This window comes from Phocoena sinus, chromosome 14 (genome assembly GCF_008692025.1).
Source record: "Phocoena sinus isolate mPhoSin1 chromosome 14, mPhoSin1.pri, whole genome shotgun sequence".
Lineage (NCBI taxonomy): Eukaryota > Metazoa > Chordata > Mammalia > Artiodactyla > Phocoenidae > Phocoena > Phocoena sinus.
In genome coordinates, this window is record NC_045776.1 from 79,821,187 (window position 1) to 80,109,544 (window position 288,358).

The 288,358-nt window shown below is 44.0% G+C and overlaps 2 protein-coding genes across 12 annotated transcripts; one reads left to right on the forward strand and one right to left on the reverse strand.

The window, feature by feature from the left end:
- Positions 1-10,821: 10,821 nt before the first annotated feature.
- PRKAB1 (protein kinase AMP-activated non-catalytic subunit beta 1) lies at positions 10,822-34,808 on the forward strand. 4 transcript variants are annotated; one of them, XR_004353114.1, is made up of 12 exons: positions 10,822-11,500; positions 13,817-13,980; positions 15,154-15,247; positions 15,510-15,624; positions 17,704-17,837; positions 19,349-19,417; positions 19,666-23,811; positions 29,429-29,520; positions 29,613-29,796; positions 30,743-30,903; positions 31,226-31,364; positions 32,152-34,808. XR_004353114.1 is itself a non-coding variant. In XM_032654117.1 (12 exons), exons 1-7 carry the CDS (start codon positions 11,133-11,135, stop codon positions 19,741-19,743), a joined length of 813 nt encoding a protein of 270 aa, XP_032510008.1. In that variant the 5' UTR covers positions 10,835-11,132; the 3' UTR covers positions 19,744-23,811; positions 29,429-29,520; positions 29,613-29,796; positions 30,743-30,903; positions 31,226-31,364; positions 32,152-34,808. The 4 variants fall into 4 exon arrangements, 2 of the variants coding, with proteins under 2 accessions (XP_032510007.1, XP_032510008.1); XR_004353113.1 differs by having other exon boundaries at positions 10,822-11,291; positions 13,768-13,980; XM_032654117.1 differs by having other exon boundaries at positions 10,835-11,291.
- On the reverse strand, positions 26,994-200,987 carry CIT (citron rho-interacting serine/threonine kinase). Of its 8 annotated transcripts, none has more exons than XM_032654113.1 (48): positions 200,927-200,986; positions 199,790-199,892; positions 194,542-194,683; positions 185,960-186,135; positions 179,830-179,931; positions 166,858-167,000; positions 165,865-165,958; positions 159,465-159,668; positions 157,639-157,792; positions 130,365-130,548; positions 109,958-110,063; positions 108,905-109,048; positions 107,557-107,676; positions 102,443-102,613; positions 102,118-102,168; positions 101,528-101,581; positions 98,247-98,387; positions 96,074-96,199; positions 92,647-92,742; positions 88,015-88,131; positions 86,922-87,031; positions 85,753-85,927; positions 80,124-80,321; positions 70,193-70,246; positions 63,874-64,071; positions 62,670-62,863; positions 59,654-59,789; positions 57,469-57,573; positions 51,934-52,074; positions 51,400-51,507; positions 49,587-49,704; positions 49,158-49,322; positions 45,900-46,037; positions 45,172-45,352; positions 44,457-44,548; positions 43,860-43,964; positions 43,477-43,646; positions 42,134-42,214; positions 41,902-42,037; positions 39,909-40,048; positions 39,446-39,538; positions 37,820-37,928; positions 37,597-37,725; positions 36,997-37,077; positions 35,318-35,396; positions 35,010-35,189; positions 30,227-30,527; positions 26,994-29,365 (listed from the first exon to the last, which is right to left on the reverse strand). In XM_032654113.1, exons 2-48 carry the CDS (start codon positions 199,883-199,885, stop codon positions 29,342-29,344), a joined length of 6,162 nt encoding a protein of 2,053 aa, XP_032510004.1. In that variant the 5' UTR covers positions 199,886-199,892; positions 200,927-200,986; the 3' UTR covers positions 26,994-29,341. The 8 variants fall into 8 exon arrangements, with proteins under 8 accessions (XP_032510004.1, XP_032510001.1, XP_032510006.1 ...); XM_032654110.1 differs by having other exon boundaries at positions 49,587-49,749; XM_032654115.1 differs by lacking the exon at positions 96,074-96,199 and having other exon boundaries at positions 49,587-49,749; positions 200,927-200,987.
- Positions 200,988-288,358: the final 87,371 nt, after the last annotated feature.

Consider the following 288,358-nt stretch of genomic DNA (forward strand, 5'->3'; position numbering starts at 1 on the left):
ACAATCAAGAAAATATACCCCCTAAAAGTAGACAAGAGGTTATTTTGGGAGGAAAAACATAGGGATATAGGGGGAAGGTATAAGGAGGACTTTTGTTTTTTTATTCAATATCTCCTATACTACTTGAAATTTTTATCATGTTCATTCATACTTAAAAATACATTTAATTTTTGGAAGACTGTGGGAACATTTTTCGTTGCTCTTTCTTGTCATCTAGCGGTTGCTGGAGGCATTGCCTGGAATGATTGCTATCATTGGTGTTCTCCTTATTCATTATTTCATAAGTGATCCACCTTCTTTTTTTTTTTTTTTTTTTTTTTTTTTTTTTTTTGTGGTACGCGGGCCTCTCACTGTTGTGGCCTCTCCCGTTGCGGAGCACAGGCTCCGGACGCGCAGGCTCAGCGGCCATGGCTCGCGGGCCCAGCCGCTCCGCGGCATGTGGGATCCTCCCAGACCGGGGCACGAACCCACGTCCCCTGCATCGGCAGGCGGACTCTCAACCACTGCGCCACCAGGGAAGCCCGTGATCCACCTTCTTGATTTAGTATCTTATGCCAAGGAATTCATAGCCTCCAACTTTCAGATGTTAATGAGTTTGGTAACAGTAAGAAACATGCACCCATAGTTACAGAAGTCAAAAGATGTTAAAAAAAACACAACAAAAACAAAAAAGCATCTAGTTTGGTATCCTTCACTGAATGACCATTTCAGTTTTATATTTATAATCTTGATCAGCCTGACCCATTGGTCCACCTCAAATGATCTCTTACCAATCAGCCCTTACCCAACGATCTGTCCACTATGCCTAAATTTCTACATCAGTCTGGCTGCCGGAGTTTGATTGAATATTGGTTCCATGATTTCCTTGCTGTGTGAACTTAAGTAAGTCACTTCACCTCTCTGAGCTTCAGTTCCTTCAACTGTAAAATACAGGTGATAACAATAGTAGATCCCTCAGAGGATTATTGGGGTGTTATGAGTTGATATATCAAGCACAATGACAGGCACATAATAGGGCTTGATAAACAACTTTCACTATTAATACCTACAGGCTTCAGATTGCAACTTAACTGTCACTTCCTCCAGGAAGCCTTCCTTGACCTCCTGGCTAGGTCACATCCCTCTCACTAGGGCACAGTTGTCTTTCCTAGCATTTGTCACAGACAACTACTGGATGATTATTTTATTAATGTTTCTCTTGCCTACTAGATCATAAGCTCTATGAGCATGGAGCCTGGGTCTGGTTTTGCCCATCATTCTATCCCCAGCATCTACCCCAGTGCCTGGCAGATAGTAGTTGTGCCATAGGTAATTATTGATAAAGAAATGAATTAATGAAGTTAGAAAACTGAAGGCCTCCAAAAAAATTGATGTTAACTAGAATGAGTGCCATGATTAGGTTCTGATGGACTGAGCCATCTGTGTCATGAGACACAGTAGCAGACCTGGGGTCGACAGGTTATCCTGCAAGACGGTTTGCGTATGGTGAATTGGGAAACAGATAAACTGTACACTTCTACCATTTATCCTAGGACCAATCCTAGGTTTTTTTTTAATTGAGGTGAAATTCACATAACGTAAAATTAACCATTTTAAAGTATTCAACTCAGTGGCATTTAGTAAATTTTCAGTGTCATGCAACCACCATCTACACTGAGTAAAAAACATTTTCATCACCCCCAAAGGAAAATGCTGTGCTCATTAAGCAGTCACTCCCCATTCCCTCTTCCATCCAGCCGCTGGCAACCACCAATCTGCCTTCTTTTTCTATGGATTTGCCTATTCTGAACATTTCCTACAAATGGAATCATACAACATGTGATCTTTTGTCTCTAGCTTCCTGCACTTAGCATGATGTTTTCATCATCGAACGTGGAATCTTAACCACTGGACCAACAGGGAAGTCCTGACTCCTGAAATTTATAAATCTGTGTTTTTATAATTGGCTGAATTCTAAGATTTAGCCCTACCCTCAAATTCTGTGATATTGTAAAGTGTATATTCATCATCACATGAATCAGATAGTATTAATCCCATACATAAACCCTCCTGTGAAATCCCACTGACTTGGAATAATATCCTGAATGTTCACTGTGACCAATGAAGTTCAAAAGGATCAAGCTTTTTCTCCTGCTTCCCAATAAACTCCAGCCACCATACAAATTGCCTCTATGTTTCTCTAGCATGGGAAGCTCATACCTACCCCAGGGCCTTTGCACTTGCATTTTTCCTCTGCCTGAAATGCTCCTCCCAAACTCTTCTCCCATGTGACTCTTTCTTGTCATTGAGGTCTCAGCTCAACTCTCACCTCCTTAGGGAGGCCCTCCGCAACCATCTCATTTAAAGTAGTACCCTTGTCACACATAATTCCATTTTGTTTCCTTCATAGTAGTAGGTCACTCTGAAATTATCTGGCTTTTTTGTTTGCTTGTTTATATATCTGCCTGCCACGAGGGGCCCTTCAACTTTGCAGAGGGATAAACATTGTCTGTCCTGTTATTCCTTTATCCCCAGAACCCAAAACAAAGCCTAGCATATATTGGTTCTCCATAAACATTTGTGGACTGAATACTATAGAATGAACTTCATTTACTTCTCCGCCAGTGACTATTTCAATGTCACAATGACAGTTGCATCTCAGTGGGGAGAGAACACAGGGATGCCTAGCAAGAAAAGATGGGCACATCTGCCAAAAATTGTCAGTGTTATTTACATTGGCTAGATAAATTTCAGAAAGCCTGGTGGAAATCCAAGTAGGCCAACTGAAAGCAAGCTTATAATTCTTTCCCAACAGCTCATACACATCGTGGACTGTCTTAGCTCGGGCTGCCATAAAAAAGTATCACAGGTTGGGTGGCTTAAACAACAGAAATTTATTTTTCCACAGTTCTGGAAGCTGGAAAGTCCAAGATCAAAGTTCTGGCAGGGTTTGGTTTCTGGTGAGAGCTCTCTTCCTGGCTTGCAGATGGTGACTTTATCCTCACATGGCCTTTCCTCTGAGTGGGCATGAAGAGAAGGAATGAGAGAGAGGGAGAGAGAGATCTGGTATCTTTCCCACTTTTTTGAAGGACGCTAATCATATCAGATCAGGGCCCCACCTTTATGACCTCACCTAACCTTAGTCACCTCCTAGAGGTCCTGTCTCCTGATACAGTCACATTGAGGGTTAGGGTTATGAATTTGGGGGGAATACAAATATTTGGTCCATAACAAAAGGTGCTTTTCTCCCCCAGGTCTCTTCAGCAGCTCTAAACTCAACTAGCTAACTAAGTCCAGAACCTCAGACTCCAAATGGCCAATAGTTGAGAGATTGCACTGGAAGCTTCCATAGTTACTAAAGAAATGCCCCTGCCCAGGAGTTCTTGGAAAGTGATCATCTGGCAGGCATGGCTTGAGCCAGATGTGTTTTTCTAGAAAGGGTTGTGAGGAAAGAGGGTCAAGATGTTATTCTCACAATCAAAGGGTTACAGTGCTGGGCAGTGTATAGTCCAGAAATGAGGCAGGGTTCCCTTTTCCAGAGCTGGGCACCTCTCTTTTCTTTTTTTCTTAAAATTATATTTATTTCTTAAATAGTTAACATTCACATGGTACTAAATTCAAAAAGTGTAAAATGGAATAAAGTGAAAAGTCTCCCAGCAGCCGAGCTGCCTTCCTTAGAAGCAAACAACATTTTCAGTTTCCTATGTATTCTTCAGGTTTTCTATACTTTTACCAGCAGATACATGTGTATCTTTTTTTTCTCTCTCCCCTTAAATACTAGCATACTTTGCTAACCTGTTCTGCACCTTTCATTTTTTTTCCTCCTTGTTGATATACCTTGGATATTGATCGATGTCAGCACATAGTGTTTCCTCATTTTTTAAGTCTGTATAGCTTGCCATTGCATAGCTATGTTATGATTTTTTATTATTATTTATTTATGGTTTATTTTTTAATTTTTTAATTTAATTTTATTTTTTCATACAGCAGGTTCTTATTAGTCATCCATTTTATACACATCAATGTATATATGTCAATCCCAATCGCCCAATTCATCACACACACCCCAACCCCCCACCGCTTTCCCCTCTTGGTGTCCATACATTTGTCCTCTACACCTGTGTCTCAATTTCTGCCCTGCAAACCGGTTCATCTGTACCATTTTTCTAGGTTCCACGTATATACGTTAATATACGATTTTTGTTTTTCTCTTTCTGACTTACTTCACTCTGTATGACAGTATCTAGATCCATCCACATCTCAACAAATGACCCAGTTTCATTCCTTTTTATGGCTGAGTAATATTCCATTGTATATATGTACCACATCTTCTTTATCCATTTGTCTGTCGATGGGTATTTAGGTAGCTTCCATGGCCTGGCTATTGTAAATACTGCTGCAGTGAATATTGGGGTGCATGTGTCTTTCTGAATTATGGTTTTCTCTGGGTATATGCCCAGAAGTGGGATTGCTGGATCATATGGTAATTCTATTTTTAGTTTTCTAAGGAACCTCCATACTGTTCTCCAGTACAGTGGCTGTATCAATTTACATTCCCACCAACAGTGCAAGAGGGTTCCATTTTCTCCACACCCTCTCCAGCATTTGTTGTTTGTAGATTTTCTGATGATGCCCATTCTAACTGGTGTGAGGTGATACCTCATTGTAGTTTTTTTTTTTTTTTTGAGGTACGCGGGCCTCTCACTGTTGTGGCCTCTCCCATTGCAGAGCACAGGCTCCGGACAAGCAGGCTCAGCGGCCATGGTTCATGGGCCCAGCCGCTCCGTGGCATGTGGGATCTTCCCGGACCGGGGCACGAACCCGTATCCCCTGCATCGGCAGGCAGACTCTCAACCACTGCGCCACCAGGGAAGCCGTCGTTGTAGTTTTGATTTGCATTTCTCTAATAATGAGTGATGTTGAGCAGCTTTTCATGTGCTTCTTGGCCACCTGTATGTCTTCTTTGGAGAAATGTCTATTTAGGTCTTCTGCCCATTTTTGGATTGGGTTGTTTGTTTTTTTAATATTGAGCTGCATGAGCTGTTTATATATTTTGGAGATTAATCCTTTGTCCGTTGATTCGTTTGCGAATATTTTCTCCTGTTCTGAGGGTTGTCTTTTTGTCTTGTTTATGGTTTCCTTTGCTGAGCAAAAGCTTTGAAGTTTCATTAGGTCCCATTTGTTTATTTTTGTTTTTATTTCCATTACTCTAGGAGGTGGATCAAAAAAGATCTTGCTGTGATTTATGTCAAAGAGTGTTCTTTCTATGTTTTCCTCTAAGAGTTTTCTAGTGTCTGGTCTTACATTTAGGTCTCGAATCCATTTTGAGTTTATTTGTATGTATGGTGTTAGGGAGTGTTCTAATTTCATTCTTTTTCATGTAGCTGTCCAGTTTTCCCAGCACCACTTATTGAAGAGACTGTCTTTTCTCCATTGTATATCTTTGCCTCCTTTGTCATAGATTAGTTGATCATAGGTGTGTGGGTTTATCTCTGGGCTTTCTATCTTGTTCCATTGATCTATGTTTCTGTTTTTGTGCCAGTACCATATTGTGTTGATTACTGTAGCTTTGTAGTATATTCTGAAGTCAGGGAGTCTGATTCCCCCAGCTCCATTTTTTCCCCTCAAAACTCCTTTGGCTATTTGGGGGTCTTGTGGTCTCCATACAAATTTTAAGATTTTTTGTTCTAGTTCTGTAAAAAATGCCATTGGTAATTTGATAGGGATTGCATTGAATCTGTAGATTGCTTTGGGTAGTATAGTCATTTTCACAATATTGATTCTTCCAATCCAAGAACATGGTATATCTCTCCATCTGTTGGTATCTTTCATTTCTTTCATCAGTGTCTTATAGTTTTCTGCATACAGGTCTTTTGTCTCCCTAGGTAGTTTTATTCCTAAGTATTTTATTATTTTTGTTGCAATGGTAAATGGGAGTGTTTCCTTAATTTCTCTTTCAGATTTTTCATCATTAGTGTATAGGAATGCAAGGGATTTCTGTGCATTAGTTTTGTAGCCTGCAACTTTACCAAATTCATTGATTAGCTCTAGTAGTTTTCTGGTGGCATCTTTAGGATTCTCTATGTATAGTATCATGTCATCTGCAAACAGTGACAGTTTGACTGCTGATGGGTGGGACTGGGTTCCCTCCCTGTTGGTTGTTTGGCCTGAGGCAACCCAACACTGGAAGCCTACCTGGGCTCTTTGGTGGGGCTAATGGCAGACTCTGGGAAGGCTTATGCCAAGGAGCACCCCCCAGAACCTCCACCACCAGTGTCCTTGTCCTCAGGGTGAGCCACAGCCACCCCCCGCCTCTGCAGGAGACCCACCATCCCTAGCAGGTAGGTCTGGTTGAGTCTCCCCTGGGGTCACTGCTCCTTCCCCTGGGTCCTGATGCACACACTACTTTGTATGTGCCCTCCAAGAGCGGAGTCTCTGTTTCCCCCAGTCCTGTCCAAGTCCTGCAGTCAAATCCCACTAACCTTCAAAGTCTGATTCTCTAGGAATTCCTCTTCCCATTGCCGGACCCCCAGGTTGGGAAGCCTGACGTGGGGCTCAGAACCTTCACTCCAGTGGGTCGGCTTCTGTGGTATAATTGTTCTCCAGTTTGTGAGTCACCCACCCAGGGGTTATGGGATTTGATTTTGCTGTGATTGCGCCCCTCCTGCCGTCTCATTGTGGCTTCTCCTTTGTCTTTGGATGTGGGGTATCTTTTTTGGTAAGTTCAGTGTCTTCCTGTCGATGATTGTCCAGCAGCTAGTTGTGATTCTGGTGTTCTCGCAGGAGGAGTGAGCGCGCGTCCTTCTACTCTGCCATCTTGGTTCAGGGCTATCTATCCATCTATCTGTCTATCTATCTATCTATTTATTTATTTATGGCTGTGTTGGATCTTCGTTGCTGTGTGTGGGCTTTCTCTAGTTGCGGCGAGCAGGGACTGCTCTTCATTGCAGTGCACGGGCTTCTCAGTGCAGTGGCTTCTCTTGTTTCCTATGTCATGATTTATTTAACCAGTCCTCTACTGATGGATGTGTAGTTTTCCTCTTGCAAACATGCAAATATTGCAATGGATGACTTTGTCCATCGTTTCGCATGTACATGAGTATATCTATAGGATAAATTCCTAGAAGTGTTTGAATTAAATGTCATGGACCTTTTAAATTTTGCTAGAAATTGTCAAACTTTCCTTCATTATCTTTTGACCAAATACACTCCCAGCAGCCCTGGATGAGAGTCATTGTAGCATTCTGATTCAGCCTGAGACGTGGCATCATGTGAAAGGAGCATGAGTGATTGGGGGACCATGAGCCAGGCTATCCAGCATCCAGCTATCCCAGCACAACCTGCGATCACCTGAGTGGCCTCTGCAAATGGTTTGACCTCTGGGCCTCAGACCACCCTCCCTTATATAAAACCAACAGGTTGGTGGGTCCATAAGTGCCTTGCTGATTCCAATCTGTTCTCAGGAAGGAGGCCCCAAAATATTAACCTCAGCCTTTTTAGTCATGGGTAAAAGGATAAATGAGATTTTTCTCTGCCTCTAGATGAGACTTCTAAGGACTGGAACACCTGTTTCTCTCTGGGCTTAAATCTGGTTGAGCTGGGCTCCTGGCAATGGCCCTGGTTTGTTTGGGGGTAATTTATGAAATCATCCATCTTTACCCTGGCTCCAGACTGAGACCAGTGAGCAGATGATGCCTCTGACACATGATGCCCTACCATTTATACCTCCTGGGACACCCCTGCCTTCCCCCCTCCCCGCCCCCTGCCCCTGCAACAGAGTAGTCTGACACGCATGCCAGCAGAGGGTCAGGGAAAGAAGAGGCATTTCTGATGCTTGGGAGAATCATGAACTATTGTTGAGTCAAGATAAATAACACAGAGTAACCCGTGAGAGATGCAGCTGAAATCCAAGTTGACACTTGTAATTGGAGAGTCTACCCTATCTGTGATGTCCAATATGGGGCCAAAAGCTGATACCAATGTTAGTTTCTCTGTCCATGAAGTCTTAACACAATATGGCAAGACTCCCCCAACAGCAGTTACACAGACCCCTTGTTGTACTCATCTTTATCTCTTTGAGATCTCCCTGAATGTGTCCCAAAGTCAGTTTTTTAAAATTTTTTATTTGGCCACACCGGAACCCCAACCAGCGATCAAACCCATGCCCCCTGCAGTGGAAGTGTGGTGTCCTAACCAGTGGACCACCAGGGAATTCCCAGTTTTGAGAATACAACGTAGCATTGTAAGTCAGACTGTCCCAAACATATCCTCCACATTTGGTGTAAATCTATCTGCTTTCACCTGATAAAATTACAAATAGACACAAACTTAAAAAAGAAAATGAGCTCAATGAAGGCAAAAATGGTCCTTTCTGAAATGTCAGTGTGTCCTAGAATTTAATTGTACATCCCTATTGTGTTGTGTGGCAGACACTCTGTAAGTAAGAAAAGACTTTACACAACTACTTCTGGTTCTCATGGTCAAATGTTTCTGTTGGAGAGAGGCCAGGACCACGGCTAGTCCATATGGCTGTATTTGTACAAATTAGAAAAAGGTACCTGTTCCTCCAGGCAGGTGGAACCTTGGGACCTACTTGTGTCCTCGGGTAGGCACCCCTGTGCAGGGTGCACCTGTACAATCCCAGTTACCGGGCTGTCTCAGCAGTTGAAAACTTCAGGATATCACTTATCTTATCCGAGCCAGAGCAGAAGTCTTGAAACTTTCTTCATGCATAGAAGTATCTGGATTAGGGGTCCATAACTCATGTGTTTTTCCTTATCTCTCAAGTTGTTTGGGGAAGAACCAAAGATCAACATCTTTATATCCATGGCTTCTTCATTGCCTATTGTGAGCAATAAAAACAGGTCAAGGAATGTGTTCTGGGTTATCCGTTGGCCTGGCTTTAGTGCTTTCAGGGCTTCTCTAGAACCCCTTGCCTCCCTGTATTGCTGCCTTTCTGTGAGTGTGTTTCCACCTCTATTCTATAGATTCCTTTAGGGCTGGAACCACGTCTTATTTACTTTTGTCTTTTAAAACAATGTTTTTAAATTACAAAAGTAGTACATCCTTGCAGTAGAAATATTTTAAAACAGTAAACTAAAAAGTGAAAATCCCCTATCTGTTCCTGTTTCCAATTTGAGTCCTCTCCCAAGAGGGGACCACTATTAACAGCATGTTGTACATCTTCCCAGAACTTTCCATTTGTAAGCATAATGATGCTCATAGAAGTGCTAGTGTTTATTGGATGCTTACTAAGTGTCAGGTGCTATGCTAAGCACTTTTCCTGTGTGTTCTCAATTAATTCACAAAACAAGCCTATGAGGTCGGTGTTTTTTTATTCCGCGTTTCACAAAAGAGGAAACCAGGTGATATTACTAAGTGGTAAAGCCAGAATTTGAACCGAGGCAGGCTGACTTGAGAGCTCATGCTGTTAAAACCTCTATTGTTCTGCCACTTGCTTTGGGGATTTGGAACGTCATAGACATTTCTCTATAGTTGCCCACATAATTCTATTTCCTCCTTTTTAAAAGTTGCTCATTATTTCTATAAAATGAATGTATTTAATTCATTTAGCCATTCTCCTACTGACAAACTTTTTAGGATTCTGCAGTTTTCCATTTCCTTATTTCATCAAATCTAAGATTCCATTGATTGTAAGATGCACCCTGTTTCAGAGATTAAAATGTGAAATGTGCATCTTACAATTAATGTATTATGGCATTAGAAACAATGCTGCAAATGAACATATTGCATATAATTTTCACATGTGTATTTCTGTAGACGTTTTCTAGAAGTAAATTTGTGCACCAAAATGAAGGTGCATTTTAAAACATTTTATAGATACTGCCACATTCCCCGTATCTTAATCATCTGTGTCTCCCTTTTACGTCACACAATGTCTGGCATTATGTAGGTACTAAATAAATGTTTGTTCAGTGGACAAAATGCATGACCAGGCCCAGCAAATGCAAAGCATTTTGGCATACTCGCATGCAAACACACACACCACTACCACACACACCACCACCACACACACCACCAACAAAAAAAATCCTAACAATGACCAACAAGGAGATTAGAATATTTTAGCACCACATGTGTACACACTTCTTGCTGAAGCACTGGCCACAGTAAATGACAAACGCTAATAAATGCATTTTATGCAGAATTATGTGTTCGAAGTGATTTTAAAATAGCTTGCAAAATTACCTGTCAAAAGGCTGTGCACTCAATTTTTTGAAAATACACGAATAATTCCAGCGTTTTACAACCCCCAAGCTACTAGACGTGAGAAGTTTCCAGAGAGTTTAATGGTCTGTCATTTTCTCAAACACCTGCAAGACTGTCTGCATAAGAATCACCTGGAGTGCTTATTAAAATGCAGACCCCACGCCAGAGCTTTGGAATCATAATTTCTGGGGATTAGGGGCAGGTGAATCTGCATTTTAAACAGGCACTCCACGTGATTCTAAGGCACTCAAAGGCGTGAAAGCTAGCGCATTAAAGGGCTTTAAGGAGTCTTAATTAGATTTGCCCTTTAGAACGACCCCTTTGGCTGTAAAGTGTAGAATCAACTGGAAGTGGGCAAAAGTAACCGAGGTAACTAACACCATAGCTCATCCCAGCGCGGGGAGGGCGGCCCAGATGGCCTGCGCGCTTCTGCGCCCCCTGCTGGCCCTCGGCAGCCACGTCCTGGACCGGCCGGAGCGGCCAACTGCGACTGCGCCCTCCGGAGCCCGCCAGGACCATCTGGGTGCTTGCTAACGCGCTGACCTGGACCGGAAGCGGAAGTGAGGTCAAGTTCGCCTCGCGCGCTTTTCCCACCGCAGCCACTCCCAACCCTGTGGGTTGGGTCGCTTTGCGCAAGTGTCGGAAGCGGAAGTTGTTAAGACGTGGGGGAGTTCTTGGGAGAGAGTCGAGTTTTCCTAGCGCTCGGTGGTGTGTTCGATCTGCGGCGGCCTGAGCAGCAGGTAAAGCGCATTTGTGAGACCTCGGCAGCCCGGCTACCCGGCCCAAGCCGGATCCCGACCCCGTATCCTAGCCTGAGGGGTGTGGTACCCGGTGCTCCGACTCCTTCCTAGGGTCCTGGTGGAGGTGCCGGGAGTCACTTGTGCCTCCCTTGGAGTGAGGCCCCCTGTCCGGCTACCTCCGCCATGGGCAACACGAGCAGCGAGCGCGCTGCGCTGGACCGGCAGGGCGGCCACAAGACGCCCCGAGGGGACAGCTCGGGGGGTTCCAAGGATGGGGACAGGCCCAAGATCCTGATGGACAGCCCCGAGGACGCTGACCTCTTCCACTCCGAGGAAATCAAGGTAATGGGGGTGTGGGAATCTGATTCCCCTTGACTAATGTTGAAATCTCCTAGAGCCTTCCCCTCGTATCGCCTCTAATCATCAGAAGTGAGAGAATCCTCTTAGCAGCTCCGGAACCTGTGTCTAATTACCGATATGAGAAAGTCACCCTGAGGGAGGAGGAATTCACTTCGTTTAACATCATTAAGGAAGAGGCAGCTCTGAGACAGGTTCAAATTCTTAATTAATTAAGATCGTGGCTCTAGCAGTAATTGAGTCCCAGTCTCTGCTTTTCTCTTAGGTATGATTAATTTCACAGCTCTGAGAAATCTTCCACCACCTTTACGCAGACTGGCGCGTTTTGTAATAGTTTTGCAGTTAACTTTCAGTTTTGGAGATAAACCAGAACATGTGTAAGGTGAACGTAGAGTCCAACAGCTGACTGCAGCTGCCAGAGGTCTTTAGTTCTGCTGAAAAGTTGTGGTTCACCCTTTAGAGCAGGCATAGAAAAGTAATTTGACTTCCGGAGGTCAGTGAGTAAGTGAAACATCAGTCTGAAGGAGGCAGCCAGCTGCTCGGCTTCTCTCTCCTATTGTTTATATATGACTTAATATTTTAAACAGGCCAAAGCAAACATTTTTGCAGGCCAGATTTCGGCGTCCTGCTGCGGTCTGCTTTAACTCATTAAAAACTCTAAAGACAGGTTCTCCATTCCTGCTTCAGCCCTTTTCCTGCTAACCACCTGATGTGGTCAGTTTCTAGGGGCAGAGCCCAGTCCAAGAATACTTAGTGATTCTGGCAGCTGATATGTATGTGGTATATCCTAAAGAAATGAACAACTAAATACTTAAAGGGCACTGCAACAAGTAGGTTTAGGAAAGATGACAAGCACCTCTTCCCCTTCCCACACACACATTCTGTTAGTATCTAGTTGCCTATTAATCATCATTGCCCATTAGGCTAATTGGCAACTCATCCCAGCTGTACTCATTTTCCCTCAGATGCTGGCTTGGGTGATCGCATTATTATCTTATATCCTCACCTGAATCTTGGCTTTGAGGCTAACCTATAAAGAGTCTTTTTTTTTTTTTTTTTTGGGCGGTGCGCGGGCCTCTCACTGCTGTGGCCTCTCCCCTTGCGGAGCACAGGCTCCAGACGCGCGGGCTCAGCGGCCATCGCTCACGGGCCCAGCCGCCCTGCGGCATGTGGGATTTTCCCGGACCGGGGCACGAACCCGCGTCCCCTGCATCGGCAGGCGGACCCTCAACCACTGCGCCACCAGGGAAACCCCTAAAGAGTCTGCTTTTACTCGGCCCTCCAGCCTGTGATTTCAACTTGCTTTCTGAATTTGTTGCATTCCTGAAGCTGTGTGTAAAGTGAACTTTGGAATCCTGTTTATCCAATGATTTGACATCTCTTCCCCTAGAAATAATTTTGGCCCAAGGGCAGCCATTTAAGATACCGTAAGAATCAAACTGCTTTAAGAAATACTTGTTCTTTTGTTGTTTTAGAACTCTTATAAGAAATGTTTAGCATACAGATGATCTGTAGAGAATGATTTAAATAATTTCCATTATCATTTCCACAGAAGTTACTGAAATGATGTAGCAGACACACTGGATTGAATGCTCGGATACAAAAAAAAAGTCGTGAATTCTTTTAACTATACTTGCTCACCATTTTGGCTGTGGCTAGTTATCACACCCTCAGTGGAAAGTGATTGCAGTCTGTTATTCTTTAATCTGTAAATTTTGTTAAAGGTCACAGAAATGCAGGTATCTTTTAAATGAGCTCAGGTCAGTATTTGAATTGAAGGTGCTAGAAACCTGCTCCAGACCTTTTAAGAGTCTATCACAGCCTAGAACTCCTGCTCATTGGCTTCTGACTAGGAAAAATGTAAGAGATCCAAAACCACACCCAGAGTCAGACGTGTTTTCTGTCTCTCATCCCGGAACACCTCCTTTATACAGCGCTGCCCATATAAGAAGTTACTCTTTACCGTAATGAACGTCAGTCTTTGTCTTACCTTTTTCTCCCTGGTGCCTGGACAGCACTCAGTGATTAGCTTTTGCCTTCCTCAGCACCTGGGCTTGCCAGTTTTCAAGTTGACAGCTCTGGAATTGTCCCTAATAAATTTTCATGTACTTCAAATCTTGCTTAATTAAGGGAGGAAAATGACATTTATTAAGCTAATCTCAAGTTCATTCACTGCCTTCTTGCAAGTGAGCTTTATAACTTCTAGAATTTTGATGACGACCTCCTGAATAACAGCAGTAACAGTAGCTAATAATTACGAAGCGCCTACTCTGGGTCCGACACTGCAGAGCTTTTTACATGGGCTGTCTTGTCTCACTCAGCCTTCACAGTAACCTTAAGAAATAGGCGCTTTTATTATCTCCGTTTTGCAAGTGAGTTAACTAGCCGGAATGTGAACCTGGGTAGTGACAGCTGCCTCTTTAGAATGAATTGTCAGTATGAGGGTAATTGTCTCTTGCAGGGAGCTCACTAATGGCTTCCTGTTCCTGAGTCAAGCGCTCTGCTTCCAGGCTCCGGAGAAGGAGGAGTTCCTGGCCTGGCAGCACGATCTGGAAGTGAACGACAAAGCTCCTGCCCAGGCTCGGCCAACTGTGTTTCGATGGACGGGGGGCGGAAAGGAAGTTTACTTATCTGGGTCCTTCAACAATTGGAGTAAACTTCCCCTCACAAGAAGGTAATCGCCTGGGTGTGTTCATCTACTTGTCTTAACCCAGGGCTACTCTGGTTTCTGAAGGACTCCTGTGGGTGAATAGAAGAGGATGTTTTTATAAAGTTGATGCTGAATGGAAAAATAGCTGTGCTTAATCATTCACAGGGTTCAAATCTCACCAAGGAGTCGTGCTAGGTTTAGAGCACACTTAGAAGAAAACACACAGTTACGAGCATTTCCGTTTCACAGACACCTTTCACTTCAGATATTCTAGCTTTGTGTCTGTTGAGGCAGGACTTTTTTCAGAAAGAGCGCTCTATTCCTAGCGCAGTGGACAGAGCGGGATTTGAGTCCTTGTTGGCTGAGCTGAGCCTCAGTGTTCCTCTCTGAGAAGGGAACGTTGGACCAGATGATCCCCGAGCTTCCTTCTAACTTGGACTCTGTACACATTATGTGGGCGCCATTAGCGCGACTGTAGCCAAACACTTGCTCGACACCCTAGCATGGACGGCTGTCTCAGATTGTCAGTGGAAAAGCATCTTCACTAGGAAGTCCTCTTGATGAAACAAAGGACGAAATTGTGCCCTGCTGGGCCAGGCCTGGTTCTTGATAAGGAGCCGCCTGCTTTTCCAGGGGTCCAGTTGGTGTAGGAGGGAGCCACTCAGCCCAGTTACAAGGCATGCTGGTCGGAAGAACAAAACAATCAAATGAGAGAGGTCTTGTGGAACCCTTTTTTTAGTAGTTATACGAGTTGCCTTAGGGAACTGTTTGTACATCCTGTGAAATTGATCCCCTGTCCTGAGCTGGGCAAGCTAGCAAAGGGTAGAACTTGGCGGGCAGCTTGCTGTTTATCTTGTGCCACCATCCTCCTTGGCGTCCAGGCTGCCAGGTGTTATTTTGCTCACAAGTTGAGGACGAATGACTGTTCGTTGACCTTTTGATGGTAGGAATGTGGACTCCTGGTGTTTGAGCAAAGCGAGTTTTCCAGGAAACCTCTCACGATGCCGCTTCCTGGTAGCTTTTCTAGATTGAGATCATTATACTGAATTGTCTACATTGGTGAAAAATGTTTATTTCTCGTGCAGCTGAACCCTTGATTTTACGTGGAAGTTTTGTTTTGTTCCGTGGCTGGTTTTGCAAGTCAGCTAAGAGGGCAGCCCACCCCGCTAACATCGTCTGCTTCCCTTTTTCTTGCAGCCACAATAACTTTGTAGCCATCCTGGACCTGCCGGAAGGAGAGCATCAGTACAAGTTCTTCGTGGATGGTCAGTGGACACACGACCCTTCTGAGGTACCCTTCCTCCCGCCCTTGGTCCTCTGGCTGCCCCCACAATCCAGACAAGTTGTCAGGTCCCTTTGTCCTGCTGGTCGAAGTCCCCGTGCATGGCCGAGCTAGATAGCAGCGCTCCTTGTCAGCCTACTGGCATCCTTGACTGAGATGAGCAGGTGGGCCAGCCAGGAGATGAGACCTTCCAGCCAGGCCTGCTGGATCCACTAAAGACACCTCTAGAGACCTTCCACGTTGTGATTTCTGCCTGTCTGTCTTTCCCCAGCCAATAGTGACCAGCCAGCTTGGCACAGTAAACAACGTCATTCAAGTGAAGAAAACCGACTTTGAAGTATTCGATGCTTTGATGGTGGATTCCCAAAAGTGCTCCGACGTGTCTGGTATGAGCAGTTATTTTTACCACGTGTGTGCCGGCGGGGGCTGTATAGATTAGAAATAGCTTGTTTCTCTTGCCTCTCGCTCTTGAGTGGGAGCCGCCCAATCGGTGGGTGTCCGTAGCTCCCCAAAGAGCCACAAAACTAATTCCTAACTCTGTGTCAGGTCAGGTTTCTAAAATCTAGCTCTGAGGGACCCGTAGGTCATTTTTTGGGTCATCTCCAGGATTCCATAGGTCTGCTTGGCCACAGAGAGCAGACACTGGAGACGGAACCAGAGCTTGGTCTTGTGCCAAGGCAGGCCCAAGAGGCCCTAGAGAGTTGCATCGGGTCGGTGAGGGGCCAGCACTGGGGAAGCCAGCCTGCTCGGGGCACCTGGAGAGTTTCAGCCCGACAGGTGATAAACTGACCCCTCAGTGACCTTGGCATCATTTGCGTGGTCCATGAGCACCTTGTCAGAATCCCTTCTTGGCGGGGGTGTGGGGGGGGTAAGACTCACCACAGAACAGGCTGCACAGCGCAACCTGCTCAGTATGGTCCTAGTAAAACTCTCCCATCTTCCAAGAGTCATCCGATCATCGAACTTTCAGTAGATTGCTTTGCATCCAAACCCACAGGAAGAAGCTGCTTGGAAACAGTATGTGCTACGCAGGGAGAAGGATGCGTTGGCATCGACAGTGTTCACACCAGCTGCACTGCCCCTTCTTGCAGGGCCTCAAACCGTCCCAGGACCCCTATGGGAAGCAGTGAAGGTTCCCCGGGACTGTGCCTAACCGTCTAGGAAAACGGGTTCAGTTCACAGGATGATTCTTCATTGTCACCTGCCTGGGCCTGGAGGTCCTGCCCCCAGGATCTCTTAACTCTTTATCAGCTCAGAACTCACACTGGCAGGTGGACCACGTGGCTGACAAGTCATGTTATTGAGCAGGAGTTGGAAATCCAAAAATAGCATTCTCTGCTCTGGATAGCTAACTGGTCTTTTAGAGAAGTCCTTTCTGTTTTATTCCGACAGGTGGGAATTGGGGGGTGGGGGAAATGCCCAGATACCCCTTACCGGCTGATAAGTGAGATTTTAGGCCACAGTCCAAAGCTTTTAGTCAAGGTTGTACAGCAGAGGTTACCTGGGGAAAGGAAGCTGACCCCTCACTGCCGGGAAACCAACTTCAGGCTCTCCATACTCTTCTCATACTTAGACACTCCCTTTCTCAAAATACATATTGACTCCTAAAGGCTCAGTTTTCTGCACTGAATGCCTTTCTCAGTTTCCTGCTGTGATAGGGCTGGGTTGTGTGAAGGGAGTCTGTCCCCTAGAGAATGACGTGGAAGGAATTGGCGGAGCCAAGCCGTCTCAGCTTTACGGGGACAGCACGAGTCTCGGCGGCCAGACACATCCCAGGTGTCCTTTGGATCACAGCTCAGTCCCCGCCAGCTGGCCAAATGTCGCTGAGTGAGCAGCTTCGAAGCTTACAGAGCACTGCACTTCTAGAAGCTTCTTAATATATCTGTATAATGGGGATACTCCAGCATGAGTTTAAGAGGAACTGGAGAGCGCTGGAGGCAGAGAGCCTTTAGAGGTCAGGTCTTCAACTTTTCGTTGTTTTAGTTTTGAAATGCGCCGGCACCTCTGTGTGAACAGGCTGCTCTGTCTTCGGTTTTATTCTGGCTGCTGGCGCGCCTCACTTGGGCCCAGCCGCATAAGCCTCCCTAGAAGCCTTGAGCTTCTGGGCCGCACTTGCCGGCCCGGCCTGCAGCGAGGAGGACGCGTCGGCCTGCGGTGGCTGTTGGCTCAGGTCACTGTGAGCAGCTTCCCACGACTCGGTCCCAGACTCACTGCTTTGCCACGACTGCTGTCTGCCACCAGAGCGTCTGAATTCACTACTTGAGTTTTATGCCTGTCACTCAAATTCCAGAAGTGTTTTCTCATTGCCTCTGCTCTTCCCCCTTGGGGCCCGTATATCCTTCAAGAGAATATAAATCTGTACTGAGGGAACAGGAGACGTGGAAAACTAAATGTCACCACAAATTGAGACTGTTCCCAGGACTCCTAATTTTCCAAGTAAATGTCCTGTCACCATCTCCCAACAGAGCTGTCCAGTTCCCCACCAGGACCCTACCATCAGGAGCCCTACGTCTGGAAACCAGAGGAGCGGTTTAAAGCACCACCCATCCTCCCGCCACATCTTCTCCAGGTCATCCTGAACAAGGACACGGGGATTTCTGTGAGTAGCCAGACATCTGCCCAGACCGTCCTCCGTGGTCACGTTCAGCTGCTCCCCTCTGTGCACATCTTGCAAGGCCGCTCGTGAAAATGTTCAATGTCACCCATCGGTGTTAACTGCCGGGGTCCCCCTCTGACGTGGGAACGGGCTACTCACAAGATGTTCCCAGGGTGGGCCTCCCCATCCCACAAAGCCTTTCTGAGCCCTTCCTCTTGTGTTCCACTCCCACCTCAAATTTCATGACAAAATACATAACCGCCTCTTCTCAGTAAGCTGCATGGTGGAATTCCTCCTCTGGCCCCCAGATTTTAGAATCTTGTTTGTTTGTTTTGCCGCGCTCGGAATATGGGATCTTAGTTCCCCAACCAGGGATCGAACCCACACCCACTGCAGTGGAAGCGCGAAGTCTTAACCACTGAACTGCCAGGGAAGTTCCAGAATCTAGTTTTAAGCACCAAATTGCTTTCAGAAACCCCAGGGCTCATGGATCAAAATTTGGGGTATGTGGGTAACACACATTGCCTCTGGGAAATTGATATTACTTATAAAAAGAAGTGTGCTTCCTGCTGAATCCTGAAGAGCACCCCATTATTCCCCGCGTTTGATTTTCCATCCCGTTTGACCTGAGCTGCCTGGTTCCCCGGCTCTGGACTGCAGCGTAGCCATAATTCTTGGGAGTCCAGGTGTTCTTCAGCCTTGTCCAGGCCACCACCTAACAGGCAGACGCTCCAGGGTGATCAGGTAACTGCTGCTGCTCTGGACGCCACACAGAAGTGGGTGCGCATGTGCTGAGCAGGGGGCTGCAGGTGTACACGTGCAGGCATCCCCGCAGCAGTCACGGTGTGTCGCCCGGGGACTCGCTGTTCTTGGGGCCACCCTGCCCCAAGCACACATCTGACAGCTGAGCCGGCTTTTACTGGATGCTTTTTCTGTTTTGAATTAGCATTTATAAAATTGGGGAGTGTACGTTGGGGGAAAAAAAAAATAAAAACCTGGATTTCTGGCTTCTCTGAAAAAATATGAAGGTGTGGCAACATTGCCTCGTATGTGAGCTCTTACGGAGTAAGAGCGCCTCTCCCCTCCCCCAGTCATCCAGTGCATTCTTCAGGCTCCCCGTCTGAGTCTCAGAGACATGAGTTTGCAACACACTGCTCAGGAGCGTTGAGTATTGATCATTTCTTCCCGCTTTTTCTAAAAGCCCTTTCACTGCACGGCTTTCTTCCTGCCCCTCCTCCAAAGAGAGGACAGAGCCACGGCCCACAATCTAGATCAAGCCTGGCCAGAGATGCACACCAGTGCGCCCAGCAGACCCCGAGAGCACCCCTTAGTTGGAGCACCAGGCATGACCCCTCGCCCACCCAGTCATCGTGCACAAGCCCTTTCACTGCCTGACAAGGAGGAAAGGGGCCTGAGAGCCTGCCTCCTTCCCTCTGAAATCCAGTGCCGTGAAACACGGGAGAATCCTGATTTCCAAATCTCAAGTGCACACATCTGCTTTTGCCTCCCCGCAGTGTGATCCAGCTTTGCTCCCTGAGCCCAACCACGTCATGCTGAACCACCTCTATGCACTTTCCATTAAGGTAAGGGCGTGTTTGTTACTGTTGTTTCTCCAAGTGTGCTCTGAGGCCCCCTAGCAACGGCACCACCTGCAGTATCGATACTTACCTGAAGGGCGGCTTCCGGGACCTGGCCCAGACCCGTAGGCTCCTCTTCCGAAGGGAGGCCCAGGAACCTGCTTTTACTCAGGCCTCCTGATGATTCTCACGCTCCCTAAACTTTGAGCCTCCTGACTTAGTCCTGCCTTTGGTGATTTCCGCCTCTTCCTCAGGACGGAGTGATGGTGCTCAGCGCGACCCACCGGTACAAGAAAAAATACGTCACCACCTTGTTGTACAAGCCCATATGAAGAGCTGGGGCCAGCCGTGGGCCCCAGGGGGCAGTGTGCACCACCGGGCTCCACGCGTGCATGCTTTTCGCTAGACAGGATGGACTGTAAATTTCCCATTTCACGCTCTTTAGAAGACATTTCGTACCCGCTCTACTCCTACTTGAAGGTTTGTTCCAGACACAGCAGCTCCTGGAGCGCCTCAGTCTGTAACAGTCCTCTTAGCACGCGGTGGCTGTGAGCCCTGGGGCTCATCAAGGCTGAGCGGGGAGGGGGAGCAAGACGGTCTGCACCCCACTCCGCAGTGCAGAGGGCGGTGCAGGTCTAAATTTACATCCTCTGAACTGGTCACGGAGACTTTTCTTAAGCCAAAAAGGAACCCCAGCCACTTTGCTGGTGGAAATCTGGGAAGCAGGTACCGAGGCCGCACAGAATTCCTCATCTTGTGTGTGTGTCTTGACTTGTCCCTGCTGAGGCCTGGCTGTGGACCTAACGGCGAGTATGGTATTGGTCCTGCCTGTCCTCTGAATTCAGAGCAATAGATCATCTTCCATTCCCTGCTACAGGGAGGTATAATTTCTGTAGAAATTAGAACCTGTCTAATTTCCAGATGAAGTTTTACAATTGTTTCTTACACTTATGTGCACTAAGTATTTTTTTTTAACCAGAGGTGGCTGACTGTACAGCCTAAGGGCAATTTTTAAATCACCCCAACTACACTATAGATCATGTAACCTGTGCTCAGCAATAATCTGTTCTCAGAACAGACTTGGAAAACCATGGCCAGATATCTCCGTTAAGCTGGAGGATCCTGCGGACTGACCACTGCTAGCTGGAAGGTTGTCCAGCTTTTTGTTCGATTCGTAATGAGGTGACAGTGTTAGCACGCAGATTTTGGAGAGGCACCCTACCCTAGCCTGTGCCACCTTGCTTGGGACCTCTGGTCCCTCCTTAGCAAAGAAGGCTGTAGCAATTGCCGTTGCTTATTCTGGAAGGAAATTAGAACTTGTGGCAGCCTTCTGAATTTGTGTGAGGAAATCATCCTTTGGACCAAAGCGAACCTCTCCACGCGGCTTGGAGATGCCGGAGACGTGCCCGTTAGCAAGGTTCCTGTCCCCAGGTCGGTGGAAGCTGTCGTCCTGCGCTTTGTTCCTGCTGGGAGACGGAGGAACCATATCCCTGGTGTCTCATATTTATTTGGCGAACCTGGGTCTGGGATACCCTTTTTTGTTACTGTTTCCAAAACACTGAATTACTGTCACCTTGATGTACAGGTTTCAATAAAGCTTTGTAAAGATAACAGACGTGCACTTGGAGGAAGGTTTGATTTCGTGCAGTCATTTGGAGAAGAGACTGGAGCTCTCCCCAAGTTTCATTCAGTGCAGTGCTTTTCAGTCTTTTTCCCGCCTTGGCACACATTGAAAATGGTACCATCCTTGTGGCACTCTGGGGTGAGTGGACAGGGCAGCTCGGCTTCCTCCCGGGCTGAGGGCCTTTCTCTGACCCACCTATTCTGCACGCAGATTAGAAGGCCGTTAAGAGGCTGTAAAATTGAGCCCCATGGAACCGCTCGACCACAGGGGAAGCTGAGGAAAAGCAGCAGTGAAGGCCCCTGGCTTGCGCAAGTTGGCAGCATCCCCGGTCCGAGGTCCTGCTGCTGCTTGCTCATTGACAAGCACCACAGGGGAGCCTGGGATCATGACACCCTCTTGGAAGACACCAGGATGTTCTGGAGTCAGCTGTTCTCACCAGCTAAAAGGGCCTCTGTCCCTTCTACCAAAAAGATGGAAGGTTACAGTGTCCCTTTAGTAATAAGCCTTTTCTTCTCAGGCATCAGGAAACGTAAATAAATTTAAGAGAAAAGGGAACCCCTCAGGTCATCTGGTCCACTTGAGGTGGAGAATAGCTTAGAAAGCATTCCTAGCTGGGTAATTAGCTGTCTCACTCTGAAAACCCAAGTGATGTGGGAACCCAAATTAGGGATTGGAGGGATTATTTAAGTAGACTAAGGAAATACATAAAAATCCTCTATCCAAAACTTTTTTCTATTTTTTAAAAATTACTGAAGTATAGTTGATTTTACAGTATTGTGTTAGGTTCAGGTCTACAGCATAGCGAGCCACTATTTTTTGTAGCTTGTGTGTCACTGTAGGTTATTATGAGATACTGGGTATGATTCCCTGTACTATGCAGTAAATCCCTGTTGCTTATCTATTTTATGTATAGTAGTTTATATCTGTTAATCCTGTGCCCCTAATTTGTCCCTCCCCTCCCTTTCCCCTTTGGTAACCATAATTTTATTTTCTGTATCTGTCTGTTTCTGTTTTGTGTATACATTTGTATTATTTTTAGATTCCACAGATGAGTGATAGCATATAGTATTTATGTTCTCTGATTAATTTCACTAAGCATGATATTTTCTAGGTCCATCCACAGTGCTGCAAATGACAACATTTATTTTTATGGCCGAGTAATATTCCTGTGTGTGTGTGTGTGTGTGTGTGTGTGTGTGTGTGTGTGTGTGGATGTATGTGTATACACACCACATCTTAAGTCAGTCGTCTGTTGATGGACACCTGGGTTGCTTTCATGTCTTGGCTATTGTAAGTAGGGCTGCTGTGAACATGGGGTACGTGTATCTTTTCAAATTAGTGTTTTCATTTTTTTCTGGATATATACCCAGGAGTGAAATTGCTAGACATGTGGTAGTTCTAAGGTTTTTTTTGAGGAGCTTCCATATTGTTTTCCACAGTGGCTGCACCAATTTACCTTCCCACCAACCGTGTAGGAGGGTTCCCTTTGTTCCACACCCTCTCTAGCATTTGTTATTTGTAGACTTTTTGATGATAGCCAGTCTGACCTGTGTGAGGTATTACCTCATTGTGGTTTGGATTTGCATTTCTCTGATAATTAGCGATGTTGAGCATCTTTGCTTGTGTCATCTTTGAAAAAAATGTCTGTTCAAGTCCTCTGCCTAGTTTTTGATTGGGTTGTTTGTTTTTTTGGTATTGGGTTGTATGAGTTGTTTGTATATTTTGGAAATTAACTCCTTGTTGGTTGCATCATTTGCAAATATTTTCTCCCATTTTGTAGGTTGTCTTTTCATTTTGTTGATGGTTTCCTTTGCTGGGCAAAAAGTTTAAGTTTAATGAGGTCCCATTTGTTTATTTTTGCTTTTATTTCTTTTGCCTTGGGAGACTGAAAATACTGCTGTGATTTATGTCAGAGTGTCTCGCCTGTGTTCTCTTCTAGGAGTTTTACGGTGTCATGTCTTACATGGGTCTTTAAACCATTTTGAGTTTATTTTTGTGGATCAAATATTTTTGAAGTATAATTGAAAATACATAGCTAAGCTCAAAAGTATAAAAGGGATATACTGAAGTACCAGAATTGAAGAAACCATTGCTGTGTTGGTGAGCTGTGAGCGTGGCCCCTGGCCCCATGGTGGAGACTCAGAGGGTGGGGTGGGGGGGGGGGTAGGACCCAGTCATAGGCCTCCAGGACCAGGGTTTGACACCCTCACCTGGATAGGAAGCCCGCTTCATGAGTTGGCCCAGAAAAGCACTGCCTTTTCTGTAAGAGGAGTTAGAGAATCTAGCTGCTGGCCTGAGTCAGGGCTCAGAGGGAGTCATCAGCCCCAGGCTGCAGGGGGAAACATCATGTTGGAAAATCTCACCTGCAGATCAGCTCTACTCACAAAGTTCAGATAAAGCCAAGCCAAAAGTCTAGTGTAAAAACTAATTTGGAGCCAGTAAACCCAGTAAGAGTCCTCTGCAGCCCTGGGGCCACGGGGGACTCCCAGGGCAGTAACTGCTACGGTGGGGAAATGTAGCCAAAACCACAGAACCCTGGGACGTGGGTGTCAGCATTCTGCACAGCTGTTCGTGTGTCTAAAAGACTTCATTTTCTTTAAAAAGCAACACAAAAGGAAGTCCCCCGTGGTCCAGAAGACTGCTAACAGACCTAGGTGAAAGTCTCTATACCCAAGAAGCTAAAAGTAATGGAGATTATTTCATGGATATGGAACAGGAGACCCTGTTTGGTCCAAATCACAGGAGCAAAGCCACACTGAGGTGTCCTATGACCCAGGTAATGCTTTCTCTATTATGGGTGAGGACTGGTTACATGGTTGGTTAAAGTGTAACTGAAATTGCTTTTGCATGAAGATATTTTTTTCCTCCAGAAATGTATATACAAATGAATTTATGGAGCCAAAGGTAAGGTCTTTAAATTACTAGTGGGTAAAGTAGTATTGCAAGGTAAACAACCATATGTCAGCATATTGAAACCAAAGATCAAAGGACCCAGGCAAGGTCTTTTCCTTCCCTCTGGTCAAAGCCTGGCTTCATGTTAGAGTCGGCCGTTCCCCCCCACCGTCCGCTGTCCCGGAGTGTGGACACTGGACTGAGATTAGGGATGTCATCCAGTTCAGTGCCTGACTAGCTGTGTGACCTTGGGCAAATCACATGACCTCTCTTAGCCCAGTTTCCTCTCCTGAAAAATGGAAGGGGTTGGATTAGCACTAAATGATTCCTAGGGCTCCTTTCATTTCACATTGGGAGCCACAAAGCTTTTACACCATGAATGGGATATGGCCACAGACAGGAAGTCAAGGGCCAGAAAAGGAAAAAGTGCCGGCACTGTAAGCTCAGTGAGGAAACCTCCAAGGTGCCAAGGGCCAAGGTGGGAAAACACAGAACACCAAAGTGATGCCATGCATGGCTAAGGTCAGAGACTCAGCCATTTTAGGGAGAAGCAACGTTTCATTTTGCTTAACTCAGTTACTTCTAGATGAGCATGATTTCATTTCTGAGCGTGAACTCAGGCCTCCAGGACCAGGGATTCTCCTGGTACATGACCCTCCACCAGTGTTTACACAGTTTGAGTGCACTGATGAAGACCCTAGTCTCTGGGCCACTCCACCCTCCATCCAGCTTTTTAGCACCTCACCTGATCAGCAAATTAGTGGAGAAAAGAAGCTAGAGCCTTCTACCCTGGGATGCCAATTATAATCGTCCTCAGGAGAAAACAGTAAGCTACAAACGTTACAAGTCATTCCAGCTAATTGTAAAAACATCGACAAGGGCCTTCCTAAGAGTGACCGCTGCTGTGAGTCAGACCCTTGGAGAACCAGTGCCCTGCCTCTGGGATCAGCCACCGAGCTCAGCTCCCACAACCGCCTCGTCTTTTTTTGTCCTAAAGACAGCCAGAGGGCCTGAGCCTGGGTGAGGATGCCAGCCTTCTCTGCCTGCCAGGAGTGCACTCACCCATTTCATCTGCAAGACTCAACAGCAAGTGAGAACAAGAGACAGCTCCAGTTGTGTGTACCCTGGATCGACTTTATTTTCCCTTTTTGTGGTTCTCTGAAAGGACAGGCTGACTTGTGTATAGCAGTAAAGTCATTTCCAGAATTCTTTACCTCTAACAACCCCTCCAGGGCAAACAAGAGTTCCGTTAATCATTGACAGACTCGAGAGAAAGCCAAGCCATCTGTGCAGTTCCAGATGTCCACTGCCCTGCCCTCCCAGCTTCGGAAGATAAAAGCCTCAACGTTTGACTAGGCAACTGATGAAACATTTTCTCATATAAACACTGTGCCTAGAGCCACAGTCTCCATGCTTTTGGCATCATGTGCAATATTTAAACTGCCAAGAAAGAAATCTGACTGGAACAGGCCGAGCTTCCTCAGCCTCAGCACTGTTGACATTTTGGGCCTAACTTTTTGTGGAAGGTGGGCATGCGGGCCACCCTGTGCCTTGTAGGGTATTTAGCAGCATCCCCTGGCCTCTACCCATGAGGTGCCAGTAGTACCATCAGTTGTGACAACCAAAAATGTCTCCAGATATTGTCAAGTGTCCTCAAGGGAAGGGGAGCCAAGTCACCCCTAGTTTAGAACCACTGGAGCAGGCCAGTCTGTTGTATTGTGAGACCAAAAGCTTAGCTGGTCCCACCCCTGTGGGCCTAGCATTATTGCTTTAGACTTAAACCTGCATGAATATTTTCTAAAGCAAATCACGTTCAAGAGGCCCAATTCTGAAGACAAACTAGCCGGTCAGTCCTGTTAAGCACGTCATCCCTTTTTGGCCTAAGTCTCCAAATCCTAATTTCAGTTACGAAATTTGCTTTGCAGGCTGCTTCCTCAGTCTCGTGAAAATTAAGTTGTAAGAGCAGAAAATGTGATGGCTAATTTTGTGCTTAAGAGGTAGGGATAGCAGCATGGACGGCCGGGCCTCGGTTTATGGTGTGGCTGAGTAATTTTGTTGTTTCTTTGAGGTCCTTGCTTAGGGTCCAGAGAACTTTCTGGCACATTCCTCTCGGAACCAAACCACATTTACTTATGCTTTTGAAGTGTTACGTGGCTGCCAAGATTCCTCAGGACAATAACTGAAGCGGTATTCAGTGGACTTTCTCTAATTTTATAAGGAAAGAAAGGTTCCAACATTTGACTTGTTCATCTTCCATATTATTTTCTTTCTTAGAATTGGCAGATTTTTATCCCCAGCGGTAAAAGAGAAAGGAGGAACAGAATAGAATCGCAAGTACGACTCCTGTCACAGGGTGAGTCGGCCGCGACCCTGCAAGTCAGAATTTGACTGTGGTCAGATTACTTCACTGGAAAATAAAAATTGAAAGCAACAGGAACCATAAGAAAATTACCATTTGCCAAAACCAATGTCTGTCCAGCTCAACAAAGTTTATACTGACAAAACTAAAGCATCTTAGAAAAATTTACCTTGCAGACTACAAAAATTCATTTAGTTAAAAAGACAAGTATCTACATTTTAAATTACCTTGATCCGAATTCCTCCCTCCAGAAATCTACATCATTAAAAGCGGTGGCGTTATCCTAATGGATGAGAGGAATTGAAAGGTGACCTGTTTTTTTGGTTTGTTTGTTATGAACTGCATTATAGGAGAGCTGGGTAGTCCATTCTCCAGTAATCCTTTCAGAGTGGCCTGACTGCCGTGAGGAGCTTTGCAGTTCTGCAGTCCTGTAAAGTGACCTTAACAGCCAGTTCATGGTTCATGGGAAGGAATGACCAAACTTCGACAACATCGCACTTCTGGAAGAGAACGTCGCTGGTCTCTTGATTCCAGGAGAGCAGCTTGCTCTGAGCCCTGTGTGGCTCTCCACCCCTCACCCCCAGAAGAAGCCTCCCCTGAAAGGAAGGACAGTCCCAATGCCACGCTCCCAAGCTTAGGCTGACAGTGGCGATACTTTGGGTTTTTATGGGCTCTCTTAAGAAAAGAAGAGGTCTTGCACTAAGGCAAACATTTTAGATCATTGCTTTATTTGACTATTTGTTCAACAGAGTTCATTCCGCTCAAGGTGGATCTTGAACCGTTCCTTGTGATCTTTTCCTCATTCTGAATAAAAAAGGTAATGAAGAAAAAGCCTGTACTTTTGGACCTAGAATCTTATTTATGCTAGTAAGCTTTGCAGTTTCGTGTTACGGTATTTCCTGCTGGCATCTCCGTAGTCACACGGAGCTCCCCACACTCCAGTGAAGATGGCTGTCCACAACTTCCACCGTTGAAACCAAAAGTAAGAGTTGAAAAATGCACCTTTTACAATAAAAAAGTAGAAACCAATTCAATTTCCTTTTTTTTTTTTTTTTTTACGAATATAAAGTTTCTTGTAAATATGTACAGTCTTTGAGCTAGTTCTATAGCAGGAAGCATTTCACAAATGAGACACACGATATACACTTTGAGGACTAAGAAGCCCATTTCTCATGGAGATCCTAAATGAGATGCCAAGACTAAAAACACCAATTTCCAGTGACCTCTCCAAATACTTGTGGACCAAGAGACAGAAACTTCAGCAAACATTCAGTCAGATCTGCCCTGGAGGAGGGAGGGGATGCAGCGTGACCCCAAAGACGAAGCAACACATAGAACATGACAGCATGACACTGGCCAAGGATGCGACAACGTGGAGGAAGGGCCGTGGGCGTTTCAAACAAGAAAGCACTTCGGTTAAGAGACGAGCAGGAAGGAGCCGGGACTCAGGCCAGGTTGCAATCTGGAAAGTGAGCTGAACCGTGGACATGGGGGTTAAAACGCGGTCACGTTTGCCAGCTGCGGTGGGAACAGGTCTACCTGTCAGCTTACCTAGGATGTGCCCTGGTGGTTTGAGGTGTGGAGAAGCAAGAGAGGCCTGGTGGGAGATTAAAGGCAGAAATAAGGCCGCTAGTTAGCTTGCCAACTGCGAAGCCTCTAGTTGGTTCTTTACCGGTTGCCAGGAACCTCACACCGCCGGAGGGGAGAGAGAAACTGGGTGAGCCGCACGGCACCTAAGGAGGGCTTCCCCGCCCGGCTGGGATGGGAGAGTTGAGCTGCGGCTTCCTTCTCGAACTTCCTGGTCTTAGTCTAGCCCTAGGGAGAGGCTCGTTTGGGAAGTCACAGTTTTCATGGGGTAGAACCTGGTGGATTGTGTGTGAGCAGAGTTGTCCGCGCGGGCGTCGGCAGGGAGGTGTGGAAGTGTGAGGTGTGGTTTGCTGAAATCCTTCTCTGGTCGTAAGGCTTGAGCGTTTGGTTTTTGTTTGTTCAGTGCTACAGACTGCAGCTTGTGGCCGGTGAGTTGGCAAGTCCCAGAGGGTGTCGGTTCGGCGGGAGCTGTGGGATGGAACTAGTGCATTGGCAGAGCAACCCAAGGGGGCAGCCAGGTCGGGGGGCAGCGCATGCAGTGAACCGCCATGCAGAACTCCTGGGGCGCTCTTCCCAGCCCGGGGAGCCAGGGAGAGTGCGCCATCAGGACAGGAGGTGAGTGCCCCCGGCCCCCTCCTGGACCCCCATCGGTGCCGGGCTCAGAGCAAGTCTGTTGCATGCTTTCCTGGCCAGAGCTACATGGAAAGCGGAGACAGCAGGCCGGTGGGTGACGCTGAGGGGCAGGGAGGGAAAAGCTCCTCGTGGCCACTCGGCCCCAAGTCACTGCCTCTGAGCCGGGCCCGATGGCCTCCGTACATTCGCAGCTGGTGGGAGGGGAAGTCGTCAAGGCCATCAAAGGCAATGAGAACGGTAAACATTTGGCTAAGATGTCGCCCTGGGTAAGACAGGGCCATCTGTGAGGATGGACTGGAAGGAGAGTGGACCTAGGTGAGCGTGGGAGGTTAGCCAGTGGCAGGGGCTCTTCTACGATACATGTCGGTAGTAAAGACCTGATTGTGTGACCTGCTACAAATGATTACAACAGGAAATACGGTGCTATTCAAATCTATTAAGAAGTCTGTTGTCTTTAAAAAATAAATAAATAAAAATAAAACAGGAGAACAAAAACCCAACCAACCCTAGGATCTTAAAGTAGCTATTAATTAGGATTCTAACCACGTCGTAGTTAGCCCCCGGTTGGTTTCCTGTGATGAACTGGTACAGGCTAGAGCTAGGTACAAAAGTTTATGAATGCTTTGAAAGAGTAACAAAGTGCAAAGAGGGTAGACTGCAGGAGGGTGCCGGCAGCTCCCAGGAGCCCCACGCCCCTCCTGGCTGCAGGGTGTCCGTGCTGAGGCGGGTCTGGGTCCAGCTGCGCCGTGGGCACTGGGGTCCCCTTCAGCAGCGTTCCATAGTGCGGTTGGTGTTTTCCTGCAGTTCAAGAGGAGTTGGGTTTTCTGGCTGAGATTTATACTGAAGACTGGTCCCAGACCTAGGAGGAGGAGGGGGTTTTGCCATCAGAGGTCAGAAATCGCTGTGCTCACTTTGCAAACAGGAAGCCCAGACTGGGGTGTGCAGGAGCACGAGGCCTCGCCTTCCTGCTGTGAGCCGAGCTTGCGGAACTCACCGCAGCGTCCCCAACACTACGTAAGTACTTCTACTGTTACGCACCCCATTTTATCCATAAATCAGAGGAGATAAGGAAAAGCATTTAAACGGCTTCTCCCCCCTCCCTGTAGCGGCAGGGGTGCCAACAGTGAACTGCGGATGGCAGCAGGAGGATGCAATCCAGAAACTGGCCCCTGGAACCGGCTGGCCTGCTGAGGAGACACCATGCTCTGGAGCCTCCCCGTGCACTTGGGGGGCCCCTAGTCTTCGGCACATCCCTCCATCTTCTCAGTTGCTAACCTAAACATTACACAGGTAATAATACATGCACGTGATTTAAAAATTTTGAAAGGTTCGGAGTTCTTCTAGAAGGCAACCACTGTTACCAGTTCGGTGTAGCCTTCCAGAGAAACTGTTGATGTATATGTGTTTGAAAATGTAAGGCATCAAACCTTTTGAATAGCATGTTATCACCTGTGTTTAAGAAGGGTGACTACACATCCGCATTTGTTTGTATGCAGAGAGGATCTCTAGAAACGGCACGCTGGCTGCCTCCGGAAAGGGAATGCCATAGCCCTTGCGGCTTTTACGGTTTGAGGTGCACACATTATCCATGTGTGCAGCAGGAAGCCCCTTCTTAAGACGTTCTCTTCCTAAGCTTGTTAAGTCCCGCAGACTCCGAAGTACGGTAGCGGCGCCCCTTCCCTACAACAGCGGCCCCTCGGGGATGAGGAGGGCGCCTTACCTTGTTGACCTGGGACAGCGGGGTCCTCACGGCTCCCACGGGCAGCCGGCCCCTGCTGCCGTCCTCAAACAGCCTCCCGGGGGAGCGCTCCCTGCGCGTGCTGAGCATCCGGCCGGGGGACTTCTCCCGCTCCAGGGGGCGGCCCGGAGACTTGTCCCTGCGCAGCTCCGTCCGCCCCTCGCGGTAGCGGTGGGGCGTGCCGGGCTCTCGCGGGTGGCTGGGGCCTTCGGGGGGCGCCGGGCTGGAGGCCACGCGCTTGGTGATGTGCTCGTTGTACGTCGGCGGGCCTCGCTTGTTGGGGCTGCGATAACGGGAGAGGAAGGTCGGGGAGCTGAGCCATCACAACCCAACGGGGCAGCTTCCTCCTCCTCTGAGCCACCCTGTGCCCCCATCTCACCACGCGTTATTAGAAAAAGACCCCACCGGGAATTCGAGACGCTTATATCGACAGTGAGGCCAGGGAAAGAAGGCAGCGGTGACAGCAGAGGGGAATCAGGCTTCCCGGTCTCGACACAGGCTTTCGGCTGAGCGCCCACAGCGGGTCGGGCCCTGTGCTAAGCTCTTCAGGTACCTTAACTCGCCAGATCACCCTAACAGCAGCTCTGCAAGCTAGGAACGGCCGTGACCCTCGTCGTACAGACAAGTAGCTGGAGACACAGGCTGCGACTCCAGTGCAGGTCAGTGCGACGTCATACTCCCCATATTCTACCCCGCTGACCCTAGTATTTTCCAGAGCCTAGAGGGCACAGAAGGAAGTCCCTTGAGGGGTTAAGCCTGTACTCATCGCTGGCAAGCTGCCAAAGCAGCCCCACTCCTGGGCCTTTGTTGGGTCACCTCTCCTTCCAAGTGGCTTTCCAAGAGTCTTTGGGGCACCTGACGCCAGAGGTGTAGGGATTGGGCCTGATATAATTAGGAGACTGAGGAGGGCAGACGAAAACAGTAGAGCTGGCTCAGAAAATGTCTGAACAATTTGTATGACCAATCTAACCCTCCACCCAGCCCTGGGTATGTCAGATGAAGATCTGACCAGACACGGCCCTAACCACCTCTCTGAAGAAGCAAGATCCAGAAACACAGACGGACAGGACTGACACAGCCTTCGGCGTCAGTTCCTTCCCACCCCTGACGAACAGCCAAGGTACTCAGGCCCTTGTTATCTGAGCATAATTAGTGCGGGGAAAAGGCAGACTATTTCACAGAGAAGGTTGCTTGAAGACATCTGATTGACTGGGGCTTTATCTTGGAAAAGTAGAAATCAGGGAAATATATTTTAACCTAGATATTTTAAAATCTAAATTACAACTGCAGTTACATGCTAAGAATGAACCAAGGATGAATCCCACACTGATTTATTCTGCTCTAATTTTCTCAACAAAATTCTATGCTAACATGCTGGGTGACATCGTTCACCAGCAGTGTTGTAATTTTTGCAGCAAAATCGTAAAGTCGTTAAATATTAGACAGTGCCACTGGTTTTCCCAGAGGCCTCTCTTAATCCTTGATATTAAATCCTTCCCCTTTGGAAGGGACCAAAGTTGTTTTTTTAATTATTGGTCTAACTGTAAGGAATCTTTTGTCAATGCCCATAATGGAAAGCAACCGAGCAGCGAAGACACTGACCCAGTGGGGGAGGGGAGACTCTCTAGAGCAAGTTTGCGGGCCAAATCCAGACAGATGCCTGCTTTATTTAAGTTTTACTGGAGCATGGCCACGCCCATCCGGTTTCTGTGGTCCAACAACAAAGTTGAGCAAATGAGACAGGGGCCATGTGGCCAGCAAATGTGAAAACATTTACTCTCTGGACCTTTACAGGAGAAGTGTGCCAGTTCCTTCTCTTGGGTAAAATAGATTGGTGGACAGAGCAGAATAACTCTTAAATGGTCAGTCCATTATAAATAATTTCATTCTCTTGCTTCCCTATGCAGCTCAAAATGTGGAAATTCCAACAACCCACGCTCAGAAAGCCAGAACTTTCTTGTGTGCAGCAGTAAAATTTGAGATAAACCTTGATTTCAAGATGCCGAAATCTGAGCTATCTTCATCTCTTGTCCTGTGGCTTTGTGATATAGAAGACAAAAAAAGAAATTTCCAGTAAGAGTATCTGATTTGTAATGGAAGAGAAATTATAAAGCGTGTCAGGGGCCCATCGTAAAGCAAGCTCACTGCCCAGAGGAAGACAAGTGGCTCAAGGAAGGCCATTCGAGAAGTCAGCCTAGGTTGATGGGATAAAGGAAAACACTCGTCATTCTGGGCGGAGCGGGCCATTTTCCATCTCCAAATCCCTTAACCAATGCTCTACTTGCAAAGAGTTACATTTCCTGCTCTGCTAAACAGACCTGGGGGCAGTGCAGCCTGCAGTGAATCACATTCTCCCAAGCTGGCCTTCTCCATTCTGGACCTGCCCAAAGCAGCAGCAAAAAGATGGTTTTATAAGCCAAGAGGCAACTAAAGGAAACTGCTGGTTCTCCAGACATGCCCGGCAGCAGCAGGAACAGCAGCAGCATTATTTCTGCCCCTTGTTCACAGGAACTAGAACCATTTTCCACGACAGAGGAAGTTAACTCCTTACAGAGACACCATATCATCTCAAAAGGAAGGTGCCTGGCCATCCAACTAGCTAGTGAGGCAGTGGAGAAAAGAAGAAAAACCTAATTACAGTACTTGGGTTGGCTCTTGGCATGACTGACTTGGAAACTAAATAAAATCTGGACGTTGTCAGGAGAGGACTACAGCCCTTTGAGCAGTCTCTCCTGAGGCGCGATCAGGCCAAGAAGAGTGAGAAGCAGCTGGTTATTCACACTTCTGGTTTTCCAGCAAGTTCCTGGGACTAAAATCACACTGACCAAACATTTCTGACCAACGCTTACATTTCAACAAAAGAAACGGACACTAGTCGTCAGGACATAGTCTCAGAACATTATATTGACGACTCTCTTTTCTAAGATCTAAGCAGCATTTCATAACATTAAAGGTGGTTCCTCCACCAAACTGAGTCCCTTGAGAATAAAAACCATCTTGTTCAGCTGTGTAGCCCCAGACATTGTGTCTGGCACATGGTAGGGGGTCCACATAACTCTCTATAATAGGGTAGACATGTGGGGTTTGTAAACCAGTCCACAAAATTAAAACCCTAGGTCAATTAAATATTCCCCTGGGTTAAATAAGCTTATCTCCTTTGTGGACCAGGATCTTAAAATTACACATCTCAAACCTACACATCGAACCGAATCTGGCTCCGAGCCCTGGGTGTCAAGACAAAGCCAGTTCCACTTCCACACACTGCCGGTGGGATAACTAAAGGGTACAGCCCCTAAGGAGGAAAACTCACCAACAGCTATCAAAACTACCAATGCCCATCAATTTCTTTTGTAGGAATTCATCCTCCAGATAGATTCCTAAGCATGCAAAATGAAGGTACAAAGTCATTTACTACAGCAACAGACTGGAAACAACCCAAACTCCCAGTGATAAAGGAGCAGTTAAATAAGGTACAGGCAGGTGAACGAATGCTATGCGGGCGTAAAAAAAAAGAATGAAGAAATACTTCGGATACTGACGTGGAGCAAATCTCTAAGACACAGAAGAGTGTGCACAGTACGCTATCGCCTGTATTGAGAAGAACGGGAAGAGCACTTCCAGGATGGCCGAGCAAGGACTCCCGAAAACCTGCTTCCCCATAGAAACAACAAGAACACTGGCAAAATTGTCAAAATCAACTTTTTGGAACTCTGGAAATTAACCAAAGTCTTGCAACAATTCAGAGAGTGTTTACGCAAGAAAATGTGCAATATTCACCACCTCTGTCTCCCCAGATCTGCAGTAGTTTTGAAAGCAACAGCCTTGTAACCAGCTGTGAAAACCAGCACCCTGGTAACCACTGGAGGGAGTACATTAGGACTGGAGCTTCCCAAGAGCCCCAGCCTCGGAAAACTGTCACTATCTGACCTATCTGGCTCCTCCCTGGAAAAGGACCATCCTTAGGGCTTGTTTTTAATTGAGCTGATTCAGGTCTTCCTCTCTAGAAATGCCCTATCTCTAGAGTTTACCAAAAAAAAAAAAAAAAAAAAAAAAAGGCTACTGTTTCACATGGCAAATGCCTGAGGCAGTAAGACCAGTTGGGAAAAACAAGAGGCCAGCTACAACACTCAAAAGGAAGTCCTGCATATTCCTGGGGATCTGTAAGGCCAGACACACACAGGTAAGCCTGTCACGTACCCAGGAAAAACCTTCCAAGGCCTCGTCCGTCAGCCACAGCTGACTCAGTGCTGCAGGTGTGCCCCAGCACAAATACGCACAGTCACTCAGCAAAGGGTGGGTTCAGTGCATTTAAGGAAATCTCTTTCTAGTCATTCAGCTGACCACTACCCTAACCAAGCAGAAACTTCAATGGCTGCACATAACAAAGGACACAGACTACAGATTTAGTACAAGAGACACTAAACCAATAGCGACAACAACACGCCCAGGGAGGGGAAGGGGGAGCTGATTTGCCACGTTGTATTATTTGAAATGTTCAGTTTTCAACAAGAAAAAACTTACAAGACATTCCAAGCAAGAGTAAATAAATAAAGTATATAGCCCATACTCAAGGCCTCATTTCTTCTTTCACCAAGGGGGGCAGTAAAAATTTTCCTGATGCTTATAAAGGACTCATTTCAGTGCCGCAGATCCCAAAGAAATGAGTGGCTTGAGCTTTGGGAAACTTTCAGCCAGTGTGGCAAGATACCTTCTGCTTTGCAGGAAAGCACTTTGCCCCCTGTGATGAGGAAAAGAGGGGCGTTACCTGCGGGAGGTGGACGGGCCTCGGTGCTGGTCAGTGCCGGTCTCCTTCACGAGGTTTCCTTTGCAGCAGATGACCCTTAATTTATCCTGATACGAGGACGCCAGGTAAATCGCTCCCGAGGAAATTGCAGGGCCCAGGTAGCGTGGGTTCGGGATTTCCAGGTACGCTCGGGCAGGGGTCCTGTGGAGTTCCAGGAGAGTCTGCATGGCCTGCCACCTCCACTGCTAGGCGGGATGAGAGAGAGCACGGCCCCGCCCGACACCCACACCCAACCGTGAGCTTTTCAAAGCCTGGGGGGCAGTGCTTACCCTAGAGAGGAGCGGGCCTGGATCTCAATTACTTCGAGTGAGTTGAAGTGGGTCACAAACAGATACGGTTCTCTGTAGGCTGCGTGGCCACCACCGAGCAAGAGCGTGGGGCAAGGGAGGGTCAAGAGACAGAAAATCAAAACCTGGCTGCCATGCCGTCCCTGAAGCAATTTACCCTACACGTGCACCCACATGCCTGCATAATGAGACACGTTCAAGTGTGCACCCTGCCACGCTGTTAGAGTGGAAGATGGGAACCGACTTAAGGCTACATGGTCAGGGTCAGTTACGTAAATCATGGCGCATCCCTGGAATTCCGCACAGGCGTAAAAATGCGTAAGGCAGCTCTGTATGCACTGACGGGGAAAAAACCCAAGGTGTAGTTTTACTTAGTTTGTAAAGCAGGGTTCAGAATACTGTGTAAAGTGTGCTACCACACTGACTTTTTAAAAAGGGAGGGGGATGAGAATATATTTTTTAATGTGCCCGTTATTTGCATAAAGCACTGGAAGGATAAGAAACTCAGAAAAATGTTTTCCATTCGGGGAGTGGGGAGGGAGGATTTGGGAGACAAGTGATACGGGTGAGACTTCATTGTAGACCTTTTTAAACTGTTTAATTGAATACATTTTTCTAAAAAATTTAATTAAAAAAGGCTAGGTTCATAGATTAAATATTTCTGGTCTTAGTACTATATTTCTATATCACAGTGTCACTCAAACTCTAGGATATAATGAGAGCTGTTTTTGGTCTTAAAGGGAAAAAGAAGATTATCACTATTACTCCTCGCAGTGAACTGTTACTTCGGCATCAGTCGTGCCTCCTAGTACTCAGGCCTTTCTGGCCTCTCCTTGCCTGGCATCAGGCTGAACCAGCAGAATGTGGTGGAAGTGAGAAGGCCTGCCAGCCCCCACTTTTGCACTCTTAGGAGAAGCCCACGTGGAGAGAAATGAGGCCTCCAGCCACCGGCCCCTGCTAAGCTCCCACCTGACGGCCAGCTCCAACTGCCAGCCACTTTGTGAAGCCATTTCCGACTTTCTAGGTGTCCCGGTGCCCCTGCTGACACCGCAAGAAGCAAAACTGTCCAGTCAGGCCACAGAGGCTCAGGCAATGATAAGTAGTTGTTTTAAGTCACTAGGTTTTGGAACTTGTCATGAAGCAACAGATAAACGAAATAGCCTTGAAGGGTATTTCAGAACATTCACACGGTCACATATGTACGTTGTGTGTGTGTGTGTGTTCACCCTTTGACCCAGTAGCTCCACTTTTAGAATTTCTGAGCTGGGGATATTTAACAAGTGTGCAAATTTTAGGGTAAGTTTTTCATCACAGCATTGTTCACACTTAGAAAAAGAATGGGCCTAATTAGAATTGGCTAAATTGACAGGTGTTCAGCGGTGCTATGGGATGCTGTGCAGTCTTTGACATGATTTAAATGAACTCACAGGGAATGGTCTCCCTTTCTGGCATGAGAGGCCGGTGGGTTTGCCTTACGTGGTTCGGCGTCAGGCCTCGGGGTCTCTGCCCTAGACGCTTAACGCGGGTGATGCTCCACGTGGCGCCTGGCGCCTAAGGGGGCCCCAAGCAAAGTGCTTAAGCCTAAAGGAAATCCACCTGAGGTTTTTTTCCCGGGACACCAACTACTGGCAGAAAAGAGCCCCACACCTCGCCTCACCTACCGAAGGCCAAAGGTAAGCGACTCCACTTGAGATCATCTGTGCGGCTGCGTCTTCCGTAAGAATCCACGAACACCCCAAACTCTGCAAGGAGGTAGAGCCCGGGGCATGAGCATGGCCGGAGGCAGGGGTATCAATGACACACACTTTGATGGAAGAGTAAGGAATCCAGCCCAGCGGGCTTGGATTGTGAAAAACCTCAGGAGCTCTGCTGAGCCACGTCTCTCGGGGATTTATTAAAGAAAGAGGGTTCGAGTGAAAGGGGGGAGATGGGAAAAGAAGGGGGAGACGGAAGGAGGAAGAGTCAGGGAGTGAGGAAAGGGGAGAAACAGGCCCAGAGATCTGAGGAGGGAAAAGAAGGAAAGGGAGAGAGGAGAGGGAGAGAAGGGAGTGAGGGGCAGAGGAGGACAGAGCAGGCCGCTTTTGGAAAGACCGACAGCGCCGGACCTGGCTGGAGCCTGGGGGTGGGGCGGGGGCACCCCGGGGGCCCTAGCGGTGCAGGACCGGGTACTCCCCACAGCAGGACCGGCCCCGTCCGAGGACCCTGCCCCGGGGCTGTGGTGCCGTAAGCCCCCGTCAGCAGCGGGCAGCTGCCGCACTCACCATGGAAGCAGAGCAGGAACTCCTCCCGCTGCCCCGCACCGTTCACCTGCACGATGGACACGGGGAAACTGTGGGAAGAGGAGGCAAACACGGCAGGCGCCAAGGAATGGTCGTTCTTATCCAGGAATTCTGTAAAGGCAGGCAAGAGGCGGAGCCTCAGGACCCAGGAGGAGCCTGAGGTGGCAGTGGAGCGGAGCGTGGGCGGGGGCGCGCCCGGGCCTACCCTCCAGTGTGTACTGCTTCATGTCAATCTCGTAGAATTTATTGGTTCCGATGAGGATGCTGTAGTTGGTGAAGTGGACACAGCTGCAGGGCTCCGAGGTCTCGATCTCCTGAGACGGGGCAGAAAGGAGGATGTGAGCGTAGACTTGGGGTGGCCCCTGCTCTCCTCGGGCATCTAACCGAGCCGTGCAGGCGTTGCCGCGCGACTTCTTCCTTCTGTCTTCACGCCAAGCACATTCAGTCTCTTCACGTCCCTCACAAGGACGCCCCATCCTTCTGCTGCCTCTGGGTTCTATGCAACCTGAGACTAAGAAGGTCAAGTTGCACCCCAAAAAAGGGTCAGAAACACCATTTCAATGAAAAGGTAGCATTCAAAAAGAGAGCTTTAAAACTACGACATTCTAATCAGAAGAAAAAGCCTGGAGGAATACACAAACAGTGGTGGTTAGAGGGAGTGGTTTTAGTTTCCTTTTCCAAGCTTCTAGGTTTCTATTCTGAACCTATATTACCTATATCATTGTTATCATTACTGAGTTATCTCATCTATCTGAATTATCTGCTTCCTAATTACTTACACTTGTTTTCAGGTCAATCCTAATGGCTTCAAAAACCTAGGCATGCTTATTCCAAATGATGGCCAGGAATTATAAAGAAGAAGTGATTTCTGGGAATTTTCCTGAAGTTAACAGTTCAAACTCTAATCAGCATTATCCTCACCACTAAATATTTATTGATCACCTACTAAGTACGAGGAAACTAGTATAACACAGTGAAACGTTAGGGAAAGTCAAACTTCAGTTTGGGTCTCAACTTTGTAACCTAGGATCTTGGCCAGCCTCAGTCATCTTACCTGAAAATTAGGGATGATCACCCCTGTTTCTCACAACTGTTGTGAAAAGTGTGTGAAACAGCCAGCTCAGTCTCTGGTACTAATAGGTGCTCAATAAAGATGCAAACTAAACAAGAGCCCGCCCCAGATGAAACAGTTTCTCTAACAGGTAACAACCCTTATATATTCATCCCTCCTTTTACTTTTGAGACTAATCACGAAAGCACCTGAAATACATCAGGCTTAGGATGGGTGGAACATGCCTAGTCTAGGGACAAGAGACAGCCTTCTCCAGAAGCGAGGCAAGTGCAGTGATCTCACGGATAGCTGTCCACACCGCAGGCAACATCACAACCCACTGTGCTCCGAGGAGAGCCAGCTCCCGCACTGTGTATCAAAACACAGCCAGCAGTGGTTTTTTTGAAGGTCATTAATAGAAACTTTTACAATCTGAGAAGGATTCTGGTAGGTGCCACCAGGGCTTCTAGCTCCTCAGAGAGATCTTCCTTTCTTCTACTGGTTCAAAAGAGGTGTCTCCTCCATCAGCCACCTTCCTTTCTCCCTTCACAAAAGGCTGAATTCACTGGGCTGGCCAGAGAGGCAGCTCACACATGCAGGGGAGGAGAGCGAGAGGGAAAAGTGTAAGGATGGGCCGCTCTGGAGCTTTCTCCAGGGAGCAAGATACCCTCCCGCTCTAAGTCACCCAGGCCGAAGGGCCCAGGCACACACTACGCCCCGAGACAGCACCTTCCCCACCGGCTCGCTGGGAGAGCAGGCCCGGCCAGGCCCGGGACTTACTTTCCGAATGCAGTACTTGCTGAGGTTTTCGTTGTAGCGGAGAATGACAACTTTGTTGGGCGTGGCTGCACAGATGCAGAGCCCGCTCTCAATCTGAAAAGCAGTTGAGGGGGGAGGGGGAGGGGGGGCGGAGAAAGAAGGAAAAAGCGCGTCACCAGTGTGTACACTGGCTCCGTGGCAAAACTAGGAAAGGAACATCAGTTGAGAGCAGGGTCTCTCAAGCTCGGCACTATGGACACTTTGGACCAGGTCATTCTCTGTGGTGAGGGGCCATTCTGGGCACTGTAGGGTGTTTAGGAGAAACCCCAGGCCCTGCCCACTGGATGCCAACAGTGCAACCACCAGTTGTGTCGAAAAGCAAGAGAAACTTAACCCCGTTTGAGGACACACAATTTTCAAGGTCAAATCCATCAGCCCACAATTTCAAGAGCCCTTGCCGGCTGAGGCCCGCAGGGGTGCTTACCTTGCCAGCAGCAAACAAGTGGCAGCCCTTGACGGCTTCGAAGATGTTGGGTGAGATGTCCGGCTGGGCGGGAAGGTGAGACTGTGCGAGGGACTGTTTCACTTTCTTCACGTCCACGAGACACAGGGCCCGCTCTTCTCCTGAGGGGACGGGACAGCAGAGCCACAATGGCGGTTCTCGTCCTCCCCCGAGTAAAAGCCACACGAGGCCATGCGGGGGCACTGCTTTCCACAAATTCCCATAAACACAGTTTAGGTCCAAGTTTTAGATCTATAAGGAAAATATCTGGCCTCTTGGTCAAGATTTTGGGAGGAAAACAAAAAATTCTGCAGACACAAAATTGGAGAACGTGAAGTGAATATTCAAACGTGCTCCCCACCAAAGTCAAGAAATGGGTAGGGGACAACAAAACAGTAAACGCGGACTAATCCAGTATGTGTCACGGTGTCACGAGGGACCACAGAAAGGCTGAGGATGGTTCCATGTTCAAGGAGACGAGGGAGACCCGTGTGAGTGCAGTGCGTGGTCCTGGACTGGATCACAAGCCGGGAAAAAAATAAAGGACATTACTGGAGCCACAGGTAAAAGCCAGCTATGGGCAGTACATGAGAAAATGGGAGAAGCAACGATTAAATTCCCCGAATTAAAAAGTGAAACTATTCTATAGGATGCTATAATGGCGGATACATTGTTACCCATTTGTCCAAACCCGCAGAATGTATAAGAGTGAGCCCGAATGTAAACTGTGGACCTGGGGTGATAATGACGAGTCCATGTAGGTGCACTCTGGTGGGGGACGCTGATGGAGGGGGCGGCCTGCGCGTGTGCACGCGGGGCAGAGATATAGGGGAATTCTCCCTACCTTCTGCTCAGTTTTGCTGTGAACCTAAAACTGTTCCCAAGAATGATGTCAAGAAGGAAGGGAGGAAAGAAAGGAAAGAAAGCAAGAAAAAAGAAACCAGGGGCTTCCCTGGTGGCGCAGTGGTTGAGAGTCCGCCTGCCGGTGCAGGGGACACGGCTTCGTGCCCCGGTCTGGGAGGATCCCACATGCCGCAGAGCGGCTGGGCCCGTGAGCCATGGCCGCTGAGCCTGCGCGTCCACAGCCTGTGCTCTGCAACGGGAGAGGCCACAACAGTGAGAGGCCCGCGTACCGCAAAAAACAAAACAAAATAATAAGGCCTTGAGACAGGGACTTGGGCTGTACCATACCGCAAAAAAAAAAAAAAAAAAAAAAAAAAAAAAAAAAAAAAGAAACCAACAAAACAAGCCAGCAGCGGAAAAGAGCTGAGAGACCAAAGAAAGCCAGTTCCTGACCATATTATATCAGGATCCGGCCCCTGGATCCAGCCGGCCAGGCCTGAATGAGACCTGACTGTGGATGTTTTGAACATGGAACAAATGCATTATTGTTTTCCCCTTAAAAAAAAAAAAATACACACACACAAACACACACACACACCACACACATATATATAGTACCACCGATAAAGAGAGGGAAAAAGAACCTTCCTGCCATGGGTATGTGAGAGAATGCTCCTTGCTCCTTGTTCTTAGGTGACTGGCTGAAGGATCCAGTCACAGCTGCCACTGACTCTCAGGTGGTTCAAAATAAGTGAGACAGAGAGGGGAGAGAGAGAGAGAGAGAGAGAGAGAGAGAGAGAGAGAGAGAGAGTGTGTGTGTGTGTGTGTGAGAGAGAGAGAGAGAGAGAGAAGGGCGGGGGAAATGTGGCAAACTGCTAATGAGTCGTGCACGCAGATGAAGGGTGTGTGAGAGCAGGGAGAAATGGGAGGCGGGCAGCAGGGCGGGCAGGCGCTCAGAGAGGGGCCGCGTGCGAGCAGAGCGCCGGGGGCGCGGGCACCTACAGGACGCAGAGGGAAGAGCCGCTTCTGCGCCAGCCTGCCCCCAGGAGGGCCTGTCTCTGCGTTCGACAAGCATACGGCGAATCATCTCCCTCACAAGTGAAGGCAAAGCGCCATGTCCTTGGCCTCCCACCTGCAATCATGAGGAGCTTCTCCAGGTCCTTGATGATGTAAATCTGGAAGACCGCTCCGATCCCTGGGACGTGGGTGAGGGAGTTCTTCAAGACATTCAGCGCGTACAGCCCTTCCTCGGTGCCCACCAGCACCACCTGCCGGGGTGCAAGTCCCCAGGCAGAGCGTGAGGGGGGTCACGTCCCCATAACCAGCCCCGACACAGCCGACGGTGCCCAAAAAAACATGGTCACCTGGTCGCTGAAGGGCAGCGTGCAGTTCATGTCGAGCCGGTCATCGCCTTCCAGTTTCAGCAGGGAGTTTCCAAGCAACTTCTTTTCACATGAGAAAGAAAAAAAAGAGAGAGAGAAAAGAGGCCACGGTGAGCTGAACTGTTCATGACCGGACCATCCAGACAGACAAAAGCAAGAACGGAGAAAAGTTTAATGCCGGGAAGAAGGGCAAGTTCCTCCTGAAGACGCTCAGAAGCACACATCTACTCGTGGCTTGCCCCGTATTTTGATCTGACCTCAAAAGGCAGGACGCGAATGTTATCGGTATCTCTGGGGTGGCTGTTAATTAGTGTCAGAGTGTAACTCAGTCCGGATGCAGAACTAAATGAGTGCAGGAGACGCAGAGAGAGAGTCTGTGATACGAAACAAACCGAAGCTGAAGGATGTCCCTGCCAAGGCTTGATAAGCCACATGGACGCTCCTGCCCCCCCAGGTGGTGGCACAAGGGCAAAGCCCAGTGTCAGCAGCAAGCCAACCCACTTCTGAGCCTCTTTACCTGAACCCACGTGGGCAGAAGCTTGTAGGAGGTACAGTCAGGGCCCTATTGTACACACATGGATGAGGCATTAGGTAAAAGGCTCACACGTGGGACAAGGAGATGGGTCATTGCAACAGGTTCACCCCACGAGCAGGAGACTCGTGATTGAGGATTTTCCGATTGCTAACACTTAAAGTGTTTATTAGGAGCTAAGTGTTTGAAAAGAGCTGTTGGGTCTTTGGTGGAGCAAACACCAGTGAGTGATGAGTGCTGTTTGTATCCTGGAATGTTCCAGGAGGAGTGATGCCAATCAAGGCCCACCCACGTCTCTAACGTCTTCAGGAGAAGTAGGATTTCAGACCTGCCTTCGGAAGAGCAAATCACATAAAAGCAATTGAGCAGGTTATGAAAAGCCTTCCTGAAGGAGACACGGCTGTCGGCAGCCTTTTGTGCCGCTTTACGGCCAGCGTGCTCGTAACGCAGGCCTTCAAACCACATAAACACTTCCGGGTAAACAAGAGAGAGGATTTCCTTGTAAGTACATTTGCCCTGTGCAGCCAGAACCGAGATGTAGTGCGCCCTGAGAGCTGGCTAAGGGGGTCGACTCCCCCATTCTAGAAGGCTCTGGGGGTTGGAGGGGGACCCACGATGCCGGCCAAGCCGCCTCGAAGCCTGGATCTCTGTCGGCACAGAATCCCGGTCGTGACAGTCTGAAGCCATCACCCCTCAGAGAGGGAGGCCAAGGGGAAACACGGCAGCCGACGGGACTCCCACCAAGTCTGCCCGCTTTACAGAGACAAGCTCCGGCGCCTGTGTGCATACTCACAGCATCGGCTTCTGCCTTTTCCCTAGACACTCTCCCACCTGCGACAACTGACTCTAAGGCAGTGACCCAGCGCTGCTTGTCGGGAAAGCTGGGAGCCAGCAAGTAGAGGGTTCTCCCGGGCCAGCAGGTGGTGTGCGGGTGAGATTCCATCTTCAGCACGTAGGGGACATCTAGGAAATTCGACAGAGCACAGGGTGGGGTTCGCCCACCCCCGCTGGGAACAATGGCCAAGCCACACCTGAGTCCCAGTTACTTAGCAGAAGGCGGGGCCGGGGAGCCTCCTTCGCAGGCTGATCCGCCACGTGCCCCTCCTGCCCTTGCTGACGGATCCAGCCCAGCCAAGCCCAGCCCAGCCCACCTCCGGGGGCCCCGCTGCTCCCCACCTGCTTTGGCTGTGTTTGCGAGTTCAGAAGCACCAACGGCGCCATGAATAGACACGTCCCCGTCGGGAAGGCACAGCTCAAATTCTTCCGCCGGCCTCTGTCCAGCTTGGTGCAAAGAGGAAGGGCAGAAAGAAAAACAAAAGAACAGGAACAAGAACAAGAGGAGACAAGAGGAAAAGAGAGAGAGACGGAGTATGCGGTGGACAGACAGGCGCACGAGAACAGAGGAGGGAAGAGATGTGCGGAGAAGGCGGAGAGGGAAGATAAAAACAAAAGTAAAGTGCGTCAGATGAGTGGCACAGTCAAATTTCGGATGACGATGCGGATTTATGGGTTAGTTGGCTGAGGCGGAAGTTCTTGGAAGGTGTATTAGCAGGTGGAATCTTCAGGGCAGCACCCTGCAGGGTCTTCAGTGGGGAGACCTACAGACGTGAGTATCGTACCAATAACCTTCAGCGCAGTCATTTGGGTTTTAATTTTCAAAAATGGAAACTTGTAGAAGGCTTGCAACGCAGTCTGGAAAACAGAGCCTTCACGCCAAGACTAGGACACCTGGGCCAACCGCGTGCAATGAGATTCCCTGAGCTATTAATTTACCTTCTCTGGCTTCACTGTCGTAAATGAGGACTTTCGAGCCCTCCAGGACGATGTACTTCCTGTCCCAGCCTTGCTGTCCTCGTTTGTTATTCCTGGGAAAACAGAGATGGGAAAGAACTGTTTGAACTCAGAAGAGTCAGGCAGGGGGAAGGGGTGGGGAGGCGAGGGAATCCCGGTGAAGATGCTTCCCTCGAAAACATCGGGAATGAAGTGCAGGGGCAGGGGAAAAAAAAGCTTCCTTCTACCCTTCTGGGACGTAGGCTGGCCTCGGAATTCAACTGATGCAAGACACATGAACAGGAGAAAAGCATACACATTTTATTTTATGTGTACATGGGAGTCTCCACAAGAAAATAAAGCCCCAAAAGCAGATGGGCCCAAGTGCTTATATACTAAGTTGAACAAAGAGCAGCAACTGAGGAAAGGTAACAGGCGCTGTGTGCACAGACTTCTCTCAGCTGGCCTTGCCCCCCCTGCTCCGGGGAGGAGAATGCTTCTTTCCTCCTGGTACAGGAAGAGCAGCTTTTACATGGGAGTTTTATCTCCTACTTTCCAGGAGAGAAAGGGGAGGTCAGAGTGTCGCTCTTGCATCTGCTGTTTTCCAAATGCCTTTAGCTCAGAAGTATCCTTACCCCAAAGCGGCCCATTCTGGGCCGGCACATCCTGCCGCCCTTCACCAGACCCCACCCCAGCCCGAACGGCCTTGCAGCAATACCTGGGCACCTTCATCCACCCTTCCAGGTGCAAGCCGCTGCTGGGCTCCTTGGTCTGGAGACCCGGGGAGTTCATTTTGTCACGGCAGAAGGCCTCAGTGAAGTGCGTGGCATATTCGGCTGGCAGGCCACAGGTGGCCGGCAAGCACGTGGAGCACTTGGGATGACACATGACCTGACATTCTAGGGAAAAGCAGTGAACAACCTGAACACACACTCGGCTGATGCTGGACCATTCCCTGCCTCTGCCAGCCAACCCCCCGCCTGGCCCGTCCATCTGGCCCCGCCATCCAGGGCATCCCTAACCTTTCCCAGGAGCCAGGCCCCTACGGAGAAGAGGAAACGAGACAGCCAGGCACTCTCGACCCAGTTTTCCTGGCTTCTCCCAGGCTGCCACAGACAGGTGTGTAAAACACATCTGCATGTTTCCCTTGGAGCCAGCACACAGTCTAAAGGCAGGGAGAGACCAGCCTGACGGAAAGGGGGCTGGAAGTTCACAAAGCCCAAGGCATTTTGCACAGGGAATTGGGAGACGTGAGCTGACAACACGTATAAACTCCCTCTTGAACAGGGGAAAAATAGTGTCCTCCCACTAAGACTAAAAGCTTGAAAATGAATGCACTACATGATGAGGAATTTAAAAAGGAAAAAAAATCCCCGCCCCCATCGGACAGAATCTTAGGTGGAGATGCACAGGCACCCTCCCCCCACGCACAGCAGCTGCTCTTACCAAGACACTTGGATGCCTGGCGCCCGAAGTGCACGGTATCCAGACACACAGCGCACTGCGTGGCTCGCATGTTCAGTCCTACATTGAACCGGTGAGGAATGTTGTGGTGCATGCGCTCCTTAAGACGTCGGCTGAATTCTGGAGGAAAATTTTTTCAAAAAAATCATTAAAGTGCTGTAAATTATACCACCAAGAAGGTGAAAAGACGCCCCACAGAACAGGAAAAGTGTTCACAAATCACCCCTCTGACAAGGAGTTTAGAGAATATAGGAAGAACTATAGGAAGAACGGAATATAGAAAGAACAAGAATATAGGAAGAACTCTTATGAAGCAAGAGGAAAAAGACAACCCAATTAAAAAACGGGCAAAAGATCTGAAAAGACATCTCTCCAAAGAAGATAAATAAATGGCCGAGAAGCACAGGAAAACATGCTCAACGTCATTCATCATTAGGGAAATGCAAATAAACACCACAGTGAGATACTAGCTGACGCTCGCTGGGTTATCCAGACTCAAAAATATGGAAAATGCATGTTGGTAAAGATGTGGAGAAATGAAGGTCCTCATACGCTGCTGGTGGGAAAGCAAATGGTGCAGCCATTTTGGAATCCAGTTTGGTCGTTCCCCATAAAGTTAAACACAGAGTTACCAGATGACCCAGCAATTCCACTCCTAGGTCTACACACCCAAGAGAACTGAAAACATTATGTAGCCACAAAAATTTGTGCACAGATGTTCACAGCAGCATTATTTATGATAGCCAAAAAATGGAAACAACCTAAATGTCCATTGATGGATTAATACAGAAACAAGATGTGATAACCACACAATAGAATATTATTCAGCAATTAAAAAAATGAAGTACTGATAAATACAAGATGAACGAATCTCAAAAACATTATGCTCTATGAAAGAAGCTAGACACAAAAAGTCATACGTGGTATGATTCATTTATAGGAAACGTCCAGGATAGCAAATCCATGGAGACAGAAAGCAGACTGGTGGTTGTCAGAGGCTCCATGAAGGGGGAAATGGGAAGCAACTGCCAATGGGTATAGGGTTGTTTTGTTTTTTGTTTTTTTTCTTTTGGGGGGGGGGGTTGGACCAAAAATGTTTAAAAATTAGAATGTGATGGTTGCATAGCCTTGTGAACTTACTAAAAAACAATGAATTATACATTTCAAACAAACAAATTGTATAGTATGTGAATTATATCTCAATAAAGCTGTTAAAAAACATTAGAGCACGTTAGTGACGGATTGTAAAATTACTTTAACACTAACAGATGTGTCTAGATTTATATGAACCAAATTAAAATCACCATTATCTGGTTACTAGGAATTAGGTTTTATTTAAGAACACATCACTGGCAGCAGGTTCTTAATACAATGGCATAGGTATTTGTGAGCATAGAGAAACATATGCTTCTAAGTCAGTTGTTTATAAATATTTTAGTCATAAACGGTTTGTTTTCCACATGAGGTCATGGATCTGGAGCTTTTCAGAATCGTTTAAAGATCACTATTCTGAATTACAGAATTTCTGATTATTCAATACATAAACTGACTGAAGAATTCTCACTTCATGCCCAGTTCTTTCATGAATAACCTCCTTTTTTAAAAAACCCAACTTTTAAGCCTCAAACAACTGATTCTTACATTTATAGTCCAGTCAGTTAAAATTAACAAGATTGACTTTTTTTCATTTAGAAGGCCCCCTTCTCAATAGTGACCTAACTAGCTAAAGGCAGCTTTAAATAGAAGAATTCAGGATCCATATTTCTGAATCCAAATTGATTTCTCCATATAATGCTATTCCTGTTCCTTTATCAGAAAGTCACGAGGAATAAATAACATAAATGCACTTTGACACTGTGAACAAGCCACGCACATAAAGGAGATGCTTCGAGTATTCCAAACCACTCAGGGAGCTGCTCTATGCAGCCTCATTGAAGGACACGGGGGCCAGAAATGATTTTCTTCTGTGTTACCAGCTCCACTTTGATGACTGTAAGAGTGAAGCTCTTTGATTCAAAGTGTTATGTAAACATAGGAAATGAGATGACATCATCGCTGAAGAAAACAACAACAACAAAATCCCATCGAGATTGGCAGCTTAAGTGGGTTGATAGTGGGACTTCCCTGGCGGTCCAGTGGTTAAGACTCCACGCTTCCACTGCAGGGGGCAAGGGTTCAATCCCTGGTAGGGGAACTAAAATCCCTCATGCCGCACAGCAGGGCCAAAAATAAGTAAATAAGATAAAGTGCGTAGCTGGTGATACCGTGATATTAAACCATAGCTCTACTCCACTCTCTGTATGACTTTCCAAACCACCTTCCTTGGCTTTTTTTTTTTTTTTAAGTCCTTTCCGTCTCTAGGTGAACAGAGTACTTTTAAGCCCACAAAGTAAAACTCCTCACACCACTGGTATAAATTGGCACAAATTATCAACTTTCAAAATGAACATAACCTTTAACCTGATTCATTTCCCAAGGACTTACCCTACAGTTGTAGCACCCACAGAGCTGCAGGGTATTCACTGCAGGATACGTATGGAAACAAGGAACTGGAAATAACCTAAATGCCCATCAACAGGGGTCTGGATTAATAGGTGAATCATATACCTCCCACCATGGAAGACCACACAGCCCTCTAGAAGGACGGGGTCGATCCACGAAACTGGCTAAGACAGCATTTTAACTAAAAGAAGAAAGATGTTCTGCAGTGTATAGCAGCGGCCCCCAACCTTTTTGGCACCAGGGACCGGTTTCGTTGAAGACGATTTTTCCAGGGACCGGTGCGGGGGGCGGGGGGTAGGGGATGGTTCGGGTGGTAACGCGAGCAATGGGGAGCGGGGATGACGCTTCGCTCGCTCGCCCGCTGCTCACCTCCTGCTGTGCGCCCGGTTCCTAACAGGCCACGGACCGGTACCGGTCCACAGCCCGGGGGTTGGAGACAGTGGGCTATGATATTTATGAAAGACAAAAGGACTGAGAAAAATATGTTATTTTCTCCTGCCTCTTAAAGATGATTATATAAGACACCTGCATAATACAGACATGCAGTTATGTGCATGAACGATGGCTAGAAGAGCACAATGGTTGACTCTGGGTAAGGGAACCGGGGTGGGGAGAAGGCTGACTTCTTACTCTTTATCCTTTAGTGTTATTACTTGTCATTTTCACCTTAGGTCTGCATTTCTCAGTCCATTTTAAAAAATGTCGATGCATGTCCAGTGGCCCCTTTTGAGGACATACCCTCTGGAGTCGAAGACTCCTTCCTGCGGCTGGACGGCGGGGCGAGCAGGCTCAGGGCGCTGGGCTGGTGCTCGGGCGACCGCACGATGGCGGACATGGCGATCTGCTGCCTGGCGGTGGCCGGCGTGGACGGGTGCGGGTGGTCTGCGGCTTTCCGGTGGGCTGCTGGGGAGAGACGGGTCCAACGCCTTTCGGTTAGCAGGGTCCCCGAGAGGCCCCAACCAGGTGGACCGCCCCGGGGGCTGGCTATCAAAGGCCCGAGACCAAAAGGACACACAGGGTGCCCGATCGGCAATGCCAAGGATGCCGTGAATCGTTCAGACGCGGGATGTCTGGGCTGTCACCACGAGGCTGAACTAGTCTCGGCCAATCTCCTTGAGATCGGTCCTCTGCCTCGTCCACCGCACTTGGCTTCGAGGGCACCCGTACCTTCCTCCCGGGCGGAGCGGAGCTCGATGCGGGTCTTCTGCAGGGCTTCCTCGAGCTCCGCGCAGCGAGCTTTCTCCTTCTCCAGAGCCACCTTCAGCTCATTGTACTGCAGAGGAACCTGTGTGGGCAAAGCAGGGTCCTCTTTCCGTCGACTAAATAAACCCTAGCAATGGAAACAGAGATATCTCCTAACTCCTGGAAATTGGCACTGGGAACTAGTGAAAGGAACTCTGCCTCGGGAGGAGCAGACCACGGGAGCCGGGCACATACTCACTGCAAGCGGGCTTAGTAAAAATGGCATGTGAAGGGGGAGGGGGGGACCGAGCCACAGCCCCTCCCAGCCGGCTGGAAAAAAAATAGGGGCGTGGAAGTTTTCACCGAGAGGGTCAGAGATGCTTGAATTGCCACCACCTCTTCCTTTAGCATTCCCAAGAAGGAGAGCCATTTCCTGAGCCTTTACCCTCAAAAAGTGGAAGTGGAGGATGGAAAGGAGACATGGTTCAGAAATCACTCTCGCCTTGAATTTGTCTCGTGATGCTTAGTTACAAGATACAGAGATGAGTTTTTTTTTTTTAAAGGCAGCAAAAAAAATTAAAAAATGGAATACTAAAATAATGTCACCACAAGGGGCTTATGCAAAAAACATGCAAATGGAACATGTATTGTACATGGGAAAGAAAAGTATAACGTAGGGTAATGGGAGTGAAAACTAACCAAAAAAATACACGGAAGCACCCTGACTACATCAAGTGACAAACTCAGATAACAGTCCACTGATGAAATGAAATAGATTCCGTATCATCAGCACCAACAGGCACGGCCACACAGCACACAAGGAAACCCTCCTCCACAACCACCACTGCTGCTCTGGTGCCTTCCCGTAAAGAGAACAAAGGGACCAAGAGACCGGCCGCCTCCTTCAGCCCACTCCCCGGTATCCTGTCATCGGAGGCCTTCCCTGTACCACCGCCAGTGCTACTCTGGCATCTGGGTGCCTTGGGAAGAAGCTTCAAGCTCCTTAGAGACCTTCTGGAACTGAGAACACATGACCAAACCTTCAGTGGTTCAGGGAAGCATGCTTTGGGCTTATTAAAAATCTTCCCATGTGTGCCTATATATCACCCTGTCCATCTGTTTCTTTTGGTCATTGTTTTCAATTTATATGTTACAATTTTAAAGAGATGGAGCCGCACCCCGTGGAAGGGACAGCTATCCAGTCAGACACTTTGGGCAGGTCACGTCAGCTCTCTGGGTCCCAGTCTCTTCTTGAGCCAATCAGAAGAACTGAGCAGATGATGGCTAGTTTTTCTGGAGTCCCGTACACGTGACCTGAGAATCCTTCTACGGCCCCATACAGATGACATATTAAAACCTCTGGAATCCTATCCCCATGACCTAAGAACCCCTCTCTGTCTAGAATCCCATACAAGTGACCTGTAATCTCTCCAGAGTCCTGTACATGTGAGCAGGGAACCCCTCTGGAGTCCAGGACGCTGACCTGAGTATAAACCTTCCTCTCTGCTACCTTCCCCACCCCAGCTGCCTGGGAAAAAACTATCACTGCCTTCACAGAGGAAGGCATGACAACTTTAAAGGCCATGAACACAAAATGGTGTATTACAGACTCGAGAGTGATAGCTTCTCTTGAAGAGCTATTCTGATGATCCCAAAGCCTCTTTTTCAACCCCAAACAAAACAAGATGCATTTTGTTTTCTCTGATGTTCCTAGGATTATCTATCCCAGTGGTCTTTATAGAATCACCACGATTGAGCAAAACTGTCAGCTCCCCGCTTTTCAAACCCTCTGACCCACCTTTTTCTTTTTAGCAGGTTGGTCCATTTTGGCTTGCAGAAAATCGATGAGTTTGGTTTGTTGAGAAATAGTGCCTTCCATTTTCACCTTTTCATGAGAATAGAGAACCTAAAATTTGTGAAAACGAAAAGCACCTCAGACACCGAAAGAAGTATACTTTTAACCTCGGTACTTTAAGAAAATAAAAAATAAAGTTGTTACAATATTAACATACGAAAAATTCAACCCAAGCCACACTGGGCCAATTTTTATTTACTTAGTTCTGATCTTACTGCCCACCATCCCCCCAAAAAAGATGGACTGAAGTACGCACAGAAATGTGAAAAGCAAAAAATAGCAAATGGCAAGTAGGAGAATCTAGAGGGTGGTCATGATAGAAATTTCCCAGCTTCTCTGAACGTTAGAAAATTTTCATAATAAAATACTGGGAAAAACACACAACATGAAGATACTGCCCATTTGACCAGACAGATGGCTTTTGGCCATCATGCTTTGCTCCTGCAGACCCTTTAAGTTCCCTTTGCCAGTTCTCACCTGAATGTTCTCTAGCTGATATTCCAGATCACTCCTTTCTGTCTTCAGCAGATCAGCCCGATCTAGAGCTTCTTGTAGCCCTTGAGTCAGACGGAAAATATGACTCTTTTGCATGTCCATCTGCTGCTGTAACTTGGCTTGCTGGTGGGAAGAGAGGCAGGAGAGGCTTCATACCACACACAAAGCAACGTGCTCCCTCACTGTCCCTATTACAAACTAATTTCAGACATGGCACCAAAAGCTCGGCTCATTCCGGAATGACCAACTGTCTGCTATTCCAAAATGACACACGTGCAGTTAAAAAGAGCTGGCACAGAACTCTCTGATGGCCAGCCACGCACAAGGTGCCCACTGCAACAGGAAGTCCAGACTGGTGGGTCTGCCTTCCCAATCAGAGTTGCAGTTAAGGGTATTTTGGTACTTCATAGTACGGGCCATCTGAGTTGACATCTAAGGCAGTATGACTTAATGCCATGACAGCCACGTTCTGATTTGTCCTTATTTTTTTTTCTTTAAGATCTCAATTGCTGTTAAGAGAACTCACTTTGTGATTCTCCATGTGGAATATACAAAGGAGAGTCAGGGCTTCCCTGGTGGCACGATGGATAAGAATCTGCCTGCCAATGCGGGGGACATGGGTTCGATCCCTGGTCTGGGAACATCCCACATGCCACGGAGCAACAAAGGCCGTGCGCCACAACTACTGAGCCCATGTGCCTAGAGCCCGTGCTCCGCAACAAGAGAAGCCACCACAATGAGAAGCCCGCGCATGGCAACACAGTAGCCCCCGCCCGCCACAACTAGAGAAAGCCCACGCACAGCAATGAAGACCCAACGCAGCCAAAAATAAAAACAAACAAATAAATAAATTGATTAAAAAAAAAAACAAAGGGTCATAGCACCTCTAACTCAAACAGCACCTCGTCAGGGTGTGGGACCAACAAGCACACCAACAGCCACAGTCGCAGGAGATATTTCTACCATGTGGGGAGGAAGGAAGATCCCAGGTTCAGTACAAGTGTCGGTAAAACCCAAGGAAAACGTTTATTTGTTTAGGACATTGGAAATCGCTTTGTGCTGGAAATCTCTCTCCAATTTTTTTTACAATGGAAGTCAACCAGAAAACAGAGCAGGCTATAAAGATACTGGGTTTATGACTCTCTTTCCTAAAATGCTTCTGTTTCTAAAAAGCAAGAAAGAGCAGCTATCCTGACAAGATGCTGCTTGATTTCACCCAACCCCTTGGGTCCAATCTAACCACACCACCAGTGGCCCAAATAATCCCTTCCCTGGTGGCCTAGAGCCTCTGCGGCCTTAAGGACAAAGGGCTGGTAAAGAGCTATAACCATCAGCACGGGAGTTTCCTAGCAGGCGAGGGCAAACCTCGGTGGCCCACGCCCCAGCCGGCCAAAGGCTACTGATGACCTCGGAATCTGCTGAAACCTCGCTACCTTATTTCTCTTCCCTCCACCGATGCTTGTCTTTCCATTTCTACTCCTCACCTGCCCTTCCTCTTGAGAGGCAGCTGATTCCCTGAGGCATCATGGTGTCATGGAAAAGAACCTGGGCTTTAGAACGTTCCAGACCCTGGTTCAAATCCTGACTTTAACTCTTATCAGTCCTGTGACCAGGGGCAGCTCACTGCCTCTCAGACCCTCAGTCTCTTCATCTGTAAGTGGGGGTAATAACTCCCTTCACTGGCTGACACACCAAGCACAGTGCCCAGCATACAGCACATGCTCAATGAATCTTAGCACTGCCTCCTTCGTCTGTCTTTCTTCCCTCCATCCCGTTCAGGTGCGCCCCCCCTCACCTTTCCATCTTCCTTTCCTGCCCGAACCTACTCCGACAGCCTCTCCCCATCAGTCCTCCATAAAGCAGGATACTAACTTATGATCACCTGCCCTGTGTGCGTGACCTGGAATTTCTGAATCAAACCACAGAACCCCCTAAAATACAGGGAAAGAAAGAGAGAAAACAGCTAAGATAACCTCCTCCAGGGAGCTATCTGTCCCCTGTAGCACAAATGATTACTTCTTGCAAATTATCCACTTTAGTTTCTCTCCACTATTTTAGGACAACACTAATTACTAGGCAGGAAGCAGAGAAACAAGTGCTAGGGACAAGACTCTGTTTGGTGACAGCCAGGCCCAAAATATTTCTCTAGAATCAACACATCAACTGTCCATTAGCTTTCCAGGAAATAGGCTACTTATTTACTACAATAGAAAACAAGAGTGACATCTGTGCTCAATGAAATGTTTTACAAAACCATTAACCTGCTTCCCAGAGAGAGGTAAATGGAGGCTGTTCCCAGTCAGTGTTAGAATGAAAAGAGGGCTCTAGCCACGTGCTTAGATCTGTCCCCCAATTTTACGAGGGTGACAGGAAACTGGGTGGAAGCACAAAGGAACTAGATGACAGAACCAGAGCATGAAACAACTCTGGTGGCTGGGAAGATGGGTCAAAACCAACAAGAGAAGGTTTAATATCAACTGAATAAAGAAAGATGTTTAAAAAAAAAAAAAAACTTGTAGAAGGGCTGGTGGTGATTTAACAGATCGATGGGTGTCAGCAGTGTGCTAAAGCCACACAAAGAGCTTGCGTCACTGGCAGAGATATTCAGAGCCCAGAATGGAAGTGGAGATAACCCACTATTCTGTGCTGTTCAAACCACAGGGCCTTCTAGAAACTCTCTTCGGAAAGATAAATCTATCAGAAAAGAACATCCCAAACATGGAAGGATTTCAAGTGTTCCATTTAGAAAAGAGAAGGGAATATGGAGTGGGAAAGCTACAGAGATATCGAATCAGCTGTCACAGAGATGATAAAATAAAAAGTAGTAGTTCTCTCACAGAAGTGTCACAAGGACTATAGGAGTTAATTCATGGAAAGTACTCAGAAAAGCACCTGGCACATAGTACGTGCTAATTAAACATTAGTTATTTTGATTACTAGTCAAGTGATTTGATCATTAATCAGTATTAACCTCCTACTTTGGTTGGAAATATGAGACTACACCCTGTTTTCAAATGCTTCGATGTAATAGAACCAATGGTTGGAAGTTACAGGCTTTAGTTTACAATAAGAAAGGACTTTTCAAGAGTTACAGGTGCCAGAAAAATGAGCTGGGATGTCTAAAGTCACTCTAAATTTTGATACTGAGGCCAAGGTTCACCGAGGCCCACCTATGAGGAGGGTTGGGAAAGGGACTCTCTACCTTGGAAGGGGATTAACTCGACAGGATTAGCAAGTGGACTCTGAGCTCTGGCATCACGTCCAAGAGACTAATCATGCCTGTAAAGGGCAGTGTCAGAAAAGCTTCTGAGGCCATTTCTGGCCCGAGAGAAAAGATCTGGGAGAAAGATCCATTAGTGCCCAAGACAGAAATAATAAAGGAAACAGCGGTGCAAGTGCTGGGAATTGGCACTAAATGACACACAAAAATTCTTTCCAACTCTGAGGCACTGATTCTGACCCCATTTACAAGAACCTGCACCTGCTGGAGGGGAGAGCCAGGCTGAGCCCCCGGTCTCCTGCTTACAGAGGGCCCACCACAAGCCAGCATGCCAGCTGCGTTCCAGACAATAAAGATTGTTCTTAGTTCCCTAATGGTTTCGGCTGTCAGTGAGATCTGCCTCCCATTCAATGGCAGCCAGACAGACATCTGCTCAAAAAGCCCTCTGTGAGGTGCAGAATGGAGAACTGGAAACGTTCCCAGGTAGTTTTAGAAGTGAGAACAAGGGAACTGAATCAGGATTCCAGCCTGCTCTTCCTAGCCCTGCCATTGACTCACCATGTAACCTCGGACCAAAGCACTGAGCTGTTGGGGCCTCCTTCCTTGAAAGGAAAAGAGGACAGGCGAGAACACTGATTATTTCTGTTCCTCCTGTTTCCAACAGGTGCCTCAAGTGGGGGTGTTGCCTATTCATTCCAGATAAAAGACCATCATTCTCTATCTGACCACCGGGGTGATTTGTCAATTTCTATTATAATGTTCTTAGTCACCTTTGGTGAATTTCCCACCCACGTGTATGTGTGTGTGTGTGTGTGTGTGTGTGTGTGTGTGTGTGTGTGTGTGTGTGTAATTGATTTTATTTAAAAACTTTTTGTTGTGGTAAAATGTACATAAAAGTTACCACTTTAATCACTTTTAATTGCACAGTTCTGTGGCAGTAAGTACATTCACATGGCTGTACATCACCATCATCCATCTCCAGGACTTTCCAAAACTCCCACCCATATTTTTTAAAGCCTCATTCTATAAAACATTTTACATTCACCTGCAAAATTTTCACCATACTTTTCGAACTTAATAGTATAGTCATAATATTTCTACCAGCAGAGCCCCTCAGGGGCTACAGGTAGCACACAATAAAACCTCAATTCACCAGAATAGATAATCTGGCTAATTCAACCGTCAGGCTCACTGTGGCTTAAACAGAACACTCTTGGAGTCCAACTTCTTGTGAAATATCTTTATAAAGTGCATTTGTCCTGATAGGTCAATTCTAATGAACAAAGCCGAATTATCAGTGATTCAACTAAACCAGGGCTTTGGTTGGGAGTGGGAAGTTGTCATCAGTTTAAACAGAGATTTTCAGAATTCTGTTAAAAGGTACAGGAAATAATATAAGGAATGGATTGGTTTAGGAGACCAATTTGAGCTTTTTGTTTTGTGTCTCAAAAGCACGGCATCATTTTTTTAAACTGAATTAACTGGGTGTTCAAAAGCCTTCATGAGATTTGGCACTCAGTGTAATCTGATCAGGTCTCTGCCCCGTACACAAAGCTAATTACATGGTTGTCCTATCAGCCTGCAAACGTCATGTACTTTGGACATAAACTCTAAAGAAGAATTAACTCAATATCCATGTGCCTGCATATTTAATAAACTTCCACCTGGTACAGACTCGCTGTGTACTAGACACGCCATTAAGCACCATTTGGGAGGACACAATGACAAAGAGGACCCCGGCCTTCGTGACACATTCTTTTAACGTGTTAAACACCTTTAAGAAAGTATCCGGGACTTCCCTGGTGGCGCAGTGGTTAAGAATCTGCCTGCCAAGGCAGGGGACACGGGTTCCAGCCCTGGTCTGGCAAGATCCCACATGCCGCGGAGCAACTAAGCCAATGCACCACAACTACTGAGCCTGTGCTCTAGAGCCCACGAGCCACAACTACTGAAGCCAGCGCACCTAGAACCCACGCTCCGCTACAAGAGAAGCCACCGCAACGAGAAGCCTGCACACCACAACGAAGAGTAGCCCCCGCTCGCCGCAACTAGAGAAAGCCCACGCAGCGACAAAGACCCAACGCAGCCATAAATGAATGAATAAATAAATAATAAAACAAAAAGATATAATGAAATAAAATTTTTTTAAAAAAGGAAGTATCCGGTGACCACCTTACTCTTCCTGGAAAATTCCACTTTGAAATCTGAACACCTTAATTTGGATCTGCCCACCTGAAGACAACAGATATTCACTTGAGAGTCCACCCGGCTCTATTTGCCCGGCGTTTTACACTCACCTCTTCCAGAAGCCTTTGTTTGAGCTCTCGTTCCGTCTCCAGCTTCTGTTGTAAACTTCGGGCATTCATTTCAAGCATGGCGTGTTTCTTCTCCAGGTCATTGAGCTGGACATTTGGAAAAAATTGGCCGTGACACCACATTTAGTAATGTCAGACGCTAACAACTTCTGCAAATATCCACAAACCTTCTCAGGTAAAGAATAATCAAGTTCTAAAGGTCAGAACATAAATACTGGTTTTTTAAAAGTATATGACAAATGTCCATGTCATAGATAAGCCTTATGTGCGTTATTCTATGAGGAGAGAATATTATTTCTAAGGGATGGGTCATATGTAGGAGGATGACTTCTCAAGAATTTATTTATCTGACATGCTTTGGCTGAATTAAATAATCACATTCTGAATGCTTACTACTCGCATAGGATAATATCAGGAGCTTTGGATGAAAGGACAGACAAGCTCTCTCAAGGATCTTACATCAGGTCACAAAGGCAGAGGGTGGCGCCATAACTAGACACATATACAAATAGTGACTGCTTTGTCAGGTGAAGATTTTGATAAGAGGTACGGAGAAGAGAAATTCATCCTGAAAGACTAGTCGTCAAGAGAAGATGGGGTCAGAATGTCTAGAGTCTTAAAGGATGGGTAGGACTTTGCTATAGAATACTTTAAGAACAGTCAGGTAAAAAAAAATATCCTTCAAGCTAAACACAAAAGGGTTCATTTATCTCTAAATAATATATTTACTTTCCTCACGGTCAAATAATATATTTACTTTCCTTATGGTTAAAAAAAATAGTAAGCCAATACCAGGAGGGTTCCTGAGTAACAAGCTCTAGCCTTGAATCTGATCATATTATTTCTATGAAATTCTGGTAAGAAAATAATCACAGATGTCCATAAAGATTTATGTTCATCACAGTGTTATTTATGATGGCAAAAACAAAAAAATGGAAGAAACTCAAATTTTCAACACAAGTGGAATCATTAAAATAGGTGCCTCAGGCTTCCCTGGTGGCGCAGTGGTTGAGAGTCCGCCTGCTGATGCAGGGGACACGGGTTCGTGCCCCGGCCCGGGAAGATCCCACATGCCGCGGAGCGGCTGGGCCCGTGAGCCATGGCCGCTAAGCCTGCGCGTTCGGAGCCTGCGCTCCGCAGTGGGAGAGGCCACAACAGTGAGAGGCCTGCGTACCGCCAAAAAAATAAAAAATAAAAACTAGGTGGCTCTGTGTAATTGATGTTTCTAGAACTACATGTTCAGAAAAGATTCACTAATTCAGGAAAAGACCCTAGTTATGTGATGTTTACAAAAATATGTAAAGCTGTTTATATAGTAAGAACCTAAATTTATAAATAAATATTTATATGTATATACAAATTCACCAAGATAACAGTGATGACAGCTTACCAGTCATTTTTTTCTTGACTTTTCTGTGGTTTCTATATCTTCCGCAATGACCCCAAATAATCACTTTTATAATCATGAAATTACAAAGTTACACAAAATTCAGAGGTTAGATTTCTACTTTATATTATGTGTGTGTGTGCAAAAGGGTGTGTATGTACGAGGTTATGCGTATACATGAAATTCCTCAGACCTTTTGCTATCTATAATATTGAAGCACCTATTCGAAATCTCTTTTAAGATTAGATAAAAATCTCCAAACACTGGTATGTCACTTTGTAAATACAGAATACAGAGTGCTAGGTGGACAGAACACGTGTATTTCCAACGTGAAATACTGAGAACCTGCACCATCCTCAGATCCTACCGTGTCCCTGGACTTAGAACCCAGAGAGGCTGAGGCTTCCTGTCATTGCAGCAATGGGATGAGCATGAGTCCTCAACACTCCCCGCTCCCCAAGGATGTTCGACATTAGACCCATGAAGGCGTCTAGAAATCAAATGCCAGAAAGCAAGAGTGTCGTGCACCCAGATCAAAATCCCGACCTCAGGGGCCCTGACAGGCAGATGTGAGGAAGTCACTGACCGACTCTGACACCCTAATACCTGCCCCCCTCACCCACGCTACTGGCAACAGAGGGCGGCCCACAGGGAAGCATAATCGCACGACTCTGTTTATGAAACATGCTGACCATTGATCGCATGTGACTGTGTGTCAGGCATACCTGCTAAAAGGAGGTGCACACGTGTATCTAAAGGGCAGGAGGGACAGGGGCTGACCTTGTCGGAGAGACTCTCGGCCTTCAGCTTCTGTTCCTTGAGAGCCTGCTGCAGGGCCAGAATCTCAGCCTTGTGCTCCTTCACTGCCAGCTCGACCACCTGGCGCGACTCGGTGATCCGCTGATCGGCCCTCGCCCTGCGGGGAAACATGGGCACGTTCAGAAGCCCCACCATCGCCGCCCTGCAGGAAGGGAGCTGGTCCAGCTCGGGCCCTGCTAAGCAACCAAACAGACTGTGGGCTGGCGAGATGCCCAACCCAACCCAACCCAACCCCTTGTTCTGAATTATGTCTTGTTTTCTGACCACGTTCAGAGTGAAGATGTGACCCACTTTAGGCCCTGGGTAAAAATACTCTTCACAGGTAAAGTTCCTGTGAATATATATGCACTTGGAAAGGCTGAAGGCGATAAGGCATCTTTCCAAATGCAACTGGGTTGGAGAAGACGTCACAAGACTGTCACACCCTCCTACGGGAGCAGGAAGGGAATGAGGGCCTGCTGAAGGAACACAGGGTGCGGAGGGCCACGCAAAGCCCCATGTGAGCAAACACTTCCTCTCCTTAAAGTACATGCAAGAGGTGAAGTGTTCTGGGTGCTCCTCAAGAAACTGAAACTTGAACCTGACAGATGTATCAATATCTGTAAATAAGGTGAAAGAATAGAAAAACTGGAAGCAAACTAGAAAAATCACTGCCCCTCCCCCCTTTAGGTCTTATGCTTTGCTGCTTCCACACCTGGGCTTGTACAGGCTCCTCCACTGGCAGCTCTCCTTCCCCACCCAACAAATCCAAATCTTACTCAGACTTCAAGGGTAAACTCAAAGACCACGTCCACCTTAGAACCTTTCCCAGTTTCCCTCTCAGAAGCAACCTCTCCTTGTTGTCCCCTGAGCATAAAGGTATTTCTCGCCTGGCACAGCCCACTCTCTATTTTAGGCGTAGTTTACCTCCTCCAGTAGACTCTTAGCCTCTTGAAGACAATTAAGAATTATATTTTACTCATCTCAGGTCCCACATAATACCAAAATAGAGGGAGGAAAGAAACGGGGGTGGGTAGCCAAGATCTTTCACAATTGCCCCTGAAAGTATACATGAAATGTCTTCCCAAGCACAGCCCATGATTACACCTTCCACGTGTGATTGTGAATTTCTTGATGCTATGGTCAGATTCCGTCCCCAAAACTGTCTCTGAAGGATTCTAGAAACAGCTGGCATAAAGGCTGGACTTGCAGGTGGGAGGGAGGGGGTCTGTGTGAGGGCAGCCAGAACGTATGGTGAGGACGGGGGAGCCCAAGAGTTTGGAGGGAAACAGCAACAGAAGGTCTTAAACCAGCAGCCCCCTTACATCAGCAAGTACCCTAAATGGGAAGATGTCTAAAAGGGGAAGATTTTTACCAGTTTCTCTTGAAACTTATAGGTCCTCTTTGCTTCCAGTCTTTTCTAGTTTGATTTAGCACAGATTATACATCCAAGACAGTGATGAGTCTACTTTATGATCAAGCAAATGTGGGAAATACTAAAATGAATCTGATAGAGTCCTAATAAATGATAAATATTTCCAGGTATAGTTTATCTTGTTTACAGAGTTCAGAGTGGACTTCCCTGGTGATGCAGTGGTTGGGAATCTGCTTGCCAATGCAGGGGACACAGGTTGAAGCCCTGGTCCGAGATCCCACATGTCACGGAGCAACTAAGCCCGTGCGCCACAACTACTGAGCCTGCGCTCTAGAGCCCAAGAGCCACGACTACTGAAGCCCGCGCACCCTAGAGACTGTGCGCCACAACTACTGAGCCCATGCACTGCAACTACTGAAGCCCGCATGCTGCAACTACTGAAGCCCACGCACCTAGAGCCCGTGCTCCGCAACAAGAGAAGCCACCACAATGAGAAGCCCGTGCACCGCAACTAAGAGTAGCCCCCACTCGCCGCAACTAGAGAAAGCCCGCGCGCAGCAATGAAGACGCAACGCAGCCAAAAGAAAGGAGTTGAGAGTACCGCAGGAAGGCAAGTTTCAGAGGAAGGTGATATTAGCGAGGTTATGGCGGGAGGGATAGGATTCAGCTGGGCAGACATGAAGCCACGGGGCGAATACCAGCCCATAGGTGTCTCTGCACAAACTAAGAAAGGCACATGTTCTTTAAGACTGTTTACTTCCATCTGTTGGTAAACTGTCATAATATACTGATTTTGTTAGTGCAAAAACTGCTGCTGTGAGATGTTAAACTGTCATAATAAATCTTCATATCTATGACGTCTTCAGTGCAAACAGCATCCCCAGCAGCATGCAGTACACAACCCTCACACCTGTGACCCCGGCAGGAAGGGAATTCTATGCTGGGAGGACTGTGGGAACACAGAGAAAAGATACTACCAGAAATTATTTCCTACCAAGAAATGGAAAAAAAAAAAAAAACTGTTCTTATAGAGCAGTTGTTCTCAAACTGGGGGTGATTTTGCCCCCCCGGGGACACTGGGCAATGTGTGGAGATGTTCTGGATTGTCACAACAGGAGGAAGGAGCCACTACTCGGGTTTAGTGGGGCAAGCCCAGGGGTGCAGCTCGGCATCCTACAGCGCACAGAAGAGTGCCCGCAACAAAGGATCATCCGGCCCAAACTGTCAATAATGCCAAGGTTGGTGTAGAAGGCAAACTTGCATCACAAATGACCAGGATAGAAACAGTGATGGTCTTGCTACATGGTCACAATGATTAGAAACCCGAGAAAAGAGTTTCTACAAAGAAAGCACTGAGATATTCTCCCTGCTGACTCCCAGGGCCCTGCATGGGGTAAGTGGTCACCATCTACTGCCAAATGGCACTGTCTGTATTTACAATGAGGATGACAGACCCATTCTGGTTTGCACAAGAGTCTCCCAGTTTTAACACTGAAAGTCTTATGTCCCAGGACACTGCTCAGTGCTGGCCAAGCTGGGACAATCGGTTACCCTGCTGGTAGCTCTGAGCTGGATCCTGCTGCTGTCACCTGCCATTGGCTTTCTACCAACAGGAAGTCCCACCTGCTCTGCTTCTCAGTGTCCAGCATCCTCTGTAACTCTCGAACCCGACACTCAAACTGGGACTTCTCGTCACCAAGGACGCTCCTCCAGGCCTCCCACTGCCGCTCTTTTTCCAGCAGCTCGTCGTTCAGGGCTTCCAGGTCCATGACCTGCTCCTCCAGCATTGTGCAGGTAGTCTTCAGAGCCTCCATCGTCTGCAAATCAGTATCACTGAGTTGTGCTTTGTATCAAATGAGGATTTCCCAGATGTTACTTTTGTCAGATCAGTTTCAGAAAAGCAGGAATTTCCAACTATGGTCTGAAAGACACTATCTTTTTCTCCTACAGAATGAGGGGACCAGACAAGAATGGATGAAGGGCCATTTCTGCCGTCATCTTATAGAAAGAACCAGGAGGAAGACCAGGGAAAAGAGACCACACTTAACAATAAAGTGGCTCGGGAATTCCCCGGCGGTCCAGTGGTTAGGACTCGGAGCTCTCACTGCTAAGGGCCAGGGTTCAATCCCTGGTAGGGGAAATAAGATCTCATAGGCCATGCGACACAGCCAAAAAAAAATTTTTTTTAATAAATACATAAAAATAAAGTGGCTCACAGAAGCATTCTATTTTTAATGGTTTTAAATCAAAATCAAAAACAACCACACAAAGGACTTCCCTGGCAGTCCAGTGGTTAAGATTCTGCACTTCCACTGCAGGGGGCACGGGTTCCATAGGGATGGTGGGGAACTAAGATCTTGCATGCTGTGCGGAGCCACCAAAAAACAAAAAAAAAACCCCAAACCAACTAGACACTTCTAAAAGCCATTTTTAAAACCCACAAGCCTTCAAAACACAGACATGGGCTTCCCTGGTGGCACAGTGGTTGAGAATCCGCCTGCCGATGCAGGGGGCACGGGTTCGTGCCCTGGTCCGTGAGGATCCCACATGCCGCGGAGCGGCTGGGCCTGTGAGCCATGGCTGCTGAGCCTGCGCGTCTGGAGCCTGCGCCCCGCAACGGGAGAGGCCACAGCAGTGAGAGGCCCCCGTACAGCAAAAAAACAAACAAACAAACAAACAAACACAGACATGATTATAAAAAAGAGCCCTTTTACTGGACAGGCTCAGTCTGAGAACCCTTGGGGGAGATGCAACTGGCACCTCCTCTAAAATCTAAAGGGGTTCCAAGTTTCCTGGGGAAGTCTCTGACATTGTTTACAATCCTTACTTGCTTCTGGCTGGTGAGCTGCATCTCCCTCTCCGTGATCTCGCGGCGGAGATGGTCTACTTCGCTTCGCAGCTGTACAATCTCATCACTGGCGCCAGAGGCCTCATCAAGTTGTTTGGACAAGTAGAAATTTTGGTTGTTGAGCTCAGCATTGTCCTCCGTCAGCTGGTTTAGCTGCTCCTCCAGGTCTGTGATTACCTAAGAGGAAAGGAATCTGGTTACGCAGCAAGCAAGTTGATTTGAAATGAGAAATTGCTTCTAGAGCCATCAGCACTTGAACCTACATGATAATGACAATCAGTGTGCAGCTCACGTTTGCCCATCCAACCCCTGTGAGCCAAACTCAATCTCCCACACCCGCCCCCTTAGCGCCCAAACACACATATGCTGTGGAAGAACAAGAAATGTCTCGGATTCTTTTCTGACTCAGGATTCATCGGGAAAATATGGTAAAAACAAATCAATCAAAAGTGCCTGCCATATGGAAGGGGCAACTTTAAATGAGATCAAGTTCATGGACGATAATAGAATGTGGAAAATGCAAACTGAGGAAAGAGGAATAGTAGAGAGACTGGTATCACAATCTGCTAATTAAGCTAAAACGCCCAGGACACCATCTACAGGACATTATCCTGGGAAACAGTCTTAGAAAGCAAAAGAAAGTTCTTATCACGGAAGACTGAGTGAAGGACACTAAGAGTTATTTTAATAATATTTTAGGTAATAAATTTAAGTTCATGCAACAAAAGAAAAAAAAATTTAAGGGACTCTCAGAATAATCCTGAAAAATAATACTGTATGACAGCATCACTTTAAATGGTTCTTATTATGCAGCTGGCTATCAGAAAGTGGGAAGGCATGTATATGAAATTGTCATTTTACTGAGAGAGATTTAATCTGGTTTTACTAAATGATTTCCCTGCTCAATGGCAGAATGATTTCAATATCAGCGCATTTAGCTTTCCTGTTCTCTTTGCTGAGGTTTAGTACCAGCACTTGCAAAGGGCTTTTATATATAATACTTTAGAAGTTTAAGGGCAATTTTCTAATAATAGTTGGAATGAGGCGCACTGGCGGTAAATTAAATTTTACATAACTAAAAGGAGTAAATTAAAAGGAAATGCCTCTGAGCCTATGGTTAATTGTTTCCCATTTTCAAACCCAGAGTAGACTTAGTTTCTGAAATGTTGCCACTGTTTCCATGACTAACTCCCTATTTTAACCTATTTTGACTATCAATTAAAAAAAAAAAATCTTCCCAGGCACAAAGAATTAAAGAACGTCAATTAAGTAGATCTGTTCAATGTGGCCACAGCTTTTCATTTTGTTAACTGTGCTGATGAGCTTTTAATGCAGTAAGTGGTCTAGTAATTTGTATTTTAATATCAAAAGCCATGTTAATTCCTACGGTTTGTGTAACGCTATCAGCTACAAGAGGGGGAATAAAGGTTATCTGGTCAGGTGCTTGGCTAAACCTCCTTCATCAGGGTTTAAAAAAAAAAAAAGGAAAAGAACTGCAAGTCTGTCACTCCTAGCAGGCACTTCTGCCTCACAGGGAACCCTGTATCACCCTTTGTGTGACATGGTTAAATCTCCCGAAAGCAGAAACAATGAGTAAACAATGCAGTAAACCCATTCCTTAAGATGGTTTTCCTCCTAGACTGCAAATGTCTCCACTGTGCTTCCTTCTACCTCTGCCCCCAAAGGAAAACAACAAGACTGATGCGGCAAACTGGCCTGGAAGCTGCGCTATAAAATGGATTCTGGAAGCCCCAAATAAGCCACCTTGAACTTGGCTGGGTTGGTTTCTCCACCTGACACGGAGGTAAATACTATATTGACTACCTCCTCTGTTGCTCTGGTTTTAATGTTTTGGCTTTTTCTTGCGTGCTATTCTACTTTAACACATCATGTGAAATACATGGGATAAAAATTAGTGACCAAGATGTTGAGGCACCAATGGTGCCCCATGGGGAGTAAACAGACTACAGAAAATCTACCCACATAAGAATATATATGCTGCCAAAATAATTTACTTGTCATTCAAAGACATATTTAAGCCTTTGGGTACCTACTCCCTTTCTTTGACTCATGAAAAAAAAATGCAATTTATAATAAGCCCATTTCTGTCACTTCTTCTCCTCCTCCCCAAATTAGATTATAAAGTGCTAAAGAAGAAACACTCGAAGAAAGTCATGGAGGTGCCAAGATTACTACTCTCATTTCGACTGGCCACTGGAGTAGGAAGAGTCCTTCTATTTCCTGTCGTCACCCTGTTTTCAAGGGGTCTCTGACTTCTGTTCACACTTTGTGATGATTGGCTCTGTATTCTGTCATCATCTCTATGTTGCCTGTTTGACAAGAGGAGGATTAGGTGCTTGCACGAAAGCAGCCGAGGCCTCGTGAAAGCATGTTAGCGCATTCGGACGTTTCGTATGTCCTTCCTGCCCAAAAGCCGTAACACGTTGAGCTTGTGGCTCTGTTGGAGTTGCCAGAGTGTTAGACACACACAGATATTGGGCGGACCTGAGACACAGCCAGTAAATTAATGATCTCCATGGTTTAAAAAAAAAAAAAAAAAAAGAATAATGGGCTGTCTGTGATTTTGAACCAGGTTATAAGCAAAGAGAATTCTTAGGTCTACTTTGTGGGTATACTCTCTCCACACCAAGGGCAAATGATCTGTTTCCTGTATTATGAGTCTCTTAAGCTTTCAACCCCAAGGATAGAAGGCAGGAAAGATAAACTGCAAGGCTGATTCCATCTTAGTGGTAAAAAAAAAAAGATGAGGGAGATAGCTTCATAATGCAAGGGCCAGCAGAGCTTTCTTCTATGCTGTTTTTACAGATAAGAGATCTTGGTACAATTCTAACAGAAAACAGGGATATAAAAAAATTATCTACTCTCAGTGTCCAAAAAAAATTTTTTTTAAAGATCTCTATCAGTTGCTTTTTAAGCACACCTCGTGGTTCCGAGATACATGTTACCTCTCACACCTGACTGGGCAACCAGCAGAGGGAACGTTACCTGGTAAACGTCCAAGAGCATGTCGGGGGTGAAGACACCAGTCAGACAATGAGTATCAGGCTGAAAAGACACAGGGCTGACATCCTATTTTAATGCCTCATTCCTTCTTGAAGGCAGCTATTTGCATATTATTTATTTTTAATCTTATAGCTGACAGATTGATTCATAATTAAAACCGTGTCATATGTTGGCCCACCAACTCCTCTCCAAAACAGACTTAGGTAGGGCTTTAGGTGCCAGATTGAATCAAGTCCTTTTTTTAAATCTCTTCAAAATATAGAAATGGCCTGAGCTCGAAAATCTTACTGCTCATGAGCTTATTAAAAGCTGCTAACTGGGAGCTCCAATTGATTGAGCTATTATAGGAGTTCCCACCGGTAACAAAGATGACATTTGCCAGCGGCTACAATCCTGGACAGCACCAACGAGCAAGGAACATCTATCGCGCTCTCCTAAAGTGTCTATAAAGCAGCCTTTGAACTTGCGAAAGTATAACTGAGATCTACCATTGCTGCCAAGTGTTGTTCTAAAGTGGTGGTTTTCAAACTTTTTTAAGGAGCAGGACCGTTTTCTACACAAGATTCTGTGGTAAATCCAATATAATAAAATGATAATAGCAACCAACACTGATTAGTGCATTCTGTGGGCCAGGCCCTGTACAAACACCAAGGCACCGTCTAATTCTTGCAGGAACCCCAGGTATTATTACCAAGTTTCGGATTCTATGACTGACTCAGTGTGTCCTAGGTTTTACTGTTTCCGAAATCTGAATGTATATTGCAGCTAAGCAGCTGTCTCTCTTCCCTCACCCAGCCCCGCAAAGAGCAGTAATTAAATGAATTATGCATCTTACAATCAACGGTGTATTGGATTGAGGACATACAATGTCATCTCATTTCATGGACAAAGAAATGGAGCCTCAGGAGTATAACATCACATAGGTTACCAAGAGACCAATTTAGAATCTGAACCAGTCTATCTGACTCCAGAGCGTGTGTTTTGGACCCCCAAGCTACCCAGCTGCCCTAGCTGAAATGTGGGTGGGGATCACTTTCTTGGGTTCCCCCTCCCACTGGGAGAGGCCCCCAAAGGCTTCTTCACAGAATACCAGGGGTAAGTAAAGGAAGGATTAGAAGTCACTGTGCCAGAAAAAGCAAATTGGAGGGATAAAGAGAGTACAAAAGTTACATAAGAAAGTAACCAAATTTGTTCTACATATTGGTATATTCCATTAAAACTACACTTGCAATTTTAAAAATGGGGGGGGAGGGAGGATTACAAAGGCACACAAGGAAACTCTTGAGGGTGATGACTATGTTTGTTATTTTGATTGTTTTGCTGATTTCACAAATATACACACATTTTAAAACTCATCAGGTTATTGTACTCTGATTATTCCTTAAGCTGTAAAAAAAAAAAAAAAAAAAAAAAAGATGTTTAAAAAAAAAGATGAAAAAAGGAGAAAAGAAAACTCCAGATGAATGGAACAGGATTACTGATGTACACATTTAAAATGCATCCAAGTTTATTTTAGGAAAAAATAGTAATGTTAAAAAAAAAGTCACAGTCCTAAAATGATCTATATTTTATTCAGTGATCATTTATGAACATGTATGTAATATAAGCAAATAACTCTTGTGTAAAATAAGAAACCAAGATAATAAGGAACTAAAAAAGTAAGGCAAAAGAGTAGAGGAACAGAATGCATCAATTCCTCAAGGAAGGGAAGAAATCAACAGATAATGTTAAGGCAAGCTCACCCTAGATCCAGCCACTGGCAACAGGAAATAGACCTAAATTCCATCTGCCAGGTACCTACTAGAGTGAAACAGAGGCACGTTCCATGACCTAGCTATTCCACTCTTGGGTATATGCTCATCAGAAACAAGGCCTTATAGCCGTCAAAGGACCTGTACAAGAAAGTTCCTAATAGCTTTATTCCTACCAGAAACAACCCAAACATCCATCAACAGGAGAATGGATAAACAAACTTCAGTTCTATACGCACACTGGAAACACAACACCGTAATTAAAATATAACAAAATCTTGATGGATGCAACAACATGGATGAACCTCAGAGACAATTTAAGTAACAAAAAAAGCTAAACCCAAAAGACCACATCTTCTATGATTCCATTTATATGAAGTTCAAGAACAGGAAAAACTAAGGTGTGGTATCAGAGGTCAGAATACTGGTTATCCTTAGGGCAAAGGATGCTGATGGGAAGAGGAGAGGAGGGAACATTCTGGGAGCTGAAAAGTTATGTATCTTGATCTTTGTTGTGGTTACACAAGTTGTCTATACACATACAAATCCATCCAGCTATATGCTTAATATTAGTTGCACTTCATGTACTTTGTTGTGTGCATTTTATATCTAAATGAAGCAGGGGGCAAGAGGGGGGGAGCATATACCAGGACTTAATGCCCCATTTATAGTAGGTAAGGAGGAAAGAAGGAGTTCATTACAAGAAAAGAAAATATGCCTATAGGAGGTGGAGGGGTGTTTCTGGAAATTTACAGATGCAAACAATACAAATGGAGACAAGCTGACTGAGAACTGCCTAAAGAGGTAACAGAGCAATGAAAGGACCAAAGAAAGGAGGTACAACCATGAATAAGGACAACATCCCTAGCTTCTGAAAGGGGCCTATTTTAATCCCTCTCTCTGATCAAAAATAGACTCTGAGTTTCCACTGATCCTACCCTATTACATAACCTATGAATGATGCTTATCTGCTCCTGGAATTGACTTCTCTCAATAGAAATAACGACTCCCAAAGAGTCCTAGATTCTGAATTTGCATGTTAGGAAGCCAGATTTTGCCTGTTAGGAAGTTAACACTTGTAGATTGCTCAGGAGAAGAACTTGTTGGTCTTCCCTCTCTGTAGAGGCAGTAGGGTGGAGAAGCCTGACATGTCTAACTGCCCCTTACCATCTGGGGCCAGTCTCAGACAGAACCTTCTAGATTGGAGAAGGAAGGGGAGCGCCAATGGGACTTTTGTTGCAGCTACTGAGATCTATTAGTGGTTCTGCAGTGAGAATTATTTTGACCATTCCAACAAGCCTTCCCCAAACACGAAGAATGGTTTAATTTTTTTTAAACTGGCAGGAACACAAGACACTGAAGTTATCTGAGGCTCAGAAACTTCCAAATCAGTTTGACCGCATTAACTGCTTCAATTTGAAAGTTTATATCAAAAATCAGTCACTGATATTAGAATGAGATGTCCCCCTTTCCTTCTCAGTTTTAGTTTCATGTTATTTTCATCATCTTTGGTTAATACTCACAGTACAGCTGTTACGAAGGGCATCAAATTTGCGCTGGATTTCATCTCTATGTGCCTAAAAGGTAAGAAATTGATTATAAATTTTTCATAGGGTGGAATACAATTCTACATGCTATGGGTCAAATAAAGAAAATCACAATTGGTCTAAAAAAGCCAAGAACGCTGTTGCAGCTGCCCCAGCACCTTTTTTTCAAAGAATTAATCAAGTCATACCCAACAGGAGAAGCAAAGTTACAGGAATACACAATGCCTATTAATAACATTAACTATTTAGACCACACATCACACCCTGTACAAATATATATTTAACATTCAGATGAAAACTAGGCACTAGTGGAAGAAAGAAAAAAACATAGGATGAAGTTTTACTCTCCTTTGTCTTCCTCCCCATTCTTTTTTTTTTTTTGCGGTACGCGGGCCTCTCACTGTTGTGGCCTCTCCAGCTGCGGAGCACAGGCTCCAGATGCGCAGGCTCAGCGGCCATGGCTCACGGGCCTAGCCGCTCGGCAGCATGTGGGATCTTTCCGGACCGGGGCACGAACCGGTGTCCCCTGCATCGGCAGGCAGACTCTCAACCACTGCGCCACCAGGGAAGCCCTTCCTCCCCATTCTTAATCTTTTCCTCTTCCCTCCAATTGGCTGCCCACCACTGGCCCACCCCCGCCCCCGCGGCTTCTCCCAAGAAAGACACAAACACGCATATACAGGACAATAGCCAGGACAAAGTAGGGACTTTTGAAAAATTAAATCCAAAGCTGCTGAGATTCAGAAACACTACGTAGACCTTGAAGTAGATATAAAGATTTTCACCAAGGCAGAGGCGCTCTAAACCAGTAGCATTCATTCAGCTGACAAGGATATTTTGAATACATACTACATGGCAGACACTATGGCAAGATACAGCATATCTGGCCTCACCTTCATTCTGGTGTGGACAGGTAGAAAATAAACAAGGGCAGGATTACAAACAGTGACAAGTGTTATGAAGGAAAAGTGACAAGTGTTATGAAGGGCCTAGGGAAAAAGAATAAGGGGGGAGAAAAAGAACTCACTTAGATGGGGCAGTCAAGGAGGGCTTCTCTGAAGAGCTGACATTCAAACTGAAATCTGCAGGATGATGAGGAGCCAGCCATGCAAAGAACAGAAAAGAGCAGAGGGAACAGCATCTGCAAAAACCCTGAGGCAAGAAAGGGTTTGGTGCATTTGGGGAACAAAAAAGGACCTGAGTGGCTAGAGCAGTTTTTTACACTTCAAGCTGTGACTCAAGAGTGAAGATGTCAAGTCAAATTTTTTTGGTTTGTTTTATCCAATGAAATGGAATAAACAGGATACATTAGAAAACATCAGAATGTACCTTGGAGAGTAAAGGTAAGCACCATTGTTGGAAACTTGTTTCAGATACCATAAGTCATCAAGTTTAAGTTGCTATCAATCGTAAGATTTACCACAATTTTACGTAACATTAAGAAAAAGAAGTACTGCCAAGGAAACTATGACATGTTTATGTCCTTATGACTACAGAATCATATACAGGCTATAAGATGCATCCTGATTACCTACCTTAAAACTCATTGAAACTCAGTATATAGGATCCCTTGTATGAGACTGCAAGGTAAAATGTATTCTTCTGTGGATTGTGGCCAAAGAACAAAAGAGGGAAAATGTGGCCCAAGCTGATGGTAGAGAGGCAGGCCCAGACCAAGAATCTTTTTTTTTTTTTTTTTTTTTTGTGGTACGCGGGCCTCTCACTGTTGTGGCCTCTCCCGTTGCGGAGCACAGGCTCTGGACACTCAGGCTCAGCGGCCATGGCTCACGGGCCCAGACATTCTGCGGCATGTGGGATCTTCCCGGACCGGTGCACGAACCCGTGTCCCCTGCATAGGCAGGCGGACTCTCAACCACTGCGCCACCAGGGAAGCCCAGACTAAGAATCTTGAAGGCCAAGAAAAGAGTTTGGATTTCATTCAAAATGCAATTAATTGGAGGCCAACAGAGGTTTTAAAATGCGGAGTGACATGGCCTGGTTATCGTTTTGTGGATGCTGCAGGAAGAACAGATCAAAACAGGACAAATGTAGAAGGAAGTTCAAAAACTACTGAGGAGGTTGCTGCTGTCATTAAAGGAAGAGAGGATGGTGGCTTGGAGCTGGACGTGACAAAAGATGCAGAGAAGTGGATGGAGGTGAGATCTCTTTTGGAAGCACAGGTAATAAGACTTGTTGATGGACATGGGGGCCAAGGGTTCCTTAATGGACTTTTGATTTGGAAGACAAGGTAGATTACGGCACCATTTGCTTAGCTATGAAAGCCCAAAGAAGAATCCAGTTTGAGGCAGAGGAAAAAGTGGTCCTTCGCTTTAAAAAAAATTAAAAATCATCTCTATTAGAGATTAATAAGTAATAAATGCTGGAGAGGGTGTGGAAAAAAGGGAACCCTCCTACACTGTTGGTGGGAATGTAAATTGATGCAGCCACTATGGAGAACGGTATGGAGGTTCCTTAAAACAATAAAAATAGAGCTACCATATGATCTAGCAATCCCACTCCTGGGCATATATCCAGAGAAAACTCTTAATTCAAAAAGATACATGCACCCCAGTGTTCATAGCAGCACTATTTACAATAGCCAAGACATGGAAGCAGCCTAAATGTCCATCAACAGATGAATGGATAAAGAAGATGTGGTATATACACAATGGATACTACTCAGGCATAAAAGAAGAATGAAATAATGCCTTTTGCAGCCACATGGATGGACCTAGAGATTATCATACTAAGTGAAGTAAGTCAGACAGGGAAAGACAAATATCATGTGATATCACTTATATGTGGAATCTAAAGTATGATACAAATGAACTTATTTAGAAAACAGAAACAGACTCACAGACATAGAAAACAAACTTATGGTTACCAAAGGGGAAAGGGCAGGGATAAATTAGGAGTTTGGGATTAGCAGATATAAACTACTATATACAAAATAGATAAACAACAAGGTCCTACTGTATAGCACAGGGGACTATATTCAATATCTTCGAATAAACCAAAATGGAAAAGAATATTTTAAAAAATGTAGCTGAATCAATTTGCTGTACACCAGAAACACAATACTGTAAATCAACTATACTTCCATTTTTTTAAAAAAAGAAAAAGGTCTATAAGAGAAGTAAGTCAAAAATTCAGCACCTAGCCTGTCAATGCAGGGGACACAGGTTTAAGCCCTGGTCCGGGAAGATCCCACATGCCGCAGAGCAGCTAAGCCTGTGTGCCACAACTACTGAGCCTGTGCTCTAGAGCCCACAAGCCACAACTACTGAGCCCGAGTGCCACAACTGCTGAAGCTGCATGCCTAGAGCCCATGCTCTGCAACAAGAAGCCACTGCAGTGAGAAGCCCGTGCACCGCAATGAGGAGTAGCCCCCACTCGCCACAACTAGAGGAAGTCCATGTGCAGCAATGAAGACCCAACGCAGTCAAAAATAAATACATACATACATAAATAAATAAATTTAAAAGAAAAATTCAGCACCTAATTTAGCTGTGATATATTCTCTATATATGTCTATTTTGCCATAGATTTATATTTTAAGTTTATAACAGCAGATTAGCCACTGCAGAAGAAGAGATTAGTGAACTTGAAGACATAGCAACAGAAACTATCCAAGATGAAATACACAAAGAAAAAAAAAAAGACGTAAAAAATGAACAGAGCATCAATGAGCTGTAAGACAACTCCAAGGAGCCTGATATACATGTAATCAAAGTCCCTGAAGGAGCGCAGGAGTGAGACAGAAAAAAATATTTGAAGAAATAATGGCCACAAATTTTCCAAAGTCAACGAAAAAATAAATCCATAGATGCAAAAAGTTAAACGAGCCCTAAGCACAGGAAACATGAAGGAAATTAAGCTAAATCACATCATAATCAAACTGCTTAAAACCAGTAATAAAGAGAAAAAGCTTGGGCTTCCCTGGCTGCGCAGTGGTTGAGAGTCCGCCTGCTGATGCAGGGGACACGGGTTCGTGCCCCGGTCCGGGAAGATCCCACGTGCCGTGGAGCGGCTGGGCCTGTGAGCCATGGCTGCTGGGCCTGCACGTCCAGAGCCTGTGCTCCGCAACGGGAGAGGCCACAACAGTGAGAGGCCCGCGTACCACAAAAAAAAAAAAAAAAAAAGAAAGAAAAAGCTTAAAACCAGCCAGAGAAAAAAGACAAGTTACTTATAGAGAAACAAAGAGAAGAACGATTTCTCCCAGTGAGGTTGGAGGGGTTTTGGAGGGGAGTAAGCTAGAAGACAGTGGAGCAACATCTTTAAAGTACTGAAAGGAAAACAAAAACAAAAATCTGTCAACCTAGAGTTCCATACCCAGCAAAAATGTCTTTCAAAAATGAAGGCGAAATAAAGACCTTTCCAGACACACAAAAGCTGAAAGAATTTGCCACCCACACATCTGTACTATAAGAAATGTTAAAGGAAGTCTTTCAGGCAGAAGATGACAACCAGAGATTTAAATCTACACAAAAGAATGAAGAGGACTGGAAAAATGTAAAACAAAACAAAAATCAGTAATTGCACAGACAGACTTACAGATTCATAAATTAAGAGTTATCACTTAGTATCAAGTCAAATAATTAGCCCCTATTTTCATGAACTAATTTAATAGATTATGATTTTTTCCCCAAAACTCTGTTTTTTGCCTAATAATGATATGAGAGATTTATTAATTTAATGGGGCAAGAATACACTTTATCCAAATTAGGAACGTGGCTATTTGTATCACTGATAAATCTCATCTGTGAGTATCCTAAAGGAAGAATCCTTAGGTTAGTAAACTCTAGAGCAGGAATGAACAACTTTTTTCTTGTAAGGATCGGATAGTAAATATTTTTGGCTTTGAAGGCCACTCAGTCTCTGTCACAACTACTCAACTCTGCCCTCACAGCACAAAACCACCCACAGACAATATGTACACAAATGGGTGTGGTTGTGTGTCAATAAAACTTTATTTAGAGGAAGCAGACTAAATTTGGCCCACTGGCTATAGCTTGCCAACCTCTACTCTAAATGACTATTTGGTGTGAAATTACTCAGACAGAAACAGGAAGCTGAAGGTGGAGTTAACTTCTTCAAAGCCTAAGCAATGATTATAAAAAAGCTTTCTGGCCTAGACTGAGGGATAGAAGACCTGTTGCACTTTCTGACTAATAGAAAAGTTTCCAAATAACACCACACCAGTAGAAACTTGCCTAACTGCCCCACAGTAGCCTGAAATTTCAATCACTAATATTTCTATTATAATTTACCATCATGAGGCCTTTGGGTCACTCTGACAACACTCCTCTTTGAGGGTATAATTTAAGGAACTACCATCATTATGGCTTTTGATTTATTATTGACTGAAACAAACACAAAATGCAGCTGTGATTGTTGTGACTGCTGGAAGTACTGTAACAACCATTGAACTGATCTGAGCTTTAAAATGGCAAGAAACATGTTTTATGTTCCTTTGAAATAAGCTGTAAAACAAATGCACAAAAAGCAAAAGGTCATATTATATATAAAGGTAATCAAATATGTAAGACAAGCTTTGGATTCTCTCAATGAAATATCTCAGTGTTAATTAGGTGTTAGAAGCTACAGGGAATGAATATTTACCCTCTTAAAAATTACTGAGGACCCCAAAGGGCTTTTGTTTATGTGAGTTATATCTATCTCTATTAACCACATTAGAAGTTAAAGCAGATTTTTTCAAATATTTATTATTTCTTTTTAAATAAAAGTATTGCTTTTGCACCATCGGTGCAAATGTTAACACAATGAAAAACGCCACATGACAGCTTAGTATTATTAGGAAAATAACCTGAACTTGGGGACCCCCCACGGAGCCACAGACACCCCCCCACAACTTGAGAACCACTGACCTAGGGGTTGGGTGGCAAGAGGCAGAAGGGACAGGCTGCATCCTGGAAACCAGAGAGGCACTCACTTTGGGGAGTACTTATGTCTTCTTTAATTTTAAGGAAAGTTACAAGAGGAATGAAGAAAAGAGAACTATTATGCAACCTTGATGAGAGAAAATACCTGTAGAACTGTGAAAAGGAAACATGTGTTTAGGTGTCTGACCGCCTTCTGGGATCCACAGTCAGGATCCTAGAACACAGGCTTCCACACATCCACCCCTTTCCCTGGGAAGGCAGGCACCAAGCAACACTGTCACCTTAAGTGACCCAATTTCACATCTCGCCTATCATGCCGATGGGTTACTAATTCAATACAACAATTGATAGTTATGTAAAAGAGAAAAAGAGAGCGTGCGCTGACTAATGATTTTAACAAATCAAAGAGGATGACTCTGGGGTCCCACCATCACGCTCTGCTGGGAGAAGCCCTTTCTGGAGTGTCTCTAGCTTTTGACTTGATTATTCAGCATTAGTCATTTAACAAAATGAGTAACAGAACGTGAGGACAGGGACATGAAACGTGTTCGTGGGGCCATGCTGGTGGGCACCAAGCCCACACGGTTCCTCTACCCCGCGGCCCCATTCAGAGCAACGCTCCCATCACATCGCACGTCTGCACGCAATGAAGTGTGCAAGCTCAAATTCTCTTCCACAGAAGAAGGCACTACACGGAGTCTTTTTTTTTTTTTTTTAAGGTTTTTTGATGACCATTTTTAAAGTCTTTATTGAATTTGTTACAATATTGCTTCTGTTTCATGTTTTGGTTTTTTGGCCCCAAGGCATGCGGGATCTTAGCTCCCCGACCAGAGATTGAACCCACACCCCCTGCGCTGGAAGGCGAAGTCTTAACCACTGGACCGCCAGGGAAGTCTCTACATGGAGTTATAAATTTCAATTCCAGGCGGAAAATTCTCTCTTCCACCAATAAGCACTGAAGCATCTTAAAAGCATGACTTTTTGTTTAAATCTGACTCTCTTGTTGCTGTCCACCTTGACTCAATCTCAGCTTTTAATGGCCAGTGAATTTCAATGCAAATGCAATTGACAGGGTGGGTAAAGGGAGAGTGGGAAAAAAGAAAGCCTGAGGAAGACCAACAATGGCAACTGGTGGCCTCTGCCACACTTCTTCAATGGAGAGCTTCCATTTAACTGTGCTCCATCAATTTTTGGCCCAGAGGCAGAAGCCAAACAGGGTAACTGCTCCCCTCCCAGGTGAGGAGGTGGCCACCTCTTAGAATTAAAGCAATAACAGCCCATTTGACTATTTCCTTTTCTTGATAAAACAGCCTGCTATGAAGCAAACAAGCCTCCTAGGAGATGATTTTAGATCCAGCTGGTTGAATTTGATTGATGCTTACGTGGGGTCTGAACTTGGACCAGAACAATGAGAGAGGGAGAGTCAGGGTACTGCATCTGTGACCATTTTCTCTCTCTCTCTCAGAAAATACATTCTTCAGAACAAATTCAACAAAGCCATTCAGGCAACAGCCACCTGTGGCCCATGACCAGATTTATGGGACATAATCAAGAGGAGGGGAGAGGAAAAACCCACAGCCTTCAAACTGAACTGAGGCAAACTGATGCGAGGTTTGGATTCCTGCATGATGGGCTTACGAACAGATGTTTGACCAAAGGCACTTTCCTGTCATCATTGTGAACAAGCCCTATTTTCCAAGGGATCCTCATCTGTGAGAGTCGTAGAGCCCTAGTTTCCAGACCTAGGGAGGTTTGTTTCTTTCTTTCTTTCTTTTTTTTTTTTTTTAAGATGCTCTGAGGCAGTGATCTCATCTGACTAAATTAAGTCGTGACTTGCTGCCGTGCAGGCGTCCAGCAGCCATTAGACACAGCACATTCCAACCAGCAGCAAGACAGGACTGAAAGACTAATTTCCCCACAGATAAACAGCAGCGACACAAGCTCTACTGTATACCCTCCTCCTTCCAAACGGGCAGGGTAAGACGCGTGACCACCGCCTCCCTCCCAATTCCAACAGAGTAGAGAGGTAAATGTTTCCTTCTCCTCCACTCCAAGGTAAAAGGATTTGAGGAATTACAGGCCAGTCCCCTGGGGAGCAAAAGCTAAAGACACAGCACTAGGCGCACAGTGAGGACTCATTAAGTACAGATTAAACGATTGACGTCTCCTTCTTTCAGAGCTGGGGTGGTTCATGTCGGGGGGGAAGTATTAATATACAAAGCATTAAATATAATAGTGGTTGGATTTTAGGTGTCTCTTGTAGCAGCTAAGAAATGCCATCTGGCTGTCTCTCTCCACATCCACCCCACTCCAGAAAGTGTATACGCCTTCTTGGCGTATATATTCATTTCATTCTTACCTCCATTTTTTTCTTCTATGACTTCTTTTCTCTTAGACTTTTCTTTCTTATTCTATGTGTTATACTGTTTCGTATCTTTCCAAACTGTTTCCAATCCATTTTTGAAACAGGGCAGAATATAAACAAAGAGACACTATTTTCTCCAAACCAAATACTGGGGGCACATGGCATCCTTTAATGAGTGTTTTCATAGAGAAAACACTGGAAACTAAGGTTGCAACCAATATCTGAACTTGGCATAAGTCCTGGAAAATCGACGATGCACAAGCACCTTCTACAAAGGAGCTACTCTGTGTCCCCAGAATCCTGGAAGGCCCTGTATCCTGGGCTGGTCCACAAAGACCCTGGCACTCTCAGATCACGTTCTCAATTTGGTCCCCAAACGCCCAACAGTGGTAGATAACTTCTAAGAAGGAAATTAGTTTAAAAAAAAAAAAAAATATATATATATATATATGTGTGTGTGTGTGTGTATGTATATATACATACACACACGTATTAGTTTTAAACAGGGTAAATCATAAGCAACAGAAGTGCGTGATCATCTGCAGAAGTAACCCTAACCTAAGAGATGTTTAGAGGTGTTTGCTGATGGAGATGGGGACAGGATCCAAAATGAATCAGAATGAATAAGATACCCATTTGGTACCTTATTGAAAAAGACTCTGAACATCAGCTGCATTGTGCCCTGCCCACAGAAGCGGGCACCCTGACCAGCAGGCATGAGTGTGCCCGTCCGCTTGGCAAGTACAGTATGTTACCATTAGAAATGTATGCACTTGGTTGATACCAGCCATTAAACTCATTCAGCTCTCTATGCCCAGAATCCGGGTCCACCAAGCAGCCTTCCAAGAGAAATGGGATTTATAAGTAGATTTCTCTGAAGGGGAAGAATGTGAACATTATCCTGGTCAACTTGGCGGTTGTATTTCCCTCTGTAAAGCTGGTAAATTGGCACTTTTACATGTAAAATTCTGTCAGTTTTGTTAGCCTGGGTCAGTCCATGTGAGAAGGATCAACTGTGGGAGATTGGCCAACAAAGTCACATTTTGAGACTTGCAGAAAGAACTAAGGTCTAAATCCAGGGGCCGCCCACCAACAATATACCTCCTGAGAACACTCTTCATGTGAGCAAACCAGTCTCTCAGAAAAAGCAGGGAAGCCAGGTCCCTTTTAGAGAAACAATCTCTCATTCATTAGAATCATTTCCATCCAGAACCTACCAAATGCATACTATAAAGACTCAAAACAGGATCTACAGCTTGAAAAAAAAAAAAGGAACACAAATGAGATTAACCAAAACAAAAACAAAAATATGGTAGAAAGACTACTGTAAGATATAAGATTATTATTTTTTTAATGTTTATTGAAAACTAAAGTAGGAGACCCAAGTAAACAGACTTTGGTTAAGCTAAAGTTTAAAATATAGTGATGATTATTTTAAAAAGAGGGAAATGCATAAATAAAGGAGGAAAGATCCTTAGGAAAGCTCAGATATTGCCCAGTTGATCTAGTTTACGAATTCCAAAGAGGAAGCAGCCTACATAAGCCAATTTTCTTCCCATTAAGCATCTCTCTGGTTTATTTTTTCTCTCTTGGCATTTCTGAGGGTGAGCAAATATTCTCAGCTCTACACTCATCCTACCGTGAGCGCCTGGATCTCTTCTTCTGCTTCCGCTGTTGTCTCTTCCAGCTCTGTCTTTGCCTGGCGGAGCTGGCTCTCCAGAGCTGCCCGGGCTGCCTGCAGGGCTGTCAGCTGAGACTCGCGCTCCTGCAGAGAGAGCTGCAGCTCCGTGAGCTGACGCTTGAGCTCCAGTTTCTGCTCTTCATGCTCTAGACTGACCTGAGACAGAGAGAGAGATGCTTGTTGACCTTAACTGAAGAGAAAGCCAAGACGCAACCTGCCGTGCAATCTGCATCTTAAATTTGGTCATGGAATCAAATTCTCAGCACTCAACCGAGAAGGAAAAAAAATGCAATAAAACAGCTCTGACTTCGATAAGTCTCAAAAATCAACAGGAGTGAGAACACATAAGAGTATATACAATGTATATTATCAATACAAACCATCCCTTCCTTTCATATATTCGAATGCTTGGGAAAGCTTCTAAAAAAAAAAACCACACAGCAAGAATGCCCTATGAAAATGATGATGGTTGTTCTTATTAGAAAAACGTTTAAAAGTAAACAGATATAAATAACATTGTATTAGTAACAAGGACACCTTTAGAATGGGAGTACAAGTGGAACAACAGACTGAATTCTACTTATTTTAAATATTTCTGCTCTGATTTGTTTTGATTAGGTAACCCAAATGAAGGTCATATTGTGTACTAATCATTCTTCCCTCCATCTGCCCATCTATCCATCTATCTACTCAACCTTTCGTCCATTCAAGAAAAATTTACTTAGGACTTCCCTGGTGGTCCAGTGGGTAAGACTCCACGCTCCCAATACAGGGAGCCTGGGTTTGAATCCCTGGTCGGGGAACTAGATCTCACATGCATGCCGCAACTAAGAATCCATATGCCACAACTAAGAAGTCCGAATGCTGCAAGTAAAGATCCCGCATGCTGCAACTAAGACCCGGCGCAGCCAAAATAAATAAATAAATAATGAATAAATAAATAAGTATTAAAGGTACTCACTATTAACATAAAAAATAGAAAAAATAAAATTTACTTGGTAAATTCTGTGTAAAAGGAAATACGGAGATGAAAAACACTCTCTGCCTTCAAGTTGGGGAGAAAAATAAAAACCAACCATTGCCATACATTGTGGTCGAGTGCAATGGTCAGGAGATGCAGGGATGTGATGGGAACACAGCAGAGGGGTAGGGGAGGTGACTGGGGATCTCCGTGTTGAAGAATCCAGGAGCCAAACAAGCAGCTAAGAAGGGAAAGAAAATACCAAGCAGAGGAAGCAAGACATCCAAGGCATGGAGATGTGGGAGACCCTGGCACATCTGCTGACATCACCAACACTGACAAGCTGTCCTAGGGACCAGACCCTGTGTCAGACATGGGGATGCCAAGCAAATAAGAGATGCTTGCTGCCCTTGGAGAGCCCACTGAAAGCGAAAGTGTACAAGCTAAACATGAAAGGCCATGGGGACCCAAAGGAGACATCCCATCCAGCTCCAAGGGGATGGAGAAGGCTCCCTGGAAAAGGTGACACCCAAGTCCCAAAGGCCATAGGCATGAAGAGGAGAAAGACTTTAAAAGATTCAGCCTAGAGAACTGACAGGATGTAGTGGTTAACTCAGAGTGGGACAGAGAACAAAGGACAGAGAGGAGGCAAATGTGACACCTACGTTGCTGGGCATCTGAATTACACAGACAGTGAGACCACTGGCCACGACAGGGGACAGGAGAGGAAGGGCCAATCTGAGGAGAAGGGTAAGAAATTCACTCTTGACACGTTGAACGTGAGCTGCAAGGGAGACATCTGAGTGGAGGTGTCCAGTGTCTACTGGGACAACAGGTCAGAAACTCAAGAGACAGGTCTGGGCGGGTCGGCTGGATCTGGGAGCCCTTAACAAGTCCACGGCAGCCAAAGCCAAGGCTATGATCTCTCTCTAGTGAGGATGACGAGGAGGACAATGGCTGCGGCGGTGGCGACAACGATGATGTGACAGCAGCAGGTGCAGTACCCATGTACAGCGTGCCAGGCACTGTCTTCACCCATTTCATCTTCCTAACAACCCAACAAGGATGGTATGACTATGACCTCTATTTTACAGACAAGCAAACTGCGGCCCTGAGAGATTCAGGAACTGAGAAGACGGCACACAGCTAAAAAGTGGCAGGGTTAACTACTTACTGTTGGTCTTATTAAAAGGCCAGCAGTCGGAGGAGGCTGCGACTCTGCTAGCATGCCTGAAATCTCCCAAGGCCACTTGGCAAAACCATGAGAGGCCGGTGACATCACTGTCACACTTCAGGAGGAAGTTGGGGAGCAGAATGCTGTCCGATGCAGGGAGAACCCAGGGGCCCTGCGCCACACACGCTGCTGGAAAACTGCTAACACTGCACCCACAGGCTGGGGGGAAGGGCGCCCAGGACCCTTGCAGGTGGGTCAAACCCGAGGCTGAGGCCTCTACCCTCAATCTCAATGGCAGCAGGTGGCAAAGAGAAGGTGGACCGCCTGGCTAGATTTAAAGCTAAACTCCAGGAGAAAATATGTGCAAACAAAGTGACTGACAAGGGACTAATCTCCAAAATATACAAACAGCTCATGCAGCTCAACATCAAAAAAACAATCAACCCAATCAAACAATGGGCAGAAGATCTAAAGAGACATTTCTCCAAAGATGGCCAAAAAGCACATGAAAAGATGCTCAACATGGCTAATTATTAGAGAAATGCAAATCAAACTACAGTGAGGGGCTTCCCTGGTGGCGCAGTGGTTGGGAGTCCGCCTGCCGATGCAGGGGACACGGGTTCGTGCCCCCGGTCCGGGAGGATCCCACGTGCCGCGGAGCGGCTAGGCCCATGAGCTATGGCCGCTGGGCCTGCACATCTGGAGCCTGTGCTCTGCAACGAGAAAGGCCACAGCAGTGAGAGGCCCACGTACCGCGCAAAAAAAAAAAAAAAAAAAAAAAAAAACTGCAGTGAGGTATCACCTCATACGGGTGAGAATGGCCACCATCAAAAAATCTACAAACAATAACTGCTGGGGAGGGTGTGGAGAAAAGGGAACCCTCCTGCACTGCTGGTGGGAATGTAAATTGGTGCAGCCACTATGGAGAACAGTATGGAGGTTCCTTAAAAAACTAAAAATAGGGCTTCCCGGGTGGCGCAGTGGTTGAGAGTCCGCCTGCTAATGCAGGGGACACGGGTTCGTGCCCCGGTCCGGGAGGATCCCACATGCCATGGAGCAGCTGGGCCCGTGAGCCATGGCCGCTGAGCCTGCGCATCCGGAGCCTGTGCTCCGCAATGGGAGAGGCCACAACAGTGAGAGGCCTGTGTACCACACACACAAAAAACAAAAAACTAAAAATAGAGCTACCATGTGATCCAGCAATCCCACTCCTGGGCATATACCTGGAGAAAACCATAATTCAGAAAGACACATGCACCCCAATATTCATTGCGGCACTATTTACAATAGCCAGGACATGGAAGCAACCTAAATGCCCATCGACAAAGGACTGGATAAAGAAGATGTGGTACATATATACAACGGAATATTACTCAGCCACAAAAAGGAACAAAATAATGTCATTTTCAGCAACATGGATAGACCTAGAGATTGTCATACTAGTGAAGTAAGTCAGAGAAAGACAAATATCATATGATATCACTTATATGTGGAATCTAAAAAGAATGGTACAAATGAACTTATTTACAAAACAGAAATAGACTCACAGATGTAGAAAACAAACTTATGGTTACCGGGGAGGGGGAAAGGAGGAGAGAGATAAATTGGGAGATTTGGGACTGACATATACACACTACTACACATAAAATAGATAACTAATAAGGACCTACTATAGAGCACAGGGAACTCTACTCAATACTCTGTAATGGCCTATATGGGAAAAGAATCTAAAAAAGAGTGGATATATGTATACGTGTAACTGATTCACTTTGCTGTACGCCTGAAACTAACATAACGTTGTAAATCAACTATACCCCAGCAAAAATTTTAAAATAAATAAAGCTAAACTCCAGACTCCCCTGGAGCATATACAGCCCTGAGCCCCTCAGGAAGCATCCTAAATTTCTCCCACCGCCCCTGTGGGGCTGGCTATACTGACTGGAGAGCAAAGCACCACGCCTTCCCTGGAGCAGGTTAATGCCCAGAGGAGCTACAGCTGCAGGGCAGACACACAAGAGAGACATCTGTGGGAAGGGAAAGCAAAAGACAGCCAGCCAGCGTTCCCACGCTCAGAGAAATCCATCCGAGTTATTTACACTCACACTCCTAAGGCTGACACTACGGGGAAGTGTGGTTAAACTTACTGAAGAGTAAAACTATCGCCTGGATTAGAAAAGTAAAACCGCCACCTAAGGCTTCTGGATAACCTAGAACAATGGCCCTCAAACTCCGGAAGCATAAGCATCACCCAGGGCACTGGTTAAAAATGCAAATCCCTGTTCCTCACCCCCACCCCACCCCGATTCCATTCAAAAAGCTGAGGGAGGCAGCCGCCCAGGAATCTGCATTTCAACACACAGGCCATGTGGTCCTAACAGAGAGGGGTCCACACCTTGACAACTCCTGCCCTTGGGAGAAGTGGCCTCATTTTAATACTCCAGTACAAATGAAGACATTCCTAAGCGTCAGAATTCAAGGTTTGGTCCTTAACTAAAGACTGTCTGCTTAATGGTCTTTGCCTTAAGAGAGATCATCTCCGCTTTGAAGAATTCCATCACAAATATTTGAGCCCAGTGTCTCTACGCCCAGCCGGGATGTCCCACTTCCAAGGACCACCCTCCTGAACTCCGGTCTTGCCTCTGCCAGTGCCAGCTAAACCCACCTGCTAGGCTGACAGCCCCCGAGATCAGGGATGGGTCTGTCTTGTCACCACGGTCTATCTGGCTACTAATTAGCACACAGCAGGCATTTGATAAATACACAGTGAGCCATGTCAAGTCACAGCTTCAGTCAACCTCAAAAGGTCCACAACCAAATGTGTGGTATTTCCCTCCCCAAACCTGGCTGTTCTTCCCAGTGTCCTTATATTGGGTTGGCCAAAAAGTTCATTCGGGTTTTTCCATCTTATGTAAAAACCCAGACGAACTTTTTGGCCAACCCAATACCTCTGAAGCAAATCACCTTCCATCAGACAAACCTAGAGTTTAGATTTCTCTTTTAGTCTCCCACTGTCATGGGGCGGCGGGGTGGGGTGGGGGGGCGCTCTGTCACTGTCATTAAGCCATACTATGTGCTGAACTCCGTGCATGGACACAATCATGCGACCCTCGATGAATCAGGATACAGGAGGAATCACTTTGCCCCCATTTGAAGATGCACCAATTTACGTCATCCTCACGTGACCCCATGACGGAGATACGTTTTCATGGCCGTTTTACAGATGAGGAAACTCAAGCACAGAGGCGGTAGGGTAGCCTGCCCGACCCGAGGTTACCAAACTCCTAAAAAGGGGAAGTGGAATTCTAATGCAGACCCCCATGGCCCTGTCTGCACTCTTCACCACCACACACAATGGCTCTCATGTAAGTACTGATTTGTGCTTGACACTTGGATGATTGGGGGCCCCTGGGTCCTCCAACAAATAGCCTCAGGAGATCACCCCTCATTCTCACCTCCCTCAGCCTGGTCTCCAGCTCCAGCAGACGATTCTTGTCGCTGTGGTCTTGGTGGCTGATTTTTTCCAGCTGCTCCTCCAGCTTCCGGTTCTGGGCCTCCAGTTTCCCAGCCTGTGTCTCCAGGTAAAACTTCTGCTGCCTGAGTTCTGAAATCATTTCTTCCTGGGCCTTCCTGGTGGGGGTGGTGGGAAGAGCCAAGCAAAATCACAGTCTCGTTAGAGGTGAGCATGTCCCCGCAGAAGGACGGGCAGAAGCGGAGCGAGAGGTGCATCTGAGCAAGTGGACCACACTCGTTCCCAGGTTAGCGCCGCCCTGACCCGGCCTCGTGTGCATGGCCCCAGCATGGGGACCTGGGGCCCGTTTAGTCCCCATCGCTCAGAGTCCCTCGTCAATGGGATTCAGTATGGTCAAGGGGGATGCAAGAGATACTATCATTTCACTCCTTTGGTAGACCTTTTTGTTTTTCCAGTTTGTAGAGGAGAGCCGAAAGGGCCTCCTGAGAGTACAGGAGCACCCTGACAACTCACTAAGACAGGCCCTGGGGAAGAGAGGGTGGTGAGGAGAAAGAATGCTACTCCTTCTACTTCTCTGTTGACCTTGCTCACCTCTTCACCAGGCCGCTCAGAAGCTGGAATGACTCAAAGATCGGACAGCGGTCTACCAAGCTGGTTTAAACTAAGATGGGAACGTTTAAGATCTCTTAAGGAGATTGTAATTCTTTGGGGGAAAAGATTAAGATCAAAGTGCTCCCGGAACACAGGAGAGTCCTTGCCAAACCCCAAAACTCACCCCCAAGGGCCCAACTTCACAACAGCAAAAGGGATGGCCCAGTTGGGCACACCCGAGATCACCTCTGGCTGATTGCAGGAGGAAAGTCTGGGGAACGAGGTCTCCAGAAGCAAACTGTAAATTACCTCATTAGAGAGAGCAAAACACTCTGTGATGGGATGGTAACTTGAAGCATGTAAGAAAACGCAGCTCAATAGAGAGGGCCGGTAGAGTGAGACCACTTCAGAGAGGGCAAAATGACGTAAGTACACGGAGGCTGGGCCCCACCACAGGAGTCGTTAAATCCACTCCTGCTCCGCCGACAGAAGAACAGAGTTTGTGCCCAGGAGAGAAGACCAAAGCGGAATCAAGCACACAGTTAGAATCGGAACACTTACATGTTCCTCTGGGTAAAGAGACTGCTGTTTGCCGCAAGTTTATTGGCTTCCGACAATTCCACTATCCTCTGTTCCAGGGATCTGATCTTGGAATCCATGGCGTTGATCATCTGAAACACGGGGTATCTTTGGAACCTCACACACAGACGGTAACACCGGAATGAGAGGGAAGTGGGCCACGTAAGTGAGGAAAAGTGTCATCTGAAAGGCAGGCCATCGGACCAGAGACCCAACTAGCCTGTACCCTGAGGAGCGTAGATCTCACTGCTCCAACGATGGCACTCATTTGTTTTATCAAACGGAGACTGCATGTCCCCTCACTAGCTAAGGGGCCTGCAGTAAGCACACGCGGGAGGACCTCTTGAGGAACCTGGCATTCCGTGAGTTGACAGGCCTCGTGAAATCCCTGTGTTGTCCACATGCACCCTGAGCCTGCCACAGCCTCTAAACTTGCATCTGCAAGTTCCTATTTCTCATCACCCACGAGCTTGTCATTCTCTGGGTGATTCCTTCTCACCCAGCCCCTACTGTCCTAGATTCTCTGCATCAAAGCTTACCCAACTTAATGAAGCATAAGAATTGGCCAGGGCAGGAAAGGGGCAGGGGTGGGGCGCGGGGTGCTGGTTAAAAATATTACTTCCCAGGACCTTCCTTTAGAGATTCTGTTGTGAAAAGTCTCGGTAGGGTCTGAGATAATAAGTAGATTAACAAGCACAACAGGGGAAACTCTTAAGCTGCAAGTTTCTGAAACATCTGCCTACACAGATTTGAAAGGAAACGAGATGCCTAAGGGAGGCCACAGGCCACCGGGCACTTCGTCGGGGAGGTGGCGGGGGGTTGGTGTGTTGAAAGACAGGGTTCTAGTTGACGCAGGTCAGCGTGAGTTCTTAAAGAAGGGTGTGAAGGGCAAAACTGGCCACCCCGAGCCACCACTGCCGCTGCTTTTACGAGAAGGGGTTGCAGAGAGAACTTTCTGCTAGCAGCAGACTCCACGGGATAAAACAGACCAAATGGACTCTTCTCTGGTGGGGGACTCCTGGCGTGGTTCACACACCCTCCCTTGGAAACCGGCTTTGTGATTCTGTCTACCTACCGCTTTCTGCTCGCTGAGAATCTTGCCCTTCTCGTGGGCCTCCTCTTCGTGTCTCTGCATCAGATTCTCCAAAGTCTCCTTGTCGGCTAGGTCTTTCTTTATCTGATTGTCCAACACCTGAGGAAAAACAAAAGGAGAAGTTAGTGTCTGGCAGACTAACCAGAGGCACTGGAGAAACACAGGGAAGGAGGGGAAAAGCAGTGAAGAAGCCACGCTGCCCCAACTCCGGGGCAGCGCGAGGGAGCGGGGGTCTGTCTATCAGCCAGGATGAGGTTCAGAAGTATGACCATCAAATGGCAAGTAACCAGAGGACGTGAACTAAGAACTTATTTTTAAATCAGCAGCCAAAATGACCTGAGAGGTACAGCCAAAGGGGAGGTAGACTCCAGAATGAGAGGGAAAAAAAAAGATCTCTCTAGAGATCTTACGATTTGCAGCTATTACCTAGGGGCACTGTTATCGCAGTCAATGCGCCAGTAGTTTTCAGAACACTGCTTGCTCTTAATTTGTACAAAATTAATCTCGTTATCTCCAGGCTGTGTGTGGAGGGATGGAAAGCTGAAGACCGAGGAAGTCTTTGTGACCAAGGCTGACGTTCAGAAACAGCCAGGGACGAGTGGATTCTGCCCACCGATAAAGTAGGTGGGGAGTCAACAGACTGAAGAGACAGCATAAAGGAAAGGGGAAAAAAAAAAAAAAAGCCTCTTTCCTCCGTTCTTTCCTCTGATCCAGCTGGGGTGAAAATAAAAAGTCACTGGAAAGAGAAATCTTTCCCAGGGGAAGAGAAGTCATGTGTTCTCAGTGCTGAGAATGCCACTGTAAGCACCTACTGTTCCCAAGAGGAAAAAATAAAACAGTAATGGTGTCACCATCCACCAGCTTGATCTAATGTTCTGTGAGGGACACACACAGCCCCACCAGCTGCCAGAACAACTGGCGAAAAAGAGAGGAGAAAAGGAAGGCAACATCATAACTTGCCAAGCCTTTGACCACGACCCTGTGTTTCTCATCACTGTGGTTCTCTGAATGATGGCGACTGCATCTGATACTGGGAAGAAAGCCCAAAGAATTGGGGTCACAGATGGGAACTGAAATCTGCCTTTCCCACATTATCTATTGTGGTGGGTCCTTCGTAGCTCATGGGGACACAGTCCCTGAAAAGAGCCAATGAACAGGGAGGGGGTCCACATGATAAAGAAAGGAAAGAACAGATTTCAAAGAGGACTTTAAACTAGAACTGACTGATGAAAAAAAGAGAGTGAGAGTTGGCAGAGAAGAATAAGAGGTGGAGGACGGGGTCATGGGAGAAGGGACGAACCTCAAGAGGGTAAGTGGCCTGCTCTCCTGGACGTCAGGGCACGATTCTAAAATTATGAACAAAAAAGGACAGAATCTGGGGTATGATCACAATTATTACCAAAATGGCCTCACAGGGGACAGAACAGGAACACAAAGCAGGGCAGACTAAAAAGAAATGGTTTCATAAAGATGCCAGGAGGGAAGACAGAAGAAAACAGATCTCTCCCTAACATTCTCTAGGATCTATAAAGCCAAGTGCTTGCCATCTAGAAGGTAGCAGAGACCACTTAATGTCTAGACCAGGAATGCCCTTTTTTTATGCAGTGCTAAAGCAATGAAGCACATTTTCAGGATGACTCTGCTCAAACTAAGACCTCCACTTTGGCAGTGGTGGATACCAACATAGGTAAGTGGGAGCCACAAGGAACAAGCCTTTCTCATGGATGTACACATCCCGGCTTTCAGTGGGTTAAACTGACAGGAGGATGAACAAGAAGATGAATGGGAGGGAAGCAAGGAATTTGTTTGAAATGAGAGATTCCACTGTAGACATTTATATCAATTGAAGGTATCGATAGAACATGGCATTTTGACAGAAAAGTCAATATACTGACCCAAATTACAGAATGAACTTGCAAAGGTTATTTTCATCATGCAAAGATACCAGTGGACTACTGTATACATTCTCATAATTTTCTGAAAGTCAGTTTATCTCAAGGATAAAAGTCTGGACACCAGGACTTCCCTGGTGGTCCAGTGGGTAAGACTCCGTGCTCCCAATGCAGGGGGCCCGGGTTCAATCCCTGGTTGGGGAACTAGATCCCACATGCATGCCGCAACTAAGAAGCCCACATACTGCAAGGAAGATCCTGCGTGCCGCAACTAACACCCAGGGCAGCCAAAATAAATAAATAAATAAATATTTAAAAAAAAAAAAAAAAAGTCTGGACACCAAAAAGGATTGGTAGGTAAATGCACTAGAGTAGAGGGTCACACTAAAACACAGTGTGGTCCCTTCTGGGTTATTTTCCTGGTATTTCTTTCAATGAAAAATAACCAAAAGTAGCACGAGGGGTAAAAGAAAGAAAGTGTCAGGGTAGTGACGGTGAAGATGCCATCTGAGCACGTACATGTGTGGTTCTCCAGAAAAGGAACAGCCAACTCTTTGAGAATACCAACCAAATCAATAACATGATCGTCACAAAAATTAAAAGCCTCCTTCACTGTCTGACTTGGAAGGGAAAGAGACAATATTTGAGATGGTAATGAACAATGTCTGATTCTCAAGAACGTAAGAATTAGTTAAAGGCTCAGTCAAAATCATAATGAAAATGTGATGTGATTTCAAAAGGAAATAGATAGGCTGGCAGTCATTTCTGATCACTGAACTTATTAATAATAACTGAATTGAAATAATAATTTCAGTAAGCAAAATAATAATTGAATTTATTATTTTATATGATAGGCTGGACTATTTAGGCCAGTTCTTCTATGAACAATGATTTAAAATGCTAGATAGAATATGGAAAACATTTTCCCAAAAGCACCTGAACGTTGGCAAGAGAGTAAGAAATTACAGACTAAAATCTAAGTGAAAGCAAAAACCCAGCTATTTTGAACTTGAGGCATTTGCTGAACCAGATAAACTTGAGCTTCATTTTTAATTGCCTCAAAGGGTAAGAAGACAAAGAAGTCAAAGCCCAGAGCCACCCACAAGGTGGGCACACATTTTCATTCAAGGCCTCAAAGAATTCTCATTATTAATTTTCCAAGGAAAACGAGCAGCTGACCAGGCACACGAAAAAGAGAGACATCATGGAAAAGAGCCAAGAGAAACAACAGAGTAGAAACAGACCTTCAGATACCGGAATCATCAGATACAGATCATAAAACAACTATGCTGATGCGTTTAAAGAAGCAGAAGATAAGCTTCAAATCAATGCAGCAAATAGAAAGTTATTGACTTAAATAATCTAGTAAACTTGGGGAAGAACCAAACAGAATGTCAAGAAACAAATAGATACAATAACTGAAATTTAAAACTCAATGGATGGGGACTTCCCTGGTGGCACAATGGTTAAGAATCCACCTGCCAATGCAGGAGACACGGGTTCGGGCCCTGGTCTGGCAAGATCTCACATGTCACGGAGCAACTAAGCCCGTGCGCCACAACTACTGAGCCTGCACTCTAGAGCCTGCGAGCCACAACTACTGAAGCCCGTGTGCCTAGAGCCTGTGCTCCACAACAACAGAAGCCACTGCAATGAGAAGCCCCCTCGCCACAACTTGAGAGAAGCCCATGCGCAGCAACAAAGACCCAACACAGCCAAAAATTAATTAATTAATTAATTTTAAAATACCTCAATGGATGGGTTTAACAGCAAATTAGACAGGTAAGGATTAGTACACTGGAAAATCAGTTAGAGCTTAACCAGAATGTAGCACCAAAAGACAAGGAAATGGAAAATACAAAAAAAAAGATAGATTGGTGGTAATCTAACACATGTCTAATCAAATTCTCATAAGGGAATTAAAGAGAGAAGGGGAAGAGACAATACTTGAGATATAACAACCAATAATTTTACAGAATTAATTTTTTAAAATATATACATATATTCCAAAGTCCAGTATATCTCAAGGAGGATAAATAAAAATAACTCCACATCTAGACACATCACAGTAAAACTTCAGAAAATTAAAACAAAGTTTTAAAAGAAAAAAGAAAGACTGCTTTTAAAGAAAGCAACTGTTAGACTGACAGCTGACCGTCAACTGCAATAATAAAAACCAAACGTCAATGGAATAATGTCTTCAAAAAGTATTAAAAGAAATAACTGCCAACCTAGAATTCTATCCCCAGTCAAAACATCTTTCGAGAACAAGGATGAAATAGAGACATTTTCAGACACACAAAACAGAGAGCCTGGCACCAGCAGACCTTCACTAAAGAAAGTCCTCAAGGATATACTTTATAAAAAAAGGAAAAGAATTCCAGGTCTAAGATGCAAGAAGGAAATTAAAAGCAAGGAGATGGTGAATCTCTCTAAATCTAAATTATCATGGACTCAGTGACAGTGGATCAAAAAACATTTTAAAGATGGAATTGAGACACATGATGATCAAATTTTCTTAAACAATAAACTATTTTTGAACTTCTGATATCCAATCCGCCCCAAGGATAACACCCCAAGACCTCCCACCAGGGCCTGAGGACAGCATTTACCACGGAGAGTCCTCTGTTCTAGCAAGAAGTGGCCCGACGTGCCTGGGAAGAGAAAGGAGCTACATGGTGCTATAGGAGGAAGGGCAGGGAAGACTGTAAAGTGTCTTTACTTTAATTTTTTCCTCGTAGTGCTGTTCTTTCTGTTTCAGGTGCACCTCCAGGTGCTGGGCTGAGACCTGGGCTTCTCGGTGCTTCTCCTCCAGTTCCTGGACACAAAAGAACAGACGGTCAGGTGTGTGAGGGAAGGACAGAGCCGATGCATGTTAGACGTTCACAGGAGACACCACTTTGGCACAGGCACCAAAGGCAACAGGCATCTGTTTCTTCGTGACTAGCCCTTAAGGCTCTTGGGAGAGGAAACCACCACCAAGCCCTGGCCCTGGGTTTTCCAGCTCCGAGTATTCACACACATAAACACATGGCTGGTGGGCTGGGACCAGAAATCTGTCAGTGCGACAGGTCAAACAAAGGCAGCTCTTCATCTCTGCCTAGAGAAGTGAGAGTGACGAGGCAAAACAACTTGAAAATTCAGTACAGCACAAAGCCCCTGACCACTGTCGTGACGGCCTTAAATGAGGAAAGTAATGTCAATTTAAGTTTTAAGTTAATTTATTATGACGATAAAATAAATTTTTGTATTTTCCTCATTAACAAAATGATTGCTCAGGAACCCTAGCTAAGAAGGAAAACTAATATAACAATTCAAACACTTTCAGTTTTGAATGATTATTTTAACTGACTGGTAATATGGAGCATGTGAATATCTGGAGGTGTTCATGATATCATGTTTATATGAAGTTTACATGATATACTGCTAATGGGAACAAGGCAGAACATAAAATTCACTAAAAATGACATAAACGTGTACACATACATTGAAGATAGGAAGAGAACGTGGAGTAATATAAATAGCTCAAATGTAATGTCCTCTTCATTCTCTTATCAAGATTTCTGCTTTCAAACAAAATTGTAATTCATTTGGAAATTATACCAATTCATTTGCCAACGTATTATAAACTGATCGTATAAAAGGCAGCATTCAACTCACCAAAACATTCTCTAAATGAAGCTATCTGCGTTTACATTAATTCTTATGAATCTGGACCCATTAGTTAATTACTAATATCAAAAGTCATTACTCCAAGTTTTCATCTCTTCACACTATCTTGAAATTTTCCTTTGAAATGGAAATAATTATGAGAATTTTGAAGAACGAGGAAATTATACAGGATATGCCCATAAAATGGAGAAAAGAATAATTTTAGATTCACACACACATGAAATGTTACTGATTAAGCTTTTGAAATTCTAAAGTCTGCAAGCATTTGACTTTGCTTTGGGGGCCAGTAAAGTATTCAATGTTAAGACCAGGTGCACAAGATCTACTGCAAGCTAACAGATGTTATCTTGAAAAGTTGAATGTAAACAGGATTTTTAGTAATAAAAACATACTTTAAGGGCTTTATGTATATTAAAGGGTCCCTGACAATGAGGTCTTTTATTAAAGCAAAAGACTCTGCTATAATGAGAACCCCAATTAGCTGTTTTGAAAGTTCTTATCAGAATAGCAAATATTTTAATGCAAATGATAGTTGGGATGTGTTTCCAAGCATCATCGCTATGTAACAGTACTAAGGACCCCTCTTTGCCCATATCCCAGATACTTCACAACCTAAGCACCAGGTTCTTGAGCAAAAGGCACCTTCCGATAAATGAAGTCACAACCACAAAGGTACTCGGACAGGTGGCAAGATACACTTGGAAAAAGAAATCTGCCTACTTTTTCTTTATTTTAGAAATCACTTGATAATCGTCTTGTCTTAGTTTCAGTCCTCCTAAGATAGCACAGGAATGGAAATCAATCTGAAAACAGGTCAAAAACTCAGATACCTGAGACTGACAACCTTAAGACCAAATTTCCGGTCTACTTATGCATGGGAGTTTACAACATATAATCCAGGAATGCAGAACTCTACACTCCCACATTTTAATTGGCAAGTGAACCTTGGAAAAGCAGACATTCTAAAACCTGACTTCTTGACAGTTTGGCATTTTTTGTTGTTGTTGTCATTTTTTAAAACGTTATCTTCTCTACATGTGTTGGATCAGATTCTTCAGTCCTGTTATGCAAACAGTACTGTTTGCTGCTCTATTCCCAGCTCCTAGAACAGTGCCTGGCACATAGTAGAAGCTCATTAAATATTTGTTGAATGAATGAATGAACACATCACCATTAAACAGAGAAACACTTTGCAACCACAAGACTTAACCACGTCGTTTGCACCAAGCAAGGGGGTAGCAGTGGTGGAATCTCAGTGGGAATTCATTTGACTCACAGTAAAATTCACACATTTGACAATCGCCAAGAGATACTTGGATGACGGAACAAGAGAACAGAAAGGATAGACTGACAATCACATTTGCCTTTGTGTGTAGACATTATCTATAAAGACTGTGTGTCAGAGCAAAACAATTTAACCGGTTTCTCTTTTCACCTGTGTGTTCAAGAGTGCCCACACGACTCATGAATATAGACAAACAGAAATGTAACGTTTTGAAGGGTTGGGTTTTCTTTCTTTTTTTTTGGTATTAAGTATATAGGCCTATAAGTCGGTCATTCTTGAGTTCATATAGTTGCTGGTGACTCGTTTCCCAGAAGTGACGCAGAGGGAGAAGACAGAGAGAGGGAGGTGGAAAGCACCCCGCTCACCACCTTGTCTCTTTCTGGTGCAGAAGAATGCCCGACTACTCCAGAGTCAGTCCTCGGGGCAGGGAGGAAAGGGCTACAAACAGGCTCCCCAAAGTGGCATCAAATTCTTGGTTTGGGGACTGAAATCCAAGAAGAGTCCTTTAAAGGTTCACCTGCCTTTCACCCTGGCAAGAGCAAAACTTTGACACGTCGGCAAGCACCACCCAAGCCTTCCTTGATTAAGTTAATTTGGTCGTCAGAGCCGAAAACAAAATCAACGTGGTTACAAACCTAAAAAACGATCTGCTACCTCTAAGGAAAGTGAAAATAATAATAATATTAAGCACCAACTGGAGCAGAGAAAGTGAGTGGGTGAACACGTATCTATGACAAATGCTACTCCGAAAAAATCTGTGTGACTAATTTCTTTCCTCTGCAAAACCAAGAATCTGGGTGTCGGTCTTAAAGCCCTGAATCCCTACACCTTTTTCAAACGGGCATTTGCAACTTTAATGGCCATACAAAACTCTACTGATAGGAGTACGTAAATGCTCCTGTAAAAACGTATCGGAAATGACAGCGTGTGCACGTTCGCGTTTTTAAAAGTCAGGCAGTAGCAAACAGAGCAAAAAAAATCATACTGATGGATCTGTTACCATTGCTGAAATGTCCAGCCTGTGGTTATTCGGCTAGTCTCTGACGTGGCGTCTGCTAAAACCACTTCCTCTTAATTCACCTGCCTGGCGATAACCTCCCCTGCGACGGTGGTTGGTTCTTCTGTTGACCCCCTTCCCTCTACAACCTCTAACCTGTTATCTTTGAACTTGTCAACTTTGGTTCCTGCTCACCAGAATTTTATCAGCCATCTGCTGGATCTGTTGGGACTTTGTCTGGATGTCATCCTTCAGTCTGTTTTCTCTACGCTCCATGGTCTCTAGCCTCTTTACCTTGTTCTCCAGAGAGTGGCGGCGTTCCTGTAGATCGTGAATCAATCAGAGAGTTTTAATGGGGTAACCGCTACGGGCACGACGCCTGCGCCGAGGGAGGGGGCCCTCGGGAAGCGTACGCTCGATGCGGGAAGAAAAGTCTCAGGCACCCGAAGCCACGGTGAGGAAAACACAGTTCTGTGATCCGAGGAGTACTTGCTTGTGCAGGTTACAAGAGTGCATTCATTCATTCAAATATTTACCAAGCACCTACTATCTGCCAAGTATCACACTAGGCATCGTGGAAAATACCGAGAGGAAGCTGACAGAATGCCTGCCCTTGGAAGAGGTAAGATAAACACAAATAAACACGATATGGGTTAAGAGGGCCAGGGTCGTGAAGCAAACAGGTACAGAGGGCTGTGGGAGGGTGCAGGCCAGAGGGAGGGCTTTGAACTGAGCAGGTGAGGGGATGTGGATGCTGTGGAGAGGGTCGGGATGTGGGAGGCTGGAGGGGAGAGGGCCGGAGGGGAGTGGGGAAGGCCTTTCAAAAAAAGGCACAACAGGGCTTCCCCGGTGGCGCAGTGGTTGAGAGTCCGCCTGCCGATGCAGGGGGCGCAGGTTCGTGCCCCGGTCCAGGAGGATCCCACGTGCCGCGGGGCAGCTGGGCCCGTGAGCCATGGCCACTGAGCCTGCACGTCCGGAGCCTGTGCTCCACGACGGGAAAGGCCACAGCGGTGAGAGGCCCGCGTACCGAAAAAAAAGGTGCAGCAGCAGCAGTGCGGAGGTGGCCGAGAGCCAGCGTAGGCCCCAGGTGGAGCGTAGAGGGGCTACTGCAAGAGGTGTAATAGCGGAGGAGCTGGAGAAAACGGGAAAGGGGGGCATGTGTGGGGCAAAGGGCTGAGAGTCTCATGCACCTAAGATGTAGGGAAGCCCTGAAAGGTCTGGCATGGGGCACGGGGTGCTGATGAGCCTGAAGTCTGAGGTCCACGAGTCTGACCCCGTTTGAGCTAGATGGGAGGAAGGTGAGCCTGGAAGCAGAAAGCCGAGAAATTACTACATTCACCAGCTAAGAGGAAGAGGGCCTACACTGTGGGGAGGTCTGCAGAAATGGCCAGCAGAGGGTGGATGGTGGAGACAGTGTGGGTTTATTTCCAGGGCCCAGGGAGAAGCAGCAGATGATGTCAAGGTGTCAAGCCTGGGGTGACCAGATGGATGAATGGGGGCCCTGACCGGTGTGAGGAAGACTGAGAAGGCAACCCAGCTTGTCGGGGAAGATACTGAGTTCATTCTAGATCGGAGGCACTGTTCAGACACCCAGTCAAGATGTCAGGGGAGCAGTGGGAAATACTTCCTGGATCGTGGGTGAGGCTGGCCCCAAAGAGACGTAGGCAAGTAGCTTCAACGCCAGCACTGCGATGAAGAAGCAGAAGGCCCAGGACAGGAGGGTGGTTAAATCAACTATGACACATCCGTTCCATGGACCCACCACCCAGGCGTCAGGGGAGGTGAAGGGCGGCAAAGGGGAAACGTCCCTTTTTATTCTATATTCTTCAGTTCTATGTTTTTCACAATGAGAAAACACTCGTGTGTTTCCTGTATAATTATATAATTGGTTTCAACAACAACAACAACAAAGAATTGGACAGAGAGAAGAGGCCCAAAAATGTAGATCTGGGAGTTATCAACACACACAGGTCACAGCTGAAGCCCCGAAAATTAATATATAATTAACACCGTTGGGGAGAAGGTGAGGAAAAGCAAGGGTACCGAGGGAAGAAAAGGGAACCCTCAGGGATGGCATCACAGTTCATCTACATAAACGTGAATCCTCCCACACGGGCGAACGGGTCAGAGGAAAACCAATAGGAAGGAAAGGTTTCACCAAAACATCTTTCTACTCAGAGCTGCTGTGACAAATCCTTCTCCCCTTTGGGGAAAATGGTCCCAAACCTCTCGGGTTTCAAAGGGATTGGCGGATGGGACAGCGGTTTGGATGAACAGGAGCAGAGAGAGGGTGGTCCCGAGGTTTCTTCCCCTGCACAGCCGGAGGCCGGACACCTCGGGAGCCGGGAGCTGGAGGTCCCCTGCTCACCTCGGCTTCCACCAGCTTCTTCTTGATGCCTTCGGAAGAGTCCTCGCGGTTGTGCAGCTTCTCCAGCTCGCGCTCGGCCCGCTCCTTCGCCTGGCGAATGTTCTGCAGCAGCTCGGTGGCCTCTGTGCTGGCTTTCACGGCCTGAAAGGAGAAGGAACGGGGGAGAGATGGCCCAATTTATCCATGGAAAAAGATGGGGACCATCTCCTAAACAGGAAAAAAAATCGGGTCACACTGAATGGATATTTTTATCCATTTTTCAAAACATATAAACGTTTCATTTTATTCTGTGTTTCGTCTGTCCTAAGGTGCACTTATATTTTTCTTTTTAACATCACTGAATTTGGAATGCATCTACGATTAAAATTGATGGTTTTTTTCTTTCTTGGGGTACAGAAGATAATGGGGTATCGGACAATCATTAGCATCTTAGATTCAATATAACATAATAAATGCAAACAAAAAGGTCTCGGGTTCATCTGCCCAGGTTAATTGTCTCCCTATTTAATCATCTCATTTGCTGATTTTCCTAAGGGGAATCTGTACTACTTTTACAAGAAAACAAGATAAAAACTATAAACTTTTTTTTCTCAAATAAATACCTATCAAAGGGCATAACCACCACACTGTTCATGGTGACTCGCAAATTCATGTTTAAAGAAAAAACAGCGAACCCTTTTGAAGTTAATTTTTATTTGGGTCTTAACTGTACTGCAGCTCTTCCAGCATCACAGTAAAGATCTGAGTGTAAGAAACCAACAACTTCACTCATTTGCTTTACAGTTTTAAAACGTGAAAACGGCAAGGGAACTCCCACTTCGAGACCAGCACTGTCCAACGTGGGAGCTGCTCCCCACATGTGCCCGGTGAGCACTTGAAACATGGTTGCTGTGACTGGGAAATTAATTCTAAATTTTACTTAAGTTTAATTCATTTAAAAACTGAAGCAGTGTACTTTTTTTTTTTTTTTTTTTGCGGTATGCGGGCCTCTCACTGTTGTGGCCTCTCCCGTTGCAGAGCACAGGCTCCGGACGCGCAGGCTCAGCGGCCATGGCTCACGGGCCCAGCCGCTTCGCAGCATGTGGGATTTTCCCGGACCGGGGCACGAACCCATGTCCCCTGCGTTGGCAGGCGGACTCTCAACCACTGCACCACCAGGGAAGCCCAGTGTACATGTTTTAATATCACTACATGCTGCAATATTTTGTATATAATGGATTAAGGAAACTATATCATTCAGAGGATTTTCCCTTTTTTAATGTGGCTACTAGAAAACTTAAAATTACATCTAAGGCTGACATGTGTGGGTTGCTTCCCACTTCTACTGGAGAGCAGAGTTCTAGGAGATATGAATCCTCACACAAATTTCTAGCTGAAAGGCTTTCAGTAGTGAGCTCAAGAATAAGTAGGAAGGGGACAGATGAATGGATGCAGAAAATGTGGAATATCCAGGCCATGGAATACTATTCAGCCTCTGAAAAGGTGATCCTGTCACATGCTGTCACGTGGATGAACCTCAAAGATATTGTGCTGAGCAAAATGAGCCAGTCACAAAAGGACAAATACTGCATGATTCCATCCACAGGAAGTACCTAAAGCAGTCAAAATCACACACGCAAAGTAGATTAGCAGATGCAAACTATGATATATAGGATGGATAAACAAGGACCTACTGTATAGCACAGGGAACTATATTCAATATCCTGTGAGAAAACATAATGGAAAAGAATATATATATATGTATAACTGAGTCACTTTGCTGTACAGCAGAAAGTAACACGACACTGTAAGTCAACTACACTTCAATAAAATAAATAGAATGAAAAGGAAGGAGGGGGGTGGAGAGAGAGAGAGAGAGAGAGAGAGAGAGAGAGAGAGAGAGAGAGAGGAGGGAAGGAAGGAAGGAAGGAAGGAGGGAGGGAGGAAGAAGAAAGGTGGTTACGAAGGGTGGGGGTTGGGAGATTAGCATTTGGCAGGTAGAGAGCTTAAGTTTTGTGAGATAACAAAGTTCTCAAGATCTATCTCACAATGTGAATATATCTGACACTAAGGAACTGGACACAAAACAAGACAGTAAATGTAGTATGTTTTTAATAACACAATTTAATGTTATATGTTTTTTCATTCTTTTTTTTTTTTTTTTTTTTGCGGTACGCGGGCCTCTCACTGCTGTGGCCTCTCCCGTTGCGGAGCACAGGCTCCGGAAGCGCAGGCGCAGCGGCCATGGCTCACGGGCCCAGCCGCTCCGCAGCACGTGGGATCCTCCCGGACCGGGGCACGAACCCGTGTCCCCTGCAACGGCAGGCGGACCCTCAACCACTGCGCCACCAGGGAAGCCCGTTATATGTTTTTAATAACACAAAAAGAAGGAACTCTTGGGGCTTCCCTGGTGGCGCAGTGCTTGGGAATCTGCCTGCTAATGCAGGGGACACGGGTTCGAGCCCTGGTCTGGGACGATCCCACATGCCGCGGAGCAACTAGGCCCGTGAGCCACAACTACTGAGCCTGAGCGTCTGGAGCCTGTGCTCCGCAACAAGAGAGGCCGCGATAGCGAGAGGCCCGCGCACCGCAATGAAGAGTGGCCCCCACTTGCCACAACTAGAGAAAGCCCTCGCAAGGAAACGAAGACCCAACACAGCACAAATAAATAAATAAATTACTAAACTCCTACCCCCAACATCTTAAAAAAAAAAAAAAAAGGAACTCTTAAACACATTCACAAACGTTCTTGACATGAAAGGCCACATTCCTCCTGGCCCTTTCTTTAGCATTTCCCGTGTTCACCTAAAGGAAGGGCCCTGTGCACACACATTTGTGCCCAATGCCATAAACCAAACCCACATCCCATCCCCAATCACCTGAGGACTACTGGTCCCTCCAGGTTCCCAATGCACAGGAAGACTGCCGACAGTCTCTGATTGAAAGCTGTCTGGGTCGTGAACAACATAGGCTTCTCCCATGCAAGATGGGGACCCGGTCCCCTGAAGGGAGACGAGACAGCCTCTTGGGTTCTGCTGTAGTACAATTAGAGCTTTGACTTGAGAGTCTCACAGAGCTTCGTGGGTTTTTTTGTTTGTTTTTTAAACAAACACTGCTTGACATGTCTCAAAAGGAGAAAGTATATTCAGAACTCTTGTATTTTCAGGTAATAACTCACTCTCCCTTCATTTTCCTTGGTGCTGGGTGACTAATTCTCCTTCTTTGATCTCCTGTGCTCCAGGACAAAGCAAGAAGTATGTGGAAATGGGAGTAAGTTCCCCAAAACATCACCTCAGGCTTACCTTTTCCAGCTTCTCTTGGAGCTCCTGAATTTTGAGCTGCTGCTCAGCATTGATCTGTGATTAAAATCCCAGGAAATAAAGCAAAAAAGGCAAATTGGCATTAAGGTCTTGCTACATTTACTGCAGTCCTATTTTCTTGAGGTTTCTGTTGGGGTCTCTTTGTTTTGTTTTCCAGTACCTACTGATGGAGAGGAAGAACAGTAGCCTATCAGAGAAACCTTTGAATGTCTCAGTGCAAACCTCCACGTGGACTATTTCTCTAGAACCAGCAACACACATACAGATGGCAAAAAAAGAGAAACAAAGTCGCCGGTACCCTAAAACAGTAAGAATTTTCCCATGTGTCTTACTGAGTGTCTGGGTTTGTGTGTTACTGTGAGCGGGCCTGACCAAAAAATATGAGGTGTCTTCTATCCCTTTTAGAAACATAGCTGAAGCTAAACATGGTCATCCAGAGACTGACGATCAAAATAAACCCAGAAGACAGTTCTCTATTCATCGCAAGTGTATTCTTAACCAGTGACAGGCCACGGAGAGCAACATTTAAGAGGCTGTCTACCCGAAATCACGATACCAATAATTGAAAATACCTTCTCCAGTTTGGCATATTCTCCCACTTCAGGCTTCCCTTGATCTTTAACCTGTAATTTAAAAGATACAACATATTGGAAAATCTCAAGAACCTAAAAGTCTTATAAGACAACACTACAGGCTTTCTTGGTCTCTGTGGCCAAAATAATGAGGATGATGATAAAAAAAAAATTAAGTATCTTCTCTAACCAAGACCAGGAGGCTTTGCAGGGCACCCCATTATTTCCCAAACGTACACTCGTGAAGCTAGGATTCCCTTTATTATTGCTAAGATCATCCATGATTCTACTCCCAAAACACCCTCCCCGGCAGGGAGCTGGCTACCTTCATCAATTTATGCTGACATTCTGTTGCTTTCCGCTTGAACTCTTCGGCAGCCAGCCGAGACTCTCTGAGCTCCGATTCATAGAGATCACTCCGTCTTCTGGCCGAAACCAGGTCCTCTTCCAACTGATTCATCATTAACCTCATTTCTTCCACTTGAGCCTGGTACTCCTAAAGAGTAGGCAATGGAAGGAAGGTGAATTTTGGAACTCCTGAAAGGAAAGATGGGAGGTGAAGATGGAAAAACACAGACCACAGAGGGAAGACACAGTGAAGAGAGATCGGAGAGAATGGACCTAGAGAAAAGGTGAGTAGAAAGATGGGGATAAGGGCAAGGTGTGTGGAGGACGAGGAGGGAGAAAAGAATATTAAATCTTTAAACTGTTTTCATCTAGATCATGAATCACTAGTAACACCATTTGGAACAAATGTGCCTATACACAATAAGATCCTTTGAGCAAATAATATCGTACAAGAAGTGCAGAACCTTAAGACCTTTGTAACACAGGAGAGCTGGAAGGGATGTACTTTAAACAACCAGGATAATCTGCTTATGCGTAGCTTTCCTCCAAGGGTAATCATTTATACAGATTTGTCCTTTAGAAGTTATATGCACCTAACACAATTAGATATGGTACTAGTTTTAAAATTAACCTTTCAGATGGCACAAGGGGGTAATTGGAAATCTCAGTGGAGAGAATCTTGGAAGGTGAAACTCATCATGTCAGTTTCTCACCATTAATTTTTCTGGGCCCCAAACTGCATGATGAACTTAAGGCTGCTCTTGAGAGGCAAGTCACCCTGAAATTTGGAAGAGTCAGGAAACACTGGCTCTGATCAAAGTAACTTGTGAGAAAGACTCTGAAAAGAGAATTACCTTGTTCCCTTGAGCAAAAGCCTTTAAAGTAATCCCAACAGCCCAACCTTTTCCAAATTGAATTTCTAAAATCAAAACAGGACATCTGGGGCTTCCCTGGTGGCGCAGTGGTTGAGAGTCTGCCTGCCGATGCGAGGCACGCGGGTTCGTGCCCCGGTCCGGGAGGATCCCGCGTGCCGCAGAGCGGCTGGGCCCGTGAGCCGTAGCCGCTGGGCCTGCGCGTCCGGGGCCTGTGCTCCGCGGCGGGGGAGGACACAGCAGTAAGAGGCCCGTGTACCACACACAAAAAAAAGGCTTGGTAAAAAATTAAAAAATTAAAAAATTAAAAAATTAAAAAAAAAAAAAAAAAACAGGACATCTGCATCAAAGTTTTCCAAAACTGATTTACCAGAAGAAATGGGCAATGGTTTCGAAAACTTTGGGGCAAAGTATGAAAATATTCTGTTAGCAAAAGCAAAGCTTATATATATAAGGATTATGAATGAGCAGTTTATCCAATCCAAGGTGGCAGATATAAAATGAAAAGAATAAAGAATTAAGACTGTCTCTGACCTTCACAATGTACAGTGATCATCTCTAAGATCCGTTCCCCCAAGAAATAACTGAAGAGGGATCAACTGAGCAAGGTTATGCTTTTAACCAATAAAATGTCTTTTTTCTTCTTTCTTTTTTTAGTAACAGAATATAAAGTAAACCTTTCATCCTTTGTAACAGGCAGTCCCCCCAGTGCACACTAAAGGGGAGGTGACGTCCTTATGAAAATTGATAGTTTTCACGTAAGCACATCTCTCTGTATTACTGGTACAGCGGAAAGCAGAAAATCTGAGCACAGGATGGAGCCTGGTCTCATTTCACTCCTTCCCACCCAAAAGCGTACAGTCGTCCCTCGGTATCCACAGGGGAATGGCTCCAGAACCAAATCCGGTCCACAGGTGGTTGAAATCGCAGACATGGAACCCGTGGATACGGAGGGCTGACTGTATTGTTATTGAACGTCAATCCTACAAGTCATAGGGCGCCAGGTTTTCTGGACGATGCCCACTAAGTGGGTGGTGCTGTGTTATATAAGCAAAGGTCTTTATAACCTACTGAACAATTATGTCAACTCACAGAATGGAACGTGAGCCGGTGATGTGAAACAGTACACCCTCTACTTGGGGTTTTTCTAGAACCCTCGGCCAGGGCTGTGTCATGACTTATTATGACTTTCATAGCTCTGGGTATTGTGCCTTCCTGGATCCCTTCCTCCATTAAAAAAAAAAAAAAATATATATATATATATATATAATATATTATATAATATATATTATATATATCATATATATATAAAATTCTATTTTACAATAGCATTCATATAAAGACAAAAACATTACCTATGAAAACCGTTTCTTCTACCTAAAACTCATTTTTTTTCTTCTGATTTTAGAGTTTTAAAAAATCCGAAGTACCCACAGGCACAAATACCAAGCTGTGGAGGAAGCAAAGAGGTAGGAAGCACTCTTGGCCATCTTTTATCCTTGAGCTCCCTTGTCTGACTTAAACTTATGTCGGCAAGAAGGGAATGTAATTTCTGTGTTTTGTCAAGAGTGAGGACAGAGCGCTATTCCCCCAACATCTCTCTTTCCTGAGCCGTCAGCGCCCAGGGGGAGGAAGGCAAGAATCAGGCAACATCTCTGTCAGCAATCTGAGCTCTGGGGGCACCCAGCCTGCTACAAGCATCAAACAAAATTCCACCTCATTTCTCGAGCCACTGTTACTCTGCTGGATACTTCAAGGAAATCCTATACATCCAACAGCTGACCAAATCCCTGCTTCAGGAAAACTCTGGGAGAAGATAATCAGGTCAGTTCCCAAGGACAGCTGAGAGGCAGCTGTATGTATCTCAGCATGGGCTGAACTGTGGGTCAGAGTTGAACAGGATCAGAATGGGGAACCGTGGACAACTTTTGGGTCCTGCCTCGAGTCAGTCTTTGGAATGGAGCTTCAGAATTTTGTGGGAAGGAAGACATGGTCCTAGTCAATCAGAAATCCTGAAACCCAAACGCCTTGTGTGTTACCTGAACTTCTGTCTCCCTTCCAGGGATGGGGGGGGGAGGGGAGGGGGGTACGAAATCAGCAATTGCTACTGATGGAGCATGAATCTAACCATCATGTGAGACGCTTAAGTGTTTTTATTTGTTTATTTAATTTTTGGCCACTCCACGTGGGATCTCAGTTTCCCGACCGGGAATAGAACCCATGCCCCCTGCAGTGGGAACGCAGAGTCCTAACCACTGAACCACCAGGGAATTCCCTAGGTGTTTTTATTTTAAACCAAATTCAAGTGCTCCATTGGGGGTAGCTAAGCAGAAGCAACATATTTAAATAAACAGCGGTACAGAAATTGGCTTTGAGAGGAAGAGTGCGGAATAAATGGCGAACCTGGGAGGAATTGACAGGCTGCAAACCAAATACTAGGAGTTTGCGGAAAGTATTAAATGCTTTTTCCTGGATTGCAAACATCCTGCTCTCACCAAACTTACCGAGAGTCATTTTAATAAATCCTTCTTTCGATGAGAAATAAAATCTGAAACGAAGAAGTTTTCTCCCCCTCAAAATGGAACGCTTAGCAGTCATTAAATCTAAAATTCCACATGGATGCCAACTGTGGTATGAATCACAAAGGACATTTCTTTGAACTCAACCACCAGCATACACCTTTTCAAAGTGTCCTGATAATTCTGTTTCTATGGAATTTCACAGACACCAGCTGCTCCCTCTGGTGGCCAAGCACAGCTTTCATTTCCCCAGGATGTCACCAAAAGCAAATTTCCAACCACACTGAACTAATGGGAGAAAAAGAATCCTACCTCTTGAAACTTTTAGGATGAAAAACTGTGTTGATAAAAGGGGCAATGAGTCAACTGTCAAAGCAGATTTTTTCAAACTGTAGGTGTGACCTTCAAAATCTCTAAGTTAGTGTTGCAGTTCAGAAACCTGACAACCAATTTGCACCATTTCCTACGGACGTTTTATTCAGAACACTTTTATCAAGCAAGAGGATATTAACCAATGATTTAAAAAGTATTAAGGTGATAATGAGATGATGCCAACAAAACATCCAAAACAGGAATTCTTTCTGTAAAGAACAGCTAATGAATCAAATTATTTGCCGGAGTTCCTTGCATTAGCACCACCCAGATGGCTAAGTGTGCGTTACCCAGAGACGAAAATGTTCATTTCCATCACTGTTTCCACCAGATTTTCTGAAGTGAATGAGAGTTGCCTGGCAGCTGATAATTCAGCTCTCCGATTGCTCAGTGCATTCTCTTCATTAAAGTTTCTATTCACAGTTTCTTCAAAGGACCAAAAAAAAAAAAAAAAAAAAATCCATGCTAAAAAGGAAACAGTGAAGTGAAATAAAAATGAACCATCTAGAAAGAAACTCCTTTTAGAAATAGAGGGGGTAAAAAAAGAGAGTAGGCTTTTTAAAGGTCTGGATTCTCTTTTCTGAACACACAAGGGAGGGCTTTCTGTAGTCAGATTTGCCGTGTCAATTCTGACTCGGCCTTAACTGCTCAAACTCTTCTTCCAGGATAAGTCTTTAGATAAGTAAGACTATGAAGTACCCTGGCTTTTCTCAAAAACTTAAAGTGCATCTGAAAAGCTATGAAAACATTAATTTTTTTTTAATGGTCTAAAGCAGAGGTTGGCAAACTCTTTTGGTAAAATGCTAGATAGGAAGCAATTTCAGTTTTGCAGTCCATGTGGTCTCTGTCACAAGCGCTCACCTCTGCCACTGTAGCATGATCAGCAGCTATGGGCAGTACCTAAATGAATGGCTGCACTGTGTTCCAATAAAACTTTATAAACACTGAAATTTGAATTCCATATGAAATATTCTTCTTCTTTTGAGTTTTTTCCCCCGTTTAAAAATGCAAAAACCATTCTTAGCTTGTGGTCATGAAAAACAGGTGGTTGGCCAGATTCTCACCCACAGGCTGCAGCTTGCCCACCCCTGCTCTAAACCTACACCTTCGATTGAAAAGAGTAGCCATCATGGGGTCCAGACTTCACAAGGAGCTAGATAGAACAAGGACTCTGCCATTTATATAAATCATGGGGAATCTAAAAGTTCCAAATGACCTACATAACTTTCTCTCCTCACCGCCCCCCGCTTCCCTCTCTCTGTCCCTCAAACACCTCTCCTGAAATGAGAGGTCCGGTTGGTGCCCTGCTCCCAGGCAGGGAGCCATACCTGCTCTTTGATTTCTTGGAGCTTCCGGCTCTGCTCTCTGATATCGTGGAGAAGCTGCAGTGCTTTGTCGTCCTCCTGGGACACCTCCATCCGTGCTTGCTCCAAACTTCGCTTTAAGCTCTGCGGAAAGCAAAATTTTAATAGGGTTGTCCTGTGGATCCTGCTCTGTTTGAAAAGATTCATTAAGGGAGCTGCAGGCTGCTTCGCAGACACCAAGATGGTTTCAGGTGACGGGCCAAAGTCGACAACTTCCGGTGAGTCGCTGATTCCAGGTTTCATCCTGTAAAACCCCTTGGTTCAAGAAACATCATCTCAAACCTTATGACCTTATGGATCCAGCCTGAAACTGCATCCACCTGTTTCCTACCTGCGCTAGCAGATACTTACTTGTACGTTCAGGACTAAAAACTAATAAGATCCCTTAGCCATGAAACCATCATTGGGGTGGCTACAAAGTCGTTTCTGGAATAGCAGTTATTCGAGGACTGTCAAGTATATATCCCTCTTTCAAAGTAGCAATGACTTCATTCTCTGCCCAGGTGCCATTTAAGACTCCAAGCAAACTATTTCCACCTCCTGGCTTACGTTTCCTGGACACCTTTCATCCAAAAGGTTCCCTCAATGCTTCAGTGACACTGAAATATAGATCTGAAATACAAAGCTGAATAACTTTACCCACCACTGAAAGGAGGCCAAATCTGAAATGGAAACATAGCAGTTATTCTTAATCAGCCACGCTCTATAGATTTCCTCTCCCTTGTGAAAAAAAAACAGAACACTTGAAAAATGTGTGATTCAACTTGTTAAGACTGTACATTAAAAAACACCTGAATGAAAAGTTTTAACGAGACAATGGAGGAGACAGTCCACTCTTGTGAAGGAAAGAAAAAAAAAAGTCGCATGATAAAAGATGACAGAGGGTCTGGGTTTTAAAGGCTGAGTTTTGCTTGTTGCTGCGCTGGTTCTAGGCAATGGAACATTGATTTGGGACAGATTCAAAATACATTTTCTTGCACTTATTTGGGAGCTTGGTTCCTGAGGCTGACTGTGCTGGACACGAGGTGGAGCAGAGAGGTTGGGATGCGAGATACTGAGACCCTCTGCAACGCCGTCTGTGCCCGTCTCCAGGCTCCTACCTGGACTTTCTGAGCCTGATCTCAGGCCTCTGGGCCCTCACGCCCGGCTCCCGCTACTCTGCACTTCACAGGTCTTGCTCGTGCGTCCTCCCTCTCTCTCCTCTCTGCCCCTGGCTGTGATGTGCCTCGTGATGCTGTCACGAAAAAGGATGAGACACACACGACGGGAAGCGCCCGCTCCGAGGGAAGGGGGCTTTGGGGGGAAGGCTCACACTGCACTCTGTGATGTAGGTAGCAAGGTCCTGCTCCAGGAGGGATCTCTGAGTCTCAGAGGCCTTCAGCTCCACCTCCTTCTGACTAAGCACAGCCTCCACCTCTGACACTCTCCGATGTAACCGGGTCATTTCCTGCTCCATCTGAAATAAACACAGCGACACGTTAAAAAGGCCCGGGGGGGCGGGGTGGGGGGGGTGTTCATCAGGAGCAATCGCATCTCAAGCCGCCTCCGAGACCACCTGGTGGTCCCGGCTGGCGCTAACTCGCCAAAAGGCTGGGATGGAAATACCATGGTTTCTTCGCCTGGGAGCGCACAGGTCTTCGTAAGGGCAGTCACCAATGCTAAGTCACTCCTCTCATGCAAGGCTGGGTTCACACTCGATCACTTCTCTAACCCAGTGAGCGAGGAAGCCACAATCACCATTTTTTTCACCTGTTTGCTTTTTTTGGGTTTGGTTTGGTTTTTTTGCAGACGTCAGTTTAATTTTATCCCAAATCCATCTTGATCCCCCCCATCTCCTTGCAAAGATCTAGAGGACAAATCCAGGACAGGGCAAGGAGATATGGATTCGTCTGCACTCTTAGGAGTCCCAGGCAAGAAGTGACTCTTATGAGCTTCCAGAGAGCTGCCCCTGGGCAGAAACAGTGAGCGTTAAGAGACGTTGAGCAAAATCAACACAGTGGCCGCAGTTACATAAGCAGGAGTTTTTAAAGACTAGGAAGAGAGACTTCGCATCACTCAAAGCAGATGGGATGCATCTCGGCCACAGGTGAGGACCCACGCCACCTGCCAGAAGACGCAGACATCTAGCTGGGTCATGCTGAGGAACTGGCCGCTTTATATCCAGGGCCTCCTCTGGTTAAGATTTAAAGGATTTACGGCAGCGTCAAGGCCCGAATTCATCTCCCTCTGAGCTGCTGGAGGCGCGACTTCAGCGCGGGAAGGATCAGGTGGCTCGGCGCCAGCGGCGGCCCCGGGCGGATCCCTTGGCATATATTGACGGGAGGCTCCTGCAGCAAGGAGGGAGGCCGGCTGCGGAAATAAATACCTTGTGACACTTGTCCTGGGAGTCCTGCAGCTCTTTGCTTTTGATGAGAAGTTTCTTTTCCATGGAGCTAGTCTTGGCAGGGGAGTCCAGACTTGACACAACAGACCTGGATGGAAGAAAACCAACGTCAAGGAGGCGGGTGGGTGGGCCTGAAAAGCTGCATTCAGAAACTGCAGCAGAGTTTGTGATTAGCAGATGCAAACTATTCCGTACAGAATGGATAAACAACAAGGTCCTGCTGTGTAGAGCAGGGGAATATATTCAATACCCTGTGATAAACCATAATGGAAAAGAATATGAAAAGGAATGTATATATATGGGTAACTGAGTCACTTTGCCATACAGCAGAAATTAACACAACATTGTAAATCAACTATACTTCCATAAAATAAATTAAAAAAAGAAAGAAGAAAAACTGCGGCAGAGACCACAAGACCTGCCAGCATCCTTGGCCATCAACACAGCTGGCTCAAGCAGCTTCTAATAACACCAAGGCCATGAGGCAGAGAGGTGGACAGGACCAAGAACTCTGGAAGCAGGAGAGCCTGAGTGTAAATTTAGTCACCGTTGACCTGAGGCAATGATTCAGCCTCCCTGAGCCTCTGTTTCCATTTCTAGGAGGTAGAACGATAATAAAAGGACCTACCACAACAGGAGAGCGTGGGCATTAAGTACACGGCATTTGTGCTGATACGGCTTTATTCACTTACTCACTAAACGGATGTGTGCTGTGCACCTACACTGCTCCAGGCACTGGAAGAGCAGTGGACAAGACAGACACGGTCCCTGCCCTCCTGGAGCTGACATTCTCAGAGGGCACACAGAATGCATCAGACAGACACACAAACTAAAAGGTTATAGATGTTGCCAAAGAAGGAAATGGGGTGATGTGCTATGGCAGAGGAAATGGATCAGGGGCCTGCTTCTCTGTGCGGTGACATCTGAGCTGACACCTGAAGGATGAGAAGGCGCTGACCCTCCAAAGCTCTGGAAGGAAACAAGCTCCAGGGAGGGGGTGGATAACGCCAAGGTCTTGACGCAGGACTGAGCTAACACATCAAGTGCCCAATGGTATCAGTTAACTATACTGACCAAATTGTTGTTTATTCCATCCCCAAGCTAGCCAGTTTGGTTCTGTTTCATTTTACAGAAACAGCTAACACTAATTATGTTGGCTAAATAATGTCCCTCCACCAAGATGTCCACATCCTAATCTCTGGAAACTGTGGATCTGTCACCCCATGTGGCAAAGGGGACTTCGCAGATGTGATTACGTTAGAATTTTGAGATGGAGAGGCTATCCTGGATTACATAGGGTGCGGGGGTGGGGGTCCAACAAAACCACAAGGGTCCTCTTAAGATGGAAGCAGAGGAAGAGAGAGAGGTGACGACAGAAGTAGGGTCACAGTCAGAGGGAGGCTGGAAGATGCTACACTGTTGGCTGTGGAAACGGGGGAAGGGGCCACAAGCCAAGGAAACTGGGCAGCCTCTAGAAGTTGAAAAAGGCAAGGAAACTGATTCTTTCCTAGAGGCTCCAGAGGGTGCAGCCTTGTACACCTTACTTCCAGCCCAGTAAAATTCATCTTGGACTTCTGACCTCCAGAAATATAAAGTAATAAACCTGTGTTGTTGTAAGCCACTAAATTTGTGGTCACTTGTTACAGCAGCCAGAGGAAACTCATACACTTACTGACCACCGATTCTGTATGCACGGTTCTGTCCTAAAGCGAGGCATGTTTTAACTCTTTAGTCCCCACAATGACTCTATGAGACATTATTCTCATTTTATAGATGAGGAAACTGAGGCCCAGAGAGCTTAAGTAACCTGCCAGTTAATAAATGGCTTCTGTTGGTCCCAATAGAGAACTGGGATAGAGAGACTGACGATGAACCTGATATAACACTCAGGATAGTATCACAAAAATAATGTAGCGTGACCTCCTAAGAATGGGCTAGAAGGATGCTCTCTCCACAAGGACGTACTTACCCACACACATACACATAACTCACACACCCTGCCTCATTCCTAAAAGCAGTTAATTATGGGTGGAGGGACTTCCCTGGTGGTCCAGTGGGTAAGACTCCATGCTCCCAATGCAGGGGGCCCAGGTTTGATCCCTGGTCGGGGAACTAGATCCCGCACACATGCTACAACTAAGAACTCCGCGTGCCACAACTAAAGATCCCGCATGCCACAACAAAGATCCCGTGTGCCACAACTAAGACCCAGCGCAGCCAAAATAAATAAATAAATAGTTTTGTTTGTTTTAATCTGTTTAAAAAAAAATTATGGGTGGAGATAACAGTTCTCATACAGGGCAGCTTCTCTCAGTGGTTGGCACCCTGGGCATGAACACTGGGACTGGTGAAGGGCAGAGCTACAGAAATAGCCGACAAAGGTTCTTCTGCACGGAGGGGCATGTGGCAGAGCCCACTGCTGCCCCATTGTCCGATTTTTGTTGCCTTAGTAACGGGGTTGCAGGAGCTGGTTGTCAGAGAGCACTTGCGTCCTACCAGCAGGTGAAAGTTCTGCTTTCCACTGCCCCAGACTACCTCCCTGCCTAAAAGAGGTCAGTTCCCCGCAGCAGCTCAGGTCTCTCTCCTCACAGCTCCCAGCCCAGTGACAGGGGATGGCGTGATGGTGCTGGCTCGCTGTACCCCAGTGACAGCTCCCAACACACATACTGTAGGGCAGCCAAGTGAGTCAACACCCAGAGTCATGCAGCTCTGTTCAAAATCTGACCTTGCCATTCACTCTGTGAGCCTTGATTTCCTCATCTGTAAAATGGGGATAATTCTCAACCTACTTCCAAGAGTGCTTATGAGGATTAAGTGAGATAACCCATGGGAAGTCCTTATCACAGTGCCTGGCACATCATGAGGGTTCAATAAATGTCAACCGTCACTACTATCACTGTGGTTTCTATCATCATTACCTTTGCAACTGTGTGAGCAGCACATGCCTCGCAGGCCTAAAACCCTTGCTTGAAACAGTGAAACTTGGGACTTCCCTGGTGATCCAGTGGTTAAGAACCCGCCTTCCAATGCAGGGGACACAGGTTCGATCCCTGGTCAGGGAACTAAGATCCCACATGCCACGGGGCGACTAAGCCCATGTGCCACAACTAAGACCCGACACAGCCAAGTAAATAAATAAATACTAAAAAGAAGAGAGAAAGAAAGAAATAGTGAAACTCAGAGGGCTGAATTTGCTCCATGCTATTATTCACATTAGAACAAATGTTGATTATTCACAGAAATGGGCACCGGGGACTGAAATCCAGAAATAAATCTTTTTTTTAAATCTCACTTTGGGCTAAAAATTTTAACCAAGTTCTGCTCCCCTCACTGGCCTATTTTCTACCTAAATCTAGTCAAAACACATACAAACACATTTTTTTTTTTAACGTGAGATGAAATGGGTTGCTTGGCACGGCCTTGAGTTGCCTTCGCTATTTCCTTTATTCCTGATGTTATTCTGGTGGGTGGGCTAGAGAAAACCCGACCACCCAAGGAGGGAGGGATGATCCACAGACTGGGTCCCGGTCCTTCAGTCATCAGAAGTCACCCACACTGACACAAGTCAGGGATGACAAGAGGGGCCATGGCTCTCTGGACCTGAGCACAAAACCAGCACCCCTGGAGAAGAACGATTACATGGGTGCATGATGATGGGACAGGAGGTGGCTCTGAAAACTTGATGACACGTGGAGGGCAGGCTCCAGAGGGGTGTAAAGTGTGCTCCTGTGGGTACAAAGCCCACTGCTTATTCACCCAAAAAGAGCCTTTCTAGGTCACCTGTTAACAGGGCCCAGAATCAGGGAGATGCGCAGCCCCCATCCGCTGACACGCACAGGAGACGATGCACCAGCCCCTCCCCGTCACCAGAGTCCAACTCCCTCATTCTGCTATTTTGATGCTTGACAAATGTTCACTGTTTAGAAGTTCTAAGTATGGCAATTAAGTCTCTTCAGAATAAAGGTGCTAAAGAAATCTTTTTTTTTTTTTAGAATAAATAAAAATTACATCTAAAAAAAAAAAGCTGGGGGCTTCTCTGGTGGCGCAGTGGTTAAGAATCCACCTGCCAAGGCAGGGGTCACGGGTTCGATCCCTGGTCTGGGAAGATCCCACATGCCGCAGAGCAACTAAGCCCGTGCACCACAACTACTGAGCCTGCGCTCTAGAGCCCACGAGCCACAACTACTGAAGCCCGCGCACCTAGAGCCCATGCTCTGCAACGAGAAGCCACTGCAATGAGAAGCCTGCATACCGCAACAAAGAGTAGCCCCCGCTTGCCGCAACTAGAGAAAGCCCACGCAGCAACAAAGACCCAACGCAGCCATAAATAAATAAATAAATTTATTTATTTTTAAAAAGCTATGGTAAGTTTGCTGTGACTAAACCCAGGTTGTAACAACAATCCCGTAAACAGTAATGGGATTGGAGGATGAGGCTGAGGGATGAGGACAGAAGGGGGAAAGGTCACTGCAGCTTTCTAGGATGACTCTGGTCTTCAGATCGGCTACACATTAGAATCACCTGAAGAGCTTTTTAAAAATTACCGATGTCAGCCAGTGAAAACACTCGTGTGACAGTATAATGGTGGATACACGTTATCATACCATTGTCCTTACTCACAGAATGTACACCACCAAGAGTGAACCCTAAATAGGGAGGTTCAGTGATTGTAACAAAGGCACCCCTCTGGGGGGGATGTTGATAACGCGGGAGGCTGTGCATGAGTGGGGGGCAGGGGGCATATGGTAAATCTCTGTACCTCTTGCTAGCATTGCTGTGAGCCTAAAACTGTTCTAAAAAAAGCTGAAGTTAAAAAAAAGAAACTGATATCCAGGGCCCAACCAGACCAATTAAATCAGAGACAGAAAGGGTGGGAGTGGGGCCTGGGTAACACCATTTTTATTAAGCTCCCAGGTGATTCTAACGTACAAACAGGCTTGAGAACCATGGTGCTAATGAGAACAAAGTACGGTGATTTAAGGTCCAGGCATTTAAAACTCACAGTATGACCGCCCCCAGCATTTGCTTCCAGGTGGCACTTTGGTCAGGCCATTTAACTGGTGCCTTTTGGTCACTCTTTCAGCGGAAACACAATTTTGAAGTTAATCATGGTAAGCTATGAATTTCAAGAAAATGTACAGATTTCAGACACTGATTAAAGACTATTCCTACCCCCTCCATTTTAATAAGTCAACTAAAATATACCATTTCCATGAATTTCTATAAAAGAAATATACTAGAGACAGGTATGGCTCAACTTGACGTATTTGTATTCTATTTATTTTTCATGTAGACACTTAGGCCAATTCAATCACGAGTGTCAATGATAAGTAAGCTCTCAATATGTACTTCTTGAATGAACAGATTCCCCCCCAGTAGATATTATGAAATATTATCACAACTTACTTAGTTTTTCTAGGATTTTCATTATCCGTCCTTCTGACTTTGAAAGCAAGAGCAAATTATTGCTGACATCTGTACTATTCTAGAATTGACTGCGATGTAAATCATAGCTTGAGAGGTCTGATCCAAAGCTGGCCTCAGAGCCACCAGACTATTACCAAATTCAGCACTGTCCTCTTCAAGTAGCAACTCTGCTGGTCTAAAATCATCCTGAAAAGTACCGTTTCATCAAGCGTGGAAATATTTAAAGAGCCGGTGCTATTGTTTCTTTAAGAGAAGGAAAGTACAAAAAATCCTGTAATTGGTTGTAACTCTAAAGCTATCGGAGATGGGCATGGAATTGCTGTAAAGAAACTATTTCTGTTGACCCTGAAATGGGACAGAGTCTACCTGCTAACTTAAGAAAGAGTTGCCAGGGCTTCCCTGATGGCACAGTGGTTGAGAATCTGCCTGCCAATGCAGGGGACATGGGTTTGAGCCCTGGTCCAGGAAGATCCTACATGCCGTGGAGCAAACTAAACCCGTGCGCCACAACTAGTGAGCCTGCGCTCTAGAGCCTGCGAGCCACAACTACTGAGCCCACATGCCACAACTACTGAAGCCCGCGCACCTAGAGCCCGTGCTCTGCAACAAGAGAAGCCACCACAATGAGAAGCCTGTGCACCACAACGAAGAGTAGCCCCCGCTCGCTACAACTGGAGAAAGCCCACGCACAGCAACAAAGACCCAACGCAGCCAAAAATAAATAAATTTAAAAAGAAAGAATTGCCAGAATTCTCCTTTGTTCTCAAAATTCTCAAACTTCAACAGATACGGGCATACCTTGTTTTACTGTGTTTTGCTTTATTAAACTTAACAGATATTGGGATTTTTACAAATGGAAGTTTGTGCAACCCTATGTCAAGCAAGTCTATTGGCGCCATTTTTCCAACAGCATTTGCTCACTTCCTGTCTGTGTCACATTTTAGTAACTCTCACAATACTTCAAACTTTTTCATTATTATTATACAGTAATTCCCCTACATACGAACAAGTTCCATTCTGAGAGCACGTTCAGAAGTCCAATTTGTTCGTAAGTCCAGCAAAGTTAGCCTAGCTACCCAACTAACACAATCGGCTGTATAGTACTGTACTGTAACAGGTTTATACTTTTCACACAAATAATACATAAAAAACAAACACAAAAAATAAAGAAAAGATTTTTAATCTTACAGCACAGTGCCTTGAAAAGTACAGTAGTACCAGCTACATCACTGCTGCTTTTACACTTGCTTCTGGACATCGGGGGCTTGAAATAAAGATACTGTACTACTGTACTCTATACAGTACTGTAAAGTACACAAAAGCACAACCACTAGTAGAGGATGCACGTATGTGACAATGTACACCAGACAGGTGAACTAATTTATGTGATTGGACATTCGAACATACGTTCGCATCTTTGAAAGTTCGCGACTTGAAGGTTCGTAGGTAGGGGACTTACTGCACTTGTTATGGTGATCTGTGACCTTTGATGTTAGTACTGTAATTGTTTTGAGGCACCACAAACTGCACCCACATAAGACAGTGAACTTAATAAATGTTGTGGGTGTTCTGACTGCCTCCCCTTCCGGCCATTCCCCATCTCTCTCCCTCTCCTCAGGCCTCCCTATTCCCTGAGTCACGATACTGAAAATAGGCCAATTAATAACCCTACAATAGCCTCTAAGTGGTCAAGTGAAAGGAACTGTCACAGGTCACTCACTTTAAATCAAAAGCTAGAAATGATTAAGCTCAGTGAGGAAGGAATGTCAAAAGCCGAGACAGGCTGAAAGCTGGGCTTCTTCGGCCAGTTAGCCAAGTTGTGAATGCAAAGGAAAAGTTCTTGAAGGAAATTAAAAGTGCTCCTCCAGTGAACACATGAATGATAAGAAAGCAAAACAGCCTTATTGCTGACATGAGGGAAGTTTTAATGGTCTGGATAGATGATTACACCAGTCACAGCATTCCCTTAAGCCCAAGCCTAAACCAGAGCAAGATAGTGATTCCTCTGATGGATCTGGGCAAAGTGAATTGAAAAGCTTCTGGAAAGGATTCACCATTCTAGATGCCATTAAGGACATTTGTGATTCATGGGAAGATGTCAAAATATCAACATGAACAGGAGTTTGGAAGAAGTTGATTCCAACCCTCATGGATGACATTGAGGGGTTCAAGACTTCAGTGGAGGAAGGAACTGCAGATGTGATGGAAACAGCAAGAGGACTAGATTTAGAAGTGGAGCCTGAAGAGGTAACTGAATTGCTGGAATCTCATGACAGAGCTTTAATAGATTAGGAGTTGATTCTTATGGATGAGCAAAGAAAGTGATTTCTTGAGGTGGAATCTACTCCTGGTGAAGATGCTGTGAAGACCGCTGAAATGACACCACAGGATTGAGAATATTACATAAACTTAGCTGATAAAGCAGCAGCAGGGTTTCAGAGGATTAACTCCAGTTTTGCAAGATGTTCTATTATGGGTAAAATGCTATCAAATAACATTGCACACTACAGAGAAATCATTCGTGAAAGGAAGAGTCAATCAGTGTAGCAGACTTCATTGTTGTCTTATTTTAAGAAATTGCCACAGCCATCCCAGCCCTCAGCAAACATGACCCTTATCAGGCAACAGCCATCAGCATGGAGGCGAGACCCTGCACCAGCAAGAAGAGTACGACTCACTGAAGTTTCAGGTGATGGTTTGCATTTTTTAGCAATCAAGTATTTTTAAATTAAGGAATGTACATTGTTTAGACATAATGCTATTGCACACTTAATAGACTATGGTATACCATAAACATAACTTTTATATGCACTGGGAAATCAGAAAAAATTGTGTGACTCGCTTTATTGCAATATTTACCCTACTGCAGTGAATACTGTGATACTCCAAGGTACACCTGTATTTTTTGACCACTTTCTATGAGTGAGTGTAAGATAGATAGATAGAAAGAAAAGAAAAAAAAAAATATATATATATATCCCTTATACATCAGGGAGAATATAAAAGCCCTGTGATCCCATGAGAGGTACGTGTGGACCAGTGGTTCTCAACTGGGGCAATTTTGCCTCCCATATGACAGGTGGCAATGTCCAGAGACTTTGCTGATTTTCACGACTGGGGGTGGGAGTGCTATTAACATCTAGTGGGTAGAGGCTAGAGATGCTGCTCAACAATTCTACAACCCACAGGACAACCCCCTACAAAAAGAATTATCCAGCCCAACACGTCAATGGCATCAAGTTGCAAAACTCTGCTGTGGAGGCTATGAAGTTAAGGAAGCCACAACTCCTGTCCTCAAAGAAGTAGCAATGTAGGAGAGAGAATTAATGCCACCATCTTTATTATCAAGAATAGCGCCCATTTATTGAGCACAACGTCAGGCACTGTGCTTGGTACTTTAGGGGTAACCTCACTGAATCCTCCAACAGTCCTCTAAGGAGGGCATTATTATCCTGTGGCACTGAGGCTAAGGAGCAGCTTACCCTATGGCCCCTACATTCTCCTATCAACCACATTAGGATGACTAGGGTACAGGTGATGGGCAGCAGAGCTGGGCTTTGGTTCAAAGTTGGGCTCTGCAACCCATCAAGTCATGGGAATCCCAACCCTGCTACTTTTTGGCTGGACGGCCTCGGACAAACCCAAGAAAAGAAACCCAAGAAAACTGCCCCAGAGACTCGGAGGAGCAAAGTCAAAGATGGGGAAATGGATCGTACAAGGGAAGGTAGCTTCTACCCGTGACTAGCTGCGTGCAATGCTGGGAGGGCGACTCCAAGGCCGGGACAGCCTGGGTACCCAAGAACATCCATATGCCAGGTCAGTCCACAGCCACCCCCCAGAAACGGCTCAACTCACGCACGAGAGCAACTCTTCCTCCATCACTTAGTGGCTCGGGGGGTAATTAAATAGGACAATACAGATTTTACAGGTCCAGGCTGGTTCATGCTCTGGGCTAGATGAGATGCAGTACAATGAGGATGCTAACAAAAGAATATGCAGCCTGCCCACACATTGCTTGCCTACTCCTCCTGGCTGCATCTCTGATACACAGCCCGTTGTCCCCATGGAGAGAAAAGGCACTTCTGAGCAGCGGGTGCATGCAGCCACCCACCCACACACAGCAGTGCTGTCTCTTCAAGCACAAAGCCAAGTTTGGGTTTTCCTTTTTTTTCCAGCTTCTATTTTCTAGAAAAATTTACTCTGAAATCAACATCTCTTCCTGATATACACATGTGCTTTATAATTATAGAGGTCCAAAGAGTATTAATAGAGGTAATGGTATATGACACAGAGGGAATGTGGGGCTTGGTCGTTACTGCTGCAGCAGAAAGAACGTTTTCTTAAAATGTGTTCGATGTGACCTAAAAATTGCTTTTACATGTAACCTCAACGTTTAAGGAAAAATGACGAGATGCAGTTTTTTCAATGTCCATAAATAACTCCCATAACTCAAAAACAATTTCCTTAATAAAGCTATCAACAGAATACGTCATATCAAAAGAGAATACAATCTGTTTTTCCAACCTAAAAGAAGGTATATGTGCTGAGTTCTCTCTATCACTGCGGTAATAACTAAGATCATGCTTAAGCATCAAGCCATCCATTTATTTCCTTAGGAAGAGAATCCCAAGCCTGCAAGACATGCCTCCACATCACAGATCACATCGATCACAAATCACAGATATTCTTGAGATAACCAAGAATGGATACTGGAGGCTAAAATGAGGGAATCGAAATTAGCTCAGTTGAGAGCTCTACCTTAATTGTGGCCAACGGCACTAAAAATACATGCAAGCGCAAGATGTAATATGGTGCAAAAAATAAAACACTCATCAGCATTCTGTTCCAAAAATATATTGGCTTTTAAGACTGAGCATTCTGAAATTTATGAACTAACTTTATAAGCCCGTTTAAAAATACACACTGGTGTCCATCATGAACACTTGGAGATACAGTAGTCCCCGCTGATCCACAGTTTCACTTTCCATGGTTTCATATACTCATGGTCAACTGTGGCCCAAAACTATTACATGGAAAATTCTAGAAATAAACAATTTATAAGCTTTCAATTGAGCCACCGATCTGAGCAGCATGATGAAATCTTGCGCTGCCCTGCTCTGTCCCACCTGGGACGTTATTCATCCCTTTATATAGCCTATCCACGCTGTATACGCTACCGGCGAGCCAAGATACAGTTATCGGATTGACTGTCGAAACATCGCAGCGCCTGTGTTCAAGTAAACCTTATTATACTTAATAATGGCCCCAAAGCCCAAGAGTAGTGATGTGGCAATTCTGATACCCTCTTACTGTGTCTAATTTATAAATTAAACTTAATCATAGGTATGTATAGGGAAAAAAGTATATAGAGAGGGTTCGGCACTACACATTGTTTCAAGCATCCATTGGGGGTCTTGGGACGTGTTCCCAGAAGGTAAGGGGGGACTACTACCCCAAATATACCGCTCTTCTAAAAAGCTTCTGAATCTAGCTAGCTTTGGGGCACCTCCTTGCCAACCCACACACACACCACATACACACACACACAGAGCAGTGGTCTCCAGCTGAATTAGAACATATGCTTTGGAATGACTCAAGAATCATGTATTAAAACTCACGCTATTAATAAAAGTATAGTTACGTGATTTCTAATACAGTCCCCACCTCTAAGCCAGTGCCTAGCTTCGCAGGTAAATTTCACTGGTATACCACCACCTCTTGCCTGGATGGCTGCAGTAACTTAACCCATCTCCCTGAAGCCGACTCTTGTCATCCTGCTGTCCACCACACCGTGATCAGAGGGCCTCTCTGTACCATGAGAACCAGACCCTCCACGTCCCTACTCAAAATCCTGCAAAGGCTTCCTGCTCATTGCAAACAGAGCAAAATCCAAAACCAAAGGCCCTGCCTACCTCTTCTCGGACCACTTCCCCCGTGCATCCGGAAGCTCTGGCTACTCCAACGTGCTTTCTGGACACCCACTGGACACCCATGGGCTAGTGCCGGCCTCAGGGACTAAAGTGCTGGTTCCCAGCCATTGCCCACCCAGGTTCAGATTTCTTCAGAGCACTTCCCACCATCTGAAAAATGTCTTACCCATGAACTTACTTATCCTCTGTCTCCCTGCACGGAATGTTAGCTTCCCAAGGGCAGGGACCTTATCTATCTTGCTCAGTCATGCCACAAGGCTTAGAACTACATGTTTTACAATGAACGAATGAATGAATGTGCCAAGCACTTCTGTGCCCCAGGCAGTCTCAGTTTAAAGGTCACAGTGGGACAAAGAGATCCAAAATAAGAAGTGAGCTGAATCAATGCTGACTTGAGAAAGCGCTCTGGCCCTCACACGGGAAATGCTCAGTATTGGTTCTGGATGGCACTGTCACGACGACACACATGCTGTCCCACCCAGGGGACGCTCAAGCACTGGAGGGTGGGTGGGAGTGCGTGACCTCCATGCTGGCCACAGCGCACGTCCACCTCCCCCAGCACCGAGTTCCAGACCCCGCTGGAACTAGGTCCTATCAGGAGCCTGCAGTGTGTTTTATAGAAGGTATAGCCAACCAACACATCACAGACTCCATTCTGAGTAAAAAATTGGACAGAGACATTAGGAAATCTGTCAGGCACCCCCACGGAGCCTGATTCTCTCAATGGGCAGAAACCAGCAAGATGTCTTTATAAAGAGGAGCGGGGAAGAAAAGAGACTCAAAAGCACCCCTGGGCCCATCTTCACCCCTAAATAACAACAACAAATATGAAATGAACACTCACTCTGCTCCCGGCACTAACACTACATGCTCTGCGTGACCCCACGATAAACCCAGCAGGTCGGCACGAATAACCCCCACTTTATACGTAAGGGAAGTGATGCTGAGAGGTCAAGTGCCTTGTTCGCACAGCTAGTGAGGCAGGGAGCCTTGACTTGAACCTACATCTGCCTGGTCCCAAAGCCTAGACTTGCAACATTCTGTCCCCCAAAACAAAGAATGCTTGTATCAGCTCTAAAGTTAAAAGCTGGAAAAGTTGGCCATCGACTGCCACATGCATGGTGAGTGAACTTAAGAAGTAACCCAAGCGGGCTTCCCTGGTGACGCAGTGGTTAAGAATCTGCCTGCCAATTCAGGGGACACGAGTTTGAGCCCTGGGGTCCAGGAAGATCCCACGTGCCGTGGAGCAACTAAGCCCGTGTGCCACAACTACTGGGCCTGCAATCTAGAACCCGCGAGCCACAACTACTGAGCCCACGTGCCACAACTACTGAAGCCTGCATTCCTAGAGCCCGTGCTCCACAACAAGAGAAGCCACCGCCTGCGCACTGCAACGAAGAGTAGCCCCCACTAGCCGCAACTTGAGAAAGCCCGCGTGCAGCAACGAAGACCCAACGCAGCCAATAAATAAATAAATGTTCCTTAAAAAAAAAAACAAAAGAAGTAACCCAAGCTTCTTGATCGGTTTCCTTATCTGTAAAACAACGGGTTACCACTGGGATTAAATAAGAATGTTCATCAAGCCCTTAGAATAGCGTCTGGTACAGTGAGCTCTCAGTAAAGTCATCTCTTTCGCCTTTATTATTAGGCTAGTCCGTCGATCCTGCACAGTCTAGCAGAGTCAGGATTGTTAGAGGCAGGGCAGTGTAGTGGTCCAGGCTATGGGTCTAAGTCTCAGATCTGTTACTATCTGCAAAACCTCAGGCAAGTAACCTAACCTTGCTGAGCCTCAGAGTCCTCCTCTGTAAAATGAGGATAATACCAGCTACCTCATACAGTTATGGTGAGATTGTGACGACTTAATGAGACAACGCACGTGAAGGGGCATTCGGCACAGTGCTGGGCGCACAGGAAGTACTCAAGAGACGACAGCGTCCATGAGCAGCTGTATAAACTGTGCAGAAGAATTGGAATAATCCCTGGCCACTTCTAGTTCAATCTGACAAATGTTCACTGAAGGCCTGCCAGAGGCAAGGCCCCGCTGCATGCAAAGGGTGGAAGACACCATCCCCAACCTCGATGAGCGCTGAGCAGCTGGGCCAGACACAGGGCACAAGGAGGAGGGGTGAGTGAGAAGGCAGGCTGGGGTCTTGGCACATCAGGGTTGAACACCCAGCTCAGGAGTGGTCATTAATTCTGTGCACATCGTGATGCTACTGAAGGGCTGAGCAGGAAAATGACATCATCCAACATGTGCTTTGGGAGAATTCCACCCTCTGTAGAGAATGGATTAGACCGGGGAAAACGGGAGGCAGATGAATCAGTCAGGAGGCTACTGCAGCAGTCCAAAACTCAATGAGGGGTGGCGGTGAGGACAGAAAACCGGGCATACACGCAAGAGGCACAACTTCGAAAACTCGGCAACTGATGAGATGGTGGGGGAGATGAAAAATAGTTTAAGATGACTCTGTTTTCTTGCCTAGAAAGGTAGAGAAAGTGGTAGTTTCTTAAATGAAATGAGGAAAACTAAACTGGCACCGAGTGGCTTACTGAGTGAGCAAGTGAGTCTGTGCTGGGAACAGGGATGGAGAGACGCTAGCAGGACATTCTGGTGATGATGAGCAGGGCATAATGGGAGGAAGGCCATGCGGGGAGGAAGGCCATGGGGAAGTGAGAGTTACAGTCAATGGACTCAATGAGATCACCCCGAACAGGCTAAAAAAACAACTAAGGTGGAGCTTTAGGGGATGGTGCAACATCTCAAGGGCGGCCTGAAACAGACACGGAACAGGGAGAACAACAGTCAGAGAGGAAGGAGGGAAAACCAAGTTTCCATAACATGGAAGAGAAGAAAGGAGAAAGTTTCAAGACACACATGGCAACTAATGGTATCATGTGGTGGGGTGGCAACCACTAAACACAGTGGCTGGGTGGAATCCGTGGCTTCTGAGACAGTGATTTTCATAGAGTTGGAGAGGTTGGAAAAGAGGCATTGAGGGTAGGCTATTCTTTCAGGAAGTTCGTCAGAGAAAGGAAGGTGAGAGAGGTCAGGAGACTCAAGACAAGTAAAACAGAGAGAACCGAGAGAATTTCACTTAGGGGAAGGGACACTTGCCAAACTGGCACCGAGATTGGGAACATACAGCACCAGTTAGTCAATTACTGTCTTCTTAAGGGATCCGAGGCAACCATGCGAATCAGCATGTGTAGACCAGCAAAAAAAGGCAGATCTTCTGGAGCCTAATCCTCAGGACTGGGCTGGTAGCGCTTGGATCAGATTTCCTAAAGGTACCTTTAAGACAAATGAGAAGGCGGCAGAATGGTCCTGCCAGGCCTGCAAGGCAAGCACACACAGTCTAAATAGAGAACAGAATAAGGCAAGAAGAACAAGATGTGCTTGACTTAGAGAAGAAATTGAGCAAGAGGAGAAAACCCCACAAGATACAGAGGCGAGTCTTAGGCACCTGGTCGGGATGACTGTGGAGTGGAAACAGCACAGGGCACTTTAGGGCAGTGTCCATAGGCAGGAGCTGGGGAAGGTTTTGTAACTGATTTGGGAGGCACAGACGATGCATACCTTTGGGAACCAGAGCAGATTCTGCTACTGTTCAAACAATCAAAACACAGGTGAGGCTGTTTGCCATAGGGATCTGTAGGCAGTGCGCACAATGACAGACAGCCTTGGGCTGGAGGTGGAAAGGAACAGAGTTTTTAAGGGAAGATCACCCCCCCAACCCCAAGTATTTCAGTGAAAAGTAAGAAGGACTGATGGGAGAGTTCAGGCCATCTTCCACTGGAATAAGTCCTCCCGGCATGGACGGTGGGAAGCAGTGAAGTACAAAATGTAGACATCAACAGACACAGGTCTCAGACTCGTCAACAAATTGAGAGCTGCGGCCATAAAAATGACTTGAATCGATTCACCCAGTGCTTACTGAGTGGCTTGTCTATGATAGGCCTGAAGGGATAGTGGAGGGCAAGGTCAATGCAGTCCCCTGTCCTCGCCAAGCTTACACTCAAGCAAATGAAAACTCTTGGGGAGAGAGTGTGTATGCATGTGTTCATGTACACACACACACAAAGTGAGAGCCTCTAAATGAAAAGAGGAAGAAGGCAGAAACATCCAAGAGCTACACAGTCCACCTACTCAATAAACTTGCAGAGGCTGAAAACAAGCCCAGCCTTTCCACCGCCGTCAGCTCTCATCCCACCCTGCCCCACCCCACTGCTCAGTCACTGCCCATGATGGGCCTCTGCTTCTGAAAAGCATGTGAACCTGGGGACCCCACATAAATGTGCCCATTTCTCTTGCCTGTGGCATTTATTTGGCAGCCTAGCACAGTGGCTGAGAGACCCTGGAGCCAACTTGCCTGGGTTCAAGTCCTGGCTGAGCCGCCGGGAGCCATGTGACCTTGGGCAAGTTGCTTAGGCTCTCTCTGCGCCTCCGTTTCCTCACTTGTAAAATGGGAATGACGACGGTACCTTCCTTGGGAGCTGTTGTGCAGTTTAAGTGAGTTAACCTGTGTAAAGTGATTGGATCAGAGCCTGGTACAGAGTCAGTACCCTGCAAGGATAAGCTGCTCTTATCTCCCTGCCCACCTGAAATTCTATGTGCCTCTCCACTCATCCAAATCCACTGTCTTCTAAGAAGTTGAGGCAAATATTCTACCTTCCATTAGTCCACTTATAAACTCAGTTCCAACACCTGTGTTTTCTGAGGGTCTATAATGTCCTGTGCTCCAGGAAAACCAGGGTGAATAAGACCCAGCCCTGCCTTTGAGATCACAGCCGACGTGGGGAAACAGACATATTCCAACAAAGGTGATCACTGTACTTTGGCAAGAACTTGGAATTGGCATTACCCATTAAGTGCCCCCATGTCAGATTTTTTGCCTTCCCCTCCCACCTCTCCTAAAGCACTTAGACATCCAATGTTTACACGATATTCTGCAGTCAGGGTGTTTGCTTTGTGTCCCATGAAGTATTTCACACATATACGTGTTTAACTGGATGGGAAGGAACCCACTCTGGGACTGGGCCTTCAAATTCTGGCCCCCAGTCCACTCCACCCAACAACCACCTTTAAGCTACAGGGATCTGGAGGCTGCACATGAACTTGTAGTGGATCAGGATGTTCAAGCATCACTAGCGGAAAGTTCTCAGGGCCTGGGGAGCTGGGTTTCTGGTCTGGCATGACTTTGGGCTATTTAATTATTGCTGAGTTCTTTCCATATCTTCTTCACATATATAGAAGGACACCATGCATATAGAGACTAGTGTAGTGGTAATAACAAAAATAGTAACAGTGGACGTTCCGTGTGACTTTTCCATGTGCCAGGGACTAGAACAAGTGCTTTACGTATTTCACATAATCCTCAAAACAGCCCTAAGAGGCAAGTATCATTATTACCTCACCTTGCAGTTGAGGAAACTGACATATGCAAAGAGGCTTCAGTAGAGCAAGGAAGAGGCACCCGAAACTGGTTCTCTGAAAGTCTGGAAAGGCATTGGTGGAAGCCATTTTTCACTCTTCCACAGTCACAGTGTTTGGATGGCTGGTTCCAAGAATAAATTTTCAGATCCACCCAAAAGGAAAGGAAAAAGCCCTGAGTCAAAAGAGAAAGCCCCCAACAGGGGGGCTAAATATAGCCTATTCAGACACTGTCATCCCACAGATTCCAGTCTCATCGAAATCCCATTGGTCCTCTAAGATTGCCAGCGTCTCCAAAAGCATAAAACCAGCATGCGTAAAAACTAACACAAAATATAAAACCAAATGGCTTTTTCCTTCTGGAGTTTATACTGAAGGTTTGCAGAGATGCACTGCTTCTAGGAAGAAGGAGAGGGACCTAAAAAAAATGTACCCCACGCTGAAAGAGGAGGGAGGAGGGCCAGGATCCATTATATTTTTAAACTTTTAACACACTGATTTCTGTTACTATCCCACCAGTGTAAAATTCAAGCCAACAGAGGCTCAGAGCAACACCCAGGCATCCAGAGCTTAGGGATTTAGTTTGGGTCATTGTTGGTTAAAAAGAAAGAGGCACCAGATTTGCACTAACTCTGCCATCATCCCACCCCAAAGATGACCAAAACTATTCTGTAGGATCTCTCCCATGCCCTCCAACTCAAGCTGCAAGGAATTCCCACTACATCTCAGACACAGAATGCTGAGATCAAGATTCCTGTGAAACCTAAAATGACGCATTCAATGGCTGGCTTAAAAATAGTCTGGGGTCCCAAAAAAGAATCCTAAAAAGTGATGAGCAAATGCAACAATTAAAATCATTCTCACTGCCAGTCTCTGTGAAAACTCTTTTCATTCAGCTCCACCTCTGAACATTTAATTCTGTTCACTGGTAACAGATCTGGGGTCAGTTTTTTCCAACGCAGTAGAGCAGCATCTGTAATTTCCTTTGTGGTGTAAAGAGTGAGTAACAGTACAGGTAATCAATGTGTGTAAATAAAAACCTGTGATGCTGAAACAGGGAGGGGAGAAGTAGAAACTCAGAAATACCAGGTCCCTGGTGGCGATGGTGGCGTCCCAGAAAATTCCCCCCAATCTCCAAATGAATTTTGTTAACTATATGTTTACAAAACTGCAGGGGCTTCTGAGTAATTTCATCACTGCATCTTTTCTATTGAATTTCTAAACAATGATGATCCAATACGTCCAGGGTCACCTACATCCAACAGGTGGGGTGAATTTCCAAAATGATGTTGGAGGTTTCACCCATAGGGCTGTCCCTGGCAGAATAAACAAATCTAACAGCAAGATCACATTGTAAGATATAAGATGAAAGGAGATCATTCTGATTCCAACCCCAAATTGCCACGGAAAGGGCAATTAAAGCTCTCCCACCCAAAGACAGGTATACTTCAATTCCATCTTCCACATAAAAAATACATGGTTTTGTTTGCATGGACTTTTTTTTCTTTTTTATGAGAATCTTAAGCATTCTGTTGGAGCATGAACAGAAGCTCATTTTATGCTCTAGAGATATATTTTGAACTACCAAAGGTAAAACAGCATATCTTCCAATACAGTGAGCAATATAAACACAATCTAGGGGGAAAGGATCATGAGTAAATTAAAACAACAAATATTTATCGAGTGCCTGGGCCTTAATACTGAGAGGCCCCTATCGGAGAGCGCCCTGAGCTTTCTGTGAGAAGCAGAAAGATGCAATTACAGTCTTCCTGAAAAATAAGCAATTAATCACACACTGCTTCAGATTAATTGCAATGCCTGAGAGCCCTCACATCATTCTGCCTTTGCCCCTGAAATCTTATTCCCTCACGTCCTTCCTGGTTTTTCAGATCATTGATTAGCACCCCAAGCAAGCTTTCATTCTGAGCCAGCTCGCCCACTGCTAATCAGAACTAGAACTCTCCACGCACCTCTGTCCAGTCCGACAGGTGACCTTCACTGTGCTGTGTGTGTCAAGGTTAAGCTGCCCACTAACCATGCATCCTTTAACATTGGGCCTCCAATTCTGCCCTGCTCTTTGATGCTGGTACAAAACCTCCCAGCCCTGCTGGGCCATTTCAAATCCATCTGATGGCACATTCAACAGCTAGTGAGCTTTCTGCCTCTCCTCCCATTATCTAGATTGCTTTGGGGATGCAGAGCAAATTAGCCCGAAAGGTACAGCCAACACCACCAAAATCCAACCCCCAATTTTAATCCCAGCCCCCAGGGAGACAGGAAAGAAGGGTCCCCTCGGTCTCTTGCAACACAAACAGCTCTCTCAAATTCTATCGCAGCCCACAACGTTACCTCCCATCAAGTGCCCAGTTCCCCCCAGTTGTCTGAAATCTTTCCAGGAACATTACTGTCAAAATAGCACCCATGGGGAGACACTATCCAAGAACCTACATGACATCCCCTCAATTCAATATCTGAGCTACGAGCACAACAAACCAGGACTAAATGCTGCCAAGGGAAGATCAAATTCTGCTTGTTTTCTAAGTGGGCAGCGACCGATCACCCAACATTACCCCGAGAGGCTCCAAGTGAGGGAGCTGTGGCATCGGGGGAATAACACAGCCAGTCCAAGACCTTCCCAGGGAACTTGAACCTCTGAACGCAGAATGTCATTGGATCAGGAGAACGAAGCAAGACACTGAGCTCTGACATCCACAGAGGCTACTGCATTTTAGAGAAATTCCAGGAGGCTGGAAGCCAGGGACCTCCCCCCGCCCAACCCCATCCCCAAGTCCCAAGTGCCGTACTAATGCGTTTTTCTTTAGCTTTTTCAAGAATGGAGAAAGACTGATCATGTCAAGAGGTTTACAGTAATATTTATACTTCCATTTTCTAGTCTCCCGGTTTGTTTTTTCCCTTGTGAAGCCCAGTTTCTGTGAATCAATGACTCGGCTACATCATACTCCCTCCTGGTGGCTCACAGTAACGGGGCTCTCTCTGGCTGCCAGTGCTTTGCCGGCTCAGAGGCTCAGCTGCCGGATTCCCCAGTCTTGCAGCAGACTTTGAGCTGAGCCAAGTACCATCTCTCCGTTAGAGCTCTGGTACAGCCACTTGCAGCTCAGGTAACCCCATCGGGAAGCCTTTAGCTCGTGAGAAACGGATTTTAGGATTCTTTCAATACTGCCAAGAGAGCAACCTCCATCCACCCACCTGAGAGATAGAGGGCTACACAGATGGAAAAATAGATAGACAGCTCATCTTAACCCTGCACGTTCCTCCCTTCACCAAGGCTCTGCACTGCTAGGTATCTCCCACTATCTCCTCCCCTCTAAAGAAGACCAAAGACTGAAAAACTAACCCAAAGTACCCGACTGACAATTATGATGCTATGGACAGGAAGAGGTACCTTCAACACAGCAAAATGAGAATATGAACAGTCTACCCCTCCCAAAGCCCAACCAGGTCAACTGCCTTCCAAACGCAAGCTGGTTAACAGCTTTCCTCCACTGCACTCCCCCCGGGCTGCCACTGCCACCGCCGCCACCTTTGGGCTCTATGCCTTGCATCGATGCAGGTCCCTTAGAAAAGTCAAAATTTCACTTACTCAGATCTACCAAGAATTCCCAGTGCCTTGCTATACGAAAACCCCACAAACGGCAGTTCTTCTCCTGAGAAACCTGAGGGGTTCAGCTGGCACAGAGAGGATGAAACCCACGAATTCTTCTCTGGTTCATCAAAATTGGAGGTGTCATCATCAGACTTGAGGGTGGGAACGAAGGGGGGAGGAGCTGGTTAAAAAAAAACAAGAAGGGGTGGGGGGGGAGAAAAATTCAGACGGATTCAACACTGTTGCGGAGAAGAAAATCGTCTCACTCCTTCAGCGTTCCCGATGGCACTGCAGCGCCTGCTTTCAATCTAGCTCACACACAGGCAGACCCAGCCTCTGCTCGGCTCTTACAGCAACAAGAGATTAACCCCTTCCCTGCCAACATGGCCACCAACCCGCAGACGGGCTGCCTTCCCTGCTGGGGTAAACTGAAGGGTAAACTCAAACAGGTCACTTGGTAGAACGAAAAGCACTTGGGGAACTCGTTTGAGCAAGCCACTCATTCCTGATATTTCCAGAATGATGCTACAGAGCATCAGATGGCTGGTGCTGGTGTACCAGATGACCTAAACCTTTTTATTTCCTCTTCCAGACAGGTCCAAATTATTAATATTTAGTGCTAATCACTGGGATAAGATGGAATTTCTACATTTCGTGGATTAACTGGAGTGAGAGAAATGAACAGGAGAGAGAGTTTGGGAGGCATGTAACTCATGTTAGGATAGCTCTGCAGTCTAGCCCATTCATATCCGGATGAGTATACTCGGAGCACTTATGTACCACTTTTTTTTTTTTTTTTTTTTTTTTTAGTTCATCATCCCTCCTCCCCAGCTCGATCATGCCCCTGAATCCGCCGCAGTTTAATCAGCATAACGAAATGCCAGCCAGATAAAGTTCTTCCCGATGATGTACGGCACCCCTGTGCACTGATGGTGTGGATGGATGGCTGCGTCCTACCTCATTAAGGCATGACTCCTGGCTAAGGACGTCTTACATCTTCTCCACTTCCTGCGGACCTACTAAGCTCTCTTGGTCAGGGAGTTGGACACTCATTCATCGGTCACCAGGAAGCCGCCCTCTGTGGTGGGCTCCCAGGGGTATAGCCAGCCAGAAGTGTTACCATGGCTGCGGGCTGAGGCGTCTGTGGTAGGTGGGCCGGGTAAGCTGGAGAGCCGGGCATCACATCCCCCGCAGTGCAGGCTTCATGCTCGCCACTCTGTGCGTGTGTGGTCTGGCGGCAACCCCGCCTGGCCACCTGCGTGGCAGGGGCCAGTGCTCATCTGAGTGACAGAGCACCATGAGTCACGGCCAGAGCTCTGGAGAGCGCCCCCTAGGACAGTTGTCACAGCGCTTCCCAGCCCAGGCTTCTTTTTTAACTCCTTGCTTTCTGCACAAAAGCTGTGTGCCAGATAGGAGCAGCAGTCTATTTTCCGCTTATGGACTCCAAAGAATCTGGCTGTTTCCAAAGTTCCCCAATGACAACAACAACATCGGAAGCAGCAGGCAGCATCAGGAAGGAGACAAAGGTGAAGGGATGTGGAGCGGCAGGAGATGAAGCCAGAATGAGGAGGTCTGGCAGCTCCCGGGAAATGCAAAAAAGAACATTCTCAGAACTCAGGTGCGTTGAGATGTGGTAGGAGACTGAAAAACGTAAAATGTACACTTGCCGAAAATTATTTAACACCTCGAAGCTCTCAAGAGAATTTAAATCTTCCCTGTTAGTGTCAGAATCTACTTGCTTAACGTGTTAAAAATTAGTTGATGGAAAGAAAAATTACATTGAATGCTTCAGCCCACCTCCCATGTGTACTTTCCATCAACATGGGCTCAAATCCAATCAGATTTCAATTACCCAATATCTTTTTATAAGCAAAAAAAACACCTTTTAATGGAAATTATACTTCACGAGGATAAAAAAGAGAAGTTTCCCATCCCAAAATAAGGAAACTCAGGTAAAGACTGAGGAAATGTATGGAAAGAGATTTGCAGATGATATTAATATGGAAGCATCATGGCTGGTGGCACATACTTTGACTAAGTGGGTTCAAACCACAGCTCCGCCACTTACCAGCACTGTGACCTTGGGAAAGTGCCTTAACCTCTCTGAGCCTCAGTTTCAACATACAGATAATTTCCTCAAAGGGCTGCTGGGAGGTTTAAATGAAAGAAATCTATATAAAGTGCTTACTGGTACAGCTCTTAGCATACAGTAAACACTCCATAAAGATTACTTGCTATTAGAGCAGGAATAAAGAGGCAGACATAGAGAATGGACTTGAGGACTTGGGGTGGGAGGGAGAAGCTGGGGCAAAGTGAGAGCAGCATAGACATGTTTACACTACGGAATGTAAAACAGTTGGCTGGTGGGAAGCAGCAGCATAGCAAAGGGAGACTGACTCCGTGCTTTGCGGATGACCTAGAGGGGTGGGATAGGCAGAATGGGAAGGAGACCCAAGAGGGAGGGGATTTGCTTTGTTGTGCAACAGAAACTAACACAGTATTGTGAAGCAATTATACTCCAATAAAGATCGATGAAAAAAAAAAAAGACTACCTGCTGCTGTTATTGCCCACATGACAGATGTTTATGACAGATCCTGCAGTTAGAAGGCTAGTGAGATACAGCAGAGTCTGTGTTGAGTATTCTTTCCTGCACAAGACACAGACACTCACGTGGATGTTTGTTAATCGTACCATTTCATTCTTAGCAGAAGTTTAATTCCCTTTCCACTATATACTAATTTATCTTTGGGAGACTGAAATAGAATTCCATTTCTGAGTGAGGAGTATGATTAATATAGGGGCAGGAGCCACCCTCTGTGAAATAACTATTACTGAGAAATTCCGTACTATAAATATGATCCCTCTTTAAAACTCCATCACACTCAAAGCTAGCCCATGTAGTCGAGATAAGATAAAGGGCCAGGTAATCTTCAATAAGAGGGAGAAGTCAACATGAAATGCCCCAGCTGGTAATAAGCGAGACACTCACAGGACAGATGAAAAGCTAAGAATGTCAGAGCCTCTAGACAGGTAGTCAGTTGGGTACAATGGGAAACTCTGAAAAGAGGGGCTTCTAGGGGCCACATTTGGTCAGGGAAAAGAGCCACAGCCTCAAGCCAAAGAGAAGTGGGGGAAGTGGAAATCCTCAATCTAAGAGAAAGTGATGGATGCTCACCCTTGTCCAGAGCCCTTTAGAAGAGAAACAGGGCAGCTATTAAAACTGTAGCCCCAGGTAGGGTGTCTGTGGTTACAGTATCCTACATGGTGAGGGAACTACAAGCCAAGAAATTATCAGCAATATTGGTCCAGGATCCCTTAGGGCACTGGCAGATGTAAGTGGAGAAAAGTCTGTAGGACCACGTTCACAACCCAGGGCACACAAGACTCCTTCTCTTCCTCCCTCCCTCCCTCCCTCACTCCCCCCCAACACACACACACTCCCAACTAGAAATGAGTTCACAATAAAAAGTAAAAACCAACAACTACACATAACAAGAAAAAAGGAACCACCCAAACTACCACAAAGGAGCATCAGCAGATACAAAAGTGGGAGAATTAGCCCCCAAAAAACTGCAGATAAGAGAACAATCTAAAATGGACCATAAAATAAATTTTCATTCATGATCAAGGTAAATGAGTAGAAATTCTAATAAAAGAACAAGATACTCTGGAGAAAAGACAAAGCACATTTGAAAGGAACCAAATGGAACTTTTAAAAATGAAAAACATGATTGCTGAATTTAAAGTTTAAAACTCACTGGGTGCATTAAACAGACTAGACACAGCTAAAGAGAAAGCTGATGAACTAGTGGATAGATCTGAGGAAATCACATAGAACCATGCTTCACAAGGTGTGATCTGTAGACTTGCAGCATCAACAGCATCGCCAGGGAGTTGCTTAGAAATACAGAATGGCAGGCCCTACACCATGCCCACTGAATCAGCACCTACATTCCAAAAAGATCCCCAGGTGATCTGTGAGCACACTGCAGTTGGAGAAGTGCTGATACAGAATGCAATACACAGAGACAAAGAGACAGGAGACAGAGAATGAGAAGGTTCAATGTACCTCTAATATGAGCACTGGAAAGAGAATAGAGAACTAGCTCAAAATCTGGATGCCACATTTTAAAGGATTATATAATCTAAAGATTATCAACTATGTGACCACATCTATCTTGGGGGATTAATTCTCCTCTTTCTTGTACCTTATGGAAAAAGTCCCTTTTCTGATCCTCATAAAACATGACTTTTTCTTGTTTTTTGCTTTAAAAAAGATATTAGTAGGTCACTGAAACAACTGGATTTGCATCTACGTTGATGGAGGTATTCAATGCACCTAAGAACATAGCATAGTGTCAGGCACATAGCAGGTGCATAATAAATACATGCTGAATAGATAACAAACCCAAAACAATTAAGAAAATGGGAATAGGAACATACATATCGATAATTACCTTAAATGTAAATGGATTAAATGCTCCCACCAAAACACACAGACTGGCTGAATGGATACAAGAACAAGACCCATATATATGCTGTCTATAAGAAACCCACTTCAGACCTCAGGACACATACAGACTGAAAGAGACAAAGAAGGACACTACATAATGATCAAGGGATCGATCCAAGAAGAAGATGTAACAACTGTAAATATTTATGCACCCAACATAGGAGCACCTCAATACATAATACTAACAGCCATAAAAGGGGAAATCGACAATAACACAATCATAGTAAGGGACTTTAACACCCCACTTTCACCAATGGACAGATCATCCAAATTGAAAATAAATAAGGAAACACAAGCTTTAAATGACACATTAAACAAGATGGACTTAATTGATATTTATAGGACATTCCATTCAAAAACAACAGAACACACATTTTTCTCAAGTGCTCATGGAACATTCTCCAGGATAGATATCTTGGGTCACAAATCAAGCCTTGGTAAATTTAAGAAAACTGAAATCGTAACAAGTATCTTTTCTGACCACAACGCTATGAGACTAGATATCAATTACAGGAAAAGATCTATAAAAAATACAAACATATGGAGGCTAAACAATCACAACTTAATAACCAAGTGATCACTGAAGAAATCAAAAAATACCTAGAAACAAATGACAATGGAGACACGAGGACCCAAAACCTACAGGATGCAGCAAAAGCAGTTCTAAGAGGGAAGTTTATAGCAATATATTCCTACCTTAATAAACAGGAAACATCTCAAATAAACAACCTAACCTTGCACCTAAAGCAATTAGAGAAATAAGAACAAAAAAAAACCCAAAGTTAGCAGCAGGAAAGAAATCATAAAAATCAGATCAGAAATAAATGAAAAAGAAATGAAGGAAACGATAAAAAAGATCAATAAAACTAAAAGCTGGTTCTTTAAGATAATCAAAATTGATAAACCATTAGCCAGACTCATCAAGAAAAAAAGGGAGAAGACTCAAATCAATAGAATTAGAAATGAAAAAGGAGAAGTAACAACTGACACTGCAGAAATACAAAGGATCATGAGAGATTACTACAAGCGACTCTATGCCAGTAAAATGGACAACCTGGAAGAAATGGACAAATTCTTAGAAATGCACAACCTGCCGAGACTGAACCAGGAAGAAATAGAAAATATGAACAGACCAATCACAAGCACTGAAATTGAAACTGTGGTTAAAAATCTTCCAACAAACAAAAGCCCAGGACCAGATGGCTTCACAGGCGAATTCTATCAAACATTTAGAGAAGAGCTAACACCTAATCCTTCTCAAACTCTTCCAAAACATAGCAGAGGGAGGAACACTCCCAAACTCATTCTACGAGGCCACCATCACCCTGATACCAAAACCAGACAAAGATGTCACAAAGAAAGAAAACTACAGGTCAATATCACTGATGAACATAGGTGCAAAAATCCTCAACAAAATACTAGCAAACAGAATCCAACAGCACATGAAAAGGATCATACACCATGATCAAGTGGGGTTTAACCCAGGAATGCAAGGATTCTTCAATATATGCTAATCAATCAACATGATACATCATATTAACAAACTGAAGGAGAAAAACCATATGATCGTCTCAACAGATGCAGAGAAAGCTTTCGACAAAATTCAACACCCATTTATGATAAAAACCCTGCAGAAAGTAGGCATAGAGAGAACTTTCCTCAACATAATAAAGGCCATATATGACAAACCCACAGCCAACATCATTCTCAATGGTGAAAAACTGAAACCATTTCTACTAAGATAAGGAACAAGACAAGGTTGCCCATTCTCACCACTATTATTCAACATAGTTTTGGAAGTTTTAGCCACAGCAATCAGAGAAGAAAAAGGAATCCAAATCAGAAAAGAAGAAGTAAAGCTGTCACTGTTTGCAGATGACATGATGCTCTACATAGAGAATCCTAAAGATGCTATCAGAAAACTACTAGAGCTAATCAATGAATTTGGTAAAGTAGCAGGACACAAAATTAATGCACAGAAATCTCTGGCATTCCTATACACTAATGATGAAAAACCTGAAAGTGAAATTAAGAAAACACTCCCATTTACCACTGCCAACAAAAAGAATAAAATATCTAGGAATAAACCTACATAAGGAGACAAAAGACCTGTATGCAGAAAATTATAAGACACTGATGAAAGAAATTAAAGATGATGCAAACAGATGGAGAGATATACCATGTTCTTGGATTGGAAAAAGCAACACTGTGAAAATGACTATATTACCCAAAGCAATCTACAGATTCAATGCAATCCCTATCAAACTACCAATGGCATTTTTCACAGAACTGGAACAAAAAATTTCACAATTTGTATGGAAACACAAAAGACCCCAAAGAGCCAAAGCAATCTTGAGAACGAAAAAAAAGAGCTGGAGGAATCAGGCTCCCTGACTTCAGACTATACTACAAAGCTACAGTAATCAAGACAGTACGGTACTGGCACAAACACAGAAATATAGATCAATGGAACAGGATAGAAAGCCCAGAGATAAACCCACGTACATATGGTGACCTTATCTTTGATAAAGGAGGCAAGAATATACAGTGGAGAAAAGACAGCCTCTTCAATAAGTGGTGCTGGGAAAATTGGACAGGTACATGTAAAAATATGAAATTAGAACACTCCCTAACACCATACACAAAAAATAAACTCAAAATGGATTAAACACCTAAATGTAAGGCCAGACACTATCAAACTCTTAGAGGAAAACATAGGCAGAACACTCTACGACATAAATCACAGCAAGATCCTTTTTGACCCACCTCCTAGAGGAATGGAAATAAAAACAAAAATAAACAAATGGGACCTAATGAAACTTCAAAGCTTTTGCACAGCAAAGGAAACCATAAACAAGACCAAAAGACAACTCTCAGAATGGGAGAAAATATTTGCAAATGAAACAACAAAGGATTAATCTCCAAGATTTTCAAGCAGCTCATGCAGCTCAATAACTAAAAACAAACAACCCAATCCAAAAATGGGCAGAAGACCTAAATAGACATTTCTCCAAAGAAGATATACAGGTTGCCAACAAACACATGAAAGAATGCTCAATATTATTAATCATTAGAGAAATGCAAATCAAAACTACAATGAGATATCATCTCACATCAGTCAGAATGGCCATCATCAAAAAATCTAGAAACAGGGCTTCCCCTGGTGGCGCAGTGGTTGGGAGTCCGCCTGCCGATGCAGGGGGCGCGGGTTCGTGCCCCGGTCCGGGGGGGGTCCCGCATGGCGCGGAGCGGCTGGGCCCGTGGGCCATGGCCGCTGGGCCTGCGCGTCCGGAGACTGTGCTCCGCAACGGGAGAGGCCGCAGCGGTGAGAGGCCCGCGTACTGCAAAAAAAAAAAAAAAAATCTAGAAACAATAAATGCTGGAGAGGGTGTGGAGAAAAGGAAACACTCTTGCACTGTTAGTGGGAATGTAAATTGATACAGCCACTATTGAGAACAGTATGGAGATTCCTTAAAAAACTACAAATAGAACTACCATACGACCCAGCAATCCCACTACTGGGCATATACACTGAGAAAACCGTAATTCAAAGAGTCATGTACCAAAATGTTCACTGCAGCTCTATTTACAATAGCCAGGGCATGGAAGCAACCGAAGTGTCCATCGTCGGATGAATGGATAAAGAAGATGTGGCACATATATACAATGGAATATTACTCAGCCATAAAAAGAAACGAAATTGAGTTATTTGTAGTGAGGTGGATGGACCCACAGTCTGTCATACAGAGTGAAATAAGTCAGAAAGAGAAAAACAAATACCGTATGCTAACACATATATATGGAATCTAAGGGAAAAAAAATAAAAAGGTCATGAAGAAACTAGGGGCAAGATGGAATAAAGACACAGACCTACTAGAGAATGGACCTGAGGATATGGGGGAGGGGGAAGGGTAAGCTGTGACAAAGTGAGAGAGTGGCATGGACATATATACACTACCAAGTGTAAAATAGATAGCTAGTGGAAAGCAGCCGCATAGCACAGGGATATCAGCTCGGTGGTTTGTGACCACCTAGAGGGGTGCGACAGGGAGGGTGGGAGGAAGGGAGACCTAAGAGGGGAGAGATATGGGAACACATGTATATGTATAACTGATTCATTTTGTTATAAAGCAGAAACTAACACACCATTGTAAAGCAATTATACTCCAATAAAGATGTTAAAAAAAAAAACTACAATGAGATATCATCTCACACTAGTCAGAATGGCCATCATCAAAAAATCTAGAAACAATAAATGCTGGAGAGGGTGTGGAGAAAAGGAAACACTCTTGCACTGTTAGTGGGAATGTAAATTGATACAGCCACTATTGAGAACAGTATGGAGGTTCCTTAAAAAACTATGAATAGAACAACCGTGTGACCCAGCAATCCCACTACGGGGCATATACCCTGAGAAAACCATAATTCAAAAAGAGTCATGTACCAATATGTTCATTGCAGCTCTATTTACAATAGCCAGGACATGGAAGCAACCTAAGTGTCCATCAACAGATGAATGGATAAAGAAGATGTGGCACATATATACAATGGAATATTACTCAGCCATAAAAAGAAACGAAATTGAGTTATTTGTAGTGAGGTGGATGACCTAGAGTCTGTCATACAGAGTGAAGTAAGTCAGAAAGAGAAAAACAAATACTGTATGCTAACACATATATATGGAATCTAATTTAAAAAAAAAAAAGGTCATGAAGAACCTAGGGGCAAGACGGGAATAAAGATGTAGACCTACTAGAGAATGGACTTGAGGATATGGGGAGGGAGAAGGGTAAACTGGGACAAAGTGAGAGAGTGGCATGGACATACATACACTACCAAACGTAAAATAGATAGCTAGTGGGAAGCAGCCGCATAGCACAGGGAGATCGGCTCGGTGCTTTGTGACCAGCTAGAAGGGTGGGATAGGGAGGGTGGGAGGGAGGGAGACGCAAGAGGGAAGAAATATGGGGATATATGTATATGTATAACTGATTCACTTTGTTATAAAGCAGAAACTAACACACCATTGTAAAGCAATTATACTCCAATAAAGATGTTAAAAAAAAAAAAGATATATAATTAAACGACTAGAAAATGGCTCTTGCAAAGAGTGCACCTGGCATAATACAGGCCATGAAGAAGTTACTGGATGTTTGAGTTAAATGAAGAGGCTTTAGAAGTAGATATTGTTCTGTCTGAAAAATATGTTAATGAGTGCCTATATTAATGTTTCCTGATAGAGTATAATGAAATCACCATCTCACCTCCCCAACATGCTCACTACATTCAATAATGACAAATAAGAAGTCATACATTAAGATCTGTTCATTAGTAAAAAGCCACGAAAAAAAAAAAAGGAAAAAACCTTTCCCTATATACATTTTAAATAAATCAGCCTATGCTTGAGGTCACATCAGGGCACATTTTCCTCAGTGACAGGGGCTATACAAGTACATTCTGGAGGGTCCCCCTCGCCCCCCACTTATAAGATAGATGGCAGAACAAGGTTTTCAGAAACAAAGAGCTATTTTAAGAACTGTAGTTAATCTCCCGCCTATAAATTCTCTCCTTTTTAAAATCCTGACATTCATTAGAAGCTTGGGGGTGGGTGCGGAATGTATTGTCTTCAAAACTATTCACGAAGGAAAAAAAAAAAAAACAAGGAAAGGAGAGACAAATGGATTCATCCTCTTGGCCCTACTTCTTTCTAACACGCTCCACTGAGCTCCATTTTTCCCATTCAAACTTTTAACTTCTCGACATACCAAACATGAATATTAAAAACGCAAAAGATTTTTCTAATTTTGGTCTAGGGTTGATCATCTGCTTTCCCCGCGGTAACACGATCTCCATGAGGCGAAAGTCGACGCTGTGTTCACCATTATACACCTAACACCTAGAACAGTACCCATCTGTCCTGATTCAAGGGTTCATATCTATATTGTGAAAGGAATGAATCAACAACAAGAACCTTAGATGTGGGATAATTTCTTAGACCTAATGGGATAATTCATGCCATACACCACTTCAAGGAACTCAGAGTACCCAATTTAGTCATGAAGAATTGGCACATTAAAAACAAAAACAAAAACCTGAACCTAGACATAGCTCATAAAACTCCCATGATGTTCAATCATCACTATGGGTTATGGACACTAGTGCTGGGTTGTGTGTGGCAGAGTTAGAAGATGAATAACAGACAACATAGTGTCAGAAAAGACAAAGGCACGTGAATAAATACCGTGTGATATCATGAATCAGGACAGTGCCTGGAACGCAGTGGGCACTCAATGATATTAAATCAAAAACATTTTCAAGTTCATTCTATCTACCATGGTGTTCCACACCTTAAAAAATAAATAAAAAGTACCCAACTGATTAATTAGATGCTACGTTCAAATCTAAAAGAAAGACTACCTAAATATTAGCTGTCTTCTAGTTCATTAAAATCTGAGGCAGCAATATGATCGCACTTATCTACATGATGAAGACAGAACTGCAAAACAAGTGAAGAGGAGGCTGTTTGTGTCGTTTAGAGGTCAAGATGAGGCTGTGAAAAGTGGAGAGTGTGTAAACAGAATGATGGCCATCGTGTGTTGCCGATGGGGATACACTGAGTTTTGTGTGTTCCTGTGTCATGGAGGTGATTGAATCTCGAGAGTTAGTTAAAAGATGTCTTCACGGGCTGGAGTGGGAATGAGTGCTACTTTAGAAAAGCCAGGGAACAGTAGCCCAAGAAAGCTGTGGGTAATGAGGCTGGGAAGTAAATGCAAGTGAAATCCTGGCTGGACCTTGAAGGGGGGAAATCCTAGATTGGATTGACAGAAGGGATTATTAGAGAGCGTTTAAGAGTGCTGGGCTGGTGTGAGTGCCTGAGACTGATAAGATCACTTCAACAGTGATGGTAGAAAGAGGTCGATGCTAGGAACTGCTAAAGGACAAGTCTACAATAGTTAACATGACAAATTCTATACTAAGGAAGTGATAACAGAAAGGGAGAGGACGTGGATTAACATGAGGCATGGCACAAAATGTGACAACTGATGCAAGAGCAGAGATTTTAGGAATATCAATGACCGACTCTTACAATAGGAACAACTGCACGAGAAAAAGGTTGCAATAGAAAAAGCGAGATATACAACATCGGAGATCTCATGGGAATGAACCAAGAGAATAAATTAGGGGAAAGGCAAGTAGAGCTAGCTACTAAATACATATAAGTAATTGAGCCCATGAGAACAGATTATATCTCCTGAGCCTCATGCAAGCCCTTGACTTTCTCCCCTCCGCGTAGGAAGTGGGCAGGTATAACTTGTCCAAACAGCCCACTGTATATGAAATGCAAAAAGAAGACAAATCGGATCCAGTTTCCAATAGACTTGAGTAAACAAAAAATTATCCCACGTCTTTGCTTCCCAAAAGAGCCATAAAAAGACTTTAAGGTAATGTTGATTTGGCTGGTGATCAATTTTCACAATGGTGTCTCCAAAGGAATAAGGAAGTTTTAGCATTACTAAAGGATGCTTCCATCCATCAATCTCAAGGATGCCAGGGCTTGGCTGCCAACAACTAAGCAGGTTTCCTCTCTGGGGGCAGATACAAAATCTCGATGGAGTTGTGTGCTGTCTGAATCTCGCCATTCTCAGAAGTCATGTTTCTACAGGCTGCTTAATATAGAGTTTTTGGTTAATATAGAGTTTTATGTTTTCCCACAGAATTATACTTTTAGGGATGCTTCCTCTCAATTCTGGATAACACTTCCACCAGCCTTCTAACGTCATAGTGTCACTTTGTTTTTCCCCCCTCCCTTTTGGTCTAGGTAAACAGCGACCTGGGAAACACCTACATAGGATGGAAACACTCAAAGAGAATCTTTTCAAACTGCAACTAGTCACGACCGTATTTCTCTGCAAAGCTGGGTGTGGATACATCCAGTGTGGGGCGCAGGTGGAGGCCCTCAGAGCACACTTGAACAATAGTTCATGGGCTTCCGTTTCCCGGGACCTGCTCACTCTAGACCCCAACAACTTTCCCTTCCAGCACCTTCCCCCTTGAATTACCTACACTTAAGGACACATCAGATTAGATTCATTCTTTTCTACCTTCAAGACCTCTGTGGTATCCTTTCCTCCAACATTTGCGGGGGTGGGGGGGGTTGTTTTTTTCCTCCAACATTTTTTAAATTTAAGTTTTTATTATGAAAATTTTCGCATGCACCAAAGTGGTACGGGAGTAAAATGAACTCCTGCATGCCTCAACAGCTTGTAACATTCTCGTTTCATATCATCCCCACCCCTATTTTATTTGCACGTGCGCCGATTATTAAAAGCAAACCCCAAAATAGCAAGTTATCAAAGAAACAACAAAAAATTATTTTCCACAGGGGAAGAAAGATATGTTTCATGTGAAAAGTACCATCCAAGTGCTGAATGGAAAGAATACAAAGACCTAGGTATACAGCTCTAAACAGTTCCTAAAAAAAATAAAAAAAAAAAAAAAAAAAAAAAACTACAATAAAAACAAGCAAACAGGGCTTCCCTGGTTGCACAGTGGTTAAGAATCTGCCTGCCAATGCAAGTGACACGGGTTCGAGCCCTGGTTGGGGAAGATCCCACATGCTGCGGAGCAACTAAGCCCGTGCGCCACAACTACTGAGCCTACGCTCTAGAGCCCACGTGCCACAACTACTGAGCCTGCGCTCTAGAGCCCGCATGCCACAACTACTGAAGCCCAGGTGCCTAGAGCCCGTGCTCCAGAACAAGAGAAGCCACCACAATGAGAAGCCCGCGCACTGCAAGGAAGAGTAGCCCCTGCTCGCCACAACTAGAGAAAGCCCATGCACAGGAATGAAGACCCAACGTGGCCAAAAATAAATAAATAAATAAATTAAAAAAAAAAAAAAAAGCAAATACATGTATTTGTACATGCTAGATGGAGCACAAGGTAAAAGAATAAAGATATCCATAGCTAACTCATACACAATGCTCATAAAAAGCAATGATGAAACAGTCACTCATTCATCAAAAAATTATAATGGAGGAACTATGATTTTTCAGTCATGGTTCCAGGTGCTTGAAATGTGTCTATGAAGAAAACAGAAAAAATGTTCCTACCTGTTCTCTACCATCGATCATTTTGAACCTAAGTGCCAATGGCTAAATGAGCATTCAAGTGACAGGGTAAAATAAATATCTTTTTAACATTCAGAGATTCAAGAGATTTATCAACCACAGACTAAGTTGAAAGAATTATTAGAATATATATTCAGATGAATAAAAACGTAAAACCCCCCCCCCACCAAAAAAGCAAACCCCAGACGTCATAATTTCACCCACAGTTACTGCAGCAGATATCCCTAACTTAGGGTTTCTCAACTGTGGCACCACCGACATCCAGATTACAGAATGCTTTGTTGTAGAGGGCTGCCATGTGTATGGTAGGGTGTTTAGCAGCGTCCCTGACCTCTACCCACTAGATATACCAATGCCACTGCAAGTCATGGCAACCAAAAATGCCTCCAGACACTGCCAAATTGCCTCCAGTTAAGAACCACTGCTCTAACAGATAAGGACTTTTTAAAAACCATGACCATAATACCTTCATCACACCCCAAAAATTAACAGTAACTCCTTAACATTATCTAATACCATGTTTTTGTTCAACTTTCTCCAGTTGTCCCCATAACACCTCTTTACACTTGATTTGTCTGACTCAGAATCCAACCAAGGTTCATACACTGATTTAGTTGGTATGTCTCAATCTATAATCACTGACTTTTTTTTTAATAGTATTTATTGGTTTAAGAAACTGGATCACAATGTCCCTGTAGAATTTCCCACATTCTGGACTTGGTTGATTGTATCCTTGTGACATCATTTAACACATTTCTCTGTCCCCCATGTTTCCTGGAAACTGGCAGTTAAAGCCAGGGCCATCGGTACACTCATATTCAACTTCTCTTGATGAGAATACTCCCCAGGATGTGTTGCCTACTTAGTAGTCCATGACATTAGAGGGCACACATGTCTGCTTGTCTTTCTTTGTGTGATGTTAAGAATGATCCATGGGGTCCAGTGAGATCAGCCTGGTCGCTCCCCCATGAGGCTCCCTCCCATCTTTCACTACATATCTCAGCAACCATGGATGATCACTGCCTAGAATCATTATTTTATTGAGGGCTGAAAAATGGTGGTTTTCTAATTTCGTCATCCTTTCTACGTCTATTAGCACATTAACAACTTGGTTACCCTGGAATATAGTTCAAATATGAAGGTGGGATAAATGCTTGGTCCTTTCCCTATACTTAGCAACATTCAGAGTACTGAGGTGGGTGGGGCCTTAGCAACCGCCAGAAGCGACCAATGAGACTTCTTTTTTCAGTTGCCACTATGAACGAGTGAATTTTCATATATGTCATGGCTTTCAAGCCACTGCAGTCTTTATGATGCTTATGTTGTCCCATCTTTGGCCAGGAGAAGCCCCTCTACTAGACACTCTTCTCATAAAAGTCAACTCAGATTCCATTTTAGCTTTGGGGGCTACTTTCCAGTTTACAGGGACGGGAAAAACACCACCCACCACCATCAGCCCCTAAGGAAGAAGCAAAGAGACAAATGTGAGGATATTCTATAAGACTACGACCTGGCTTCTTTGTCAAGTCAATGGCGTGGGGAAAAAAATTATATATATATATATATATATATATACAGAATTTTTTAATTTAAAAAAATGTAAAAATGGAAGCCTATCTCCACAGCTAACTATACTCCAAGTTATGAGTGCCTTTAAATCCACCTGCTGGAGGGTTGGCAAGATGTGGAGCAACTGGATTTCTCCCACACTGTCGGCGGGAATGTAAAATGACACAACCACTTAGGAAAGTTTGGCAGTTTCTTAAAAAGTGAAGCATACACCTACCATATGATCTGGCCATTCTAATCCTAGAGACTTACCCAAGAGACATGAATGCACATGTCCACAGACTTGCTCATAGAAGCTACATTTCAAAGAAACAACTCAAATGTCTATCAGCAGATGAATGGATAAACAAAATGTGGTATATCCATACAATGAACTATGACACATGCTATAACATGGATGAATCTCAGAACAATGATGCTGAACGAAAGAAACCAGGCTAAATAAGAACATATTCTATGACTCAACTTATATAACGTTTAGAAAATACAAACTAAACTACAGGGAAAGGGAATTCCCTGGTGGTCCAGTGGTTAGGACTCTGTGCTTTCACTCCATGCTTTCCCCAAATGAGGGACCAGGTTCGATCCCTGGTTGGGGAACTAAGGTCCCGCAAGCCATGCAACGCAGCCAAAAAAATTTAAAAATTAAAAAAAATAAAGTACAGTGAGAGAAGGCACAGTCATTGCCTGAGGTGACAGTGGGGGGAGGGTGGTAGGGAAGGGTTACAAAGGGGCACAAAGAAACTTTAGGCGGTGATGGTTGTTCATTATCCTGAGTGTGGTGATTTTTTCACAGGTATATACATATGTCAAAACTTAAACTGTGCACCTGAAATACATGTGCTTATTGTCGACCTATTATTTCTCAATAAAGCTGCTTCCAACCATTGGGACGGGAGAATATTTTGTCCCCAATCGTTTCCTGGTCTAAGGAGCTGCCACTCAGGCTCCTTCACCCCATGAATGAACACATCTAGTCTCACCCCTTGACTCACTCCTCACCTAGGGAAGGAGGAACTCATCTGACTCAGCAGAGCTGGGCATTTATCGGGCTGTTGTACCGGACACAGGGTTACCGTGCCTCAAAAGCAAGAAGCGGGCTCAATGCTTCCTAGGTTACTGCCTACACCCAGGCCCGGTGGGCACTCAGCCAACGGACGGCTCTTGTCCTCCTTACCCACCAGGCGCACTGGGGCAAGGCCTCCCTGTCCCTGAGAGAAGGCCCACCATGCTCCTCTGGTAGGGCGTAAATTTACCGGAGACCCTCATCAAAGGCTTTTGAGCGCCCCCCTTGCCAAGAGTAAAGTGGCTATTTTGGTCCCTGCGTGGCTATCGGTTCTTTGTGTGTGTCCTTTGTTAGTCAGAATTTTGAAGGCTAGGAACAGTGGGTCTTGGTCCCCAAACTGCTGATGCTGTGGTTGAATGTTATCCTTTTCTTTCCATCCCCAGGGACCAACAGAGTCGGGCACTCTTTTCTAAAGTGAAGACACTGAAATTTGTTCCCAAACCCTCAGTGGTCATGAGCCACCTGGACCTCCCACTGGTCGTCGTCCAGCTCTGATCTCTCCTGACTCCTGCCAGCCTCCCTCTTTAGTTCTGTCCGAACTCTGCCCTCGGAAAATGAGCGTAAATGCAATCGCCGCACTTCACAGAATTGACTGGAAAGCTGGCTGTCGAATAGAGTCCCAGATGTTTAATATAATGTTGAATCTTTAGCCAAATCATTTCCATGTTTCCTGGAAAACCTTCCAAGCAAGTGAGAATTGAAGGGTTGAGGACTCCAATTTATGGGCTCTCTAACAAACCTATTCCCCATTTCCCATCTTCTCCCAGGAAAGGCATGAATTTGCAACATTTAGAAATGATTTTCTGAAGTGGGATTTCGCACTGCAGCACTGGCTTACACTAAGAGGCGCCATAAGACGCGGTCATAGGGAAATCCCCAGGGCACGTATTAGAGGGGTGCACTCCACCACGTCACAAGGGGTCTCATTTTGGGGAACCCCATGTTGAAATTCCTCAGGGCTCAGTACCAGAAAATTGAGTCTTTTCTGAGCACACCATTCTGGATTCTTTTCTCATGGGACTGAAGGTCTTACAACTGTTCGTATTCTCCTTTTTGCTTTGGCCACTAGGAGGCTGAGGATCCCAAATCCGTCCCCGTCTACCAATGTAACAGGAGTTTGTTTGTTTTTACCTTTAACCCTGACTCTATTTCCTTACCCTGACACTCCCTTCACCCAGATTTCTCCATTTATTTATTTCTCTCATTTTAGTATTGCAATTATCTCTAAAGTAAGCCATCTCAAGTTATCTTGGAATAAAGGGGAATATTACATATTTTTAACCTCTCTGGAGGTAGCTTCTAAATTCAAACTAGAGGGGGAGATTCTAGAATCCTAATCCATATGCATTTAGCTTTCTTTTTTTTTTTGGCCCCAATGTGTGGCTTGCAGGATCTTAGTTCCCTGACCAGGGATTGAACCCGGAGCCCCAGCAATGAAAGTGCCAAGTCCTAACCGCTGGACCACCAGGAAATTCCCTGCTTTTAGCTCTTTTTAGCCTATTTTCTCTTATCAATAACTTACTCTATAAAATATAAAAAAATTAAAAAGCAGAACAATCCCCAAGAGACATACAAATATCTCCCTGTATATCTCTTAGCCTGTAAGAGCTACTGACCACGTCCCCATTATTCCTTTTTTATGTTTTAGCAGGTGGTGCCCACATGCTCCTGGTCCAGTAAACTGAGTTTCTGCCATCACTATACCATCCCTTTACCCTTCTACCCTCCTCTCCCTCATGCTGATCCCCCAAACACCCCCCAGTTCCCCTTCCTCATTTCCTCCAGCCCCTGAAGTGACTGGGTGGGTGTTGCACAGAGAGATACATTTAAAGGCCAACCCAGGTTAACAGAGAAGTACATCTGCTGTCCTCCTCCAACTAGCTTGGAAATCAAAACACGGCCAGAATCCAACTAGCTTAGAAATCAAAACATGGCAGGTGTGCAACTGCTAGAAACCCCAAAACAAGCAGACCTTTAAAAGGCTCGAAACCAAAACACACACACACACACACACACACACACAATGTACAAGTCACTGAGATAATGCTATTCTAAAAGCAGAACACCAAAAGAAATAAATGAAATATGCATGTCAAAACCATAAGGGGTTTTCATTTGAGAAGAGAGAACCACCCATCAGAACTCAATGTCAGGATGACCAATTCAAAGCATAAACATGGTGGGATTGTACAAAGACTTCTCCTTCATTTATTTCAATGAGGCAGGAAAACAGCCTGACAATAAAAACTCCTGAATTCTTAGGAGGCAGTATAACAATGCAGTTGAGTACAGACTATACTGGTGTTTATATTAGCACACAGAATGTCTTGGAAAGTTACACAAGAAATTGACAATAATGGTTCACTTTAGGGAGAGGCACTGGGCATGCGGTGGGAAGGAGACAATTTTTCACTATTTAACCTTCTGTGTTGCTTGAATTTTTTTTTTTTTTTTATCATGGACTGTACTGCTTTTTCAAATAAATTTTTAAAAAGCAAAGTAAACTTGGGAATTCCCTAGCGGTCCAGTTGTTAGGACGTTCTCACTGCCAAGGGCCTGGGTTCAATCCCTGGTCAGGGAACTAAGATCCCACTAGCTGCACGGCACGGCCCAAAAAAAAGCAAAGTGAATTTGGAGTCAGGGAGACCTGAGTTAGACTCCTACCACTGCCAACTACTGGTTCAACTACTGGCCCTTTGCCAGTGGCTTCATCTCTTTAGGCCTCAGTATCCTCATCTGTACTGTGGGCCCAAATATAGTGTCTGCCTCATAGAGGTTTTAGGAGGAGTAAATAGGACAATAATATGCATAGTGTGCTTTGCAGGGCCCCTAGGCACATAGTAGGTACTCAGTAAAGGGCACAGCAATATAATACACACCTAAAAAGTGATAATGAAGGAAATGTAATCCATCATTAATTGAAAATAAATATGGTTATACCGATTACCTTGTAATAACCTATGATAGAACATAATCTGCAAAAATACTGAATCACTATGCTGTACACCTGAAACCAACACAACATTGCAAACCAAAATATACTTCAATTAAAAAGAAAAAAAGTAAATATGGGACAAGAGTAATGGTGGGGGCAGGGGGTAGAAGGCATACAAATGCCTTTTATACAACCAACTATTTGCTATCAGCAGGAGGAGATTAAGTTAAACCACCATCTCGAAAGATATGAAGGATGTACAGTCCGTCTGAAAGAAAAGCTTTAAATTCATCAAAAGCAGAGCCTAAAATCCAGCATTTCCAAGCAGTTCCACCCACCCGGGGAAGTCCTTAGCCAAAAAGCGGTCTCCCCTTACCCTGAGCCCAGTGGAAAAAATAAGGAGAACCCAGCCAAGATGCGCCAAGAAACTCTAAGGCTGACAGATCTCATTTTCTCCTTTTGCAGGGCTTCACAAATGCTACACACAGAAATTTTACTCCTAGGGATCTTACTGAAGTACAGCTTCTGACTCAGCAGGTCTGGGGTGGAGGGGAGCCTGAGTCTCTGCATCTCTAACAAGCTCCCAGGTGATATCGGTGATGCTGATGCCACTGGTCCATGGACCACACTCAGTGAAGCAGGGTCCCCCTGACCCCAGACTACAGTTCCACTGCTGGTTAGCAATGGCAGTCTTGAGTGAGTCTGATTACTGTGATATTCTCTCTCCTGGTAACTATCTGACCAATTCTTCTAAAACAATGGTTCTCAACTAGGAGCGGCTGTACCACCGAAGGGACACTGGTAAATTTTGGGTTGCCACAGGGGGCAGAGTGCTACTGGCATCTGTGGGTGCTGCTAAACATCCTACAATTCACAGGACAGTCCCTGAACAAATAATTACCTGGTCCTCAATGTCAACAGTGTCGAGGTTGAGAAACTACATAACCTAGAATAAACAGAAAACATGAATCAAGTCCTCTCAATTCACCTTGAGACTATAAATCACAATTTTAGAAGTGAGGACTTCCCTGTGGCGCAGTGGTTAAGTGTCCACCAGCCAATGCAGGGGACACGAGTTTGAGCCCTGGTCCGGGAAGATCCCACATGCCACAGAGCAACAAAGCCCGTGCACCACATCTACTGAGCCTGCGCTCTAGAGCCCATGCGCAACAACTACTGAGCCTGCATGCCACAACTACTGAAGCCCACGTGCCTAGAGCCTGTGCTCCACGAGAAGCCACCGCAATGAGAAGCACGTGCACCACAACAAAGAGTAGTCCCCACTCGCAGCAACTAGAGGAAGCCCGTGCGCAGCAACGAAGACCCAGTGCAGCCAAAAATAAATAAATAAAATAGAAAGAAAGAAAGAAAGAAAACAGCTTTATAAAAAAAAATTTTAGAAGTGAGTCATCGATCCAACGTGGTCCTTTCCCAGGCTAGATCTGAGGCATGGGGAGGGTAATAGGTTAGCAGAAAGAAGGGGATGCTGTATATGGGGAAGGGGTCACTGGGTCACAGTCTACATTTTGTTTAAGATCAAGCATATGTGGTTCAGTAAGCCAGTGGGTGACCTACTAAGCATTCAACTTTCTACTTTTTTGGTTTTTTGGCCACACCACACAGCTTGCAGGATCTTAGTTCCCCAACCAGTGATTGAACCTGGGCCCACAGCAGTGAAAGTGCAGAGTCCTAACCACTGGACCACCAGGGAATTCCCAAAATTCCTACCATTATGTGGTATGGCAATTTAAACAGGACTACAGCTCTATTTAAGCAAGGGACCTATAACTTAGACTGTAAGTTCCCTGAAAGCAGGGGTGTATCCAAAGTTATTCATCAATAGAGCTACAGCACCTAACACAGCACATAGCACTTAGCACTTAGCATGTAGCACTCAGATATCATGAAGAATCTTGTAGATTCAAAATTGCTACAAATTCCAAATGTGCTTGAACAGACACAGAGACTAAAGAGCGGTTTATTATTTGTCATCAACACAAACATGATTAATAACAATTATTTACGCTAAGGCATGCATGGTATTGCTCTAAGAGCACGGGCTCTATCTAGAACCACCCAGACCTCAACCCAAATCTAGACCCTCTCTCTCACTTGATGTATGACCTGGGACAAGTTACCACAGTGTACATATCTGTAGAATGGGTACAATAATTCTTACCTCTGAATTGTTTTGAAGTAACATAGCATAATATACTTAAATACTTGGTGGTTGTCACCGAACAGTTGCTACTTAACCTATCAGACTGAAGGACTGAAATAAAACACCCAGTGAGTCTCACGGTGCTGATTTCCACACGCAACAATAAGTGAGAATTTCACCCGAGGCTAGGAAGCCATAGAATCCCTTTCCTTTAAACCAAAGGCCATCATCCCTCAGGTTTATAGAGCGATCACAGGGTTGTGCATCTGCGGTTTCACTACAGCCATTCGGGGGCCAGGTAGTGAATAATGATCAACGACAAAGGAACCTCTTCAGCAGGGGAAAATCTCAAGGCAGATCAGCACACGACCACCACTGAGTCACTACCGGATGGAAATGAAACGTACTCTCTGTAACAAACGCTAAGGACCTGGAAACTCAAGAGTGATTTTGCAAGAACTGTGCCTTTCTGAGAACAGTGAAAGGAAGATGATTCAAGAGAAGAAGGCCGAGTCATAAGCAACAGACAAAACAAGTTCTCTAGAGCATTAGCCATAGATGCTCTAGGAAACAATCTACAATCAACACTCTCATTAAGCGTTTCTCACTGTCAAGACTTAGCTGGTTTGGATGAAAGGTGCAAGCGTGCTGGTTCCGTTGACGTCACTATGCCTTTGGGGGAAGACATTTAAAAAGATGTGAGTAGAAGGGCACACCTGACAGTAAAACTCTCCCATTGACACGAACAGGTGCATGATGCCAGGAAAGGTAGGCATAACCCCAAAGGCACAAAAGAGGGGGTCTGATTGGCTTCAACTTTCCAGAAGCCCAGAAAATCAGGCGGGGGGTACAATCAGACTCCTGCCCAACATCTGAAACATCGCTGGAATTGCACAGCTCGGGGCAGCTAGTATACTTAAGAGGCCCCCTACTAAAACTTGGAAAGCAGCCTTGAAATAATAGTAATAAGCAGCTAAAAACTCAACTTTACATCTGATCACATGAGGCTGGGAATGAAACATCAGGGTAATAGGTGCACGGTAACCCATGAGAGTGGCAGTAACTCATCAGAGAGCTCTTGACTTGTTGGGAGAATAAACACTCCTGAACTAGGTCAGATTCCTAATTCAGGCGGTGTTGCCCACAGCAACTCCAAGTGGCCGGACCCAAGAAGGTGCAGATGCCCCATCTGACCTCAGGGGTCAAAGCCAAGGCATGTCCTAGTTTCTCCCAGTAGCCACTCCCAATTCTGTCACTCATGAACTTGCCCAGACCCTTCTTAAATTGCATTTATATATCCTGCCAGGCCCACCTCTTGAGATAATGAGTTTTAGAAGACTATTACCTGTTGTGTTAAGCACTACTTCCTTTCATTGGTTACAACAAGAAAAAGAAGAATTAGCGGTGAAATAGCAGAAAGGCTAATGTTGCTTTCATCAAGGGACAATCTCGTGTGTGGAAATATGCAACAGCCTGGAACCACAAGGCATCTGAGCAGCAACTAGGAACTCGGGAAACCTAATGACTTCAAGTGCTTTGGTTGATGAGAGTCACTCAATGTGTGTGAGAGAAACAGGACTAAACAAAGGCATAATTTCTGTTAAGAGTTACCTAGTAGAAAATAGCTCAAATGGCATGGAGTCCAGCAATGTTTTCAATCACAAACCCTGAGTTGATTGCAAATACACAAGGATCAGAGGTTGGTGGAAAGCAGTAAAATCTGCTAGGAGACACTGAAAATGAATACCATAGCACTCTGTGCAGTCAGGGATGCCATGGAACCTCCAGGAAAAGGCCCTACCAATCCTCAGTGGGCATGGAGCTCCCACCCACTGGCTGAGCCACACTAAGCATCTCAGCCATGATAAGTCATATCTACTGCATACATTCTAATTGCAATATGGTACCCTGGGTTGATTCCTGGAACAGAAAAGGGACATGTGTGGGGAAACTGGAATGAAGTCGAAGTTTAATTAATAGTTATATACTAATGCTAATCCTATTTTGACAAATGTGGTATTGTTATGTAGGATGCTAACATTAAGAGAAACTGGGAGAAGCGTATGTGGGAACTCTCTGTACTATCTTTGCAACTTTTCTATAAATTTGATATTATTCCAAAGTAAAACGTTTACTTAAACTGCAAGAAATTGGGAGTTCCCTGATGGTCCAGTGGTTAGGACTCAGCGCTTTCACTACTGGGGGCCTGGGTTCAACCTCTGGTCAGGGAACTAAGATCCTGCAAGCTGCACAATGCGGCCAAGAAGTAAAAATTAAAATAATCAATTAATTCATCTTAGAAAGAGAATAAATTACAAGAAATTTTCTTTAAGGCAAACATATTTCATGACTCTTCTGAACCACTATATTAGGACTTATATTTTAAAAACCGTCAAGAGGGACTTCCCTGGTGGTGCAGTGGTTAAGAAGCCACCTGCCAATGCAGGGGACATGGGTTTGAGCCCTGGTCCGGGAAGATCCCACATGCTGCGGAGCAACTAAGCCCATGTGCCACAACTACTGAGCCTGCACTCTAGAGCCCATGAGCCACAACTACTGAGCCCACATGCCACAACTACTGAAGCCCACGCACCTAGAACCTGTGCTCCGCAACAAGAGAAGACACCACAACGAGAAGCCTGCCCACCGCAACGAAGAGTAGCCCCCGCTCGCCACAACTAGAGAAAGCCCGTGCGCAGCAACGAAGACCCAACACAGCCAAAAGTAAATAAATAAAATAAATTTATAAAAAAAAAAACACCAAGAGTTTCTGTTAGAGTTTTAGAATCAGGATTCAAGGCAAAAGACATGAAAAGACATTTTTCTAAAGAAGACATACAAATGACCAACAGGTATATGAAAAGGTGGTCAACATCCCTAATCATCAGGGAAATGCAAATCAGAACCACAATGAGATATCACTTCATACCTGTTAGGATAGCTATCGTCAAAAAGTAAGAGATAAGGGGCTTCCCTGGTGGTGCAGTGGTTGAGAGTCCGCCTGCCGATGCAGGGGACACGGGTTCGTGCCCCGGTCCAGGAAGATCCCACATGCCGCAGAGCGGCTAGGCCCGTGAGCCATGGCCACTGAGCCTGCGCGTCCGGAGCCTGTGCTCCGCAACGGGAGAGGCCACAACAGTGAGAGGCCCGCGTACCACAAAAAAAAAAAAAAGATAAGAGATAATCACTATTGGCAAGGATGTAGAGAAAAGGGACTCCTTGTGCACTGTTGGTAGTAATATAAATTGGTGCAGCCACTATGGAAACAGTATAGACGTTGCTCAGAAAACTAAAAATAGAGCTATCATGTGATCCAGGAACCCGTCTTCTGCGTATACACCCAAAGAAAATGAAATCAGTACTTCAAAGAGCTATCTGTGCTCTCACGTTCATGACAGCATTATTCACAGTAGCCAAGATATGGAAACAACCTAAGTGTCCATCAGTGGACGAATGGATTATTTACATATGTGTGATGGAATATTACTCAGCCTTAAAAAAAAAAAGGGAAATCCTGCCATTTGCAACAATATGGATGAACCTGGAGGTCATGGTGCAAAGGGCAATATGACAGGCACGGAAAGAAAAAAAACTACATGATCTCACTCATATGTGGAATCTAAAAAAGTCGAATACATAGAAGCACAGAGTAGAAAGATGGTTACTAGGGGTGGGGAGGTGGGGGAAATGGGGAGATTCTGGTCAAAGAGTACAAAGTTGGAGTGATGTAGGATGAACAAGTCCTAGAGATCTAATGTACAGTGTGATGACTGCACTTAATAATACTGTAGTGAATACTGAAAATTTGTTAAGAGAGCAGATTTCAGGTGCTCTCTCATAAAAGAAAGAAAGAAAGAAAAAATAAAGGGAGGGAGGGAAAGAGAGAGAGAAAAGGAGGGAGGGAGGGAGGAAACTGTTAATTAGCTTCACTGTAGCAATCAATCATTCCACCATTATGTATGTGTATCAAATCACTATGTTGTAGACCTTAAATATATACAATTTTCATTTTAAAAAATAAGTTTAAAAAAAGAATCTGGATGAGAATTCCCTCATATGAACTGGGTGTGGGAGGGGGAGAAACACGTGTTAAAGGTAAGGAAAAACTAAGTGGATATTTATCAGGATACGGAAACATTAAGCAGGACCACAGGAGACATGGTGAGTCAAGTGTGGAGGCAACAAGTGTGAAGATGACCAAGACGGCAGTGACTCATCCCAGAGTCATCTCATCCCAGTGATAACCACGACCTTCCACAAGATGGGCCTCATGATGGACAGCAGGGGCCACGCTCTGTGCCAACACATATCCTCCCTGGGCACTATGTATTATAATTTACAGAACAGTACTTACCCTCGTAAGCCCAACAAGCCTAAAACCAATACACAGCCTGAGAGGAAAAGACTAGAACGAAATCTGAGAATTCTGACATGATACCAGAAACATCATCAAGGTTTACCAAAATACAGAATAAAGTTACCTGTGTAATTAATCACCGTTCACTGACTTACTAGAGTGAAGATACATTATTAGACACCATCGGCAAGGGCAGGCATAAAGAAATGAACTTTCTTATTCAAGAAGATTACAGAGATAAGGTTAGGCCAGAAAAGATTAAGTATCTGAGCAGCATCAAAAAGAAACTGTTTCAAATCTTTCCAAAAGCAAAAAAGGAAGACCACACTGAAAACATATTGCTGTGGGAATTTCGGAATTCCCTGACGGTCTGTGGTCCTGTAGGACTCGGTGCTTTCCCTGCTGAGGGTGCAGGTTCAATCCCTGGTCAGGATATAACGAATATCCCACAAGCCACTCGGCGCAGCCAGAAAAAAACAAAAAACATATTGCTGGTTAAAAGCTCTGAACCTTGGAGATCTGGGGGTTGGTGCCTAAAGATTTGAAAAATATAGTGATGTCGCTCACGGAAGAAAAAAAAATGCCAAGAGCAATTTATGGAAATACAGCCTACTTAAATATTTTGGCAGGGGGTCAGAGAAACCATCAAAATGGACAATACTGCCTGTTAACCCAACTCATACATTCCAGCTGAAGGTACAAGAGGTTATAATTACAATGCAGCTCCAACTACAAGCCTGGTTTTGACACCTAGAAATGGATTCCATTTCCCTATCAGGAGGGAAATCACTAAAAATCAAACACTCAACCAGGCCAACTGCTTTCCTACAGACCCTAATCTACGCTAATCGCTGGGTCAGGTCATTAGATCACATTCAATCAACAACACATCCAAGAATAAAAAGGTTGGAAAAAAACCACCAATTTGTAAAACACCAAGCATTTTGCATTTGTTGATAATAAATCAGGTCTTTGTTTTTAATGAATTTAGTTTGCACTAATTGATAACAAAGCGATGTATGAATGAATCCACTGTGCATGTACATTATAGGTTTTACATGCTTGTGAGCAAAGACAAATATTTTAGAGGGAAACAAACGAACACAGCAAGGCATTCATGGCTTTAGGGCAGGCTTGGCCGTTAGCAGAGCAACCCTGGCACTTTGCCTAATCTGAGTCTTTTTCCTATTCTTGTGAACGAAATAGTTAGGTCCACTCTTCTTCTGGGAAGAAATTCTGTCAAACCAAGTGACAACCTTCACTCTCTATCAATCTGTACCTCTAACGTACTGAGGGGTAATAATCCAAAGGCCACATAAACACAGAGTTTGATTAAGTGACCCAGTTCTGTGTCAACAATGTTAAAGAAGACTTATTACTAAAGACAGCTACATCATTACCCTTTTCTACTCCTATAAGTAATTAAAACCCTTACTTATATAATTTATACCAGCTTCTGTGGGCCAGAGTAATTTCAGATCATTCTTAAGCGTTTCTTAATCCTAACACTGGAATTGAAGGAACACGACTCTACTTACAGTTTCGAATGTCACTCCAGTCGATTTTAGAGAAGAAAGGATGACAGCAAAGGCCTTCAAACTTCAGTCTCTCTTTCTGGCCACACAACAAACTTTGGATCAGATCAAGTAATTCACTGCTAACTTTGGGATCATCTGGAAACTTCAAAAACCGCTATTTCAAAAAAAAATAATAATTATTATTCCCTTAGCAAATTCAGCTTCTCATGTCTCCAAGTTAAAAAAGTAATTCTCGTATATGCAAGTTTCTTTCTTTTTTTTTTTTAAGAAGGAAGTTTTATGCCCTCTTAACTTGGGACCAAAGGCATGTTCCCAAAATAAACAGCCTATTCATATCAATAGGCCTAGCTCCCTTGCAAGGAATACCCTTCATAACTTGATCTCTGTACCTACCCTCTCCCATCTCATCTAGCTACACTCCCCACCTCGCTGTTTGCCAACCAACAATAATGAGCTATTTAAAGCTGTCTGAACAAATCACTCTGTCCTCTCTGCCCAGAAGGCCCTCCCCAACCTCAGCCCCTCTTCCCTGCCTACCTCCCGGCCTCCCTCTCCCACCCTATCACTCACTCCCTCCTGCGTGCTCCCCGTGTTCTGCTTTTGCACATACACGGTGTATTTTGATTTGTGTGATGATGGAGAAAGAAGGCCGAGAGGGCCTTTCTCCTTCTTGCCCAGAACTGCAAACCTGGTACCTAACAACTAACAGTGCCTAGTGCACTTCACTCGTTACTGAATGAATGGATGGAAATGAAGGAAACAAATGAGCCCCAAGCATCATCTCAGGGGAAACTTTAACTCAGGAGTAGACTCAGGAATGACAAATAATGTATGTATGTATTAAGCACACAAAAAGTGTACTATACATAGAAAAATATGCATTAAGCATCCCAGGAAGAAATTGGATGATATATAAAAACCTGTGAAATACATTCTTCTTCCTTTTGGTTGAAACTAAAACATAGATATTCATCATATCCTTAAGAAATGGGCTTACGGGCTCCCCCGGTGGCACAGTGGTTGAGAGTCCGCCTGCCGATGCAGGGGACACGGGTTCGTGCCCCGGTCCGGGAAGATCCCACATGCCGCGGAGCGGCTGGGCTCGTGAGCCATGGCCGCTGAGCCTGCGCGTCCGGAGCCTGTGCTCCGCAACGGGAGGGGCCACAACAGTGAGAGGCCCGCATACCCCAAAAAAAAAAAAAAAAAAAAAAAAAAGAAATGGGCTTACTATAGTGACAAATACAGTTATTAGAAAACAGGTTTAATTCTACTTTATGTATCTATTACTGTATTTCTAATCCATGTCTTTGACTTTTACTACCATGTTTGACAGCCAGCAGTACTAAGCAGTATTGCATATAAGAACATGGATTTCAAAGCCAGACTGCCTGTGCTATTTTGGGCAAGTTACTTAACCACTCTGTGCTTTGGCTTCCTCATCTGTAAAATGAAAATAATAATATCATCTACCTCACAGGATTGTTTGAGGATTAGCCAAGTTAATGAACTATATTTCACAAATTTTAAGACTCCCATTTTATTCACATTTGACAACACTGAAATCAATGAAATATCCTAGATTAATGGGCAGCAGTTTTTCTTTTTTAATGGTACATAAAATGATGGCATAAGCTTATAATTACTGGCAGCTGAGAGTCAATATAATACAATTAATAAAGCATTTAGAACCGCTTTTGGCGTAAAATGCTATATAAAGTAGTAGCTGTTATTATCCAGAACTGCTGGTTTACATTATAAACTTTCATTCGCACAATTTTAAACGACATTTCTCAATATTACTTCAAAATCTAATAATGGCTCTTTACCTGGAAATTCATGATGTTGTTGAAGGTTCTGGCTGAGGTTCCCTCAGTGAATGGGGACCTTCCATAAACCATCTCATACGCAATAACTCCCACTGACCACCAATCACAGTCTAGGCCATAGGCACCTTTTCCATCCCCATTCATGACGGTCAACACTTCAGGGGCCATGTAATCTGGGGTCCCAACTGGGAGTTTGGCATTCACCTGGAAACCCATAAATAAAATGAACACAGCAAATTTTCAATTATCCTCAAATGGATTACCAACAGACATAAGCTGATTTGCCACTGATTACTATTCTCCCAGGCACTTGAACTTTCTGTCAAGTGGCACAGCACCAGGAAAAGCAAATGATTCACTAACTTAAAAAAAAAAAAAAAAACACATAATATAATCCAAAGGCAAAGGGCCCAGGGTTGTTGATGATACATACATTTAGTTACACAAATGAGAATTGGGTATATACCTACAAAGGAAGATGTCGTTCCTGATACATCTTACTGATATGACAGAACTTCTCTTACGTATGAAAACAGTAAAACGATAACAACATGTAAAGATGAATCTAAAAGATCTACTCATTATTGAAAAACTGGCAGCTAGCTGGCAACACAATACTGCAAGCATGTGTTGTATCTCAAGTTTAAATATTTGGAGCCAACATTCCTATTCGGCCCACCCGCAGGGCAAGACATGATAAATAATTTCTACCAGAGGTCAAATGTTAATGAGTTCATTTTCCTCACCCCGAAATCCCATTTCTGTGGTTCCCTCCCCACTGTTCAGAGACACAGAGCCCTCCAATCCTATGGTACCGAAGCACCTGACCTTGACAAAGAAATATCATGACAATGTACGAGGTCTTTTTATAAAGCTAATATATTCCATTTAAAGAACTGTCCTTATTTCTGAGAATTTGTCCTTCTGACTGGTTTAGTGTTTAAACATACTTTGTTTCTTGAAATGATGCAGATGAAAAGGGTATGTTTTCTGCCCCTCACCCCCACTCCTTCCTAGGCAACCTAGTAAGCTGGCAAACTTTTGGTCTTCAAAATTGTCTTGAAGTTTTATTGAATCATGAAATTTGAAGTCTAAGGATCACCTCTCTAACCTTATTCCCCATCAAAACAGAGAGGGCCTGTTTTGGGTTGACCAGTTGTCCAATAACCCTACATCTAAAAAGGCTTCTCTCACAGCACCAGCTACATGGTGCAAAAGAACTCTCTCCCCATTAAAGGGTGTTAATTGCCCCTGAGTGAGCTGAGAGATTTTATAGGTATGGCCACATACCTTTAAGGCTGCGCTTTATATCAAGAAAGTCAATTTGCTTTGCTTTGCTTTGATTTGATTTGAATGGAGATTGAGAGGAAAGTCAATGTTTAGAGAAGATGCTAAGAGGTCTCCTTTCCCCAGTGATGAAGACCCAAGCTCTTCCAGCCCGAAACTTTAATCTGGTCTGTTCCTCTGCCTCAAAGACCCATTGTTATAGGAAACAAAATCATTGTCCCTACTCCCTCTCTTTTCACCCCTTCCCTCAGGCCCATCACAGGCTTTTTTCAAACCCTAAACCCAGAAAGCAGTGCGATACTGTTATTCTTGACACCAGTCAGCCATCACTTTGAGCAATAGGGCTTCCACTGCAAACGCATGCCTGGGCAAGTTAGATGGTCATGCCACCCAAGAAACCCACAGGCCTGTGCTGAGGGACTAAAGTGAGGAGAGAGGAGAAAATATTTGGTCTAAGACAGGACACCTTAAGCTTGAGGAACTGAGTGTAGCTTTGGTCAAGGGGAGGCCTTGATTTTGGGAAGCTTGAGCCAAGACTCCTGTCTTTTAATGTGTGTGTGTTAATGAGCTCAGCACAGAACTGAGATTAAATTACAAGATTTTGGAGGAAAAAAAAAATCCTGAATGCTGACAACTAGAAATAAATATCTTTTTTTTTAATTGGGGTATAGTTGTTTTACAATATCTTTAAAATATCAAAACAAGAGAAGGAAAACTGTTAACATCTTGGTTTGACTAGGTATTGGTAATGCCACTGTATAGTTGATTAAATGCTTACCATTTATGCCTAATTATTTTGCAAAACCATTAATACACAATCCTCAAATATTCATCATTTCTATGTATTAGATTTTATTTTATCATCACACTAGATTGTTTGGGGATATTCAGTTCTCCTGAATATCCTTAGGAGATGGCAGCTCCCAGGGCTTGGTCACTTACTCACAACCAAAGAATTGAAAGGAAGCTGACTGGGTCATGTTTATCAGCACGACCCAGCAAAAGGTATAAACTGTCAATGCCTCATTTTCAAACTAATGGTTAGACTTACCAAAGAGTTGGATGACTCTGCAACTGTTTTTGCCCCATAACAGGTATGTGACTATACACATTTATGTCTAACAATTTTGTAAATTTCCAAAATTAAAAAAAAAATTCCCTAGCTTGCTTTCTGTACTTCTCCTACCACAGTAATTAATATCAATTAACAAAGACTTTTAATGAAAATGAATGGCTCCTAAGTTTCCATTAGTTACTGACCTCCAAGTACATTAAACCTGTTCAACATGTAATCTGACACATCTTGATAAGGATTTTGCAAGATCCTTTCACTATGCTCTGGTGGCAGTTCACAGCCAGCTACTCTAGGTGAGATATTAAAAGTGGGACCGTGTACTAGGAGCGCAGCCTGACTGCAGTATAACCATCTGACAAGGCCCCAGTTTTACTGAACTTTAATTTTCCCTGTATTGACAGGGAAGAAAATATACCAGTTCAGGAGGAGACAACAATAAAATGACTAGGAGACAGAAGAGTCTGTCACATTTTCGAGAGACAGAGGGTTGAAAAGAAAAGAAAGGAGGGAAGGAGGGGATTAACCCAGCAGATTCTTTTACAAGCAGAAAGCAGATGGAGAAGAAGCTAAGAAAACCAGTCTTCCTCCTCCCAATCCCCTTCCTGTAAAAATGCTTATACGTAAAACTGTTTCAAACCTAACTTTACTCCTCTGGCTGCCCAGGGTAAACATACACCTGCAGAAGCAGCCGGAAAAAATATTCTCGCTATGTTGTTCCTCTCATGGAAAAGTAATAAAATCTTTTCACTCCTCCATAAATCTCAAAAAGGGCTATCTCCTATGGGTTTCCAACTGCTAAATGGTAGTGATTATCTCTTAACATGCTATATAATGCTCTTTATTTATAATCTCCTTACAACTGTTTTCACAAGGGCTGAGTGAGACAGACTGGAACTGTTAGCTGTTTGCCATTCTCTGAGATTCTAATAAGGTGAAGTGGGTGACATCTCTGCTCAACACCCAAACTCCCAGGCAGTATGGTCCACCTGGAGGAACATAATGAAAATACTCCCAAGCAACATTCTGGCTAAAAAGCTTAAATATAAAGACAATGGAAGATGGGAAACTCAACAGATCTAAGATTCACAAATATCCAAAATACAATGACCATATGTGGCAGGTGGTAGGGAAAAGGATGAATGGATTTCAGGTAACATACAACAATTTCAGCAAGTGTGAACTATATTTTACATAGTATATTTTGAGTACTAAAAAAAAACTTTTAAAACCTACTTTAGACCTATAAAACATTCTATTTAAAGGAAACACGGTTCACCCACCATCGCTGATCAAAAATACAAAAAAAAGAAAAGTATAATTCTATATCCATACTTGATCTAGATTGCAAATTGTTGATCTTTTATAACAAAAGGGCCTTTGCACTTAAAGCAATGCTAAAATTCCTTCTCATCTGCTTGTCACATTCTGGCCCTACGAGCACAAAGTGCTGGGGAGGCTATCCTCTAAGAGGAGAGGAGCTACAACATTCTCAAGTGTGTAGGACTGAGGGCCATTATCTCCTTGACCATCGAGCGGCAAATAAACCTGAGTGCCTCCGGAGGCTCCCCGCCTGAAGGGAGTGTTGCTACCGCTCGCAGAATTGGAAAGGGCAGTTTGCAGCACTGAAAAATAGACATTTAAAATGAAGAGGAGTCCTGTCTCTCCACCGAGGGCTCTGAAGACAGCGATTCCAGATGCAGAGATAGGACCTTACTCTTTATTCCCATTTCTTTCCCAAGCAGTGACTCTGGATCATAACGGAGTTTTCTCAGTAGGTTTTCTTATCGCAAACACACATTGCCAGCTCGAAGTGATAAGCCTTCTGATGCTTCTCAGTCCACGGCCGAGGTTCTCCACCACGGGTGATTCTGTCCCCCAGGGAACACTGGGCAATGTCTGGAGACATTTTGGTTGCCACAACTGGAGGGGAGGGTGCCTCTGGCATCCGGTGGGTAGAGACCAGGGATGCAGCTAAACATCCTACAATACACAGGACAGCACGACCCCCAACAAAGAATTTGCTAGACCAAAATGTCAGAGGTGCTGACTACATATCTAGGCTTCATTTTATTTCCAGATGCCTGATTTTATTAAGGTCATTAATGCAAGGTATAGGTTTTTGAATCCCAGATGATAAAACTTTGCATGATTTAACTTTTTTTCTGTACTTCATTCCACTAAATTGAATACCTAATTTTTCATGCCTGTTTCTTCTTTTTTTTTGGTCTGCATTGGGTCCTCGTTGCTGCGTGTGGTTTTCGCTAGCTGTGGCAAGCAGGGGCTACTCTTGGTTGTGGTGTGCGGATTTCTCACTGCGGTGGCTTCTCTTGTTGTGGAGCATGGGCTCTAGGCACACGGGCTTCAGTAGTTGTGGCTCACGGGCTCTAGAGAGCAGGCTCAGTAGTTGTGGCTCGCTGGCTCTAAAGCGCAGGCTCAGTAGTTGTGGCGCACAGGCTTAGTTGCTCCATGTCATATGGGATCTTCCCGGACCAGGGCTCGAGCCCATGTCCCCTGCACTGGCAGGCGGATTCTTAACCACTGCGTCACCAGGGAAGCCCTGCACATAATTTTTTTTTTTTTTTTTTTTATGCGTTACGCGGGCCTCTCACTGTTGTGGCCTCTCCCGTTGCGGAGGACAGGCTCCGGACGCGCAGGCTCAGCGGCCATGGCTCACGGGCCCAGCCGCTCCGCGGCATGTGGGATCCTCCCAGACCGGGGCACGAACCCGCGTCCCCTGCATCGGCAGGCGGACTCTCAACCACTGCGCCACCAGGGAAGCCCTGCACATAATTTTTAAAACATAAAATTCTTTGATACTCTAATCTAATTATTAATGTAATGATCAAGTGTAATAGATTATAAGCACATAATCTGGGGGGGGGGATAAAAAACAGCCAGTGCTAAGGTGGAAAAACCCTGACCTCAGACAAGGTAAGGAGCCTGTTTTTCCAAGAGCCTGAATCTGAAAGAAGTTATGTCAAGTGGGCCTCAGATCTGCAGAACAGGGAGGCCAAACCCTGGAATGCAAACAGTTAACAAAACCCGGATCCTTTTCCTCACAACAACATAATAATACCCACCTTTCCTCCAAGGAACTTGAGGGAAAAAAAGGAAATTTTATATATTGCCCTTCGTAAGGACTAAACTCTCAGACCCAGGAGGCATTCTGAAGAGCAGCCACCCCTCACCTCTTCATTTCTGCATTTTAACTAGAGCCAGTATTTTCTAGAGGAAGAATAAAAGCCCAAGTTTCTAAGGATTTGTCCAGATCACCAAGTGATTCAGTTGGGAAGTTAGTCTTAAAATCTAAGTCAATTTTTTCTTAGACTTACCATTTTTTTGCATAGTTGACCTGAAAATTTACATTTTAGTATGTACCAACTTTATTAGGTTTCTAAATTCTAATTATCTTTTACTTTATCTTTTTCCTAAAGTATTCTCACTCTTGACCTCAATAGCTACCCTCTTGCCTTCCTATTAGCACATGGAATACAGCTTAATAATTATTAGTATGTGGAATACAGCTTAATTTTTACCAAAGGTCCAGGATTTAGAATCGACATTTTGAGTACTTGGTTCTTAAAGCTTAATGCTTGATTCAAATTCTCTGGTGATTACTTTCAATTTCATTGCATAGGAAATAGAGGATTTGAGATAAATAAGGTTACATTTCATCAAAATATTTAAAGTGAAAAAGGAAATGTAACAGAAGACAATCTATTAACAAGCAAGGAAAAAGAAGGGAAAAACAAAATAAGCATTTTCCCATCTTTTAATCCAAACTATAAGAATGTTCCTAAAAATGTTTTGTAGGGTATTAACAGGTATTTTATGTAAAAGGGTACCAGATCAAGTAAGTCTGGAAAATCGCTCTGTGTCCCCATCCCCACCCACCCTGCAGAGAAATCATTTCACACACTGACAGATGAGGGCTCCAGAATGTCGCTCAAACTTTATCCCATGTTTTCCAAATTTATGAGGACCTCAGAACACTTTGTAGTATAAGCTCTATTAAGTTATCTTATTCTATTTTGTTACCATCTTATTTGAGTTCATTTTAGCAGCTGATCCAAAATCCACCAGCTTGATGTGTCCCATTCGGTCAATGAGGATGTTCTCGGGCTTGATGTCTCTGTAAGAAAATCAAGGCCACAAATTAGTGTTATCTTCTCCATGACAATCATCAAGCAACTGCTAACCTAGGATCTTGCTTCAGCCACGAATCTTCGTGTCTGTGGTTTTGCCATACAGACCTCCCTACTGATGGACATACATAATAAGCATTGTGCAAAACAAATTTAAGTAAAAGAATGAGAGAGAAAGAATAGAAGGGAGGGAGGGGAGAAAGAGAGGGAGGAAGGAGAAGGGAAGCAGAGAAGGAAAGGGAACAAAATAAATGTTATTAGATGGATTATTCCTCCTCGAAACACACATTTTACCTCAGGAGAGCTAAGGCCACAAAAAGCTAGGGGATGTGCCCAAGGCCATGTGGCTAGTCAGTGGAAAAACTGAGACACTATTCAGGATTTTGCGGTTCCTGGTCTAACCATCATTCCATTCCCACAACATTCTCAGATGCTCGTAAAACACTAGCTGAGTGAAGATGTAAAGAAACACTTTTCAACCGAGGATGCGGGGGCACACCTTTGTCAATTACTAACGGGCAAGGTCAGAAGTATAACTACACCCACTTCTGTTCCTCCGGGATAAGCTGCCTCCTTGCACAATTCAAATTCAGTTTTCCTACCACAGCACCCAGAGAACCCATGCAAGAGTTCCCGGTCTTATTAGGCGCATTGACAGATCCTACCAGCAAACGTGAGAATGTCACAATTTTAGATCTATTTCGCCATTGAATGGGTAAGCTGAAACATCTGCCATTTTGGAAAATTTGCTTTCAGTAAATTATGGTGAAGATGGGCTAGAAATTGGATGAAGCATTATTTTCATGCTGAAATCATTCACTCTATTTTAGGAACTCTTAGGTGATACAGACAAATCCCCAGTCAACTACCAGAGAGCCTCACTTACCGATGTACATATCCCATCTGATGAACGCTGTGAACAGCCAAAATGAGTTCAGCTAGGTAAAACTGAATCATATTTTCATCTAGTTGGTCCTCATATCTGTTCAAAAGTGACAGCAAATCCCCTCCAGGCTGATATTCCATGACCTGTATAGAATGCCAAAGTTATTAATTCTTCATACACCCAAAAAAGGGGGAATGTTCTCAACTGGATCCTCGAATACTACCTGACATGTTATAATTACAATGTCTCCACAAAGCAATGAAGATGTATGAGACATACTGTAAGTCATGTAGGACAAGGTCCCTGCCCTAAGGAAATTACACCCGTTACCCAAGAGAATCAATACAATGAAAGATGAATCCTAAACACCATGTGCAATGTTTGCAAGGCAAGCTTGAAAAGTGGAATTAAATCTACCCACTCACCCACCCACCCAAGTAGACACCCCAGACATTCCCTGGGATTAGGTACATAGCATAGACAGAAATTCCTGGAGGGCAAGAAATCCTCTTGCATCCTTTCTGCATTTCCCTCAGCACCCAGCAGAATATAGGAGATGGGCAATAAACGTGATACAATCTATTCCTTAAACAGTCAGTGTGGAAGGCAACCTGACCATCTCTGTTAAAAATTTTAAGTATGAACATATACCCTCTGAACCAGTAATTCTGCTTCCGATGATTTATTTTACAGGAACTTACAATAGTTTGGAGATAGACAGATAAAGAGATTCAATGAAGCATTGTTTGTAACATGGGAAAAAGAAACCCTGGAAATCACCCAAACAGCCATCACTAAGAGACTGCTAAAATATGATTTATCTAAACTATGGGACAAGAGGCAGATACTAAAAATGAATGGACTCGATCTATTCATTCTGCCATGGAAAGCCATCTATGATGATATATAGTGATGCCCTAAAGAGGATACAGTAAAACTTTTTTGTGATTAAAAAAACATATATTACATTTGTTAGTATATACTTAAGGGAAAAAACCTGGAAGAATATAAAGTACAGCCTCAGGGAAAATGTTTGATTAGCAAAAGAAAGTCTTCCACCCCAAGAAACTGAAATCCTTCCTCCGTCTGATGATAACCGGGGGTGACATTCTTGAGTCGACACGAGGCTTGGAGGCTCATCTGCCCAAGAGGCGTCAAACCTCAGCCCGGTGACTTCACCTCTCTGCCTCTCAGTTTTGTCCTCTGTAAAATGGGGATAAGACTGAGTCCCTCGCAATGCTGTGCCTGGCGGCCACGAGATCCTCCACTGCTGTTCGAGTCCTTTCCTTTCCCTGAATTCACGGCACCATCCTCTCCGCTCTGGCTGGGAGAAGATGGGACCCATTTTGACCGTCTCTGCATCCACGTCAACCCCTCCTGTCCTTTGCTCTGATTTCCCATTTTAAAGCGTGGCTCATAGCCACACTTTAAATGTCTTTTATTTTAAGCTGTCTCAAACCCTTTCTGGAAAGAGGCAAGATTCAAATAAAAGTCTTTAAAAAAAAAAAACACTAAATCTCACAAACCACTGCATTCTAGAAGCCAACTCTGGGATGTGAATTCTCTTCATCCTCCTCCAAACTTCTGTTTGCTTTCAGTCCAGAATTAGAAGAAAGTTCTAGTCAAGTAAGATATGGAGCATCTGTACATGTCCCCAGAGGCCCCAGCCTGGTCCAGTAAAGACTCTACCTAGCACCAGGTCAACCCCACACCGGGGACCCTGGGAGGGGCCAGTGACTTGCATGCCCTCCCCAAGGGCCCCTCGTCAGCTGGCATCTTACACGTAGCAGATACTCAAGCAGATACTGGACAATTTGATCTAAGGTTCCATTTGCACTGCAACTGCTGGAAAAAAAAAAAACTGATTTATGAACTAACAAGAACAGCAGCACTGAGAAGGGGCAGCAGCTGACATGCAGACTTTATTTTCCCCAAAGTCTTGGCAGACGTAAGCTGCTCGTGCCGGTCCTCAAAGAGCCAGCAGGAGGCACCTGGCTGCCTGTAGCTCACCCACGTGTCCCAGCCTGGTTCTCCACAGGCCCTGGGTACACGGGTGAATGCTAATTTTTTACGTCTGTTTTAAATATATATTGTCATTATAAAGGTCTTAAATATCCACACACACAAAGAAAATTCACACATAATAATGGAAGTACTCATGCTTTTAGAACCAAAATGTCTTAAAATATAAGAAGAACAATGCATATTTATGACGACACGTTGCAGTTATAAATTTTCTAATCGGGCTCTATTAAAGATGTGAAAAAAATAGAACGGCTTGCGAGTTTAAGGCTGAGAAAGTCCAGCATGTAGCAACTGCTGGCCACTTTTAAGAGCTCACGAACGGACCACTATTTAACACTTAGCGGTGACTCCTGAAGATTCTATTTATAATGACTCGTGAAAAATAGTTCAGAAAATCAAAGCCATCTCTTCGAAAGGCAAAAAGATACATATTCTCTGCTCCTATTCAGAAGATCCAAATTCCTAAGCTGAAAATTCCCGCCCAAACTAGATTAGTCAAACAATTTTGACTGGTCAAACAATCTTCCATTTCTTCAAAAGCGCTCATTAATAAGCAACAAAAATGACAACAGCTGCTAGGCAGCATGCTCTGCAACATGAGGTCAAGAAAGATGTACTAAATGACAAACCTCCTTATCAAAGAACCTAATCAGACTTGACCCACCAACAAGATCCTAGATTACCATACTGCAAATTCCAACCATACACCATTAGGAGAATTTAGTTTGGGCATTTACTGGGTAAATTTGGCTACCCCAAGATGTTACCCCATCCCCAAACTATCTTACCAGGGTACAGTCACTCATCCTGGGATGAATGGAGCCCAAGGGAAGATAGCTTGTGTGTGGTCAAGCCAAGCTTCATCGACCTTGCTGTTGAGGATAAAGAAATAATAAAGAACCAGGACTTGGACACTTTCAGAAAACACTTTTGCACTTTCAAAACGGTACCAGATCAAGAGGCTCCAGAAAAGGGAATCCTTCTACACTGCTGGTGGGAATGTAAGTTGGTGCAGCCACTATGGAAAACAGTAGGAAGGCTCCTCAGAAAACTGAAAATAGAGCTGCCATACGATCCAGCAATCCCACTCCTTGGCATATACCTGGACAAAACTCTAATTCAAAAAGATACATGCACCCCTATGTTCATAGCAACACTATTCACAATAGCCAAGATATGGAAACAAGCTAAATGTCTGTCAACAGATAGATGGACAAAGATGTGGTATATAAATACAATGGAATCCGACTCAGCCATAAAAAGGAATGAAATAATGCCATTTGCAGCAACATGGATGCAACTAGAGATTATCATACCAAGTGAAGTAAGTCAGAAAAAGACTAATACCACATGATATCACTTATACGTGGAATCTAAAATGTGACACAAATAAACCTATCTATGCAACAGAAACAGAATCACAAACATAGAGAACAGACTGGTAGTTGCCGAGGGGGTGGGGGGAAGGATGGAGTGGGAGGTTGGGGTGAGCAGATGTAAGCTTTTATATATAGAATGGATAAACAACAAGGTCCTACTGTGTGGCACAAGGAACTACATTCAATATCTTATGATAGGGCTTCCCTGGTGGCGCAGTGGTTGAGAGTCCGCCTGCCGATGCAGGGGACACCAGTTTGTGCCCCGGTCCAGGAGGATCCCACGTGCCGCGGAGTGGCTGGGTCCGTGAGCCATGGCCACTGAGCCTGCGCGTCCGGAGCCTGTGCTCCGCAACGGGAGAGGCCACAGCAGTGAGAGGCCCGCATAGCGCAAAAAAAAAAAAAAAAGAATATGAAAAAAAGAATATATATGTATAACTGAATTACTTGGCTGTACAGCAGAAATTAGCACACTGTAAATCAACTAGACTTCATTTAAAAAAAAAAGAAAAGAAAAAAGAGGCTCCAAAAGCATCATCAAGTCACAAAGCAAGAGTTTTCAAGTCTTCATACCAAATGACATGCTGTAAACCAAAGACTGGGGTCAGCAGAACTGATGAACAAATTAGACCAAAGTCACCACCCAGGCTGTGCCAGTCCATTCACAGCATTTGGATTTGCCCCCAAAATGACTCCATGCCTGATTTTTACTATTCAGAGATGCCCAGGGAGGCAATGTTCCCCCCAGAAATGTGGCTCCTAACCCAAGAAAACTGGCAAGTCCTCTAGGGCAGAGCTTCTCAAACCTGTGTGTACACCAGAATCACCTGGGGAAGCACTTTTTTTAAATGGATAAAACACATTCATCCACATAAATATGTGAGTGCCTATTATGTGCCAGGCACTATTCCAGATATCAGGAAAACAGCAGGCAGTCAAATAGACCAAAATCCCTGCCTTCGTGGAACTGTAATTCTAGTAGGAAAAAAAAAAGAATTCAGCAGTATGAAAGGGTGAAGTATGTCTCTTCCTCATCTCAACCATTCAGGGAGCTTGCTAAAAACGTGGAGTCCACGGACCAACCCCAGACTTCATGGACAAGCTCCAGGGGTGGGGTCCAGGAATCTGCATTTTTAAGGAGCTACTGGGGTGAGGCTGATGCAGCCAACCCAGAACTTATTTTTTTTAATGTTTTCATTTATTAGTTTCTTTTTTTTGTTTGTTTTTGGGTTTTTTGGGCCCACTCTGCATGGCATGCGGGATCTTAGTTCCCCGACCAGGGATGAAACCCGTGCCCCCTGCAGTGGAAGCTCGGAGTCCTAACATCCTAACCACCGGACCGCCAGGGAGGTCTCCAGCCAGCATTTTATTGAGACCCGATGCTGATGAGGCTGCGGAGGCATCACGGGTCCTTAACTGCAACTAAATGACACGCTTCTACAGCAGAGGCGCCCCGGTATGAAGCCTGGCTTCAATACACCCCTCACTTCTGCTGCTTACATTTCTCCACTGACTTCCTGGAGCCATTCCGCGTATCAAGACAAGATCACTGGCAACAAAGGGCTGGAACATAACCAGTCCATGAGCACTGAAGCTACGATCCTGCAGGCCACCCCAAGAGTGATCACCAAGGCATGGTAATCAGAGACCAGGGAGACGAGAAGACGGAAAACAGCCCTACAGTGAAACAGCCCTGAACAATGTGACAACCCTGCAGATGGCAGAGAAAGCACAGCAGCTGACAGACCAGCCCGGCTTGGAGCTATAATGGACTTGCTCTCTTAAAGCAAAGACGGTCCGGCCAACAGAGACAGACCCTTCTGACGGCAGCAGTTACAGATGCTAATTAAAGGGCAAATCTTACATGTGTTCGGTTTGGAAGAAGCAGCAGCTTCTCTGCTGGTGTCTGCGTCTATACTCCGAGTGCTGGGATGGCAATTCCCACCAGTTGTGTTGTGTCTGGAACAAAGGATAAATGTGTGTATTTGTTGTGTGTGCGCACGCATGCACATACACACGCATGCTTGCATGTACATGTGTGCATATCGGGGTAGATATGTAATAGTTCTTTAGCGTTCTATCCCAATTTGCATACTGGTGTCATCAGAGGCATACCGTGCTGGCCACATCTTAGAAACGTGTCCTTGAAATGCCTGCACTACAATCAGCATGACTGAAAGTGCCATGAAAATGTAAGGATGCTACTGGCATCGTTACCCGCCCTGCCCAGTGTTCGTGATCTTTGGCACGGGGGAGGAGGGAATGGATACTCCAAGCAGAGTGGCCCCTGGCACAAACCCTAAATTATTCTTTTTGAAGGGCAAGGTGACCAAGAGAAAAAGAGTGAAGGCCCTTTATTTCAGAAAATACGAATCCCAGCCTGAGTCATCCTTCTGTTCAAAAAAATCCTCACTGAGCATCAAATCATCCAGAGTCTTGGCAAGAAATCGCACACTCAAACTAGGTAACTGAGGACATTAATTGAGGAAAAGCCTATTTGTAAAGGTGTGGGTGAGGTTAAAGGAAATGAACATGGGATGCTGAGGCACCCCGGGACTAGTAACAGCAGGGGAGTAGGTACCACTCGTTGGCCTGAGAGGGCAAGGAAAGGGGTCTCAGGTGTGTACACTATTACTGAAGAAACAGAAGCAAGAAGCAGTAACCAGAAACTAGCTACGGCTACAGGACAATGGTTCTCCAAGTGGGGTCTCCAGACCAGCAACAGCAGCATCACCTGGGAACTGGTCAGAAATGCAAATTCCTGGGCCCCACCTCCACCCCCACTGGATCAGCAACTCTGAAGGTGGGCCAGGCAAACCGGGACACCGTAGGAAAACTGTAGCCCCGAAAACGGTGGGACTCTAAATGCCCTCACTGGAGGGGGACTTCCTGGTGGTCCCATGGGTAAGACTCCGTGCTCCCAATGCAGCGGGCCCAGGTTCGATCCCTGGTCAGGGAAATAGATCCTGAATGCATGCCGCAACTAAGATTCTGCATGCCGCAACTAAGAAGCCCACACGTCACAACGAAGAACGCGCATGCCGCACCTAAGACCGGCACAGCCAAAATAAATAAATAAATATTTTTAAACAAATAAATGCACGGCACTTGAAATATGCCTCAAAAGACCAACACAAAAAACAACTACTTCAGAGAGTCCGCCTGCCGATGGAGGGGACACGGGTTCGTGCCCTGGTCCGGGAAGATCCCACATGCCGCGGAGCGGCTGGGTCCGTGAGTCATGGCCGCTGAGACTGCGCGTCCGGAGCCTGTGCTCCGCAACGGGAGAGGCCACAACAGTGAGAGGCCCGCGTACCGCAAAAAAAAAAAAAAAAAAAAAAAAAAACTACTTCAAAGGCACTGATAATTCAAAGAACCTCCTGAGGCAATAACACACTCAGCAACTGAATTGGAGTCAATAAGACATATTAATATTTCATTTCACCCATGAGAAAATTGAAGCCGGAAAGGCCAATGACTCCAGAGAGACCAAGCAAGGTACAGGAATAAAACAAGAACCTATATTCTAAGTAACAGCTTCCTTCTGATGGGCAGCTAGCTTGTGAAGCAACCAACACTGGTGAGTTTTGAGACATGCCTGAAAACTGCATCATCTTCCCCAAGAGATCAAAACAGCACGTCTCGTTGTCACAATGATCATAAGCTGCTGTATTTCACTAAAACAAAAAACAACGAAGTTGTGTTTGTTAACTCTCTCCCACCCTCAACGACAGCAGAGCCTGGTGATCACACAGGCCATGGGGTCATTGCCTAGAAAAAGTCCACCTCCAAATGACTCCTACATAGGAAGGGAAGTGTCCATGAAATTGCATGACTGTGGTTGAAAGCAAGACAGGAAATAGGACCACAGTTGCGTTAGAAACGGTTTTAGATGTGTCAGTATAAAGGTAATGAGGAAGACCACCAGAGGTTGAGCTGGGGGCCTGGCATCTAACCCCATCTGTTACCTACAAAAGTAGCTGTTTTAACCTCTGTGCCAGACTCTAACTTATCCCCCAAATACATTCTTCCCTTCTCCCACAGTAATAAGAATGTTAGCTGGATACAGGCCATGCAGCGAGACAGTACACACATGTACACATGCGATGAAGTTCTGGTCAACAAGATGTGAGAGGAAGTGATGTGTCCCACTTCCACATCATCCTGTGCAGAAGGAATTTGCTTGCTCTGCCTTTCTGCTCTTTTCTCCTCCCAGCCACGTGCAACACAGACATGAAATGGCCCAACTTCAAGCATGTCAAAAAGGACAACATTCTAAAGCACAGGAAGCCACAGGAGGGAATCATCACATATGACAGGGTTGCCCCACCCTGCTGGGGGTCTCTCTGTTACATGACCTTAGGCTATACCTTAACTAATACACCCATGTGTGCAACTGGGGGAAAAGACTTTGGGAATGAACAGAGGGAAGCTGATGTAAGGTCCCAGAAGGGAAAGTAGACTCGTGAGGCAGTAACAGCAGAGCATGGGCAGACTGAAAAGACCCACAGAATGAAAAGTATCAGCACAAAGCCAGGAAGCTTTATGAATCTCACAAAGAATTTAGCTACAACAATGCTACAAGTGGTGAGTTGCAGAACAATGTTTTCTTTGTGGAGATCAGCTCCTTCATGGAAGGACCCTGGGGAAGGCATCTGTTAAACAGAACTGAACAGATTTCATCATGAACCGATCAACAAAGTACTACTTCCGTGGGCCACGTGATAGAATACACGACTCGCCTTGTTATATGAAACCAGACGTTGACGGACTTTGCTATGATTTTCTGTAGCAAAAACTGGAAAGCCACACTCATTGGTATGCAACTACGAATGGGCAATTTCTAACCATCAAAACTCAAAAGGATCGAAGTTCAATTTCCTTGCACTGCAATCCAAATTTTAAAAATCTCACTGGGTCTGCGTTCAATTACATACTTGGAGAGCAAAACTCACACTATTAACGTAATACAATTTCCATAATACCTTGAGTACATTTGTATGTAAATCAAATTTCTATGAAATTAATCATTCATTCATCCAATAAATATGTCTTAAGCAATAACTTGGGGAAGCTCTACTGGAAGCAAGGGAGAAATCATCCCTCTCCTGGTGGAGGGCGTAGCCTGGTGGAGACAACCGCCCCCCATTCACGAAGAGGAAGTACAGGCTGCTCTGAGCGCACAGCAGAAGGGAGCCCCTCCCACGGCAGAAGATCCGGGAAGGGTTTCTGGAGGAAGTCACATCTGTCCCAAGCCCAGAAGGAGAAATGAGAGTTAGTCAGGTAAACGTGGAAAGACGGGAGAGTGAGGAGAAAGGTCAGAGGCAAGTTCAAAGAACCAAAGGAAGCTCAGGGTGCATATAAAGTGAAAGGAAAGAGATGTGAGCACTGAGGCTGGAGGCATCTGAGGAAAAGGCCTCGTAAACCACACGGAAGAGTCTGGACTTCATCCAGGGGGCAGCAGGGAGTCTTGAAGGTTTTTAACAGCGCGATGGCTTGGCTGCAGTGTGGAGAAGACCTGGGGAAAGAGCAAGACAGATGGCAGGGAGAACACTTAGGAGGTTGTTGCAGGAATGCAGGCAAAGGAAGATGGCGGCCTGGACTCCCACAGTAAAAACAGCACTGGAGAGAAGAGACTGCACCGAGAAATACACAGGAAATGGAATCCTATTTTTTTCATTGATTCTTTTAAAATTTTATTTTTAATTGAAGTATAGTTGATTTACAGTGATTCAGGTGTACAACGGGGTGATTCAGTTCATATATATATATATGTTCTTTTTCAGATTCTTTTCCGTTATAGGTTATTACAAGATATTGAATATAGTTCCCTGTGCTATACAATAGGTCCTCGTTGTTTATCTATTTTATACATAGTATTGTGTATCTGTTAATCCTAAATTCCCAATTTATCCCTCCTCCCCTTTCCCCTTTGGTAACCATAATTTTGTTTTCTAAGTTCATGAGTCTGTTTCTGTTTTGTAAATAAGTTCATTTGTACCATTTTTTTAGATTCCACAAATAAGCGATATCATATGGTATTTGTCTTTCTCTGTCTGACTTACTGCACTTAGTGTGATAATCTCTAGGTCCATCCATGTTGCTGCAAGTGGAATTATTTCATTCTTTTTTATGGCTGAGTAACATTCCATTGTACATATGTACTGCATCTTCTTTATCCATACCTCTGTCAGTGGACATTTAGGTTGCTTCCATGTCCTGGTTATTGTAAATAGTGCTGCTATGTCATTGATTTTAAATGTATCTTTGGGGACTTCCCTGGTGGTGCAGTGGTTAAGAACCCACCTGCCAATGCAGGGGACACAGGTTCTATCCCTAGTCCAGGAAGATCCCACATACCGCGGAGCAACTAAGCCCATATGCCACAACTACTGAGCCTACACCCTAGAGCCCACGAGCCACAACTACTGAGCCTGTGCACCACAACTACTGAGCCCACGTGCTGTAACTACTGAAGCCCGCGTGCCTAGAGCCTGTGCTCCGCAACAAGAGAAGCCACCGCAATGAGAAGTCCACGCACCACAACAAAGAGCAGCCCCCGCTCACCGCAACTAGAGAAAGCCCACATGCAGCAACAAAGACCCAACGCAGCCAAAAATAAAAATAACATCAATCATATTAAAAATAAAGAACGAAAGAATATATCTTCAATTAAACAACAACTGCATTACAAATTAATGTTTAACTGCCAGGGGAGTTTACTACGATTTGTATGTTTCCCCAACCCTCAAAGGTTTAACGATCTAGAGGCACAGTGGAATTTCAGTACGTTATAACACAAATACAGACGTACAGTGCCCTTATCTTGCCACAGGCAGAATGTGTCTCCAGATTCAGAAACGTTCAGATTTTAGGACGGCACAATGTTGCGTATGCTTTGTATTATGCAACACCCTCAGGCAGGGCCTGGGATATCACCCTGTAATCAAACATACTCATAACTTGCAGCAAAATGGATGAACAGTCACTCTAAAGGGAATGAATAAGAGTTCGGGTCAGGTTTTGCTACAAAGCTCAAGTCAGGTCTTGCTGCCAAATAAGTAATAAAATAACTTGAGGTTTTCCAGAGTACGGGGTATTTCAGAATTGCAGACAAGAGACGGTGGATCTATCATCATACCTTAATTCCTATGCTAAGTTTGGATTTTTCATATGAAAACGGTACCCTTAGCAAGCATTTTATTCCAAAGTACTGGAAAAGAGAATGCAGGCAAGGAAATAATTACAAGACCCCACTGGTAATACCCAATTGAGCTACTTAAGAAGGGTATAAAAACCTCCTTGCAGCCAGGTATCAAGGTGCTGAGGCAACCAGAATGCAAGAAAACACTCGTTTTGAGAACAGTCCCATTTCCCAAGATGGTGGGTAGAAAAACTGAGAAGACCATCCTAAGCTAAGGATGCCAATGCCAGTGTCAAGAGCCAGAGGGAAGCCCCACAGCCCAAAGACCCAAAACAGGAAGCCCCCTGCAGATGGAAGCCTGTCCTAGCAGAGGAACGGCAGGTATTCCCAATCTACAAGGTATTCCAGAAAAGTTATATCCAAGCAGAAGTCCACAGCAGTCAAATCCACAATTAAGAAAAAGAAAGAGACGGTTCTCACCACTGTGACAAGGCCAATTGGTATGGATAAAAAGGGTGACACTGAAGAGTTTAAACTTCTCAAAATGCCCAAATATCACCCTCCCAGAGATATGCTTTGGAAACTGTTGAGCAGTGGGGGAAAAAACCCAACTATAATCAACATGAAAACAAGTACGAGTGTTGCTCCTAGGGCCCCGCTGACCATCCTCACTGGCCACCCCAGAGACAAGCAGAGGGCGGTATCCCTGCAGGAACTGAGCAGGAGCTTGCCGCTTGGGACTGGACCACTAGCCCTCATTCATCTGAGTTCCTTTACGCAGGACACTCAGAATCTGCCATCACCTCTACCAAAACTGACCATGATGGTGTGAAAGTCCCAAAGCATCTCAACAGTGCTACTTTTATGAAGAAGAAGCTGCATGAGATTGGACATCAAAAAGGTTGAGCTTTTCGACTCAGAGGAAGAGTACGATAAGATTTCAGAGCAGAGCAATCTGTGGAGTCTCAACTTCTGCCAAAAATCAGAGCCCTTCCTAGCTCCAGGATGGCCTGTGTGCTGTGTGGCCTCAAAAACTAACATTATGCTCACACGCTGGTGTGCTGTATCATTTGCAGGGCTCCAGTTAAAATGTCCAAAACAACAACAACAAACAAACAGCGAGCCTGCTGTGTCAAGGTAACTGCTTTTCTGAAGGCTAACGAATAAATCTGTTAATATGCCCAAACACAGGGCACTCTGCAAGACACAGAGAGCACAAGACAAATATCATGTATGCAACAAATGTCCTAGAACACCAGTGAGCCTAGAAACACACCAAGGTCATTAGCAAAGGAAAGGGTTCCAAGCCCCATGTGTCAAGGAAGAAAAGCTTCCAAGACAATATTCAAGGAAAGGAAGTTTCAGGACACAGAGACCACAGGTGTGCTGTTGATTCTGAAGGAGCACTTGGTCAGCGCAAGGCCGGTCTCCCAGTGCATCTGTGTGAGAATGTCCTTGCTCAGAAGGCTGGGTAGCGCTAGGGACCAAGGCAAATAAACTGTTTATTCCAGGTCAGAAATAAAGGTGTAAAGTCCCCCCAAAATGCCCAGTGGAGGTTCAAGACAAATAGGAATCCATCTCTCTCTTACCCTTTTCTCTGACGTGAACTTTACAAAAGTTTATCTCCATTCAATGTAATAGGATAGTCTTGTTTTAAGGGCTGAATCAAGAACAAAAATTGTTTTTAGGATACCTTTTTAATTTTAGGAATCTAAACCCCCAAGAACCTAAACAAGGCCCCAAAATGAATTTTAGCATTCTGTAAGCTATGCTACAGGCACATCAGGAAAAACCATGGCATTGCTCGAAAGAATGAAGCAGATCTGCATGTAGTGACATGGAAAGATGTCAGGGACAAATCGTTCAACGCAAAAAGCAAGCTGAAGAGCAAAGTAGACAGTAATATACCATTTTTGTAAAACAAACTATATACATGTGTTACACGCATAGACATAGAAATATTTTTCTGCAAGGCATGGTTAAGGGTCAGAAAGAACATACATAACCATTAACGTTTGTTTCCTTGGGGAAAGGGATTAGAAAGAAAGGTAGAGCATGTTCCCTTCTATTTCATACATTTCTGCAGCATTTGCATTTTCTTATAATAACTATGCATTATCTCAATTTTTTTAATTTAAAGCAAGATTCTGTTAAAGGAAACAGCAGACTATTTCCAAATAAATGACTTCCCCTTATTGCTCTGTAAGCCACAGCTACAATATCCAGCAATAAATGAAGCTCTTTCTAAATGGGTTAGTTCTTCATATTTAAGACAAGAAGAACAGGAAGATACCTGAAAGTCAGGAAAGCATGAGAAAGAATGAGAGGTGTTGTGGGCCACGTGGGCAAGAACCACATTGAATTCCACAGCTGTACTATCTGATTATTGCAACACCAGACTAATTCTAGAGAGATGGAAAGACTCACCAGATAAAGATTTTTTTTGTCCTGAAAGGCATACTGTAACCGGGGGATCCAAGGGCTTGTGCTCTGAGATAATATGTTCTGTTCTTCCTCAAAATATGAAACCTAGGGGGAAAAGAAACTGTTTAGACAATTATAAAGAACTAAGTGTGATGGGGAAAATGCCCTTTGCTTAAACTGATAATTCTAGTTTTGTTTTGTTTTAAAAAAGCCATCACTTAGCCCAACATTCCACAAATCTCACCCTTCTGCCTACTTTGCTCACCATTTTTGCCAGATGCATATGTATCCAATTATTTACTTAACGTCTTTCTTTAAAGTCAACTCACTACTTTAAAATCTAAATCTCTTTCTCTTTACCTTCCCTTCCTGAGCAATTCAGTCCTAAAGCCATGAGATGGAGAAAAACCACCAGGTAAGCATCCATGACAGGTGGCAAGGAGAGCCATGGTGGCCCAGAACAGGGTGACTGGTCCAAGCAAGGTGAGGAAGGTCATCACGTGTAGGGATGGCCTAGAGCAGGGCATCTGAACCTACCAAGGGGAGGCGGAAGCAGCAAACACAGTAGATTGGATGGACACAGGTGCATAAAATAAGTGAAAAATATTAAGGGTGATATCAGAGAAGAGAGTTACAAACATGGAAAGTGTGAAAATTACAATGAACCTTGTGAAGCTGGACTGGACTTGGAAGTGTCGATGTGAACACATGGTTTTCAACATATAGAGATAGATACAGAAATAAACAGAGATGTAAATGTGTGTGTGTCTGTGTGTGTGAAGGTAGGTATACTGCATACATGTACATGTATTCCCTGGCTTTGTCCACTGAAAGGCGTCTGGGAGCAATGACATCCCAATAGCAATCAGAACACCTAGTGCCCAGATAGTGGCCTCTAAATACCATTTTCCACTTAAAAACAAAAACATGAAATTGAGCTATTTGTAATGAGATGGATAGACCTAGAGTCTGTCATACAGAGTGAAGTAAGTCAGAAAGAAAAAGACAAATACCGTATGCTAACACATATATATGGAATTTAAGGGGAAAAAAATGTCATGAAGAACCTAGGGGTAAGATAGGAATAAAGACGCAGACCTACTGGAGAACGGACTTGAGGGTATGGGGAGGGGGAGGGGTGAGTTTTGACAGGGCGAGAGAGAGTCATGGACATATACACACTAACAAACGTAGTAAGGTAGATAGCTGGGGGGAAGCAGCCGCAAGGCACAGGGATATTAGCTCGGTGCTTTGTGACAGCCTGGAAGGGTGGGATGGGGAGAGTGGGAGGGAGGGAGACGCAAGAGGGAAGACATATGGGAACATATGTATATGTATAGCTGATTCACTTTGTTATAAAGCAGAAACTAACACACCATTGTAAAGCAATTATACCCCAATAAAGATGTTTAAAAAAAAAAAAAAAACAAAAACAAAACAAAACAAAACAAAAAGAGGTCCTTGGAGAAATGACTGATTGCAGGTCTGGGGCAGGTAAAGTAAAAGTGTAAGAGCCTGAACATCTTGCTGTATCAGAAAGCAACACAGAACTCAAAGATGGGGAATATGTCAAAAGGACACAAAAGCCAACCTGAAGAGATTCTTTTTTTTTTAATTTAATTTTATTTATTTATTATACAGCAGGTTCTTATTAGTTATCTATTTTATACATATTCGTGTACACATGCCAATCCCAGTCTCCCAATGCATCCCACCCCACGCCCACTTTCCCCCTGTGGTGTCCATACATTTGTTCTCTACATCTGTGTCTCTATTTCTGCCTTGCTAACCGGTTCATCTGTACCATTTTTCTAGATTCCACATATATGTGCTAATATACGATATTTGTTTTTCTCTTTCTGACTTACTTCACTCTGTATGACAGTCTCTAGGTCCATCCAAGTCTCTACAAATGACCCAATTTTGTTCCTTTTTATGGCTGAGTAATACTCCATTGTATATATGTACCACATATTCTTTATCCATTAGTCTGTCGATAGGCATTTAGGTTGCTTCCATGACCTGGCTATTGTAAATAGTGCTGCAATGAACATTGGGGTGCATGTGTCTTTTTGAATTACGGTTTTCTCTGGGTATACACCCAGAAGTGGGATTGCTGGATCATATGGTAATTCTATTTTTAGTTTTTTAAGGAACCTCCATACTGTTCTCCATGGTGGCTGTCTAAATTTACATTCCCACCAACAGTGCAAGAGGGTTCCCTTTTCTCTCATTGGCCAACCTGGGGACAATTTGAGTATAAAAATATATTATGACAGGAATGGATTGTAACTCACTGACAGGAAAATGCAAGTCCATACAGATATAAATAAATTCATGGATTGAAAGTTTTATGAGAAATAGGTATTTCCATAGTTTGAAAGTATCTCCTTCCAAAATATACGTATGTAATTACAAAGGGGAAAGGAGTTAACTCCACAGTGGAGAAGTGCGGCAGATACCAAAGTGACATCCTCAGGAATGTGACAAACTGAAATTGAGACTCACCTGTTGGGCTGCAATGAGAGGAACAGAGCATTCTGTCTGTGATAATCCTGCCTGAACCTGAATCTCAGCATGAGCAACATCAGACAAATCTACATTTTACAAAATAACTGGCCTACAATCTTCAGAGTCGCCAAGGTCATGAGAGTCCGGGAGAAATGAAGGGACTGTTCCAGACCGAAAAGACTAGAGGGACAGGACAACTAAATGCCACGTGGGATCCTGAAGTGAATCCTTTTGTTCTAAAAGACCATGGAACAAACTGGTGAACCCTGAGTGGGGCCTGAGGATTAGATGGTGGTAATTTTATCATGGTTGATTTCCTGATTTTGATGGTTGTGTTGTCATTCACGGGAAAACGTCCTTATTATAGGAAATGTACTCTGAAGTACCTGGAGATAATGGGGCATCGGGCTGGTGAGTGATTTTCAAATGGTTCAGGAAAAGGAAGTTGTTGATACTATATGTGATAGTTTTGTGTGTCAACTTGGCTAGGCTCTAGCACCCAGTCATTCAAGCCAACACTAATCTAGGTGTTGCCGTGAGGCTGTTGTGTAGGCGGTGGTTAATTTAGTAAAGGAGGTTATCCTTGATGATTTGGGTATGCCTCATCCAATCAGTTGAAAGGTCTTAAGAACAAAACTGAGGCTTCCCTGAGAAAGAAGAAATTCTGCCTCAAGACTGCATCACCAGCTTCTGCCCGAGAGCTTCCAGCCTCTTGACCTGCCCTACAGATTTCAGCCTTCCTAGCGCCCACAGTCAGGTAAGTCATACACATATGCGTATGTATGTATAGTCAATGTGTACATGTATGTATAGTCAATGTGTATAGATAGCATGTATCATATATATATACTATAGAACCTTGACTGACACACTATACTTGTGACTTTTCTGTAAATTTGTGACTGTTTCCAAGTAATTTAATTTTAAATACACCTTCTTCCATTTCGTTCTAAGAGTAACATCTGTGAAAGTGCCAGGTTTGGATACGCCAGTTAATATTAAACTATTAAATGTTTTAAAATAGTTCTGCCCGTGTGTGTACTGCCCAAAATCATCATGCACACCACCAGTTTAACCTCTAACACATCTGGGAAACACCAACCTAACCCCCGAAATCTACCGTGTGGGATTTGCTGATCCTTCTGTTTTCCTGGCACATAAAAAGTGTTCAGTGAAGGCTGGCTGAACAGAAGGGTCTACACCTTCACTTGCTTATCATTGACGCCTCGTCTGACCCCTGAAGCTTCTATTAAAACAAATGGTCTCTGAGGACCTCTTCCAGTTTTCACGGAGCTCTGGGCGGGGTTGCTGGCTTCTCCTAGGTGACAGGTCTTGTTCACAGGATGCTACCTCTTCTCACCTCCTCTCTGGCACTTCCTTCCCCCAACTCCCTGTGCTGACTTCTCTTCTCACACCCTTCAATTCCAAAGCCTCACCATGGCTCAGGTAAGGAATGGGTGGGTGGGGTTAATTAGCTCCCAGGTGTGTGCGATTTTTAAATCTCCCAGCCCTCGCCTCGCAAGGGGTCATCTCAAGTCATTCACCTGGAGGAACGCACACCTATGTGAGTGTCTCTATCACTTGCCTGCAGTATCGTAGACGCTGAATTTGCTTCCTTTGATATGCACCATTTCCCACCTGAAATATAAGCAGCACAAGCCTACATCTAAGGCCTCTTCCAAGGACCTAGGAACACACCAGACACGACTGGTGCTCAGCAGGTGTGGCCTGATGACAGGTGGTTGTTAGGTGCTGCGTGGCTGAGTGGGCATCTTCCACGCCTCTCTTCCGAATGATTTGCCATGTCCTGTCATTTGTCCTTTCTGTGAAGTTGCCCACATTTCATTCCTGAACGCACACCACAGCTTTCCTGGATGCTGACAAGCAGCTTCCTGCCCTCTGCTGAGTCTCTGACTGGAGACCACACAAAGTCACTTAGGTACTCAGACCCAGATCCCAGCCGCCTTCCTCCAAAAACCTACGTGATTCCCAAACATCTCACAAATTAAACTGTGACTCCGAAAAGCAGTTCTTGGGGAGGGTGAGTTACTATTTAATGGGTAGAGTTTCTATCTGGGATGATGAAAAAGTTCTGCAGAAGGACAGCGGTGATGGTGGCACACTGTGAATGTACTTAATGCCACTAAACTGTACACTTAAAAATGGCTAAAATGGTAAATTTTATGTTGCATGTATTTTATCACAGTAACCAAAAAAGGGTTCTTGAGGTTTCCCACCAATCACCCCCTCCCAACTCCAATGCCCTTATTTCTCCCCATCTCCCAGTCTATTCGTTCTAAACCACTTAAACAACAAAAACAAACAAACACATCTGCGTAGCGTTCTAATACTCACACCTCCAGAACGGCACACACACCACACTTCTACCTGGTACATTCTCGTCACTTCTCTCTGTCCGGAGCCCATGCTCCCTCTCAGCACTGTGAACCTTCCCTAACTGTCTCTGGCTCACCCACACCTCTCCTCATTCTATCGTTCATGAATTTGCTAACTGCTCCCTCTTCTGTGATGCTTTAGCTCCTAAGTGCCTGCTTTACGGATCTGTGCTTTACCTCCACTTTCCAAGGTTGTTCTAAAACCCTGAAATTAACAGCCATGGAGCTTCGATTCCTTTTGCAGGCTTCCCACGGAGCTGGGTCCATTATCAGACACATGATGTGCACCTGAACATGGGTAACTAATAAATTGCTCTCTGAACACCAAGGCTGATGGCCACCTCTCTAGAAACGAGGCAAATGAATCAATACTGTCTGGAGGCAGTAGCCTTGTTTAAAAGAGAGAAAAACACCACAACAGGAAAGATAACTTCTCACCTGCTCTCCACCCAGCAACTCCCTAGCCACAGAACAATTTAATTTCTTCAGAGGCCTGTTTTAAAATCAAATACACATGCCCACAACACAAATATATAAGATGCGTACGAAAGCAAAGGCTATCTGACTCACCCCATAACATGCACATCTCTGAATCCCCAAGGGATGGTCATGAAAGATCATCTCCAATTCATTAGTGAAAAGGCCAAGTTGGGGGCTTCCTTGGTGGCGCAGTGGTTGAGAATCTGCCTGCCAATGCAGGGGACACGGGTTCGAGCCCTGGTCTGGGAAGATCCCACATGCCGCGGAGCAAATGGGCCCGTGAGCCACAACTACTGAGCCTGCGCGTCTGGAGCCTATGCTCCGCAACGAGAGGCCACGATAGTGAGAGGCCCGCGCACCGCAATGAAGAGTGGCCCCTGCTCGCCGCAACTAGAGAAAGCCCTCGCACAGAAACGAAGACCCAACACAGCCAAAAATAAATAAATAAATAAATTTAAAAAAAAAAAAAAAAAAAGAATCCTTCCTTTAAAAAAAAAAAAAAAAGGCCAAGTTGGTTCTGAATAATATGCAACTATAAAAGCAACTCAGGGGAGCTTGTCAGTCTTCAAAATTAGTCAATGTCAGTTCAAGAGTGTTCAGACCTTCCTGGCTGTGCCACCGTAATTAACTAGAGAGGCAAAGGAAAACTGGCTCCATCCCAGATGCCAATTCAGCAGATTCTCATCTCTGCAATGAACATGCTGGTACAGAAAGGGGGAAAATGCTGTGATGTTAAACGCTCCTACCTGCTCCTGGGCCAACAAAACCTTCTTCTTCATGACTTTCATGGCATAGATGTCCCCGGTCGCTTTCTCTCTGACCACCTGCACTTCGGCAAAGTTACCGCAACCTACCACACTTCTCCCTTCAAAGTCCTTTGCTGAAGGCTGGAGCTCCTGCAACTCAGCTACGATGTCAGAATCTGCAAAAGACGGAAGAGTGACTCCTGATGCATAACGTGCTTCAAATATGCGCATCTTTATGAAAGCGAAAAGAAAGGAAGAAGAAAGTGTTGCGATGTCTTCCCTAGCTGTCAGAAGACACTTAGTCACTTTCTCGTCGTCGTGAATAATTATAAAATCAGCATAAAAGTGTTTTCCTATGCTAAGTTAAAATTAAGGGCTCCAGAAATTCCAAAGCACAGTTTCCATGGCAGCTATGATTTGAATCCTGTAGACGTAGAAAATAGGGGAAGGAGAACGGAAAGCATGCTTTTCTTCCTCCTCTCTGGAGGCTGCAGGGCAGTGTGTGATCAAAAGTTCTTACCAGCATTTAGATCAGTTTATAATGGGATGTAAGCAATGTGATCCCCATGTCAGTCGACTTTGGAGTTGACTTCCAGATCATTCCATTCTGACTACACGTGTCCTGCTCAGTTTTATCCCACTAGCCCAAGTCTTATCTCCCTTGGATCGTGTCAGTAAATACCTTCCTGGCCTTAATATGCAGCAGCGCTACCAAAGGGGGAAAAAAGCCTGACCCCAAGGAACCAAATAGAGCCCTGACCTTGGTCCTGCAGAGCTGACGTATCACACACCTGGATGGGTTTGCAACTATCTTTTTTCTTGGCATATAGACTATTCCTTCTCAGAGTGCAATCTCTCAGCTGGTGTCTTCATCTGCCCTGACTGCTTTAATAAAACACCACAGACCCATGGGCAAAGCGGCTTAAACAACAGGCATGTATTTCTCAAAGTCCTGGTGGCTGGGAAGGCCAGCAGACTGAGATCCTGGAGAGAACCCGCTTCCTGACTGATGGACGGCCATCTTCTCCCTGTGTCCTCATGTGGCAGAAAGAAAAGGAGCCCTCGTCCCTCTTCTTCCAGGGACACTAATTCCATCATGGGGGACCACCTTTATGAATTCATCTAAACCTAATTATCTCCCAAAGCCTTCACATGTTGGGGGATAGAGCCTTAACATATGAATTTGGGGGATTGGAGGAGGGGGCGGAACAGTGAGAGATTCTCAGTGTTTAAAGTGTGGACTAAACGGGTGGCAGATTTGGAATCTAACATATATTTATTTAACAGCACTAAGTTGGGGCATCGCTGGATTTGCAACAACTCTAATGGTCTAAAGAATAGAGTGGAACTTAATTATTAGAGAAATGCAAGTCAAAACTACAATAAGGTATCACCTCACACCAGTCACAACTGCCATCATTAAAAAGTCTACAAATAATAACTGTTAGAGATGGTGTGGACAAAAGGGAACCCTCTTGCACTGTTGGTGGGAATGTAAATTGGTGCAGCCGCGATGGAGAACAGTATGGAGGTTCCTCAGAAAAACTAAAAATAGAACTACCATATGACCCAGCAATCCCACTCCTGGGCATATACCCAGACAAAATAATTCAAAAGGATACATGCACCCTTATGTTCATAGCAGCACTATTTACAATATCCGAGACACGGAAGCAACCTAAATGTCCATAACAGATGAATGGATAAAGAAGATGTGGTTTATATATATACAATGGAATACTACTCAGCCATAAGAAAGAATGAACTAATAAGAACCTGCGGTATAGCACAGGGAACTCTACTCAATACTGTGTAATGGCCTATATGGGAAAAGAATCTAAAAAAAAAAAAGTATATATATATATATGTGTGTGTATGTATAACTGATCCACTTTGCTGTGTACCTGAAACAACACTGTAAATCAACTATACTCCAATAAAAAATTTTTTAAAAAGAAGAATGAAATAATACCATTTGCAGCAACATAGATGGACCTAGAGATTATCATATTAAGTAAGTCAGAAAGAGAAAGACAGATACCATATGATATCACTTATATGTGGAATCTAAAATACGATACAAATGAACATATCTACAAAACAGAAACAGACTCAAAGACATAGAGAACAGACCTGTGGCTGCCAAGGGGGAGGAGGGGTGGGAGGGATGGATTGGGAGTTTAGGATTAGCAGATGCAAACTATTATATACAGGATGGATAAACAACAAGGTCCTACTGTATAGCCCAGGGAACTATATTCAATATCCTGTGATAAATCATAATAGAAAAGAATATGAAAAAGAATATATATATATGTATAACTGAATCAGTTTGCTGTACAGCAGAAATTAACAACATTGTAAATCAACTATACTTCAATAAAATATTAAAAAAAAAAAGAATAGAGCGGAACAGTTATGACTGACCAAATCCTTCAATCCTGCCTGATATAGGGAAACTGCCTCATATAGAGGGTTACACTCCTAAGCAAGACAAGAGAAACATGTAATCAAAATTACCCTGGAGAATCCCTCAGACAGGTGCCATGGTGAAGACCAAGGAACTCTTGAAATCTCACGGGTACCCTGGAGTGATCCTCATTTCTGTGGGTGGGCACCAGATAAAGCTGGGAGCCACACTCTAGAGTTACAATCACTCAGAGAGTTGTTCACACAGCGAAAGGGACAGAATCCAACGAAGGGAAAAGCCACTTCATAACCACAGTCACTTGTCAACATATTAATGAATTAGCCGATGCAATTTTAATTGTTGTTACCCACTCCCTTTCTTTGTTGCGTGGGTAGAGTTGAATTAACTTAGCTCAAAGGCTCATACGATGAACATCACTGCAGTAACCACATCTGTTACTTCAACAGTCATCCTAAAAACACCTTCTTTTGGCCCCTTGAGTAATCAGGCAAGAGGGGTGGTGGATCCGCATGAATTCACCGTGACCGTTGCAAAACAAAAAAATAAAGAAAGAGCACTTTCAGGGAGAATTCCATGCAGAAGCAAAACTGAAAGCTGCACGATATTTTCCTTTTGCCCTGACATCACTGTGCCAAGCCCAGCCTTTCTGCCCTGCCCGCTTCCAAGTTTCTTTCAGATCTAGTACTTGAGTTTTGAATTATTAATTCCCCAAATATGCTGGCTTGAACCTGATTTCATCACTGCTCGCATACAAGGCCAGGCTCTCCTGATTCTGTTAGGCCTTGGGCCCCCGTGTTGCTTACAGCATTGTCCAACTTAATAACTCTGGGTCTGTCACTGGCAACCACCAGGCACCTCAATCACCCAGGGAGACAAAACTGCTTGCAGGCAACACCATCACGATGCTCTCAGAATTCTGAGACACCATTCCACATCGCAATGCTGTTATCCAAAGGCTTTTGGATTTTTTTTTTTCCAGTTTAAAAAATCTTGTTACAAGTTGGACTTAAATTATATATCAATTACGGATTGCTCACTGGACAATTAAAGAACATATCAGAAGTCAGTTTTCGGGCTTCCCTGGTGGCGCAGTGGTTGAGAATCTGCCTGCTAATGCAGGGGACACGGGTTCGAGCCCTGGTCTGGGAAGATCCCACATACCGCGGAACAACTAGGCCCGTGAGCCACAAGTACTGAGCCTGCGTGTCTGGAGCCTGTGCTCCGCAACAAGAGAGGCCGCGATAGTGAGAGGCCCGCGCACCGCGATGAAGAGTGGTCCCCGCTTGCCGCAACTAGAGAAAGCCCTCGCACAGAAACGAAGATCCAACACAGCACAAATAAATAAATAAATTAATAAACTCCTACCTCCAACATCAAAAAAAAAAAAAGAAGTCAGTTTTCACCAGTGGACTTTCACCTGCATTGGTTTCCATCTAAATGTCCAGAAGGTCATCTCTGCTTTTGTCACTCTCCACTGTCAGCTGCTGGGTCCCCCACTTCTTAACCTCAGAACCACAGGAAGCTGTGTCCGTCATGGGGTTCATTTTGCACACGACAGATTTCATTGTGGTCCGCCCTCCAAATGTGTAAGTTGACCAAAGACACCAAGTGGCTTACTGGTTTTGGTGCCGAGGGTAGGTGCCATTGCCCAAACTTCCTCTGGGGCTTCCTGGCCTCGGCCGTGTCCTGCCAACTCCTCCCCTGTCCAACAGGGTCAGGCTTGTGGACTATTAAGGTGAACAGGTGAGATGCTAAACTCATGTCTATGACTGTGGAAAAAATAACCCTTCACAACTTCTCTCCCTACCAGCAACTTCTGTGACTTCAAAACCACAGCGACCCTTCATCCCTGTCCACTCTGAGCCCAGTGCAGACCGAACACTGAGGGGAGGTAAAGACCCAAAGCATGGAATGAAAATGCAGTCAAAGAAGGACCTTGTCAGATATATATTTGGACCCAGGAGGCAAAAGCCACCACAGATGAGTGTACTGCTTCCTTTTTAGAAACTCAGTATTGCGACACTTCAATCTCTAGGAATTCATCCTTCACAGAAATGCTCCAAAGACATACATATCAAGATATTTATGATAAGCGCTGTTTGTTACAGGAAAAAAATCAGAAACAACCTAGAGGTCTGTTAGTAGGAAAGGGGAAACAGCCTAAGAGTCCACCCACATAAAAGAATATTAGGCACATGTTTAAAAGAATTCAGTAGCTCGACCTCCACTAGAGTCTATGTTCTTCAAGAACAAGGATTTTTTCTGTCTTGATCACTACTGTAAACCCAGCACCCAAAACAGAAGCTGACACATAGCGAGTGCTCCGTAAATACCTGTCGAGTAAATATTTTGCTTGGTGAGCAAACCTAGTGGCAAAAGCATTATAAACATATGAGCCATTTTGCATAAAATTAAAACACAGTAATGTTAGAACATGCAATGGAAAAGGGTTCATTGCTCAAGCTAGTGGATTGGTATGTGCGGGCTCACGACACTCGTCTCTTCACCTTTAGGTATGTTTGAACATTTCATAATAAATATTTTATAAGGACAAATGAAAAACTGCAGTACTACGCACCAAATCGTTAACAGTGGTTATCTTAGGAAAGATTTTGAGGGATCTTCTCCCACTCTGACCTTTTATATTTAACTTTGTATTTTTAAAATATTTTTATTGAAATATAGTTAATTTACAATGTTGTGTTAGTTTCAGGTGTACAGCAAAGTGACTAGCTATACATATATAAATATTTTTTAGATTCTTTTCCATTATACGTTATTACAAGATATTGAATATAGTTCCCTGTGCTATACAGTAGGTCCTTGTTAGTTACCTATTTTATATATAGCAGTGTGTATATGTTAATCTCAAACTCCTAATTTATCCCTCCCCTCTCCTTTGGTAACCATAGATTTGTTTTCTATGTCTGTAAGTCTATTTCTGCTTTGTAAATAAGTTCATTTGTATCATTTTTTTTAGATTCCACATATACGTGATATCATATGATATTTGTCTTTCTCTGTCATACTTCACTTAGTATGATAATCTCTAGGTCCATCCACATTGCTGCAAATAATTACTTTGTATCATGTTTGCAATCAGGGGGAAAAAAAACTTCTTAAAGTTACATTTTGCCCAAAGTACTAAGGTTGTGAACATACGCTTGCCTGCAGCGAACCTAGTTAAAAGAGGGTAGAATTTCAGCTACTGTCAGATCACCAAGAAGAGCCCAACTTTAACCATTATCAACACTTTGTCTGCATGTTTTAATATCACGCTTGATATTTTTTACACAAAATATGTGATATACTACTTAAGATTTTGCTACTATTCTGTTCATCAGCAATAGTCAGTCAACCAATATTTATTAAAACCTTCTGTGAGCCAGACACTGTTTTAGGCACTGGGGCTAGAATAACAATTAAGAAACAAAAAGCCTTTCCCTGGTTCCCAGATGCCAGCTCCCTGCCCTCTCTTGGCCCAAGCTAGGGGCACTGCTTCAGGGCTGTATTATTCTGTCTCACTTCCTCCAACAGTCCCTGAAGAAAATCTCCATCTCTATTGCAAGACTCGAGAAACTTATGCAGTAAGAGCTGTTGGACCCTTCTTCCCATGGAGAAATGAAGCTTACATTCCAAAACAGAAAATCAAAGGGGAGAAAAAAAAGCATACTAATGCAATCACCCTTTTCCAGTCACAGTCTCTCAACCATACTCTCCAGGAAGCCTCTTTAAAAATATGAAACATCTCCCTGGAAGAGGATTCTACTAGAAAAATCTATGTTTCACTAAGTCTAGTCCCCTGATTACTGAATGAGTCTAGAAGATCCACTGCTTTAAAGGAACCGGAGGGCAATCTCAGGACTAAAGAAGGTGCATGTTGATAGCTCAGTAAATTAGTCTGTCACATAATTCCCCTTCCCCTTCCCCTCCCACTCCCTATTTGAGAATTTAAATATTCCACAAAATAAGGTGGGAGCTTATTCAAACAAACACAGAATCATGAACAAATACGCCAAGTACATTTTCAAGTTAAAGGTACACAATATATTAAACATTGAGGTTTATGGTTATCATTATTGGGTAACATTTATTGTTTCTACGTGCCAGGCAACATGATAAGCCTGGACTGTGCACTAACTCATTCAATCCCTATTGATGAGATAATGTGTTTTCCCCTATTTTGCAGATGAGGGCACTGAGAACAGACAGGGTACCGACGGTCACTTAGCAATACATTGGTTTAATCCACTCAAAACTTCCAGGTCCTTTGGGCAATGTATATCCCCCTTCCCATGAGGTCCTGGTGACCACAGTGCCCTGGACCCCTGGGCACCTAGATGAGGCCAATCACAGTACTTCACACCCTGGCCCAGTGACTGGTCAAGGGGTGGGCAAGTGACCCAAAGCAGAGCCAATGAGAATCTTCCCTGGGATTGCATGAACATAGACAGTGGAAGATACACGTAGTTCCCCGGCACATGGAATCTGTGGAGCCCTATGCCTCACTGCAAACAGTGGAATGCAGCCAAAGAGATTCTACGTCCCTTCCAGGCCTGAGCCCAAAAATGGCCTGGCAGCTTCCACTTTTGTGCTTTTGGAAACCCTGAGTTGCCATGGAGGAGGTCTAGACATCTCTGCTAGAGTGTAGACCAGGGGTCAGCAACTTTTTCTTAAAGGGCCAGACAGTAAATATTTTAGGCTTTGTAGGCCATATGGTCACGCCTACTCAAATGCCTCGTGATGTGACAGCAGCCCTAGGGAACAGGCGTGGCTGTATTCCAGCAGAACTCTGTTTACAAAGCAGGCATCTCAGGCTGTAGTTGGCCAGCCCTTCATGGAGAGACCACACAGAAGAGCCATATGGAGAGGAAGAGGCCCTGAGATTTCACGGCGAGACAGAAAGGCCCGCTAGTCCCAGAGTTCTGGGTGGTGGGGGGCTTCCCCGTGCATTGTAGGATATTTAGCAGCATCTCCGGGCTCCACTCATTAGCTGCCATGAGCCCCCTCCCCGCCAGCTGTGACAACCAAAACTGTCTCCAGATACTGCCAAATGTCCCTGGGAGGCAAAATCACCGCTGGTCGAAAAACACTGGGGTCAGGTGAAAAAATACGAAACTGGGGAACCAGCAGTCAACTTCCCCACCACGTGGAAGTCAAGGAGAGTCGAGAACAGGGTGCATTCGTGGACTTCCCTGGTGGTCCAGTGGCTAAGACTCCACGCTCCCAAATGTAGGGGGCCCGAGTTCGATCCCTGGTCAGGGAACTATATCCCACATGCCGCAACTAAGACCCAGTGCAGCCAAATAAATAAATAAATACTTTAAAATAAATAAATAAAACACAACAACAAGGTGCGGGCAGGGCCTATTCATGACTTTCACAGTCCCTAGGCACTTCTGCCTTTGTCAGTCCCTTGCTCCATAAAAAATATATTTTATATAAATATATATATTTTTTATGACTGCATTGATATAAAGATGAATATAATCCAGAATCATTAAACATTATTAGCATACCCATATTTTCTTATGATTTTAAAATAAATTAAGTTAAACTAATTACAATAAATTCAATTTATTAAAATTAAATACTGTGGGCGCTAAGCACTGTGCTTATAATGCTTAATGAATAATCAGCTTTGAGTGAGTGTAAAGATGAAGTCAGAGGACATTATTTAAGTCCTTGGAACCAGCCATGCCTAAAATTTGACCCATCCCTGGACTATCAGTTTCATGAGCCAAAAAAAATTCACTTTTTGGGATAAACAACAAAGGCCAACTGCACAGCACGTGGAACTATATTCAATATTCTGTGATAAACCATAATGAAAAACAATATATATAACTGAATCACTTTGCTGTACAGCAGAAATCAACACAATGTTGTACATCAACTATACTTCAATAAAATTTTAAAAATTTTTTAGTTCACTTTTTGGCCTAAGCTAGTTTGAGTTGAGTTTCTGTCACCTGCAACCAAGACTTATCCGGTCTCCCAGAGACAGAAGGTGGAAGCTGACCTTGAAGGTGAGTCCGTCTAAAGCAGACTTCCCACCCACTCCCACCGACCACAAACGCATCCCGCCTCTGGCACCCTTCTAGTTCTCTCTAAGCAGGACAGTTTTCAAGAAAAAGTTGCCCACACTTACACTTCTGGACAAAGTTGCTCACGTGCTTAATCTTCATCAGAGCAGGCTGACTGCATTCTTTAAAGAGAACAAAGAGGGCATCTAATATCCCTTCCCGGGAAAGAGGAGACATCTGCTGTTCAGTCATGAAGGGTGGTTTCCCCTAAAAACAGCAAACAGCAGATGGAGACACTGTCAATAATGAAAAGCTTTGATCAATAACATCCACGCAGAGTAAATTGCAAGCCACCAACTCGACTAACTGCTCACGACACACACTAACAACGTAATTCGGTGGCCTCGTTCTTTAAAGCAACATCCACTGACAGTCATTAAGTTATCACTCGGACATTCCATCACCGTGGGCTTCTTCCTCCAGCACCTCGGGAGAAAAACTTCACCAGCATGCCAAGAGTAAGAAAAGGTCCTTCTTTCTTAATGGTCTGAGGCTCGTGGGGACATCTACTCTGAACCCTGCTGGTCCTGTCAGATCTCCATGTCTCTGCACTAGGACACAAATGATTGCCTCTTCCTCCCTGTGTTCCCAGAGGTTTGCTGACATAACTTTGGTTTAATTCACTTGAACAATCTAGGGTCGTGTAAATGGAGTGACTGCGCTAAAGCTGAATTTATTCACGATCTCGAGCAACAGCTGCAAACTGGCAAACTGCATCTAGTCCACGGACATGTTTTGTTTGGCCTGTGGTATTTAAAATAATTTGAGTTATCTGCCAATATTGAAAAATCAGGAGATTTCACACCAAAAAAAAAAAAGGGGAGGGGAGGATTTCCGGCTTCTCGTGAGACCCTGGCAGATCTGGCAACAATGCCCCACATTCCTGCCTGGGGATGCTGAGTTGCAGCTGAGGAGCGCTGCCCCTCTGGGTAGCGGATGTGGTCTGCATTTCACTGCAGACCTGACTCGCAGCTCTTCCATCTGGCTCACTTGACTCCTTTACACTGCCTGGCCCCCAAAGACATGAGTTTGCACCCCTGGTCTAGAGCAATGAAACCCATGTGCCAAGCTGTGGACTGTGTGCAGGTCTCTCTGCAAAGCCGGCCACCAACAGTTCCTCTAACTCTGAAGGCACTTGCCACTGCACCCACCAAGAGTCAGAATCTATTTCCTCTCCCCGTGAATCTGTGCCATCGCCATGACTCACGTCAACCAACAGAACATGACATAAGGGATCATATGCCAGTTCAAGGTGGAACCCTTAAGAAGTCTGGCTTCTACTTTTGCTTTTTTGGGGAAGCCATCCACCAAGTCAAGAAGCTTGGGCTAGACCAGGGGTCAGCCAAATCTGGCCCACTGTGTGTTTTTATAAATAAAGCTTTATTGGAACACAGCCATACCTATTAATTTACACATCGTCTATGGCTGCTTCTGTGCTACAATGACAGAGTTGACTAGTTGCAGCAGAGACCGTAAGGCCCATGACATCTAAAATACTTATTATCCACAGAAAAAAATTACAAGCCCCAGGTTAGACTGACTGAATAATGAAAGACCTTTGGAGAAGAGAGGTCAGCAGAACCCTGAGGCTCCCCAGCCAGCAGCTGGCACCCAAATGTTCCAGTCCCAGCCAAGCTCCCAACTCAATACAGCCCCATGAGTGACCCCAGCAGAAGAACCACCTAGTTGAATGCAGCCAACCCACAGAATCATAAGACAAAATAAATCACTGTTGTTTTAAACTTTGTGAGTGGTTTGTTACACAGCACTGGATAACAGAAACAGATTGGCTACATCTGAATCACTTGGAGAACTGGAGCACTTAAAAAACAAAAAAAAACAGATTCTCAGGTTCCAACCCAACCTACTGAATTCCAATTTCCCAGTTTGTAGCTTAGAATATGTTTAGTAACAAGTCCTCCCTAGAGAGTCAGACCTCAGCCAGGTTTGTGAAGCACTGGGTCACAAAAGGTCACCCTTCTGTCACTTTAGAGCTCTGTCACTAACTGGGAAACTAAGATTCTCTGTTTCTTCTGTTCCTTAATGAGTTTAAGCAGCTGTTCCCAAATACAGTACTGAGTCTTAACAAAGTTTTCAAGTCTGCCATGAAATAAGAAAAGATGAACACCACATTATGACTGTTTTATAAAGCTACATGTATTCAAATTGTAAAATGGTCCTTTATTCTGCAACGATGTCCTTCCTCTCATGGTATTTCTTAAAATGTCTTTTCTTTATGAAATAAAGAAGATAATATGATTTTCTTTTTTCTCTGTGTTTTTTACATTCCTTACTTGGCAAAATAGAAAGTTGGCAAACCTAGGTCAACCCAGCAAATTTGTAAAATTTTGCTGGCTCGAAAATTTTAAAGTCTGCCAACCACTGACCTAGAGCTTGTGGGGAAGTTCTGTTAAGTAGAAACTGAGACCCCGTCTAAAGTACTTACCTAAATGGAAAACAAAACCACTACTCTCTATACAAACCTCATTAAAAGGGCGCTGGGATAGGGATAGAGTAGGATAATTAAATAGTTTAGAAATCCCACTAGGGGATTAAGGACAGAGAGGGAATTTTAAGGGAGTCTGGGAGACTGTTATAGCTAATGACCACTCAAGAAAAGAATCCAGTAACCTAGCAACAATCTATACTACCTTGAAGGAAGACCAGGTGCATTCAAGTACCAAGTACACTAAAGCCACAAGTCCTGATAGCTAAAACACGAGACAATAGTTATGGGCTCTGAATCTTTTTACACGAAGTCAGGAAGTTAATGGTCCTTGAAGAGGAGCATTTCTGCATGTATCCAAGACAGAAATATAGGTAAAAGGAGAAAGAAACTAGGTGAAAGGGGACATTATATTGAAACCTGAGATGAATTACCATATTTTAGTATATGTTACCACTCTCCTGCTAATACACATGACTTAAGTAGCACCATGACAGTCCCGGTTAGACCATATAGGGTCAAAGGAAGAACTAATGATATAAGCCTTGATGTCTGCCCAAAAATGAGAAAAAAGGTGGTCTTCCCCTCTCCCCACTTTTTCTTTGACTATAAAAACGTAGCCCCTCTTTGCTCTCGGGGCTGCATTCCCTTGTCGGCTGTTTGTATCTCTCACAAGCATCCTATGCTAAGAAACTCACTCTTTGCCTTTTCTGTGCTGAGACAAGAGAACCTGAGCTTCAGTTAAGTCCTGACACCAGGTGAATGGTTTCAATTAAAGGACAGTGGGTTCAAGTCCCCTCCTAAGTCAGGGATCGTGGGTTCAAGTCCAATCTGAGTTTTGGCTGTGTTCAAGTCCCATCCAAGAAGGAATGCAGTTTCAGCTGGAAGGGGGAAAAACAGTATCCTTACCTGTTTATATTAAGGCGAATGTTAGGGTTACGCTACACTTGCAAATAACAGCTTTCCTGGGAGCGGGGTGGAAATCATTAGTTTAAAAAAAAAGATGACTTAGGGGTTTATCCACAATCCTTGCTGTTAAAATGACATTTAAGTACAAGACACACTTAATAAACTCTGACATACTCTGGCGGTATTGCCCAGCAGTTACATACCCACAGACCAAAAACTGGGCATGGCTTTGCCATTTACAAGCTGTGTGATTCTGGGCAAGTCTTTGTCTCCCTCCACATCTGCACATGATAAGCCCTTAATAAATTCTGTCATAAGTTGAAAGTTTGGGAGTAAAACGATAAAGGGGTTAAAAAGTGGTAGCACTCAGTCAGCTGAGGTTAAAAATAGACTATTCATTAGTGAAAAATGGCTCATGACTTAAATGGTGATGGGGATGCTCCCACCTACACTTTCAATCTGTCCCCATTCTGACCTGTTTGAACATTCCCCAATACCAATATCTTGGGGAAAATGTCCTCAAGATCGTATTAGTGTTGAAACTAATATAACATTGTAAAATACTATTACATTTAAACCAGTATAGTTGGTTTAAATGTATTAGTATTACTATTAAATACTATTAAATTGAATAGTATTACTATTAACTTACTACTAAATAGTATTACTATTTATCATCATACAGGTATCATACAAAAATGCCTTCTTAAATATAACTACTGCTATGTGAACATAAATTTATTATTACTGGGCTTCCCTGGTGGCACAGTGGTTAGGAATCCACCTGCCAATGCAGGGGACACGGATTCAAGCCCTGGTCCAGGAAGATCCCACATGCCGTGGAGCAGTTAAGCCTGTGCACCACAACTACTGAGCCTGAGCTCTAGAGCACGTGAGCCACAACTACTGAGTCCGCGCGCCTAGAGCCCGTGCTCCGCAACAAGAGAAGCCAATGTAGTGAGAAGCCCGCACACCGCCACGAAGAGTAGCCCCCGCTCTACACAACTAGAGAAAAGCCCACGCGCAGCAATGAAGACCCAACACAGCCAAAAATTAAATAAATTTTTTTTAAAAAGCCTATGAGAGCATGTATTAATTGGAAAGAAAAAGATCAGGAAAGACTGCTAAAAAAAAATTTATTATTACTGTCACTAATACTATTTCTACACTTATTATTAATAATAGTTACCATTTATAAAAGGCTTACCGAGAGCTGGGCAAGAAACTAAGTACTTTACATGGATTATCTCATTTAATCCTCACAACTCTGTAAATTAGGTGTTATAACCTCTATTATAGAGAATGGAAAATGGATTCAGAGAAGGCAACTGACTCGCCCAAGGTAACACAGCTAACAAGTACTGGGGCCTGGGTTCAAACCTAAATCTTCACCACTATCTGTATTGTCCCTTTGACTTACAAATACGTAAGTCAAACAAGGATTTCTACATCAACGGTGTTCCACCTACATCAGAAACAAAAGAATTAGAAATCTACATGGAAAAAAAATCTGACATTAAGTTTTAATCCTTTGGGGTGATGGAAATGTTCTGTATCTTGAGAGGAAAGGGGGTTTCACAGGTGTGGTATTTATCAAAACTGTTTTTTTTTTTTTAATCTAAACTATAAACATCCCTTGAATGAAAAGGATTTCTGTATTTCTATAGGATTACAAGTATAGAAAATTCGGTCAAAAGAGTGTCTTTGTTCAATTACTTTTCTTTAATAAAAGGACAAACTTTAGTACTGAAGTCATAAAAAAGGTCTTCCTTCCAGGGCAAGTTGAGCCACCCACTCCTGTCTGAACAACGGCTCCTTTCCAAAACTATCAGCACATATGAAACACCAAAGGGGATTTTCTCCTGGATTAGCCTCAGTCCTATAACAAAAGCAAAGGTAACAAAGAGGTTCCAAGGAAACACACAGAGGTGAGCAAAGTTGGCAAGCCAGTCTCTTACCTGGAAGAAAAGATTCAACCTGGAGGCCCGGCTGGCAATGGATTCCGCAGCACCAGCGTCCGGCAGATTCCGTGCTCCATACTTGAACTTCAACATCTCCTCACTGGTGATGAAGGAAGATGGGTTAATTGTGTTCTGCAGATTTGAGCAGGAAGGGCTTGAGATCCCGAGCTCCCTCAGGATATCAGGAAAGGGAGGTGAAAATCAGCCACCACTGGGTCTTGGGATGCTCAGTCTGATGACGGAGATTAAAAATCAGATTTTTATTCAGTGTAACAGGAGTAACACTTATCTGACATACTCTCTTAAAAGTCTGTTTATCTGCCCTCCTTAGAATGTAAGCTCCACCAGGGCAGGGACTTTTATCTTCATATAGTGGGGAAACATATAGCCCAGCACATAAATACTAATAGCTACTGAATAAATCGCTGAAAATAAACAAATTACATAATACAGGTATGTTGAAAGGTTTCAAGCGCCATGGGGTTCAAAAAAAAAAAAAAAGAAAGAAAAAGAGCAAGATGGGGGAATTGGGGCATGGCAGTGTGTGTGTAACAGTGGCGTCAGAGTAACGTCACTGAGAAGGTGACATCTGAACCAAAACCTGAAGGGCGTTAAAGCAGCAAGCCTTGCTGATAACTGGGGAAAGAAAAGTATCCCAGGCAGAGGGCACAGTCAGAGTTAAGGTTCTGAGGCAGGACCTAGGTAGGCTTCTCTAACAATAGCTGGGCTGGAACAGGGTGAAAGAGGCAGGAAGTAAGAGTGATGGATGGGTACGAAGAGTATGAAGACACTAAAACAAATTAAGGTCACACAGATTCTAAGGCGCTACCAGCCCCCACTAGTAATGCTGACAGGAGGCAGGGCAGAATAAACACAGGATCCCACCAAGCTTGAGAAAGGAACAATTCCTCTGGCCGCAGCATCGCCTGGGCGACCCCTCGGCCCTGGTGGAAGTGGGCCAGTGCACCGCCAGCCTAGGAAGACCCTCCCGACCCCCGGAAGCCCTAGGGGTGGAACCGCCGCCCTCCCGGCTCCGAGAGGCAAAGCCGGGATTGGTGTGGGTGGAGGAGGCCCTTCCCCAGGTCTTGCAGGATGGGGTGGAGGGGAAATTGGGCGTAGGGGAACCACACTCACGCGCAGCCGACCCCGCCAGTCAGCGCTCCGCTCCGCCCCGGGCGTCCCGCCGCAGCATTTGAACCCGTGGAACGGCGCGGGCGGGGCCCAGATACGTCTGGACCAATCAGCGTTCCCGCTCCTATGATGGACAGTTGTATCTCAACCAGGCCCTGCCCAAGTTCTTAAAGGGACAGAGGAAGTGAAAGAGATAGCCAATCAAATTGTTTCTTCCTTTGACTCATGGCCAATGGGAAACGGGGAGGGCAAACCCGGCAGGGCAGGTCTTGGAAGTTTGAAATTGGCGGTTAAGCACAAGGATGCAATTTTGACTGCGCGCCTATTTGTGTCTGGGATCTCTGGGGATCTCTGGGATCCCGGGGCCGTGTCCCCTGCTCGCTCCCAGGCCACCTGCGAGGAGGAAGACAGCTAGGCCGCTCTGCCTGGTAGTCTTGTTCCTCAATCCTGCCTAAGGTCGAAGTACTTGTTACTTTGGTAAACCAGCTGGTTCTCTGCTATAGGGTACAGCTGAGGCAGCAAATGTTTTGAGTTTGAAATTCCATCTGCCTCGATGACTGATTGTCCTGCAACAAATAGGTGAAGGTTTTGAGACTGTCTGATAGGACATTTTAAAATAAAGACAAGAACTTAGTCAATTCACTGAAGAGGAAATCCAAAAGGCCAACAAATATACGAAAGTATACTCCACGTCATTCTTAATCAGGAAATGAGAAAACTAAAACCACAATGAGATACAACAACATGCACCCAGATTGGGGCGGGGGATGGGGGAGGAGGTCTGACAGTGTTTGCAAAGATATGGAGCTACAGGCATTCATACATAGCCGATGGGAGTATAAATCAGTACAGTCTCTTTGAAAAAGAGTTTGCCACTATTTGGTAAAGTTGATGATATGTACATTCTATGACTCACTCCTGGGTATATACCTTAGAGAAACTCCTAATTGTGTACACCAGAAGATATGTACAAGAATGTACAAATAGTACCGTACAACATCATGGCAAAAAACAAAGAAAAACTGGAAGCAACCCAAATATCCATCAGCAATAGAAAGGATAATTTTTTATATTGCAGTGTTTTCATACAGCAATGAAAAGGAACAAATTTCAGCTGAACACAATGACATAATGACTTTCAAAACAACGCTGAGTGAAGGAAGCAAAACAATAAAGTATGTCTTTTTATTGGAGTAGAGTTGATTTACAATGTTGTGTTAGTTTCAGGTGTAAAGCAAAGTGATTCAGATACATATATATGTGTGTATACATATATATACACACACACATATATTCTTTTTCAGATTCTTTTCCCTTTTAGGTTATTAAGGTATGTTTTCATTCATATAAATTTCAAAAGCGGGAAAACAAAATAAAATATTTAGAGAAGGATGTATATACAGGTGATAAAACCATAAAGAAAGCAAAAGTCCAGAGAGTGGTTACCTAGGGTTAGGATGGTGACCTTTCAGGAGTCATGTTGCTACTATGATCTAGTTCTCAGCCTAGCTAGTAATAATATGGATTTTTGTTTCACAATTTGTAAATTGTGTGTATAGATGTTCTATTTATGTATATTTCTAAAATTTGAAAGGGAGGCAGTCCTTTCTGTACATTTCCAATCCCTACACTAGATAGAACTGGAAACGTGTTATCGCATGCAGGCACACACACGCATGCACACATCAGTATAAAACCAAAGCTACAGACTTGCTTAATACACTTTTTTCCCCCCCAAACATAATCCTGGGATAATAATGATAGCTACTATTTAGCAAACCCCTTTCCCCCTTTTTTTAATCAAGCACATCTCATTTAATCTTAACTATAACCCTGAGAGGGAGGAACTATAATCCACATTTTACAGATGGGGAAACTGAGGCTGAGAGATATGGAGTGACTAATCTTCAGTTGTTCAGCTCTAGGTGGTGAAGCTGGATTTGGAACTTCTGGACTGTCTGACTCCAAATCCTTTCCTCTATACAAAACCTGCTTCTCAGCAGATGTTAGAAATCCTCCCAGCCTCTGCTTTTGTCATGTTGCAAGGGCTGACCCAGTCCAGAAAAATATATGAAAATAACAAATACTTCTAATGACATGAGAGAGTTAACCAAAGTTTGGGGATGGCAAGGTGAAGAGAGAGGTAAAGTAGGTCACAGACGCTGTTAACTTGATATAAAAAAATCTCAGAAAGGTGAGAATGTGGATCTAGTCAATGCCTCTGCTGATTTTTCTAATCCAGCCAAACCTGTTAGTTTCCAGGTGTCAGAAATAGAAGTCTTTACCAGAATCTTGGGACTTGTTCATCCTAAATTAGAATACAATGTTAACAGCACCATTTTGCATTTCCCTGAATCCTGCCTACTAATTTCCTATTAGAACAATCGCTGGCCTCTGCAAATCCTTTGTGAAACAGAACAAGGGAAAAACAATAAATAAAATGAATAAGGAAACATAAAGCAAAAACCACATTAACCCCAATTTTCTTTCAGAAGTAGTAACTGCACAGTAAGCATATGAAGAAAGAGCATTAGGAGGGACCAACGGCGGTGTGCCAATACTAAAAGGATAAGACACTGCCAAAGAGAATAACCGTCGTTAAAGCTAGGCCGACAGGGCTTCCCTGGTGGCGCAGTGGTTGAGAGTCCGTCTGTCAAGGCAGGGGACGCGGGTTCGTGCCGCGGTCCGCGAAGATCCCACATGCCGTGGGAGCAGCTGGGTCCGGGAGCCATGGCCGCGGAGCCTGCGCGTCCGGAGCCTGTGCTCCGCAACGGAAGAGGCCACAACAATGAGTAGGCCCGCGGACCCCAAAAAACAAACAAACAAAAAAAAAACTACACTGACAGGAAAGCTGAGACTGTCTCTTTGTTCTTGCGCAGAATGAAACAATTACCACTTTTATGCAGAACAGGAATCCATGATGATTATTGTGATGGAGACTCTGGAAGAACATCATCACCACTGAGTCATAGTGAAGGACTTCATGATGTTCTTACATTCAATTATTCATTTATTTTATTAAAAAAAGTTTTTTTATTGTGCCAAGCACTGGGGGTACCAAAAGGAAAAAGATACCCTCCTTGTCAGTCTTTGAAAAGCCCATTATAGTCGGGAGATGGAGCTGTAGGCAAAAGATGGTGAAACTTTGTGATAATCTCCTGTAACAATGGAGACTCCAGAGGGCCCTGGCAACAAGGGAGGGGTGGCAGGTGGTATGTCACAGCACATTCCCAAAACACGAAGAAAACAGAAATGTGATTGCCCTCAGAGCATTCAACTGGGCCGTAACACAAGCAGAGATGCTCCAAGGCACCTTAAAGAGGTAAGAGGAATGACTGCAAGACTCGAACGAGACTTAGTGGAACATTAAGTATTGTACAAACCATGCCCCCGAAGGACAGGAAAAGTAAGAAGCTAACCCCATTCTAGATATAAAGAGACAAAGCTATTCTGGTCCCAGCTATGTATGAATGTCCCTCAAGATATTTTGGCTGTGGGTAACTTCTAGGGAATGCTTCTAGAAAGCACCGTCAGCTGAGTCCTTTTTTTTTTTTTTTTTTTAAGCTGAGTCCTTTTAAGAGCAAGCCATATCCCAGGTATTACCTGTTTTCCCCACCACTGGCATGAGAGACACTTTCAGGTCACATACAAATGTCATTTATTTTTAAAATTATACATGTTACTGTGTGTTAGGAAAAAGTATAGCTAGCAAATAGTGGCAAACTCTTTTTCAAAGAGACTGTACTGATTTATACTCCCAGGTATAAACCAGGTGTTGTAGGATGTTAGAAGTATCTTGGCTTCCACCCAGTAGATGCCCTACCCACTAGCATATGCTCCCAGTGGTGGCAACCAAAAATATCTCCAGACATTGCCAAATGTCTCCTGGATGGCAAAATTGCCCAGAATTGAGAACCACCTGTTATAACTGTACGATGTGAAAATTTCCAATGAATACATTAAATATACTTTATTTCAACCAGCAGAGCTCCCAAACAAGTCAAAATACATTTTAAATGTTTTGAAATTTTTAACTGTTAGAACTTTCATTGACACCATCATTTTCCAAATGTTTTCTCCAAGTTGGAATGAGTTCCCATCTATGTTTTTTTTTTCCTTCTTTGACCTTAGACAAAGCATCTAACAAGGAAGAATAAGTTTGCAAACAAACATTTACTGAGTGCCTACTGTTTGTGGTACTCTTTTAGGTGTTGGGGAGACAACAGTAGATAAACTACAAAGTCCTTGACCTTGGGGAGTTCGTATTCTAGTGGGCAGAGACAGAAAATCGGCAAGATGTGCTATGGGGAAAAATGATCCAGAAGAGGGGCCCACAGAGTGCAGGGGAGGGGTTGCAATCTTAAAGTGCTCGCAAAGAACTTCATTGAGAGGGTAACATTCAAATAAAGACTCCAAATTTGGGACAAATCCATGCAAACAACTGGGGTAAGAGCACTGCATGCAGCAGGGTCAGCAAAGACAAGGCCCTGAAGTAGGATGGAGCCTGAAGCATTGGAGAAACAGTAAGGAGGCCAGTGTATGAGTTTCTTGTTGCTGTTGTAACAAGTGACCACAAACGTAGTGGCTTAAAACAACACAGGTTTGTCCTCTTACGGTTCTGGAGGTCAGGAAAACCACAAAGGTCTCACTGTACTAAGATCGAGGTGCTGGCAGGGGTGGCTCTTTCTGGAGGCTCCAGGGGAGAGTCCTTGCTGGTGCCTTTTTCAGCTTTTTGATCCATGGCTCTTTTCTCCATCTTTAAAGCCAGCAATGTAGCAACAGATGTAGCACCTTCTGGGATCTTCTGCTCTCTCTCTCACTCTCTCTCTCTCTCCTCTCCCCTTTATTTGTTACCTTTCCTTCTGTCTCTGACCCTCTTGCTTCCCTCATAGGGATGCTTGTACTTACATTGGGCCCGCCTGGATATCCTCTCCAACTCAAAATCCTTAATTTAATGACTTCTGCAAAGTCCCTTTGGCCAAGTAAGGTAACATCCACAATTGGTGAGGATTAGGAAGTGGACATCTTTGGAGGCTACGACTGGGCCTACCACAACCCGTAAGGTTGAAGAATTCATGCAGGCAAGGAGAGTAGCAGATGAGGTCAAAGATGCTCTTTTTAATGACTACAAGCCTATTCATTAAAAAGAACTCTCTTTGCAACTTCATTCTTTAAAACTAACTGGGTTGGCTTTTTCCACAATGAATAATATTGGGTTGCACTTTTCTACTCCTTCTGCTCTCAAAGCACCTCTATAATGTTCTCTTTATTTCTCAACTTCTATTAAAGTTAAAACACCTGGGGAGACTGCAATATAGATTATTTCAGCTCTCCATGTGTGGGTGCTGAAGGAGGCCTTCCAACCCTGAAGAGCAAACCCAGCTGGGAGGACTTTGGGAAGAAAAGAAACACAAAACATGGGATGGGTAGATCCTTTTCTACCCGTGTATTCTGTTGTTCATTAGCATCAGTTTTCAGAAAAGCCCAAGATCTCTATTCGGGGGCTTGTATCTATTGAGGAAGACACTGTCCGGCTTTGCATAGCTTTTTTTTTTCCATGGTAAAATACACATGAAACTTACCATCTTAACCATTTTTAAATGTACGATTCTGTGGCATTAAGTATATTCATATTGTTGTGCAACAATCACCATCATCCACCTCCAGAGCTCTTTTCATCTTATAAAACTGAAGCATTGTACATTGTGTGCATTACACAATAGCTCCCCATTCCCTACTCCTCTAAGCCCCTGGTAACTTCTGTTCTTTCTGTCTTCATGAATTTGCCTACTCTAGGTACCTCATGTAACTGAAATCATGCATTATTTATCCTTTTGTGTCTGGTTTATTTCACTTAGCATAATGTCTTCAAGGTTCATCTATGTTGTAGCATGTGTCAACACTTCATTCCTTTTCGTGGCTGAATAATATTCCATTGTATGGATATACCGCTTTGTTTATCCATTCGTCTGTTGATGGACCCTTCGGTTATTTCCACCTTTTGACTACTATGAATAATGCTGCTGTGAACACCGGAATACATGCCTCTGTTTGAGTCCCTGCTTTCAATTCCTTTGGGTATATACCTAGGAGTGGAATTGCTGGATCATACAGTAATTCTACACTGAACTTTTTGAAAAAGTGACAAACTGTTTTCCACAGCCATTACACCATTTTGCATTCCCACTAGCAATGCATCAGGGCTCTAATTTCTCCACATCTTCACCGATGCTTGTTATTTTCTGTGCTTTTTTTTTTTTAATAATAACCACCCCTAATGGGCATGAAGTGGTATCTCATTGTGCCTATTTATATTTACTTTCTTTGTTTAACAATAGATTTTCATATGAAATTCAGGCATTTCTCCAGATCACATTCATTCCACACTGTCTAATGAACTCCTATACTTCACTTCCAATAACTTTTAGGCTCTCACCTTGGAGACTACCTAATTCCACTAGTGGCTTCCTTATCTTTAAAGCACCTAAGGCACAACTGCTTACTCTACGTTTGCCACACCAAAGCCATAGCGCCATCTAGTGGTACAGTGAGGTAACTGCAGGGGCAGCTCCCATTTTCATTCCTGCGTGTCTTAACACAAGACTTGATTATATTTTATATACCTGGTGATACCCATCTGGTATTGCCATGAAAGGCGAAATCCAAATCCGATTCAAAAGAGGATGCTTTTATAAAAATTATATAGATAGGCTTCTCTGCAAATGGCAATGCCTTCTCCAGTGTCCTCTTAATTACACCCCTTCCTAAAATAGGATCAATAGAAATGCAGCTGACATTTTAAATGCAACTGGCTTGTTGAACAATCTGTCCAAAAAAAGAAACAATTTTATCTTTTTTCCAATCTCTTCCTTCAACCATTCTCTATCGAACCTCCCTTTTCCACCCTTTAAAGACATCCCTAGCAAATCCCATAACTTTCAGTTTTCTTCAAGCTTTCACAGTTTCTGATACTTCACCTCCCTCCTCCGCAGAATAGGTGGGGCTTTGGAGTGTGGCAGGGGAGTGGTCTCTTTATGCTATTCCCTGCCTCCTTCTTCCTTTAAAACTCCGCTGATGTTTGGAACAGAGACTAGAAATTAGGGGGAAGGGACCCATCCTACACAATTTTCTAACATAGGAAATGGGACCCTACTTGGACTTTTCCAACTACCCTCTCCTCAGCTCACACCCTTAGCTAAGTTCCAAGGTGTCTACTCACTTCATTTGTGCCCCACCCAACAGCAAGAGTTCAGGCTGCTTCATTTATTTTATTTTATTATTATTATTTCTTTTGGCCACACCACCTGGCTCGCAGAATCTAAGTTCCCCGACCAGGGACTGAACTGGGGCTTGAACCAGGGTCCTCAGCAGTAAAAGCACTGAGTCCTAACCACTGGACCACCAGGGAATACCCAGGCTGCTTCATTTTACCCTATCTCTGCCTCTCCACCTTCACACCCAAGCCATCTTCCTCCCATTTTCCTCCCTTTCCTTAGAGGTCACAAGAATAAGAAAAAGAAATAAATATCACTCTTAGAAAAGGAGATAATGTTATCATTAGATAGAACTGTAAACCTAAAACAATCCAAGAGGCTCAGCTAAGAAACTATTAGAGCTAAAAAGACTTCCAAAAGATAGCCCAATATAAGATAAATGTTCAGAAAAATCAATAGCTTTCCATTATACCAGCAGCAACCATTGAGCTAATGTTAAAAAGAAAAGATTCTATTCCAGTAACAACAAAATACCAAGTTCCTAGAAATAAACTCAGCAAGAAAAGAGCAGAGGTCACACAAAGAAAACTACAAAGCTTGACCACAGACATAAAAACAAGACTTGAGGGGCTTCCCTGGTGGTGCAGTGGTTGAGAGTCCACCTGCTGATGCCGGGGACACGGGTTCGTGCCCCGGTCCGGGAAGATCCCACATGCCGCGGAGCGGCTGGGCCCGTGAACCATGGCCGCTGAGCCTGCGCATCCGGAGCCTGTGCTCTGCAACCAGAGAGGCCACAACAGTGAGAGGCCCGCGTACCGCAACAACAAAAAAAAACAAGACTTGAGTAAGAAAATGAAGAAGCATAGCTTGTTCCTAAATAGGAAGCATCAACATTTACGAATTCCTTTACTTCCCAAATTAACATAAACATAAAATGCAGGATAAATAAATTGCTGTCTATCCAAACAATGGAATTCTACTCAGCAATAAGAATGTAACTACTGATATATGCAACAACATGGATAAATCCCCAAATCATAAGCTGAGTGAAGGAAAGCGGACAAAAAGAGTACATACTGTATGATTGCATTTATGTAGAATTCTAGAAAGCAGAAAAATTGATAGCAGATGGAATTGGGAGTGGAACTGAGGACTAATTGCCAAAGGGCATGAGGGACCTTTCCAAGGCTGTTGAGAACGTTCTGTATTTGATTGCACTGATGGTTACATGGTGTATACATTTGTCAAAACTCATCTAAATGTACCTCTAAAGTAGTACATTTATTGTATATAAATTATACCTCAATAAAGTTGAAAAAATGAAGCACAATTCCAAAAAACAACCCAACTTTAGGGTTTGTGGGAAAGGTGTGGCTGAGACTTGAAGACACTGAAAATAAAATTCTTTGAGAAGCACAAATGCATGAGGCCAGGTAAGAAAAAAATCATGAGCTCAGAGAGCCCATCAGCAAGTCCGCTGACCATCATGGTCACCCTGGGAACCAGATGCCTCTAGCTCTTCCATATCACCCTCCATCACTAAGGAAGTTTCCCCCGTGGGAAGGAGAAGGAACAGTCTCAGCCCTTGCCTTATCTCCACCCCCGCCCCCATACAGCCTAGAGTGAGGCTGCAGGTAGCATAGGAGTTTGGTTCCTTTTTACAGAAGACGGGGACCCCAGTTGTTTTCTTCTCTCTTTGGAATGTGGGGTCCATGAAGCTATTTTTGTTCTCAGCTTTGAGTCCTGGATGCCTGTTTCAGAATCGTCCTACGACCAAAAGGCCAACAAGACGTGCAAATTCCTTCAGGATGCTCCCTTTATCGTGGAGGGCCCCAAGAATATACCATTTCCTGGCATACGAACAAGGGCCACCTGTAAACTGAAATAAATTCTAGGGTTTTAAGAGGGGAAATATGCAAACATCAGATGGTAGATTCCAGCACACACTAAGAAGCAGAGGGGAGAACAGGCATGAAATGGTTTTGCAAACTCCCATGGTTGGCTGTTATTTAGGATGAAACACTTGAGAAGGGAGAGCAACAGATTGATGCACCAACATCCTCTGCGTTCACTGCAGAGAAAAGTATGACCGCTTTAATGGGACCGATTTTTCTGGGCATGAAGATTTTCCACGACCATTAAGACATTTCTCTTTCAATCAGTGTGCTTGGTGGTTTATTTTTAGAAACAAAATCTCTCGTTAAGGGGTAATGTGGTTTGACGATGATCAGTCTTCTGAGCTAGTTTTCCCTCCACTCCCCATTAGCAGTGTCTAACAAGCTGACTGGAAATAAAGGCTTTCTACCTTGAGGAGCATGAATCCCAGCTTACTTTCCTTTGCCGACTAAAAACCTTTTCTAACACTAACAAAAAGGTAATACACCTGAGATCCTCTACCAGTTTTTCACTCTGTGTAGCTAAGATTCTGCAAGGAATAAGAAATCATTAAGATCTGAGATTTATTGGAAATACCCATGGCATCCAATCAATGACAAAAATTGGGGCCTATCTCTCCATGCTAACTGATAGAGATAGCTTTTTGTTTTCTGAGCCACTCGTGTGTCTCTCTATTCACTGCTAGTGAATAAAATGAGAACCACCCTATAAGGTGCTTTTACACCTGTTGCAAATTAAATGAAGCATATCATTCAGGTCTGTCTGTATTAATTATCTAATGCTATGTAACAATATTGCCACAAACTCAGCAGCACGAAAAAACACAGACTTATTATCTCACAGTTTGTAAGTCAAGAGTCCAGACACACTGAGCCAGATCCTCTGCAAACCTGCAATCAAGGTTTCAGCCCAGGTAGTGGTGTCATATCAAGGTTTGACTGGGGAAGGATTTGTATTTAAGCATGTGTGGTTGCCAGCAGCATTCAGTTCCTTGAAAGCTGTAACTATGATTTCTTGCTGCCCATCAGGGAAGGTCACCCTCCGTTTCTTGTCATGTGGCCCTGTTCATAGAGAAGCTCACAAGCTTGCTCCCTCTCTGCTAGCAACAGAGAGAGTCTTGTAGCAAGAAAGACATTACGGTCTTAGGGAATTTAATCACAGGTGTGACAGCCCATCACTTTTGCCATATTCAAGTCACAGGTCCCATCCACAGTCAAGGAGAAGGGATCACACAAGGACATAAACATCAGGAGGGCTGGGCTTCCCTGGTGGCGCAGTGGTTAAGAATCCGCCTGCCAATGCAGGAGACGCGGGTTCAAGCCGTGGCCCGGGAAGATCCCACATGCCATGGAGCAACTAAACCTGTGCGCCACAACTACTGAGCCTGCTCTCTAGAGCCAGCGAGCCACAAGTACTGAGCCCTCATGCCACAACTACTGAAGCCCGTGCACCTAGAGCCTGTGCTCCGCAACAAGAGAAGCCACCGCAATGAGAAGCCTGCACACCACAATGAAGAAGAGTAGCCCCTGCTCGCTGCAACTAGAGAAGGCCCGCACGCAGCAACGAAGACCCAATGCAGCCAAAAATAATAAAAATAAATAAAATAAATATTAAAAACATCAGGAGGCCTTGGTCATGGGAGTGGCCTTAGAGTCTGCCCTCCATATTTTCCAGACTGGCTGCCAATATCACCAGTAACGATGAGTTGGTTTAAATGGAGATCACTCCATCCCCATGACTGACAGATGGCCCATCCTCTGCCATTACTCCTTCAATTCAAGAATAGCATCTATCACACAAGTGAGGGCAACCTCAGGTGATTCTCTCACCTTACCTGTGCCTTATTTTTCCTTCTCTTGTCGAGCTCCCCTCCGAATACTGAGACTCACACTGCTACCCTCCTGAAGTGCACTGCTTGGATTCCCACTCCCCAGTGGGGACATGCCTGTCTCTGAGAATATGCCCATGTGTATGTGGAGGTCTCCACCATCACTGTTGTCGGTACAGCTGTTCAGTGCCGCTTCCACACAAAGCACAGCGTTAGCCATGAGACGTGATGCAAAGAGGAGGGAGGCGTGACCTCAAGACATTCACAGTCCGGATGAAAACTGTTCTACAGTCTCTCCCAGGAGAGAGTAAGAGACTATAAACCTATAGGGCATAGTGGACGGCTCTTGTCCACTGTGCTTGAATTTTTGAAAGATAAGCATGCAGTATTTGTGTAATCAACAACAACAAAAAATTTAAAAATTGTCTGCAACTCAGACCATAGCTAGGAGTTGAGAGTAAACATCCCTCATCCTACCTCTGGAAACAGAATCCCAGGTATCCTTTGTGAACCTACACACACACACACACACACACACACACACACACACACACATACACGTCTTCTTAACCAGAAGCTTTAGACAGGAATGACCTAAGCCTTCCTCCAGAAGTGGGTCTGTATATGGCATCAGCTAATCTGTTTATCCCATACCTTTCCCCTACAGTGATGGTAGAGGCAACCCAACCAAAGCCAATGACACATAAGGAGAGGTTTACTGTGGTCTCTGGGAAAGAAAATGCCCACTCTCGAGGGTGTTTCCTGAAAAGTCTCTTCCCTTATACCAGTGCTAGCCAACAGGAACAAAATGTAAGCTTTATATATAATTTTCCATGTTCCAGTAGACATATTTTTTAGCTTAATTTTTAAATTTTTTTTTTTTTTTTTTTTTTTTGGCCGTGCTGTGCAGCTTGTGGGATCTCTCAGTTCCCAGACCAGGGATTGAACCTGGGCCCTGGCAGTGAAAGCCCAGAATCCTAACCACTAGACTACCAGGGAACTCCCCTGGTAGCCGTATTTTAAAAAGTAAAAAGAAAAAAAGTGAAATTAATGTTAATAATACATTTCCATTTAACCCAACATATCATAAATGTTATCATTTCAATATGTAGTAAGTATAAAAATTATTAATATTTTACTTTTTTTTCATTCTAGGTCTTTAAGACTGTATTTGTACTTACAGCACATTTTGATTCAGACAAGGCAAGAACCACACGTGCCTACTGGCTACTGTCTTGGACAGTGTAACTCTGGACAGGACAGTATGAGGATATGAAAGTAGATCTGTACCTATTTTGACATCACAAGTGTGAGGGGGAGGGGGAGCTTATACTAAAACTGACCACATCTAGGGAAGAGAATTGGAAATAAACTGGGACCTTGGTGACATCATATGAGTCACCAAAGCATCATCACTTGAAATCAGCATGACCTCAGACCATTTCGGTTTTGCGAGCCAGTAAGTTTCCCTTAGTGCTGAAACGAATTCAAGCTGAAATTTCTGTCATTTCCCACGGAACAAATCTCAACAGAGGGTAATTAATAAAATAAAGCAATCCATTCTGTGCCAACACTAAAGCATGGACCATAAGTATAATGTTTTCAGAAAGCAACTAGAAAGCAACTCAGCAATAGCAGGGTTTCTCAACCTTGGCATTGTGACCTGTGGGGCTGGATAACTCTTTATTGTGCGGGTCTGTCCTGTGAATTGTGGATGCTCACCATATCCCTGGCCTCTACCCACTAGATGCCAGAAGCACCCTCCACCCCGGCTTGTGACAAATGAAAATATCTCTGGATATCGCCAAATGTCCCAATTGAAAGCTAATGAACTAGAGAGGGGATTTGCAATAAATCTGGAAGAAGGGGTGGGATGTATATATTTATGTGGGAAAAGTATTTCTGGTGGGGATAATGACATGAATAAAGGAACTGGGGAGAGAAAACAAAATGCTCACGAAGAAATCAATCAAGTCATCACTGCTGAGTCTCAGCTGTGGCTGCCCAAAACAACCAGAGCATTACATTTTATCTGGAAAGTCATTTTAAAAAAAATTCTACCCTACATTGCTGGTGGAAGCCTAAATCAGCACAAACCTTATTGGAGGGCAGTTTGGCAATATCTACAAAAATGAAAAATGTCTTTGTCCAACAATTCTTCCTCTAGGAATTTACAGAAAAAAACTTTACCTAACAGAAAATAATAATAACAATAATAACTGGAAAAAAATGACCATTAATTGGGATGTGGCTAAATTAATTATGGTAGAACCATAATTGAATACTGTGCATCCGTTTTTAAAAACTGACTCCATGTGCACAAAGATGTCCAAGATACCTTGTTAGATTAAAAAAAAAGTAAGATAGAAACTGGATGTATAGCATAATCCTATACAAATAATAGGAATATCTCAGATGCTTGGAAAAAATGAGGAAAGTATACACAAAACTTGAGTGGTTATCTTGGGGACAATGCATGCTGTGATGGGGAAAGAAATGACAGTTATACTTTCCATATTGTTAAAAACAACAAATAAACTTGAAGATCTAATTAGCTGGTTTCAATAATTCACGAATCAGGCAGCGTGCCATCTAGCAACTAGAAGAGCACTCCTAGGGGTTGTACAAAATGGAAGGTTTTTATAGGAAGAAGGAGGGGCAAGGGAGTGATTAGCAGAAAAAAATAAAGGATTATTTTCAGGCCAGGATATCTTTTGGGAGATATTATGCAGACTGTCTCCTCATCCACTGGGGTGGAGGTGGGGGGAATGGAGAGGACCCAAGCGACAGCTTATCTCATTGGGGCTGACCGGAAAATCCCAAACTGGTTAATTAAGATTGCATTTCTGTGAAGGTCAAAACTGCAATTAGGGACTTCCCTGGTGATCCAGTGGATAAAACTTCACGTTCCCAATGCAGGAGGCCGATCCCTGGTCAGGGAACCAGATCCTGCATGTGTGCCGCAACTAAAGATCCGGCACGCCGCAACGAAGATCCCGCATGCTGCAACTAAGACCCAGCGCACCAAATAAATAAATAAATAAATAACTTAAAAACACTGCAATTAAATTAAGTATTAAATCTAGGTTTGATATGGTGGGCTTTAGCATAAGTGATGCCATTTGGGGCCAGTCGTTTTTCTCTTTAATAGTATATATTATATACGTCACAATATGGAGAAATCTTTTATTTTCTTATGTCAAAATCTATCTTCCACTCCAACCCCAACCCCTGGCACTGCTTTCCACTAGCTTAAGAACTAGCTTGGGGGGAGGTGGTGATTTACAGTGTTTGCCAATTTCTGTGGTGTAAATGCTACAACCACAGTCCATTTCAATCTGCCACCATGATTTCACTGAATGGGCAACTGGGGAGAAAAACACACAATTAGGTCTTTCAAGCCTAAAAAAGCCAGCTCCAGTGCCCATTCCCAGCCATTCTTGATAAATAATTGGATAGTGAGTTGCTTTCTTTTTCAAAAGGGTCAGAGTACGATCAGCCATCTGCTGAGCTTTTCGCTTTTTGAGTGGGATAGGAAAGTTAGGAGCCAGAACTGAATTGTTCCAGACCATTGAGGGGAATTTATATTGTGATGGGGAACAAAGGCAGAGACAGGGAAGGAGAAGGGGATGGGGGAGAGGAGGCTGATATTCAGAGAGGAAATTCTGGCGGAACGAAGAGTTTAAAGGGAATTGCTGGGACGTTTGCCACATGGTACGGATGTCACCCTTCTTCCACACCTTCTCCAAAAAATCGTCAGTAAAACTTAATCGCTCCGTCATGTATAGCCGACTGGAACTAGTTACGTAGCATTGCATTTAAGTGCTGAATGCAGCCTCAGAGTAGACCAAGGGTGAGAGCTGTGGTTACCATCAGGGGCCTTGCCACATCTAAGTTATACATTTTCCTGTCAGGTTTGATTATTAATAATGAGCGTGCATTATTCCAGTTGTCAGCAAAAATATATATTTTTAAGTTACCTGCACTTAGGAATGTGGAGTTGAGAGTTATTTTCTTGCCTGACTCAGTAGAACATGGCATAGAGACCTTTGCCCTTGCAGGAGGAAATCGAGTCCTGGAATAGAATGTAAACCACTGGGTCTGTTTAGAAGAGTATTTTGTTATAGAAAAAAAATCTCCCTAAAGCTTCTTGTGTCCTTCCATTGTGTTTTTATTACAAACCTTTGGCAGAACCTCAAACATGCTAATAAGCCTCCCAAACAGCTGTATACAGAGAAGACAGCTGTGCAAATTTGCCCTGTGGTTCAAGTTCCTGAGATGGTGCTCATCCTGTGAACAAGAAACCCAGAAGGAAGGCATTTAAATCTCTGGCATGTTCCTCCAATGAGATGCAAATATGAATTGCTATTATTGCCAAGGTCTAAGTCCTGGACTAAGAAACTGACAGAGAGAAAGAGAGAGACAGAGACAAGGAGAGAGAGAGAGAGGAAAAAAAAAATACATCTTTATATCTAGCTAGCTATAGGTATACATTTCCTGGCTTTGGGCACTTGTTTTCTTTATGTCAGTGGTACCTCTCAAGTTCACCCTCTTTGTTGCTCCCGGTGATGGATACTGGGGTTGGCACCCACCAAACCAGTCTGGGAGAGAGGGTGCCCAATTTTGTTGTAAAGGCACAAGGACTTTTGCTGTCTGCCTCTATCTGTGTTTTTTCTAACTTCCAATCAGCCACCCAATCTTGACCACTTCCCTTCTTTTTTGCCTTTTAAAGTTTCTGCCTTTCTAGTCTCTGCATACCAGCCTAGACTGACACACAGCCTGCACACAGCCTTTCCTGGGTCCCCAGCTGCAGCTGCAGGGTTCCATCTGATGCTTGCTGCCTTGTTTCCTCCCCCCACCCCCGGCCCCGCCTAAGCTCCCTGTCAAGACTCCAGATCCCCAGCATGGCAGTGACAGCTAATGTCACACTATTTTGCTAAGTCAGGTGACTTCCAGGGCTAAGTCATTATTCTGTATCCTCCATCTCTCAAATGTTCTGTTGGCCTAGTTAGTGCATCCAGAAGGGGTAGCTGGAGTCAGTACAGACTAATGAGTAAAAAAGCACACATTGGGACAGCATGTGCACATGGAATGCAATGTGAATTGTGCCCCCTGAAGGAAAATTCATTTCCCCTCCCTTTGCCCAGGGTTCTGCAACAAGGGGCTCTTACAAGCTGTGTGGCTCTGAACGAGTCAATTCATCTCTCAGTGCCTCAGTTTCATCATCTGTAAAATGGAGCTAATATATAGCACCTACCTCACAGGAGCGTCGTAAAGAGAAAGTGAAATGCTATGTAAATGCAGCATAGTGCCCGGTACGTTAAAAATGTTCTATGTGCGTTAGTAGTTGCTATTTTCCAAGTATAAACGCAATGGCCAACCTTCTTTAATCTAAGTTTAAGTTGCATCAGAGATGCTGTCTTTCTACATATTGGTGGGATCAGCAGCAATATTCCTGGGTCCTATTATTAGTATATGGACTGGAGTTTTGTTTTGTTTTGCCAAAAGTTATGCTTGGATAGGTTTGGGTTCTGCACATTTTGGCCAAGTCCCGGTGTAAAAGCAGTGCTTCTCAAACTTTAACGTGCATATGAATCATCTCGGAGTCTTAAAAATGTAGATTCTGAATCAGCAGGTCTGGTCTGAGATCTAAGATTTTGCTTTTCTAAGGAGCTCCCAGGGAATGCTGGTACTGCTGTCCATGGACACACTGTGAATAGCAAGGTTTTATTGAGGTGTGATTACAGATCATAAAATTCACCCGTTTTAAGTGTGAGGTTTAATACTTCTTGGTAAGTTTATCAAGTTGTGCAGCCATCATTTTAACCCAATTTTGGAAAAGTTTCGTCACCCCAACAATGTCATTCATGCCCATTTACAATTTTTTAAAATTTATTTATTTATTTTATCTTTGGCTGCGTTGGGTCTTCATTGCTGCGGGCAGGCTTTCTCTAGTTGCAGCAAGCAGGGGCTACTCTTCCTTGTGGTGAGGGGGCTTCTCATTGTGGTGGCTTCTCTTCTTCCAGAGCACTGGCTCTAGGCACACGGGCTTCCGTAGTTGCGGCGCGTGGACTCAGTAGTTGTGGCTCGTGGACTTAGTTGCTCCACAGCATGTGGGATCTTCCCGGACCAGGGCTCGAACCCGTGTCCCCTGCATTGTCAGGCAGATTCTTAACCACTGCGCCACCAGGGAAGTCCCATACCCATTTACAATTAATCCCCATTTCTACCCCCACCCCAGGCAACCACTAATCTACTTTCTGGTTTTATAATTTGCCGTTTCTGGGCATTTCCCATAAATGGAATCCTACAATACATGGTCTTTTGTGCCTGGCTTCTTTCAGGGGGTATGATGATTTGGAGGTTCATCCATATTGTAGCAGGTGTCATTGCTCCCATTTCTTTGCATTGCTAAGTGGTATGAACAGACCACATTTCGTTTACGCATTCACTAGTTTGGGGTTGCTTCCATGTTTTGGCTCTTGTGAGTAATGCTGCTCTGAACATTCATGTGCAAGAACATTCGCCTGGGCAGACGCTCCTGCAGCCCCCAGGGAGGGGTCTTAGCACTCAGGCAGCATCGACCTGCTGGCCGCAGGCAGAATCTGAGTGCGGGTGTGAGCCCCAGAATCCCCAGGGGAAGGAAGCCTCAAGATGCAGGTGGCATCACATACGGTGTGTCATAGTGGGGTTGGAGACATTTATGCTGTAGGCGGCGGGGCAGGGCTCTCTGTCCATCCCAGGCACTTGGGACTGTCCACCTCTGCCACCCACGCTCCTTGGCTGTGGGCCACAGTGGGAGGGGGCCTGGGGGAGTCCCCACCAGCCCAGGGTCGGGCAGGAGGTCTTTGTGTGGAGGTATGTTTTCATTTCCCTTGGGTAAATACCTAGGAGTGAGATTGCTGGTGAGCAGTACGGCTTTAGAGGGTGGTAATACGTCAGATTGTTCTGTGTTAAATAACAGGGCTTTGTTGATATTTATGACTATTCTCAGGCCCAGGGATGTGCTTTCAACTCCTGGACTATCTAGCAATTCTTAAATCAGGGTTTCTCAACCTCAGCACTATTGGGAATTCCTTGGTGGTCCAGTGGTTAGGACTCAAAGCTTTCACTGCCAGGCCCAGGTTCGATCCCTGGTCAGGGAATTAAGATCCTGCAAGCCATGTGGCACGGCCAAATAATAATAATAACAAAACAAAACAAAACCTCAGCACTACTGATATTTTTGGCCAGGGAATTCTTTGTTGTGTTGGAGGGAGGTTGTCCTGTGCATTGTGGGATGTTGAACAGCATCCCTGGCCTCCACCCACTAGATGCCACTAGCATGCCCTCCACGAGCCCCAGTTTTGATTGTTAAAGTTGTCTCCAGACATTGCCAAGAGTCCCTGGGAGGCAAAACCGCCCTGGATGAGAATCACTGTATTAGAGTTTACTTAATAAATGGAAGTAGTTCCAACCCTGCTTCTGACCTGGGGGTATTTAGTGCTTGAACACATGGTCAGTGCTGTCTTCCTTACTCAGAGAAGGTGTGTGGGTCCTGTCTTGGAGCTCTCAGCCTTGACATCCTACACGTTGCTTTATTTAATTTGTTCTAAATCAGTAGTTCCCTTGTGGTTCGGTGTGTATGCATTCGTTCTCAAATTGGGCCGAGAGAAGAAATAAAGGATTGCAGATGGCACAGGCTGTAGTCTCTGTCTATTTAATTCAGATCAGTCCGTCCTGATGGAATTTGTTCCAGAGTATGTGTTTGAGACAACATGTAATAGGTATTTTGAGTATTTACACAGCTCTGCCTACAAGAAGCACAAAGAAATATAAAATGGATATTTGTTGGTTTTTTACTGCCAGGTATATATTTCTCGCTTCCAAACAGCACCCTGCTTGCATTTTGAAGAATTACTTCTCCCTGACTGTAGGCGTTTGGTGAGGCAGAAAATCCAGGATGCAGCCCTTACGTTGAGGAAGACAAAGGGCTTCCTGGAGGCCCCCCCTGACAGATCCCTCCTCTCCAGCTCCAGGGGGTGGGCGTGCCTTGCAGTTTTCTATTGCTCTGCAACAAACAGCCCCAACCTTAGAGGTTTAAAACAGCACTGATTTATAATTTCTTATAATTATTCTGTGGGTTAGTCATCTGGACAGATCTGCTGGTCTCACCTGGGTTCATTCACGTGGCTACCTTCAGCTAGAAAGTTGGCTGGGCTGGGCTAGAAGATCCAAGATGGTCTCACTCAATATTTGGTAGTCGGTGCTGACTGTCATCTGAGGAGCCTCAGTTCTCCTCCATGTGACCTCTCATCCTCCAGTTGGCTAGCCCTACAGCAGGACTCGTGTAAGAGGTACCAGAAGATCTGTTTTTTCCTCCCCTGAATGGTGTGGCATGAAGATATGAGATGTAGTAAAAGTAGCAGGATCCAGAGCAGCCATAGGACCACTGGGAAGACTCTGGAGATGATGCCAACACTAAAGGAGTTAGAATGGAGAGTTAGAAAGAAAGACATGACATTCTTGGTGACATTCTGTAAACCACTGGATCAAGCCTTACCTGAAGGGAGACCTACATATAGACTTTCAGTTATGTGAGCAAACAGATTATAAATTCCCTGTATTTTTGAAGCCATCTGGAGTTAGGCTGCTATCAAAAGCATCCTCACTGATGACTATCTCTTATAAGAATAACCTGCTACTTCTTTAGGTGGTAACAGATGGAGGAACTTCAGGCCATGTGCCATTGAAGAGGACCCAACTCCCAAAGCAAGCTCTGCAGGCTCTCTTGGCACTTTAAGGGGTATTCACAGATCCTCTTTGAGCCCCTTCAGTTATAGAAACCATATGTCTGAGTCCTCCAATGGAACTTTTTAGAGTGTTCTACGTAAGCAAGAAAAGCAATTGAATAGAAATTTTCACTGTGATTTAGTTTGTCTTTGAAAATCATTCCTATACTCTGGGTCTCTAAGTGTGAAGAAGTAGGCAAGAAGAAACAGAGCAAGTGTCTTGGGGCTCATTCTGGGCTCTTACAACCCACATAAAGCTCAGAAGATCATTTATTTTGCATCTCTGGCCATCGATAAACACAACTCTCCTCTGTGTGATGTTGACCCAAAGGCTCATCCTGCAGGATTCAGAAATGATTTGGGACTTCCAAAAGTGACCAGAGGAGCAGCTGAGCTTGTGAGAGCCGATCAGATAATTCACTTTATTCTCTTATTGCTGCTGACTTATGAAAAGAATGTGTGAGCTCCATTTTATTTTTTTATTTTTTTGTGGTACGCAGGCCTCTCACTGTTGTGGCCTCTCACTGTTGTGGCCTCTCCCGTTGCGGAGCACAGGCTCCGGACGCGCAGGCTCAGCGGCCATGGCTCACGGGCCCAGCCACTCCGCGGCATGTGGGATCCTCCCAGACCGGGGCACGAACCCATGTCCCCTGCATCGGCAGGCGGACTCTCCACCACTGCGCCACCAGGGAAGCCCGTGAGCTCCATTTTAAGGATAAGGCAAATTGAGGCATACGGTGGTTATTGTCTCAGCTACAGCTTGACAAGACAAGCACTAGCGACAGTGGTCACATTTGATGCTGAGCAGAGCTCTTAAATAACCTTTGTAAAACTCATGTTATCCACCTGCCTAGACACCTAAAAATAGAACTGGAGTTCTGAGGGAGCAGCCCCCCCGCCCCCCCAAAAAAAGAAAGAAAGAAAAGTAAAGACCAGGGGCATTTTAAAATTATAAATCTAGTTTAAATGAGCAGGACAAAATCCCCCAAAACCCCAGCACGACATGTCTTATAGTGACACAGTGCAGGGACCACATTAGTGACTGATTTTTAAGGAGTTATTAGAATTGTCCAGAAATGAATACTGACCCTTCCACAGTTCCATGGGTAGAATCAAATACCGTAAGTATGCAAATTAGCAGATATCCACATGCCCAGAGTCTAAAGAAAATAAATCAAGAAGCTATGCTGAGAAAAACTTTCTTCCCCTTTATTAGCGTTTGGTTCAGTTTAGTTCAACAAACATTTATTGAGTGCCTACTGCATGCCCAGCACTGAACATTTCATTTCCATTCCTATGATGATCAGCTGTCACCTGACTTTCCTCATCAAGCTCTTCCAAATAGAATATTGTGTTAGTTTCCTAAGGCTGCCATAACAAAGTACCTCAAACTGAGGAGTTTAAACAGTGGAATTTAGCGGAATTTTTTTTCCACAGAGAAAGAGTCTGAGAATTACCCCTAACTAAGAGTTACCTCCTTTGAAGATATTGAAGGGGGTAATAAAGAGCAACCAACGTGTTTGTCAAAGTTGCTTATTGCATAATGGAATACATACTGGATTTTGAGTAAGAAGACACAGATACAACTGCTAGCTCCACCACTAGCTGGGTAACCTTGAGCAAATCACTAGTTTATGAGACAAGAGGGCAAGGATTGTGTCTGCTTTGTTCATCATTGATTATGCAGAACCTAGCATAGCGCCTTGCTCATAGCAGGTTTAGTAAATATTCCCTGAGTCCACAAAGGAATGAATAAGCTTTCCCTGGGCTTTGGTTTCCCTGGGATAATATGGAATTGGTAAGGAGAGGTGCGGCATTGAGTCCCAAAGTGTGGTCCCTGCATGAGCAGAAGCAGCGGTACCACCTGGGAACTTGTTAGAAATGAAAATTATCGGGCTCCACTCCAGAGGTGCTGGACCAGGAAATCTAAAGCAGGATGCATGCTCAAGTTCAAGAACCACTGGGCTAGGTTATAACAAGGCAACAAACTCAAAATCCCAGTGGCTTAACACAGCAAAGGTTTATTTCCTGCTCACACTAAATGCCCGTCTTCTGTTGACAAGAGGATCTGTTCATCATAGTCACCCTGGGATTCAGGCTGATGGAGCAGCCATCTACTTGAAGCCATCAGTGGTCATGACCAAGGGAAAAGGTGTGGTGAACCATGAACTGGCTCTTCAAAGCCCCACCGAGATGTGCTGTCATTTCTGCTCACAGTTCGTTGTCCAAAGCAAGTCACATGTGCACATCCAACTGGAAAAGAGTAGGGAAGAGCATCACCTTCACTATGTGGGATTGTTGAGAGGATTGAGTTAAATAGCAGATAGGGAAGTCCTCGGAGAACTGTTAAAAGCTGTACTGATTTAAGAGATTATTTCTATTGTTTTCTACTCTTGGTATAAAAGGGTTGGCTCCCTGGTAATTTGCCTATCACCGTTATGGCTGACAATGGGGCTGAGATGTGGAATTCTAAAGCAGGGAGTCACAACCCTATAAGGTTAAGTTCAAAGTAAGTTTATCAGGGACTTCCCTGGTGGCGCAGTGGTTAAGAATCTGCCTGCCAGTGCAGGGGACACGGGTTCGAGCCCTGGTCCGGGAAGATCTCACATGCCTCAGAGCAACTGAGCCCATGCACCACAACTACTGAGCCTGCGCTCTAGAGCCTGTGAGCCACAACTAGAGCCCATGACTAGAGCCCATGCTCTGCAACAAGAGAAGCCACTGCAATGAGAAGCCCATGCACCAACGAAGAGTAGCCCTCACTCACCACAAGTAGAGAAAACCCGTGGGCAGCAATGAAGACCCAGTGCAGCCAAAAATAAATAAAATAAATAAATTTAAAAAATAAGTTTATCAGATTTTTTTTCAAGATGCTGGCTTTAAGGAGACAAAATGATAGAAACATATAAAAAACACAATCCACACAATACATGGCATGTAAAATGTATCTGAAATGTTTTTGCTATACAAGTGATTTTTCTGACTGTTTATAGGAATTATTGTGATGCTCTCACAGTTGCAAAGATTGGATTGTTTGGAACAAGCTTTTCGTTGCTGGTCACATTAGTTGTAGGGTTCATATAGCTGGCTCCTTGGACAGTACATAGAGGTAGGAGTCCATCCAGAGTTCAAATCCCAGTTCAGCCACTTATTACCTGTGTAACCTGAAGTGAATTATTTAAGTTCTCTGTGACCCTGTTTTCTTCTTGGAAAAAATGAGGATCATCATAATCCCTGCTCCACAGGGCTGTTGTAGTGACTAAATAATACTTGTAAAATGCTCAGAACAGTACCTGCACATAGTAGGTACAAAATACATATGTGTCCGCTATTGTACCATTGTTGGTTTTTAACTTAGAATAAAATGCAACCTCTTCATCAATAAATTAAAAGACCCTGCTTGGACACTGTCCATCTTCGCCACCTCATCTGCTCTGTTACTCCTCACTGACTTATCTCTCAAAAACCACACTGGCATAGATTAGAAATGAAAATGCAGAAGTAACAACTGCCACTGCAGAAATACAAAGGATCATGAGAGATTACTACAAGCAACTCTATGCCAGTAAAATGGACAACCTGGAAGAAATGGACAAATTCTTAGAAAAGCACAACCTTCCGAGACTGAACCAGGAAGAAGTAGAAAGCATAAACAGACCAATCACAAGCACCGAAATTGAGACTGTGATTAAAAATCTTCCAACAAAAGCCCAGGACCCAGATGGCTTCACAGGCGAATTCTATCAAACATTTAGAGAAGAGCTAACACCTATCCTTCTCAAATTCTTCCAAAATATAGCAGAGGTAGGAACACTCCCAAACTCATTCTATGAGGCCACCATCACCCTGATACCGAAACCAGACAAAGATGTCACAAAGAAAGAAAACTACAGGCTAATATCACTGATGAACATAGATGCAAAAATCCTCAACAAAATACTAGCAAACAGAATCCAACAACACACTAAAAGGATCATACACCATGATCAAGTGGGATTTATCCCAGGAATGCAAGGATTCTTCAATATATGCAAATCAATCAATGTGATAAACCATATTAACAAATTGAAGGAAAAACCATATGATCATCTCAATAGATGCAGAAAAAGTTTTCAACAAAACTCAACACCAATTTATGATAAAAACCCTTCAGAAAGTAGGCATAGAGGGAACTTACCTCAACATAATAAAGGCCATATATGACAAACCCACAGCCAACTTCCTTCTCAATGGTGAAAAACTGAAACCATTTCCTCTAAGATAAGGAAAAAGACAAGGTTGTCCATTCTCACCACTATTATTCAACATAGTTTTGGAAGCTTTAGCTACAGCAGTCAGAGAAGAAAAAGAAATAAAAGGAATCCAAATCAGAAAAGAAGAAGTAAAGCTGTCACTGTTTGCAGATGACATGATACTATACATAGAGAATCCTAAAGATGCTACCAGAAAACTACTAGACCTAATCAATGAATTTGGTAAAGCAGCAGGATACAAAATTAATGCACAGAAATCTCTTGTATTCCTATACACTAATAATGAAAAATCTGAAAGAGAAATTAGGAAATACTCCCATTTACCATTGTAAATAAAAGAATAGAATACCTAGGAATAAACCTACCTAAGGAGACAAAAGACCTGTATGCGAAAAACTATAGCACACTGATGAAAGAAATTAAAGATGATACAAACAGATGGAGAGATATACCATGTTCTTGGATTGGAAGAATCAACATTGTGAAAATGACTCTACTACCCAAAGCAATCTACAGATTCAATGCAATCCCTATGAAACTAGCACTGGCATTTTTCACAGAACTAGAACAAAAAATTTCACAATTTGTATGGAAACACCAAAGACCCCGAAGAGCCAAAGCAATCTTGAGAAAGAAAAATGGAGCTGGAGGAATCAGGCTCCCGGACATCAGACTATACTACAAAGTTACAGTAATCAAGACAGTACGGTACTGGCACAAACACAGAAATATAGATCAATGGAACACGATAGAAAGCCCAGAGATAAACCCACAGACCTATGGTCACCTTATTTTTGATAAAGGAGGCAAGAATATACAAGGAGAAAAGACAGCATCTTCAATAAGTGGTGCTAGGAAAACTGGACAGCTACATGTAAAAGAGTGAAATTAGAACACTCTCTAACACCATACACAAAACGAAACTCAAAATGGATTAAAGACCTAAATGCAAGGCCAGACACTATCAAACTCTTAGAGGAAAACATAGGCAGAACACTCTATGACATAAATCACAGCAAGATCCTTTTTGATCCACCTCCTAGAGAAATGGAAATAAAAACAAAAATAAACAAATGAGACCTAACGAAACTTAAAAGCTTTTGCACAGCAAAGTAAACCATAAACAAGACGAAAAGACAATTCTCAGAATAGGAGAAAATATTTGCTAATGAAGCAACTGACAAAGTATTAATCTCCTAAATTTACAAGCAGCTCATACAGCTCCATACCCAAAAAACAAACAACCAATCCAAAAATGGGCAGAAGATCTAAATAGACATTTCTCCAAAGAAGATATACAGCTTGCCAACAAATACATGAAAGAATGCTCGACATCACTAATCATTAGAGAAATGCAAATCAAAACTACAATGAGCTATCACCGCACACCGATCAGAATAGCCATCATGAGAAAAATCTACAAACAATAAATGCTGGAGAGGCAGTGGAGAAAAGGGAACCCTCTTGCACTGTTGGTGGGAATGTAAATTGATACAGCCACTATGGAGAACAGTATGGAGGTTCCTTAAAAAACTAAAAATAGAACTACCATGTGACCCAGCAATCCCACTACTAGGCATATACCCTGAGAAAACCATAATTCAAAAAGAGTCATGTACCAAAATGTTCATTGCAGCTCTATTTACAATAGCCCGGCGATGGAAACAACCTAAGTGCCCATCATCGGATGAATGGATAAAGAAGATATGGCACATATATACAATGGAATATTACTCAGCCATAAAAAGAAATGAAACTGAGCTATTTGTAATGAGGTGGATAGACCTAGAGTCTGTCATACAGAGTGAAATAAGTCAGAAAGAGAAAGACAAATACTGTATGCTAACACATATATATGGAATTTAAGAATAAAAAATGTCATGAAGATCCTAGGGGTAAGACAGGAATAAAGACACAGACCTACTAGAGAATGGACTTGAGGATATGGGGAGGGGGAAGGGTGAGCTGTGACAAAGAGAGAGACAGGCATGGACATATATACACTACCAAACGTAAGGTAGATAGCTAGTGGGAAGCAGCCGCATAGCACAGGGAGATCAGCTCGGTGCTTTGTGACCGCCTGGAGGGGTGGGATAGGGAGGGTGGGAGGGAGGGAGACGCAAGAGGGAAGAGATATGGGAACATATGTATATGTATAACTGATTCACTTTGTTATAAAGCAGAAACTAACATACCATTGTAAAGCAATTATACCCCAATAAACGTGTTAAAAAAATATTTAAAAATAAAATAAATAAATAAATAAAAATAGAACTACCATGTGACCCAGCAATCCCACTACTGGGCATATACCCTGAGAAAACCATAATTCAAAAAGAGTCATGTACCAAAATGTTCATTGCAGCTCTAGTTACAATAGCCAGGACATGGAAGCAACCTAAGTGTCCATCAACAGATGAATGGATAAAGAAGATGTGGCACATATATACAATGGAATATTACTCAGCCATAAAAAGAAACGAAATTGAGTTATTTGTAGTGAGGTGGATGGACCTAGAGTCTGTCATACAGAGTGAAGTAAGTCAGAAAGAGAAAAACAAATACTGTATGCTAACACATATATATGGAATCTAAGAAAAACAAAAAGGTCAAGAAGAACCTAGGGGCAAGATGGGAATAAAGATGCAGACCTACTAGAGAATGGACTTGAGGATATGGAGAAGGGGAAGGGTAAACTGGGACAAAGTGAGAGAGTGGCATGGACATATATACACTACCAAACGTAAAATAGATAGCTAGTGGGAAGCAGCCACATAGCACAGGGAGATCAGCTTGGTGCTTTGTGACCAGCTAGAAGGGTGGGATAGGGAGGGTGGGAGGGAGGGAGATGCAAGAGGGAGGAGATATGGGGATATATGTATATGTATAACTGATTTACTTTGTTATAAAGCAGAAATTAACACACCACTGCAAAGCAATTACACTCCAATAAAGATGTTAAAAAACAAAACAAAACAAAACAAAAAACCACATTGGCCTTTTTTTTTCTCAAATAAGCCAAGTTTGTTCCTGCCCCAGGGCCTTTGTACTTGCCACTCCCTCTGGCTGGGCTCTATCAGCAGCACAGCAGGTGGGTAATTCCATCTTGTAGTTTATTTCTTGGTTCAAATGTGCCCTCCTATGTGGGTGACCACACAATCCAAAATCAGCCACCCCTACTCACTTAGTTTTTCTCCCTCACCACCCTTGCATTTTTACTTTCTGTAACCATCCTGTTCATCTGTCTACCAACTATATAATGTCATCTTCTTAAGAGCAGGAACCTTGAATGTCTCCTTTACCCCTGGAACCCAAACTCCTAAAACAATGCCCAGGGCATAAGTCTGAGCCCTATAAATGTCTGTTGAATAAAGGACTCGGGAGGGGCACTGCTTCCCTTTGGAGATATCGGCACTCCATTCCCTGAAAAGAAAATATCTTCTCTTTAAACTTGAGATGGCAATGAATTTCTGCAGCAGAAATATTTTTCACATTAAATAAAAGGATACAAAAATGAAGTGCTTCTGGGAGCCATGTGTGGAGGAAGTGCCATTTTTAACAAAGGGCTTACAGGGTCACTGTGCCAGCTGATCCACTTTGCAGCCTCACCACAGATGCCTGGCAAAATATTGTACTCACGGCCAAATTGTTTTCGCACATTACTACACTAGAGCTATGTGCAATGTCCTAGCAGTTGGGTGTACATGTACTTTTGGGAGAAAAATAACATTTATTGTTGGTTTAAAAATTTTTCTAATTTCAGAAGAATCACAAGTTCAGTGCAGAAATTTTGAAAAACAGAGAAAAGCAGAAAGCACAAAGAAAACATCGATCTTCTAAACAGCAAAACATTTCAATGTGTATACTTTCCAGTCTTCTCTGTGAATGTTTTAAAAGTAAATCTGTATCATATAAACTGTTTGGGAGTCAAATTTTTCCATTAGTGGTATATCATGGATATTATTATTTACTTAACATTCTTCTTCAAAAATGTGTATAAATCATAATATATTTAAATAAATTTGAATATGTAAAGTATACACCCATGGTAAAAAAAGAAAAATTCTAACAGTACAGGAGAGTAGGAAAGAAAAAAAGCTTTATGACACTCCTACTGCTAAAGGTATCTTGTGATTCCTTCCAGAATATTCTACGGTTATACATCTATAAATGGAATCACTACATTTTTGTTCAACTTATTATTTAATATGTAACAATATAATCTAGATAGCTTTCTAAGGTTGCATGGCGTTCTTCATGGTTTGTTGCATAAATATACGATAATTTTTAAACTAGTCTCCACTTGGCCACTTTTGCAATTCTTAGTTCTTTGATGTTATACACAATGATGAAATTCTCACTCTCTCTATTGTCTTTCTTTCTTCTCTCGATAGAAAGATAGATGATCAATAGATAGATAGATATCTTATAATTGCTTAGAACAGTGCCCACATATAATATGTGGTGTGTGTGTGTATGAAGCCAATTTGGTAATATAGAACAACATTTTAAATGCATATCTCCTTTGACTTATAAATTCTGTATACTTTGCAAATCTATACACTTTTAGGATCAATAATATATTTTAAATTTTGTAAAATACTGCCAAATTGCCCTCCAAAAGGATGTACCAACTTCCACTTTCACCAAAAGTTTTGAAAGTATTTTTCTACTCTTTCTCCACCCTTTTGCCAACATTAGTGTCAATTTTTTAAAAATTTGTTAAACTGATAAGTGAAAAATTGTATTTCATGGTTGTTTTTAACTTGCATTTCTCTAACTGTTAGTGAGCTTGCTCTATCTATATATAAATATGTATATATACACACATATACACAGAGAGAGCGAGAGAGAGGTACATGTAGATATATAGATATTTATTGCTTATTTGTTTATTTTCCCTGAAAATTGCCTTTTCATGTCCTTTGTGCAGTTTTCTATTGTTTCTCTTTTTCTCATTGATGTCTAATCTCACATGTCATTAAGAAGGTACCAAATTCATGTAACTAGTGTCTTGTTATTAATTATATGTTATTTCCAATTTTTTGAAAGTAAATCTTGGAGGTTCTCAGCTCTGTTTGCACAGTAGAGTCACCTGAGAGGTTGTTGTTTTTGTTTAAACACTGATGCTCTCCCCCAAGACAGCATCAGTATTTGCTTGATGTAATTAGTCTGAGGTGAGGCCCAGACATCGGTATACCACAGGGTTTCTTAATCTCAACACTATTGACACTTTGGACCAGATGAATCTTTTTTTTTTTTTTTAATATTTATTTATTTATTTGTTTGTTTGTCTGTGAGGGTCTTCATTTCGGCATGCAGGATCTTCTTTGCGGGATCTAGTTCCCAGAGCAGGGATTGAACCTGGGCCCCCTGCATTGGAAGTGTGGAGTCTTAACCATTGGACCACCAAGGAAGTCCCTGGACCAGATTAATCTTTGTTGCAGGGACATTTTCTGTGCTCTGTAGTATGTTTATCAGCATCCCTGTCCTCTACCCATTAGATGCCAAGAGCACACTCCTTCCCAGTTGTGACAACGAAAAATGTTTCCAGATTCTGCCACATGTCTCCTGCATGCAAAATGCTCCTTTACTTCCCTAACAGCCCCCCACTTGGTTGAGAACCACTGCTGTACTGGGTTTAACTTCCCCAATGAATCTAAAATGCAAGTAGAGTTGAGAACCATTGTTGTAAATAATGCTGCAGTGAACATGTTTAAGCGTACGCTGTTGCCTACATCTTTCATTATTTCCTTAGGATAACCTCAGGAAGTTAGCACATCTTCAGGCTTTGGACACAATTTGGTCAGTTGCCCTTCAAAAGGATTGTATTGACTCTTCCATCACCAGTGCCTGAGAGCGTTCTCTCCCCGTCACCTTTGCCAGTTCTGGATATTATCAACATCCTTCTCAACCAATCTGATAGGCAAGAAATGTTATCACATTTTGAAGTTGACATTTTGTAGGCTGAATTCAAAAGAAAGCCTAATGAAGAATGTACCAAAGGTGACATTCAAATCAATTCTCTTTCATCATGTTGGCTAGTTGATTGCACCACTTGTGAAAGCCTGAAGGGCTTGGATAAGTTTCTATGATGATCTAGCTCCAGTGGTGTCTTCATAAATGTTTAAAAACTGGCTGTCTAGAGGTTAAAAATAACAAACAAACCAAAAAAAAAAAAAACCCACCAGAAACCCATGACATTTGTTATGTTTGCCAATTTCTGTGATGTAAATACACCCACTTACATTTCAAGTTATCAGTGTGATGTCACTGACTACACAGATGGGAAGAGATGTACATAACTGGTTGCTGGTGGCTGGCAGGATCTGGCTCCAGCTCACCACAGCTTTGTACGAATGTTGAAATGACTGTATAATTCAGTTCCGTGTCCCACATCTAATAGTAAGAACTTAACCTATTCCCGTTAGATTGGGTATATGTTAGCAAAGTGCACAAGCAAGTAAGTGATGAGTTTGGCCCATGAGTTCAGCTTGTATGATAAAAAATTTGAGAGAGAACAAGGATAATAGGTGAAGACAAGGGCCTGTGTCATCCAAAATACTTATTCTAAATGCCCAGTAGCTTTAATATCATCAGCTTACCACTTTGTGTAGTATAACCTGACTTGAGAGTCTACCCTTGACTTTGACACTTACGAGATATCCAGCCTTGAGCAGCTCCCTTAAATTTCTGTGTCTTATTTTTATTCCATGAACTGAAGAGGAAAAGAGGTATATTATTTCCAAGAGGACTGTGCAAAGCAGTCCATAGACATCAGGGATGCAGCAGGGCCATCGCCCCCCTGATTAACACGAAGCCACAGAATGACAAATCAGCCAACTTCAGCTCTGTGCACTCAAGACAGTTTCAGAGCTTAATAATCATCGTGCCCAGCACCAAATGGAAATGCATGACTTGACTTGCTAAGCAGTTTCCCAGTGACAGCAGTCAAAATAAGAATGAGTTTTCCTTCTTCCCAACATAAAAAAGAAGCAACAGGGCTTCCCTGGTGGCGCAGTGGTTGAGAGTCCGCCACCGATGCAGGGGACGCGGGTTCGTGTCCCGGTCCGGGAGGATCCCATGTGCCGTGGAGAGGCTGGGTCCGTGAACCATGGCTGCTGAGCCAGTGCATCCGGAGCCTGTGCTCCGCAACAGGAGAGGCCACAGCAGTGAGAGGCCGCTAAAAAAAAAAGCAACATATAAGATCAGGTTCCAGGGAGAAAATAACCTATTAACTTCAGTAAATGTTCAACTTCGTTGTTCAGGGACTGTTTAACCTGTTTAAGAATTTCCTAAACTAGTAGTTCTTAATCCTGACTGCAAACCAGACTTGCCAAGGGAGGTTTTAAAAATTCCAGATGCCTGGCTCCACCCACAGGCATTCTGGTTTAAGTGGTTTGGAGTGGGCTCTAGAAATCTGTATTTTTTAAACGCTCCAGGTAATTGTAATGTGCAATGGTTCCTAAACTTGAATCTGCGTCAGAATCCTTGGGGGGAAATTTATTAAGCACACAGGTCCTGGGTAGGAACCTGGTAAGAATCTGCAGAGATTCTAATTTGGTGGGCTTTGTCTCTGAAGTGGGACCCATAAACCTGAACTTTTAACAAACCCCTCAGTTCAAGACTCACTGTTAATTTAGACAGTGGGGAACGGTTCAAGGATTGGGCAGCCATGGGATATGATCAGATTGGATCAGGATCCCAGTACGATGACTGAAGCGGGCAGATAGAGGAAGACTCGTCAGGGAGCTGTGGGAGATTCCAGGCAAGTGATTCTGGTCTGAAGTAGGTCAGGGACATTGGGAATGGAAGGCAGGAGCTGGACCTGGGACAGACTTGGGAGGTGGGGTTAGCAGGATTTGGTGATTGATTGAATGTGGAGAATGAAGGGTTAGGAAGGAGTCACAGATGACCCCAGGGCTTCTCCATTCATGACTGGTTGGATGGTGGTAAAAGTAAGGATATAGGAGCCAAAGCAAATTTGGAGAGAAAAGCGATGTGTTCAGTTTGGGACCTGATGCATTTGAGATGCTTCTGGAACAGCCAGTGTGGATATTCGGTGAGTGGCTAGATGGTCAGCTCTGCCATCAAGAAAGATGATAGGACTGGTGATGGAAGACCTGAGTGTCACTGGGCCAAAGGCAACAGTTGAAGAATGGAAATGGATGAGTTCACTCAGGGCCGACTTCTCCATCGGGCCCAGTAGGCCCAGTGCCTAGTGCCCACAAAAATGCTTTAATTGCTTTTGAAAGCAGAAGAAAACAAATAAATATAATAATAATGAACCCAGTCTGGATTATTTGCATCTTTATACCTATGCAGTCGTAAAACAGAATTTTTAATATCCTTTATGGAGGAGGGGCCCCCAGAGGCAAAAGTGCCTCGGGCCCACAGAAGTCATCATGTTGCCCTGAGTCCACCCAGAGAGGGGAGAGCTGAAGCCAAGCTCAAGGAGCTCTTGGGTTTTGCGTGGATTTCTCCCCTCCCCTGTGTGTGGAGTACCTTCGGCCACCCTGTGAAGCTGAGGGACCGTCCTCAGAATAACAGTTTAAAATGCTTAAAATAAAACATGCATGGTTACCAGGGAACTAATTATGTTGAAAGAGAGTTATCAAAACCTTAAAAAAAACTAATTTGGGACATAGTAATGTGTGTGTGTGTCTTTATCAATGCACTGAACAGTAACGTCCAGCAGCAGACCTAAAAACTGCCATCATTTCGAAGTAGTGACAAGCGTTAACTTTGAAATAGCAGCAACAGCTACACATGTGAGATTCAAATGTCTGTGACTTGTCCTTGTGGCCAAGTCACAGGCACCGCTGACACTCTTGTGTTTTGTTGCTTACACCCATAATGGAAGGAGAAAGGCTGACTTTGATTTAGACCTTGGTGAAAATGAAGAAGTGATTTTCCCCCAGCCAAGTTCACAGATGCCTGAATTCTATCCACAGTCTCCTTGGGGGTCCATGGATTCCGGTTTGGAACTCCTAGTCTAACAAGTGTCGGGGAAGAGGCGACGGGGAGAGATCAGAGGAATAGGAACAGAGACAAGAAAAACAGGACCAAAATGTGGAATGTTTAATAAGAGCTGCCCCGAAGTGTTAAGACAAAGAGAGTGGGGAGTGGGAGGCAAACATTGTTCCAAATAAACTATCAGCCCCTTGAGGACAGGGATTGTATCCTGCGTAATTCAGGGGTGGGAGGGTCATAGAGTTATCATAGGGACTGTATGAAATTAATGCAATCCATCATCAGCTACAGACTGAAGAAATGTTGCCTCCTACACACATGTAAGAGAAATTTTCCATTATGTATAGATGATGTTACAATAAATAAAATAGAAATCTGTTGTCCTTGAATCCTGGTTTCTTTGGGTCTTTATGTATTTTCTCCATGGGAGTGCTCTAAAATTATATGGAGGTCATTGAACCATCAACTACGCTGTTTTCTCTGCTTAGAGGGTTCTTACCCACACCCTGCCCTCCTTTGCCAAGACAACTCTTACTCCTCCTTGGGTCTCAGCTTAAGCATCACTTTCCTAGGGAGGCCTCTGCTGACCCCTTCCAAACATTAGGTCACCCCGTTACACATCTCCAGGGTTCCCTAGATGGCTTAGCTCCCATCACATGTGTGATAAATTAGCTGTCCAATAGTTGTCTCTACACTCTCCGTGAGAGAGATTGGGACTGCATCTGAATTCCCAAATGAAGAATGAATGTTTGTCAACTGGATGATGGGTGGATGGATGGCCCACCAGGAACAGGAGAACAAATAATATGTGTAAATATTTTCCTTTTTCCCATTGCCTCATCAATTTTCACCGATTTTGCCTGACATTTATTTCATAATTCCCCTAGGTTTAATCCCCATTGCCAATTCATATTAACTTTGGACTCTGAATTCAGAGACTGCTGTAACTTCTGATTTGCCCCTCAATGCATTTGGGGGGCAGTGGGGTGGAGGGGGGGAGTTACCATTCCCATGGTAGGAATCGGCAGAAAGAAAAAAAAGACACGTGGTTGGTTTGGGAGTAAGGAAAGATTGGGAGGCGGAAAGTGAGTGAAGGGGTATCAACTTGATAGAAATCAGGGAAAACCATCAGCTGTACGTTACTGCCCTATGAAAACCCCAGGAGCAGACCCGAGGAGCCTTTTGAGGGGAAGCTTGCATTTTGCTGCCATCTGGTGGCTATTACTGCAGCAGTTCGCACAGAAAAAATTCTACCCAACAGCTCTGCAGCACCTATTGTGTTCAAGGCTCTATTCCAGGCAGTCTATAAATAATTCCTTATGTTTTTACGCTTCTTTACCAATGACAGAGCGTTTTCACATACACTATTGTAACTCATCCTCATAGCAACCCCGTGAGGGAGACCCTGAGCTGGTAAAATTACTCCCATTTTGCAGATGAGGAAACTGAGACCCAGCTTGCATAGGCCCTTGCAGCCGGGCAAGAGCAGAGTTCAGATGAGGCTGGAACCCAGGTTATCTGACTCCTAGTTTGCCGACTACAACCAAATTGATATCACTTCTTTAGTTTTATTCTGGGTAGAAGACAAAACAAACAAAACAAACAAGCAAACAAAAGCTAAGTTCTCTAGCTCTGAAGGCACATAAACCCTGGAAAGTGACAAAGAAAAGGAAAATGGACCAAGAAGAGAGAGAAGGAAGAAACGGCATTTCTAACCTTTTTTTCCAAGCTCTAAACTTATTAATTTCAAGTAATATTCCCAAAGTTTAAGATTTCAGATCAGGGAATTCCCTGGCAGTCCAGTGTTAGGACTCCGCACTCTCAAAGCCAAGGGCCTGGGTTGAATCCCTGGTTGGAGAGCTAAAATCCCACCAGCTGTGCAGTGTGGCCAAAAAAAAAAAAAAAAAAAGAATTTCAGATCAGTGAGAGACAAGTAAGAATCAGCAATACTGTATTGTATAATGGAAAGTTGCTAAGATGGTAGATCTTAAAAGTTCTCATCACAAGAAAAAAAAATTGTACTTATGTGAGGTGATGGATATTAACTAAACCTATTGTGGTAATCATTTACAATATATACATATATCAAATCATTATGTTGTACATATAAAACTAATATAATTTTACATGTCAATTATATCTCAATTAAAAATAAATTTTAAAAAAAGAATAAAAAGGAATCAATTAAGTTCTTCACTTGAAGCTTGGCATTAGAAGGAGCCCTGAAAGTCACATAAATTACTCTTCCTTGCAAAGCAAGTGCCCTCTGCACAGTATCCTCCAAACTTACCATGCACACAAACTCCCTGGAGACTGTGTTAAAATGCAGCTTCTGATGAAGTCGGTCTGGGAAGGAGCCTGAGACTCTGCATTTCTAACTGGTCCCCAGGTGAAGCTGACGCTGCAGGTCCACAAACTGGTACTTGGAGTCACAAGGGTCTAGAGCAGAGAGTAGCAGACTTGTTCTGTGAAGGATGAAAATATTTGAGACTGCAAATCCTACAGCCTCTGTTGTGACTACTCAACTTTGCCTTTGTGAATTCTCGATTCTGCCATTATAACACAATAACAAACTTAGATAATACATTAAAAATAGGTGTGGCTGGACTTCAAAAACCTTTATTTACAAAAACAAAAGGCTTGCTGGATTTGGCCTGCAGGCTATAGTTTGCCCACCCCTGCTCTAAATATCTCTATTCCTGGAAGAGTTTTACACCTGTATTGAAAACGTGTTGGCTGGGTTGTATGAGGGGTACTATTCAGTTGAGATTTCAGGTTCTTAAACCCAAAGACAGTCACCACCACTCCCTACTAAACTGTTCCCATTCATTTAAACTATACTGGGGATCGGTCTGACATCAGGTTTCGAGAAAGGGGTAGAGAATTGAAAGTAGTATTACTAACACTTACATAGTGTTTATGTTCCAGGCACTGTTCTAGGTTCTTTGTGTATATTAACTATTTAACCCTCACAACAACCTTATGAGGAGGCACCATTGTCGTCTCCACTTTACAGATGAGGGAACTAAGGTTAGTTAAGTAATTTGCCTGGAGTTGCACCAATAGTAATCAGCAAATTCAGGTAGGCCAGTGACAGACTCCCTCCTCTTTATTGCCTCATTATACTACTTCTGAAGAGAAGAAGCAGTTGGTACCATTAGTTGGGGTCAATGGATGGAGGGGGAAAATGAGTGACATGGAGAAAGATGCAAAATCAGGAAGCTGAAAGTTAAAGATAAATTATTTTCTGTTGTCTAATTTGCTGAGACCCTGTTAGTGGGAGTTTGCTTACATTCTATTTTGTCATGCATTAAATTTCTTTAATGATGGTATATGACTATTATTTTCCAAGAGTCAGAATAGAAATAAACCAAACATTGGTAATTCTCGCATTCAGTTGTAATCCAAGCTACCCCTCTTTTGCTAAAGTGCTTTAAATGCACACTACCCTTAAAACAAAGCATCAGGCAGAGCTTGGAAGAGTGAGTTTTCCAAGCAGTTTAGCTGGGCAATTTGAAAACTTTTACCTGCCATGTTCAATGCCCTCCTCCCAACCTGGGAAAACAGGACTTCAAGTGTACCTCCCTATGTCAAGACCAGCCATAGAGTGTGCTGTCAAAGTTTTCTGTTGAGGCAAGTCTTCTTGTTGAGACTTCTTTATATGTAAAAATAAAACCCAGACCATATCTGTTTGTATAGATCAGAGATTCCCAACCTCAGCATTATTGAGATTTTGGACCAGATAATTCTTTGTTGTGGGGAGCTGCTATCTGTGCATTGAAGGATGTCTAGCAGCATCCTGTCCTACTATTCACTAGAAGCCAGTAGCATCACGCCAGTATGTGACAATCAAAAATGTCTCCAGACGTTGCTGTTATCCACTGGGAAGTCACAATCACCCTCAACTGAAAACCACAGGACAGATCAATGACAGTTTTCAATTCAAGAATGCCCACCACCATCTGTTTGTGGGGGTATATATTGGCATAAACCTTTTGAAGAGTGATTTTGAAAGTAGGCTTTGGAAAGCAATTATTAAAATATTCAAAATATTGGCATTGGGAAGGAAAGGGAAAGGATTTATTATTTATAGCCCAGGAAATGTAAAAGAGTCATTAGGAATAAAGGTTTGACAATCTATAAGACTTTATTTTCCCTGAATGATAGGCACAGATCTGGTAGCTGCCGGCTCCCAACAATCCCTGAAACAACCGTGTGCATGAGAAGCCCTTGGGTAATTGATCTGAGGTGTGGGCATCTGGCTTAACGGGCTTAGTCTACCTATTATTTCCCCGACTACAGTGATTGGTCCAAGGGTGAGCCAAAGCGGTAAAGATGGGAGCCCAGCGTCCGATAGCCATCCCTGCAACCTAGTGAAGATGCTGTTCTGAGAAAACGAAGCCAGTAAGTAGAGAGCAGTATGTGTGAGAGGCACAAAGAATCTTTGCGATTGGAACATCATGGAATCTGGTCATCCCTGTGGCCAACTCCAACCAGGATATTCCCGTGGTTTCATTATGTGAGCCAATTTATTCAAGCTAATTCATGTTGGATTTTTGTCTCTTGCAACCATTGGGTTTTGACTAAGACACCTTAGCAAAGATGTAAAGAGAATCCACGTAATGACCAGGAGCACCGATAAAATGTTGACTCACAAATGTCCTAAGGAAAGAATCCGTGGGCAAACCAGATGGGTGCACAGTCACCTATTTTGTAAATTCTGGTGTGGCTCTAGAAAATTCTCAGCATATATGGCTGCTTCTTCCCATCTACAGATAGCCACCACAAGAGCTTCCATTGGTTCAAAGGATTTATACTTCCCAAAGATTTCACATTCGTTATCTCATTTCCACCCATAACTCCATCAGACAGGGAAGGGGGATTTTAGCATCCCTGTTTCCAGGTGAGAAAATGGAGCCACCATGTGGCTAAATGACTTTTTTATGTAATGCAGGGGTTTGGAACAAGATAAGCAGTTCTCAAATTCAATCGGTCATGAACTGTGTCATGACTGATTTGATGCTAGTAGTTAAAGCACCGGAGCTGGAGAATGACTCATCTTTTTTTAAATAATACCTTATCCCTATAACAACCTAATTCTCGCGCGCATTCAATATGCTTTCCTAAGTTGGAGAAAAGGAGTGGAGTTACAGCTGGCATATTGGGAATCTCATGGGAGTGTTATGCATGTGAATATCCAACCATGTGTGTCCCAAAAGAGAAAAAAAAAAAAAAAAGTTGAGAGTCAATGGATTAGCCAGGCCTGGAAGTTGCTTCCAGCTCTAAAATTGGATGATTCACCCAAAATAAATGAGTTAATGGCATTCAAGATCAAAACAAACCACTTTCCCTTGTCCATGGATCTTATTAAGGATCACTCACTTCAAAGAGTGGTACATTGATCATAAAATGTATCATCCAAACCAAGACAGTGTTAAGAGAAAAAGGGGCAATGGAATGGAACATCAGGGCAATAGGTTAAACAGGAATTGTGTTGAACAAACCAGGACTTGAATCACCCTAAGTATATGTAAGTCAAGAAAAGTACATTTATGTAACTGGAAACCACCAGACCTGCCCCAAGGAACGTCACTCTAAAGGTAAGTTGGATGTGTCTTGGTTTCAGTTCCCCCAAAAGCAGACTTTAAGACAAAGATTTCGGTGCAAGCAGTTTATTGAGGAAGTGAAGGAGAGTGGGAAAGTGAGGCAGGGACAGAAAGGCAGCCAGTAAGAGTGTGTCCTCAAGCCAGCAACCGCTGAGGCCAACTGGAACGGGATCCCTGAGGCGGTCACAGATGTGCCACCCACATTCCCCCTCGAGGAAGGACTTGCTGTCCACCTGCAGGGAGTGGGGTCAGCAGATGGCCCCCAGCTGTCAGCTCCTTCAGGGTCTACTTTAGGGGCAGAGAGACGCCTAGCTCAAGGTCATGTCCTTCCCAGAGCAGCCTGCACTACTGACCAAGCAAGGCCAGGCTATAACAGCTGCCCATTTCCTCCAGATGCGGGACAGTCTGATGGGCAGTCCTCGCTCCAGAGCTTCCCTCTGGGTTGGCCAAGCCTTTGTCAAGCTACTATTGCAACCAGACTTTTCTTTTCAGAGGAGCTGGATCCCAAACCCCATATAAGCATCTGCTTCCAGAGAACTTATCCCAAAATCATCCCTATAGGGAAACTCAGTGTATTAATCATGTTTTTTTATTTTCTGTATTGTATGATATTTTGACATCTTGGGGGACCTTTCAGACCTGAGGAGAGACTGCCCCTACAGGGCTAGCTAATTCCTAGGGGTGGTGGACTGCTTGCCTGGAACATGTCTAGGCACGCACAGACCACCTGATCCAGTGCCATGACCTCACCCACCTGCTTAGCTAACACACACCAAGCCAATATTTCCTCTGCCCTAATCACCCCAGAATCAGGTCCCGGACAGCTGAGGACAGCTCCTATGCTCCAGAGCCCACTGGAATTATTCAAAGGAGCCGATCCTAAATTGTTCGTCCTGCCTCTTCCTTCCTGCAGAAGCTCAGTAAAGGCTCTCGCTTAGGCTTTCCTCTTATTCCTGCTTCTGCCTACTGATCAAAACCTGATGCTTCCCCTGTGGCCCTGCATGGTATGGTGTGTAATGTAAGTAATAAACAGTTATTCAATGTCATTGGCTTCTCCCTGTCATCACTCAATCACTGAATGCCTATGATACCTTTATGTGTAATTACTGAAAGCAACCAAGATGTCCTTCAAAAGGTGAACAAACAAGTAAAAGAAGCCAATCTGAAAAGGCTAAAGGCACGACATTCTAGAAAATACAAAACGATAGTCAAAAGTAAAAGGGATTCTAGTAAAAAAAGACAGGAATAGATCAGTGGTTGGCAGCACTTTGGAGGAGGGAGGGAGGGATGAATAAGTGAAGAACAGAGGATCTCCAGGGCAATGAAACTACTTTGTACGATACTATAATGATGGATATAGGACATTACATATTCGTCAAAACCCATACAACTGTACAGCATAAAGAACAGACCCTAATGTAAACTAGGGACTTTAGTTAATAGTAATGTATCAATATTGGTTCACCAATTGTAACAAATATATCATACTAATATATGATGTTTCTAAGAGGAGAAACTGTGACCAGAAGAAGGGGGTATATGGCAACTCTGTACTATCTGCTGAATTTTTTGTAAACCTAAAACTGTTCTAAAACCAAAACAAAACAAAACAAAAAAGTATGTGAAAGAAGAAAGATAGGGGGAAAAATGGATGGATGTTCCAGAACAGTTGTATCTGGGCTCAGACAAGAAGCAGGAAATGGAAACTTTCAAAAAAAAAGAAAGGGCTTCCCTGGTGGCGCAGTGGTTGAGAATCTGCCTGCTAAAGCAGGGGACACGGGTTCGAGCCCCGGTCTGGGAGGATCCCACATGCCGTGGAGCAACTAGACCCGTGAGCCACAACTACTGAACCTGCGCGTCTGGAGCCTGTGCTCCGCAACAAGAGAGGCCGCGATAGTGAGAGGCCCACGTACCACAATGAAGAGTGGCCCCCGCTTGCCACAACTAGAGAAAGCCCTCGCACAGAAACGAAGACCCAACACAGCAAAAATAAATTAATTAATTAATAAACTCCTACCCCCAACATCTAAAAAAAACAGACGTAATCCACTAGAAACCACTTCACACCCATTAGGATTGTTATAATTTAAACACACACAGAATAACAAGTGTTAGTGAGGAAGTGGAGAAACTGGAACTCTCTTACATTGCCAGTGGGAATGTAAAATGGTGTAACCACTTTGGAAAACAGGTGATTCCCATATGACCTAGCAATCCTGCTCCTCGGTATACACCCAAGGGGACTGAAAATGAGGACTTGAACAGATACTTGTATTCCAAAGTTCACTGCAACATTATTCACAACAGCCAAAACGTAGAAACAACCAAGGTGTCTGTCCATGGATGAATGGATAACCAAAATGTGGTGTATCCATACACCCATGGAATATTCTTCAGCCATAAAAAAGGAAGTACATGCTACAACATGGATGAAACTTAAAATTATCCTGGTAAATGAAAGAAGCTAGATAGGATAGGTCACATATATGGTATGGTTCCATTTATATGAAATGTATAGAATAGGTAAATCCATAGAGACAGAAAGTAGTTTAGTGCTTGCCAGGAACTAGGAAGAGGGGGAATAGGGAGTAACTGCTAACAGATTCAGGGTTCTTTTGGGGTGATGGAAAACAGTTCTGGAATTAGATAGCGGTGACGGTTGCTTAACATAGTGAATATACTAAAAACCACTGGATTGTTCACTTTAAAAGGATGAATTTTATATTATGCAAATAGTATCTTAATTTAAACGCACATAAATAACACAAGTGCCAAACGCGCTCCTCCTTTGCTAAGATCTACGTGAAAATGGAGCTTCCTAGAAGTAACCTACTTACGGGTAATGCTGATCTATTCAATGTCAAGAATTTGTCTTTCGAAGGCTAGACTTTGTCATTTCTAGTTAGTGGTTTATTAAATAAAACTATTGTGTTTATTCTCCGCTAAAGGAGAAAATATTACAACAAAAAAAACTCCAGATACCTACATGCTTGTGACCCATCATTAAATAATTTCTTTCTGATTTATGGGATGTAAAGCAGTCACTCAATTTCTAGCGTCTGAGATTCCTGGGGAACCCCAGTTTCCAACATTGCTTGTAATTCTTTTCTCAATAGGGGTGGTATTGAGAACAGTTTCCCAGGACACCTACAAGCAAAGATTAGGTTCATAAACAGACTGCATTTGAATTGCCACTGGGTGTTCTGAGATGCACAGAGCCTGCTGGGTATACATTTTAAAACACCATCTCTAGATCTAGCTTTAGTCTCTGCCTCCCAGCTTATGCTCATGAAAATGAGTACATCCACATGACAGAGGTTTCAAGGGCAACTTTGACCTTACAAAACACACAATCCCAGTATGTTGGTAGATTTCTAACTGGTGATCTATGGGAACCCTTAGGGATATAGGTCCTCTAAGTCTCATTCTTTCAATCTTCATTCTTCCAAATATTTACTGAGTACCTGCTATGTGCAGGCACTGTTCTAAGCACTGGGTTCAAGAAAGAAGGGGCCAGAAAGTACCTGCTTCTAGTCACAGACTCGGTTTACAAACCAGATGCATATCTTCGTGCCATTATTCTACAGAACAATAATCAAACGCCTTCAACGTGCCCAGCACAGTGCTAGACGCAGGTGAACGAGGCTCTGGTCCAAGAAGTTCACAGAGGGGAAAAAAATGGTCAATAAATAAAGGGAAAGTGTTAAACCTTGCTGGTGTTTATTTATTTACGTGTGGCTGTGTTCCAGAAAAAGATTTAAGGCTGCTTACAAGGATACATGAAACACAGCCAGATGCATAAATTATAAGTAGGAGAGAAGGGAGAAAAAGAGAAACAAAACAAGAGTGAGGACTGAAATGGGGCCAGAAATGAGACTAGCACAGAGATAAATATAACTTCCTCTATGCTTATAGCCTGGTGTAGTCACTGGTGTAGTAGATGCTGCTGGGGCCCTGCCCAGAGTCCCTCAACACTCCTCTCTATACACCAAAGGATGCTCATTGCTACACCTGTGACTCTCTGAATGAGGGCTTTGTTCTGGCTGTGGAAGCACACCTGGCCAGCAAGCAGGATGGTCTGGAAGTCCCAAAGAGTTTGTGTCCCTAGAAACAGCCCCACCCAGTGATGGATGGGTGTTGGTGGAGGAATCTCCTAGCTTCCTGTCCTTCCACTGAAATAATGTGAGGCCTGTTCTCTGCAGTCTCCCAGTGCCCCCGGGGATGCTGAGCTCCACTTGCCCGTAGCAGTCACTTGCTTGCCACATGACCTTTATTGGTTGTCTTCCTTTCTGTGTCGCACTTTCCCTCTCCCCATGCTGCTGTTTCCTGGGATCATCTCCCAAATAAACTACCTGCCCTTGAGTCCTTATCTCAGGATGGGCTTCTTGGGGAACCCAATAAAAATAGTTCACCATACCCTCCTCTGCTATTTATTGTAGAGCTCCAGGCTCCTGCAAAATTCACTCCCTGTCAGAATCTCTGGGGATGCTCAGGAGGGAGTCACACATGCTCAAAAACAAGTCTAGTCATCTACAGTGTTTATGGATTTTTCCTCCTTTTCTCCTGTTCTGGACACCCTCCCATCCACCAAGCATGCTGCTATTTCTGCTGATTATAACTATCTCAGTTGACTTCCATTTTATCCAAGAGTCATGTCCACCTTGTATTACTGGGTACCAACTTTCCTGCCAGGCACTGCTGCCTCCTATCAGGTACCAAATAGGTGCCAGGTGCCAAAGCAGTTTGATGTTCAACGTGATGTTCAGTAGGAGGGGATGCCTCCCAACCACACTGTGTCCATCATGTATGTGGATGAGATGCCAGAACAACACTGTTTGGGGGCCAAAAAGGTTTTCATTAAACAACCTCCTTGGGCTTCCCTGGTGGTGCAGTGGTTGAGAGTCCGCCTGCCGATGCAGGGGACATGGGTTCGTGCCCCGGTCCAGGAGGATCTCACATGCTGCGGAGCGGCTGGGCCCGTGAGTCATGGCCGCTGAGCCTGCGTGTCTGGAGCCTGTGCTCTGCAACGGGAGAGGCCACAACACTGAGAGGCCCGTGTACCCCAAAACAAAAACAACAACAACAAAAAAAAAACCTCCTTAGTTTTTACTTATAGCCATAGCCACATAAAACTCAAACATGGTAAGTCCATAAGGACTGGTCATGAGAACTAATCTGAGTGACAGGTACACCACTCTTCTCAAAAATCACCCAACCAAACTCTAGCCAAACATAAGCCTTGTTTTGAGACTAACTTGTTTGATCGTTTCTTTCCTTTTGATGAGTTATCTCCTGGGAGGTCCTTGGGCCCCTGGTGCCAAGATGATACATGCAACATGTACAAGGTGTCTTGGCATATGGGATTATTAACTAAAATACTATTGAATATTGGAGGTTCTTAGGTCTTCTTTCTGGCAATTGTAGAACAGGATAGCTGTCCATTGAAAATACTACAAGATCATTTGTATGAGAAAAATGCATCTGGTTACTCTTGTGCTCCAAAACCATCAATGGCTCCCCATTACCCTTAAAATAAAATTTAGACTTCTTAACATGACCTACTGGCTGCTGTTGGCTCCTGCTTGCCAATCCCATCTCCTATCCCTTTCCCTTTTGCTCACCACATCCTAGTCTTATGACTTCCTTTCTGTTCTACAAACACATCAAACTCTCCCCCAACCCAAGGCCTTTGCGTCTGTTGTGTCTTCTGCCTGGACTGCTCTTCCCATGGCTCTTCCTATGTCTGACCCCTTTTTCTTCAAATGTCAACTCAAATGTCATCTTCTCAGAGAGACTGCCCAGTTACCTGACCTAAATTAGAGACACACACACACACACTCCCCACCATTTGATAAAGTTACTCTTTACCAAATCATTATATTAATTTTTTTCATAGAACTTGTCAGAATCTATGATTATCTTATTCATCGGTTTTTCTGTCTCCTTTCACTGGAATGTAGGCTCCATGAGGACAGGCACCTTGTTTGGTTTTTCACTCCTAAACGCTCAGCAGCAACCACAGTGTACACAATATCCACCCAAAATGTTGATGAGTGAATGTACATAAACAAGGGCTTATTTTTCATTTCTCAACAGCAGAAAGGCACATACGTTTGATTCATCCAAAACTGATGGTATATCATGAAAGTATGACTTGAAAAGCAGGGAGGCCAGCCAACATCCCTTATTTTCCCTCATTTAAAATATTTTAATGATTGTATCATAAGACGTTTCCTAGTGATTCTGACTCTGTATGAGCATCAGTAAGTGGCAGGAGAGGAGGAAAGCTTCATCAAACTCCCATAATTTAACCCATAACCAATTTCTGGTCCAGGCTAAAGTCTAAGGAAAGGTGAACAAAATTGGCAAACATTATTTCTAACCAACTTTTTCACATGATAGCAAAAATAAATATATAAAAGTTCATGGTAGGTGCTCGGAAATTTTTTGGAATTAGTATTTAGTTTGAGTTAGATCTTTTGACTAACCCACCACTGTCCAATAGAAACGTAATGTGAGTCACATGTATAATTTTAAATTTTCTTGCAGCCACAATGAAAAACATAAAAAGAAACAGTTGAAATTAATTTTAGTAATACATTTTATTAAACTTAATATTTCCAAAATAGTATCATTTCAGTAGGTAATCAATATTTTTAAAAAAGATAAAGGAGATCCTTTACATTCTTTTTTTTCATACTACGTCTTTGAAATCTGGTATAAGTATAATTTTATACTTACAGCATATCTCAGTTGGGATGATAAATTTGAATTGTAAATTACTGCTCTGTATTTAGATTTCAAAAATTTAGGTTTGAAAAAGCAGATTCATATACCCAAGGAATTCCAAACATACTTAAAAGTTTTTACAATAATGGAGTCAAGTATCAGTTTTAAAATTTAACATGGGGATTTCCCTGGTGGCACCATGGTTAAGAATCCTCCTCCTGCCAATGCCCGGGACACAAGTCCGGGAAGATCCCACATGCTGCGGAGCAACTAAGCCCATGCACCACAACTACTGAAGCCCGCGCGCCTAGAGCCCATGCTCCGCAACAAGGGAAGCCACCGCGGTGAGAAGCCCACGCATCACAACGAAGAGTAGTGCCCGCTCACCGCAACTAGAGAAAGCCCGCGTGCAGCAACGAAGACCCAAAGCAGCCAGATAAATAAATTTATTTTTTTAAAAACTTAACATGGATATTAATGACTTTATGCTAAGTAAAAAAAAAAAAAAAGGCACAAAAGGTCACATATTGTATGATTCTATTTATATGAAATGTCCAGAATAGGTAAATCCATAGAGATGGAACATAGCTTGGTGGTTGCCAGGGGCTGGGGGGAGGGGAGAGGGAGGAATAATTGCTTAATGGGGTACAGGGTCTTCTTTTGGAGTGATAAAAATGTTCTGGAACTGGATAGAGGTGGTGGTTGCACCAAATGTGAATGTACCAAATGCCATGGAATTGTTCATTTTTAAATGTTTAATTTTATATTATGTGAATTTCACCTTGATTTTAAAAATTGAAATTAATAAAATTTAATTAAAGTTACAACTTCAGTTCCTCCATCACACTAGCCTCAATCCAGGTGCTCAACAGCACTAGACTATGACATTGTACAGCACGGGACCAAACTACTCTTATGCTGAGGCCAGGGCTTTTAAAATCATTTATTTCTGTGTTTACAGGACACAGCTTCCCAGCACTTACTGAAAGCTTTCAAGGTGAAGTGTCGCAGTTTAAGCACCAGCTGGCAGCCACTGAAGTGTCACGTTTCTATTTCACAAGAGCTAGCCATGAATCTGATTGTTACTGTTCCATGTGATTAGCACGTTTGGGGTGACAGATCGTTAGGTTCGTCGCATTTTGGGGCATGTTGTGATTCTTTAATAGTTTTTCTGAAGGGCGCCAGGCATCCAGAAGCTTGTGGCCTGTGATAACGGTTTCCAGCAGCCTTCGCCTCCACGTAGCCAGAGGGCAGCAGAGGAGGAGTTGCGTCACAGAGAGCAGGCACTGTGCTGGTCGTGACACACATGAAAAGAGCAGTTTAAATGATTGCGGGCGTAAAACCTTAAGAAACCCCGAGGATGATTCATCTGGATGATCTGGTGAGCTCACCTGGCCCATCCCAAATGAATCCGAGCAACTTGCTCTTTTCTTTCAGCTCCCCAGAAAGATCCACAATGATTCCTGTTTTCTCATTGCACTGAATCATACCTCTCCGGTATCAAGAAGTGTTTCTCTAAGTCTTTCTTATCAAAACCTTTCCTCTTAGTTTATCTTTTAAACCGCCCAGCTAAGCCTGATTATCATTCAGTGTTGGCTGTTCCCTGAATATCAGGACACTTTACCTGGAAATATCTCCTTAGCGTTTTCTCATTTCTGATGCTTCTACACCTTAATACGATTATTCAGTTTGTAGACTGCCTGGACTTTTTCTTCTCTGTCTTTCTTGCTGCCCATTGTTTTTTTTTTTCCCCTCCCTCTTTTATCAGATTGGAGAGAAAAGTAAATCAAATTTTCACTGGTCAGTATTTTCTTGGCCAGTCCACTAGTGGAAATACATTCAGATTCTACCTTTCTAATACTGAAGTGAAAGCTATCACCATATATCTATACCTTTTTTTTTCTTTTTCTTTTTGCTGTATGTGGGCCTCTTACTGTCGTGGCCTCTCCTGTTGTGGAGCACAGGCTCCGGACGCGCAGGCTCAGCGGCCACGGCTCACGGGCCCAGCCACTCTGCGGCATGTGGGATCTTCCCAGACCGGGGCACGAACCCGTGTCCCCTGCATCAGCAGGCGGACTCTCAACCACTGCGCCACCAGGGAAGCCCTATACCTCTTATTTATTCATAACACAGACCATGGGTAGTTGCTGACAAAAGTAACATCTTTCATGGATCCCTCAGAAGAAATGACAAATATTCCCCAATGAGCTGCTGTCCTTTGTACCTCTTTCAAGGTTAAACTTGGCTGTATGCAATGTCTTGTTCACAAAATTTTGACTGCAATTAATGGCAGTGTCCTATGGTTAGCATAAACCAAAAAAGAAAAACAAGGCGAGAGAGAAGGGGAAGCTAATGAAAGGATGCTGGGGGTATTTTGTGGCGTCAAAAGAAGAGCTGAACAACTACAATTTAGAAAAGGAAGAAACCAAGGGTGATTTCTGAGAATTCAGTAGCAGCTCATGAACTTTTTCTCCAGAGTACTGCCATCAACAAGACTTTGTTCCAGGTCTCCTCTTACCTCATTCCTTTTTATTTCCAATTTCAGATTCCTGGGAGAGAGTCCAGGGTGGGTCAGGAGAACTTTAATAGACTTGATGCAAGAGAAAGATGAAACTAATGTTTAAGAGGGGTGACATTTGATTTGCTCAAATGAGATAAAATATGTAAGGCGAATTGTGTTTTCCGAAGATGGCCACAACCATATCTCCCATCACACACACTCTTCTGCAATGTGACCTTGTCACTCCCTCATCAAGAGTTGTTCTAATCCCTCACCTTGAATCTGGGTTGCCTTAATGGCTCGCTTGTAATCAACGCAAAAAGACAATACCAGTGACAAAAGTGGCAACGCTCTTTGTTTCCCATTATGAGGGTTGACAGACAAAATACAGGACACATGGTTAGCTTTGAATTGCAGATAGATGACAACTAATTTTCAGATAAACAATGAATATGTCCAAATGGGACATAGTTATACCAAAAATTGTTGTTTATCTGAAATTCAAAGTTAATTGGGATTATTATGTTCTAATTCTGGCAGTCTTATCCAGTATCTATTCTCCCTTTCTTCCTTTTAGTAATAGTACCCACCCCCCACCCCAGGAGTTTTAGTCCAGATCGAGACTCTTTCCATGTCTCCCTTGCACTAGCAGTGATCATGGGACTAGTTCTTGTCAATGAGTGGAAGTGAAGTGTGCCACTTCAATGACTTGCCCGCTCAATTTCTCCCTTTCCCCCATTCCCACAGGATCAAATGCTGATGCAGTGCTGGAGAGCCAGCTTAGACTGTGTAGATACAGACAGTACCCACCCTGGTATGGCAGAGCAACAACACAGAAGGAACCTGGGTCCCCATTCAGCTTCCTGGAGCAGAGCTACCTAATTTCCTTGGACCATCTCCTACCTATGGACAAGAATGTGAGAAAGAAGGAAATTTCTAACTTGATTAAGCCCCTGTATTTTGGGGTCTGTTTGATACAGTAGCTTATTCATGAAATAATAGAGTTGGGATCACAGTACTGGGTCTGAAAGGCCTTACAGCTCCTGCCTACAATCTAGTCATTTGGAAACCCAACAAGATCAAGTTTCCATACATTCAGACAGCCTGACTTGGAAGCTTTTATCTGGATTCCCATGAGACCTGGCAGCCTTTTGTGATCTCTGCCTTCCTTATTTCCATTCATATGCTTATAGTAATATAAAAAAAGTCTCCCCTTTGATTCTGCAATTCTCATTTATATGTGTGCTTTCTGTCTTCCCTGCTAAATGTGGGCTCCATAAGGACCAGGATTATTATCTCTCTCTCCACTGCTGTTTCATCAGCACCTAATGTGGTACCTGACACATAGGGGGTGCTCAAAAGAAGATGGGTGGTTGCATGGAGAGATGGATGGATGGATGAAAAACTAGATTGTAGCTTATAGGAAGGACGGCTTTATGGAATTTCTCTCTCAAGCTCTGAATTCCCTCTGTCTTGACATTCTCTGTGTCACTGTGACATTTAAGTAGGCCACATTCCCTTTTTTATCTCTAGTTGTAGAGGCTTGCTTCAACAAAAGTGTTAAGTCAGGGAAATATGCCTTTAGGACCTTTCTTTTTAGTGTTTTCTATGATCTTACAACTTTCTTCCTAAGCACCCAGAGGCCTGATATTAGGAACCTTCTCTTTAACATAATCAAAGATTCCTTTCCTCGGTTCCTCTAGAAAACAGAGACTGAGACAGGATTAAAGTGCTAACACCTTATTTAGGAGGTAAAACCTACAGAGGTGAGGATGTGAAAAAAAAAAAAGAGAGAGAGAGAAAGGAGGTGAGGAAAGATGCAAAGCAATGTGATGCACTTCCATGGTGGCCACTTATCCCAGTCATCCACGGCAGGATGCTGAGGCTTCTTTGCTTGGCAGACAGTCTTTTCCAGAGGGGTCAGAGGAAAAACCACAGCTAAGAGCGGGTCTGCAAAGGGTAGGAAGGGGACGGGTTTTATCTGCTCTGCTCTCTCCCGTCTCCTACTTCCCAGGGGTCAAGACTCATCACTTGGGAAACTACTTCCCTACACTTCCTGGTTGTGTAATCTGGCACCTTGAAGCCACCCAGGCTGGAAATTTTCCATGATATGGCACTGCATCAAAGCCAGAGGTAGAAAGACAACTCAATGTGGGTAGGAAGCTGATCAGGAGAGAAGAAAGAAGTTGGCAGTTGAGGGAATCAGGAAAGGTTTATAAGGTGCAGTTCCCCTGCATGACTCAGGTCCACTCATGCCCTTCCATAGGATAACATTAGGCCACCACTGTATCTGTAAGAGACACATCACCCTTACTCTTTCCCAAAGAGGAGCGAAACAAGGTCAGTCAGATATAGAGCCTGTCTCAGGGAGGTGACAGTCACCAACTCCAGGAAGGCTGAGACAAGAGGATCAGTGACACAAGTTACAGTCTATGGTAGAAAGAATAATGCCCCACGCCCCAAAAGATATCCATGTCCTAATCCCTGGAACCTATCAATATGTTATCTTACACGGTAAAAGGGGTTTTGCACGTGATAAAGTTGAGGACTTGGAGAAGGAAAGCATAGCCTGGATTATCCAGGTGGGCCCAAACTAATCACATGAATCCCTAAAATCAGAGAACCTTTTCCTGCCGTGGTTAAAGAGAAACACGACAACAGAAGAAGGGTCAGAGTGCTGCTATACTGCTGGCTTTTACTGCTGGCTTTGCAGTGGAGAAAGGGGGCCACTAGCCAAGGAATGTGGGCAGCCTCTCAGAGCTGGAAAAGGCAAGGGAACAGATTTTCTCCTAGAACCTCAGAAAGAAATACAGCTCTGATGACACTTGATTTTAGCTCAGTGAGGCTCATGTTAGACTTCTGACCTAAACAACTGTAAGAAAATAAATTTGTGTTGTTCCACAAGCCACAAAGTTTGTGGTAATTTATTACAGCAGCAATAGGAAACTAATACATAGTCTCTACTGCTGTAGCTAGTCTTAGGGCCATAATTCATTTATCATCTCCCTCTTCCACTACCCATCTGGATTTCCCTCATCTTCAGCTAGTATTTTTGTTGGTCAGGGTGATTTGCCTGGTGGGGTGTCCAGACATTCATCCCCAAAGGGTGTGAGTGATTGTGTCCTTGCCAAGTCACAGTACTGTAACTGTCCACTAACAGTCATCCAAAGCATAGAAGTATCTAGTGATAACAGTAGTGAATCCTCTGGGTTCCAGGCATTCCCTATCCTGCCCCTGTCAAGCACAGTTGAACCCTGAACCACAAGGGGGTTAATCCACATACAATTTATAGTTGGTTGTCTGTATCCGTGGTTCCTGTGGACTGGATCAAGTAGTACTATAGGATTTACTATTGAAAAATATCCGAGTATGAGTGGATCCTTGCAGTTCAAACTCATGTTGTTCAAGGGCCAAGTGTAGCAGCAGCCCTAGTAATTCCCCCTGGCAATCAGAACTGATTAACCCAGGCCATGTAGTAACTCCCTTCTCTGTCTGTTGGTTCAATGACATAGGAGCCCAAAGTGACTAACTGCTGTCACAACGTGTAATTCAGTGGAACGCTCCCTGTGTCCCCGGCTTAAGTGCTCCTCCAAAAATGAGAAACGCTTGCCCTAGAGAGCCCAAGGTTACAGGGATGAGAAGCACAGAATCAGCGAGTGGATCATTGGATGTAATTTGAGAAAGGCACAGTCTCCATCACTGTCACCATGGTCACTTTGTGCATGGGCCCACGTGCAAGCTATGAGCATTGGCCAGTAAGCCCCACTGAAGACAGAATTTCTTATTCTCTTTTTGTATAACCAGCATAACAATGCCTTACACATAGTAGTTAATCAATATTGTTGAATTTGAATTATTTATCCAACAAACATTTAGTGAGGACCTACAACGTGGTAGACAATGAGATAGGTTAAGACGGTCAGTTTGAAGTACCTGTCCTGTGTTGAAGCTCTTAGGACAAAACAACTATCCCTTTATATGCCCTCATCATTTTGGTCCCGATGCAGGCTGCCCTGGGAAGGGCATGATCTCAGGAGAGGCTGACGCTGAAGGAGCTGACAGCTGGAGGCCATCTGCTGACCGCACTCCTCATAGCTGGGCAGCAAGTCCCTCCTTGAAGAGGGATCTGAATGGGACATCTCTTTGTCTACCAGAGTCCACTTCTCGCTCTGCTTGCAGCCCGTCTCCATGTACTCTCCTCCATGGACTGGCTCCTCTATGGCCCCGTGGGTCTCTCTTCTTCCTTCCTTCCTTCCTTCCTTCCTTCCGTCCTTCCTTTCTTTCTTTCTTTCTTTCTTCCTTCCTTCCTTCCTTCCTTTCTTTCTTTCTTTCCTTCCTTTCTTTCTCTTTCTTTATTTTTGGCTGTGTTGGGTCTTCGTTGCTGCACGCAGGCTTTCTCTAGTTGCGGTGAGCGGGGGCTACTCTTTGTTGAGGTGCACGGGCTTCTTATTGTGGTGGCTTCTCTTGTTGCGGAGCACGGGCTCTAGGTGCGCAGGCTTCAATAGTTGTGGCACACGAGCTCTAGAGCGCAGGCTCAGTAGTTGTGGCGCACGGGCTTAGTTGCTCCGCGGCATGTGGGATCTTCCTGGACAAGGGAACGAACACGTGTCCCCTGCATTGGCAGGCAGATTCTTATCCTCTGCGCCACCAGGGAAGCCCAGTCTCTCTTCTTGAGGGAGAACTTGGAAGCGGGAATTAGTGGGCTGAGCCGCGGTCCCTGCTGCTGCAGTTGGTCCCCATTCTCTTCCTCCTCCACTACCGGGTCTGGATTCACCTCCATCTCAGCTACCACCACTGCTGGCTTTGGTGTCTTAGCTGGTGATGTGACTCAGACTCAGATAAGCTCAGCTTATCTCTGAGCTTAGCAGGCAGGAAGTTTATTAGAGAAGGCTCTCAGCACGACACCTGCAGGGCAAGTGAAGGAAGCAAGATGGGACAGAGAGAGAAGTTGTGACATAGTCACAGCGAGATTCCAGCTGACCCCTCAGGGAGCTCTGAAGCTGGGCTTACCCTTCAGAGCTGTCCCCACCTGGGGCCAAGAGGACTGGGCCTTTTCTGCCCTTACCTTGACCTCTTATTGGATGCGAGCTGCCCTGGGGAAGTGGCTGTGACACTGGGTAGGATGGCTTTCTTCTGGCGAGGGTGATTCCCACACAAGGCTGACAGCTGAGGGCTGGTAACGGGGGTGTGTCAGCTGTGACAAGTGCCCTTCAGTCCCGAAGGGGGATGGCTGGTGCCAACCACAACAGCCCCATCTGTGTCCAGGACCCAACACTTGTCTCTCCCTGTTGCGGTCTCAAACTTGGCATCAGTCAGTGTTTCTCACTGACCCCTCTTTCCAGGATTTGTTACTGTAGTAAAATACACATAACAGAAAACTTACCATCTTAACCATTTTTAAGCGTACAGTTCAGTATCATTAATTATATTCACAGCATTGTGCAACCAATCCCCAGAATTTTTCATCTTGCAAGACAAACTCAATAGCCAGCCATTAAATAATTCCTCATTCCTCCTTCTCCCCAGAGCCTGGCAACCACCATCTGGCTCTCTGTCTTTAGAAATGTGACCATTCTAGGTACCTTATATGTGTCTTTTTGAGACTGTCCTATTTCACTTAGCATAATGTCCTCAAGATTCAACCATGTTGAAGCACATATCAAAATTTCCTTCCTTGGTAAGGCTGAATAATACTCCAGTGTGTATATACCACATTTGGTTTATCCATTCATCCGTCAGTACATACTTGTGTTGCTTCCACCTTTGGCTATTGTGAATAATACTGCTATGGATATGGATATACAGATATTTCTTCAAGATCCTGCTTTAAATTCTTTTGGACACAAAGCCAGATCTAAGATGTTTTTATCCAAGATGTTTTTAATCTTTCATTGGCTTAACTCCTTCCAGATCCAGACAGAGGTGAGGATGAACCACCCACTGTCTTCTTAGGGAGACAAATTTTATAAATCAGAACACCACTCAGGTTTTTTAATCACAAACAGGACTTTGAGAAACAGTCTCTATAATGACAGAAAATAAGGTTAAGAGGTAGGCAGGGGGCCAGCTCATCACCATGCTGAAGCTGATGAGGGTGTCTTTGTGATGATGAGGGGAAAGCAGAGGCTGACAAGGGAGAGGTAGACCCTAGGAGGGGAGGTTGGGTAGAGTTTTTAAAAATTTTGCCAAGAAATTAATAGCACATCATTTTGTTGGCCTGGTTGTTTTAGGCTAAGCAATACCTGAGATTTCAAACAGCAAGAATGAAAAGTACATTTTCTATGAATTTTAAAAACAACTTGGGCTTCTTGTCTAAGACCTATAAATTTGGACGAACACATACACTCAAAGTCTATTTCCTCTGTTTTCATTAAAGTTAAATCCTATCTGCATGACTCAAGCCAAAAGTTAAAAGCAGCATCGGATGTCTTTTGAGCTTTCTTTACCCCAGGTGGCCAGCTGAAATAAGAAAGTGATAAAAGTAAACTTAAAATTCAGAACTCATTTTCTTAAGGAAATTCTCAACACTGCAACTCACCCACACAGAGCTGTGTGCAAGTGGATAATTGATACTGAATACATTAATGGCAAATCGTATGCACGTTTCCTAAAATAAACAGAACTGTACCATGGTGGTTGGGGAGGAGGCTTAAAAAATAAACAACAGTAAGAACTCCCTACCGCAAAAGATTCATTTTTTAAATTTATTTATTTATTTTTGGCTGCATTGGGTCTTTGTTGTTGCATGCGGGCTTTCTCTAGTTGTGGCGAGCAGGGGCTACTCTTCGTTGTGGTGCGTGGGCTTCTCATTGCGGTGGCTTCCCTTGTTGCGGAGCACGGGCTCTAGAGCCCGGGCTTCGGTAGTTATGGCACAGACTCAGTAGTTGTGGCTCGCGGGCTCTAGAGCGCAGGTTCAGTAGTTGTGGCGCATGGGCTTAGTTGCTCCACGGCATGTGGGATCTTCCCCGACCAGGGCTCGAACCCATGTCCCCTGTATTGGTAGGCGGATTCTTAACTACTGTGCCACCAGGGAAGCGCAAAAGATTAATTTTTAATCATTTGAAACAATGCCAGTTGACTATACTAGATACTCCCAAGAATGTGCTCTGAAAAGACCGATCAACCCTAAAAGTTATGTTGTTACGGTGCAATATTTAGTGAGCTTTAGGATAACTTAAAGTTGTTAACTGTATCCTCTTGGGACATCCCCATCTTTATGAGAGCAGTTGTATGTGATACTGTACATGTTCTCGGTTTTGTACAAAGATTCTATACCTTAAATGACTTCCCCGGTCATTTCAAGGAGAAAAAGAAATTGACAAAACACAACAAAAAAATCGAACACATCTCTGATTTTCTCCATAGTTCTTCCTTTAATTGGTTGAAACACGGACAAATCTAAAACCCCCTTTCTCTTATTCCCTTTAGCAAGATGAGATTATCTATAGTTTTCAAAAGAAGCTTCACTAGTAAACACAGGAAGTACCAAAAGCAAGAAAAGAAAAAAGCCAAGTTGAACAATATAGGTTTCTGATTTTCTGATCCTATAAAAACTTACTGAGACAGCTGGCTCTGATCTGACCCCCTGATCAAACAATTTCCTTGCTTAATTTTTCCACTGTTTCTCCTCTGGCCTCTTCCTCTCTCTCCTATATTTGCACCCACCCAAAAGAAGGTCCCACTTAAAACTTCAAAGAAAAAGTGAATGGAGGGTAAATGAGGTTAGTGGCCCAAACCTGTGTGAACCTTTCCACTCTCCTCTAGGTGGCTTTGACATAGAGAGGCTTCCTACCCCTAAGAAATAGTCATGAATTCATTTCCTAGAGTAACAGTTTGCGGTAATTCTTCATTTGGAATATCTATTACACAAGAATCTAATGAGCATCCTTAACCCAACTTAAATCCTGGAGACTTAATCTTAGCTTTAAAGTCAAATTCCATTTGTGTGGGAAAAAAAAGTAATTTTTATCATGGAAGTCACAGCTGTCTTTGATATAAAATTGTATCCTTCACTTTTCACTGTCAAAACTTTCCACAGGGCTGCTCTGGTGGCGCAGTGGTTGAGAGTCCGCCTGCCGATGCAGGGGACACGGGTTCGTGCTCCGGTCTGGGAAGATCCCACATGCCGCGGAGCAGCTGGGCCCGTGAGCCACGGCCGCTGAGCCTGCGCGTCCAGAGCCTGTGCTCCGCAACGGGAGAGGCCACGACAGTGAGAGGCCCGCGTACTCAAAAAAAAAAAAAAAAAAAAAAAACTTTCCACAGCTGAAACAAACTATCCTGATCTATCTGCAGACATCTCAAAGAAGGCCAGTTACCCTAATAACCTAAGTGTTAAATTAAGGGCAAGAACTTTCTGGAAGTGTTTCACTACATGTGGACATATATGACCATTATAGTGGGTGAGCTTAGGTCAACACACACTAACTTCTCTTTCTATGGTTAATTATAATAGAGATAAGGCAGAAGAGACTAATGAAAAGCTCTTTTGTGTATCATTTATTCATATTTGGATGCTCACCATGGCCACATCCAAGCCATCCTAGCCCACCTCCCCAGTTTTTTAAAAGTGTCCAGAGACCCTGTAAACTCAGTAAATGATCCCAGAGTCAGGCAACCAACATTTTCTGAAAGTTTTCTTTGATGTTTAATTAAAACCCTCAGTGCAATTAGCGAACAATTGATCACCACTGTGATGGTTAATTTTATGAGTCAACTTGACTGGGCTAAGAGATGCCCAGATAGCTGGTGAAACATTATTTCTGGGTGCGTCTTTGAGGGTGTTTCTGGAAGAGATTAGCATTGGAATCAGTAGACTGATAAAGAAGTTTGTCCTCACCAATGCAAGTAGGCATCAGCCAATCCACTGAGGGCCTGAACAGAATAAAAAGGCAGAGCAAGTCTCTGTTTGCTTTTTTCCACTTGAGCAGAGCAGCTAGGCCATTGACCTTCTCCTTTTTTTTTTTTCTTGGTCACACCACGCGGCGCCCCGACCAGGGATCCAACCCACGCCCCCTGCAGTGGAAGTGTGGAGTCTTAACCACTGGACTGCCACGGAAGTCCTCATTCTCAGGCTTTTAGACCTGAGACTTAACACCGGCAGCCCTCCCAAATCTCGGGCCTTTGGACTTGGACTGAATTACACCACCAGCTTTCCTGGTTTGCCAGCTTGCAGACAGCAGATCGTGGGACTTCTCAAGTCTCCATACTCATGTGAGCCAATTCCTATAATAAATCTTCAGGGCTTCCCTGGTGGCGCGGTGGTTGGGAGTCTGCCTGCCGATGCAGGGGACGCGGGTTCGTGCCCCGGTCCGGGAAGATCCCACGTGCCGCGGAGCGGCTGGGCCCGTGAGCCATGGCCGCTGAGCCTGTGCGTCCGGAGCCTGTGCTCCGCAACGGGAGAGGCCACAACGGTGAGAGGCCCGCGTACTGCAAAAAAAATAAATAAATAAAAAAAAAAATAAAAATAAAAAAAAATAAATCTTCATATCTCTGATTAAATAATTCTATTCATTCACATTTTTCCAAGATCTATTTACCAATTGTTTGACCGTATTCTGTGATTTTTCTGAACCATCCGCTAGTTTTGGCATCGTGTACTGACTTATAAGTAGAAAGCAGCAGAGTGAAAGGTGCCTAGTCCATCTCTTTGCTTCAGGTCCCCTGGACAAAGCCTAGTTTGCTCCAAAAGAAACAATGTCTGTCCTAGGCTCAGACCAGCTCCCTTTCAATTTACTCTTCCGCACCTGCCCCAGAACTACCTTATACTTACTATTCAGCAGCTCAGCCACACCTGGAAACCCCTAATTTAGCCCAAGAATTTCCCTAGTCTCACCCAAAGTCCTGCAAATCTCATAAAACCCCTTGAATTCACACAAGAGCAAAAGTTATCTTTCTGTAATGGCCCAGAATTCTTTAAAGGGACAGTAGAGAAAACAACAGACCTCAGAGGTGCCACCAAATTGGCCTCATATGACCCAAAGGTTTTTTCCCTATTGGTCAATCTCAGTCAATTAAATTCTACAATTTGAGAGCGTTCCTTTGGATGTTGGCAATAAATTTTCAGGAAGGTTAAAACATACACATGTGTAATCCATTGTCATCATCAGTCATGATTTCGGTGGCATCAATCATTTCTCATATTGGCTACACTGATGACCCAGCCAGTCCTGAGGAACTTGCGAGCTGGGTTATGAGAAGGCCAGAGCTTGGTGTATTGCCTGTGGGATGCTCACTTTGTCTTGCCAGAGTACAAAATCCTGTGGGTGTGGGGTGCCTGGAAGCAGAGGGAGGGGCACCGAAGGAAGAGGTAAGAATAGACAATTCAGATGAATCCCTCACAACTTTGCTTGTGCTTTGAGAATATGAGTTATGCAGATTCCAACAGAAAAGAAGCAAATGTGCTCTGTGCGGTCAGACTTTGTATAGAATGTTCATAAGGTAATAACGCCTTGGAGAACTTCCCATCGATAACAAGATTCAACGCTTACATAGTGTTTATTTTGTGCGAGGCACTATTCTCATCACTTTACATGAATTTATTTATTTAGTCGTTACAACAACTCCGTAAGGTAAGCACTGTTGTTTTTTAAATCTTATTTGTGGTAAGCACTGTTTTTCAACTCCATTTTCAGATAAGAAAACTGAGGTTCAGAGAGGTCATGGCCTGGCCCTGGTCTATGGTCTAACACACTTAGAAATCTGATTTAGCAGCTCAACAGCAGCAGGTCCGTATTTCAGAATAGGACTCACATTAATTAAGATCACTACGTCCAGTGTTCAAAGCCAGGATGCCAACTTGTTAATTCATGATGAGAAAGGTAAACTCTCAAAGACCACGTTGCTGCGGTTTGCATAACAGCATTTTCCCTTTGTAGGCAGAGAAACCAAATTGCAATCAGAACACAGCTTAAGGAGCATATAACTAGAATAAAGAGAATTAGATAAATGAGCTAAAAGTTTAGCTTTTTTAGACACCCTCTGCCCTTCTTGCCAATGATTCTGTAATACTAGAAGTCCATGGCTGAGCCATATGAATAGAATTCTTGATATTTACCTCTGTGATGCTCCTTTTCCTATGCTTTCAAACAGACCAACTTCTCTTCTGATAGACAAAATTTTTTGAAATTGTGTTGAACCCCTGAATTCAAGCCTTGCTTTGTCTTAGGAGTGACTGTATTTCTCTATTCTGATACACTATATATATATATATATATATATATATTTTTTTTTTTTTTTTTTTTTTTTTTTTTGTGGTACGCACAGGCTCCGGACACGCAGGCTCAGCGGCCATGGCTCACAGGCCCAGCCGCTCCACGGCATGTGGGATCTTCCCGGACCGGGGCACGAACCCTTGTCCTCTGCATCGGCAGGCGGGCTCTCAACCACTGCGCCACCAGGGAAGCCCCATTGTATCTACAGATCTCTTTTGTGCCACCAAATAAGTCTTATCTATAAATATTATAAAGCCTAGCATAGTCATTATACAAGGCAATTCCTCAGTAATGTTTGTTGAAAGAAGGAGAGTGAAGGAATGGATGTACATCTCAGTGAAAGTACATCTCAATGGCAGATGACTTTAAAATAGCTCTCCCATCACTGTGGAAAACAGTATGGCAGTTCCTCAAAAAATTAAAAATAGGATTACCATATGATCTGGCAATTCCACTTCTGGGTATATACTCAAAAGAATTGAAAGCAGGGACTCAAAGAGATAGTTGTACACTCGTGTTCATAGCAGCATTATTCACAATAGTCAAAAGGTGGAAGCCACACAGGCGTCTATAAAATGATGAATGGATAAACAAAATGTGGTGTATACATGCAGTGGAATATTATTTGGTCTTAAAAAGGAAGGAAATTCTGACACATGCTACAACATGGATGAACCTTGAGGACATTATGCTAAGTGAAAGGAGCCAGTCACAAAAGGACATATACTGTATGATTCCACTTATATGAGTTACGTAGAATAGTCAAATTCATAGAGACAGAAGGGACAACAGTGGTTGTCAGGGGCTGAGGAGAAAAGGGAATGGGGAGTTTGTTTTTAATTGGTACAGAGTTTCAGTTTTGCAAGATGAAAAGAGTTGATGGTTGGATGGTGGTGACGGTTGCACAACAATATGATATACTTAATGCCTCTGAACTGTACAATTAAAAGCGTTAAAATGGGGCTTCCCTGGTGGCGCAGTGGTTGAGAGTCCGCCTGCCGTTGCAGGGGACATGGGTTCGTGCCTCGGTCCGGGAAGATCCCACATGCCGCGGAGCAGCTGGGCCCGTGAGCCGTGGCCGCTGAGCCTGCGCGTCCGGAGCCTGCGCTCCACAACGGGAGAGGCCACAACAGTGAGAGGCCCGCGTACCACAAAACAAACAAACAAACAAAAGGTTAAAATGGTAAATTTTATGTTATACGAGTTTTACCACAACTGAAAAAAGTAGCTCTTCCATGCTGACTCATGGCTTATGTTTTTAAACCTGAATTCTGTCTCCACAAAACCAATATATTGGGGCTTCCCTGGTGGCTCAGTGGTTGAGAATCTGCCTGCTAATGCAGGGGACACAGGTTCGAGCCCTGGTCTGGGAGGATCCCACATGCCGCGGAGCAACTAGGCCCGTGAGCCACTACTGAGCCTCCGCGTCTGGAGCCTGTGCTCCGCAACAGGAGAGGCCGCGACAGTGAGAGGCCCGCGCACCCTGATGAAGAGTGGCCCCCCCTTGCCACAACTAGAGAAAGCCCTCGCACAGAAACGAAGACCCAACACAGCAAAAATAAATAAATAAACTAATAGACTACTACCCCTAACATCTTAAACAAAAAAAACAATATATCTCAGCTCCTATATTTGTTCCCTTGCAGTGGAATGTTTTATCCTGTTAAATTTCATTCTGGTTGAGACTCCCTATTATACGGTATCAGTATATCAGTTATACCATAGAGCTGCGCAACACAAAACACAACATTTCAAAGTAAAACAACAAGCAATATTGTCACTACTTGCCAATTAAAAGGACAGACTTCAATCAAGAAAATAAATATATTATTCGTGGTTGATAAACAAAGCAATTTGATATTGGGTTAACATCAACTTCAACAATCTTAACATACTTGTTTTTTAAGATCTGCAAGAAAGAAATGTACCAGCTGAGTGCAGTTGAACAAAATCATTGTAGGAGTAACAGTTTTCTGACCCACTTACTGAAAAAGCTGAATCACTCAATTGAGACCCCAGGGAAATGCAGATTTATACGTTTGATGTATTGCTTGGTTTTTCTTAAATTCTGTAACCAGTTTTTGGGTCCTTACCATCTTCTTTTCTTTTAATTGGGCGATTCCATATGCCTTCTTGAATATAAGCCTTTGCAAACTCTTGATTTTTGTAAATGCAAATGTATAATAAAACATGCATACAGCTTTCTTCTGTGCAATTATTTTCTAAACCCATCGGGGGGACTGCTTCTCTCCCTAAGCCTTTCCTTTATTAGATGGGGGGTGGGTGAGTGGAGTGGGCTGTCGGGAAGAGAAGTCCAGTGCTCTTTGCTTGCAGATGGGAATTGGGGAAGATGGGGGAAATGGTCACTCCACCTGTAGTCACCCTGGCCCAGTAAAAGGGAATGCTTCCATTCCCGCAGGCATGGAGTCATGGTTAGCCGTTTCCTATCCCCAGGCCTTGACTTACGTTTTTCCAATCACAAAGAACAACCTCTCTCCTCCTGTCAAGTATCCTAGCCCTTCTTTTCCATTCAGTAGCTTCCTTTAAGAAGGTTTCTTCCAGATGAGGAAACTCTTTTCATTTTCAAGCCCAATGATACGATTCCTGACCAATATCTCATCAACAACTCACTCTTAGAATTGTTATTTTTATACTGATTACATGCTTGTCTTATTTCTCTGTATAGGCCACATGTCCTCAACCATAGACAAATCAAAGGGCCTATTTATGTGATTCTCTCTCTTTTTCTGGCTTTCTTGTTTCTGGCAATAGCACCATCATTCTGTCGTCCAGGTTAGAACCTCAGAGGCATGTCTGCATCCTCTTCGTTTTCCTCACTCCCACTCACTAATCTCTAATCAGTCTCCGAGTCCTAGCAATTCTTTCTTTCTTTTCTTTTCTTTTTGGCTACGTTGGGTCTTCGTTGCTGCACACAGGCTTTCTTTAGTTGTGGCGAGCAGGGGCTACTCTTCGTTGCGGTGCACGGGCTTCTCATTGCAGTGGCTTCTCTTGTTGCAGAGCACGGGCTCTAGGGTATGTGGGCTTCAGCAGTTGTGGCTCAAAGGCTCTAGAGCACAGGCTCAGTAGTTGTGGAGCATGGGCTTAGTTGCTACGCGGCGTGTGGGATCTTCCCGGACCAGGGCTTGAACCCGTGTCCCCCTGCATTGGTAGGAGGATTCTTAACCACTGCACAACCAGGAATGTCCCCTAGCAATTCTTTCTTTTCAGTTTCTCTGACATCTTTTCTCCATTTCCATCATCCCTTTCATCTAGACTCTTCCAGCAGCCTCATAACTGGCCTCCCTGATTCCCAGCTCTCACGGTGAGCTCATCCCCAACACCAGTGCCAGATGAATCTTCCTGAACTGCAGCTTTATTCAGATGACTTCACGATTTTAAAATCTCCAGTGGCTCCCCATTGTCTTTGGCTTAGCATTCAAGGCTACATAGGTGGGAAGACCACAGGTTTTATAAGCAAACAGATCTCTGTTCAAATACCAACTCTGCCCTGTACTAGTTGCAGGACTTGGGGCAAGACCCTGACCCTCTCAGAACCGGTTTCCACATCTATAAAATGGGGGTAATAATACTCATCCGGAAAGATTATTGTAAGGTTTAAGCAAGATAATGTAAGCCAATCTTTTGGCCATCCATCGTAGGCACTCAATAAATGGCATTTTTCCTTCTTCTGCAAGCCAGTGCCAACCTATCTTTATCTTTACAACTTTATTCTCCCTCCTTGGCTGTTCTCCAAACACAATGTCCTGCCCCTGTGTCTTTGGAGAAGCTGTTCTCTCTACTTGCTTTGCCTTCCATCTTTACCCACAAAATCCCCTATGTCCTTTAAGGGCTACAGTCATGAAGTATTCCTTGATCGATTTTGTCAAATATTGTCAGAGGCATGCCAAGGGGGGAGGTGAGAGCATGTTGCCACTGACATTGTTTAGAACTGCCAGCTTATAGTGATAATAAAAAGCACACAGACTTTTAATTTTGTGCCACTCTATCTAATAATACCTCCCTTCTCAGAATTCAAAAAATCACATAGCATAATTTATAAGGTATTTGATATACTGTTTAATATAATTCAATACTGGTTATAATTATAGTTTTTTCTGTCCATGTTTATTATTATTTATTAAATTGTAAACTTTTTGAGGGCAAGTATCATAACATATACATTTTTGTTTCCCCTACATAATATCCAACACCACAGTTTCTATAGAATTAATGTTCTAGATAAATGAAGAGGTTAATACCAACCATACAGACCAAGTTAATATGTAACCCATCTGGCATTCTGAGGTCAAGGTATTTTTTTTTAAACCTCTTGAGTGAACATTGACTATGTGCTAGGCAGTGTACTAAGTGCTTTACATACATCATTCATTATTAAAATGTATCAAGGTCCTACTCTATCTTAGGCACTGTGCTAGGCCTTAAGAACACATTAGTGAAAAAGATTATTTACTTACATAATGCATGGTAGTCAGAGAGATTAACTAATTTACCCAGGGTTATTCAGCTAGTAACTGGGGGAGCTGTATTGCCCTAGAAACTATGGTCTTATCCACTATATTATATTTCCTCTGTTGTGAGCTATAAACAAGCCATAGGAGACTGGTGATTGCCCAGTTTGACCACACTCTCTTACACAAGCAATGGTGGAATTCTTTTTGAGGTTAGGGATTTGTGTTTTCATAAATCCTAAATGGCTCACATAATGTTAATTCTAAACCCATACCAACTTCTGATGGTTACTTAATAAATGCTTACTGGACAACTGCCTTGGTAACTGTACAATCCATTGGACTTCTTTATAACTTGGGAATTTAAAAAAATGAATTCACCTGTAAAAATTTAACCATCAATAAGATCTTATTTCTCCCAGCCACTGTCAAGTATAAATTAAATTACCAATATTAACTGGTGCATTATTCCACCTGTCTTCCCAGAACACTTAACATGCCCACACATACACCCCAGACACACACGTAACTACAGTCTGCAGAGCATGCAATTAACCCTAGTCCTCTTATCACAGAAAGGCACCAAGAAGCCCACATAGGCTTTTATCAAGAGCAAGAAGGGTAGTTATAGCAATGATAACACAAACTATGATAAATAGATTAAAAGCATTTTACCTATCCACCAGCAAATGTTTTCAGGTGTTCTGGCACTGGATGGTACACTACTTCTACAATCAGTTTACTCTGAAATTGACAGAGAAATATAAAGGAGAAAAATGGGGGTGGGGGGAATGCACTTAAAAAACAGTGATACTATGAGCAGTATCAATAGGTATAAATAACTTGCCTGCCAACAGATTAAATCAGAGTGTGATGCAGGAAGAACAAGACATAACAAATGTTCTTGAAATGAAATAAAACTAGACAATGTCTAAAAATAGCGTCAGATGACTGATATATGTACAAAACACATCAGTAGTGTGTTTAGGGCCAAGATCATTGAAAAGCAGGAAAGTGTGAACACAAAATTAAATCACAAATCTTTCTAGATTTGGGCATTGGAAGAACCAAAAATAGCCAACTCTTGAGGATAAAGCAGTTGTTTTCTGATGAGTTTGAGCAGTGGAGACCACCAAATCACTAGAAGAGGGAGGGGGAAGTAGGGAGAAATTTAATCAATGTTGGGAGCCATTCAGCCCAAAACAGAAGGGTTTTGTTGTTTATTTGTTTGCCTGAGTGGTCTAGATCTATTATGGGCTGGTTTCCAGATGGGAATTCCTAAGAGCAACCAAAGGCACACTTGGGCTCACATCGCAGCCTCTCTTGTGTATAACCCACTTATGTATTTCTCGGGCAACAAGTCCCATGGTCAAATTGTAGAAGCCTATTGTTTGATTGATTGATTTTCTTGGCCATGCCTTGCAGCATGTGAGATCTTAGTTCCCAAACCAGGGATCAAACCCCTGCCCCCAGCAGTGGAAGCACAGAGTCTTAACCACTGGACTGCCAGGGAAGTCCCAGAAGCCTATTGTTTTATTTTTTTTATAAATTTATTTTTAAAATTTATTTATTTTTGGCGGTGTTGGGTCTTCATTGCTGGGTGCGGGCTTTCTCAAGTTGCAGCGAGCGGGTGCTACTCTTCCTTGTGGTGTGAAGGCTTCTCACTGTGGTGGCTTCTCTTGTTGCGGAGCACAGGCTGTTAGGCGCACGGGCTTTAGTAGTTGCGGCCAGCAGGCTCTAGAGCGCAGGCTCAGTAGTTGTGGCCCACGGGCTTAGTTCCTCTGCGGCATGTGGGATCTTCCCGGACCGGGGCACGAGCCCATGTCCCCTGCATTGGCAGGCGGACTCTCAACCACTGCGCCACCAGTGAAGCCCTCATCTTTTAAACATTATATATGAGTGGGAATTGCCTTTTGATTGTGACCATAGACCAGTGTTTGTAGAGCTTGCAGCCAACACTGATCAAAGACTTTTTTTCTGATTGCTACAGGGCAGACCGGTCTATATATTGTTATTTGGCCTTTTTTCAAAAAATTTATCTTTGGCTGCATTGGGTCTTCGTTGCTGCGTGCAGGCTTTCTCTAGTTGTGGCAGGCGGGGTCTACACTTCATTGCAGTGCAGGGGCTTATTATGGTGGCTTCTCTTGTTGCAGAGAACGGGCTCTAGGCCCACAGACTTCAGTAGTTGTGGCACACGGGCTCAGTAGTTGTGGCGCACAGGCTTAGTTGTTCCTTGTCATGTAGGATCTTCCCCGACCAGGGATCGAACCTGTGTCCCCTGCATTGGCAGAGGGATTCTTAACCACTGCACCACCAGGGAAGTCCAAGCCTATTGTTTTAGATCAGGGTTTCCCGACCTCGGCAATACTGGCATTTAGGGACAGATAATTCTTGTTGTGGGAGGCTGTGCTATGCATTGTAGAGTGTTTAGCAGCATCTCTGGCTTCTACCCATTAGATGCCAGTAGCAACCCCCATTCCCAGTTGTAAAAATCAAAAATGTCCCTAGATATTGCCCAATGTCCCCAGGGTGCAAAATCACCCCAAGTTGAGAACCAATGGTTTAAGGGATGAAGAGATGATCATCCAGCCCAACCTTGCACCATACAGATGAGGAAACCAAAGCCCAAACACGCTGAACGCCTTGCTCAAATATACACAGCTGGTAAATGGTGGATCTAATCCAGGAACCCCAGGTCATCACTGTCAGTAACCCCACTATAGACCAACTTTAGTCATTTGCATACCACCATCATGATTTTGCTATATCCAATGCCATTTATATTATTATTTATTATTTTTATATGAGTTGATTTTTTAACTTAATAAATCTATTTAAAAAGGAAACAGGGCTTCCCTGGTGGTGCATTGGTTGAGAGTCCGCCTGCCGATGCAGGGGACACGGGTTCGTACCCCGGTCCGGGAAGATCCCACATGCCGCGGAGCGGCTGGGCCCGTGAGCCATGGCCATTGAGCCTGCGCGTCCGGAGCCTGTGCTCCGCAACGGGAGAGGCCACAACAGCGAGAGGCCCGCGTACCGCAAAAAAAAGGAAACAGGCAGGGACTTCCCTGGCAGTCCAGTGCTTAAGACCCCGTGCTTCCACTGCAGAGGGCACGGGTTCAATCCCTGGGGGAAACAGGCATATAGAGGGAAAAAAGTCAGACATAAAAGGTATGAAGATTCATGGTGTCAGAGGGAGAAATTTGTGCTCAGTTATTTTATGTATTTTTTACTTATTTATCAAGCACCCACACTGTGCCTACCATGTGCCAGGCACCATTTTAAGTGCTGTACATACATGAAATCATTTTTCTTTTCTTTTCTTTTTTTTTCTTTTCTGGCCGTGCCATGGGCATGTGGGATCTTAGTTACCCGACCAGGGATCAAACCCGTGCCCCCGGCATTGGAACCATGGAGTCTTAACCACTGGACCACCAGGGAAGTCCCCATACATGAAATCTTTTTATCTTAATAACAACCTAAGGGAAAAAGGGAAAAGGGAGTGTGGGGTGGGGGTGAGGCCCAGGAGAGGACCCTGGAGGGTGAAGGGAAAGGTGTGAGGAGCTGCCAAGGTGAGAACCTAGAGATGGGAGGGGCTGGGAAGGAGTCCCAGCAGGACGAGCTGGGGCCCTGCGATGAGTAGCAGAGAAATCACACTCCGACACCAGGCAGGGCAGGGCCTCTGCTAAAGACTGATGCTACTGAGCTTCAGCCACTGAAGTTAGTGTTTTTCCCTTAAAAACCAAGTTGAGAATCACTGGAGGTACACACACCACATTCTGCAAACGTTAAGTCAGTTCATCTCCAAAAAAACATAAAAAGCTATTGGGTAATATTTTAGGAATTTTTGAGACTTTTTATGTTCCCATGACTAGTTCATAAATAAATATAAAACTTTAAAAAACGCACACACACTTGTAATTGCTGAATGAAAATACCAAGTGTAAAACTGCTTTATCACGTGTTTTGCCAGCTCCTCATGTTTCTTCAACGCTTGACTTTTCAAAAACAAGTTTTCTGGAAAATATTTTGTCTTTTACACTTTCCAGTTTTCACAGATCAAGATGCTAATAAAAATAAATAACTTGAGGAAATTAAATGAGTGTTGTCATGTTTGGAAATACTAGGATTTCTAAGAAAGAAAATTTCATGCTTTGTCCTTAGTGATGTGACAGCATTTATGTGGAAATCCATCCATGGTCTGTTAAGACGGGTCATACCTAAGATCACCAAAGTATCCAGGTAGCCAAAAGAATACTGATGCAAATGTATTTTAAAAGAATACAAAAATGATAAAAATATGAAGCTTATTAACTAAGAGCAAGCACTTTAGGGTTAGACAGCATCATAGTACCATGTCCTAGTATATACTGGTGTTACATACCAGTATTATAGGGTTATTGTGGGGATTAAATGAGATGTCATATAAAGGAGTTAAGGAATGAAATGCTAAATATATTTTAGCCACTATTATTCTAGTATGAAGCAGAATAAAATAAATAATAAGTTTCTTAGAAGTCTGAGGGTTTTCACATCTTTGCTTTGATGAGTTTTGAATCCTGGAACTAATTTCCATGTGGGGAGGTACTTGTTCATTCTTCTTAGCTTAAGGTTGACCTGTCTTGAATGGCTCTAAGTCAGCAATTCTCAAAGTGTGGTTCATCAACTCCGGAGGTCCCAAAGACCCTTCCAGAGAGTCAGCAAAGTAAGCACTATAATTTCAATGACAGTAATTCTAACTATATTAATAACAGTAAAACTAATTTTGTAATCTCATATCTTATTTCATATTAGTAAACATAATACTAATTGTCTAATACTATTTTTGTTTTTCACTGTGTTGACAGTGACATTGGTGGTGCAAAAAGAACAGTGTAGATAACAGACTGATACCTTAGCATGATCATGGCAGTGGTACCAAAGTGTACTGGTTGATGTGTTATTCTTCACTACTATGTGCTCACAAGAAGAAAAAAAGCTAGTTTGATTTGAGAATGTGCCTGACAAAGCAGTACTCTTATTAAATCCTGATCCTTGAGTACGTATCTTTTTAATACTCCATGTGATGAAACAGGAAGTATCCATAAAGCACTTCTGCTGCATACCTAAGTATGTTGCTGTATTGAGAGAAAACCCTTGCACCACCGTTTGAGTTAGGAGCTGAACTAGCCACATTTTTCATGGAACACCATTTTTGCTTGAATGAATGACAGACAGACTATGGTATTCAGGTTTGGGTATTTGGCAGATATTTTCTCAAAAATGTATGTAGCAGGACTGTCACTTTGGGGCTTCCCTGGTGGCGCAGTGGTCAAGAATCCACCTGCCAATGCAGGGGACACGGGTTCGAGCCCTGGTCCGGGAAGATCCCACATGCCGCGGAACAACTAAGCCCGCGTGCCACAACTACTGAGCCTGCGCTCTAGAGCCTGTGAGCTACAACTGCTGAAGCCTGTGCCCCTAGAGCCCATGCTCCGCAACAAGAGAAGCCACTGCAATGAGAATCCTGCAAACCACAACCAAGAGTAGCCCCCACTCGCTGCAACTAGAGAAAGCCTGCGTGCAGCAACGAAGACCCAACGCAGCTAAAAATAAATAAATAAATAATTTAATTCATTACTCTAAAAAAAAAGGACCAAACTCATTAAAAAAAACAAAAGACTGTCACTTCAAGGAAAACAATAGACACTGTGGTTACCAATGATAAAGTTGGAGCTTTGCAGTGGAAATAAGAATTTTGGAAAACTCAAATCCACTTCAGTGAGCTTGATAGCTCACCAACACGTGAAGACTTTTCTGATGAGATCAGTGGTGATTTTAATGAATGGGATTTTAAAATATATAGTATAATGACATGTAACAATATTTGGAAGATCTGCATAACTTAGGGAACTAGTATTTTCCAAATGACTGATACATACTGTGAAAGACTCAATCACAAAAATACAATAAAAAAGAATCAATGACACGTGGGTAAAAGAGCCCTTCAAGTGGAAGAAAGATCAACGGATTTCCTTGATATGGTTTTTTATTCCACATTGCTATCACTTGTTGAGCTTTGGTATGTTATCAAGGAAAAATACCCTCAACAATCAGAAAACGCTATTAAAATATTCCTCCTCTTCCCAACCAAATCTTTGGGAGACCAAATTTTCTTCATATATTTCAACCAAAATGAAACATGACTACATTGAATGGAGAGGCAGATATAAAAATCCATTTTCTGCAATTAAGCCAACATTAAAGAGATTTGCAAAAATAAAAAATAATGTCACTCCTCTTGCTCATTTTTTTTTTGATTTGGGAATATATAGTTATTTTTCATTAAATACATTATGCATGTAATGGGTTTATTATAAGTATTTTAAATAATTTTTTTCAGTTTTAATTTTTAATACAGTATATATCTAAATCCCTATAAACTAAAGGTTTTTGAGATCTCTGATTTTTAAGAGTGAGAGATTCTGGGACCAAAACGTGTAAGAATCACTATTATTAATAGTTCTCCAAACTTGGGCTGGTCTTCTTTGATTATTCACAGGAAGATAGTACTTAGGGCCACACCTGTAGTAGAAAATGATCACTTCCTAGTCAGGTTAGGCAGGGGAACATTGTGAGGAAAGATCTTCAGAAAGTAGAGTTAGCATTGTAATAGTTCATTCTTACAATAACAGGCAAGTCTAATGGAGTAGGACCATTGAGTTTAAGGAAGGCAAGACAAAGACCTTTGGGGAAAGATAGGCTGCAAGTTTGTGTCAAGGAAGAATAAATAGCTGAAACAAACTTTTTTTTTTTTAGAGCCCCCAGGGTGGGGCAGGCAGTGTAAACATGGCAGACCTGTGTCTTTTACCACAAGAAGATCACATAAATCATGATCTTCCAGTGTGATTTTTTAAAATTTAATTATTTATTTTTGGCTGTGTTGGGTCTTCCTTGCTGCGCGTGGGCTTCCTCTGGTTGCGGTGAGCGGGGGCTACTCTTCGTTGCTCGGGCTTCTCATTGTGGTGGCTTCTCTTTGCGGAGCACAGGCTCTAGGCACGTGGGCTTCAGTAATTGTGGCACGTGGGCTTCAGTAATTGTGGCACGTGGGCTCAGTAGTTGTGGCTCACGGACTCTAGAGCGCCGGTACAGTACTTGTGGCGCATGGGCTTAGTTGCTCCACAGCATGTGGGATCTTCCAGAACCAGGGCTTGAATCTGTGTCCCCTGCATTGGCAGGCGGATTCTTAACCACTGCGCCACGAGGGAAGTCCCTGTGAGCAGTTTTTTTCCTTTATTTGTCAACATAAACCCTTTCTTTCGGGGCTGCTGATCTCCAAGGCAGCTGGTCCCTTATACCCCTAAGTCGTCAGCATTAAGATGCTGGGTTTCTGAAGTCATCTCTTCTCCTATGGCTCTCTAGGGCTCCATCTCCTGACTGCTTAGCTCTCGAGGGGGCTCAGACCCAAAATCCGTGGCTGGAGGAATGTCCTCAGTCCCCTTGGAGACCACCTAAGACTGAGACCCATCGAACACAGAGGAACGCCCCAGCCCAGAAGCGGGAGCGAGGCCAGGGTCCAGGCGGTGCCTGAGGTGAGAACGAGGCTGGGGGCGGGGCCTTGTCCAAGGTGCGCGTGAGGCCACACCCCGAGGTGAGCGTGCTGGGGGCGGGGCCACACCCCGAGGTGGACCCGAGGCCCGGGGCGTGGCTGCGCCGGGGAGCTGCCCGGACCGTTAGGGATGAGCCCAGCGTCTCTACAAGTGGCGCGCGCAGCGCAGGCCTTGAGGCCGTCGGCGCCTCCTGGGCGTCGCTGAGGAGACCCACGAACCGCTGAATCCCTCGCGGGCACAGCGAACAGGTGCCCCCGCGCGTCAGGAGCCGGCAAGGGGCGGGGAGAGGGGGCGCGGCAGGAAGCTTGGGGCGGGGTGCGGCCGGACCGGTGAACTGAAGGAGCAGAGGCTGGCAGGAAGGAGCTGGCCGGGCCGTGCGGCGCGCGATGTGGAGCCGCCGTTGCCGCCGCCGCCGCTGCTGCTGGGGCTGCCGCCGAGTCGAGAGACGTGGAGCTCAACAGGGCGGATGAAAACCCGTTGGTCCCTTCTTGCAACATCCCTCCCGCTTCGTGTCCCGTCAGTCTTACCTTCCTCAGCCTTTCCTTTGCCACCCATTCTTCCTTCCCAGCGCGTTATGAGCAGCTGAGCCCGTGGGCGGGGGAGGGGACCCACGCGGCCGGCGCGCGGGAGGGGCGGGGCGAGGCGGCGGGGCCCCTCTCCACTGTGGCCTGGCGCGCGCGGGCCTCGTCTGCCTTGTGCCTGGGCCTAGCCGGCCGCGCTTCAGCACCCTCAGAGCCGAACAGCGCCTGCTGCACCTAGCTGACCGCCGCGGTCGCAGTCGTCAGTCCTGCCGCCGCCGCCCTCATCTCCTTCCCCGGGGCCCCGCGGAGCTGGAACTGGCGTTAGAGGAGCTGGCGTTGCTGGCGGCCGAGGAACGGCCGTCTGACCGGGGGGAGCATCCTCAGGACAGGCCCGGGCCTCTAGCCGAGGTGGCCGGACTGCAGCCGCCGCCGCCGCCGCCCGACCAGGATCCCGAGCTGCTGTCGGTGATCCGGCAGAAGGATCTGGTGTTGGCGGCCCTAGTGGGCAAGGCACTGCTCGAGAGGAACCAGGACATGAGCCGGCAGTACGAGCAGATGCACAAGGCGCTGACAGATAAGCTGGAGATGAGGACGTCCCTCCGGGGATGGGTGGAGGGCGGAAGGGACAGGTACCCGCCTGCCAGCCCATGGTAGCTTCGGAAGCCACTCACCTACCTCACCCCACCTCATCCCTTCGTTGATCACCCTACCTCGCAGAAAACCGCCTGGAAGGGAGGTGGAATGGGGGTTATGGATTATCAGAAGAGGTCATCCATGGAACCCACCTAACTTTCCCACCCTGCTCAGCAAATGGGTCCATGCGGGGCTCCAACCGCCGTGGGCCGTTCTATATAGGTACTATACACAGCATCTAAAGTAGAGCTTACAGTATGGCTAATTTATACAGCACTGAGGTGATGCCTGCACACAGAGTAATTAGAAAGCCGGGAATATGCTCCAGGCTTAAAACATGCTCCAGGTTTTCAGAGAAGTAGTTAATCGCTAATCAGGGTGTTAGCCTAAAGCTTTCCAGCTTTGGAGTTAAAGCCCCTTGTTTTAACTTCGCAGCAGCTAGGAAGGAAACAAGTGCCCCCAAAGGAGCTTTAGATAGCCTTCAAATAGTCACGGATTAGGAGGTTTGGTTCCATTACAGAAATCAGGCCACCCTGGGCTCATCACGTGACCGATGGTTATGGATTTAATTTGGACCGCAGTTTTTATATGTATTTAAACAGTACTTTTCTGTTTCTGTTCTGGGTCTCACACATGCAACTGGATGGCCAAATGCAACCTATGAGAACCGTATAACTTCAACTGCTGTCCTTTTCTGCCTGTACATTTACTGTTGTTACTCAGTTTGGTTGCAACCAGTTCTTATTAGTTACAAGAGAATAGTACAGTCCTGAATAAGGTCTGAAATTGACCCTAGTCTGTTCCCATATCACTGCTACTTGTCGAACCGTCAGAATGTAGGTTCAGAAACTTTTCTGTAATAAGAAATGTGTCTGTAGTCCAATGACATATCAAATCAGGGAGAAAAAAGGAAACCAATGAGTACCCTGTAGTTCACTTGAATGCCTAGTTGTAGTTAACTAGGTTTGCCAGTTGATGAACTCCTGAGATACCTCTCTGAAAAGTGGTTTGTGAAACCTATAGGTAGACTGCCAAAAAACAACTCAGTGAACTGAATTGTTGAATTTTCACTTGAGGTAGAGGCCTAGAAATAAAAGGTGTCTTCTTAAAAAAAAAAGAATCAATTACAGTCTCTATATAGAAGTACTACTGCATAGATGTATGCTTGTGATTTCAAATTCCTTCAGTGAGGGACTTGATTAAAGAGACAGCTAACTTGAAAGGAACATCGTATCAGTCAGTTTGATTGGTGATAGATTTCAGGGTAATCCCGAGCGTGCAGTAACACACATCCTGGGTTCCATTTGGAAACTTTATACATGTCCTCAACAAAGGAAAATGATCTTCAAATTCTATAACAAGAAAGGTTCTGTTGTAAAAGAATAAGTTACATTTGACTTTTTGCTGTTGACTTGATAGACAATAATAAAATAGTTTAAAACTCTTATTCAACTATTTTAGGGCTTGCCTGGTGGCACAGTGGTTAAGAATCTGCCTGCCAATGCAGGGGACAGGGGTTTAAGCCCTGGTCCGGGAAGATCCCACATGCCACGGAGCAACTAAGCCCGTGAGCCACAACTGCTGAAGCCCGCGTGCCTAGAGCCCATGCTCCGCAACAAAGAGAAGCCACTGCAATGAGGAGCCCGCGCACCGCACCGCAAAGAAGGGTAGCCCCCGCTTGCCGCAACTAGAGAAAGCCCGCATGCAGCAACAAAGACCCAATGCAGCCAAAAATAAATTAATTAATTTTAAAAAAACTCTTAAAAAAATCTTCACTCCTCTCAGGTCAGCATATGAGCTCTCGTGTTAAAAGTTTATTTTAATTTCTGGAGGTTGGTTGCACAACACTGTGAATGTACTGAACCACTAGTACACTTAAAAATGGTTAAAATGGTAAATTTTAGGTTATGTATACTTTACCACAATTTAAAAAGTAATGTTTTAAAAAGTTTATTTTTAAAAAGTGAAATACTGATCATTAATCAATATTAATGATTGATGAGATGGTTCAGTTATACTATTTCTGCTAGGTATGTCTGAAGGTTATTAAATTTTAGTTTTTTAAAAAGTAAACTTAAAAATATCTTAAAGGTATTGTCATGAGCTCCTTGTTAATTCTTTTAGTATTAATGAGAGTGACAGATCTGATTAACAGGGGACTATTTCACTTGATTCCTGCAAGTGAATTTTCCCTTGCAAATTATGCCTGCAAGTATGTTTTTTAAGCAGCCTTGATTTTAGAATGTCTGCTTGGACAAATTCTTTCTAAAATTTATTACAGCCATTCTGCTAGATTTTCAGTTAAATTCAACATTTAGGAGTAGAGAACCAGCCCTTACTTTAGAAAGCATTTGTAATTTTCTACAAACTATTAGTGGAGTCAAACACATTTTCTCATAGGTTAGTTTGAAAGATAAATACATGAGTGGACTTTGAGAGAATGTTGGTTTGACTGTTACATAATGAGATTGGTTTTAGTCCCATCTGCTTCGTTATGACTTCAAAATTGGCACCTTTCTAAGTTCAGGACCAACAAGTCATTTTCAGGATCCTTTCTACTTATTCATTGGCTAATATTGAATACCTCTCCAGTTCTGTACGCCAAACCTAAGCTTTTGTTTTGTCATTTAAAACATAAGGTACTTGATCTTATACTGCTCTCTCATTAAAGGCATCCTCTTTAAAGTCTTTATTGGCTTAAAGATTAACATAGAAGTTTTTTAGTTATGTGTCTCTTAGGGTTAAAATGAAGATTCAATTAATTTGAGGGGCCGTAAGGTTTTGGTCATTTTTTCCACCCTTAAACTGACTATACTGTATTTTATTCACTCGCTGAATCAAATTTTCACATGCTTAAAGAGCTAAAGGCATTTTAAAAAATTTATTTCTTCTGGGCTTCCCTGGTGGCACAGTGGTTGAGAGTCCGCCTGCCGATGCAGGGTACATGGGTTCATACCCCGGTCTGGGAAGATCCCACATGCTGCGGAGTGGCTAGGCCCGTGAGCCATGGCCGCTGAGCCTGCGTGTCCAGAGCCTGTGCTCCGCAACGGGAGAAGCCACAACAGTGAGAGGCCCGCGTACAGCAAAAAAAAAAAAAAAAAATTTATTTCTTCTGCATACACAATTAGCCCTTTTGCTTTTAAAACATATCCAGCCAGGTCCTTAGTTTTTTCCCCCCAGAATATGAACTAAAACAGTAACTTGCATTTATACACTTTTTTCTTCAGAGATTATATATTTAGTTTTTAAAAATATGTGTTTAATATCCAGGATCCCCCTTTTTCCCATTCCAGCTGATAGTGAATTATCTCTTACTACAAAGGTAGTCTTTTCCCTTAATTACATTTTCTTCTCCCTTCCCTAGGCCAATTCTCATGATTCTAGCACTATTTTTTTTAAAGAGGCAAAACAAGTAAGGTGAAAATGATTACATAATGAGGTAGTAGATTTAGGTAAGCAAACACAGGGGTCCTTATTTGCATTGGTGCTTGGTCCACTTAAAAAGTAGTATTTTTTCTTTGTATTTTTCAAGAACCATATACTAGACTTATGAGAGTAGTATTGCTTTTTTGGTTCTTTGTAGAAATCTGTTTCTGTAACAACCAATTTTAGGTAGGCTAATAATACTAACTTGTTTTTTTCAGAGTTTGAAATAAACTTTTTTTTTAGAATGGTTTTAGATTTACAGAAAAATTGGAAAAATGGTAGAGTTTCCATATGCCCTGCCCCCAGTTTCTCGATTATTAACATCTTACATTAGCATGGTATACTTGCCATAATTAGTGAACCAATACTTATATGTTATTATTAACTAATGTCCTTAGTTCATTCAGATTTCTTAAACTTTGCCTAATGGCTTTTTCTGTTCCAGGATACCACCTTACATTTAGTTTCTGGATCTTCGTAGTCTCTTATTTGCTGTAACAGTTCTTAGATTTTCATTGTTTTTGATGACCTTGACAGTTTTGGTATTTTTTTCTTTTTTTATTGAGGTATAACTGACATACATTATTTTATTAGTTTCAGGTGTAGATATTAACTTTAAAATACCATATAACCCTGAGAAACAAAGAATAACATGGGCAGAGCCTAACCTCCACACTTGTTGATTTTCTGCCTAGAGTTTACTGGTTAATTTAGCACTTAATTGAAAATATAACTCTAGGAGGAAACTTTCTTTTCTCAAAATAGACAAAAGGCTAAATTCTGTATGTTCATTAAGTTTTGATTTTTTTTTTTTCAAAGTATGGGGAAACCTGAATTGGGAAGTTTGTCACGTGTCCAAAGAAATGTAAGGACAGAATAGACTGATCAGCACCACCTGTCCTCAACCCTCCCCCCCAAGTAGATTAGACTGGTTTAGTTACTTTGTTGGGCTATTCACCAGCAGCTGTTTGCTGAATATTTTTAAGTCTCTGTTCTTTTAGAAGAGAAGCCTGATTTATCTGGCCTCTCAGTAGCACTGATTACTGAGTTCTTGCTGTAGCCTTCTGCTTGATCTTTTCCATTTTGGAAAAACTCAATAAAAGCAAGTGTCACAGTTTTAGGATTGCAATTAGCGTTTGCTTCTGCATTTCATCTTTCTGAAGTTTGTACAGTGACTAAAACATTCTCATTTTTGGAAGTTCAGCAAAATGAGGGAAGCATAGATCAGAAAATTCTCATGCTGAGGCGTACAAGTCCCTCTCTTGTCATTCCTTTTCCCATGTGTTCCAAACTGAGGCCGTAAAAAGTATAACTGTAATGTGACTTTTTCAACAGAGTGGCTATATCCAAATTAGTTTTTCCCTTGAAGTGGTCAACTTTGGAGGGCATACATTTATTTCAGTGAAAACTGCCTTTGCTAATGTGCTCAGAATTTTAATTTTGGATCACTGTTTTTCTTTTGGCACATTATTCTGACTGCTCTGTCACAGTAAATTTTCATCTTTGGGGGGTAAATTACACTTTAAGAAACATTCACAAGTCACTCAGATCAAATTAGGGGAATAAAATGGCAGGATGAAATAGAATAATCTCTTTTTAAACACATCTCAGATGTGAAGTAATGGGACTGTTTTTCTTGTATAACTATATACTGCCCCCTAAGGCTTTCCAAAAGAGGCATTCCAAAAAGACATTTGAAAGGTGAGAACTTGGGTAGAATAAGAGCATGGTTTTCCAGGGTGAAAAGATGTCTGAGTACTCTGAAGGAGAATATTAAAATGCTCGTCTTAGGTTGTTGAAACAATCTCAGTACTTGATATCAACCTTCAGTGCATCCGAATTTCCTGTAGAACCTAGATATGTAAGTAGATAGATAGATAGATAGAGAGATAGGTAGATAGATGCATCCCTAGACCTCATACCATTCTTAACTGTATCACAATCTTTGGAACTGGTGTTCAGGTAGATATATTTTTAAAAATACCAGAGATTTTCTCACAGCACCAAAAATTGAGGACCATTGCTTTACATTTCATATATATTTCATATACTCCCTGAGGTACAGAGTTGACTTTTTTGTACATACTATCCTTTGTAAGTAGGGGAACGTACTTGCCTCTGTAAAGAGGCATTTGTATTCTCTCACAGAAGCAAAAAGATGTTCTCATTTCCTTCAATCCAAAAGAGTTCTTTTCTATTGAGCTGCTGCTTCAAACCATCTGTACTTTTCCTACATACCATTTGTCACACTGTACAACTTACTACTTTTATCAGTCCCACTAGAATGGAAACTCCATAAAGTCAAGGACCATGTCTTGTTTTGCTATCACTATGACCCAGCACAGTGGCTAGCTCATAACAGGCACTCAAGAAGAAAAGAAAGGATCAGAAATAAATATGCAAGCCTAATAGGCCATGATTTAACAAAAGTAGGCCTGAACCTGAACTTGCCTTAATGATTTTGAAATACAATGCTATATATAGCAACAAATATTTATTAAGTTGTGCGTTAGAGCACTAAACAGAGTCAAGTGACTGAGACACCAATCCCAGTTCTCCCATTTGGTAGTATAGACCTTGAGATTGTTACTAAAACTCTTCTGTTGCTTCATTTGTATTGAATAATAAAAGGTGGTTAATCTGAAGGATCTCTGTAATTCTTTCTATCTCTGAAAATTCTGTGATTCTAAGTGCCTGGTATTATGCCAGGCATAATAGCTGACAGCAAAAGAAGCTTTCTTAAGGACTCATTGTAAGTTATTTAAATGTGTATTTCACCAACTAAGAGATAACTTACTAAATTTCAAGTGAGTTCCTAAGTCTAGAACCCCTATGCCCAAGGACAAGAATAAACATAATAACATTAAGTGTTTTCTGTAGGAAAGGCATTCTCTGTGAAACCAGCCTTCCCTTCTCTGGAAGAAGGGAATATTTTTGCAGCTGTGAAGTGTGCAACTTTTCCTACGTGACAGTGTTTTGTTGTGCTGACGGACTAGGAAAAAGAAAAGTTAGGAGAGTGTGAAAAGAAAAAAATGAAAGGCTCTGGAATTTTTAACAGTTTTTAAATCCTCTTCACTTATCACTCAGCAATTGGAACAAGAGAAACGTGAACTAAGACGATTTGAGAACCAAGAAGGGGAGTGGGAAGGATGCGAGGCTGAGATGGAGAATGATGTGAAAGAGCTTCAGGATGAGTTGGAGAGGCAAGTTCATCTATGGGAAGTAGATGGAGAACAAACACAGGCTGTCCAGGAATTATCAGAACAGAACCAAAGGTTATTGGCTCAATTCAGGGTGAGTTACAAGAGTTTATGGAATAAAATAATAAAAGTTGAAACAGCTTTTGTGTAATGTCAACCATTTATATGGTAAGAGTAGTTCTGATTTTTTTTGCCTTGGGTATTGATATCAACAAATGAAGTATTTTTCACCTATAAGAATTTCAGCTGTGGTGAAATAGGCATCAGGAGAAAAGACCCTTGCCTGTCATTAGCCAGCTGTGAAACTTTGGCAATCACTTAACTTGGGAGTTTCCTCATTTTTAAAATGTAAGAGTTTGCTTAATGATTTGATGTTCCTTATAGCGCTAAAAGTCTATGATTTTTTTACCTAGAGAAAATCTGTTTCTGGTAAAGCTATGTTAATGCATTTAGTTCAAATGTTAAACAGTGCCATCTTTAAACTGAAAAGCTTGGGGAAAATTTCTAGAGCAAATTATTTTCATTGACGTTACATTTGTGAATGTACATTTCATATTATTTAAATATGAAAGGCGGCATGTGTATCTGTGTTTAAAATTTGTTCTCTTTATTTCCACATTAAGTAAAAGTTCCTTTTGGTACCTTTATAAGGTGGTGTCATGGAAGTAATAATTAATTAACCAAAGTCAAGACTGTAAAATCATTGCAAAGAAGGTGTTTGAGGGGTGGATAGGTGGAAATCTAATTTAAATACAGAACATACCTTTTAACAAATGCATGCAGGTTGTTAATAATGCCCTGGTCTCTAAACCCACCTACTTTTGAAAATTAAGAGCTGGATTTATTGTTGTACCTCAGTCTTTCTCATGTGTTGAAAATGAGTTCAGTTACCAGAGGAAAAAAAGAACTTCTACTCTGATCTCATCCCTAAGCACTAACGTTCTCATGAGAGCACTGCCCTTGTCTGCATGGTTAGTGTTTGGTGCTTAGGTCTCTGGGAAAGGCTTAGCTAGAGCAGCATATGAAGTTATTTCACTAGTTTGTGTCATAGTTTCTTCCCGTGGGCACCCTGAGACTGGTCAAAACCTTCATGCCTCACAAGGAAGTGCAAAGTAAATGCTACCACTAGAGAAAGGGAGAGGAAGAAGGAGAGGTACAGAGGAGAGGATGAACAAGGGGTCCTGGAGGAGATGGGGTAGGGGAGGGGGGAACCTAATAATTTGGAAAACAGCTAGTTGCAGGAACTATCAGAATGTATGTGAAGGTGAGAATTCAGGTGGTAGGTGGAGCTAAAGATCTTGCCTGCAGGTTTCTCAGCTAGGGAATCAAATCACAATTTGATTGGCTGGAAAGGAGGAGCTGGACAGTTCTTCAAGAAGTCATTACAGGGCCAACTCAATAGCCTTTCTGACTCAGTTCTAAAACCTCTTTCATGGACTTCCCTGGTGGTCCAGTGGTTAAGACTCTGCACTTCCACTGCAGGGGGCACGGGTTCGCTCCCTGGTCGGGGAACCAAGGTCCTGCATGCCGCGTGGCTTGGCCAAAAAAGTAAAGAATAAGACCTTTTTCAGCAACTGGGAAGGGAATCTCTATTCTCATAAGATTTTATAGGTTTTTGAGTCTTCATTCATTATTCATGAAAGATTAACCAAATAGGCCTGGCCAGATTGATTTATTTGTTCAAAAACACTTATTTAATACTTACTCTGAACAAGTGTTTCTTATGGAGACATGAAAGGAATACCACAAACCAGAACAATTTAAGAGGAAATTATTCCTGGGAGCTAAGTTCATGTTACAAAAGAATGTGAGCAGAAGCCAACTCAACTCTGCTTTCTGATCTGGTGAAACGTAGGTGGCCGAGAGAGATAAAAGGAGAAAGCAAATATTAGCGTGACGTAGAGAGAGCACTGATCTCTTTACCACTCTGTGATGGAAGTAGTGGTATTTATCCTTTATTTGACAGATGAGGAAACTGAGCATCAGAGGGGTTTTTTATAGTTTTGTAAAAATATTTTTATTGCAGTATAGTTGACTTACAATGTTGTATTAGTTTCAGGTTTACAGAAAAGTGAATCAGTTATACATATATATATATATATACACACACACACTTACCCATTCTTTTCAAGATTCTTCTCCCATATAGGTTATTACAGAAAATTGAGTAGAGTTCCCTGTGCTATACAGTAGGTCCTTATTAGTTATCTATTTTATATATAGTAATGTATATATGTTACTCCCAACCCAATCTCCTAATTTATCACTTCCCCCCACGTTTCCTCTTTGGTAATCATAAGTTTGATTTCAAGATCTGTGAGTCTGATTCTGTTCTGTAAATAAGTTCATTTGTATCATTTTTCTAATCAGATTCCACATATAAGTGATATTTGTCTTTCTCTGTCTGACTTAGTATCATAATCTCTAGGTCCATCTATGAGAAGTTTAGTGACATTGCCCAAGGCTTTGCACTGGTTACAGGTTAACCACTGGTTTCAGGAGTGGTTTTTGTATATTTTCAAGGACAGGTAGTCAGAAACAAAAACCTCACATGTATTTCCATCTCACTGGCTTGTTTTTTAGTTGATATTGGCTGGAAGTTATTGTTTTGGTTGCCCCTTAACTTCAGAGTCACTGAGTAAAATGAATCCAAAGGTTTGGGGTCTATTTTTAGCAGCTTGTTATATCAAGGGTGTGCTGCAAAGATTGAGAAGGATTTGTTGAGAGGCTCACTTCAGCTAGGAGAAAAAAGGGGCTTTGGCACATAGGAGCTCTCCTCTGTGAAGACAGCATTTCCAGCTTTTTCCAGTTGGGTACTCTTGCTAATTAGTAGGTTAAACACATTAGGGTGGTAATTGCTTGTTCGTTCAGCATATGGGTGTTTTTATTGGTAGATTCATGTCTTGATTATTTGAGCCTGTTCTTAATTATTTATGCATAGAGAGCCATGCCTGATTCATCAGGTTGGTTCTGTTAGTTACAACTGTATCATGTTCTGATTATCTTTTGCAAAAGAGGAGAGCCTGAGGTTCTAGCATATTAGGTCTGAATTTGTTGGGGGCGGGCGGTTTGCAAGGCCCAAGATTCAGATGAATCACTATGGGAGTAGATCTTCTTAATGCTGCTAGATTTGACCTAATACAATGGCAGTGGGCCTTTCTTTTTTTTTCTTAATTGACATCTGGATTCCCTTGGTTCCTGTAGGCAGCTTAACATATTGCATTGGAGTGATGAAAACAGAGTTAAATGAGCTGCCCCTGCATGGTGTGAGGTGAGGCCTCTAAGTTTTGTACCTGCCAGATGGATTGCAGGTGGTAATAAGGTTGGAGTTTCCCGGCACAGAAAAAAAAAAATTAGCTGCAAATTCTATACTCTTTTGTTACCTAAGCTTGCTGACCTATAGTTCTGGCCCCTGAATATTGTTGCCTTGAAAAATAAAGTATCTGTATTCAGTGAGTAAACGTAGTCAGCAGAAAAGCCTGTAATGTTTGACTCAGATAGCGTCTTCTTCACTGCTCTTCATTGGCGTCCAGGACAGTGATCCAATGCTATCACACAGTTTTTAGAACTGAAAAAGAACTTCTAGTCTAGCTGGACTAGACTAGAAAATGTTGGTAAAATGTTTGCTTTTCACAGATTGTGCAAATTTGATTGTGTTTTAAAAACATTTGTCACACTTTGAAGAACCATTACCAAAAAACATATCACGTGCTCTCTTGAGATGAACGCCATATTAAACAGGTGAAAGACCATTGGTGCCTCAGGTTGTGCTGCCAGCTTACGTTGCTTTCTGCTTAACTAAATAATATGATGCTGTTGTAACATGCGCTGCGTATAAACGGGTAGCATTTGTAACTACTTCACTGGGTGAATTAAAAAAATTGTGTTCAATACTTTAAAATCAAAGCTAAATCCACAAATCCATCAATACTGATTAAAGCTACTGCTATTATCGTTGTCTTCCAATTTCAAATTGTTTTTAGAAGGCCTAATTATTTTTAATGAGTTTATCAACCTTAATACAGTTAAACTTTTAAAGTATTCAATATTAATAAAAGATAACCTGTATCTGTTTACTGAGGCTTCTTATAAGGTTATATATGGAAAAGTGTATGGGGTGGGAAAAACCCCACCTGACATAACTTGGAAAGCCATAGTTTAGATCAGTGGTTCTCAAACTATGGTCTGAGGAGGCGCAGGTCTCCAAGAGGTGCCTCTGAATAGTTACAAGGTAGTACAATTCAGTTATTTTCAGCAGATTTATAGAATTGTGCCACCATCACTGTGAACCAGCTTTAGAACATTTCCCTAGCCCGTCCCCCCACCCCGCCCCCGCCAACAGTTCCCTGATGACCTTTGCAGTCAGTTTTTACTCCCACCCCTACCCCCACCCTCAGCCCCAGGGCAACACTGATCTGCTTTTGATCTGTATTGATTTACCTTTCCTGGATATTTTGTATAAATAGAATCAGCCAACTGGTGGTTTTTTGTGTGTCTGGCTTCTTTAGCATAATGTTTGTGAGGTTCACTTATATCGTAGCACATATGAATAGTTCCTTTTTATTGCTGAATAGTATTCCCTTGTGTGGATATAGTGTATTGTGTTTATCCGTTCACTGGTTGATGGACATTTGGATTATTTCCAGTTTTCCACTATTATGAATAGTGCTGCTGCGCACATGAACTTGATTCACGTACAAGTCTTTGTGTGGACATTTGTTTCATTTCTCTTGAGTGGAATTGCTGTCTGGTATGTCTCTGTGTAACTTTTTAAGAAACTGCCAAACTGCTTTTCAAAGAACATTGTATCATTTTATATTTCCTCCAGCAATGTCTGAGAGTTCCAATTTCAACAAAAAGAGGACCCTTTTTTAATATTAAAAAAATACTGTATACTCTCACATATAATAGGTGTCATTTTAGTATCTGCAGGTTAATAAAAAGAATAAAAATGACAGGGAATTAGTAATACTCCTAGAAGGTTTTATATTCTGTAATCACAACAGCATTTAATGACTTGATGTATTTAGTCTACACGCAGCTCTTTCTGTGCACTTTTACAGCAATTCAGTGTCCCCCAAGGATCATGGTTGGGAGCTACTGGTCCAGATGAGTTGTTTAGAAATAAATTTAAGCTATCTTTTTATCCATCTTCTGTAAAATAGAGACCTACCTCATAATGTTGTTTAGAAGCTAAAGCATTTGGCCCATACTAGGTACTCAATTAGTGACAGTTATTACTACTAGGGATTAGTGTGACTTAATAGAGTATAGGCTTTGGAGCCATACAGGTGAAAATTCTAACTTTCCTGAACCAGGCTAAATAATAACAGTCTCTTTACTCAAACTGCCTTGGAACAGAGACTGTATGGATTCTTGGAAACACCTCTTTCTACACTTATTCCTTGCTGACTTCAAAATGCTGTTTGTATCTATCCATTTCATTTGGTTTCATCTTCCTTGGGTTTGGAAGCTTCTCCTCCCCACCCTCAAATTACCAAAGCTGCTTAGCAAAAGTTGTTCCTGTATTCTAAAGCTGTAGTTCTCATCCCTGATTGCACATAAGAATCACCTGGGTAGCTTTTGCACTGAATACTGGGTCCCATCCCCAGAGATTCTCATTTAATTGCTCTGGGATGTGATCTGCACATCAGGATATTTCTTTAAAAAAGCAGGTGATTATAATATGTGGCCAAGGATGAGAATTACTATTCTAATATGAAACCAGGATTTGTGACAGCTGTTCTTGCCTACTTGAGTGTCAGCAGCCAGTGTTACAAATATCTTAATTCCTTCATCAGTAAAGGCGTTAAGCAAAATAGAGTCTCTGGGATAGCCTGTCAGAATGACACCAAGCCACTGGAGGAACCTCTCAGGTAAGCCTTTCTTCTACCAGAATGGCACAGTCAGTATCTGAAAGGAGGTTCTGTGGAATGATAAGCGAAAACTTTAAGCCATGTTGAAGTCAGGGCATGTTTCATCCATCATCACTCCTTGTAGGAGGCAATGTGGCATAGTGAGATGGATTCAGGTTTTGGCCCTAGATGAATCTGGGTTTATTTTGGTTCTGTTGATTACTAGCTGTGTTGCTTGAGATTCAGAGTTTGCAACTGCACGTTTTTCTCATGTGGACAAAAATAGAGATTATTAAAAACACAACCAGAGGGCTTCCCTGGTGGCGCAGTGGTTGGGGGTCCACCTGCCAATGCAGGGGACGTGGGTTTGTGCCCTGGTCCGGGAAGATCCCACATGCCACGGAGCGGCTGGGCCCGTGAGCCATGGCCGCTGAGCCTGCACGTCCGGAGCCTGTGCTTCGCAACGGGAGAGGCCACAACAGTGAGAGGCCTGCGTACTGCAAAAAAAAAAAACAAAAAACACAACCAGAATCATACTATACACCTTACAGGGTTGTTAGCATTGTGGACTGTATAGTTCTTAGCATACTTCCTGGCTTAGTAAGTAGCAGGTGTATTGTATATACTACTCCTACTCATGCTAAAGATTGTCATTGACTCGTTTGTATCTCCAGTGCCAGTCACGGTGCCCTAATGCTCAGAAGGTTATAAAATTTGATGATATAGAAAACAGAAAATTTGATTTCTTTTTTTAAATCAGTTATTCATAGGTAAATAATTAACAGAGCTGTGGCATTATAAAATTAGTGCTCAGCAAGTAAGTGTTGCTACATATTATTTTAATGGCAATATCCCTTCCTTTTTGTTTAATGAGATTCATGGTCAAAGTCATGCAGTGTCATACACCCCAGGGACAAAAATAGTAGCACCTCAGTATTTAGCAAGACATGCTTTAGTAGCTATACCAAGTGTGATAAAAAACAAAAGAATGGACACGAGGGGACAGCTGTAAAGAATAGTCAGGCAAGAAGTCAACATCAGAAAAATCAAGAGTCAAAAATGTTAGGATAGATAGACAAGCCAGGATCAGAACATATAAGACAAGTGCAGTTCATCATGTATTTTTTTTCCTTGCTTTGTCTGCAGAGGTCCTAGAAGCAATGAAATACTAATAGTAATAAGTACCCCTAATGCACAGATTTTACTTCCTAAATATCACTCCCAACTAAAAGGAACCAGGACTCCTAGGAGAAATGACTAATTCTAAGTCTAGAGTAGAAACTTAACAGGCTGAGCCTGAAACAACGTCTTGTGCTAGAAGCCAGAAATTCAAATAAAACCACAAAAAAACCTGAGTTGCCAAAGCAATCTTGAGAAAAAAGAACAAAGCTGGAGGTATCACCCTCCAAGACTTCAGACTATACTACAAAGCTACAGTAATCAAAACAGCATGATACTGGCACAAAAACAGATGCATAGATCAATGGAACGGAATAGAGAGCCTAGGAATAAACCCAGGCACCAATGTCAATTAATCTACAACAAAGGAGGCAAGAATATACAATGGGAGAAAGTTTCTTCAATAAATGGTGCTGGGGACTTCCCTAGTGGCACAGTGGTTAAGAATCTGTCTGCCAATGCAGGGGACACAGGTTCAATCCCTGGTCTGGGAAGATCCCACATGCCACGGAGCAACTAAGCCCGTGCACCACAAGTACTGAGCCTGTGCTCTAGAACCTGCAAGCCACAACTACTGAGCCCTCGTGCCACAACTACTGAAGCCCGAGTGCTTAGAGCCTGTGCTCTGCAACAAGAGAAGCCAACACAATGAGAAGCATGCCCACCACAACGAAGAGTAGCCCCCACTCGCCGCAACTAGAGAAGGCCCATGTGCAGCAACAAAGACCCAATGCAGCCAAAAATAAATTAATAAAATAAATAAATTTAAAAATAAATAAGTGGTGCTGGGAAGACTGGACAGCTACGTGTAAAACAGAGAGATTAGAACATTTTCTCACGCCATATACAAAAATAAACCCCAAATAGATAAAGACCTAAATGTAAGACCTAGAGCCATAAAATTCCTAGAAGAGAACGTAGGCAAAACATTCTTTGACATAAATTGTGACAGTATATTTTAGGATCTGTCTCATAAGGCAAAAGAAACAAAAGCAAAAATAGACAAAGGGACCTAATTAAACCTAAAAGCTTCTGCACAGCAAAGGAAACCATTGACAAAATGAAAAGACAGTCTACTGAACAGGAGAAAATATTTGCAAACGATATTGGGAACTTCTGCTTCCAGCCAAGCTAGAGTAACAGAGGCCAGATTACCTCCCTACTTAAAAAAACAGAGAGACTCTATGAAACAATAGTTTTCAAGACACCAGGCATCAAGCAATGAAGGACAGTGATCCCTGAGGGATGGCAAACACGAGGTGAGCCCTGCAGTTGACCCATTTTGCCTTGAGTTTCCAGGCTCTGGCATCAGGAGTAGGAAGTGAAGCAGAGCCCAGTAGACTCCCTGAGTTGACATGGAGCTGTGAGTCTAGAGAGAACAGTGCAACTGCAGTTCATGGGACAGAGTATCAGAAAGAAGAGATACATGGAGAGAACTGCAGAGATCTACAGAAGTTCTCCCTTGAATACTCAGCAGACTGACCAGCACAAGCATGTGAACAAACTAGTCAAGACTGGATATTTGAAGAAATTAGAAGCAATGATGTCCAGTGCTCACACAGTGATAGGAACAGGCACTGTTA

What these genes read in the sequence shown, in the direction of transcription:
- PRKAB1 (XM_032654116.1), top strand. Translation starts at nt 11,133, where the DNA reads ATGGGCAACACGAGCAGCGAGCGCGCTGCGCTGGACCGGCAGGGCGGC. An exon ending in AAACTTCCCCTCACAAGAAG is followed by an intron (nt 13,981 to 15,153) that starts GTAATCGCCTGG and finishes TTTTTCTTGCAG; the next exon opens with CCACAATAACTTTGTAGCCA. An exon ending in TCTATGCACTTTCCATTAAG is followed by an intron (nt 19,418 to 29,428) that starts GTAAGGGCGTGT and finishes CTTTGCAAACAG; the next exon opens with GAAGCCCAGACTGGGGTGTG.
- CIT (XM_032654107.1), bottom strand. Translation starts at nt 199,885, where the DNA reads ATGTTGAAGTTCAAGTATGGAGCACGGAATCTGCCGGACGCTGGTGCT. An exon ending in AATATGCCAAACTGGAGAAG is followed by an intron (nt 101,582 to 102,117) that starts GTATTTTCAATT and finishes TTTTAATCACAG; the next exon opens with ATCAATGCTGAGCAGCAGCT. An exon ending in CGCTGCCCTTCAGCGACCAG is followed by an intron (nt 42,038 to 42,133) that starts GTGACCATGTTT and finishes GCACCCCGGCAG; the next exon opens with GTGGTGCTGGTGGGCACCGA.